This window comes from Schistocerca gregaria, chromosome 4 (assembly GCF_023897955.1).
Source record: "Schistocerca gregaria isolate iqSchGreg1 chromosome 4, iqSchGreg1.2, whole genome shotgun sequence".
Lineage (NCBI taxonomy): Eukaryota > Metazoa > Arthropoda > Insecta > Orthoptera > Acrididae > Schistocerca > Schistocerca gregaria.
In genome coordinates, this window is record NC_064923.1 from 617,566,958 (window position 1) to 617,810,750 (window position 243,793).

Consider the following 243,793-nt stretch of genomic DNA (forward strand, 5'->3'; position numbering starts at 1 on the left):
TGCACCGGTGTATAGGTGAACACGTATTTGGATAGGAATTTGTCAGAAACGAATTATGAAAGGGATGTGGCCGGCTTTCTGGACCTGAGCGGGGACCTGTGCGTGGTTAGACACCTGACGGCCGAGTCAATTCGCTGTCCTGTGGACAGGGTGTGGCGAAGGTTGCTTGCGTGCGTTGATTGCATTATTTTGCGAGCAGGTCTGTAGGTTGTGATATGCGCTATCTGAATATTTTACAAGTACTTAGTGTGTCTACACATGAATGTGCTGTATTATTTAGGGGTAGTTTGCAGGTCTGTAACGAAATTATTTCGAAATATTAGGAGTTGTTCGCGTGTCTGCAGACTCTGTATTGTGACGGCAAGCACATTAGGGCGAGTCTTTTGCGTGAATATGATATATATATATACTCAATGGCTAAATAAAACGATCGAAAATAACTAGAGTGCCCTCCTTCCTTACTCTATCCAGCAGCCCAGTGCAGCCTGAGTCATTTTCATTCAATTTTCCCTTCCTGAGAACGATCTTGGATTACGTCACATGAGGAATGACAGCACGATCTGGTGACGGTAGTGTGTACTGGGTCAGTTGGAGTCTAGACATCGTGCTGGAGATACTGGCTAAAAAATAAAGACCTATGTTTAGCATAGGAAGAGTGGTTTTCCCGCCATTTAGCACCACCATCTTGGATGACGTCATGTTCTGTGCACATTAGTACACGTTGGTGCACATTGGTGCATGTTAGCCCGCCTTAGCCCGCCAACATGGGTCGGTAGGGGGACGTGTCCATCGGTTGAGGATCGTGGTGTAGTCTTTAACTATTTCCTTCCAAGTCCAGGTGGGCTTGATATTCACGAAAATTCATTCCAAGTCCACAGTAGCGCACTCTGCTGGTGTGAATATGTACTAGGCCTCGTGGTGAACACATTGTATGCCGCCATCTTGAATAACGGTATTTGTGTCATCACCTGACGTCAAGGTAGCACCCTCTGCTGCCGGTACTGTGCACTAAGTCAGTTGGAGTCTGGAGCTCTTGATAAATACACTGAGTGTCGCCATCTTCGATTACCTCACAGATGAGAGCGCCCTCCGGTGGTGGCGACGTGTACTAAGTCAGTTGGAGTCCTGACCTTGTAGTGAGCACATCTGCATGGAATTGTTTAAATAAAGTCTTATGTCCAAGTCCATTTCTCACGAATACTTAGGAGGTGGTGGCAGTCTGGCGCCTGAGGTTAGTACAAGTGTCTTTTCTTTCACGCCATTTTGCTAGCTTAGTAGACATATGGGAACTGAATTTTGTTTAACAACAAAATTAAAGGTTGGCGCCAGTTCATAGGAGGAAGAGGCGATAAGGTGACTTAGGTTAGTGGAGGTAGGCCAAGTGAGCTACTTTCCTGCCATTTTCTTTGCTTAGTAGAGATAAGAGCGGTATGATGCATTATCATGTTAGAATTCAAACTGGGCGCCAGTTCGTAGGAAGAGGTGACAGTCAGATGACTTAGGTTACTACAAGTGACCTATCTTCCCGTAATTTTCTTAGGTTGGTAGCGAAACCCCAAGTGAGATTTGTTTACTGCCTACATTCAAACTTTACGCCAGTTCGTAGGAGGAAGTGGCGGTCAGGTGACTTAGGTTAGGTGGTGCCCAATTGACCATCTTCCTGTCAATTTCTTAGATGAGCAGCGAAACCTCAAGTGACTTGTCTTCAAGCGATTTTCTTCGGAGTGATACATTATCCTGTTGGAATTTGTACTTCTAGCTATTTTTTCTGGAGGGTTAGGTTAGTGGAGGTAGCCCAACTGACCTACCTTCTGCCAAAATCCACCATATTGAATGACATCATGTGCTGTCGCGATGTCTACATGACGCCATCTGGAATGACTTCATCGCCGCCATCTTGGATACATCTGGTGACAATGGAATGTAGGATTATATGTAGGTAGCTCACTACTGGTGGCGTACTTCCATCTCATTGATCTACCTTAAAATTGACTTTCAGAATGTCTGACATGCTAGATATTCCCCTGTACGGTCAGAAAGGTTCCTCAACGTGCTTTTTTCCACCCTATGATTCAGAAACTAGGCACGCTCGACGCTCAACGTTGGGATTTATGGTCTGTGTAGCGACGGCTTTAGTATTAACTTATAATGAACAGGCAACAGGCAGCGATTTCAGACTGCTGCAGTAATACGACACACAATGCTCAATCTGTCTCCAGTGTAGTTGTAAGAACTGAGAACTTCGAGTGTATACAGAAAATAACATACAGCGATTGTTATTCCACAGAAATCAGCGCATAATCTTTAATGTTTATCACAACTTTGGTACCCCAGGTGTTCAGGCTGATGTCGGACTTGTTATATAGGAATTAATGCGGCCGAGAACGGGAAGGGATTGCCGCTCTTTGGCGCAAGGACGCATAAGCTCCCAACAATGCAAAATTGGTCGACATGTGTCAGTGCCTTTGGGAACCTTCGATACACCAGCGGCTTGCTTCATGCATATTCATGTAGATCTAGTTGGGCCATTGCTATGTGCCACGTCAAAAGACTTCACACCGATGGTGGTGGTGGACAGATTCATACGTCAGCCGGGAGCCTTTTCAATAGCAGAGATGGCAGTGGAAACAGTAGCACAGGCTGTAGTAACAGGATAGATTGCAATATTTGGCATGCCAAAAACTATTACTACAAATTGCAGAAGGTGGGGTCTGCATGCTTTCTCCAGCTTTTATGTCTATGTGGCTGTACACATTTAAGAATTATCATCTACCATCCTGCCAGTAATTTTATAGAAAGGTTTCGTAGAACTCCTTATACAGCCTTACTGTGCAGCTGGGAAAAATGGACAGACGCACTACTGCTGGTTCTCTTGGGCGATTAATGAGGAGCTAAATTCTTCAGAACTCCGACAGGTTTGCGGCGAACAACTAAGACTGCCAGAGGAGCTTCTTTCTTCTAAACCGATGTAGCTCCTGGCATATGAGAAGATGATGATGGCCTTCAACTTACAGGTACAACATAGAATGGCCCAGCTTCTGCCAAAGTCACTGCAGCCACTTAGCTTGAAGGCGCGTTGTCACGGTTCGCGCTGCTCCCCCCGTCGGAGGTTCGAGTCCTCCCTCGGGCATGGGTGTGTGTGTTGTCCTTAGCGTAAATTGGTTTAAGTTAGATTAAGCAGTGCGTAAGCCTAGGGACCGATGACCTCAGTAGTTTGGTCCTATAGTCCTTACCACAAATTCAGAGAAACATGTTTTCGTCCATAAGGATCTGTGCACTTCGCCACCATTCTGATTCCTTGATGACAGTGTAAGGCCTTAACCATGACTACCTTACACCATGTAAGATACTTCAACGGTGCAACAACGTTCATCATTGACTGGCATGGCAAACAGGAAACTCTCAGAGTCAAAAGACTGAGACTGGCCAACTTGGACAAGGCTGCACTCAGAGGTGTCATTAGTTCACACACTAAGGCCACATCGAACGTATTGATGGGACGAGAGGATGCCATGGTTGCTACACAAGCTTTTCATCGCGCAGCATCGCAATCGCCTGGACGTCCAGCTGTAATGACTATGGTCGGCAGAACGGTGTTGTAGTAGTTACTAGATATTAATGGCGCCCCTGGCTTAAAAAAGTGGGGCCTGGTGTAGCGACTGCAGCTATCGATCTGCGAGACAAGGACAAGATAACTTAATCCAAGTGTTTGATCTTATGTTTCTGTCTCTTTCTTTACTGCTTTTCACGACCTTTGCCTTTTGTAACCAGTTCGTTATAAAAGGTATTACTGGTATGGAAAATTAACGTTTGTTTTCTAGAGCAGTGTGGATTTCAGTAAGGATTACCTCTCGGATCTCTAGCTACCATAAAATCTTGTAAACTGAACTAAGGGCGAGTATAGACACTCAGGATGTTCAAGTTGAGCAAGACATTGCTAAGACAAACGTGATGAAGATGTAACTGATACCAAGGTAGATAAACACATTCTCTATTTTCATCAAGAATTATTAGAAATAAATATTAAAACAACTAACTTACAATACGCAGTTTCAGATTTAACAATGGAGTCCAAGTCCGAACTTATTCTGGAGTGTGATTTTGTGAGAACCAAGGTTATGAATAATTTGGAGACATGAATGATGATTTGAAATCGATTAAAGATCTCCTTGAACAAGTATTTACTGAGATATAGTAACAAATTTCATATATTAAAATCAGATAAGTAGACCACCCGAAAAAAATAAGTGCAGCCTTTTAGATGTTTCCAATTCACTTATAATTTATTGCTGCAACAGTGCATATGGAGTCCATAAAATGATTACATTTACTGATTGATAGGACAAGCGATTTTGAGTACCTGGTATCGACCCATGCGGAAACATCCACATTAGTATGTGGTTTAACCTCCGTGGGCAGCAATGCAGTCGATTATAGAGATGGCAGTACTGTCCTGGGAGCTTTATGCCACACCTACTCGACCTGTTCATGTAGTTTTATAAAAGTAATTGAGTTGCACGAGTCACTTTTTGTCCCATAATATACTACATGCGCTCTATTGGAGAAAAGTCCAGGGATTACTCTGGCCAGGGAAGTCGCAGCACGTCTTGTAAAGCACATTTCACTTCACCGATAGTGTGTGGGCGAGCGTCATCCCATTGCAACAACACATCACCTTCCTGTTGCAAGAACGGCAAAGGAACGGGTCCTTCAGCATTCTGCATGTACCGAGCACTGGTTAGCATCCCCTCCAGAAAACCACAGGCGCCCGAGAAATGTAGCTTAGTGTACGTCAGGCCTGGGGTGGTGCCAGTGTGTCTTCGATGAATGCAGTCTGTGAGAAAACACTCACCAGGTCTACATCGTATGCACAGATGATCAGCACTTCTGTGCAGGCACGATATGCTTTGATTGCCGAAGGTCACTGCATGACATTCCGTCTTGCAAGTGATCCTCGGATGGCTGCAGTCGAGCTTTACATGTTAATTCTGTGGCATAAGTGCAAGACGGGCTAGAAGTTCGGGTGCCTAGTCTCATAGCTAATAATCTGTTCACAACAGTTAAAGTGCTGGACGCCTGGGTTCAGAAACCCTCTTTATGATGTGGTAGGTGCCATTACAATACGACAATCCTAGTGGACGTCTGTGGTGCTTAGACATCCAGAACCTCGACCAAGGGTGTGATAATGTTCACGTCACCACTGATACCAGCCGCCGAGCCGAGAGGACATGCAGCAGAACAGCAGCAGCACTTGTTTGATAAACTGTAAATCAATTGTTCTTTGTTTTTTGTTCACATGCTTCTGCAAAGAAGTGAACTGTACGTGTGTATTTCACTGTGTGAACTAGTGGTTAGAAAATTAATCGTAGTTTCTTTTTTGCGTATGTCTTGTGAATGTCCTTGTGTAAGGCGGTTTCCTAGACTAAATTTTCCCGTTGCCAGAAACTCCGTCGCGCCACTAAGTCTTAATTTTGTGCTAGTAGACAGCACACATTTTAGATCAGTGCATTCTAGTTTGAAATTTATCTCGTGCAGTAACTTTTCGGCAAACAGGATTTATAATAACAGGTATCTGTAAATACAGCAACATCAGTAGAGAAATTTATTTCTGTTTAATACCTAGCGGTCTCAGAGTACAGAGAGAAATCTGCGCAGCAACTTTTAGTGTTGCTTTATTCTCCTTTGGTATATTTTCAAACTCAGTAGCACCATTTGATACCTTATATCTACTTTATACAGCTTTGGTGCCATTGAAGTCCCCTGGTGACGCGGACATCACTGCGGCTTCTGACCCGCAACATGAGACCTGCCCGTCCTCACTCCAGAATGGTGGCAGACTGTGGTAGGTTCGCCTGTAACTGTGTGGAAGGCGAAAGAAGGAGAAGGCAATGCGGCTGGTCCCTACGTCTTACCATAGGAACGAGGTGCTACCCAGTGCTGATGATAACTCTATGCCAGCGCAGGATGCCTCTCCTGTTGGGCCTGCGGTCGATTTTCCTGCCCAGCCCGGAAAAGTATGCTAGTCATTGGGAGCTCCAATGTTAGCCGGGTGAAGGAGCACCTAAGGGAGACAGCAGACAAGGCGGGAAAGAATTCCAGTGTGCATTCAGTATGTTTGCCGCGAGTTCTCATCCGTGATGTGGAGGAGGCACTGCCGGCAGCTATCGAGCGCACTGGGTGCAACCGGCTGCATGCAGTGGCACACGTCGGCACGAATGACGCTTGCTGCTTGCGTTCTGAGACCATGCTCGGCTCCTTTCGGCGGCTGGCTGATTTGATGAAGGCAACTAGCAACGCAAGCAGAGTGCAGGCTAAGCTGTCTATTTGTAGCATCGTACCCAGGGTTTATCGCAGTCTTCTGGTTTGTAGCAGAGTGAAAGATCTAAACCAGAGGCTCATACGACTCTGTGACGGTATCGGATTCCAGTATCTCGACCTTCACTATTGGGTGCAGAATTGTAGGGTTCCCCTTAATAGGTCAGGGGTACACTACACGCAGAAAGCGGCTACTAGGATAGCGTAGTATGTGTGGCGTGCACATGGGGCTTTTTTAGGTTAGAGAACTCCTCCCATGGGATCAAAAACGATTTGCATATTAAATCAGCCACAGCAGTCTCAGAGTATCTTGGTCCTCGCAGATGAGAGATAGGAAAGACTAATATTATTTTAGTAAACTGAAGGAACATCCGGGGAAAGGTCCCAGAATTAGTATCGCTTACTGAAGATTATAATGCACAGATAGTATTCGGAACAGAAAGCTGGTTGAAACCAGACGTTAATGACAACGTAATGGAATGGAATGTTTATCGTAAAGATAGGTTAGTCGCCAGTGGTGGCAGCGTGTTTATTGCAGCAAAATTTTTTATAAAATCTAGAGAGGATATCACGGATTCCGAATGTGAATTAATCTTGATGAAATTAAGTATCAAAGAACGGCCAAATATGGTGATCGGATGCTGTTATAGACCAGCTGGGTCACGATCTGTAGTTGTAGAGCGCTTCAGGCAGATCTCGCAAAATACAATTAGTAATTTTCCTGTTCATGCCCTTGTAATAGAGAGTGACTTCAACTTGCCAGGTATAGATTGGGAGTGGTATGCCATCAAAACTGGTGTCAAAGACAGAGAATCGTGTGACATTGTCCTGGATGTTTCGTCGGAAGATTACCTTGAGCAGTTAGTTAGGAAATCAACTCGTGAGAATAACGTCTTAGACCTCATGGCAACAAACAGACCTGAACTTATCGAATCAACTAACGCAGAGGAAGGTATCAGTGTTCATAATGCTGTGACAGCATCTATGACGACAGGTCCTACAAGCAATGTTAAGGAAGGTAGGAAGATATATTTGCTCATCAAGGGTGACAGGATACAAACTTGAGACTATCTCAGCAGTCAGCATCAAATATTCGGTGATGAGGACGAAGATGTGGAGAACAAATGGAAATAATTCAAATTCGTCGTTCAATATGACCTATACAAGTATGTTCCGAGAAAGATTTTAAGGGATGGGGAAGATCCACCATGGTTTAATAGCTGTGTTGGAAAAGCCGTAAATATACAAAGAGCACTTCATCTCAGATTCAAGAGAAGTAAAAACCTAGCTGACAAACAAAAGCTAAACGAAGCGAAAATGAGCGTTAAGGAGAGCGATGAGAGAAGCGTTCAGTGATTCTGAAAGTAAGACGTTGTCAGCCGACCTGAGGAAAAACCCTAAGAGCTTTTGGTCGTATGTAAAATCTGTAAGCGGGTCAAAATCATCTATTCACTCTCTCAGCGACCACGCCGGAACCGAAACGGAAGATAACGGAGAGAAGGCCGAAATACTGATTTCGGTCTTCTGAAGTTGCTTCACCGCGGAAGATCGTAAGACTGCCCCTCGTTTCAATCGTCGTTTGAACATCGAAATGGCAGATACTGAGGTAACCGACCAAGGAATTGAAAAGCAACTCCAATCGCTCAGTAGCGGAAAGAAAAGCTTCAGGACCAGATCAGATACTCTGCATGATTCTATAAAGATTATGCAAAAGAACTTGCTCTCTTTCTAGCAGCAATTTATCGTAGATCGCTTGAGCAACGAAATATACCTAACGACTGGAAAAATGCGAAGGTCATTCCCGTTTTTAAGAAAGGCCCTAAGACAGATTTACACAGTTATAGACCAATGTCATAGACGTCAGTCTGTTGTAGAATTGTGGAACATGTTTTATGCTCAAGAATTATACGCTTTTGGAAAATGATCATCTCTTCTACAAAAAATGAACATGGATTCAGCAAATAGAGATTCTGCGAACCTCGGCTCGCTCTGTTCCTCCATGAGATCCACCGCACAGTGGACAACAGCGCTCAGGTTAGAGCCGTGTTCCTTGATTTCAGTAAGGCATTTGACACCGTCCCGGATTGCCGTTTAATGGAAAAAATATGAGCTTACAGAGAATCGGAGCAGATCTGCCATTGGATTCAAGACTTTCTTGCAGACAGAACTCAACACGTCGCCCTTAACGGAACTAAACCAAAAGATGTAAAGGTGATATCCGGAGTACCGCAGGGAAGCGTGATAGGACCGTTGCTCTCTACATTATATATAAATGATCTAGTAGAAAGCGTTGGATGCTCTTTAAGGCTATTCGCAGATGATGCAGTTGTCTATACCGAAGTAGCAACGCCAGAAGATAGTAAGAGTTTGCAGAACGAACTGCAGTGAATTGATGAATGGTGCAGGCTCTGGCAGTTGACCCTGAACTTAAATAAATCTAACATACTGCGCATTCATTGGAAAAGAAATCCACTACTGTACAGCTACACTATTGATGGCAAACAGCTGGAAACAGCGTCTGCCGGAAATATCTAGGCGTAACTGTCCAGAGCGACCTTAAATGGAATGACCATATGAAACAGACAGTGGGAAAAGTAGGCGCCAGACTCAGATTCGCTGGAAGAATCTTAAGGAAATGTAACTCATCCACGAAAGAAATCGCTTATAAGGCACTTGTTCGCCCCATTCTTGAGTATTGTTCATCTATCTGGGATCCCTACCCGATAGAACTGACAGAGGAGATAGAAAAGATCCAATCCAATGAAGAGCGGCGCGTTTTGTCACGGGATCGTTTGTCTGTCGAGACAGCGTTACAGAGATTCTAAACAATCTCCACTGGCAGACGTTACAAGAGAGGCGTTTCGCTTCATGGAGGGATTTGCTATTGCACTTCTCAGGAAAAGTCGGACAACATATTACCTCCGCCACATACATCTCGTGTACAGACCACGAGGAAAAAAGTTTGAGAAATTAGAGCCAATACAGAGGCTTAACGCCAGTAATTCTTCCCATGGACTATTCTCGAGTGGCACAGGATTGGAGGGATCAGATAGTGCTTCCGAAAGTACCCTCTGCCTTACACCATTAGGTGGCTTGCGGAGTATGACACAGATGTAGATGTAGATCATTGTACAGCTGATACTGCACGTCCATCTCGTGTGGTAGTTCTCCAAAAGGACCATCCTGCGACTCGGAAGGCCACAATTTGACCATTTTCAAACCTGCCCAGTTGACTATAGGAAGCACGAATGCATGTCTGTGGAATGATTGCGTGGTTGCTTTACACTTTTATACCATGCTGAGCCTTCTCGTTATTAGCACTCCCTCTTTATAGGGTAGACACAGATGGCGCTCCAGCAACTATGTCACTGCGTTATCTGTTAGCAGACAATGTTGAAACCATTATCAGTACATCTACTATCCCCCAGGTGGCATATGCTGTTAGGGGATCAAAATCGACGACGTCTTTCCAGATGTACTAATTTTTTTCCAGCATTGTATATTGAAGCAGAATAAAGATTCAGACGTCACTGCGATTTCAGGTTCTACTCCAGCAACCTTGTAGCAGAGAATTAGTGTTTTAATATTGAACAAATGGTTCACGAAAAGACTCAGGCATCTTTCAGTACTCCTCATTCATAAGATGAAAGAGGCAGGACACAGGCAGAGTTACTAAAAGACTTAAGAGGGCTGGTCCATGAACAGGTGAAACCTTGAAAAAAGTGTCGGTTTTCGAAACAGTGTAACTCAATAAGATTTGTAAGCTCATGTAATGCTTACCATCTTTTAAGACATCTTTTGGGAACATTTTTATGTATGAGCCACAGCTTCAGGATTCACACTTTTTTAATTCTTTTTTTTTTTTCTTTTTGTTGCTGGTGAAATGAACCATGCTAATTATTTATGCACATCATAGCTAGACATTACTCAAAATACAAACGAAGTAGAAGGTTTATTTTTTTTCCTGTAAGTCTTACACTATTATCCTGAAATCAGACTATTGAAACGATGGTGCTGTCATAAACTGCGGCACAAAAATTTTAAAGTGTGACTATAAAAAATTTTGGAAATGAATTCAGGGTTTTTCTTCGAAAAACCATTTTATCTTCAAAGTTAAGCCACAAAAGTAGTCCACTTTTTAGTTAAGCACGTTTTAAGACAGTAAACAAAATTTCAGCTCTCTATCTTTAATAGTTATTAACCAAAGTGTATAAGAACATGAAATAAATAATTTAACTTTCGGGAAGTTCAAGCTAAAGTTAAAATTTGCTTTTTGTATTAAACTCCCATGGAGCTAATGCGTCCCAGGTCCATACTCATCTTGTTTCCTGTGTTGTTTTTCCATCCTTCTCTTTTCCACACTTCTTCTTCTTATTCTTCTTTCTTTGGTGGCTTTCAATACTGATTTTTCTGCTTTGTAGAGTCTCCTTCAGTCAATGGTTGTTAGAGCTGTATGCATATTTAGTCCACCAGGCACTCCCATCAATTCCATAACATTAAGCCTAGACACTTCACTGTCATTGAAACACAGATCAGCATCCAGCACACCTATTTCCAAAGTATTTAGTCCTGTTAGAATAATTTTTGGTATCCATTCTCATATACAATTGTTGAAATTTTCATTCATATTTTGAGCCCTAACATGTAAATATTTCTCCAATAATCTTGTGTCACTAAGATCCCTATATATAATTTTTATAACTTCAATTATAGCAAATGGCAAAGAATATTTATGGTTATAGCTCTCACCTTGAGTAACATCTCTCTGCTAATCACATGATGACTCAATGCCAGGTGGGCTGAGTGCATGGCATAGGTTGTCATCTGTGGAAGATTTATGAAGGAAGGTAGTCCATACTGTGTTTCCCGTTCTCTCAAGGTCATTTTTATTTTGTCCATAATAATACTGCAACCTGTCTACTTCTTCATCTGTAAGCCAATGACATCCACTAATGCACTAACCATCAGCTAATTAATTACCCCTTCAAATTGCTCGTCAAGTATCTCAACCTTGTACCTAACCTTTCTGAAAATGGGCAACACATTCCTTTTTTTCAATTTTTGTGTCAGCATTAGGTCTGGAGTCACAAACATTTTGGTACCCTTTTGAGTCTCCATCTCCCATGTGAAATGTATACATCACACCAAATTTCTCCACTGAACTGTGAAATATCTTCACATCAACTTCAGATTCCATCCCTCCAGTATAACCACTAAAACTAATCAAATATTTTGATTTTGAATTCCACTAGTACAGCCACGGCGATACTTGGTAATACATTCCACATCAATGAATTTACCATTGTCCAAGGAGACAGCTGTCACTACACTGTTTAGGGAACTTTGGCCTCTTCATCACTAGGATGCATCCAGGGCTGCAGACATACATGTATTGCTGTCATTCATGTCCACACTTTTCCTAACAGCATTTTTAATACTGTCATTTGCCACTTCTTCTAAACCCTGTAGAATAATTTTATTGTACCTGCCACACCTTGTAGGGGGAGGTCAGTTCATAAGAGCACAGGAAATTTTGTGCTCTTCTATACCCTTTGCCTACACATCTCACAGCATAATTACGTTTTATATCTGTATTGTACACTCTCTGTTTAGTTATACCACAAGTATAACCACATTCGCTTAAATAAAAAAAATTACAAACACTTCTTAAGTTTGATTCACAATCTCTTCTAGTATGTATCTCCTCAACTACTTTCACACCACTATTGCCACTTTCTTCACACTGCAAAGCTTTATTTATTAGTTCAGATAGAGGAAAAACTGCATCAATAACACAACCTGAATTAATAGTTGGCATCTTCATATTATCAGCATTAATACTGTCTAGCCCATTGTCCAAATATTTCAGTTTTAGCTTCGAAGCACTTGGAGTAGTTGAGCTGACTCAAGCGTTGTATCAAGTTGCATTTCAGTATTGTCAGAGTTAATCCGTTTGATGAATTGATTTCCATAAAATTTACGTTGTTTAACATCGAATTTCTTAATTCTTCCCATTGCTTTCAAGTGGAATAAGAAAATAAAGCACACAATAAGAACTTCACGCACACAATTACTTCGCTGCAAGCAAAATATTCGCGCCAAAAGAACAGCAAGCAATGGCTAAACGCGCTGTATGAACGAAAGATAAGCAACTGTGAAGCTTGCGCAGATTAGTAGACTTAAGGAACTAAGAAGTCATAAAAACGTAACAAATGAGAGCAAAGCTTTATTTTTGACAGAGTTCACTGTGTGCCATGGAGACATCGTGGTATGTGCAACCACTTTTTAATTCCCCTAATTTTGATACTTTCAGTGCTCCATCTCTTTGAAAAAGTAACCTTTTTGTCGTTCAGAAAACTACAGAGGAATTTTTAAGACAATAATTAAAAAGCCTATTTTTTGACACTTGTTTACGTACAAGTCCTACTAACAATAACTGCAGATTCGCGATAGCATTACATCATACATGATACTCCGCAATTCACACATAAGTGCCTGACAAAGGGTTCACATAACCATCTTCATACTATTTTCCTACTGTTCCATTCTTAAAGACTCTGCAGGGAAAAAAAACTTAAATCTCTCTGATTTCTTTTCTTTTATTACGATGGTCATTTCTCACTACTATGTACGTCGGCATCAACGAAATATATGCGTCATCAGAGGAGAAAGTTGTTCACTGAAATTTCGCAAAAAATATCGCCCCAAACAAAACATACTTCGTTTTAAGGATTGCCACCATAACTCACTAATCAAATCAGTGACAGTCTCCCTGTTCTTCATGATAATACAAAACAAACAGACCTTGTTTGAACTTTTTGTATGTCATCCATCAATCCTATTTGGGAAAGATCCCATACACCATAGAAATACTCCGGCAGATGGCAGACAAGTATAGTGTAGTCGATCTTCTCAGTGGATCTGTTACATCCTATAAATGTTCAGCTAAAAAAAATTCTTCAGTTCACTTTCTATACTATATGTCCCATACGGTCGTTCAGTTTAAGTTGTTTCTAAATGTAGTCCCAAGTAGTGGCACAACTATGTACCAACCCACTTTGCATTGATGTCAGATGTATCCAAGATGGCGGCAATGACGTCATCCAATATGGCAGCCTGTAGACTAGGCAACAGCACATGATAAGATGGTGGGGATGACATCATCCAATATGGTGGATTTTGGGGGGAAGATAGTTCAATTGGGCTACCTCAACTAACCTAACCATCCTCCCCTGCCCTCCCCCCCCCCCCCCCCCAGAAATGGCAGAAAGTTCAAATTCTATCAGGACAATGCAACACATCTTACCAACCTACGAAAATGGCAAGAAGATAGGTCACTTGAGCTACCCCTACTAACCTAAGTCATCCGACCACCACCTCTTCCTAGGAAGGAAAATGACAGCCTGCACTGGGCTGCTGGCGAGAGGAAGGAGTGTACTTTATTTATTTTGGAACAATTTATTTAGGTGTGGATTTGAGATAGTATATTTATGACGCTGATACAAAACATACGCTCTTACATGTTTGGGGTCACACCACACAGCCTACAGACCCGTAAACTACTCCTATATTACCGAAATAACGCCCTGCAGACACACAAAGAACTCCTGAACTACCGACATAATTCCAGTACACATCAGACAGTTATGCAAACTCCTCCTAAAACATGCAGTACACTGATGTACAGACACGAAATGAACTCGTAAACTGTCCAAATAACGCATAGAACAGCCTACAGATCTGCTCGTAAAATAATGCAACCGACACACAAACAAAGTGCACAGGCACTGTCCGCCGCCCCCTGTCCGCTCGAGTGCACAGGAGACTACCGCACACACTCCCAGAAGTTGGGATTCACAGACAGAGCCCATGGCCATCACCTGACGAGCTATACACAGGCGACCACTCGGCTCCCTCAGGCACGAGGTAGCAGCATCCCTAACACGTTTGCTAATCATCAATTTGCGAAATCATGTACTGCAACCTGTTCGCAGTTTAATGCTGCAGACACCAAAACAACTTCTAAATCGTCAAAAGATAATCCATATGTAAAACTCGCAACGCTTAAACCGCCGAAGGTAATCCAGTACACAAACACACAGTGTATGTAAAAAAAACGCTTCCGAACTATCATCAACCGCAACTATCAGAGGCCCCAACACGCTCTGCATAACCAGCCGGATGCAAGCCACTGCAGGAACGCTGCCGACGGCATGTCAAAGTCACCTCTACAGTTAAGATTCTATGAGTGTTATACTGACATCACATGTCGATCTAAATAAGCACCAAGTCATCCTCTGGGTTGAAAGTGCATGTGTTTGCGGTTGCTGGTGTGATCCCCCTCTCTGTACCTGTATCTGCAGTCCTGCGAAGAGATAATTACCGAGTGACTCATCCTCACAGACGCTGCAGAAATCTGTTCCAGAATAGCACAGGGTGCATTATTCCACGCGATCCTAACGGAACATGCGACACACGTCTAGCCATGCTTAACTGCCCAGTGTAACTGACATAATGCCGTGAAATGCACTCTCATGGCTACAAACCATCACAAGCGCATCTGTGTGTGTGTGGTTTGAGGTTTTTGGGCGCTAAACAGCAACAAGCGCATCTAACAAAGTTCTTAATCTTATACTGATATCACGTGGTTATGTAAAATAAGAACCAAGTCAACATCTCGGACATTGGATAGTGTCCGAAAAAGAGTTGACGCTCGCTTTTGTAGGAGCTTTTGTGATGTTTCAGCTTGTATGCTAGGAAATTTTTGCCCTAACAGAACCTGTTTAGGGAAATAGTGCACAATAATGTCGAATGCATTCTTCCTCGTGGTCTTAATGTGGCACCCTGTCCATCATGTGTTACCCTTCCTACTTGCAACATATGCAAACATTCTCACTGCTACGTAGAGACTCCTATATCCGAGCACCAAGGATGTCTTATGAAATAAATGGAGCATTATGATTAGCTCTTATCGAATTTACCCTCTGAATTACTGTTGCCACCAGTGTGGAAGCACTGTCCACCTTTTTTTTCTTTCTGCAGACCAGACTTTCAGTGGCAAGAAACTATTTTACACAGATCGCCATTTTGCACCGGCAAGTAAACCTTACACACTGCCCTAAAAATCGTCCAATATAGAAGGACTCTTACTCAATTACTCTGCTCTTCCATTGAGGATACAAGCTTGAATATTAGAACGTGAACTGATCTGCGACCCATCAAAATATCACCATGTACTGTGTCGACCTAGTAAACATACAATTCGTATCCTTAGCCATACAAAGTCAGCCCTTTTACATCATTCGTACATATACCACAGCACCGTAGGTATACTCGAGGTCGGTTGGGCATTCACCCCAACGCATGACGAGACCACCGTCAGTGGATTGCAGTGACTCTCAGAACTGTTCTACAAATTCGGCCTCATTTCAGCCCTTGACACAAACACATTTCTGTTCCTGGTCCAGACCTGCTTGCTTGCTTGCTCGGTTTTCTACACCAATCTACAGACTCTGGGATTACAAGAATTTTCATAGCCAAACGAAGACTATGAAATCGATAAATTGACATATCAAACTGACCTGTGTAAAGTGTAGTTTTGCATTAAAAAATTTACTTCCATGAAAGAAATAAGAGAAATTTAATTAGTAACTTGAGGGAAAATTGAACTGATTCATAAACAGCTGGTGCTATCTATGTAAACGAAGTGTCATAAGTTCATCTCCTGAAGGACTAGCAATTTTGTACATAAAATGTTGTAATGGTGTGACATTTAACTGTCAAGATGTCTTCCTTCAGATCAAGTACTAAATATAGGAGATTCCAAGGGCAGAAGCCGTTAGGAAAGCAAATGAAACGTTGAAACCTTATATCTTCAAGCCCTAGTTGTTCCATGTTACAAAATGTTGCCTAGTGTCATATTTAACTCTCAGAATAGGTTCTTTCCAACGGAGTACCAAATTCAGGAAATTTCAAGGACATAAAACGGTAGGAAGCGATTTTGTAAACATCTCTACAAGAATGCCTCAGTATTGTCACAGATACATTAGTGCTGTTTTTCCTGCAGGCATTAGCACTTCACAGTTGAAAGCCGACAACAAAGGTGTTACCTGTTAGTGACTTTCTTAATTCGATTGATTACATAATGTTTCGAGCATCACCTGAGTAATGCAAGCGCGACCAACCACTAATGAAGGTAGTTGGTGAACATGGTAGGCAGAGAAGTCTGATTCTGACGAACTGCAAATGAAAAACATGTTCTGCTGGTGAAATTAGAATTTCATCTATCAGTTATTTAAAAAGTGTTTGAAGAACAAAACTTGAGAATAATACAAAAAGTTTTGGAAAAATTCTGCCAAATGTTTGGTGAAAGAATTTCTCTAAGTGTAAGAAATTCGACACACTGTCAAAATTATGTACATTAAATGAGGTGCCAATTGAGAAATTAAAATTCGATATTTAACCTACAACTTAGAATTTTAAATAGTGAGTGCACCATTCTAGTCACAGATGAGACAGTCCAGGCTGAGTGATTCTCTTGTCATCCTCAGCTAATGTCTTCCTTTGGATGGAGTATGGAGGATTTGGGGGTCATCTCACCATTCCCCCAGCCATTGTTGATTTAGCTTACCTGGTGCTGCTACTCCTCATTCAAGTAGCTTCTCAGCTGCAATTGTGAGGCTAAATGGACCCTTTTTCAGTTCTCTCACCAAGTTGAAATCTACGGCAGTAAAGAAGAGTAAAACTTAAGTTCTCCATGTGGCAGCCAGCTACATAGAGGCACACAATTTTAAAGATTACTAGAGGGTATTTTCCTGGTGGATTAGGCAGACCATGCAGTCTACTGTCACATGGTCTTACTCAGCAAGATGGCGCAGTGGTTAACACAATGGACTTGCATGTTGGAGGACAATGGTTCAAATCTGCATCTGACATCCTGACTTAGGTTTTTTGTGATTTCCCCAAATCGCTTTACGCAAATGGCAGGATGGTTCCTTTGGAAGGGCATGGCAGAATTCCGTCGCCATCCTTACCTAATCCCAGTAGAACCTATGACCTCGCTGTTTGGTCCCTTCCACGAAATCATCCAACCAATTGTTGTGTAGCCTTGGCATATTTCTATTATTTGTGTCCAAAGGTGTAAAATAGTTCATACAATTTTTCAGTCTCAAAACTTTAAATTAAGGAATCCTTCATGTATCAGGAAAGAGAAGATGGATTTTCAATCTGCACCTCATTTTCTACAACTGATTTCAAGCACCATCCAGAGATGTATCAAAAGCTTCTCTAACTTATTCTATTTCTTGTTTTTAAACAGATAATTTCAGCAAACATTTTGAAACCTTTCCTTTTCAAAACATTTTTTGGCACAGCTGCTACCCAGTTGAAGATGGGTCATACAAGTGCTTTCTATGCAATTTCATTTGTAAGCAACTCACCTTTATGATAATTTCTATTCATACTGCTTTCAGTTATTACAGGCAGGTATTTATATGAGTTGTCTGATACCAGTCGTGATTCAGTGATAATTTATTCATAAATACTACATTTTCTCATTTTGTGAATTGGAAAGTTTTCAGTTCTGAATGTTAAAAGTAAGTTGTCAATTGTTGCACTACTTTTTAATTTGATAACGATCTGACCGAATATATGTACAGCTCTTTTTCTAAGCAGTATTTCCTTTGAGATGGCTCCATCATCTACAAAAGGCTAAGATTGCTATTAACATTAGCTGCAAGGTTATTCATACGCAGTATGAATGGCAAGGATTCCAATATACTTCCCTGGGGGACACCTGTAATTTCTTGTACATATTGCAATGACTCTCTGTCCAAGATAACAGGCCATCACCTCCCTGCTAATATTGCTTCAATACAGTCACAGTTTTGTTTGGTACGTCACCCAATGATGCTTTGTGTAATAAGTGAAGGTGCGATATTGAGTCAAATGCTTTTCAGAAGTCAAGAAATACAGCATCAACCTGACTCCCCTGACACTTGTTTTTCCAGGAATCCATGTGATTAAAGATCAAGTTTATGTACTCACTATGTTTGAGATCAGAATGTGTTATAAAAAATCTACAACAGATCGTTGTCAACGAATTTTAATTTTAATTTTATAGTTCATTTCCGCTGCACTTCTTAACAAGTATGACTGCCAACTTTTTTCTTCAATGGATCTACAGTACATTTCAGTTAAAAAAGGTCGATGATTCTTACAAATGAAAGGATTATCTTTGTGAATCCCATTATTGTCCTCACTTTTTGTAAGAGGTTCCAACTCATTAAGTATAGTTGTGTATATTACTGTAAGCCAGGGTTACTGTGGCCCAGTTTTTGCCTGTGCTTATGTATTGAAAGAAAACAAGAGATATATGTAGAGAGAAAATTTTACATACATTTTTCTAATATTCTCAAACGCTTGTGCCATTAGTTAAGAAAGATACCAAACAAAATACATCGTATCTGCTGTCGCACTCTGTTATTTCTTCATAAAAAGGGGAACATAATGTTGGGACAAACCCAAACCCAATGAATATCTCTTCAGCAGAAATACAGGACCATGGGGAACAAATAAAACACTAAATTTTGAAGTCAGAAGCCTGAAACATTGAATTTTATTCAGAAAGTTCTGCGGTAAATATGCAAGTGAATAACGTTTCAGCAATCAACCAATTCATTTTCTAAATGACATGTTACACTATGGCAACTATCTGCAAAGAGAATACATCACATTTTAAGAACACTATCCAGTGTCGATATGAACCTTAGTACGCAAATAACTGAAGCACTGGCACGTTAAAATATATAAAAATAATGTTAGTCATGGTGAACTGATAATTCTTATCAAATCCTCCCAAAGATAAAATAATTTACCTTTTTGTTCTGTTATTTGTAATAGGACTTTCGTCTTTTACTTTACAATTCACATTAACACCCTCATCACTAACTACAGTCACAATTTTGTGATATTCTTCTTTGCTGTGTAAAACAGTAGCACCTTGATCAGCTGTAAATTATCTGTCAACATTTCGTGTTGTTGGACATTATATTGCCCATCAGAATAACCTCCATAACCAACATCAATTTCCATCACAATTTCATCCCCATTTTGGAGCTACTTTCGTCCTGGTTAAAGTAACCCCATAATTATTTTAAAAAAGTGCATTATTTTACACATACATTAAAAATATTATCTAAATGCATTTCACACAAATAACTGTTCTTCAAGTTATTACCTAACACTGACGGAATACAAAATTACACTTACCTGATTTTCTCTTTAAATGGTGTGAAACCTCTTGGCAGTAATTACTGTTAAAATATTTATGATCAACATGCTACTGCAGTATTACTTCTATATCGTTCTTTACACATTGTGAATGCTTATTGATTTGTTTACTTCACATAATTTCCATGACAAAAAAAGAAAATTAAACTTGTTCCAACCACTGTGCCAAAGTTACATGCAAAGGGCCAAAGTAGCCTCAGCTTGCGTTACTAGAACTGTAACAGCTATAAAAACACAATAATGTGTCTGCCAATTCTTATTTATAACATAACTTTCTTAATTACAGAGTGAAATATTTGCTGAATGTCATCCAGATTTTTTGCGCCAGCTGTTGCTACATATCAGAAGAAATGTATACTATGAAGGCAATTACATAGCACTAGATGGTGATGTTGACTCCACTATGTATTTTGTACACTATGGGAAAGTAAATGCTATCAGAACGGAAAACTCGAAGCCAACTGTGAGTCAAGTTTTACAAGAGGGAGACATCTTTGGCATGGTTTGTATAAATACGTCTGTTTAGAATTTCTCAACCATGTAATTATTGTTTACTTTAATGCACAATTGACCATAGAATGCAGCAAATATAGTTAAATTTGGTTTCATCTTGAGAACCAGTAAATTTAAAATATATTTTCAAGCAAATATTTTAAAAGTCTTAGCAGACAAACTTCAAAATATAACTGCATGTATGTTCTTTATGGCGAAAATATAAGGTGTTTGAACAGATTTTATTTATCTTCACTTTTAAGTCTGTATATGATTAATATTCAAAATAATATGGCTTTAGTGATTGTCTTTGTATATAGATTCACACTTGCTACAAATTTGTCAACGTTTGGCATATCTGCAGCACAGGATACCAGATGTCGCTGCTGTCCATCCAATTTGCATGAAAATTACATTAGCAGTTTATGAAGTAAACAAGTTCTCACCCCAGGATTCCTCAAATCCAAATCATCCTTTACTGAGCCCAGCAGAACTCTGTTTCTTTAAAATTCTTCCTGTTTTTGAAGATATGCGCCCCTAGAAAGGCACGAATGCCCACAGTTGGTGTATAAAGGGACCGCTGCATCATGGTTGATTTCGGTTCTGAAGAGATAGTACGACAGCCTAGTCACCTGAAGACAGCTGCCAGATGGACCACCGAAATAGTGTGTCCAGATGACAATTTGTTCCAGCTGGAGACCTGACATGAATACAACCAATTAGACGCCAGGAAAGATATGGAGTCACAAGAATTTCTGCTGCTATAATGTGTAAAAGTTGGAGACTAGGAATTACTAACTCATATCTGCACGTTTAATAACAACAAAAAACATATAAATTTTCACTACATAGCCATATTTACAAATCTATTTGTTATGTGAATGTAAAATGATTCATTCCACACCATTACAACATGTGGCGCAAAAGACGTGTTTGTAGCACGTCGACTACAGTCGGCCAGAAGCACTCAAGTAAGAAGTAGATTGCACTGTCACCATCTGCAGGTGTGTGCAGACATTATGTCTTACTAAATATAATGCAGCCTTTGCCACGTTGCAATGTTAGCCAACCTGGTAAAGTGTAGAATCAGTTGACACAACAGTGCCTAAGTGGAAGGAGGTGGATCCCTTTCCACATTGGGAGCCACAGAAGTGTTGAGTATATATACTGCAAGGAATAGCAAAGCCCAAGCTAGCACAGCCTGAGAACATATAAATACTAGCGATTTTGTACTAAACTCATGTCAGTATTCCAGCTCTGCCACCATGGTGGCTGTGCCAATTAGGGTGCCATCCAGAATGCCAAAGTAACAGAGCAGCTCTCCCTGAGTTCATGAAGTGCAGAGCTCTGACAACACTGGACCCACCCAATACCATGAATCACCACGTCTACCATCAACAGGAGTTAAGTGTGTTACAGCCATCATGTCACCTGTTGCTGCCTGCTGATCAACTAAGAGCTGCAAGACATGCTGCCACACATGCAGGTGCAGCCAACCTTAGCCACCATAACCTGAGTTGTGCTCGCAGAAGAAGTTGTGTAACATGCTCTGTCAGCATTGCTGGGCGACCCCCCCCCCCCCACACACACACACACATTGTAATGAATCAGAGTGGGAAGCCATAATAAAGTGATTTGGGTTTCTTGGCTGTTTGACTGGCATTGCACAGTGTCCCCCTGCACCTCCACAGCAACAGATATATTCACTAGTGTTACAGTAATGACATCATCTTTTCAGCACAGTGTTTGAAACTACAGCTGCAGTATGATAAATCAAGACATTTAATTACTTTGTTCAGCATATCTTGGTCACTGAAAGGAGGCTTCACTGCCATGCACTTTGTAAGGTAAATTTTGTTAAAAGTAAGGTGTCCGTGGATTTGTCACACTTTAGAGGAAAAGAAGCTATGAGTACCTCTCAAATGTATGCTGTGCAATTTAGATCATTCAGTACCATGTAGGAAATCAGAAGTGTGTTTCACATGTAAGTATTATGGCATATGGCTAGGTACTGCCATGAATCGAAATGGTTAATGATTAGAACTAAAAATTAAGTTAATATATTTTATTTTGTGTGTCCTGTAATTACTGGTGTTTCAAAATGAGTGCCGTGAATTACATATCTTCGCTGGAGTCAAAGACACAAGGTGTATTTGAACTGGAGGCACTTAGCACTTTTTTGAAAAAGGTAGCACAATAGATGACGGACAATATGGAGTTAGGTGGTCTATTGGAGTGACAGTCGTCACAGTGAGGTATAGATTTGTCAGCAACAAGTGTAGTTGCTCTTTCTCTGCTGAATCAACTGAGGATGTGCAAGCACTGGTGGAAGAGCTTATGAATTTGGTAGAGATGGAGGGTAGTCTGATGCAGAACGTTTCTGGGCAGCAATACTAAGATTAAAGGGAGAAGCAGAAGCTTATTTGGTTATAAAGAATCTGTCAAATTAGTTGGAACATTTGGAGAATTTAGAATGGAGTTAGTTCAAAGGTTTACAAAGCAGAGCGGCATCAGACATTTCAGGAACAGTTGGCCATGGTAACAAAGAAGCCTGTGGAATCGTTAGAAGAATTTGTGGGTAGGATAAGAAAGATCAATGGTTGTACATACAAGTTAGGGTAGAATTTTATGGTGAATGAAGTATTTTTTGGGGTGGCTGAGAAGAGGGTGCTTGATGTATTTTTAAGAGTATTCATTGAGATTGTCAGTAGAGCATAAAAAGAGGTTCCAGTTGACTTGCCCACAGCTGCCATATTATGGGAGAGTGCGAGCAAATTGGTATGTCAACCATGTTACAGGTTAAACAGGTGTTATAGGTATTGACTGAGGGGCTAAATTTGTGATCCCTTGAAGTCTCAGAATGTGTCCTGGGAACCAATCCTTCTTTAAGTAAAATATTGTCTCAGATGTCTTGTCTCCTCATCTCTATTCAGTATTTCCTCATTGCTTACATGATCTACCTACCAGAGCTTCAGCATTCTTTTGTAGCACAACATTTCAAAAGCTTATTGTCTCTTCTTGTCTAAACTGTTGATCGTCGATGTTTCTCCATAAATGTCTACATTCCAGACAGATGCCTTCCGAAAAGACTTCTCTACTAGATATTAACAAATTTCACTTCTTCAGAAATGCTTTTTCTTTAATTGTCTGACTACATTTTATATCCTCTCTACTTCGTCCATAATCAGTTCTTTTCCTGCCCATATAACCAAATTCATCTACTATTTTAAGTGTCTCTTTTCCTAATATAATTCCCTCAGCATCACCTGATTTAATTTGACCACATTCCATTGTATTTGTTTTGTTTCTGTTGATTTTCATTTTATATCCTTCCAAGAGGAAACAAAAGAAAAGTTCGGAGTAGGTATTAAAATCCATGGAGAAGAAATATAAACTTTGAGTTCGCCGATGACATTGTAATTCTGTCAGAGACAGAAAAGGACTTGGAAGAGCAGTTGAACGGAATGAACAGTGTCTTGAAAGGAGGGTATAAGATGAACATCAACAAAAGCAAAACGAGGATAATGAAATGTAGTCGAATTAAGTCAGGTGATGCTGAGGGAATTAGATTAGGAAATAAGACACTTAAAGTAGTAAAGGAGTTTTGCTATTTGGGGAGCAAAATAATTGATGATGGACGAAGTAGAGAGGATATAAAATGTAGACTGACAATGGCAAGGAAAGCGTTTCTGAAGAAGAGAAATTTCTTAACATCGAGTATAGATTTAAGTGTCAGGAAGTTGTTTCTGAAAGTATTTGTATGGAGTGTAGCCATGTATGGAAGTGAAACGAGGACAATAAATAGTTTAGACAAGAAGAGAATAGAAGCTTTCGAAATGTGGTGCTACAGAAGAATGCTCAAGATTAGATGGGTAGATCACATAACTAATGAGGAGGTGTTGAATAGAATTGGGGAGCTTGTGACACAACTTGACTAGAAGAGGGGATTGGTTGTTAGGACATGTTCTGAGACATCGAGGGATCACCAATTTAGCATTGGAGGGCAGTGGGGAGGGTAAAAATCGTAGAGGGAGACCAAGACATGAATACATTAAGCAGATTCAGAAGGATGTAGGATGCACTAGGTACTGGGAGATGAAGAAGCTTGCAAGGGATAGAGTGGAATGGAGGGTTGCATCAAACCAGTCTCAGGATTGAAGACCACGACAACAACAACAACCTTCCAAGACATAGTCAATTTCATTCAATTGATCTTCCAAGTCCTTTGCTGATTCTGACAGACTGTGTCGTTGACTTCAAAGTTTTCATGTCTTCTCCCTAAACTATAATTCCTACTCAAAATTTTCATTTCACTTCATTTCACGCAAGCTCAGCAAACACATTGAACAACATTGGGAACAGGCTAAAACCCTTCCAAACCACTGCTTCTCTTTTATGCACATCGACTTATATGATTGTCTTCTGGTTTCTACACAACCTGGTAATACCCTATCACTCCTTATATTTTACACCTCACACCTTCAAAGTTTGAAAGAAATTATTCCAGTCAACATTGTCAAAGTTTTCTATAATGATATTCCTTATTTGCATCTTTATAAATGTCATAATGAAAGCAAAATTTAAATACTTTTAAAAAAGAGCAATTAAATGGGAAGGAACATAATGCACTACGTTTGGGTTATCTCTATTAGAACAAGTGTGCAGCTCACGTATTCATAGTTTTATTATTTATTAGACAACTGAGTAATAACACAACCATAAAATCATAAATGTTTTCTAAATATACAATTGTTAACTATATGTGATACAGTAAATTACATAATATCATGCAAATTCTAAATTTGCAACTCTTCACAGTGGAAATAAAAACTTGGAATTATTTTCTACTCATGGTCCACATCCTGTGGTTCTAATCCAGTGCTCATCACATATTGGTTTTTTACATTTTTAGCCACTTTTTTTTGTTTTCTATTCCTTTTGTGTGACTTAGCTACGCATACAAAACAGTCACCAACAAGTTTGAGCAGCCAGAATCATCTTGTTTTGGTTTACCCTCCACTTGTTCATGAACAAGAATTAGATGTTCTCCCATCATGCAGTCATTATCCTATTTCAGAGAAAATTTTCTCAAGCAATTAGGATTTTATGATCTAGAGATAATGGAAGAAATTGCCAATTTTTTTCCCAGATCCAGTAGGAACAGTCTGTGTCTGTGTGACATATTTTTTGCTTGAGGATTAATTTCTGTGTAAATAATGTATGCCACTAAGCAAACTGTATCCAGAATGTTGTAAACAAAATGCTAGCGCCCACCTCTGTGTCTTCCTTCTTACAATGTAATGAGAACACAACTTGACCATATTATCAGTGCCCCCTTTTGTACTGTTATAATAATGTGAAACATCTGGCTTAGAAACAATGCCAGAAGTTGATGCACCATAATGCATTGTGGATAACATTAGAACTGATTTCGATTTCTAGCCATACACTGCCCCCTCCTTCCCCCAAATGCCACACCAGCAGCTACAGTGAAAAACAATAAATTATAGTTTAATCTAGTTTAAGACTGTTTATATGTAAGTAACGTTTCTCTATATGTATGTATGTATAAACGCCTGAAGGTGATCAGAACAAGTTTGAAACACTTTGCATTATGTTAGATTTAGCATAAAATGAAAAGTAACTGGTAGCAGAAACTTGAAATAAATAATTATACCACACAGTCATGGTTAACAAACATAGCCATTATGGCTGAAAATAATTATGATTCAACCAGCCAAGTGGTGAAGGTATTTTGTACATACAGAAACATTAGATTAAAGTTACTTAAAACATATCTTGATATAAAATTCAACAGAAACAGTCTACACGAAAACATACTACATAAATATGTGAACATTAAGACTAACTGTAAATCTAGCTTAGCACAACTTGCTAAAGCTAGAGGTGAGAAGTTCTGGCTAAGATGTGAAGTAAAACAGTTATATAAAAAGAAAGAAGACCTCAACTGATTAGCTTACAGCATCTAACTGGAATTAATGTTATTAGCACATCCAGCACAGCTCCCTTTACTCCATGATATCCTTGGAAACATAATAAAAACACATATAATAAAATTAACAGCACTCATCAAAAGAAGCTTGACAATTTGAGAAAGAGAAACAAGCTGCCTATCGATAAATAGGTAAATAAGAATAGTAACATCCACAAAGGAATTTCCCAACAGTTGTAAATTCAACTAACATTCAATTCAGTCACACAGAAATGACGCTACTAAATAACGGTTTGAAGCATAATATAAATCCAAGCATGAATCACAAAAACATAAAAGACACCATATGCTCACTAAAGATAGCCAGTGACTTTGCAAAACTTAATGACACTGAACAAACGGTACTAGACCACAAGGCTACTAGAATTATACAGAAACACATAACCACAAAAGCAACAAAAACAAACAACTTTGAAATAAATGCACTTCAATCAATGAATAAGAAACCACAGAAGCATAATGCCCTGGCACTAAAATCCGATAAAGGTTCCACAACAGTTATTATGTTTAATGATGATTATTTACACATAACACTTGAATTCTTTGCAAAACCAACCACATGCTGGAAGTCCAAGTTGACCCCACACCAAAGTTTCAATCTAAAATAAGAAAATGCCTCAACAGCAGTAACTTCCTTTTCACTAAGAATGAAGTACAAGACCTTATTGTGATGAACCCCATAGCCCTCAAACTCAGAGCACAACCAAAAGTCCATAAAACCAACACACCTATCAGGACTATTGTGAACTCAATTAATAGCCCAGCCTACAAATTAATGAGAGAACTAAATGACATACTTGTAGAAAAATACATATTTGAAAAACCATATTCCATAAATAACAGCTATGAACTTAGTAACAGTTTGAAAAATTTGACAGTACCACCTCAAGCCAAGCCTATATCCCTAGATATTGTTAACCTTTATAGCAGTATACCTGTAGATGAAACAGTTGAGATAATAAGAATGAACCTACAGAGAAACAAGACAGTGAACAAACCAGAAATCACAGAACTTGTAGATGTGCTTAATCTAGTGCTCTTACATAATTACTTCTCTTTTAACAATAAAATTTACAAGCAGGACCAATAACTAGCAATGGACAGCCCTCTCAGTGGCCTATTAGCTGAAATATTTATCAACCATATAGAAAATAAAATTCTAACACTAAGTGATAACATCACAAGCAAAGTTAAATTCTATAAGAGATATGTAGGTGACACCCTCATTCTATTTGATGGCACAGAGGATGAAGTGACAAACCTTTCTAACAAATTCAGTAGCCTGCATAAAAATATTCACTTCAGCCTCGAACAGGAAGAAGACAACACCATACCTTTCCTTGACATGAAAATATTAAAACAGAACCAAAAGGCAGCTGTCAATGTTTATAGAAAACCTACTGGCACTGACACCATTGTACCACACTCCTCAACAAATCCCTCCTCCCACAAGAAAGCTGCTTATAGATCAGTGCTGTATAGAGCACACAAATTTCCACTTCAACATACAAACTCCAACAAGAAATAGAAACCATAACATATACTGCAATGAACTATGGATATGACCCTCCTCTAATTAATACCATGTCACAACAGATAAAAAATAAACTGAACAAACAACATCAAACTACACTCACAATTGACAGTGTCCCAGCAGTCGAATATATAAAAATTCTATATCTTGGAATAGTATCTGACAAATTATCATGACTATTCAAACACACAGAAGTAAAAATCAGCTTCAGCACCAACAACAACCTAAGTAGGAAGCTTATTCACAATATAAAACCACCAGATACAACTCTTGATGCATCTGGTATTTACAAAATACGCAGCCAGTGTAATAAACAAACAGGCAGAAACTTCAGAACCCGATTCAAATAACATTTAGACTGCTACAGGCTTGATAAATGTAACATATCAGCAGTAGCAACTCACATTAAATACACAGACCACCCTTTAAAAATCGAAGACAACCTCGAAATTTTACACAAAATAGAAAAGGTAAAAGAATGGATATCATGGAAGAAATGTAAATTTTCATAGATAACACAAAGAATGGAGATGACATTCTTAATGAAATAACAGAATTCAAAAACTCAAAATTCTTCAACAGTCTTAAACTAGTTCTAACTCAATAGATTCAAGATATGTCAATGTAAATAATTGACTACAAATCTGCCAGTACCAAGAATACTGATACAAAATCTCGATAATCGATGCAGACTCACATGCTACAGTCCTCCATCTTGTGTTGTGTGTATAACGTCGAGACAATTTGTGCAGAGAATTACGTTGGCAGTCAGTGACAAAATATAATGTGCAATAGTGTAATATCAATCAACAGCTCCGCCATTACACCAGTGATGCAAGTAAAGCAGCAAGATGATGAAATTGTAAGTGATCAACTGTCATATGAAGGCCTTTCACGCTATTTTCTTAACACATAACTGATACAAATCTATCTGCATCCTCTACAGGCTGTGATATACATAGTCAACCACAAGGAAGAAAACCAACAGAAGACATCACTGATTTCGGTTTCTAGCCACACACTGCCCCCCTCCTTCCCCCCCAAATGCCACACCAGCAGCTACAGTAAAAAAACAATGGACAACGAGTTCTAGATTAATCTAGTTTAAGACTGTTTATTTTTAAGTAACATTTCTCTATATGTATGTATGTATGTATGTATGTACAAACACCTGAAGATGAACAGAACATGTTCGAAAAGTGTTGCATTATGTTAGATTAAGCATAAAATAAAAAGTGACCGCTACCAGAATCTTGAAATAAATAAATTCTTCTTCTCTGTAACATATGAACAGGGAGAAACGTTGTCTTCATTGAATCCAAATACGGACAACAGTTTTTGAGTTAAGAGGAAGGCTGCATTTCTGGCAGTATATAGGGTTTGTTTCTTTTCGCAGTACCAACTGTGGACAAATCGCAGTCATCAACAGTCTTGCTAATGGTAGAGTTGTGAAAAAATTGTCAGTGGCTATATTTCTGCCAGTACCTTCGAAATGGCAAAATTATACTTTTATTCCTTTCTGACCTTGATTAGTTTCTCTTTTAGAAGCAGTTTTGCCTGTATAAATTTGGTCAGTTATTGGGCAAGAATTTCGCGAATCGCAAATCCACCAAACGATCAAGCCATATTTGGCTAGTTTTGAGGGCACCTATTGAGTAAATTTCGTCTTTCCTTTGTAAGAAAAAAGCTGATCATCATCAGTGAGGCAATCAGAAGGCACATAGTTTTCAAGAAAATTTTAATGCAGTATTTCAAATATGTCTCATATTGCAGAAGCTCTGTCAATTTTCAAACGCTCAGTCCTGTTGTTCAAATTGTCAAATCTCATAAATCTGCTTATCTGCCAAAAATCTTGAGGAATAAGCTTGCACAATACAATGGGAATGCAGTTTTTCATGTTTCCTTTGTATGTTCAGTGTTAGAGAATCTTACGCCAACTGTATCAGTATAACACTGTATGCATGAAATACTTCAGCTGTAAAAAAAATGGCTTACATACTTTCGCTGCTCCTTCTGAACTGATGTTATAGTTTTTGAATACCTGATTTGCGTTCCTGTTGGTTTCACACATTTCTCCTGTAAGTATACTCTTGAAGACGTCTTTTAAAGAAAGAAGTTTTGTTGTAAGTATTGAACCAACCGTTTCCCACAAAATATTTTGCTTGAGCAACTTTCTTGCCCAAAAAGTTCCCCATGCAATTTCGTTCCAGACTTCCCACATAGAATACTTATGGAACACACAGTCGATTTATTGTTTTCGTCAGCTCTTGTCATCTTTATCGCTACTGTTATAAAATGTTTATTTTTCAACTGCAGCGTCATTACAAGCACGTACCAATAACATCTTCATTATCTGAAGCAGAGCATCTTCTTTACTAGGAATGATTTTTCTGTAGAATCTTGATAGCTGAAATCTGTAGACTCAACAATAGACAAAAACGTTCTACCATGCTGCACTTCAGCTTCATAGCTTAATCTGCTGTATTCAGATTTAGGGAGTTCCAGTTCATCATCAATGAGAATCCAGAGTTGAGGTTCACGATAGCAAAGTTTACACAATAATGAACAGAACATAACGTTGTCCAAAAGTAGCCTGCAACAATTAGAATGCCTCCTTGCAACTATTTCGTATATACGCAAAGCTGATTGTTACCAACAGTGACTGTACAACACAGTACATTGTGTTACCCTGGTAACGTGGTTATGAAACTAAAATCAAATCTGGTGTCTCATCCATACATAAACAATCTGAAACCTTCCATGTTTCTTCCAAATGTACGATCTTCTTTCGTGATTCTTAAACCAGGCTTCTACCATAGGTTGGAAACTAAACAAACTACTACCGGTAGTTGTTCCCCATTTTTCACTAAACTCGTTTTTTATTGTATCCTATGTCTCCAAACCACTATATTTTTCTACTCTTTTCCAGAATTCTTCCCTATCAACATTATTTCCATTGTGCTTCAACAATACGCTTCAAAAACTTTCCTTGTCGTCTTCCAAGCTCAAGCACATTCCAGACTGATTTAATTCATCCTGATTATCATTTTCTAATCTCTTCATGACTTGTGACTCACAAAGAGGCAGTAGCTTCTTTTCAGATACAGTTACCCTATTAACTATGTCTTTCCTGTTCTCATTGTAAGAAACATCATCTTCTACATCATTTAAATTCAAAACCTCACCTTCCTTTGTGTCAACATAAGCACCAATACTGACTTCAAAATCATCAGCATCACTTCCCATTATAATTAAGTTGTATAACATTATTTTAATAGTTTGCCTCCTTTGTGCCAGGTAATCAACATCCTGCACATTAGCATTATTGACCACTACATCATACTCTTCTTCGTTAAACAGTCACCTATCTTTCTCTCCCTCTTCACTCTTTCCTGTATCACTCTCAGTGCAACTATGGAAATCTCAACAATCCCAATATACATATGTGGATTTTCATCTTTTTCCTGTTTTTGTTATTCTCTTCTAAATAATTCTCCCTTGTGGTGTTCCAGAATTTTCTACTGAATTCAAACCAATTCATTTTGTGTACTGTCCCAAAGTTTTGTTGTTGACAACTCTGATTATAATTTCTGCTATCATTATGGCAAAATTTGCTTGTCTGGTTACATGTTTGTCTCACACCAGTCATGGATCCTCGTTGTGGCTATATTTTGTTTTCTGACTGATTCACTCTATCATATGGTCTTACATGCAGAAGCATTCTATTGCCCCATCCCATCTTCTATTTCTACCATCTAAACCTCTAACCCAGTTTCTACTTCCGTCATTCCTACTGTAATCTCGTATCGTTTTGCCATTTTGTGTTTCGTTTCTAGAATTCTTGTACTCTCTCTCTCCTCTATTATTCTGTAGCCCATTCCTGAAATTTCCATAGTACCTTCTACTATAGTTGCAGCCACTGAAACACTCATTCCAGTCCTCCCCATGTTGATTGTTTCCATAGTCAAAATGCTGTCTGTTATCCCCTTCATAGACTATAAAATTTATCAACAAGATGTAACGAATACGTTTCCATCCCTATCAGTCGCCTGGGGTTTTGCTGAATGTGTAACTTGTGCTTGGTGACTAGTGCCAATATAGCACCATGTGCTCATGCAGGCTACCAACTTACATTGTTGATTGGTGTCATCACATATAACGACTGCATAGAAAGGACACAAGACATAAGAGCTCATATAGAATCATATAGGCAATCGTTTTTAACTTGCTTTGTTTTGTGACTGGAACAGGAAAAGGAATGACTGGTAGTTGTATGAGGTGCCTCTGCCATGATGGCTTGTGGAGTATGTACACAGATGTAGATATAGACAGGTACATGACAGCTACCTGCCCCCAAGCACCAATGAAAGCAAATTTGAGCTGTGGTTGGCTTGGATCGATCCCATTGTATCAAAGTAATCTGCCTTGTCATACTAAAGATCTTTGGGTAATGTGCCTCATGATCTTTGTTGCTGACTCCAGGAAGGCAATGCCTCCAAGCCTATGGAGAACTATGTGAGTCTCCCACCAGGAGGAGGCTCTGACAGTCAGTACTGCTAGACTCATGAGCACGTGCTACCAGTGAATTTTGGTTCTGGGGCACTGCATGGATGTACAGCCAAGAAATATTTTTGTTTTCTACAATATACGCCCCTAATCATTTTGGAGTTGATTCGTTGCTGGCAGAAGGACAATGTTATACGTCAGGATTACAGCTGTGTCAGACCATCTGCATCCAGTTGTTCTCACTGGTGAGGACATGGGTTTCAAACATTGAGCACTATTACTTGGCTCCTGGTCATGCTCCAATTATAGACACACACTGGGTGCAGTTACAATTGATTGACCTGCCCCTTCTCTGTGAGCTATTGGTTTTATTGTTTAATCTAAAACAATATCAAGGTAAGCTTTGTACGCTCAGTTACGTTCTCTGGCCATGATCTGTTGTCTTTTCAGGTGCTTTCCTTAAAATTTCACTCTATATTTCACATAATGGTAGTAATTACAGTGACTCATTTACAGTTATTACTAAGTGTTCTCGGTTTCTGTGTCAGGAGAATCTGACTGCATATTTATTATGGTGATTGGTGTGTTTTCATGTCAAGAACCTTTCTGAACATTGTTTACAAGTGTCACTCTGCTATTTCCTGTACTGTGTTTCGCCGTTTCAAGTGGTGGAAGAAGAATCTATTCAAATATGTTCCGTCGAAAGTGATTTGTCTACAAGTATTTTTACCTGAAAAGATACATCATTCGCAGAATTTCCATGTTGTAAAATATGTATCTTATATTTGTCAGATGTAAGTTTATTATCTGTAATCCTTCTCAAAAGAAAGGAAAATAACATTTTTGGTTTCATGTTATATGACTCTTTTGATGTCGTAAAATAATTTTTAGCATCTTAAATCAGTAAGTATAAATTTTGATTGATGTAAGATTCAAGTTATGTTACAAGAAGTTGAGGAGTTTTTTCTTTAAGGTTTATTGTGCTATCAAATCAGATTTGGTGTAAATAAATGTACACTTATTATCATCATTTTTTAATTTTGCAAAAGACGTAATTTTATCTGTTGCGCTATTTGGTCATTGTAACATGTCAAATTTCCTTGCAACATATGTTTCCATTAAAATGAATATCTTATGAGAATTTTAAATTTGTTTTGTGGGGTACCAGACTGTACCACTCCCGAGATCTTACTTACCTTGCCCAACAGTTAATTAACTGCATACAAAATTTACAAATAATTAGTATAATCAGATTTATTAGTTTGATAATTTGTGCAATGACTTAGTATATGGAGCAAGTTGTTTAATGAATAGGATATTATTTCCTTCATTATACTCATAGTGTCTATTTTTCTGCCACTGTACACCTTTCCCCAGCTCCAAAGGTGCTTATATGGTATTTTTAGAGTGGCAGGGTGGGGCGATAGACCTGAGGTTATGGAGTATTTTTAATACTTTGGAAGACCTTCTTAAAAACCTGTATAATACTGAGTTTTAAATCATTTTCTTGAAATTACAACACCCTGCCCCTCTCTAGAATCCTGAATCTCCTGCATTGAATTTATCTTGAGATTCATCCAGAGCTTGCATGGAACAGAGCAACAAGGTATAAATGTTCACTTGCATAAGATATTTGTTACAAAATTTTCTTTAGAAAAATCGTTTGTGTAATGCACGAAAAAGTATGATTCCTAACAACTCTCTTCTTAGCATCACATAAATTCCATTGCATAATGGATAAAACTATTAAATATTATAATTGTAAAACAGAAGTAAATTATTAATAAGGGATGGAAAAATCCATGAACAGTATAATTAGCAAAATTAATTGGAAAAATGATCAAATTCTTCACCATGTTTGGTGGCAAAAGCAACTGCACAAGATATTCATAGCATAAAATCAGTCCTGCTACAAAGCATATGAATACATTTTTAATTACAGCATAGTGTGGTAATTCACAACACAATAATCAGCTGTAAAATCATTAGTGTCTACAGTTAATAACATATGAAGAATCTACAGTACGTCCCTCTGAGGGCTCACACAAAATAAATTTTGAGTAAATGCCAAATACAACTGAAATCGATCTTTCACCCACCCTGTTACAGCCCTTATGTGCTCGATCCATTCCATATTTCTTTGCAAAGTTATGCACAGATATTTGATTAAAGTGGCTGTGTCAGGCAGCTCTCCGTCTTCAGGCCACAAGTGGCCCATCAGGGCCAGGACCGCCATGTCATCCACAGCTTAGATGCAGACAGAGGGGCATGTGGGCAGCACACCACGTTTTCGGTCGTTATGAGTGTTTTCTTTGACTGGAACCTCTATCATTCGGTCGAGTAACTCCTCAGTGCGCATCACCAGGCTGAATGCACCCCGAAAAATAGCAACAGCGCATGGTGGCCTCTATGGTCACCCATCCAAATGCCGGCCATGGCGCTTAACTTTGGTGATCTGATGGGAACTGTTGTATCCACTGCTGCAAGGCTGTTGCCTAGCACACTACTAACGCTATACTCTAACAACATGGGTTTGTTTTTCCACTTCTCTGCGTTAACTTACATTTTTCTGCATTTAGAGCATCAACTATAAATTTTGCTTAAGTCACCCTGTATCGTCATATAGCCGCTCAATGACGATATCAACGTTTACACCACAACATCATCAGGAAACAGCTGCTCACCATGTCTGTCAGATCATTCATGAATAGAGAGAATAAGAACATACCGATCACACTCCTCTGAGGCACTCCTGATGATACTCTTGTCTTTGAAGAGGAAACGTTGTAGAGGACACCATACTGAATTTATAAGGTAAGAGATGTTAGAGCTACTCACATATCTCAGAACCTATTCCTTACACTCATACCTTCATTAAAAATCTGCAGTAGGGCTCTGTGGCAAACCCTTTCCAGAAATCTAACAACACGGAATCTGCCCTTCATCCATGACTCACATGATGTCATGTGAGGAAAGCGAAACTGAGTTTATCTTGAATGTTACTTTCCAAATCCATCTGACTTGTAGTCAAAAGCTGTTCTGTCTCAAGGAAATTTGATGTATTCGAACTCAGAATACGTCCAAGAACCCTGCAATTTACATAGGAAGAGAAATAAACTACTGTATAACTATGCTACTGATGACAAAAATATCTAGGAGTAACTATGAAGAGCGCTCTTGACTGGAATAATCACATACAACAAATGTTAGGAAAAGTAGATGCCAGGACGAGAGTAATGCAATTCATTAGCTAAGTATGTGGCATCAAGTGCACTTGTTCAACAGATTCTTGAGTCCTGATCGTCAGTGTGCGACCCTTACCAGGTATGTCTCATGAAATAGATAAAGAAGATTCAAAACGAGCGGCATTTTTCGTTAACGGATGTTTGGTCAGCGCGAGAGCAGACCCTACAAGAGAGGCATTATGCATCATGGAGAGATTTACTATTGAAATTTCGAGTAAGTTATTTCCGGGATGAACTGGGTAACATACTACTTTAGACTACGTACAACTCTCTAAATAACTATTACAGCTGATACAGCGGCTTACTGACAGTTATGCTTCCCACGCACCATTGCGAGTGGAACATGGAAGGTGGCATGGGGATCTGTAAGTAGTAGTCCAGACACGTCGTCATGTGACTTGAGGAGTACTGATGTAGATGTAAAACCCCATATTAAGGATACTGATCTGTAATTAAGTGGGTCCATTCTTTTATACTTCTTATATATGGGAGTCATCTGTGCTTTTTTCGAGTCACCTGGGATTTTGCTCTGGACGAGAGATTTGTGGTGAACTCGAGATAAGTAAGGGAGGCACTGCCACAGCGTACCCTCTGCACAACCAAACTGGTATTCCGCCCATACTTATTTCTTCTTTCAGTTGTTTTCCTATGCCAGACATGCCTGTTACTATACCTTCCATAAGGAGTCTGTGTGATGGTCACACTACAGTATGTTTGTCCAACTCTCCTGTGTGAATGGTTTCTTAAACGCGACATTCAAAATTTCAACTTTCATTTTCGAATATGCTACTGACACACCATTCCAGAATGGTTGATAGTTGTCTGAATCGATCCCCCAAGAAATTGTACCTATGACTAGAATTGTCTCGGGTTCTTGGTAAGATCTTTCACTGAGGTGTGATGATGGAAGTTGTTGCATGCTTCAAGCATAGATCTTCAAGCATAGAGCTATGGATGCAGGAATTTCTGCTTACTTTTGCCTGTCGACGTTAGTGCATACTTTTTTGAATCGTTAATGCAAGCGTCTCTGCTTACTCACCATTCTCTGAATTTTATTACTAAACCACAGTGGATCTTTTCCATCCTTCATCGATGTGCTACTTATCAGGAGCACAATTTATCTTACAGCTGCTTCCTGGTGTATCTTCTACAAATGAGAATTAAAGTATTGTAAACAGAGCTAGAGTAAGAGAAAGACTTTGATTTTCACTGAAGACTAGTTTGTGTACATTGTTTCTTATTCTTGCAAAATAATTTAGAATGTTGAATTCCCTATAATTCTTTCATAAACTGAATACTGTTTGTGTAACAAGTAATTAGTAGTATTACACATCTTCAAGTATCTTCCAAATTAGATTATTTTTTCTGGGCTTCCCTTTTCTTTCTTTTTACATCCATACTCGTCACCACTCAGGTCATTTTCTACTTTCTGGTTTTATCATCCAGTTAATTGTTGGACTGTAGCACATAGTAAGTATTTCTCTGATACATTACATAACTAGTTGGAAATATAATATAATCAAGGCAAGCAAGCATAAAAAACAAGGCAAACAGCTATGTTTGAATACTGATGGGACTGTAAGTAGAAAAGTTGTTTAATCAAAAGTGAATTAAAAATTTAATTTTCACCATTTTGCTAATCATTAAAGGATTTGTATAGCAGAATGATGTAACGTAAATTCATGATAGAAAGAAGCAGAAGCCTAACAAATATTAGGAAAAATTACACATAGCAACACTAAATTAATAACTAAAAATCAATAATTTCTGTAAATATTTATATCAAAGTAAATTCACATGGATTTCTGCAACACTCGCATGGTTACAGAACTGAAAGAAATTAGTTAGATAATACATAATGTTAAAATCAAACAACTTAGTGCTACTATGTAAAACTGTAGACAGACAGCTGCAAGGCAGATTTCACTGAGCAGCGGTTAGTGTAATACTATCACTGACTGCCCTTAGACATGATTCTCTGTAGTTCTTACAGTTATAATTTTCAACTTGTCTTCCCCAAAGTTATATGTAATTTCTCGTCCACTTTCATTGGTTATAACCATAATTTCCATCATTTCCATGTGTGCATCTGGAATATTTTAATCATTTGCGTCTTGGATATTATTAATTCTTGCGCTATATTTTGGCTAACAACCTTTCATCCATTCACAAGGTAGGTCGTTTGAAGGATTTTTAAAACACTTTAAACTGTGTAGCAAATGCACAAGCATCAAAGATAACAATGTTGGCAACAAGAAAGTCAGCCCTATACAAAACTTTATGTCTCTGAGACTAAAACAAAGCAAGTGCAGAGTCCGCGAATCCACAGAGCTTCAGAAGTATTGGCTTAGTTATTTTGGATGCCATATGATGAAATGGCAGGCAGTGAAGACCTAGAACAATATTTCCTTCGGAAGCACAGACATGAAATAGGGGGTTTACATGACTTGTGAGCCGGAAACCCTCGTCTCGGTTGAGCAGGCTGACTGTTAATTGTATTTCCACAGCTGCTTGACCACTGAATCCCAGTAGGATGAGGCCAAGCCTGTATTTTAACTTTCTCATCATCCATGGAATGACCAGTCGCTATACAGTGTTCACCTGCTCCATATTATATGGGATGTAGTGGGTGAGTGTATCGCTGGTGTTCTATGCAACACCCTGTTGCTATGTGTACTGTTTGTCCTATGTACCTTTCACTACAATGTCAAGGAATTTCATGCATACTAAAACTGCAAACGTGAGTGCTTTTCCTTCAAAATCCTGCAGAAATAAATTAACTATCACGGAAGAGAGAGGACTGACAGTGGCACAACCTCAGTCTATTCAATTATTGGTTCTCAAGCAAAAAGTAGGTGGGTATCAGTGCATGCTTTAAAAATACTGTTATATCTTCTTCAAACATACTCCTAATTAATGACAGAGAATCAACAATAAGTAGTATGGTGAACAAGAAAAGTTGAACAATAAATCACACCTGTAAGTTCCCAAGTTTTTAACCTAGTAATAAAATCTCCAAGTAAAAACGCCAGAGCAACCAAATGAAGAGCAAGAAGAAGATGTGTAAAATCTACAGCCTTTCTGCCAAATGTGAGAAATAGTACTTCAAAATTTGGAAGAATAGTGAAGAAACATAAAGTAAATGTGATCTTCCTACCACCAGCCAAGACAGCAGCTCTTCCGTTATCTACGAAGAATGAACTACTTTTACAAAGGGCAGGTATCTATCAAATTCCTTGTGAGTGTCGTGAATGGTAAGTAGGACAAAGAACACACATTTCAACAGGGCATTGCATTGAACACAAGCAATACACTCACTTGCCACAGCCCAACAAATCTACAGTGGCTGATAACTGTATATCTACTGGTCATTCCATGGATAATGGGAAAGCTAAAATACTGGTCACAGTATTGATATTCAGTATTTGATATTCAGCAGTGAAGAAAGCTGTGGATATAAAATTAACAGACTATCTGCTCAATCGAGATGAGGATTTCCAGCTGAAACAAGTCATGTCAATCCCTTATTTCATGTTTGTTGTTCAATAGGAAGTATTATTCTAGGTCCTTAGTGCTTGTCATACCAACATATGCCATATGTAATAACTAACGAAATACTTCTTAAGCACTGTGGATTCACTGACTCTGTACTTGCTTTGGTTTACTCTTAGGGACAAAAAGTTTTTTCTGGGCCTGACGTTCATATTAACAACACTGTTACCTCTAATGATTCCGCATTTACTCCAAGCTTGCGAATGGCTGAATGGTTGTCAACTAAATTAGTGGTACAAAAGTTAATAATATCCCAGATGCCCTTCCAAAAACTGATGGAATACTGTTAACAGTTGTTTGTATATTCCAGTACATAAAGTCTGCTTTTATCAGTATTTCTTTCTTTTCTTATGTCTGGTCTATAATTTTGCCATTTCTCTGTTTCAGATTCAAGGTCTGTTTCCTGATAGGCCACATACCTACACATACAGAGCTTCATCACATGCCATTATACTGTCTCTTAATTTTCATAACTGGAAGCATCTTCTTCGATATTTTCTAGCTTCAAAACAGAAAATTTATACAACTGCAAAAATGATGCAAGAGAGCTAAAACTTAAAAATTAAACAAAATAAAGGTGGTTAACGAAACTTTTTCATCAGCTCTGAGATGACTGTTTCAAACTAGTTACAATTGTAAAAATAAAAGCAAATAAATATTAATTGTCATTACCTTCTTTTGTTACCATTTCTTGTGAATTATTTTGATGTCACTTCCATACAATAAAGTTTTAATTGTTCAGACTGTGCACTTTTATCCATTGTTTCGAGATATAGCTGTCTGTATTTATATTTTACAAAAGGATTGTATTCTGATACGACATAATATGTGTGTTTGGACATGTTTCTTACAATTATCCCCATATTTCACATTCTGATAATGTACTGGGTGGCTATAATTAAACTTTCCCTATTTAACATGTTATAATATGGAAACTAATTACTGCACAATACCAGACTTGGTAGCATTAATGTCTAGGGTATGGGGTGAATGATTTCCAAGTGTCACAGCGCCACCAAACATGTTCCAACTATGACCACCAGGTGCTGTGATTAGTCACCATGACTCATAGTCTCACACAACTGATCAACCGTAGTGTACTTGTTGACATCTCAACGAAAGGAGCAGGGCATTATTGGTGAGGCTATATTTCCAAAACAACATAAATGCTGCAGCTGCTGGTTGAAACGATTATGGAAAGGTCCTCTTTCTCCATCTGCTGTGCGGAGCGTGATGAAGAAGTCTGAATCAACTACAGAACTAGGCGTGACTCTGGGTAGAGGCCAAAGACTGGTTGCACCAGAGATGGTTCATGAACTCACTGTTGCCATGGCAGCCAACACAGCGCGCAATTCCCGATCGTCAGGCAATATGCCTGTGGCGTCACAACAGTTGAACATCCTGTGGTCCACTGTACAGAAAGTGCTTCGAACCATTCTAAAATGGTATCTATACAAGATCCATATCATACAGCAGCTTGCACAACAGAACGCACAACTAAGTGTTGATTTCACCCTCCACTTTCTCACAAGGATTGAAGTTGATGAGGCTCGCCCTGGACCATCCTACAGAAAGAAAAAAAGCTCATGTGTCTCTGATGGGTGAGGTTAACAAATAGAACTGCCGAGGGTGGGGATCTTCACCCCCAGTCACTAAGAATGAAGTCCCTTTGTATGCTGAATGTGTCACCATAGAGTGTGGCTTCACAGCTACGTTCATCATTGGCCCATTCTTCTTTGAAGAGGTTAGCTCTGGAGGAGCCAAGATGGCCGCTTCACTGCGATATGCTTCACCAGCATATCATATTCGCCCTACAGGAGAGCTCCACCGCACATTTTTCATGAAATTCACCTGCTTCTCCAAAACAAATTTGGAAACGATCAAACTATCAGCTGATCGTTTCCCAACGCTTGGCTGGCACGATTAACTGATCTCAATCCCTGTAATTTCTGGTTGTGGGTCTACCTGATGGACAGGGTTTACCAGGGGAATGTGTTGATCTGAAGCACAGCATATCAGGAGAGGTAACAACATACTTAGAGACATGCTTCATTCTGCTGTGCAGAATGCATTCTTGCGCTTTCAGACCCTTCTGTTCACTGATAAGCACCATGTTGAATCCTTTCTGTAGCAGTAATGGTACTGGTAGGTAATGGTATGCTATGCCATAGCAGCTCATTAAAAGTGCTTCAATCGAATTTCTTTTGAATTATTTCTCTTCCCCATGTCCTTCACATTACCACTACCAAGTTTGGTCCTTGTACAGTAATTAGATTCCATGTTATGGCGTTTTACATAGGGAAAGTTTAATTACAATTATAATAATTATATATGTATGGAGTGTAACTATATATAATTTGTGATTAAGCTGAATGATGAAATCTGTTGCTAGTGTCCCAACAAACACACACACAACACACATGCACACACAAACACACACACATGCACACACTCACTCACACAAACACACACACACACACACACACATATGAGAGATACAGAGTGAGAGACAGAGAGAGCAGGAGAGAATAGAGGGAGAAAGAGATGTCACATATTTATAAACTAATAGACATTATTGACACAAACAGTAAGCGCTTTAGTTTTCATACTGTAAAGGAGTCTGCCACTGGAAGAAGTAAGAATTAATAGTATCACAGCATGCATAGCATACTGAAGGTAAGGCAGTTCTATTTAAGGTAGATGTCATCTGCAGAAAAGAGCTGTAGCCCGGTTTAGATATAAATACAGTTTGCTGTAGGCAATGATCTATTCAGTCATCATGTTCTGTAGATCCCATCTAGAACAGGAACATTTGGGGATGTGGACTGAGTAAAAAACAGCATTGAAAATTGATCATGGAAGCAGAATCTGAATCAAGATTAATAATAAACTGTTAATGTATTGCTTAATTCCACTTGCGTTCATTCCAGCTAAATTTAAAAACACAAAATCTGCTACTTTGATGAAAGCTACTTTCCACTCAGCTATGTCAAATATTCGTTATTTACATCCTACCAATACATTCATGTCTACTTGATTAAATAGGTAGTATGCAAAGAAAATAGTTACCTACATATTAATTACAGCGTCCTGTCTTCAGTATACAACTACTTCTTATATAGTTCTATATTGTGTACTGCTACATGGTCTGCAACTAACAGACTGTTTTAGTCCTTGAACTAAGATAAGCAGATGATTTGCAGGAAGCTTGGCTACTGTTATAAATTACCAATTTATTTCTGAACTGGTGAGAACTCAAACTGTTTTGGTTTACTTTAGTTGAAAGCTTCCTGAATACCTTTGTACTATAAATCATAATTCCATTCTGATCTCCTAGTAATGTCACATTCTGTCTTTTGTTTTGCTCGTAAAATTTACACAGTTTGGCACAACAACATTAATTACAAATACACTAACAATAATTTCACTTTGTTGTTGTGGTTTTCAGTCCTTTCACTTATCAGATGCTAATTGTACATTATCTGTTATTTTTAGAAAATTGGAGAAATGTGAAATCGAAATAAGAAATTTTCTCATGCAACTTTTTATAGCTGAAGAAGTTAATGTTGGCCATCAAAAAATTTTCGGTTTTTGATTTCTGAAAATCGCATTAATCATGCATTGACAAGATTTTACTTTACTAAATAAACCATAAATTCCTATGAGTCACGCTCAATATTTTGTTTCAGTGTATGCAGTGTTCCCAAACAACATGCCTAGCACTTGAGTTTACTTCAAATCAGTATCTACAATATGACATAATCTGGCTAATCAGAACATAAAAAATTTCTCAAATTTGTAGATTCAGAGCCCTATTTCACATTTTACAGCTTTTTAGTATTTATGAAATAATCTATCAGTATTTGAAGGAACATAGATATACCAAAATTGAAATACAGAGTGCTGAGGTTTTGCAACCATATTTATTTCATACATTGTTGTGAACAGACTTCAGGTTTCTTTATCATTCTAAGAGAAGTAAAGGATAACCAAACAGTCCACAAGATATCAGTAATAGTTTGTAGCTGTACAAACATCATTTTTTGAAAAATTTCTTAGCTTTTATGACTATATATCTACACAAAAACACAAATACAATCAAATACACAAAGGAACTATGAACAAATAAATATTATATTAATTTACTCTTCAAGATGTGATGTAGACAAAATAACTGACAAATGTATTGAACAGACAGCAAAGGTTGGGGATCAAAGGGGGGAAGGAGTTAATGAAATATAAATAGGGAAAAGTTAAACTGTTATACTTAGCCTAGTTTCTGATAGCAGCAGATAGTTAAAATAATTTTTTCGCCATGTTAGCAAGGATCCATCTGGTCTGTGTTGTGTCAACGTTTAGACATTAAACAATATAAAATTAAGCTCCTGCAAGCTCTTCATGAAGGTGACAAACAACAACGTATGCCGTTCTATAATTTCTTTCTTATCAAGATGGAGGATTACAATTTTTTCCATTCTTAGTGTTTAGTGACAAGGCAACATTCCATTAAAATGGAAATATAAACCATCATAATATGAGAATATTAAATACAAAACATTCACATAAAGTTGTACAATGTTAGAGAAACTCTCCAAAATGTAATGTCTTTTGTGCAGTTTTATGGGAAAAGGTGTATGGTCCATTTGTCTTTGGCGAGAGCACTATTACAAAAAGTGTCTCGATAAGCCTGAGAACTTTCTTTGCCCACAGTTGGAGACTGATTTGAACAGTGTGGGACACCGCCACTTTAATGTATTTTTAAATCAATGGATTACTGAATGATGGATTGGTCACACTGGACCAAAGGATTCAGCTTTACATTACTGGCCTCTAAGGTTACTGGATCTAACCATGTGTGATTATTTCTTGTGTTTCTTTATAAAAGACTCTGTTTATGTGCCTCTGTTACCAACAACAATGAATGAACTCAGTCATCATATAACAGCAGCTGTGGAAGCTGTAACACAAGACTTGCTCCCTACAGTGTGGGAACAATCTGAATACTGCACTGACATATAATGTGCATCTCAAGGGAAGCATAATGAACACTTATGAATTGGTATGAAAAAACTTTTTGAGTTTCCCATTCATCAAAAAACAAAGTTCATTGTACATGTTTATGGTTTCATAAATATAGACGTGAAAAATGAATGATTCTTCTTGGTACACCCTGTATGATCAATAATTTTAAAATATGTCAGATCACAAGGATTTTTTGTCTAGCTTTTAAAAAATATTGAATTGTTTATGAATAAGCTAAGTGTATCTTTGAAATATAAAAAAATGTTTTATTCAACATACAATAAATTTCCAAGTAACGTCACATAAAACGCACTTGAGAACCTATTAGATCATTGTGGGATCTGTTATTGCTCCTATAATGTAAAATGTATAGGTTAAATAACGCTTATAACCAAAAACTTTAATGTTGAAAGACATAAATAATGATTCAATATGTTGCAAATTTATTTGGAAAAGCATAGAATTTTCGTATATACTTCAATCTGTGTTAGTCCAGCAGACATGAATCCTGCACTTATCAACCACAGTTAGAATGAACATCGTTAACAAAACAGATAAGATCACAGTATTCGTTAAATTGGAGACAATATCACAAGCTAGAGTTCACATAGGAATTCTAAAATCTTGGTTTGTTACAATATCCCCTCACACAAAATTATGAACATGCTTAAAATTGTATGATTCTATGAAACAAAGGGCCTTATTTTGGAAAATATGTTATTGTTAAATATTCTCAAGACAAATAGTCCTTTATTTTATACAGACAGTTTCAATAAACATGTAACGGTGATAAAATCAAATATCTGTGTAAAGTGACATAACGTCATATGTTTAAATAAAAACATTTTGTGTAAACTTTCTGTTGATCATAATTTTAAGTACTTAAAGAACAGAAACCAGCTTACAAATATAACTTGACTGACTATAACATCTGGAATATTTATAAAACATAGAAAACCTAAGTACAATAAATAATTAACATTCCAGAATGAAATTTTCACTCTGCAGCGGAGTGTGAGCTGATATGAAACTTCCTGGCAGATTAAAATTGTGTGGTGGACTGAGACTCGAACTCGGGACCATTGCCTTTTGCAGGCAAGTTCTCTACCAATTGAGCTACACAAGCACGACCCACACCCCGTCGTCACACCTTTACTTCTGCCAGTACCTCGTCTCCTACCTTCCAGAGCACTTGCCCACAAAAGGCAAAGATCTCCAGTTTGAATCTCGAACAGGCACACAGTTTTAATCAGCCAGGAAGTTTCAAAATTTACATTATATGGTAGAAAGAAAATATATATATAAATCCTAACATAGTTTTCTTTAGTGTAACCTAACACTATAAATTTTACGAAATATTTCAAATCATTTTTTTGTTTTTCTCGTTATCTTTCAAAATTGCATTTGTGTAATTGTTTTCTTTTGTTTTACAAATGAATATACAAAGAAAAATTTAAAATTACAAAAATTGGATGTGTTTGAGCGATTTTACAAGGAGGAGATTAGGTTATTTGTCCATATAAAGTAATACAAACCAGAACAATAGTTCATATATGCTGTTATCACAAAATGAGTTAAATAAAACAAATGATACTTGTCATTAATACCCAGTCTCTTTTCATACTGTGTGTCACTCTCACATTTGTAAGTCACATTTTGGTTGATATTGCCACCCTCTTTGTCTTCAAACAACTTTTCTTGGTCATATTAGATACATATCAAAACAATTTTACAATTGTATTAGCATAGAGGGCTGGCATACATACATACATGTTTTATGCCAATCTTAAGTTGTAATTCATGAGTATAGAGAGTATGGAAGTATTAATTACTACAACTACATTTACACATCACATAAATAATTGAGAGATGCAAAATATAGGTACTTAAATTAAGACACATATATTCTTGAAATCACACTGGTTATCAATTTGCTACTGAAACAAAAGGAATGCTAAATTATAAGTAGATAATAATTCTGAAGAGATGTCTTAACTATTATGGAAATTATTTCTCAAAAATCCAATTAATTTAATAGTTTTATTACGTTGAGATTAAATCAGTTCAATACAATTTTATTTTAAACAGTATTATTCCCTTTTTCATACAGTGTCTTTTTATGACAGCTGAAAATTTAAATTCAATAGACTGTCACACCTTTCAAAATGAATTACAAGAATTCTCACTAGGGTCATATTATGATCAAAAACCTCTACATCCAAGATGAAACTGAACATTTCATAAAACTAACTTTTACTATTATGCTTCCTCCTGCACACACACAGTTTATATTTTAATTTTATGCTTAATTCATTTTAAAATAAAGTTGCTAGTAACCAAATTTTTACTAGAAAAGTTAATTGTTTAAAACTTTAAAAGGAAAAGTAATAATGAAAAATATTTTCAAGAAGTTCTTTAAATATGGTAACACAAAAGAATTTTGTCAAGAACCAATAATAGGAGAAATCAAAAATATTCATGTCTCAAATTGAAACCATAATTTGATTTTCATGATATCCAGACAAATAAAGATACACTTTGTTTTTTACATCATTGGAAAAATTTTGAAACCACATAACTTCCTCCTAATTGTACAAAAGATTAATGTATATTATACAGTTTATAGGGACATGACAAAATATTCCTACTTTCTTAATTTGTTCAAATAATAACACATTATTTTTTCAAGTATATATCCTAAAATATCTTATGTAGTCGTCAGGTTTCACAAAATTTTGAGTATTTCCAATAAATATAAGCACTAAAATTTCTTGACATTCTTCCTACTGCAAACTGCACATTTTTTCTGACTTCTTAAGTTTTAAGTAATCCCTTATTTCTATTTCTGGTCAGTTTCATATTGGTCTTAGCTTTTAATATGTCTCAAGATTGACAGCTCAATTGAAGAAAACATGCTGCTGAGAAGATTGGAAATTTCAGAAAGAATACTCCATTGGCTTCAAAGCCATGGGTTCACCATATCCCAGCCACAAACTGAACTTGTAACTCTTCCAGGTACACGAATACTGTTTTTCATGCTACACAGTACCTTCATAACACACTGTCAAGAAAAACAACTAAACTTTCTTTCAGCTGAATCTGTGACTATATATATATATATATATATATATATATATATATATATATATATATATATATATTATTCAGTGCTAACATTGGTGCCTCTCCTGGTGTTAAACCTATTACTTCAAAATCATTCTTAACTGAATCCAGGTACATTCTCCTTGGTCTGCCCTGACTCCTCCTACCCTCTACTGTTGAATCCATGAGTCTCTTGGGTAAACTTGCTTCTCCCATGCATGTAACATGAGCCCACCATCTAAGCCTGTTCACCTTGACTGTTACATCTATAGAGTTCATTATTTGATTTCCTCATTGTGGACACCCTCCTGCCATTGTTCCCATGTACTAGTACCTGCAATCGTCCTAGCTACTTTCATATCCATAACCTCAACCTTGTTGATAAGGTAACCTGAATCCACCCAGCTTTCGCTCCCATACAAGAAAGTTGGTCGAAAGACTGAACGGATCACAGATAACTTAGTCTTGGTACTGACTTCCTTCTTGCAGAAGAGAGTAGGTCGTAGCTGAGCGCTCACTGCATTAGCTTTGCTACATCTCGCTTCCAGTTCTTTCACTATGTTGTCATCTTGTGAGAACATGCATCCTAAGTACTTGAACTGTCCATCTTTTCTAACTTTGTTCCTCCTAATTGGCACTCAATCCGTTTATATTTCTTTCCCACTGACATTACTTTCGTTTTGGAGATGCTAATTTTCATATCATAGTCCTTACATTTCTGATCTAGCTCTGAAATATTACTTTGCAAACTTTCAATCGAATCTGCCATCACAACTAAGTCATCCGCATATGCAAGATTGCTTATTTTGTGTTCACATAACCTAATCTCACCCAGCCAGTCTATTGTTTTCAACATATGATCCATAAATAATATCAACAACAGTGGAGACAGGTTGCAGCCTTGTCTTACCCCTGAAACTACTCTTAACCATGAACTCAATTTTCCGTCAACTCTAACTGCTGCCTGACTATCCATGTAAAGACCTTTAATTGCTTGCAAAAGTTTGCCTCCTATTCCATAATCTCGTAGAACAGACAATAACTTCCTCCTACGAACCCGGTCATATGCCTTTTCTAGATCTATAAAGCATAGATACAATTCCCTGTTCCACTCATAACACTTCTCCATTATTTGCCATAAGCTAAAGATCTGGTCCTGACAACCTCTAAGAGGCCTAAACCCACACTGATTTTCATCCAGTTGGTCTTCAACTAACACTCGCACTTTCCTTTCAGCAATAACTGAGAAGATTTTACCCACAACGCTGATTAAAGAGATACCTCTGTAGTTGTTACAATATTTTCTGTTTCCATGTTTGAAGATTGTTGTGATTATTGCTTTTGTCCAGTCTGATGGAACCTGTCCCGACTCCCAGGCTATTTCAGTTATCCTGAGTAGCCATTTAAGACCTGACATTCCGCTGTATTTGATGAGTTCTGGCTTAATTTCATCCACCCCAGCTGCTTTATTGCACAGCAATCTATGGACTATTTTGTCCACTTCCTTAAGTGTGATGCTATTTCCATGATCATTCCTATCCCATTCTACCTCGAAATCTGAAACATTACTGATCGTATTTTCACCTACATTGAGCAACTCTTCAAAATATTCCCTCCTTCTGCCTAAGGCATCCATAGGACTCACCAACAGTTTTCCTGACCTGTCCAAAATACTTGTCATTTCCTTCTTACCTCCCTTTCTAAGACTGCTAATTACACTCCAGAATGGTTTTCTGGCAGGTAGACCCATAGTCTTCATCCTGTTTCCAAAGTCTTCCCAAGATTTCTTCTTGGATGCTGCAATTATCTGTTTGGCTTTGTTTCTTTCTTCAACATAACTTTCTCTGTCTACCTGAGTACTGGTATGTAGCCATTTTTGATACGCCTTCTTTTTCCTTTTACAGGAAGCCTTGACTGTGTCATTCCACCAAGCTGTTTGCTTCATCCTACTTTTACACACTACTGTTCCAAGACATTCTTTAGCCACTTCTAGTACTGTGGTCCTGTACCTTGTCCATTCCTTTCCCAATGACTGTAATTGACTACATTCAACTAACTGGTACCTTTCTAAGATAGCTATTGTGTACTTGTGAATGATTTCCTTATCCTGAAGTTTCTCCACTCTTGTCCTCCTACATGCAGTTTCGGCCACACAATTCCAATTTCACTGCAGATGAAATAATGATCAGTGTCATCAAAAAATCCCCTGAGTACACGTGTGTCCCTCACAGCCTTCCTGAATTCCTGATCTGTTAATATATAGTCAATGACAGATCTGGTTCCCCTGCCTTCCCAAGTATACCGGTGAATGTTCTTGTGTTTAAAAAAGGAGTTTGTGACTACTAAGCCCATACTGGCACAGAAATCCAAGAGTTGCTTCCCGTTCCTGTTGGCTTCCATATCCTCTCCAAATTTACCCCCTTCTGTTCGATTTCCAATCCTGGCATTAAAATCACCCACGAGCAGAACACTGTCCTTGTCCTTTACTCTAACAACTACATCACTGACTGCTTCACAAAAACTATCCATCTTATCTTGATCTGTCCCTTCACAACGTGAATATACTGACACAATCCTAATTTTCTTGCTAGACACTGTCAAATCTATCCACATCAGTCGTTAGTTTACATACCTTACTGCAACTACGCTGTTCCATTTCTTTCCTGATGTAAAGCCCTACACCACATTGTGCTATTCCTGCTTTGACTCCTGACAGGTAGACCTTGTATTCTCCCACTTCCTCTTCTTTCTCACCCCTTACCCGAATGTCACTAGCAGCTAAAACGACCAGCCCCATCTTACTTGCAGCCTCTGCCAGCTCTACCTTCTTCCCAGAGTAGCCCCCATTGATATTCATAGCTCCCCATCTCATCACCACTTGTTTGCCAAGTCGTATCTTAGGCGTACCTGGTTTGCCAATTAGAGGTGGGACTCCGTCACCTCCAAAGGTCCGAGGCATTTTGCTCTGATTGTTGCCAGCATCACATTTAAAGTACGAGGGAAGCAGGTTGCTAGCCTTGCTTGCCCCGAGTCCCATTGGGTTTTAACCCTAACGGTTGGGGGAGTAACTGGTGGATTTGGTAATCTTTGCCGTATGAGCACAAAGGTGACCACGACTCAGAATATGTCCGAGATGCCCAGCCTTCTTCCAAAGTAACTTGGCCACTCATACGTTGCATGTGGTTCATGAAGTAGGACATGACTACAGGAACCCACACCATGAACCACACACACAGATATATATATATATATATATATATATATATATATATATATATATATATATATATATATATATATATATATATACAGGGTGAGTCACCTAACATTATCGCTGGATGTATTTTGTATTTCGTAAACCACATCAAATACTGACGAATCGATTCCACAAACCGATCGTGAAGAGAGGGGCTAGTGTAATTGGTTAATACAAACCATAAAAAAATGCACAGAAGTATGTTTATTAACACAAACCTACGTTTTTTAAATGGAACCACGTTAGTTTTGTTAGCTCATCTGAAAATATAAACAAATACGTCATCAGTGCCATTTGTTGTATTGTAAAATGTTAATTACATCCAGAGATATTGTAACCTAAATTTGACGCATGAGTACCACTCCTCCGCTGTTCGATCGTGTGTATCGAACAGCACCGAATTATGTAGGGATCCAAAGGGAACGGTGATGGACCTTAGGTACAGAAGAGACTGGAACAGCACATTACGACCACATGCTAACACCTTTTTATTGGACTTCTTCACTGACGCACATGTACATTACCATGAGGGGTGAGGTACACGTACACACGTGGTTTCCGTTTTCAATTACGGAGTGGAACAGAGTGTGTCCCGACATGTCAGGCCAATAGTTGTTCAATGTGGTGGCCATCATTTGCTGCACACAACTGCAATCTCTGGCGTAATGAATGTCGTACACGCCGCATTACATCTCGTGTAATGTCGCCGCAGGCTGCCACAATAAGTTGTTTCATATCCACTGGGGTTGTAGGCACATCACGGTACACATTCTCCTTTAACGTACCCCACAGAAAGAAGTCCAGAGGTGTAAGACCAGGAGAACGTGGAAGGTTTCAAGCGCCACTTTAGGTTACAATATCTCCGGATGTAATTGACATTTTACAATGCTACAAACGGCACTGATTACGTATTTGTTTATATGTTCAGATGTGCTAACAAAACTAATGTGGTTCCATTTAAGAAATGTAGGTTTGTGTTAAAAGACATACTTCCGTGCATTTTTTTTATGGTTTGTATCAACCAATTACACTAGCCCCTCTCCTCACGTTTGGTCTGTGGAATCTATTGGTCAGTATTTGATGTGGTTTACGAAATATATCCAGCGGTATCGTTAGGTGTCTCACCCTGTATAAAAGTACTTTCACTATTTGTCCAACACAATGTCTATTTGTACTTCTGCAAGGTTGTAAGTAGGATGTTTAGGTTTTTTTATTGGTAACGCCAACGCCACGTAGCGCTCTGTAAGAAAATCACTGGCTGTGCTGTGTGCAGTCTGTGGCTGGTTTGCATTGTTGTCTGCCACTGTAGTGTTGGGCAGCAGCAGCTGCATGCTAACAGCGCGTAGCGTTGCGCAGTTGGAGGTGAGCCGCCAGCAGTGGTGGACGTGGGGAGAGAGATGGCGGAGTTTTGAAATTTGTAAGAATTGGTGTCATGAACTGATATATATATTATGACTATAAAGGTAAATACATTGTTTGTTCTCTATTAAAATCTTTCATTTGCTAACTGTGCCCATCAGTAGTTAGTGACTTACGTAGTTTGAATCTTTTAGTTAGCTGGCAGTAGGGGCGCTCGCTGTATTGCAGTAGTTCGAGTAACGAAGATTTCTGTGAGGTAAGTGATTTGTGAAACATATAGGTTAATGTTAGTCAGGGCCATTCTCTTGTAGGGATTATTGAAAGTCAGATTGCGTTGCGCTAAAAACTATTGTGTGTCAGTTTAAGCACAGTCTTGTGTAAATTTTGCGAAGGGGACGTTGCATATGTCGACCCTTAGCCAAGGATACCTCACTGGAGTCTTCTGATTTTTTCCTTGTAGTTTGTGTAATTAGTGTAGCTTTTGTTTAATGCTAGCGCGTAATCATAGAGAGAATTTCCTTTGTAGTTGCAGTCTTTCATTGTTGTACAGTAAAATAGTTGTGTCATGCATGTAGTTTTGCACGAAGTATTTCGCAGCTGCGCTTGCAATTAACTAGTTATTATTTTCAGTGCTATGTTAATGTGTTTTCTTATTTTGCTCTTCAAATTGTGCTTTTCTGTGTTGTCGTGTGAAATATTGTGGCTATAATGGCTTGTGAAAAACGTACTACTAGGCTCCAAAGTAAACTGAGAAATGACAGTGAAGACGAAAGCAGTGTGTTAGCGCCACCATATAATGAATTAACTAATGTTCAAAGTAGTAATTTGGTAATTGTACATAGGGAAATGGAGCGGGCTTCAAACAATGGTTTACACAGTGAAACAATTAGTGAACAGGGAAGCATTATCGATCGATCGGTTGGCAACAGCTCGCCTCAGGATTCCGAAATGGCAGGACACATTCTTGCAAATACTGTAGATTCAGGTTATGGGTCCACACCGTTTTCTCAAATGAGTCAAGACACATTTTCTGCTTGTCAAAATGTAAATGTTGCCGGTGAAAATGCACTGCCAAAAAGCATAGAAAAACAGATTCCAGACACTAATACATTATTATTGCAATTAATGCAACAAATGGAACAAAATCAGAGACAAACACAGCAAAAGCTTCAAAAGTTAGACACAGTGGAACAAAATCAGAGACAAACACAGCAACAGTTGGACACAATGGAACATAATCTTCGGAAGTTAGACACCACACTTGAACAAACACGTGAAAATTTAACTACTGAGTTACATAACATTGAATCGAAATGTCAAAAAATCTGTAATGACGTAAAAACACAAATTTGTGAGCATTTTCAACCTATTTTTTCGCGGCATGAAAACGCATTACAGAATCACGAAGCAGCCATAAAAGAATTGCAAACTGTTGTTCGTGAAAAACACGACACCTTGCAAGCTAAAATGGACTCAGTTGCATGCACCGATTCGGTTACGCAACTTGCTAGAACTCAGGAAAACTTAAAGGACACAGTAGATTCGATTTCAACACAAATAGACACTCTGAAACTTGGTTCAGAAAAACACACTGGGGAAATGTGTTCACTATCGGAGAAAGTAGCCCAACTTTCAGATCAGTTCTTTAACTTATCTACAAAGGTAGATGATGATCTGAATGATACAGAAGAGTGCGAACAAATTAGGAAATTCAAACAAAATCAAAATCAAATTAATACACAACACCAAAGAGAAATCCGGGAAGTGCAAGATCAGCTGACGCAGGTAATACAACAAATACGTATTTCAGAGGACACTCGCGCTCCAATACGGGAAGAGGGCCATAGAAATACGGAACAGCCACAAAATAATAACACAGGACACTTCGGAAATTATGAAAGAAATTGGCAAGGTACACCGAATTTTGAGATGGAACCGCCGAAACGACGTAACAATGACCGATATGCGACTCGCCGACATGATGATTTCGACTATAAGCTGTTCATTACTACACGTAAATTCAAAACATTTAAGAATTCTGGCAACGACATTCATCCACAAGCGTGGCTTCATCAATTCTCTCATTGTTTTCCTCCCAACTGGTCATTAGAACACAGATTAGAATTTATGTGTGGCTACTTGGAGAATGAACCAGCTGTAAGAATGCGATCGGTCATTCACGATTGTCACTGTGAAGGAGAAAATTATCATGCTTTCCTCTCAGCATATTGGTCTCAAGCTACACAAGACCGAGTAAAACATAGCATCATAATGATGAAACATTTCGAACAATCTGAATTTTCCAGTCTTGTCAAATATTTTGAAGACACGTTACATAAGAATCAGTATCTTTCAAACCCATACAGCCCCTCAGAACTCATCCGCATTTGCTTAATCAAATTACCTGAACATTTACGACAGATTATTTTAGCAGGACGATGCAAAGACGACATTGAAGCTTTTTAGGGACTGTTACAAGAACTGTAAATTGACGCTGACAATCGCGGAACGCGAAAACAGGAGCACAACAATTACAGGTCACACCTGTCACAATTCCGCGATGACAGAAATAATACACGACAAGGCTATTCGTACAACGTAAATCGTGACAAAAAACAGACACCACCCGTATGACAACCGTTGGCAGAGTAGTAATTATTACAGGGAAAGATCACCTCTCCGCGGTAATGACTATCACAGAGACAACCAGAGAAACAGACAATATGGAAACCAAAATAATTATTATCAAGGGAGACGGAATAACTTAAGACGCAACGGTCCTGCGCGCAGTTACGATTCAGGGAGAAATTCTCCACCACGTGAACGACAAGAAAGAAACTATGGAATCTACCGACATGACGACACATGATATGATCGTAACGACAGACCTGAATTGCAGCAGAACTGGCGGGATTCAAACAGAGCAGGGCCTTCTCGTCAAGGTCACTTTGTAGAAGTTAGGTCTCCTAATCCCAATAACGGCGCGCGCCAACAAAGAGAAAGACAATTACCCGCACCGCAGACAGCCGCGCGCCGGCTGGCTCAGAGAAAAATAACATAGGTGCTAACCTTGAGAAAAATTCCAGTATTCTTTACCGACGTATACCGCATGATAATTGCATTCAAGTTCAAACTATGAGTACTATAAAGGGTAAAAGGTTCACACCATATTTCACATGTAAAACCGCTTTTTGCGAGATAATCTGCTTTTTAACTTAGTCTTTGCTATAAAAATTTTCACTTCACGCTACTAGTACAATTTGTCACACTGAGAGACTGTTAATATGCAATAATGTTTAAAGTTAACTATCCAGTCAAGAAACTGGGCAACTTATTTAGACAAGTATTACAAATGGATTGTTATAGTGAACTGACGACGCAGTGTTATTGTGTGTGTACCTTCTTGCTTGTTAGTGGCACGATTACGTAACGACCATAAGGCTCACATAGTTAGAACATTTACCAGTACTGCTAATGAAATTTTAATGCAACATTTTGGTTTAGTTGAAAAGACATTCTTTATTTGAAGTACTTTCTGTGAGATTAAAGATGACTTAGCATTTGGTTTCTTTGATAGCTACACGATTATATCACGACGCTACTAATGTGTGACACAATTTACATTGTGCTTTTGCACTGTATCTGTTTTATATCTGCACAGTTTTTCTCTATTATTCTTGAAAGTAAAACATGTTTTAGTAGTAACTTTGTGGTATAGCTACAATGAGACAGCCTTTTCTGTAGCACAACAATATGTTACAGTACAGTACTTGCTTCATCACGGCAATAAGCATAGTAACTACGATATCTATACGCAAAGCATTTCACTTTTGTTTGTCATGAGGTAAGTACATTGACTTCTGTAGAACTTAGCTTTCGGAGGACGATAACTACGACACTTCCACAGAGATTATCTTACAACACGACGCACAGTTTAGCGCTTATTTGAGTGACTAATTTTGTACTTAAAACATTTATTTTTAAAGATATTTGAAGTACAATGATACAAAGGTTTTCCATGATACATTTCATTCCATTGCTGTAATCTGTAACACCTGAGGATATAAGTACATTAATCCTCAGGGGGGGGGGGGGGGGGGTACACGCCTACTTTGTGTACCATGTGTATGGCAAGCACAAGGAGCCCTAGCTAATATGGTATTTGCTTATACAACTTTACACATTGGTACCATATTTATCTAACACATAAATTACACAGCTATCTGATCATTTAACTGGGAGAGACAAACATTTATTTTACTACATCAGTGACAGATGTTTACGTAATTACACAGTTGGATAACTTCACACTTACGAAATTGTATTTTGTCAGTATTTTGTGAACTGTTCATACTTTTTCGGAACCATTGTGATACTATGAGAGCTTTGAATGACGTATTTCGTAAGGGATCATGATTTTTAAAGTACGTTTGAGGTAGTTGAGACTTTTGACATGAGCAGAGAATTTTTTTTTAAGTTTTGAAATTATTGGAGAAAGCTATGACGTTTTTGAGATTTGACTGAGGTGTTATGATATTATTACGACGACGATGTGAATTATGCTGCTGAGGTATGTTTAAGCTGATGCTATATGAGTTATGTGGTTATGCTACGTATCTGTTATGATGAAATATTGAACAAGTGTCTACGAATATGTATATGTATAATAAGGTAAGGAATAATGAGTAGTGGTTAGGGACGCTGATTTGTGGAAAAGGATGTTGGAAAACAAGAATCGTACTTTAAGAATTATGAAATATGTGTACATGCGTGAATGTATTACAATGCCGACGAAAATTTTTTAGACACTGTTATATTTATAGGATTTTATTTTCTACACATTTGTAACGCAAATTCTCAACCTGTAAAAATATTTTTGTATGAGACTATCACTGTAGCGGAAACTGCTGTCGTAAATATTTTGGTATGAAAGGTAAGTGACCGTGACATAATGCGTTGTGAGCGGCCAGGTGTGCCAGCCGCCTTGAGAAAAAGTCATTAGTGTGTGCCTTTCAGAGGCACAAGTGGAGAAAAAAAGGAGGCCATTAACCTCGCTATTGACATTTCTTTGTAGAAAGCCTAGCAAATATGACACGCTCAAACTTGAAAACATATGATTACACTTTGGAGTTCGTAATTTATGATATTTACTGAAATGAAATGATGAGAAACATTTCATGCCTATTGTCTTGCTAGTTGGAAGATGGTTTACTGCATTATGAAATGACTTATGGCTAGCGAATGATGTTTCACGCCTTGCTGTGCCTACATTGTTTAATATCTAGTTTCTAGCTGCACTGCAGCATTGGTTACAATAAAATTTAATGGATGTACTAATATAGATATTTTATGCCTACAGATCCAGTAAATAATTATGATGTACTTAAAAAAACGAAGGAGCACAAAAAGACTTCCCTTCACAGGAACTGCATACATAATTTTATTTTCAAGTACTTGGTAATTTGTTGTAGCATTAGTTTTTGTGGTGCACCACTTTAATTGCATAGACATTAAGATGTGAATAGACATTGTCCTTATCTGCATTGTTGTCTTTAGGGTAAGATTTTTTCTGCTTGAGCTTTGTCATGTTTAGGTATAAGTTATAGCATTTGCTGCGGCTGTTTGCCATTCATAGTGCTACTGAATGCCACTTTGTATTATTAGATTAAGCCAATTTTATTACTGATTTATTTTTCTTGTTTGCTGTGCATTGCCTTATATTAGTTGTAATATTGCTGCCTTTTTTTGCCAATTTCCATTTTTTATCATTGCTGTTTGTGTAAATTGTTTTGTGCTGCTGCATTGCCTCGTCCCTTAGTTAAGCATCTGAGCTCAGTAGATTTAAGTTAGCTTAAGAGGGGGTAACCTATATAAGAGAATGAGTTGCAATGAATTTGAAGAAATGCACTGAGAGGATTTATGAAAAAAGTACAGAAAGCAGGTATAGATAGGACTTTTTGGAAATAATGAAGAACGAAGGGAGATCTCCGAGAAGTAAAGAAAGTTTGTTTGCAAAATACTGCAGTAAAACAAACCCTGCCCTTTCCTTGTGTTATCCCACTATGTGTTTGTGTACCCTTGTGTATTTATGTTCTTCCTGTCTTTATATGTTTATCTGATAAGACTTATGTTGCAGAATTTTTCTAATACTAAGCTACATTCACGATGATGAGGAATACTGTTATCCTCAAATATAATTTGCATTAATAACATGTTATTTACTTTGTAAAGATGTTTACACATTATTTATTCTGTTTTGTTTTAATGCTCATGTGTGAAGTTGATGTTTCAATAATTATTCTGCTCTTTTATGTATTTACTTCTATCATAATTCCTGTAATACTGATGTATATCTTATTTCTATTCTTTTGTAAAGCCTGTATTACTACAAATGTTGTCTGTATTATTATGTTTTTAATGATATATTTTGTACCTTTGTTATTGCATTCTTATGTTATAAAATTGTAATTGACACCAGTTCATCAAATTAAGTAACTTGTAAATTACATTTCATTGCACACGTTTCTGTTGGTCATAGTATATGGACAATATGTGAGAAGTAGTGTTTGCACATGTGTTAATAACTCAGTAAGGGACTAGATAACAGCATTGCTGGTTCTAAGGACATTTCAAAAACAATTTTTCTGAGTGCACAAGTGGTGGTTATGGACTTGTTATATTATCCGCAAGACTCTTCAATGGTGATTGTGCGCCTGCACAGTCAAACAGATGGCTGCTGGCCATCTCTACAAGGACTACAGTGGGTCTACACCTTTGACGACCCACCGATACCATTATTTCTACAAGGACTGCAATGGGTCTGCACCTCTGGTGGCCCACCAATACCGTAATCTCTACCAGGACTACAGTGGGTCTGCTCTGTGATGACCTATCTACCGATAGTCTTCAACGTCGACTGACTCTGTTGTGGCCCATTACCTGTCTGCATGTCAAGAGTCAGCACAGTCTTTCCGTTGGAAGGACAACACTACTTCTTCAAGACTGCATGGAAATCGACTACTTCCGTGTGCATTTTCTTTTACTACTCGGACTTTGAGAAAAACACTGCAATTTTACTTTGATGAATGATCAGGACTGTCTTTATGGACTGTGAGAAAATTTTAGCTTTTGACCAACATTGTATCAATAAGTGTGTGCATTTGATATCTTTGTTATTGTAATGATGAAAAATTTTAGCAAATCATTATTGGCCAGTGCCCAAAACAATTTGTAAAATTTTTTGTGGGGAGCATGGGGGCTATGTAAGTAGGATGTTTAGGTTTTTTTTATTGTTAACGCAAACGCCACGTAGCGCTCTGTAAGAAAATCACTGGCTGTGCTGTGTGCAGTCTGCGGCTGGTTTGCATTGTTGTCTGCCACTGTAGTGTTGGGCAGCAGCAGCTGCATGCTAACAGCGCGTAGCGTTGCGCAGTTGGAGGTGAGCCGCCAGCAGTGGTGGACGTGGGGAGAGAGATGGCGGAGTTTTGAAATTTGTAAGAATTGGTGTCATGAACTGATATATATATTATGACTATAAAGGTAAATACATTGTTTGTTCTCTATTAAAATCTTTCATTTGCTAACTGTGCCCATCAGTAGTTAGTGACTTACGTAGTTTGAATCTTTTAGTTAGCTGGCAGTAGTGGCGCTCGCTGTATTGCAGTAGTTCGAGTAACGAAGATTTTTGTGAGGTAAGTGATTTGTGAAACATATAGGTTAATGTTAGTCAGGGCCATTCTCTTGTAGGGATTATTGAAAGTCAGACTGCGTTGCGCTAAAAACTATTGTGTGTCAGTTTAAGCACAGTCTTGTATAAATTTTGCGAAGGGGATGTTGCAAGGTTTTCTTTCAATTGTTCTGAAAAAAAATTTCTGGGAATATGTGACCTAAAGTATTGGTATTTGTTTGCCATTCCCTTCTAATTGTCTGATTATTTCGTCTCTGAAAGTCTAATACGATTGCTGTTCTCATGTTGGAACACTTTCAATTCTGACTTCAATTCTGGAATTAATTGGTCATTCTTAACTTTCAGTTATTCAGCTATTTGAAAAGAAATTTTATTCAGTAAATTTGTGTAATGTGGATACTTATTTCTTCTGATCTATCTTTAATCTACTTTTGAATACATTTGGCACTTCCTTTCTTGTTCACTAAACAAATCCTTCCCTTGCTACATCTTTAATAAATTGATTAACCAGTGGCATTAAAATAAAGCGTTTCTATAGTTCTTGCACTTCTCTCTGTTTTTGTTGCAGAATTCAGCTTGAATTGTACGCCATATTTTAAGCCATCTCTTCTCTTTAGGCCAGATAAAACGGTTCTGTGCAATATATTCAACGTAATCCGGAATAATAATACCAATACAACGCACTATTAAATAAGAAAGAAAACTTCATATAACCTAAGGCTTCACACCGCTCAGATAAATACGATCACATTTCCTAAATGAAGGATATTCTAGAAAGGAAGGCAGCTTTTCACATCTTAATGTTTCATACAACGAGATGGTTTACCTCAGAGTGTCCACCTGCTTAGGAACATTGCAACTTGCTCACCTCCCTTGCAAGTGGGCCTGGGTTTGATTCCCTGCTGGGTTCGAGATATTCTCCGCTTGGCGACTGAGTTGTTCTCGTCATCATTTCATCCTCATCACTGGCGAGCAAATCGCCCAATGTGGAGTCGACTGAAATAAGACTTGTACTTCGTGGCCGAACTTCCCCAGATGTGGCCTCCCAGCCAAGGATGCTGTACACTCATTTCCATTTACCTCAGAGTGCGTTGCTATTTGCAGATGTGCCATTTTACAGGCTATGAAGCTAAAGACTGTTGCACCCATAAGTAAGTGTGTAAATCCTGAGTAGAGGATGTTGTTACTATCATATATAGTTAGAGAACTGAGGACCCTATTGTTGTCACAGAGTTAGAGGGAGTCATCCTCCTTCAGAATGTGTTCACTGAGTGGCGCCCAGGAGACGTCAGAGGGGCAAACAAAACCTGATTCAAAGAGGATCTCGATCACTGCTTGCAGGAGAGCAAAAGATTAGCGGTATACTTCAAGCCATGTCAGGAGGCAGCGGGTAGTAATTAGGGAGATTAGTGTTTTTAACGTCCTGTCGACAACGAGGTCATTAGAGACGGAGCGCAAGCTCGGGTTAGGGAAGGACAGGGAAGGAAATCGGCCGTGCCCTTTCAAAGGAAACATCCCGGCATTTGCCTGAAAGGATTTAGCGAAATCACGGAAAATCTAAATCAGGATGGCCGGTGACGGGATTGAACCGTCGTCCTCCCGAATGCGAGTCCAGTCAGCGGGTAGTAAAAATGTGATGCAGCGTCCTGCTGTGAATAGCGCATTGGCGAGTGTTTGTGTACAACACAAAGAGAGTGGGACATAGGATCAAATTACTGGGAGACAAGGCAAAGGCCCCAGAATAACCTGTGTTCACAGTATTGTGTTCATATTCGCCAGCAGTGCTTCTGCCTGACAACAGTTTGGTGGGTGGGGCTGTCGTCTGTGTGGTTGCCCAAAAGAATCTTGCACTGCTTGAGTGTGTGTGTGTGTGTGTGTGTGTGTGAGAGAGAGAGAGAGAGAGAGAGATAGAGAGAGAGAGAGAGAGAGAGAGAGAGAGTGAGAGAGTGATCACATGAAATGTTGTGAAGATTAGGGGCAGATTTTGATTATATTGAAATACTTTTGATGTGTCATGGTGATCGCATCAATGACCATTGCAGTTTCTTGAATGATAGTGTTCATCATTAATGTTGTTAGTTGTACCAGCAGACCTGAAGTGGGTGTGCACTGGTGGAGATGACACTAGAGAAAAGAGGCTAGGGATGAGACACCAGGTCATTTGGTGTGTGAGTGCTCCTTGTTTGAGGCTAGGTGAAGTCGAAATGTTAAAGAAACACATGATCATCTGTTCCATGTCTGAGATCATGGAGTCATTGGTGACTCTAAGTCAACAGGGTGTCGTTAAAATTTGTGAACTTCGGAATAGTATGTTCCTGAGTTGTGATCAAGGGACTTAGTCGAACATGTGATAGCTGATCTGTCATTCTGGGTGCACATCTCACATGGTACACATTAAGGAAACGTGCCATCTACGTGTGGGGCAATGTGCCTACTTTCGTCTGTGCTTGGTGTTTGAGAATGATTAAAGAATCCTGCAGATGTGCATGGTGTTGGCAAACTGTGCTTGGTACCAGCACAGCTGTGCAGTAGTGGCAGTAGCAAATTTGTCATGCACCGGACGCTCAAGGATGAATTTGCTAATAATGCCAGAACTATCATGGCAGACCAAAGCAACAACTTTGGAATTGTTGTCCCATTATCCCAGTGAACCAAACACACATTCTGTCAATGCAAGCCATAGTAATGATTTCTCAATGCAGAATGAAGGCCGTTTAGATTCGGTAAAAAGTAAGAGGAGGGCAGATATAGTGTCCAGTTCTGAATGTCTGTGAAACATATAAAACAGAACGATTGTAGAGGTGTCCTGGAGCACTTACATCATGTATGTGGAATATTAATGGTGTCTTGTAGATGCGAATTTTGGTATCATACACTGTCTGATACAACAATGTATGCAGTTTAAATTCATGACATGGTTGGTGAGGTGATCGGCTCCAAATCAGTCAGAATGTTTGAACACCAAGAATCAAGTCCCAGAAGCAAGTCTGGATTTTGTGTAAAGTCCAGTAATAATGTATACCACAATAAGTCTTATTCAAGACCTATGTTCTGATATTTATAAAAAAATTGGAGTATGTCATTGTTACATGTTATGGTGTATGTACCCCATAGTAAGTTTTTATTCATGACATACGCTATTTGTAAAAAACTGATACAGCATTGAAAATAATTTTTATGATTATATTTCACCTATGGTAAACTTTATTTTGTTGATATGTCATGTTTTAGATGTTTCATATCAACTCTATCTACCACATTCATAAGGTTACTGGCAATAACAGTTTGGCATGCGATTTTTCATGGTTAACAGCTTCAGAAATTGCACTCAATTCGTGCATCTCACATGAAAGTCGATATTTTACTTGTACTACTTGCTAGTGTGAGCACATTTGGCCAATTTGTAAGACTTACTTTTGAGCATGAGTTCCGCTATTGATGCTATTCGATTTTTCTTTATCATATATCCTAGATTGCTCTACTTATGAATTTTGCTGCAGTTTTCTGAAGTTGAAGTACTGAAATGCATCACAATTAAAAAGTTAGTCTCTGATGAAGATATCTCCAAGACTTCATTATATGTAAACTCCAAATAATCAGTTACCTTAAACACAGAGAAATTTGTCTGTTAAATGAAAAAATAATAATTATAAGTTGGACGATGGTGGACATTGTTGTGGCACGACAGCTGCAAGAGTTCAGGGCTTCACCATTTGCTTACGTGAACGCAGCTTTGATTTTATCACTGTTTGTTGACTAAAACACTCACTGCACTAGCGATGCACATATTGAAGCAGAATTCATATGATGTCCTCATGTGGAGCATCTGATATGTACAGTGTAAGAGAAAATAGCGGCATCATTAGTGGGCAGTAGAGCAAAGCAAGTGTATTTCTGTCTGGCACAATTTTTTTGTTAGTCTTGGGTCTCCACTATGGATTTGGGGAGTGAGATATACCGGTAACCTGGTCGACATGGTTACTAGTTAGCAGTACTTTGCTATAAGACAAAAATATGCAGCATGTTTACCTGATACAAGGCTCTGAACCAATTTGTCTTTGACTCTCAATCCCACAGATACCACACACCAGAGCTGTTACGCTTTAGTCTGTAATATCAATCACACTGATGGCCCCACATGTACTACATCTACAATATCCTCTTTAGTGCTGATTCAGCTCACAACATGCAAGGCAAATATGACGTTCAGAACAATGATGCTCATCTCATTTAGTGAGAGCTAGAGCTACCCTTTTTCTTTACTTTGAAATTAAATCATTTAAAAAGGTGTAGAGTTCCGCTATCAAATATGCTAGGTTGTGGGTAAGAGAGAGATTGAAGTACTGGCAAGAAATGTCTCTCAAACTTACTACAAAAAAGTTGTAATGGTGAATTTTCCTAATATTGCCTCACCAACCATGAATGTGAGTAGGCTGACTGATTTACAAGCAAAAAATAAATATATAAGTAATGGACTGAAACTAGCTAGCATAGAATCCAATAATGTATATAGTCAATAGCGATCATCAAGGTGTTTCAACAAAATACCATAAGCTTAGTTTTGGAGACTCTGAAAACTAGCTTCAGGAGTTGGTCTATAAGTAGAAAGGGTGATTAGCTATTCTAGCAGACAAATTAAGGCAGCAGCTCATTTATCTTATGTTCATTGACTGAAATACTAGCATCGATACTAGTAAAATTTGCTGTAATAAAATGACAAGAAATGTAATATAGGGGATTAAGGCCATATTTTGTTTAAAGATGCATGTTTGAAAAAGGAGTGTCCTAAAAGAACTGGGTCATACATTATGTTTTATACGTTGTACATAGATGAGACTAAGTTACCATTTACTTCTTTTGCAAATTTATCAGTCTTTTCCATGCTTTTCACTCTGAGTCGTAGTTTGTTTTACCAGATGATCAACATGTTTTGAATATTTGTTCAAGTGTTTCACTAACTCACACCTGAAAGAGAGAGAGATAGAGAGAGAGAGAAAGAAACAGAGCTCTTATATGTGCATAACATCGGATATTACAGAACACACTTCTACTAACTTAATAAGAAAGTTTCAGAACCATTTAGAAATGTGAAGGCAAAAAAAGTAACTTTAGATATGGTAGGATGCTCCAACCGTAGATACTAGTAGCTTGGGCATGCCATACAGAGGCTGTGCACTTGGTGTGGCTCAAACATAAAACCACATGACTGTTGGCAAAACGTCGGCGTGATTTCAAATCAGCACATTGTCTTCCAATGTTTGTAAGCTGTTTTTGCCACATTTCTGAATGCTGTGTAATTCATACAACAAATCCTTTTTCTTTTGTGAAAAATTAAGCCAGAGCTACATCTGACCTGGATCAGTTGCCATTGTATTTACAAAACCTTAACCAATACCCCACTAGTGCAGGCAATGAGATGAAATTACCAGATAAACTATCGATTAAGGTAAATGAGATTAAAATTGTTTTAAAAAATATGAATTAGTTAGTGTTCCAAACTAAAAACGTTGGATGGGGGGAGTTTTGAGCTCTGGACACTTGTATGATAAGACCAACATTTGATATAATTATACATAAAAGCAAGACAACGAAAATAGAAAGGGGCATCAAACACTGTCAAAAACAGTAAACCTAGGAAATTCTATGTGAATTACATTAAGTAATGCAAAATGACATTTAAACTGAAAACTTTAAAGCTGAGAACTCCAACAGCAAACTGCACAACCTTGGTCGTGAACTTGTAAATAAACTAAAATACATTTCTCTGGCATAGTGAAGCCGTTAAGATGCCCAAAATTTTCTGTCTTCTGGCTAGAATGACTTCATCATACTTTTAAGGTGCTTCAGCTATATTTACATAGTTAAACTGCCAATACTATACAGAGTATTAAAAATATTAGGAAGAGCTAAGCTGGCAACACTCTACCTGGTATAAAATCTTTTATACAGTTTTGCACTAATATCCCTCTACAACGCTGCTTCTGCCACATTTATATGCACATGGAGGCCAGTTAGTATAAGCCATTCCGTTATTCTTATGGTCTTGAAGTTTTTCTACTAACAGCACTTAATGTAAATATAGCATCAAATATGTTCAGTGTAAATGTTTGTACCTTTATCACCATTCTCTATGTCAAGGTATATTCATTTACCATGATTGCAAAATCACTATGTCCCATATTATAAAATTCATAGGACCAGAGTAACTGAAATAAATGTAAGCTTTCTGGTAAATCTGCTTAGAACCAACTGAGCATTAGTAGGGCCATTTTGCACAAAGAATACGATCATTATAAATAAAGAAAACTAACGTATAATCTATTCTTATTATATATGTATGAAATTTAGCAGTGTTTCCAACTCCACCAGTATCTAGCTTCTCATATTAGAATCTCACGTGTATATACAAATTTTCGCACCAGGGAGCCTCAAACTGAATGAAGTTTTACAAAAGTTAATACTTTCCAGTTCAGTAAGAGCTGTGAAATATATATCAAGAAATTCTTATAAACTTTCAGTTGAAACAGTTGTAACACCTCCAAATTTAATCAGAACATGCCAGAAAATAAAAGTTCCAAGAACCATTTAAGTCATTTTAAATTTGTTGCTAGTGTCTTTACAGAGTTGATGAAAACAACCTGAAAGAAAGCTGTTTTCAATAACTCATGCTATAGGGTGTATAAGGATAGTGCACTATTGTCAACATCTGTCTGAAGATAGCCATTCTGTGGAGAAACTGGAAGAGCGCAGCTGTTAACAATATGAACTGTGACAGTATAATTTTGACTATACGTTACCAAAGCTATCTGAAGGGTACCTTCCTCTCCTAATATCATAAAACTACACTGAATCTCGTCCAGCCTAAAAGATGTATCACAGGGCACAAACAGGCCAGAGCTCAGCCCATAAAATAAAATGAGATGGTCTAGACACTGCTCAAAATCAAGTAAATCCTTTTATATTTGGCATTCTCTTGTTAGAATAAGAATATAGGCCCTTAGTTTGACTAAATAACATGTGTACAACAATCTGCTTTTCTTCTGACATTGGCTGGGAGCACTAGGAAAGTTTTCTTCACTGCTATATGATAATTATCTGGGCTTAAATTAAACTACCATTTAATAACTATATTAATGTTTTCATTGCAGTTCATGCACAAATCGGAAAGCTTACTACTAATGCAGTAGCATGCGAGATTCCAACCTAGAGTTTAAGAACAGACTACTGTAACAGATATTTTTGGCGTACCTTAATCCTAAACATAAAAAATAAGAAAAATGTCCTTTTAGTGAAAACTGAGTTCTGTTTTCTCCATAAGGCCTATTTTGAAACGTATGCATTATAACTATGCATTGATGTTAGCAGATGGTTCGAAGATAATACACTATTGTCCACTTCTTCCTAAATATAGCCAATCTGTGGAGAAACTGGAAGAGCACAACAGTTCACCAGAGGGCCACCGTTAACTCCCAATATCACAAGATATTTACCTCATCTATTTTAAGATCTGTGTAACAGAGCACAAACCATTACAGGTAATATTCCATAAAGAAAAGAAACAGTCTGAACATTGCTCAAAATGAAGTACATTCAAGAATATATGGCACTCCTTTATTACTGATAGAATATGAGCTCTTATTTGGGGTAAAAGTGCTTGTACAGTAATTTGCTTTTGTTATGGCAGTGCAGGATTCATAAGGAAATTACTGTGTTTTAATAACTTTCTGGTCATAAATGAAGCTCCCTTTTAGTTCAGTATGAACATTTTGTAGTTAATAAAAAAATGAATAAATACACTCTACCAATTTGGTGTACTGTAAGATGTAAGCCTATAGCTTAAAAATTGGCTGTTTAACAAGAAATTGTGTCTTACTTCATGCCTACCCTTCAAGGATTAGAACCATCATTGTTTCAGTTAAATAAGCTTCTCTGTTTCCTGCAATAGTCATACTGAAGTGTGCATTTCTGCCTGTAATTTGAAGTGTGATAGCTTTCAGGAAACTAATATATACACTACGTTTTCAACTTAATTTAAACTTTTAGCTGGAATTACAGCTTAGGAATTATTCATAACAAATCATGAAACAAATACAACTTCGAATTTTTCAAATGGTGTCCTCATTTAATATTTTTCACATGTGCTGAGAGTAAACTAAAAGAAGATTTTCTTAGATATCTTTGGACAGAAGGGGCTGCACTCAGTCTCGTGATGCCAATTGAGGAGCTACTCGACCGAATAGTAGCCGCTCCAGTCAAAGAAAACCATCATAACGACCGGGAGAGCAGTGTGCTGACAACATGCCCCTCCTATCCGCATCCTCAACTGAGGATGACACGGTGGTCGGATGGTCCCGATTGGCCACTTGTGGCCTGAAGATTGATTGAGTGCTTTGGACAGAAGGGTGGATTTTAATTCACACTCACATAACTGTAACACAAACTTTATTTTACAACATAACAATTACAAATAATCTCAATGAAGCATAGGTATTATCTAGGTACCACCACAAACGCAATGTACAATAAACCTAATGACGCTTAAATAAAACTGTCTTTGTAAACAAACTCCTCACATAAACCTTCAAAGAGTTTGTCTCACAGTCTTTCCCAAATGGTGGTTTCTGATTTTGAAATACTCAAACAAAATGGATTTAAGAAGAGCATTTCTATGATTCTCTGTGGGCTCAATGTCCATAATACGGCCCTCGATTGATTCAAACACATTTTTAGCAACATCAGTTAAAACACATAACAAAAGGACAAGCATAACGTTTTTCTTCTGTAACATACCTTTTGCCTGCTGCAGGCAATAAGCTTGCTCTGCTACTTTGCTGCGCCAGCGTAAAGATCAGCGCAGAGGGCTGTGAGACGATGTCAAGCTAATAGCATGCTGACCAGGACGCCACCAAGACAGGAGTGGTATCTACACGAAGAGAATAAAAGCGACGTTCCGCGTAGCCTCGGCCACACTAGAAGACAAGCGTGACTCATGGTGTGTTATTAATTGCTTACATGGAAATTGTATGCATTGAAGGACACTGATTAATCGCATGTCGCCAATTGCTTCCATTGAGACATGTCACTGTAAATCGAAGTTAAGCATTGTCATTTCAATTACTGTAACAAACTCCGTTAACATGATTTGCTTGTATGTTGTCTAGCAATCTGAGAAAGCAGCTTCCTACGCATTGTTTATTACACGAGTGGGCAGGATACCACATTGACAAAGAGGAATCAGAAACCCCGCGGCGCCTCACGGCCACGGAATTGTCTTTTCTTTTGCTGGTACCTTAATTCTGTCTTGCTTTTTTCTTTGCAGGGGCGTTTACTTGATTTGACAGTCTCTTATCGTTTTTGCTAATCAGTGTTTTCAGGTGAGCATTGTAGAAATTTTCTTTTCTCTTATTTTTCTTGCTTGCCCTGTCTGTTTCTTGCATTTGTCTCTTCAAAATGCCAACCTGGCTGTCCCACCGCTGCTCAGACGCCACAGCTGCAAGCGTTAGATGTAGCACAGCTGATGTAGATGTTTCAGTTCCAGATGCAGCAAATATCAACCTTGCTCAACATGGTACAACATCTACCGGCCAACGCTGCGCTCCTGATGGATGAAGCACCACCTACAGCAACACCTGCTGCTATACCACCTTTTCGCCAATTTCGTGAACAAGAAGAGCAATGGCCCGAGTGGTTGCAACAATTTGAAGCCCATATAATCGCTCACAACGTACCAGGTACTGTGACAAGCCATTACTTCTTGTCCACAGTAGGAGTACACTGTTCCGCCTCATCGACCATTTCCTGACATCAACCGGAGTGAACTTTCGTATGACCACCCAGTGAATGTGATAGCAGTGGTGGACAAAACATTCCAACTCTCAGAAAACGTACATTGCCTGTCATGTATCGCTTGCATTTGCGAATAGTGACTTTTATGGTGCTACAATCACACGCTTTTGCGAACATAGCTAGCTTGCTACAAGAATTCCCAGAACTCTTCTCTGAAGATTTAGGCAAGGTTAACAGCTTTGTTCCCCATATTACTCTGAATGTTCTGGAGTAACCACAAGCTCCGGAACCTAGATCAAGCACGCATGACCAGAGAAGGCGGTGACACGAAGTCAGCCCATAGACCGCTGACAACGACCGTGCCACGACAGGAGCGCCCTCTGCGAGAAGTGATAATAAACACCGCTTCCGCCAGCCTCGGCCGCTCAGGGCACAGGTATTAGTGGATGGCTTTAGACTGGCACTCGCAGACACAGATTGTAGTGATCCATATCAAGTCCTTGGACTTTTATCTATAGCGAAGACTACGAGGTGCATTCAAGTTCTAAGGCCTCCGATTTTTCTTCTCTGGACTGGAGAGAGATAGACACATGCGCATTGTTTTAAAATGAGGCCGCGTTCATTGTCATTACGTCCCAGAGATGGCAGCACTGTACGGCAGATGGAAATTTACCACCAGCGGCGAGAATGAGAACTGTTTTAAATACTTAAAATGGCGACGTTTTCCTTACTTGAACAGCGTGCAATCATTCGTTTTCTGAATTTGCGTGGTGTGAAACCAATTGAAATTCATCGAGAGTTGAAGGAGACATGTGGTGATGGAGTTATGGATGTGTCGAAAGTGCGTTCGTGGGTGCGACAGTTTAATGAAGGCAGAACGTCATGTGACAACAAACCGAAACAACCTTGGGCTCCCACAAGCTGGTCTGACGACATGATAGAGAAAGTGGAGAGAATTGTTTTGGGGGATCGCCGAATGACTGTTGAACAGATCGCCTCCAGAGTTGGCATTTCTGTGGGTTCTGTACACACAATCCTGCATGACGACCTGAAAATGCGAAAAGTGTCATCCAGGTGGGTGCCACGAATGCTGACGGACGACCACATGGCTGCCCGTGTGGCATGATCCCAAGCAATGTTGACGCGCAACGACAGCGTGAATGAGACTTTTCGTCGGTTGTGACAATGGATGAGACGTGGATGCCATTTTCAATCCAGAAACAAAGCGCTAGTCAGCTCAACAGAAGCACACAGATTTACCACCACCAAAAAATTTTCGGGTAACCGCGAATGCTGAAAAAATGATGGTGTCCATGTTCTGGGACAGCGAGGGCGTTATCCTTACCCATTGCATTCCAAAGGGCACTACTGTAACAGGTGCATGCTACGAAAATGTTTTGAAGAACAAATTCCTTCCTGCACTGCAACAAAAACGTCCGGGAAGGGCTGCGTGTGTGCTGTTTCACCAAGACAACACACCCACACATCGAACTAACGTTACCCAACAGTTTCTTCGTGATAACAACTTTGAAGTGATTCCTCATGCTCCCTACTCACCTGACCTGGCTCCTAGTGACTTTTGGCTTTTTTCAACAATGAAAGACACTCTCCGTGGCGGCACATTCACCAGCCGTGCTGCTATTGCCTCAGCGATTTTCCAGTGGTCAAAACTGACTCCTATAGAAGCCTTCGCCGCTGCCATGTAATCATGGCGTCAGCGTTGTGAAAAATGAGTACGTGTGCAGGGCGATTACGTCGAGAAATAACGCCAGTTACATCGATTTCGGGTGAGTAGTTAATTAGAAAAAAAATCGGAGGCCTTAGAACTTGAATGCACCTCGTATTACCGTTTGCATGTGACTTACGACACCGATGTAACTCCTAAATTAAGTATTGTTAATTAGCTTTATGAAAAACACCTATTAATGTTATTTGCTTTAATTGTTGTATAGTATTCCGAGAACGAAGAATCCCTTAGGCACCCTACACGAGATGAGTGGGCAAGACCTAACAACTGGTGACGAGGTGTTACAAACGAACTCCATGCCGACGGTCATGGACATATTTTTGCTGACTTCTTCATTCTCTCTTGTCTTTACTTTTCAGGGGAGCTTATTTTTCTGACAGTTTCTTGTCGTTTTTGCTAATCAGTGTTTTCAGGTGGGCGTTGCAGAAAACTTCTTTTATTTGGTCATTATTTAGATTTATTGCCTTGTATATTTTTTACATTTGTGTCTTCCAGCAAGCTCGCCGGTCGTGTCCCGCCCTCTGCTCCAGCGGAACAGCTGCAAGCGTTAGGTGTCACACAGTTAGTGCAGATGTTTCAGTGTCAGATGCAGCAGATTTCTGCACTATTCAACATGGTGCAGCAGCTACTGGCCAGCGCTGTGCACCAGACGGAACAAGCACATCCTACTATAGCTGCTATACCACCTTTCCGACAATTTAGTCAACAAGAAGAGGAATGGCTCGAGTGGTTATCACACTTTGAGGCACATTTGCTAGCTCACAGCGTCCAAGGTACTGTGAAACTTCCATACCTGTTGTTTTCAAGGTCGGAAGTGCAGTGTTCAGATTAATTCAAAAACTCTTTCCTAACGCCACTCTGACTGAAAGGTCGTACGACCAACTAGTAAAGTCCCTTACTAACTATTATGACCAAAAAGTGAATTTGGTAGCAGCTAGATATCAGTTCTTTAATTGCAAGAAACGGTCATAAGAAACTTATCGCGAGTGGGTAACAGATTTGCAAGGTATGAAAGGAAATGTAAATTCAAATGTGCTTGCGGCGCTTTATATTCAGACATTGTGTTGCGTAGTGGGATCATGTACAATGTGCCTGATGTCAGACTCAGAGAACTAATTTTGAGACAGTCTGATCAATCACTGCAGTAGGAAGTGCTAATACTAGATCAGTACGATTCTGGTACTTTGTCGGCTAATACATTTGAGCAGTCAGCTATTTGTCAGGTTGAGTCCCTTAGTTGCGACCACCCCATTCCGCACCGGCTGCGTGTGCTAGCCACGCCGAGTAAACAACCTTCCACGCCCGACAAGCAGTTAGCTAAACAGGCAGCTACACAGGAGAACAAAATTAAGTGTTGCCCTAGGTGTTATTCATGGCAACAAACACCAAGACTGCTCCTCCCGACATGCTCAGTGTTACGCCTGTGGTAGGAAAGGACATGAGCAATCCATATGGTTGCAATGGAACGAATATCAGCATTCGGCCCACTCACAGAAGTCTAGTCACAAGGTCCGTGTCATAAACACAGTATGTACCATGTCTGCAAATAGCAGGTGGGCAGTTTCGTCAGTGATACACCAGTCAAACAAACTTTTTGTTCATTTACTTATTTGTGGGAAACGTGGGAAACTTCAGTTTTTACATGAGTACCTCTGTCACATTAGTCAAGCATCTCACATATGAACTCTCCACGCCTGTCTAAAAGTAGCACAAAACTGACAGTTTATAATGGACAAGACATTCCTGTTCTCGAAAAATGTACATCGCCTGCCATTTATCGCTCACATACACGAACAGCGACATTTACAATGCTACAATCATGCGAGTATGAGAACATATTTGCTCTTGACTCTTTTCATTTGTTTGGCTTTATCATTCACGACAATGTGTTGTCAGGTCTCAATTCAATGCAAACGATAGTGTGGCTAGCTTGCTTAAGGAATTTCCAGTACGCCTTTCTGAAGGTTTAGGCAAGACTAAGAATTTTGTTGCACATATTACGCTGAAAGACAATGCTCAGCCGAAATTTTGCCGGGACAGAACTGTTCCCATTGCACTTGGGGACAAAGTCACTGATGAACTTCAAGAATTGCAAGATAAGGGAGTTATTGTGCCCATATCTGCTAGTCAATGGGCAAGTCCACTGGTTTTACTCCCCAAACTTTCCAGTCACATTCGCCTCTATGTTGATTTTAAATCTATCGACAACCCAGGAACAGTCATTGATACTTACCTATTGCCACGGCCAGAGGATCTCATGAACAAATTAGGCCCTGGACGCTACTTTTCAAAAATTGGTTTCCGTGACGAATATCTTCAAATACATCTCGATGAAAAATCTCAAAGTGTGTGTACAGTAAATATTCATTTAGGCTTGTTCAAATATTTAAGTTTGCCTTTTGGCACTGCTTCTCCAGCGACCATTTTCCATCGGTATAAGGAACATCTGACTGCAGAAGTGCCAAACTAGATTAGATTAGATTAGTTTTTCGTTCTATAGATCCGTGTTGAGGAGATCCTCGTGGATGTGAACATGTCAATATATTTTTTTAAGCTGATTCAAATGGCTCTGAGCATTATGGGACTCCACATCTTAGGTCATAAGTCCCCTAGAACTTAGAACTACTTAAACCTAACTACTAAGGACATCACACACACCCATGCCCGAGGCAGGATTCGAACCTGCGACCGTAGCAGTTCCGCAGTTCCAGACTACAGCGCCAGAACCGCATGGCCACCGCGGCCGGCTTTTAAGCTGAAATAACAATACTAATAATAAAAATATATACAATACACCATTTGTTTCTATTAAAAAAATTCGTCAATGGAGTAAAAGGAATTGGCCACTAGTAAGTCTTTCAGGCTCCTTTTAAACTGATCTTTATTTGTAACTAATTTTTTTATGTTTGTTGGCAAATTATTGAAGATGAGTGTTCTTGAGTAGTGGACCCTTTTTGAACTAAAGTAAGTGCTTTTAAGTCCTTGTGCAGACCATTTTTGTTCCTGGTATTGTAGATATGAAGTGAGCTGTTTGTTGGAAAAGAGATGTATTATTTAAGACAAATTTCATCAAGGAGTAAATATACTGAGAGGCAGTAGTTAGTACACCCAGTTCTTTGAAGAGGTTTCTACAGGACCCCCATGAATTTACTCCACAAATAATACGTATTACACGCTTTTGGACTCTGAAAACTTTTGTTTGACTTGAAGAGTTACCCCAAAATATTACACCATACACCATTACGGAATGAAAGTAGGCAAAGTATGCAAGCTTATTCATTTTTATGTCAGCTATCTCAGCTAACACTCGAATCACAAATACAGATTTGTTAAGGCGTTTCTGCAGTACTGTGGTGTGCTCCTCCCAACTGAATTTATTATCAAGTTGTAATACTAGGAATTTAAGACTGTCAACCTCTTCTATTTGGTCTTCTTCATACTTTATGTATATGTAGGGTGGAAACCTCTCACAGGATCTGAATTGCATATAGTGAGTCTTTTCAAAGTTTAATGTCAATGAGTTGGCTTTAAACCATTTATTAATATCCATGAAAATAGCATTAGCAGATTTTTCTAGAACTACACTAGACATACTATTTATTGCAATATTGGTGTCATCTGCAAACAAAACGAATTATGCTTCTGGCAGTGTAACTGATGAGAGATCATAAATGCACACAAGAAAAAGCACTGGCCCTAAGACGGATCCTTGTGGGACACCACATGTAATTTCTTCCCATTCTGATGACGACTTAATTCACTAGTCGCTTGCACTGACACCCTTTGTTTCCTGTTAGTGAGGTATGACTTGAACCATTTTGCAGCACTGCTCGTGACACCATAGAATTCTAATTTATTTAAAAGGATGTTGTGGTTTACACAATCGAGTGCCTTTGACAAATCACAGAAAGTACCTACTGCTTGTAATTTGTTGTTTAATGAATTAAGTACATTTTCACTGTAGGTGTAAATAGCCTTCTCGATATCAGTACCCTCAGAAATCCAAACTGTGTTCTTGATAATATGCTATTTGTGGCCAGATGGTTGAAAAGGTGCCTCTACATTACTTTTCCTAAAATTTTTGAGAATTCTGGCAAAAGTGAAATTGGTCTCTAGTTTGATGGTATCTCTTTATCCCCTTTCTTGAATAGAGGCTTAACATCTGCATATTTTAGCCAGTCAGGAAATGTCCCAGTTATAATTGACTGGTTACACAAGTAACTTAGAATTGTACTAAACACACAAGAACATGCCTTAATTAACTTTGTTGTCATTTCATCATAACCACTAGAATGCTTTGTTTTTAAAGATTTTATTATGGAAGTTATTTCTTTTGGTGAAGTGAGTGACATATTCATGTACCTGAAGCTATTTGCAAAGGCTAGTTTCAGATATTCAAGGGCATTATTTACTGATCCTGACAGTAATGGATATAATGTACTTGTTAAATAGATTTGCCACACTATGCCTATCGGTTACTAATGCTATTTGCTCCTATTACTTTCTGGTTCTACCAGTCTCCTCTTTCACTATGTCCCATATTGTTTTTGTTTTGTTCCCTGACACAGCTATCTTCTTCTCGTAGTGCATTTGTTTAGATGTCTGAATTACTTTTTTAAATATTTTACAGTTTTCCTTGTATTTAGCTAAATCATCAGCATTGGAGCTATTCTTGGTCGACAGATACATTTTCCTTTTTTTCTTACAGGAAATCTTTATTCCTTGTGTAGTCCATGGTTTTATTATAGACTTCTGCTTAATTTGAGTAACCTTTAGAGGAAAACAGTTTTCAAACATGGTACTGACATTGTGTATGAGTGTGCTATATTTTTCATTCATGTCATGGGCACTATAAACATCTTTCCAGTTCATATCTTTGATCAGTTTTCTCAAACCTCAATTTTTGTTTGACTGATTACTCGCCTGTACTCAGATTTAGCAGTCTTGATAATCTGCTTAGAATTTCATTTAAAACAAGGAGCTACATCTCATGATCTGATAGTCCATTTATTGCAGGTTGTATGATATGATTTTGTTCCTTTGATGTGTCTATAAAAATGTTATCAGTGGAGTCCTTGAGGATTTAGTGATCCTAGTTGGGAAGTTTACATTGTGAGTTAGATTAAAAGATAACATTACTAACTGCAGTAAATGTTTACTGGAAGATTGCATTATAAAATCTGTATTAAAGTCACCAGAAATCAAAATTTCTTTGTTTCTTCCTGTTAAATAATCCAAAAGAGCTTCTAGATGATTTATGAATAGATTATAATTTCCTGCAGGTGCTCGGTAAATAGTTACTATTAAATAGGATCTGTTATGGAACTCTACTTCTGTTGCACATCCTTCTAGATGTTGCTCTACACAGAATTTATTAATGTCAATGTTCTTGAATTTATAACAGTTTTTAATAAAAGTGGCAATTCCTTCTCCAATGATATCTACTCTGCAGAGGTAGGAAGCTAGCTTAAATCTTGAAATGTCTAACATATCTATATCAGTGGTCACTTGATGTATAGAGAGGCAGATTATGTCAATTTGGTTAGATGAATTCATTTCATCAATACAAATGAGTACTTCATCAACTTTATTTCTGAGTCCCGGAATGTTCACGTGTAATAAACATAACTGCATACTAATGGGATTATAACTGCTTTGGCGAAGATGAACTAGCAGTTTCTGATAGCTTTCTGTTAAACATTGTTTAAATGGAGGCTGTATGCTAAAATCTGACTCCTGTTCATCTGTTTTCTCAAACTGAGTGTGTCTACCGATCTCTCTTCTTTCCCCCTTCCCTAACCCTAAAAAAGGCATCCTTCTGACACCTGTGACAGCTGGTACTTTACCACTTGTGACAGTGTCCCCACTTAAGTTTTCTGCAATCAACCCAGACAGTTTTCCCTTCCCTTTTCTATTGAGGTGAAGGCTATGCGTCGTGTAGTCCCACCTATCGATAGCATCCACAGGAATCAAACCAATATGGGACCCTATATGCGTCCTAAGCATCCACTCCAACTCGAAGTTCACCCTCCCGACAGGAGAATTCAAATGAGGCCGATCATGGCGTCTCAACACAGACACAAATCCCACACTCGTATGCTCGTTGCTGATGCTATCTTCTCCAGGCCACTCTCTATGGAATATTCAGAATCTCTGTCAATGCCATTTTTCCAGGCAACCCACTATAACTACAGCATCCTCCTTTGCAAAATCCTTGCATAAACCACCTACATCCCCTGTTACCTGGCCCAGATCTGCACTAGGCTTCAAAAAGTTTGTGACCTGGTACTCTGAACCTAGATTTTCCTGCAGTAGTTGGCCAACACCTCTACCATGGGAGCTACCTAACAACATAACTTTCTTTCTCTTTACAGATTTCCCTGCCTTTTTCAAGTGCTTGAAAGCTTGTTGTGCCCTTTCTACAGCTTCAGCTACATGAGGCTCATACGATTCTGACTGAGGCAACAAGTCAAATCTATTTTCAAACTATATGGACGACATTGTCGTAGAAGATCGTACATCTGAAGAACATATTGCAAATTTACTTGTTTTTTTTCATGTATTATCTGATGCAGGAATAAAGTGTAGTCTCGACAAGTGTGATTTTTTAAAACCTGAGTTGCAATATCTTGGTCATGTCATAAAGAGAGAGGTGTACAACCTCTTCAATCGCATTTGTTAGCCATACGCCATTTGTCAGTTCCACACAATATTACAGAAATGCAGTCAGTCTTAGGGAAAATGAACTATTACATTCGCTTCATACCGAATGCTGCTCAAATCGCAGCTTCATTTCATGGCTTGCATCGCAAGAATGTCCCCTTTAGACAGATGAGTGCCAAGTTGCTTTTGAAAATCTTAAAGATGCATTACTCAGCGATCGATGATTAGTGCACTTTGATCCCGACAAACGAGTTGTATTGCCAGTTGACGCTTCCTCTTATGGAATCGGTGCAGTGCTTTCGCACAGAATTGGTGGTGAAGAGACCTATCGCTTTCGCATCAAAAATGTTGTCCAAAGCTCAGTGTAACTATTCTCAAATTGAGGGTTTGGCTTTTTGTATGGTAGAAAATTCTACTTAGTAACGGATCACGAGCCTTTGCAGTCCTTATTTCATCCGACGAAACCAGTTCCTGTACGAACTGCTCAAAAATTGCAAAGATGGGATTTATCGTTGTCTCAATAGCAGTACGAGATTGTGTATCGTCCGACAGCTCAACATGGTAATGCGGAGGCGCTTTCACTTCTTTCTATTGTCCCTGATACACGCTTCTACTGCAACTTGTTGTCACATCGATGCTCAAGACTCTGAATTGCTTCAGTCTTTTCCGCTGAATTATAAGAAAATTGCACAGGCGACGGAAGCTGATGCAGATTTTAACATTTTACTCAGTCGTATTCGCTCATCTGGGCCTCGTTCTTTGAATAGCATGAAGAAGTCTGTAGGGCGCCGATACATTGCACGTTGGCTTAGACTCACTGTTCAAAAAGGTGTGATTCTTGTTTAGGGTGACAGTGGACAGTCACGTGTGTTGATGCCTAAAGATTTGCCAAAGTAAATGTTACAGTTACTTCGCTAAGGACACTGCGTGATTGTTCGTACGAAACAATTAACGCATCGACGCTGTACTTGACAGGGTATGGACGCCCAAATAGAACAGATGATGTCACAGTGTCACGGATGGGCGGAAAATCAGTCCACTCCGCCACAAAAATTCTCTGCTTGCCTAAGTCACAACTGCCAAGGCAACGTGTGCACATAGACTTTGCTGGACCTTTTTGGAACACTCGTTGGTTGATTGTGGATGACTCGTATAACAGCTTTTCTTTTGCTGTTGCAATAAACTCGACAACGTCACGTAGCACAATTCAGATGTTGTCATCTTTTTTTGCCTCGAAGGTTTACCTGCAGTACTAGTATCAGATAACTGACCTCAGTTCACGCCAAATGAATCTGAAACATTCTTTGAACGCCATTCCATACAGACTAGTGCACAACTAGTGCACAGTTCCATCCACAGTCAAATGGCGAAGGGTAACGTTTTATCAGAACATTCAAGCAGCAGATGGCAAAACTTAGCTCCGCACACGCCAGGGATCAAGTATTGCAGCAGGTAATCACTTCATATCGTTCGCACCCACGAGATGGACCATCGCCGGCGGAATTGCTTCACGACCGCCACCATCGCACACTGCTCCACACTCCCCAGCATCCGGCGCCCGCAAGTACTGCTTCTCGCCGCATGAAATTGTCTTTTACAGATTTTTAGCGGAAGCAGTCGGTGGACGCGACGCGAGATCGTCCGTCGATTTGTGTGATTTGTTATTAATTACTTACATCGAAATAGTATATATTGGAGGACATTGGTTATTTGCATGTCACCAATTGTTTGTGACACATCCCTGTAAATGAACATTAAGTATTCAATTACTGTAATAATCTCCATTAACATGATTTGCTTGTATGTTGTCTAGCTATCCAAGAAAGTAGCTTCCTAGGCCCTCTATATTACATGAGTGGGCGGGATACAACATTGCAAATTTTAATAACATCGGTCATAGGTATAATTAAAGCCCCCACAGTCTTTCTGGTGATAAGCTTTTTCTCACTATCTAATTCACCATATAAAGAATTGACACATTCTGCTCAATTTATTGCTTTATGCAATTTGCATACTATTCTGCTATGTACACAGTGACATTTCCTACATAAGCTGACAGCTACTGAAAGGAGATTGGAGGAATACTGTAAGAGTGGTCAAGAGACACTGAGTCAGCATGTGACTTTCCAGCATTAAAATGAATGTATGACACAAGCTGAGTGGTCTTCATTGAATCTAGACAAGCAGATACGCTGAAAATTGGACACTCTCCTGCGTTCAGCTAGTTCCAAATTCTGACCCTTTTACATGCTGTTCTATACATCTACATCTACATCCCATTCCCATGAACCATGGACCTTGCCGTTGGTGGGGATACTTGCGTGCCTCAGCGATACAGATGGCCGTACCATAGATGCAACCACAACGGAGGGGTATCTGTTGATAGGCCAGACAAACGTGTGGTTCCTGAAGAGGGGCAGCAGCCTTTTCAGTAGTTGCAGGGACAACAGTCTGGATGATTGACTGCTCTGGCATTGCAACACTAACCAAAACGGCCTTGCTGTGATGGTACTGCGAATGGCTGAAAGCAACGGGAAACTACAGGCTTAATGTTTCCCGAGGGCATGCAGCTTTACTGTATGGTTAAATGATGGTGGTGTCCTATTGGGTAAAATATTCAATATTCCGGAGGTAAATTGGTCCCCCATTCGGATCTCTGGGCGGGGACTACTCAGGAGGACGTCATTATCAGGAGAAAGAAAACTGGCATTCTCCGGATCGGAGCCTGGAACGTCAGATCCCTTAATTGGGCATGTAGGTTAGAAAATTTAAAAAGGGAAATGGATAGGTAGAAGTTAGATATAGTGGGAATTAGTGAAGTTCGGTGGCAGGAGGAACAAGACTTTTGGTCAGCTGAATACAGTGTTATAAATACAAAATCCAATAGGGATAATGCAGGAGTAGGTTTAATGATGAATAAAAAATAGGAGTGCGGGTAAGCTACTACCAACAGCATAGTGAACGCATTATTGTGGCCAAGATAGACAGGAAAAACATGCCTACTACAGTAGTACAAGTTTACACTCCAACTGCCTCTGCAGATGATGAAGAAATTGATGAAATGTATGATGAGATAAAAGAAATTATTCAGGTAGTGAAGGGAGACGAAAATTTAATAGTCATGGGTAACTGGAATTCGAGAGTAGGAAAAGGGAGAGAAGGAAACGTAGTGGGTGAATATGGACTGGGGCTAAGAAATGAAAGAGGAAGCCGTCTAGTAGAATTTTGCACAGATCATAACTTAATCATAGCTAACACTTGGTTCAAGAATCATAAAAGAAGGTTGTATACATGGAAGAATCCTGGAGATACTAGAAGGTATCAGATAGATTATATAATGGTAAGACAGAGATTTAGGAACCAGATTTTAAATTGTAAGACATTTACAGGGGCAGATGTGGACTCTGACCACAACCTATTGGTTATGAACTGTAGATTAAAACTGAAGAAACTGCAAAAAGGTGGGAATTTAAGGAGATGGGACCTGGATAAACTGACTAAGCCAGAGGTTGTACAGAGTTTCAGGGAGAGCATAAGGAAACAATTGACAGGAATGGGGGAAAGAAATACAGTACAAGACGAATGGGTAGCTCTGATGGATGAAGTAGTGAAGGCAGCAGAGGATGAAGTAGGTAAAAAGACGAGGGCTAGTAGAAATCCTTGGGTAACAGAAGAAATATTGAATTTTATTGATCAAAGGATAAAATATAAAAACGCAGTAAATGAAGCAGGCAAAAAGGAATACAAACGTCTCAAAAAATGAGATCGACAGGAAGTGCTAAGTGGCTAAGCAGGGATGGCTAGAGGACAAATGTAAGGATGTAGAGGCTTATCTCACTAGTGGCAAGATAGATACTGCGTACAGGAAAGTTAAAGAGACCTTTGGAGAAAAGAGAGCCACTTGTATGAATATCAAGAGCTCAGATGGAAACCCAGTTATAAGCAAAGAATGGAAAGCAGAAAGATGGAAGGAGTATATAGAGGGTCTATACAAGGGCGATGTACTTGAGGATAATATAATGGAAACTGGAAGAGGATGTAGATGAAGATGAAATGGGATATACGATAGTGCGTGAAGAGTTTGACAGAGTACTGAAAAACCTGAGTCGTAACAAGGCCCCGGGAGTAGACAACATTCCATTGGAACAACTGGCGCCCTTTGGAGAGCCAGTCCTGAGAAACCTCTACCATCTAGTGAGCAAGATGCATGAGACAGGCGAAATACACTCAGACTTCAAGAAGAATATGGTAGTTATAATCCCAAAGAAAGCAGATGTTGACAGATGTGAAAATTACCGAACTTTCAGTTTGATAAGTCAAGAATTTTAATAAGTGAGGAAGTATTGAATAGGATTGGGGAGAAGAGAAGTTCGTGGCACAACTCGACCAGAAGAAGGGATCGGTTGGTAGGACATGTTCTGAGGCAGCAAGGGATCACCAATTTAGTATTGGAGGGCAGCGTGGAGTGTAAAAATCGTAGAGGGAGACCAAGAGATGACTACACTACGCAGATTCAGAAGGATGTAGGTTGCAGTGGGTACTGGGAGATGAAGAGGCTTGCACAGGATAGAGTAGCATGGAGAGCTGCATCAAACCAGTCTCAGGACTGAAGACCACAACAATAACAAGTCACGGCTGCAAAATACTAACACGAATTCTTTACAGACGAATGGAAAAACTGGTAGAAGCCGACCTCGGCGAAGATCAGTTTGGATTCTGCAGAAATATTGGAACATGTGAGGCAATACTGACCCTACGACTTATCTTAGAAAATAGATTGAGAAAAGGCAAACCTACATTTCTAGCATTTGTAGACTTAGAGAAAGCTTTTGACAATGTTGCTTGGAATACTCTCTTTCAAATTGTAAAGGTGGCAGGGGTAAAATACAGGGAGCGAAAGGTTATTTACAATTTGTACAGAAACCAGATGGCAGTTATAAGAGTCGAGGGGCATGAAAGGGAAGGAGCGGTTGGGAAGGGGGTGAGACAGGGTTGTAGCCTGTCCCTGAAGTTATTTAATCTGTATATTGAGCAAGCAGTAAAGGAAACAAAAGAAAAATTTGGAGTAGGTATTAAAATCCAGGGAGAAGAAATAAAAACTTTGAGGTTCGCCAATGACATTGTAATTCTGTTAGAGACAGCAAAGGACTTGGAAGAGCAGTTGAACGGAATAAACAGTGTCTTGAAAGGAGGATATAAGATGATCATCAACAAAAGCAAAACGAGGAAAATGGAATGTAGTCGAATTAAGTCGGGTGATGCTGAAGGAATTAGATTAGGAAATGAGACACTTAAAGTAGTAAAGGAGTTTTGCTATTTCGGGAGCAAAATAACTGATAATGGTCGAAGTAGAGAGGATATAAAATGTAGACTGGCAATGGCAAGGAAAGCGTTTCTGAAGAAGAGAAATTTCTTAACATCGAGTGTAGATTTAAGTGTCAGGAAGTCGTTTCTAAAAGTATTTGTATGGAGTGTAGCCATATATGGAAGTGAAACATGGACAATAACTAGTTTGGACGAGAAGAGAATAGAAGCTTTCGAAATGTGGTGCTACAAAAGAATGCTGAAGATTAGATGGCTAGATCACATAACTAATGGGGAAGTATTGAATAGAATTGGGGAGAAGAGGAGCTTGTAGGACAACTTGACTGGAAGAAGGGATCGGTTGGTAGGACATGTTTTGAGGCATCAAGGGATCACCAATTTTGTATTGGAGGGCAGTGTGGAGGGTAAAAATCGTAGAGGGAGACCAAGAGATGAATACACTAAGCAGATTCAGAAGGATGTAGGTTGCAGTAGGTACTGGGAGATGATGAAGCTTGTACAGGATAGATTAGGATGGAGAGCTGCATCAAACCAGTGTAAGGACTGAAGACAAAAACAACAACAAGGCATCTGCATCTACATACATACTCCGCAATCCACCATAAGGTGCGTGGCGGAGGGTACCTCGTACCGCAACTAGCATTTTCTCTCCCTGTTCCAGTCTCAAACTGAACGAGCGAACAATGACTGCTTATACGCCTATGTACGACCCCTAATCTCTCTTATCTTATCTTTGTGGTCTTTCCACAAAATATAAGTTGGCGGCAGTAAAATTGTACTGCAGTCAGCCTCAAATGCTGGTTCACTTAATTTCCCCAGTAGTGATTCACCAAAGAACGCCTCCTTTCCTCCAGAGACTCCCACCCGTGTTCCTGAAGCGTTTCCGTAACACTCGCGTGGTGATCAAACCTACCAGTAACAAATCTCTGAATTGCTTCTATGTCCTTCCTCACTCAGATCTGATAGGGATCCCAAATGCGCGAGCAGTACTCAAGAATAAGTCGTATTAGTGTTTTATAAGCGGTCTCCTTTACAGATGAACCACATCTTCCCAAAATTCTACCAATGAACCGAAGACGACTATCCGCCTTCCCCACAACTGCCATTAAATGCTTGTCCCACTTCATATCGCTCTGCAGTGTTACGCCAAAATATTTAATCGACGTGACTGTGTCAAGCGCTACACTACTAATGGAGTATTCAAACATTACGGGATTCTTTTTCCTATTCATTTGCAATTAATTTGCATTTATCTATATTTAGAGTTAGCTGCCATTCTTTATACAAATCAAAAATCCTGCCCAAGTCATCTTGTAACTTCCTAAAACCTTTGGAAAGCAGATTTAAACTGAATTGCAGTGGAGTTGTCGTTGTAACCACCAAACCTTGTAATAGAACTAAACAATGTTTCGATGTGGTCTTGTAATATCATGTGCATAAGCAAGAATTTAAATTTTGGCGAAGAGCTGCTAATCAGTGAAAGTTAAAATTTCCTTAAACCTTGTACTGAAGCAACAAAACCTAAGAAACCGGTCTTTCAGTCTGTGAACAAAATAGAGCGTTCACTTGCATCAAGTCTTAGCTTCAATATACAGGGCGAGTCACTTAACGTTACCGCTGGATATATTTCGTAAAACAAATCAAATACTAACGAACAGATTCCACAGACCGAACGTGAGGAGAGGGGCTAGTGCAATTGTTTAATACAAACCATACAAAAATGCACGGAAGTATGATTTTAAAAGAAGCCTACGTTTTTTAAATGGAACCATGTTAGTTTAGTTAGCACATCTTAACATATAACCAAATACGTAATCATTGCCGTTTGTTGCACTGTAATCTAAAGTTGACGCTTGAAACCTCCGACGTTCAGTTGCGTGTTGTAACTAACACGGGCCACGGTCGGCGAGCAGCAGCATCTACAGGGACATGTTTACAATGACGACCGTGTTTACGAGTGCGGCTGTAGTGCGTTGTTGTGGTTTGGTCTAGCTGTCGCAGTATATGCATGTAGCGCTTGCTGCTATTGTTATTCTGCATTCGTCTCCGTACGCAGACCAACTGTAGTGCACCGTGTTGCCAGACGTCTGTGATAGTGTAGTGTTGTGGGAACTGTGACCATGGTGTATTCGAACTCTGAAAAGGCGGAGATGATACTCATCTATGGCGAGTGTCGACGAAATGCAGCTGAAGCCTGCAGGGTGTATGCAGAACGGTACCCGGACAGAGAGCATCCAACGTGCCTCACATTGCAAAACATCTACCGCCAACTGTATGCAACAGGTATGGTCGTAGCACGCAAACGGGTCCGTAACAGGCCCGTCACAGGAGAAGCGGGTGCAGTTGGTGTGTTTGCTGTTGCCATGAACCCACACCGCTTTCACCCGTTTCATGTGTCGCTACATCAGCAATTACATGGTGATGACTTTAATCATCGAGTGCAATTCTATCAATGGGCATTAACAGAGAATGTGTTGCAGTTCTGCCTGTTTACCGATGAAGCGGGTTTCACAAACCACAGGGCAGTGAATCTACGGAACATGCATTACTGGTCCGTGGACAATCCTCGCTGGCTCAGACAGGTAGAGCGACAGCGACCGTGGACTGTAAATGCATGGTGCGGAATCATTGGCGACCACCTCATTGGCCCTCACTTCATTGAAGGGCCCAAACAGCTGCAACATACATCGCGTTTCTACAGAATGATCTGCCATCGAAAATGTCCCACTGGAAACGCGTTGACGTATGTGGTATCAGCATGATGGTGCACCTGCACATTCCGCAATTAACGCTAGGCTGACCCTTGACAGGATGTTCGACGGGCGTTTCATAGGACGTGGAGGTCGCATAAATTGGCCAGCCCGTTCTCCTGATCTTACACCTCTGGACTTCTTTCTGTGGGGTACGTTAAAGGAGAATGTGTGCCGTGATGTGCCTACAACCCCAGATGATATGAAACAACGTATTGTGGCAGCCTACGGTGACATTACACCAGATGTACTGCGGCGTGTACGACATTCATTATGCCAGAGACTGCAATTGTGTGCAGCAAATGATGGCCACCACATTGAACATCTATTGGCCTGACATGTCGGGACACACTCTATTCCACTCCGTAACTGAAAACAGAAACCATGTGTGTACGTGTACCTCACCCCTCGTGGTAATGTGCAAGTGCGTCAGTGAAAAATACCAATAAAAAGGTGTTAGCATGTGGACGTAATGTGCTGTTCCAGTCTCTTCTGTACCTAAGGTCCATCACAGTTCCCTTTGGATCCCTACGTAATTCGGTGCTCTCCGATACACACGATCGAACAGCGGAGGAGTGGTACTCAAGCGTCAACTTTAGGTTACAATATTTCCGGATGTAATTAACATTTTACATTGCAACAAACGGCACTGATTACGTATTTGTTTATATGTTCAGATTTAGTAATAAAACTAACGGGGTTTCATTTAAGAAACGTAGGTTTGTGTTAAAAAACATACTTCCGTGCATTTTTTTTTTTTTTATGGTTTGTATTAACCAATTACACTAGCCCCTCTCCTCACGTTAGGTATGTGGAATCGAATGGTCAGTATTGATGTGGATTACGGAATATATCCAGCGGTAATGTTAGGTGACTCACCCTGTATATTTCTCCACCTCGCTGAGGAAAGGCAAAATACAGACGGCATTCCACACTGAAAGAGACATTTTATAGCCTTTAGCCAACATATTTCTCATGTTTAAAACAACCACAAAGAATGTTCATCACCTTTCTAAACCTTACTGTTGGTTCACACAGTTTAAAGTCTTCTGTGTGTAAATCTTTACCTATTGCCTAGATATTATAGGGCACTACCAACACTATCTCTCAAGGTCTGTACAGTAGTCCCTAACATTCATTTAGTGGCGATACCAGTCAACATGATTTGTTCTTACCTTTGGGGGAGCCACAAGTGTCTCCATTTGTTGCAGCTCATGTAATTTTGCTATAGAATCCCATTTCATTGGCTTTCCATTGCCATTGCTTACCAGGTGCGGTATTAGTACCAACTTGAACATGTGGCGCATATTCAGAAAAAAACAAATTTCATCGTTACGCAATAGGTGTTTAAAAAGGATTTCATTGTGGATGCTGAAAGAGATGCACTCACTTTATCTACCACAGAAGTGTTTACACAAGAGTAATCTAAACTCACAGATGTTACTTCTACACAACATCATATGTAAAAGTCAAAGCCTCATTGAATAAATTGTATTCTCAACATCACCTAGGCCATTGACTAAAAAGTACCCAACTGAAATTTTCCATAATCTATTGCGAGCAGTCAGCATGAATGTCAGTGCTTCTTTTGCAACAGGCAGATTGCCATTATCACCTTCTGCACAACGATCTATATGTCCCAAAAATTTATTTCCACAAACAGTTTCATCAATGGAGATATCACAAACAATTTTCATGCCCTTGCCTAGGAGTTCTTGAATTTTTATTCTAAGTGCCATTGCTGCTTCTTTACTGAACCCTGGATCACCATCAACAACACTATGATATCTTCTTAGTGTCCATGGGTGTGGAAGAGATGTACTGAATTTTTTTAACGTAGTTATACGCTTTGCTACTGTAAAAGTTTAGTGTTAAAGCAAAGTTCCAGAGTGTTTGTGGATACTTTTCTTTTTCATGTCCTCTTCTTACATGCTGTAACAATTCATGTGTACCAGGTGGCAGCATCTGAAAGCAATAAGCCACAATTACTTGATCACAAGCCTGGAATCTGCTTCGTATCAGGATATTAGAGACACTGTAAACATACAGGAGTTTACATTGAGGAAATTTACCATGGGTTTACTTATAAAGTGATTTCTTCCAAAGATCACTTATCAAAGACTTGAGAGAGAAAACTTTTTTCTTTATCCTACGAGATGAGCGCATCAAATTGCTTATCTTTCTTGCTTTGTCAGCTGCTTTTTTGCTATAATTACTACATTTTCAACTTCACCAAGAGTTGGAAAAGCACTTTCTGAAAAGTCCCCAATGCACCGAAAACTTTTATTTCTCTGGGAATTAGCTTCTATCGCCGAAAAGATTTTCCGCTGTACTTATTTAGGAAAGGAAATGGTATATTATAACAAAGATATCGATCTACCCAAAAGCGTTTGCTAAGGTTCTCAAAAGAAATCATAACATCCTCCCCAGCTTTTACCGAGAAAGGGGTGACCAAAGACACAGCGTTAGTGTCAAGAATTACTGCGTCAACAGGAAACTGTTCCTTACTCGCTTCTTTAGACCGAGCAAACTCCATCTCTAATTCCGACACTAGCTCAAGTAGCTGCTGAATAGCCACCTCGGCTGACACAGACTGCTCCATCACTAACAGCTATCGAATCAAGACTACAGTAAGCCCAGAAAGAAGAACAGGAAGGGAAGACAGACTATGTTACAGGTTCAGACAAATCACCAAAAGAAAAACTGGCACTTAGTTGTCCTGTTGCAGGAGTTTCTGATCCACTGTTGCCCTTCTCAGGTGCCACATATCCTCGTCGATTACCAGCCACAATTTCCTCCAAATCCAGGGAGAACACCACTACTGTCACCAATTGTAACAGGAGTGTGTGATGCGCAGGTTGTCCAACTGACGCCACTTGTAATAGGATGACCGGAGTGGGTGACGTGGTAACCGTTGTAGGGCGTGGCTGGATAGAAGCTGGCTGTTTTTAGCAATCTTCCTCTTTATTGTTGTTTCTTCCAATACATTTTCCGGTAGCTCAGCCCACCACTCGTGTCGTGGTGGAGACGTGCCGATGCGCGCAGCCTGTGGAACGCAACGCCGTGCTCGATCAGCGGATGCGCATGTGGTAGGAGGTTAGGAGCACAAGGCCCAGCCCAGCGCGCCTTCTGCAGACGCTGCAGCTCGTGACGCCGCCGTGAGTCGCCGGTGCAGCAGCAGGCAATGCCCTCTGCCGGCTGGTCCTAGAGGAAAGCGTCACGTAAGAGCGACCGAACGCCCAGTCGGTCGAACCGCTGCTGACGCCCACCTCTGATGCCCTTGAATAGTGCAGACCACTGCTGAATCCGCCGGTTACACTGCGCCAAGTTTAGAAGAATGTTCTTGACGAGCTGGCTAACACAACCGAGCCACACGCGGACCGCGCCTGCGTAATTGTGCTAATGCTGCATTCTGGCTGTTGATGGCTGCCGCGCACGAACACATATATTGACGCTCGTTGCAAAACTGTGTCACCTGCATAACGCATTGGCCAGCCTTCGTCCGCGGTTTGCCGTGGGGCTGGCACATCGTGCACTGAAACACACTAAATCACAATTTTGCACCATATTTCCTAAGAATAACCCCTTGTCCTCTGCAATATGGAATATCTGCATGGCAGTGTATCTGAGGAAATAAGCGTGGGTGTCATGTGGTTTCAACAGATGGATGAAGTCAACTGTGAAAACTTTGTTCCCAAGAAACCTTGATGGAGCCATGACGTGATGTGATAGGATGGGATGGCCAATGTGAATGCCGTCATTTGAAATGCATTTGCAGAATATCTTGACAGGCTAGGACGTGATGGCCAGTGTGAAATGGCTTTAATTCAGGCAGAGAAACAGCCAAGTTTGAAATGTCATAACTGCAGTGAATTTGGACACCAAAGAACTGACTGTAATAAAAGAAACACAAACAAGAAAGGCTATGCAAACTCAGTAAGATGTGACTCTCTGGAAGTGTCTGTGAGTTTGAATAGATACTGATTTTGTACTGGTGTTTTAAATGAATCCGTTTTGTAGTATTTGGACTCTGGTGTGAGTTAATGAGTAACTTGAAATACATTAATAATATGGAAACGCTTGACAGATCGATAGTGAAAAATGTTGAAAAATATGGATCTGTTCTGGATGTAACACAGTTCAGTGAAATGAATCTTGTGGGCTATATCAATGGAAACATAGTTCCAATTTCGAATAAAAATATTTTGTGTGTTCCTGGATGAGCTGCCAACTTGTTGTCAGTGCACAGACTAGAGACAAATAGTTTGACAGTCACGTTTGAGAATGGAAGAGCAGCAATTCGTGAAGGAAAGCATGTTGTTGGCATGACTATGGAAAATGAGGCAAAAATGTACGCTCTGGAATTCGGCAGACACCCCTATAAGTCCTTTCTTATAGAAACACGGAAAATCTGGCAACAAAGGTTAGGACTCTTGAATTATTCCGATCTAAAAGTGCATCCAAAAATGGTGCATCGGAAATGCCTGGTAGATTTAACTGAAGACACGAGAATTACACACCATCCGCATGGAAGGGAAGTAAACATGACTTTCATAAAGTCAGAAAAGAGATACAACATTTTTAATAGAGATGAAGTGTTTCACGAAGATTGTTTTGATTTAGCTAAGGAAGTCTGGTTTTCTTGCAGAAAACACACGAACTTTGAAGTTAACTTATCAATAAAGAAAATGTAAATGATTCTAAAGATGAAGTTGAATATGTTAAATCTTCTGAAATCTACAGTAGAGCCACAAAAAGGAAGTGTGACAGCCTCAGACAGCAGCACAGCAACCACAGATGACACAGCCAATGGGCCGGCATTCATCCTGCATGCCCCTGCACAAAATTACTGTTAGGTCAAACAACAGCAACGATGTGGAGCTGACAGGCACACAGGACGCCAGGAGAGACACCTCTGCGAGCTAGCTACTGCTACTCAACAGACATCTGCATCGTTCTACAATCTCGCCATCCACAGTCTATGTCTTCCACAGCCACGAGCCTGTAGTGCACACTCGATCACTGAGGAGTGTATAACCTCCAGGATCAGTGGTCAAATCATTCGCCATCGTCACACAATCACCCATACATACATTTCCAGTGTAATCATTATAACTTTTGGTGTATATATAAGGCTGTGAGTAAATGTTTTGTGGCTAACCATGTGTATTTAATTAACATCATCCGCGACTACAGCTTGGATTTAGTGTGTGTGCACGAGTCACCTGGCCCACAGTATGACAGGTTTGAAACTGGCAAAACTCCATGCGTTGCTTGCTTCAGTGGTGACCCCGATGTGCTTGTTTGTATGCACACACAGTGGTGACGGACTTGATCGGCGTGAGTGACCAGGAATCGCGAGCAGACTCACTTATGAAACTTTCTGTGAGTAGTGGGACAAGGGCAGCATTTTGTTAGTGCAGGTTGCCTACATCAGGGGCAGATTTGCACTCAGGGCCGAACCTATTGTTCTCCTTTGATTTACAGGTTCTTAACCTATTGTTCTACTAAAAGGACCCTTCCTTTTCATTGACATGTCCTTAACCTATTGTTCCTCCACCGTCTCCCACTCCCCCCTGTCAGGAGACCTTCAGCCCACCCCTTCCACATCGCTGCTACAGGTATACTTTCAGGTCTGAGTTATTCGGATAGCCCCCTTTCACTCTTATAAATTTGAATGAGTACTTAATCAAATTGATCAATAAATTAACCCCCCCTCCCTTTCCTCTCTACACCACCCCTCTCCCCCTCCCCTCTCCTACCTGGAAATTGGCGGCTCTGTGGTGGAAAGGAAGCGAAATTCAGGGATATGTGGTTTATTCACAAACAAAATAAAAACAGTTTCCAGTGGCTGGATTTCACTTACTCATCTTTCTCTGCTGTTTGGAAGGATGCAGGTCTTGTAAGAAGTAATTAAATCGATCGTCCTTATTTTTAATCCGATCGCAAAAGGAATACTGTCATGTGACACAAACACCTAATTATATAGCTAATAATCTTCCGATCACGAAGCACATACTGCACACTGTCCCCTGTCCACTGGACCACACAGAATGCCACCGCAGATGCTATAAGGAATCGAGATGCACCGATGTACTCCATGAAGTGACAACACAGCAGCCAGGTTCTGAACCACACGCAGGTGTCAGTTCTATTCCCACAAGGATGAGGCGGCAGCACCTCTTTCATACATGACACCTGAGAAATACCAGTTGAAACATTTGTTTACCTAGGCACCGTTGCTGGCATGATGACGCTTAGCTGCGGGTCCCCCACTGAGAGGCATGTTTGCATAGTGGCTCACCCCCACAAGTACAACTAAAATGTTCAAAATGTTATACTCATGTCAGATGTCTATGTAAATAACAGCCAAGTCTCCCTCTGGACGCGCTATAGAAATTGTTGCAATGCTTCCCAGAATAATAAAGGGTGCGTTCTCTCTAGCAATCCTAATGGGTCAGCCCTTCCATTGTAATTCTTCATGCTTTCCCGGCGATATATCGTGCGAGAACGACGCGAACATCCGGCTGGCTTCCCGAATATCCAAGATGTCAGCCCTTCCATTACTTATCAGTCCCTTCTTGGAATTAATAAAGTGTCACAGAAATAGTCAATGGTCTCTTTTGTTGTTATTGTAGAAGTTTTTGTGATGTCTCGGCTTGTCTGCATGGAAATAGTTCTCCTAACCGGACCTCTTTAAGAAAATAGCCACGAATAACACTGACTGCATTCTTCCTGATGATCCTAATGGAACAGTCCATATGTCACAGTATTAACCCATCAACCTGCTGGTGGTGGTGGGGTGGGAGCACCGTCCACCATTATTTTCTGCAGACAAGACTTTCATTGGCAAAACTATTTTGTACAGATCACCATATTCTACTGACAGCTAAACCCCACAAAAGTGGTCTACAGATCATCAAATACATCCCACGTACTCACTGTGCTGCAGTGCAGCGCCGTCAGAGGAAACTGCCGATTTAAACGCTGCCAATGACCACAGCCGCAGAAGTGTGTGTCAGCCAGAGAAAGGCCAGCCGGCCGTGGTTGACCCCATATTCCAGGAGGACCTGAGTGGTAGGAGTTCGAACGCTGTCAATACACAAACACTTGTTGTGTTGAATCTTCTCAAATTTTGCCAGAGTATACACATGACACACTTAGACTCACAGGCAACTCAACGCAATAAGTTCACTATTCACCCTCCCACGGGGAGCCACAAGCCAAATCGTCATAAGCCATAAGCCATAAGCTTTCTTGGACTCTCTGAAATGGTATACAAAGGATGGGAAGGCGTCATCTCAGAACAAAGGCGTCAAAATGCTGCTCCCAGCCCCGACCTGCTTGCTTCCTGCCACGTTTTCTATGGCCATCTCCAGGCTCACAAGAATATTGGCAACCAGGAATATATTTGTCAGTGTACCTACAATTAAATAGTATTGCTGCTGCAGTCTGACACCGAGTGATGTACTGGAAATGTCTCCTCTTGACGACCGTGCTTCTGCATCGAATCTCAATATCTATAGAAAATATAATGTTCTATGTAAAAGACATATTTCATTCCCCTTACGGCTATCGATGTGCTGAATCTATACCTCCCTTAAAACAGGAAACAAAGTCATTTTCTCTGGACATGCCGGAACATAAGCCAAGGTAGCTTTACGTTGTGACATATACGCATTTCAGACAAACAGTGCAGTTATCATTTATATGTGTCAGTGGCCGAAAAAATTATTGTATGCCAACACTCACACGAACTACATTTCTTGATTCTCTTCAGTCCTAGGAAAGTATCTCACACTTAAGTTGTCCAGTGAGCGCTTCCGGAAGGCGCAGCATCCTCCGAAGACTCTCCCAAACAAGAGTTATAAAGCACAGGCGTCCTACACTATGTGATAATCAACAACGGCCCCGCAGACGAAACAGCTCGATAGATACCACCGATACGGGTTGCTTGCTATATTGTGCGGCTGTTTACGAAATGAATCTATCATCACTTATGTTCTGATTTATTCTTCAGTGCGTTGAAATCACAATTCGCCACATCAAATCTATTCTTTTCTTACAACTAGACATACGCATTTTTTTTACGTGAATAGTTGTTTGATTACTTCCCACAAACGTCTGGTGATATTTCGGAACATAAGCTATGGTGCCTTTACGTTCAAGCAGCATCATAAACTAACTTCTGACTATCATTTATAGATATATAAAAATTATGATACGTCCACACTCGCACCATCTGGGTGGCGTCCTCATATTGCAGAAAAGCCTCCTACTAATATATATTTGTCGATGAATAAAAGATGTAATTACAATGTAAAAGAGTCCTAGCGTCTTTTCGTTTTATCTACTTCTCCATTTTCACAAAAACTTGTCGTATTTTCGACACTTATAAATCCAGCCAACACACAATGGTGTCTATTATATATGCAGATCGCCAAGTCGGGGTTTGTGTCACTATGTTGCATGCATAGTGACCCACCACCCAGATCCAAGCAGATGGGTGAAGAAACCGCAAAACTGGTATAGTCTAAGCACATTTTTAAGTCCCTGTTGCTAAACACCGTTACCGTTTAACACTTGGGTGCAGGAGGAGGATCACCGAGAGAAGGATCTGTTGTTGCAGGTGGCGAAATTGAGATTGTTACGAAAAAACAAAAGAACCTGTTAGAGCGTCATGCAAAGATTTTGTTTCTTACATGTGTAAGAAACGGTAACTTAATGATACAGTCCTGTTTAGGTCTTCTAACATGTGTGTGCGGGAGCTGAATTTTTAAAAAGGGAATATCGTGTCATGTAGAAACCTCCTATAGGACTGAACGCAAAGAATGTATTATTATAAGAGTGCAGTAGACTTCTGTTTGTCTCCTTCAGCGCACTAGCTTTATGTCACTAAATGATCACTGTGAATCCATCGTCATTCAGTTATTCAACTTCAAGTGTGTGCAGGATGTCTGTGAATAAGGTAATGCCCTAATTCTAAGGAGTGGTAGTGAGTGTATTGTGCAAAGTATGGCCATGCTTTAGTTATCGCTATTAAAGGGAGATAGTGACTGCGCATCTCTGCTTGTTCCACACAAAGCTGTAGCCACACACTAGAAAAAATATTCTATTGCTCTTCCTTCCTTAATATGTTACGACAGTTAACCTTGAGGACTACGGATCCGCGGGAAAACAGAGTGTCGCTCCTTACAGCGTGTGTGATTGGGTAAAATCAAGAAATGTATGTAACGCGCTCTCGGAAATTTATATGAAACTCATATAGAGTCCTCATCACGTGAAAGCTTTTGGTTATTACATGTCCCCTATACAACTTGTACCATTACTGTGTGATATATATTTTATTTGCCACCTGACGTATTCCAAAGTATGAGCCCCCCTTTAAGCATTATGACTCGACTGCGCGATGCCGCACTGATGGGCCGCCATTATCGTCCCCTATGTCGCTTTCATTTAAGCTGTACAACAACGTGGTTCTTTGTTTGTCTGAGCCGTATTCCGGTTAATTTGTTAATAAGGTGTTTTGTTGCTCCAAGTGAACTCAAAGTGTGTAAGAGGAAGTGTTCATTACAAGAAAAATATTCAGATGTATGGTTCTTCATCAATCGAGGAAGGCGTGACTATGAAGCAGAATGCGGGTGGGGGAATAACAGATATTAAGGATCTTTTAGTTGAGATAAAGCACAATCTGGAAGCACTTAAAGAAATGGACAGTTACTTTGTTTCAAATTCTTCAAACAAGACCAATTATTGAAAGTAGCGAAATTAGCAATGTGCTCTCAGACCGTTAAACATCATAATGTCTTTGAAATCAGTGAACTGTATTTTCACGCTAAGCTCCATACTGTTTAATGTTCCCAAAGCCGCAACAAGCGTGCCGTTGGGCATAACAAAATCAACAGCAATTGTATAATAATTGTTAGCACTCTACACTGTCAAACAAAAAGCCATTTCTTCTAATCTTTCACGTTTTTAAGCTTAAGAGAAGTAGCCCATTTCGCCCCGATTTTCAGTTTGAGAGAAATGTTCCGGTTCGTCAGATAGACATTGTGGCAACCCTAGATACGTAAGAAGCTGAACGTAAAGTTATCGCGATATGGGGGGCGAACATTACCTACATTTAATCTTGCATTCGGTTTCGTCGAACGGCAAAACAACTCACAACCAGCAGGACATAGGCTATGCTCACAGACCGGCACGGACTTGTCCAGCACGGTCAAACCGGGACCGACCCGTCCGGCGTGCTCAGACCACCATGCACATGCTGGTGGGGTAGAATTATTCGTTCCTATTGGCTCCCTGTGGCAAGTGATGGGTGGAGGGTGCAGAAGTTATATAAAAACCACTCCAACTCCAGTCGCCCTCGTTCTGTCACCGGCACAGTAGTGTGAGGTCGATCGTCTTGCTCTCGTTTATTTGCTCTTTTTAGTTCGTGCTACCCCTTTATGTGAAAAAAATGAAACGTTCAGCAGCGGAGTCAAGCAACGTCGGTAGTGCCAGTGGCGGCAAATGGAAGAGACCGTTAGAGCAGGATTCAAATCGGTAGCTAACTTTTGTCTTCCATCAAGAATTTTGTGGTACTCAGTACATTTCGTCTTCTTATTGTTTCATCGCATATCCACCAACACCAAAGCGTGGATTTAATGAACCCTACACTGCAACAGCAGGGACAGTGGCAACAGCTGCTGCATCAGCAGTCGCAGCAGCACCATTCTAAGTATATATTCCATCTTTCTAGTACTGGTGTGACCAGCAAGTCTGTAGATGATTTCGAGAGATCAAAATCGCTAATTATAATTTTTTTCTCTAAGAATTTCGTACTGAATACAAGTCCTTTCTTTCTTTCTTTCTTTCACTTGTGCCTTGTTCCCTCAATGCCGCAGGGTCTTCATGGTTAATCTGATGTGGCAAGGTTAATGGAAGGGATGCCCAGATGCCCCCCCTGTCTGTGTCTAATGTAATCCATGGAATAGTGTAAATGTGGTCAGATGTTTGCTAGCCGTGTAACTGAGACAGGATGTGGGAACCAGCCCGGTATTCACCTAGTGGGATGTGGAAAACCACCTAGAAACCACATCCAGGCTGGCCGGCACACCGGCCTCCGTCGGTAAATCAGGGCCGGCGCGCCTACCCGAGTCCAGGCAGTGGTACATTAACTGAATACACGTCCTTATGTCTCCATATATCCAGTGGGTAACTGAAGAAGCTGAGGCAACAGGGACCACAGTGGCAGCAACAACAGTGGTTTCAGGTGCACCAACAGCAGAAACTGCATAATAGTGGCTGCAACTGCAGCAGCATTCAACAGCAACAGCAATAACAGGGGCTGCAACAGCAGCAGCAGTGGTATCAGCTGCAGCAGCAGCAGCAACAACAGCAACAGCAACAGCAGTGGCATCAGCTGCACCATCAGCAGTAGTAGCATGAACTCCAGCAGCAGCATATATATATATGACCAACGAGTCTGAGGTAGTTGTAGATGATTTAGAGGGACCAAAATCTATAAGTGTTACATTTTCTCTAAGAATTTCGTGTTGTTGCAGTATATGTTGTGTGTACGAAGTTTATTTCTAAAAAAAAAAAAAAAAAAAAAAAAAAAAAAAACATCGTTTACGTTATATGTTGTCGCTGGTGTTGTTGTAGATGACTCCGAGGATCGAAAACGATAAAGCGTTGATTCCTTTTTCATTTGACTAAGAATTTCGTATTGTTTGAGTATTTCATCTCCATAGTACTGTGTACAGGTAATTAAATTTCATCGTATATGTAAGCTGATGTATAATTATTTGTTGTTGTAGGTGATTTCCTGGCATACGAAGAAGGGGGACAGGGTGGGGTATGTGCTGGAGATGTCTGGTAGGCGTCTCAGATCTCATGTAAGTATATACACTCCTGGAAATGGAAAAAAGAACACATTGACACCGGTGTGTCAGACCCACCATACTTGCTCCGGACACTGCGAGAGGGCTGTACAAGCAATGATCACACGCACGGCACAGTGGACACACCAGGAACCGCGGTGTTGGCTGTCGAATGGCGCTAGCTGCGCAGCATTTGTGCACCGCCGCCGTCAGTGTCAGCCAGTTTGCCGTGGCATACGGAGCTCCATCGCAGTCTTTAACACTGGTAGCATGCCGCGACAGCGTGGACGTGAACCGTATGTGCAGTTGACGGACTTTGAGCATTTGAGCAAGGGCGTATAGTGGGCATGCGGGAGGCCGGGTGGACGTACCGCCGAATTGCTCAACACGTGGGGCGTGAGGTCTCCACAGTACGTCGATGTTGTCGCCAGTGGTCGGCGGAAGGTGCACGTGCCCGTCGACTTGGGACCGGACTGCAGCGACGCACAGATTCACGCCAAGACCGTAGGATCCTACGCAGTGCCGTAGGGGACTGCACCGCCACTTCCCAGCAAATTAGGGACACTGTTGCTCCTGGGGTATCGGCGAGGACCATTCGCAACCATCTCCATGAAGCTGGGCTACGGTCCCGCACACCGTTAGGCCGTCTTCTGCTCACGCCCCAACATCGTGCAGCTCGCCTCCAATGGTGTCGCGACAGGCGTGAATGGAGGGACGAATGGAGACGTGTCGTCTTCAGCGATGAAAGTCGCTTCTGCCTTGGTGCCAATGATGGTCGTATGCGTGTTTGGCGCCGTGCAGGTGAGCGCCACAATCAGGACTGCATACGACAAGGCACACAGGGCCAACACCCGGAATCATGGTGTGGGGAGCGATCTCCTACACTGGCCGTACACCTCTGGTGATCGTTGAGGGGACACTGAATAGTGCACGGTACATCCAAACCGTCATTGAACCCATCGTTCTACCATTCCTAGACCGGCAAGGGAACTTGCTGTTCCAACAGGAAAATGCACGTCCGCATGTATCCCGTGCCACCCAACGTGCTCTAGAAGGTGTAAGTCAACTACCCTGGCCAGCAAGATCTCCGGATCTGTCCCCCATTGAGCATGTTTGGGACTGGATGAAGCGTTGTCTCACGCGGTCTGCACGTCCAGCACGAACGCTGGTCCAACTGAGGCGCCAGGTGGAAATGGCATGGCAAGCCGTTCCACAGGACTACATCCAGCATCTGTACGATCGTCTCCATGGGAGAATAGCAGCCTGCATTGCTGCGAAAGGTGGATATACACTGTACTAGTACCGACATTGTGCATGCTCTGTTGCCTGTGTCTATGTGCCTGTGGTTCTGTCAGTGTGATCATGTGATGTATCTGACCCCAGGGATGTGTCAATAAAATTTCCCCTTCCTGGAACAATGAATTCACGGTGTTCTTATTTCAATTTCCAGGAGTGTATTCTAAAAAAAATATATATTTGTTTCCTGTAGTTCCTGTGTGTGTATGTTTCGTTATTATTAGATCATTATGTTTCAGGCGATACAGGGGAAATGAATCGATGGATCTTCCCAAATTCAAGTGAGGGTAAAATGCCACAGTGGGTGGAGGAGATGGCAAGAGACCGTCGTCGTGAAGAGATAAAGGAGATGTCAAGGATCCAGAGTGAAACAGGTAATATATATACTGACTCTGCTTACAAATAATAAATACTCTTTTTTTCCTGCAGCAGTAGCGATGGCAGGCGATGTCTAGAACGCTGTACGTATTTTTTTTTTCATTTTTCTACAGTGGTAGCATCAGGGGAACAATTCACGCAATAAGCTTGGGTACCGGGGGCGGCGAAGACTATAACATCTAAACGAGGTCCTGTGTGGCGTGCTTCACTGGCAAGAGCGTCACCACCGCCGTCCCCGCCGCTGCCCCTGCCGCGGCCGCCGCAGCATCCCTCTAGCGTCCATGGGCCGTCCTCCCTCGGGCTAGCACTAGCCGGTCAGAGCTGCAGCAACCAGGCTGCTTGCAGCGGCCCGGTTCCACTGTCTCTCCTCCTCCTCCGCCGTCACGTCCTTACCGATCACATGAGGTACAGCACGTACCCATTCCACTCGCCAACTCCATCGACTAGCTGTACTTATAGTATTAGAGAAGATCTTGTGACTAGTGGCAGTTCGCACTCCTGTCCTTGCCGTGAAGGACATCTGGTTAGTGATATCATGCCGTAGTTAGAATACTCGGTGATTGCAGATGCCTTTGAGGAGCGAATCTTGTTCATGAGGATCGAGAACCCAGGAGGAGGGTACCGCAATACTGTTGGTTTTCTAAGTGCATGCCTCACTGTCTTGGTGAAGGAACTTCTCAAAATAGTCAATGATTCTTGATATCACGCCATTAAATGTAGCGCAGTGGTCTGCATCGAGCAGTCGCACCTGTCCACAGTTGGTGTTGAAGAGACAATCTTCATTATCTCTCGGAGGGAAATGGCGTGATAACGCGGCCCACAACAATTGCATGGTGGTATCGTAAATCCACCTTGAGTGCTATATTGGTCCAGTTTCCCGAGATGGAGGTCAGAGGGTCAGCTAAGGCCCTTAGCCAAATATTATACCATGAAATCCACAAACATGTCTATGATCCGGTAAATGGAGGGTCAAGCTATATCAAGTTCCCTGAAGATATAGTTAATAAGCAGGCATGTATTAATGTCGAAAATAGAAAGTATCAGGCTTGTATTGCATGGCCAGTCCTGTCTTCTAAGAGAAATTACTCAAAAGATCAACAGAGCACATCTCAGTTTTGTAAATACCTTGACACTGACAAGTATTATAACTTTGGTAGTATAGAGTTCCCCATCAAGATCCAGGACATACCTAAATTTGAGGCGCAGAATACCAGAATATTGGTTCATGTTTATGGTCTGAAGAAGAAAAGCAAGTCAGATGAGCAAAACAAGCATATTGTCGTCAGGCTCTCCATTTTCAAAAATTTACCAGTGAGCATGTAGACATGCTACTCTTCTCTGAAGATGATAATCATCACTATGTTTGGATCAAAGACATGTCCCGAATCCTTTACAGCTAACTGTCTAAAAAAGAACAGATATTTGATTATGGTGCCTGAATTGTTTCTCCTTGGACAAGTTATTAGCAGCGCATCTAGTAGACTGCGCTGTCTAGCATCCGGTATATGTTATTATGCTTACTGAGGAAAACATATTCATAACGTTCAAGAATGCTCACCACCAGGAGCACTGCTCGTTTCGGTTGTACGCCAACTTTGAATGCCTCCTCACTCCTGGACCTGCTGTGAAGTTCACCCTACAGCCTAACACACCAACTTTACAGAAAAGCACACACTATAAGTAGTGGGAGAACAAGAACATCGAACCACGTTGCTGGTGTAAGTAGGCTGTTTAGGTTTTCTTATTGGTAACGCCACATAGCGCTCTGTATGAAAAATCACTGGCTGTGCTGTGCGCAGTCTGTGGCTAGTTTTCATTGTTGTCTGCCATTGTAGTGTCGGGCAGCGGCAGCTGGATGCTAACAGCGCGTAGCGTTGCGCAGTTGGAGGTGAGCCGCCAGCAGTGGTGGACATGGGGAGAGAGGTGGCGGAGTTTTGAAATTTGGAAGAATTGATGTCATGAACTGATATATATATATATATATATATATATATATATATATATATATATATATTATGACTATTAAAGTAAATACATTGTTTGTTCTCTATTAAAATCTTTCATTTGCTGACTCTGCTTATCAGTAGTTAGTGCCTTCAGTAGTTTGAATCTTTTATTTAGCTGGCAGTAGTGGTGCTCGCTGTATTGCAGTAGTTTGAGTAACGAAGATTTTTGTGAGGTAAGTGATTTGTGAAACGTATAGGTTAATGTTAGTCAGGGCCATTCTTTCGTAGGGATTTTTGGAAGTCAGATTGCATTGCGCTATAAATATTGTGTGTCAGTTTAAGCACAGTCACGTATAATTCTTCAAAGGGGGCGTTTCATATGTCGACCCTTAGCCTAGGATACCTCATTGGAATCTTCTGATTTTTTCCTTGTAGTTTGTGTGTTTAGTGTAGCTTTTGTTTATTGCTAGCGCGTAATCATAGAGAGAATTTCCTTTGTAGTTGCAGTCTTCATTGTTGTACAGTAAAATAGTTGTGGCATGCATCTAGTTTTGCACGAAGTATTTCGCAGCTGCGCTTGCAATTAACTAGATATTATTTTCAGTGATATGTTAATGTGTTCTCTTATTTTTGCTTTTCAATTTGTGCTTTTTTGTGTTGTCGTGTGAAATATTGTGACAATAATGGCGTGTGAAAAACGTAATACTAGGCTCCAAAGTAAACTGAGAAATGACAGTGAAGACGAAAGCAGTGTGTTAGCGCCACCATGTAATGAATTAACTAATGTTCAAAGTAGTAATTTGGTAATTGTGCATAGGGAAATGGAGCGGGTTGCAAATAATGGTGTATGCAGTGAAACAATTAGTGAACAGGGAAGCGTTATCGATCGATCGGTCGGCAACAGCTCTCCTCAGGATTCCGAAATGACAGGACACAATCTTGCAAATACTGTAGATTCAGGTTTTGCGTCCTCACCGTTTTCTCAAATAAGTCAAGACACATTTTCTGTTTTTCAAACTGTGAATATTGCCGGTTCAAATGCATTGCCGAATAGCACTAAGGAACATGTTTCAGACACCAGTGCATTGTTATTACAATTAATGCAACAAATGGGACAAAAGCTTCAAAAGTTAGACACAATGGAACAAAATCTTTAAAAGTTAGACACAATGGAACAAAATCTTCAAAAGTTGGACACAATGGAACAACACCAGAGGCAAACACAGCAACAGTTAGACACAATGGAACAACACCAGAGACAAACACAGCAACAGTTAGACACAATGCAACAAAATCAGAGACAAACACAGCAAAAGCTTCAAAAGTTAGACACCACACTTGAACAAACACGTGAAGATTTAACTACTGAGTTACATAACATTGAATCGAAATGCCAAAAAATCTGTTATGAGGTAAAAACACAAATTTGTGAGCATTGTCAACCTATTTTTTCCCTGCATGAAAATGCATTACAGAATCATGAAGCAGCCATAAAAGAACTGCAAACTATTGTTCGTGAAAATCACGACACCTTGCAAGCTAAAATGGACTCAGTTGCATCCACCGATTCGGTTACGCAACTTGCAAGAACTCAGGAAAACTTCAAGGACACAGTAGATTCGATTTCAACACAAATGGACACTCTAAAACTTTGTTCAGAAAAACACACTGAGGAAATGTGTTCACTATCGGAGAAAGTAGCCGAACTTTCAGATCAGTTCATTAACTTATCTACAAAGGTAGATGATGATCTGAATGATACAGAAGAGTGCGAACAAATTAGGAAATTCAAACAAAATCAGAATCAAATTAATACACAACACCAAAGAGAAATCCGGGAAGTGCAAGATCAGCTGACGCAGGTAATACAAGAATTACGTATTTCAGAGGACACTCGCGCTCCAATACGGGAAGAGGGACTTAGAAATACGAAAAAGCCACAAAATAATAACACAGGGCATTTCGGAAATTATGAAAGAAATTGGCAAGGTGCACCGAATTTTGTATGGGATCATGATTTTTAAACTACATTTGAGGTAGATGACACTTTTGACATGAGCAGAGAATTTTTTTTTAGGTTTTGAAATTATTGGTGGAAGCTAGGACGATTTTGAGAATTTAATTGAGGTGTTATGATGTTATTATTACGATGACTATGTATATTATGCTGTTGTGGTATGTTTATGATCAATAAGCTGTTGCTGTATGAGTTATTTGATTATGCTACGTATCTGTTATGATGAAATATTGAAGAAGTGTCGACGAATAAGGTAAGGAATAATGGGTAGTGGTTAGGGACTCTGGTTTGTGGAAAAGGATGTTGGAAACCGAGAATCGTACTTTAAGAGTTATGAAATGTGTGTATATGCGTGAATGTATCACTATGCTGGCGAAAAGTTTTTGGACACTATTCGTTTAAAGGATTTTGTTTCTACATATTTGTAACGCAAATTCTTGACCTGTGAATTTTTTTATATGAGACTGTCATTGTACCGGAAACTACTGTCGTAAATTTTTCAGTAAGAAAGGTAAGTGGCCACCTGCACGTAATGCGTCGTGGGCTCCCAGCTGTGCGACAGTTGCCTGGGAAAAAAGCCATTAGTGTGTGCCTTTCAGAGGCACAGGTAAAAAAAAAGTGCCATTATCCTCGCTATTGACATTTCTTTGTAGAAAGCGTCGCAAATACGACACGCTCAAACTTCAAAACATATGACTACACTTTGGAGTTCTTAATTTATGATATTTACTGAAATGAAATGATGAGAAACATTTCATGTCTATTGTCTTGCTAGTTGGAAGATTGTTTACTGCATTATGAAATGACTTATGGCTAGCGAATGATGTTTCACGCCTTGCTTTGCCTATTTTGTTTAATATCTAGTTTCTAGCTGCACTGCAGCATTGGTTACAATAAAATTTAATGGATGTACTAATATAGATATTTTATGCCTACAGATCCAGTAAATAATTATGATGTACTTAAAAAAAACGAAGAAGCACAAAAAGACTTCCCTTCACAGGAACTGCATACATAATTTTCTTTTCAAGTACTTGGTAATTTTTATGGTAGAATAAGTTTTGGTGCACCACTTTAATTATATAGACATTAAGATGTGAATCGACATCTCCCTTTTCTGCATTGTTGTCTTTACTGTAATATTTTTTCTGCTTGAGCTTTGTCATGTTTAGCTATAAGCTGTTGCATTTGCTTCTACTGTGTGCCAGGCATAGTGCTACTGAATTTCACTTTGTATTACTCTGTTAAACCAGTTTTACTATGGATTTATTTTTCTTGTTTGCTGTGCATTGCCTTATATTAGTTTTAATATTGCTGCTTCTTTGACAACTTCCATTTTATTTCATTGTTGTTTGTATAAGTTGTTTTGCGCTGCTGCATTGCCTCGTCCCTTAGTTAAGCTCTAAGTTAGCTGAAGAGGGGGTAGACTATATAAGAAACTAACTATGATGAACAGGAAGAAAAGCATTGAGAAGCTATAAGAAAATGGTTTGGCCAAAAAGGTAGTGTACAGTGGAGAAAAACTATTTTTGAAAGAGGATGTGAACAGAATACAGAAAGCAGGTTTAGATAGGACTTTTTGGGAATAATGATGAACTAAGGGAGATCTCTATGCAAAATACTGCAGTAAAACAAACCCTGTCCTTTCCTTTTGTATTATTCCTCTATGTGTTTATGTACCCTTGTGTATTTTCCTTTTTACTGTCTTTATGTGTTTAGCTAATAAGATTTATGTTGTAGAATTTTTCAAATACTATGTTATTTTCTTTGTAAATATGTTAAGACATTATTTATTGTGTTTTGTTTTAATGTGTGAAGTTGATGTTTCAAAAGTTATTCTGATCTTTTATGTATGTACTTATGTCATAATTTTTGTAACACTGACGTATTTGCTATTTCGATTCTTTTGTAAAGCCTGTACTACTGCAAATGTTATCTGTATTGTTATGTTCTTTAAATATGTATTTTGTACCTTTGTTATTGCATTCTTATGTTATAAAATTGTAATTGACACCAGTTCATCACATTAAGTAACTTGTAAATTACATTTCACTGCACACGTTTCTGTTGGTCATAGTATATGGACAATATGTGAGAAGTAGGGACTGATAGTGTTTGCACGTGTGTTAATAACTCAGTAAGGGACTGGATAAGAGCATTTCTGGTTCTAAGGACATTTCAAAAACAATTTTTCTGTGTGCACAAGCGTTGGTTATGGACTTGTTATATTATCCGCAAGACTCTTCAATGGTGATTGTGCGCCTGCACAGTCAAACAGATGGCTGCTGGCCATCTCTACAAGGACTACAGTGGGTCTACACCTTTGATGACCCACCAATACCATTATTTCTACAAGGACTGCAATGGGTCTGCAACTCTGGTGGCCCACCAATAGTAATCTCTACCAGGACTACAGTGGGTCTGCTCTGTGATGACCTACCTACCGATAGTCTTCAACGTCGACTGACTCTGTTGTGGCTCATTACCTGTCTGCATGTCAAGAGTCAGCACTGTCTTTCCGTTGGAAGGACAACACTACTTCTTCAAGACTGCGTGGAAATCCACTACTTCTGTGTGCATTTTCTTTTATTGCTCAGTCTTTGAGAAAAACACTACTATTTTACTGTGATGAATGATCAGGACTGTCTATATGGACTGTGAGAAAATTTTAGCTTTTGACCAACATTGTATCAATAAGTGTGTGCATTTGATATCTTTGTTATAGTAATTATGAAAAATTTTATCAAATCATTATTGGCCACTGCCCAAAACAATTTGTAAAAATTTTTTGTGGGGAGCATGGGGGCTATGTAAGTAGGCTGTTTAGGTTTTCTTATTGGTAACGTCACATAGCCCTCTGTATGAAAAATCACTGGCTGTGCTGTGCGCAGTCTGTGGCTAGTTTGCATTGTTGTCTGCCATTGTAGTGTCGGGCAGCGGCAGCTGGATGCTAACAGCGCGTAGCGTTGCGCAGTTGGAGGTGAGCCGCCAGCAGTGGTGGACATGGGGAGAGAGGTGGCGGAGTTTTGAAATTTGGAAGAATTGATGTCATGAACTGATATATATATATATATATATATATATATATATATATATATATATATATATATATATATATAATGACTATTAAAGTAAATACATTGTTTGTTATCTATTAAAATCTTTCATTTGCTGACTCTGCTTATCAGTAGTTAGTGCCTTCAGTAGTTTGAATCTTTTATTTAGCTGGCAGTAGTGGCGCTCGCTGTATTGCAGTAGTTTGAGTAACGAAGATTTTTGTGAGGTAAGTGATTTGTGAAACATATAGGTTAATGTTAGTCAGAGCCATTCTTTCGTAGGGATTTTTGGAAGTCAGATTGCGTCTCGCTATAAATATTGTGTATCAGTTTAAACATAGTCGTGTATAATTTTTCTAAGGGGTCGTTTCACTGGTTGCCTACATAAGGAACAGGTATGCACTCAGGGGCACCTATTGTTCTCCTTCGATTGACATTTCATTAGCCTATTGTTCCCTTTGATTGACAGGACGTCAACCTGTTGTTCCCCCCTCCTCCCACCACTCAGGAAACCTCCAACCCATCTCCCCTCCCCTATGCCTTTACAGGCACACTTTCAGGTCTGAGTGGCTGGAGTAGCCTCCCTCTCTCTTACCAATTTTTATTGACCACTTAATTAAACTGATCAATTAATTAACCTCTCCCCCTCTGGTAAACCCCCTCCCCTCTCATCCTCCCTCTGGAAATTGGTCGGAGAAAGACTCAGTTGATCGGAAATTTGGAGGGAATTCCATTGCAGTGTATAGAATATTGTTTAAACATTTTAGACAATGTTTAGAATATTGTTTAATGCTTTATGACAGTATTTAGAATACAGTTTATGTATTTAGTTACAGAATTTCTCTGAAAATCGATTGAAGTGTGTGGAATACTGTTTAAACAATTTATACGATGAGTGGAGTTTTGTTTATATAAACAACTTTTAGAATTCAAGGCAGTATATGGAATATAGTTTATTTCTTTACAGAATTTTTCAGGAAATCGAACCCCCCTCCTCGCCACCCTTTCCCACCCCTCTCTACCCCTCCCATCACCCCTCCCCTCCTCTACCAGGAAACTGGCGGCTCTGTGGTAGAGAGGAAGGACCTGACAAAGGGAACTTCAAGGGTATATTGTTTATTTAAAAGAAAAGAAATCAGTCTGTGGGGGTTGGATTTCTCTCTTTCATAATTCTCTGCTGTTTATTCTTGTATTATAAGAAGTAATTAAATCGATCGCCTTTCTTTTTATTCCAGTCACACTGGGAATACTGTTATGAAATACACATCACACGTAACTACACAGTTAAAAACCTTTCGGTCGCGAAGCTCCCATCGCCTACCATATCCTGTTCACTAGACCCTACAGAATGCCACCGCAGACACTTCCAGGAGTCGGGATGCTCCAGCGGCCCCTGCAATGCAATGACGAGGCCGGCAGATGCTGAACCAAGCACACGTGTCCATTCGGGTACCACGAACATGAGGCGGTGGCATTCCTTTCATATTTAACACCTGAGAAATAGCTGTCGAAACATGCACCGTTGCTGGTGCGATGATGCATAGACTTGTTAAGTGCTGTCCATCAAGATGTTAACATAGCGGATCACCCTCAGCGAGATGTTTGCATAGTGGCTCGCCCTCGCAGATGCAGCTAATATGCTGTCAGTGCTATAATGATGACTATGCAAATAAGAACGAAATCTACCTCTCAGAAATCGTAAGGTGTCACAGAAATAGTTGTAGGAGCTTTCATGATGTCTCCGCTTGTCTACATGGAAATTCTTGCCTAAAGACCTGTTTAAGAAAATAACCCAGAATAACGCCGAATGCATTCTTCCTGATGGTCCTAAAGAGGCATCACGTGTTCCCGTCCTGGAAATCGTGACGTCCTGCTTTAAACATAAATCTGAGAAACGTTAAACGGTCTCACCGCTAAGAGCCTTCACCATGTCTGTGCATGCTCTGGAAAACACCGTTAGTCATAAAGGCATTCTTGTTGTATGGAAAGAGAGCACTGTATAAGCACATTGCTGTCTCAGAAATTTCTGTAGATAGCTTGCCTACATCTTGTTCAAACCAGTTTGTAGGTTCCTATGTCCCAGCATTAAGGATGTATTGTGATGAATGGAGCATTCTCATCGACTTTTACTGAATTAACCACCCAAATTACCGATGCTGCCTGTGTAAGCACTGTCCGCCTTATTTTTCTGGAGACGAGTCTTTCAGTGAGAAAATTATTTTGTAGAGATCGCCATATTACACTGACAGTTAAACATCGCAAATATGGTCTACAGATCGTTAAATACACCCCACGTATCCACCGTGCTGCTGTGCAGCGCGGACGTAGAGGCCAGCCTGCCGTGGACGACCGTAAATCCCAGGAGGACCTGAGTGGTAGGAGTTTGAACGCTATCAATACTCGCAGCACAAGCATTCATACTAGGTATTCGTTCGCTATTCGGTCGCCTAGGGGACGACACAGTTAAGTCAGCTACATTCCTGCATCCCAACAAGCCTTTCCATTTGGACAGCTCCTTCCATTATCTGGCGATGTGAATCATTCCCGCCAAGCATTTCCAGTCAGAATAGTCCTTGGGAAGCGGCTAATATATATATTACTACCTTACTTAGAATTAAATATTACGATCGCGGTCTCACTTGGACGACAATCGACAGTGAGCGAAGTATCGGAAATACATCCTGCTGACGGCTGTGGGCCTGCAAATAGAAATATCTGTACCATTCTTATGGCCTGTCATACTTTTCCCTTTGCTATCATAGTATTCCACGACAAATCCATACCTTCCTTACAACAGAACATAGTCATTACCTTTGCACATGTCGCAACACACATACATTCTTTATAAGCATGATGCTCAAGGTGAACCTATCATGCATCCCCTAATATTAAGTTATTAATAACTGATTTCTGGCGATACGAAATAATACTGACTGAAAATCAGTGATGGGTGGACATGTCTCATAAGTTTTTCTTGAGAGTGGTATCACTGTGTCTTACAAAGAGAGGCGTAATCGTCTTACAAACTGCCAGATGTTAAATAACGCAATTGTAACAGCTACTTTATGTTACTGTCAGAAGAGGTCATGGTTCTTCAGGTGCACACAAGTATCCCCGTTAAGAGGTATACTGGCCTTATAAATCGAGGTGTGGTTTTTCCAGACAAATACCATGACACTAAATATAGACGGTGATCGCCGGAGTGTATATTATCAGACCAACAGTGCGGTAACACGTCATCGACGGTGTAACTTCATAAAAAAATTACCAAATTTAGAAAGTGATTCGGCTAAGGAATGAGATATTAAACCAGTATTTGCAGCTCCTCATGTCGCCGCCAGATATTTCTCCAGTATTTGTAACGCATTCTGCCTCGATGCTACATCAGAGGTTTGGTGATATATCTGCTGAGTGAACAGTGTACGATGTGTAAGGTCAGCACCAAATATAGCACTGGACTCGCATGCGGAAGAACGACGGTTCAATCCCGCGTCCGGCCATCCTGATTTAGGTTTTCCTTGATTTCCCTAAATCTCCTCAGGCAAATGCCGGGATGGTTCCTTTGAAAAGGACACGGCCGACTTCCTTCTCCAATCCGATGAGACCGATGACCTCGCAATTTGGTCTCTTCCACCCAACACAACCAACCAACAACCAAATGTAGCCTGATCCTGGAACACGAGGTAGTATAAAAGACAGTACTGTACAGAAACTGGGAGAAGGGCGAGGATTTTGCTCCTGTATTATGGTGCGTCCCCAAACTACATACTGCAGTCCAAAGCAGATCCGCATCTCTCAGGACCCACTCATGTCTATCACCCCAACATGCTATCATCGTTATTCTGTATTGTTCAACAGAGAAAAATTACGAACTATAAAAGCTCCACTAACTTCATTCGATATAGAACTTGATAAGATTTTTACTGCATCTCTCTCCTCCCATATATTGAAAACAAATACCGTCTGCCTGCTGGCATCGAGCACAAGTGACGATCGTATTAAATACACAGGTATAGACCATTGCACAGACCAGTGTAAAGTTGCGATGCGACAAGGAAACAGAGTACATTGTATAAATCTTCGTAGATTTAGAGGTAGGTGTCTAAACAGTATGGTCACGTTTCATCACATATGAAATGGAAGTTCTCTGATGACCGAGAGGTTTTCTGTTATCCATCACAAGTAGACAGTGCTCTAAGTCACAACATACAGACCTCGTGGTTGTATACGAGTCGAATGCAGGCTATATCACGCGACTGATGCATCCTGACAGAACAGTGGAAGGAATAGTCAAATGAGCTGCAGCAACATGTCCCTCTCTAGAACGCATCATCAGTCTGCCATTAAATCGTACCTCGTTACAGCTCCACCTCAATCGATCACCCCATCCACTGTCTGTTATCCTGTAACGCAGATGCATGTAAGATTAGGGGCAGACGGTTCTCTGTTTTCCTGAAAAGCGTCAAATACAGTAATCAACTCGCGTGTATCACTGTTACCTCAATAGATGTACGAATGCTGCCTTGACGGAAAAATGTGACTGCTTCCTTGGTTCCGTTTGCTTCCATGTCACCATTTTCTCGGATTCTTCTTGCTGTTGCATATTTGTTTCCATGTACAAGATTTGTTTTGCGCAAATCAGAAGACACACAAGTACTTCCTCAATTTTCTCGCATTTCAGTGTACTTTCCTTTAATTTATACATATTTTTCGTCATTTTTCGCGATTCTATCGATTTTTTTATGTCACTTCTACCCATGCGATCATGACAAAACCTCTCGTTCTGTGTTCTAAAACTGCTTGTAAATGTAGTAAAGCTGCCAACACCTAGCGCAGATGCACTATTAACCGCGACTGGATCTGAGCAGTGGACGCTATAAATCTCTGGAAAGCTATATTGTCTTCGTATCACACAGAACCAATGTTTTAAGGAAGTAGTTTTTTCATTTTACAGTTTGTTACCATAATTTATCGTCGAGAAACCTGCTAGAAGGATGTATGTCATGCGTTGGGAATATATTTCTTACATTGGGATATTAACAGCGTTGCTTTCCACACGGTTGATAGGTCGGAGACTGAAGTGATATAACATTACAGTCGGTTTTAAGTGCAGAACCGTATAGCCTTAGGAGTAAGTGTTTATGTTCTCTCTTACCAACAGCCTCCTGGTGCTGACCCCAGACACTGGAACAATGCTTTAAAATTTATAGCGTAGTTGATTTATGTAAAATGCTTCGAACTCCATCCACCTGGAGCTCAATCATGCACAAAAGCCAACCGTTTGTTCTTTTTAACCTTCTGCTATTACAACATTTTCAAATATGTTACTATACACCGATAAGGGCTGCTAACCTCCTTGACATAGGTGCATCTGGAGAAATCTTGAGCACTTGGCTGGGCGAGGACTCGGCAAGCTCCATTCATTCACGAGACGCAGAATGTAGCGGTCTACTTCTGGTCAGCTGCAGATTAAATCGGTAACGGTGCTGCAGGGCGGGTTGGCCAAAGACAGTGAGGGCATCATCCAGTCTCTAATTTTATCCTAAGACTGCGAGAATGCTCTGAGACTCCTATCTGCATAGAGATGGATCATAAATTATGTACTATGCTCGAAGTGCTAGAAGTACGTAGAGCGCTGTCTGGTACACTTTGATGATGTATATGTTTGAGAATTAACAATGAATGGTAGTACTGCACCTACATTAGCAATGATACTCGAAAAGAGAGAAGGGGCGGCTTAGCGATGATACCGAAATTTGGAAATGTTGCATCATTGGTAGTGTTGAAATTACTGTAAAATTGTTTGCACTATGAGCTGTGATTCTTGTTATTACAGCATATCGACGGTGTCTTTTCTAATCCATCTGTCCACTGGTACGCTGTTGGTTGCTACATAATGATTGACTGATATCGGTTGTTTGTGATGGAGAAAGAGTTGTGGTGGAGGGGCAACACATTCTGGTGATGGATAGCACTGAAACAGTGATCACATACCTGATTGCAATATGAGGAATCAGTCAAAATGGAATGCTGTTCCATCAGCTATTTCTTCACTGTGACAGATGAGTTTAGATGTAGAGGTCGTCAAACGCCGTCGGACAGCAGTCTGAAAACGCTCGACAATGCCGCCAAACTCATCCAGTTTCCGTATGTTGTTACTATCTTTTTATTTATAATCATCTAGTGTGCATGGTGTGTTAATTGTAGCAGCAGTAGCAAGATGATTTACACCGTGTGACATCTAGTTTTCTGTGAGAAGGAATGGATCAGAACATGTCACTTTAGAACCTGACATGGACTCCGAAGTCGTGGCGGAAAAATCAGAATGTATGACAGTGTACAAAGCGTGTTACAGCAGAAAAAAAAACCAATGTTTCAAACAACACAGGGTCATAAGGAGCGTCTCTTGCGACTTTAGTACAATTTGTAGGGTATGGTCATCTTCCTAAGGTATAGGCGATGCACCTTTCACTGGTCTGTGCAATGGATCAGTACCTGCATATTTAATAGGATCATCACATGTACTCAATGTCAGCATGCTGATGGTATTTCTTTTCGATATATGGGAGGAGAGGGATGAGGTAAAAATCTTATCGAGTTCTCTATCGAATGAAGTTAGTGGAGCTTTTATAGTTCGTAATTTTTCTCTGTTGAATGGTACAGAATAACGATGACAGCATGTTGGGGTGACAGACGTGAATGGGCCCTGAAGGAAGCGGATCTGCTTTGGACTGCAGTATGTAGTTTGGTGAAGCACCACAATGCAGTAGCAAAATCCTCGTCCTGCTCCCAGTTCCCGTACAGCCTTTTATACTACCTTGTGCTGCAGGGGCAGGCTACGTTTGGTGCTGACCTTACACACTGTACACTGTTGGAGGAGCTACGACAACATGTTCCCACTTCCACTGAATGATCAAAAGACGGTAAAGTCGCACTAACTGAGCTTAGCCTGTTTCTACACGGGTTGCAGAAGGTGGTAGATACAGCTCTCTCTGACTTCTGCTCAGTTCCGACTTAAATTGAGTGATCACTTGTGCAAAGTTGCAGAAATGGCAGCAGTTGCAAGAGGCACAGGGACTATCTAAAATTTTACTATAGCAGACCGGTTCAAGAAAGTTGACTCGTTTCGAGATTTGAGAGTGCCAGAAATATGGCTCACCAGTGGCTGCAATCATTAAAGGACTTCTCCATCGGATACAACGCAGGTATGTGGTTGAATGGAAATACTCGATTCCAAATCATAGACATCATTTCTACCAGAAAGAGTAGCACTAGAGATCTGGAAAGCTACTGTACATTTCTTACGACCTCAAACAGCACAACGTCTACTGTTTGTGATCCTTCTCAATCAAACATCGCCTTTAACTCAGTGGATACATCACAAAACCACTGATGTGACATCAAGACAGAATGCTTTACAAATATTGGAGAAATACCTAGTAGTGGCATGAGTAAGTAGTAAATAGTAGGTTCATACCACGTTCCTTAATCGAATCACTTTCTAAATTCAATGATTTTATTATGAGGTTGCACCTTCGGCGACGTGAAACCGCACTCTTGGACTGATTATATACTCTCCGGCGATCACTGTCTACATTCAGTATCGCGCCACTTCATTCAGAGGTAATGCCATTATATCTTTTGACACGGATACTTGCATGCACCTGTAGAACTACGACTTCTTGTACCAGTGACATACAGTAGTTGTTGCAATGGTGTTTTTTAACATCTGGCAGTCTGTAAGACGATTATGCCTGCCTTTCTAAGATACAGTGGTACCAGTCCCAAGAACAACTTATGAGACATGTCCGCCCATCGCTGATTTTCGGTCAGTATTATATCGTATCGCCGGAAATCAGTTATTGGCGGAGTATTACAGTTTGTAATAGGGATGCATGATAGGTTCGCCTTCAGCATCAGGCTTATAAGGTATGTGTGTGTGTGTGTGTGTGTGGGAGGGTGGGTGGTGTTCGACATGTGCAAAGGAAATGACTATGTCCAGTCGTAAGGAAGGTATGGATATGACGTGGAATACTGTGATAGCAAAGGAAAAAGGAAGTCAAGGCATAAGAATGGTACAGATATTACTATTTCAAGGCCCACAGCTGTCAGCATCGTGTATTTCCGATGCTTCACTCATTGTCGAATGGCAGCCAATTGGGAGAACGATCGTAATATTTAATTGTAAGTATGGAGATCAAATATGTGCGTGGCCATTTTCCTAAGACGATTCTCTCAAGGTGTTTGTGGCGCGCGGCGACCGTGACCTGGGGCGGGAGTAATTCACGTTTTCTCCTAATGGCAGGAGCCATCCGAATAGAAAGGCCTGTTTGGATTCAGGAATGTAGCTGACTTAACCGTGTCGTCCTCTAGGCGACCGAATAGCGAACTAACAGTTTGTGTTGGACAACTTTCATTGATCACTTGGAAATTTGAGAAGATTGAATATGGACGTGTGTTTGCGCTTGACCATTATTCCCACCCATGTAAATTGTCCGGTTGACTGTTCTGCGGATTTCGCACCCTTATTTAGTTGAGAGAACATCGACTGTGGTGTGTGCACCTATCAGGTGAAAGATGACTGGAAGACACGTTTGCACGTTTGTTAGATATGAGATAGTTGACTTTGTAAATTATAGGGATGATTGGGAATCTGTTACATAATAACATCGGTATTCGCTAGTGGAAATATCAATCTCTCAATTATTTTTTTTTTCGAGCTTTCAAGTAAACGTCTTCGCAGACGGGGCAAGTTTCATGTTACACAGTGGTATACAGCACCCTGCACCTCGCTATAGTTTCGGCTTTCTAGATAAATGATTTACAGTCTATATCTTCGAAATTATACTGTGCAAGTGATACTACTATGCAAGTGATATTGCTGTGCGGTTGATATCGAGAAGTATCACGTAAACGGTATAATATTCTGGCAAACTATGTGAAAGTACATGTGTTCTCATTATCCCAGAGTCTGGTAGTGGGTGCAGAAAACAAGCAAGCAAGCAAATACATCGGTCTAGAAACAGTGACGCCTTTATGCCGAGGGGAACCGACCAAGTCTTTGTACAGCAGTCTTCGCGGTGTATGTACAAGTGTCTGGTGGTCGCTACTGCGTATCCTATCGTGAGGGAGGTATACATTCAGCACATCGATAGCCGTAAGGAGATTGAAAGATTTTATTTTCATGTGGAAAATTAAGTGTACTATAGATACTAAGATTAGTTCCAGAAACACGGCCATAAAGAGGACATATGTCCAATACATTGCTCAGTGTCAGGCTGCAGCTGCAGTCATAATATTTAATTGTTGTTACAATGATAAATATGTGGCTAGTTCCTAATATTCTTGTGAGTCTGGAGATGGCCGTAGAAAACACAGCACCAAGCAAGCAGGTCGGGGCTGGAAACAGCATCTCAGCGGACGCCTTTGTTCTGAGCTCGGGCTTGCCCATCCTTTGTACACTGGTTCAGAGAGTCCGAGAAAGCTTCCGGTATACGACGATTTGGCTCACGGCTCCCCCTGGACGAGTGAATAATGACTAATACCAAGTTTTCATTGAGTCGCCAGCGGGCGCGCTTGAGTCGCGTGTATACTCTGGAAATTTGAAAAGATTCAGTACCACGAGTGTTTGTGCTGGGAGTCCTGTTGGCGCTCCGACTCCAACCACTCAGATTCTCCAGGTGGTCAATGGTCGGGCTGGCGTCTCTCTACCTGACACACTCTTCCGCAGCTGCGGTCATGGGCCGCAGCACAGTGAGTACGTTGGATGTATTTGTAGATCTGTAGACCACTTTTGCAGGGTGTAATTGTCAGTACAATATGGCGATCTCTACAAAATAGTTTTGTCGCTGAAAGACTCGTCTGCAGAAAGAAAAGGAGGACAGTGCTCCCACACCTGTAGCAACAGTACTTTAGCTGGAAATTCAGTAATAGCCGATCAGAATGCTCCATACATTCGCAAGAATGCTGGGGCATAGGGGCCTCCGAACAAGATGGAGGCAAGGTACCTACAGAAAGTTCTGAGAAAGGAAGTGTTCAAATACAAGTTGAAGCAGACCGTCCATCGCTGGTGGGGATGCTGTCACTCATCCGCCACTGTTGCATTAGTGCGTCTCCAGACCAGTAGCTGTAGGATACCGAAAATTCCCGCCATTTTTCTCTTATGTAGGACAGTGCTTCGAATTCTGCTTGCGTAATTGTTCTAATTTCCTCCCATCTGTGCCTATACAGTGCTCTCTTTCCAAACAACAAGAATGTTTTTGTGATTAACGGCGTTTTTGCGAGTGGACACAGACATGATGCAGGCTTTTAGTAGTGAGAAAATTTAATGTTCTTGAGACGTTTGTTGACAACAGGACGTCACGTTTTCCAGGAAGGAACCATGATGTCTTGTTAGGACCATCAGGAAGAATGCATTCGGTGTTATTCTGGGCCATTTTCATAAACAGGTCCTGTTAGGGAAACAATTTCCGTGCAGACAAACTGAGACATCACAACAGCTCCTACAACAACAACAGAGACCGTTAACTATTTTTGTGACACTTTACGTTTTCCGAGAGATATACTTGGCTCTTATTTACATAGACATGTGACGTCGGTATAGCACTGACAACCTTTTAGCTGCGTCTGCGAGGGTGAGCCAATATGCAGACATCTCACTGAGGGCAACCCAATATGCAAACATTTCGCTGAGGATGATCTGCTATGCGAACATCTCACTGGTCAGCACTTACAAAGTCTATGCATCATTGCGGCCTCAGCGGTGGCTAGGTAGACACATATTTTGACTGTTATTTCTCAAGTGTTAAGTATGAAAGGGATGCCGCCGCCTGATGCTCGTGGGGCCTGAACAGACATCTGTGTGTGGTTCGGCATCTGAGGGCCGTGTCGTCGCTTTGTGGGGGCCGCCAGTGCATCCCGACTCCTGGGAGCTTGTGCAGTGGCATTCTGTGCGGTCTGGTGGACAGGGGATGGTGGGCAACGTGTGCTTCGCAATCAAATAACTTTTAACTGTGTAATTACGTGTGATGTGTGTTTCATGATGGTATTCTCTGTGTGATTGGAATAAAAAGAAAGGGGATCAATTTATTTACTTCTTATAAGACCTGCATCTTTCCAAACAGCAGAGAATGATGAACGAAAGAAATCTAAGCCCCACAAACAGATTTTTTTTCTTGCAAATAAACAATATACCCTTGAATTTCCCTTCGTCAGGTTCTTCCTCTCTATCACAGAGCCGCCAGTTTCCAGGTAGAGGAGAGAGGAGGGGGTTATGGGAAGGGTAGATGGGGGATGGGAATAAGTGGGGGGAGGGGCGATCGATTTCCTGAAATATTCTGTAGATAAATAAATAAACTATAGTCTGTACACCACCTTCAGTCCCATACGTTGTTTATATAAACAATATTCCACACATTGTCTAAATTGTTTGAACAATATTCCACTTACTTCATTCAATTTCCAGATAAATACTTTAAGTAAATAAACGAACTATATACCATACACTGCCATAAATCATTAAACAATATTCTGTACATTGTCTAAAATTTTTACACAGTATTCTGTACATTGCAATCGAATTCCCTCCAAATGACTGAGCAATTGAGACTTTTTCTCACCAATTTCCAGAGGGAGGGTGGGAGGGGAGGGGGTTTACCATAGGGGGAGAGGTTAATTAATTGATCAATTTAATTAAGCAGTCAATAAAATTGATTAGATTGAGGGAGACTATTTCAGTCACTCACACCTGAAAGTGTGCCTGTAGCAGCATGGTGGAGGGGGGAAGGTTGGAGGTTTCTTAGGTGGGGGTGGGGAGGAAGGGGTGAACAGTAAGTTCAGTACCTGTCAATCAAAAGGAAGAATCCTTTTAGCAGAACAATAGGTTAATGATCTGTCATCTAAAGTAAACATCCTCTTAGTAGGACAAGAGGTAATGTCCTGTCAATCAAATCAAATCAATAGGTTTGTCTTGAGTGGATACCTGTCCCTGATGTTGGCAACCCACAATGTGGGGTGATGTCCTTGTTGTCCCACTACTACCATATGCGGCTGTGTATGAAATTGTATCATCATATGATTCCAGCCTTAATCGGTACAAATCTTATGTCAGGGACAATCCTACGGTTTGACTGCTCACTGAGCTCGAAAACTTTCATGAGAGGTCGATAAGCATTACAGCGACAACGTTCCGATGGCCATATCAGAGGAGAATGAAGATTTGTATAATAATACAGGTGATTGCCTTATTTGTGGGCTGCCGTTAGGCAGACACGCGGAAATTCCTCATAAGGACCACTGTCATCTTACAGGAAAGTTCGGTGGGGCAGCTCACAATGCATGCAATTTGAAGTACCAGCTACCAAGGCACATACCCGTTTTCTTTCATAATTTGAGTGGGTATGACACTCTTTTCTTTTTGAGCACCTGGCTGATTTCGTTTTGGAGAAAAATCAGGTCAGTGTCCTACCTGAGAGCCTTGAGAAATACATGCCATTGGGCACCACTCCAGAAACACGTTCAAACTCTGCCTCAGGAGGATATGCAAATCACTCAAGCTGCATTTCCTGACGAGTAAAAGTTTCAACTTGTGACTAGGAAGGGGGGTTTTCACATATTAGTATGTAGACAGTACGGTGAAACTAAAAGAAACCAGGCTACCTGACATAACTGCATTCTCCAGCAACCTTACAGGCAAAGCCATAACGGCTGCAGAAGATGAGCATGCAGTGAATGTCTGGTGGGAATTCAACACCTCCACTTTAGGAGAGTATGCTAGGCTTTACATGGACACAGACGTGTGCCTGCTTGCAGACGTTTTCGAGAAATTCCGGACTCCATGCATGGCGCCATATTCTTTGGATTCTGCCTTTCATTACACGGCACCTGGGTCATCTTGAGATGCAATGCTCAAGAGAATGAAGTGCAGCATTGAATTATTTACCAATGCTGACATGCTTCTTTTCTCTGAGTGAGGCATCCGTGGGGGACTTTACCAATGTGTCCAATGTGTCCATGTGGCTCGTGAAGGCAAATAACCCATAAATAGGTGACAGGTTCAAGGCATCTCCTGATTCGTGTTACATAATGTACCTGGACATAAATAAGTTATATGGACACACCATGTAGCAGTCACTGCCAATTGGTGAGTTTCGATGAGTGCCTGAAGATGAATGCATGGGATATTCTGTAAAATAAAATGGAGAAACGTTGGTCTACTCTCATTAAGGAAAAGCAAAAACACAGAAAGGACCCAAATACGGAAGCTCCAGTATGGTAGCTGTAGACATTAACTGCTGAGCCACACACACACTTGGTTGGAACATGGCTAACGTTACGCATATTACAGCGCACAGTGAACTTCAAACTCAATTTTCTCGAAAACGAAGACCTGCCAGTAAGAAAGTGGATACACTCAAACTCAGGGCAAGTCCCTCTACAACATATCCGAGACCCATCAAAATCGGTTATTTACGCTTGTGATGGCCCCCTTCTCAGATCACTGGAAACTATGTTGGATGGAACAGTGAATTGATACTTTAATTACTTATATGCATGAGATTTGTCATTGTGGATCGACCAAATGTACACAAAAGATTCAGGAAAACATCTATTTTTATAACATAGGAATGGGAGTCAGACAAAGAAAGCCAGCTGTGACAGATGTCAAAGAGTGAAGAGAAGTACCAAACAAGTAGAAGTAAAACACGAAAAGTACTGCCTAATAGTAACCTAGATGTCATGTCTGAGGATGTCTATGGACCCTTGCCTACTTCTAAGAACGCATTTTGTTATGTTTTTGTGGCAGTTGATGTATTTCCAAAGTTCATAAGGATGTTTTCTCTTAAGAAAACTACCAGTAAACAAATCATTTCTAAGTTTGTATACATGTATTTTCATCAGGTGGGTATTTCTAAAGCAATTTTATCTGACAGTGGTTCTCAGTTTACATCACATGTGACACCAAGTGAGCCTATTTCCTGTATTTCAGACAAAAGTGCCACAGAGAGTCACAATAAACACTGGGGGTCTACCTCCATAGCAAATGTTAATCTAAGTGCCTTCAATGTTCACACAGGACTAGGTGTCGCAAGTTCCAGTGTTAGTGATTATTATTGCTATGATGCTTGCATTAATGACCAGAACCATAAGGACACATCCCACAGTGCCAATATCATTGAACAACAATGGCCCATGTCATACCACTCTGTCATTCTCTTTCATCATCCACCTGCCAACTGACCATGGGATCAAGGCTTATCTCATCTTTCCGTATCTGTGCATTCCAATTTTCCAAATCCTATTCCAACCATTGCGACTAAACATGAGTTCTGTGAGACAGACTATGATGCCACTCGTATCCTATTCACACCGGGCATCACAACCGACTCATTTCCACTCAAGCACAGTGCTTTGCATTTGCATCACCCACATCCAGCACCAAAACCAACCATGAAGTTCAAGAATAAGTTGTATGACCTCACCTCGGCAAGATCAGATACCACTGCCTCCTGGTTTGAGTGACATCACTCCTGTGTCAGGCATGCTGCAAATGACTACACGTCTACACACAAGTCACCTAATTTCCATAAATTCCAGGGAGGGAGGTGATGAACTCTGACACCATGTTCAATCACATCTCAGATGTGTTCAACTGGGTTCAGATATGGCAAGTTTGGGGTCAGTACAGCAACTGGAAATCCCTACTGTGTCCCTGAAAACACTCCATCACACTGCTGCTCTTGTGACAAGGTAGATTATCTCGTTAAAAATTGCCACTGCCTTTGGTAAACATGATCATCACAATGGGATGTATGTGGTCTGCAACCAGTGTATGATACTCCTTGGTCATCATGGTGCCTTGCTTGAGCTCCATTGAACCCATGTATGTCCAAGTGAATGTTACCCAGAGCATACTGCAGGTATCATTAACTTGCCTGCAGTACTAGTGTCAAGAAAATGTTTAGACATGCAGAGGTCCATTATTAGAAGTGTTCAGGAACACTTGTACTTTGCCTAGCACTAAAGTCTTATGTTAGTCTGGCACCTGCCCTGTTTTACCAGTTTTACCAGCCAGTGACATCTGAAATCTGTAATGAGGGGCGGCCACCCAACCCCAAGACGTCTGGACATGGTTACACCTCGATTTTGCCACATGTTTAAAACACTGACCACAGGACTCCTCAAACACACAACTAGTTGTACAGTTTCCAAAATGTTGCTGCCAAGCCTCCGTGCCATGACAATCTTAATATTTTTCAATTATCTTATGTATGTCAAAGCAACATGATCTAAAATAGAAAACTGATTGGGTGATAGCTGACCAAGATCTGTTAAAATAACACACCATTAGAAAGGTGTACATACTCAGCAACAATGGGAAGCAAACCTCACACTGCATTGCAAGAAATCACATCTATACACAGCTGTTTATGGTACTAGAACATGTGTATAAGTGTGTTGGGAAAAACTCAATCATCCAGTCTAAAGAGTGTGCTGTTGAAGGTGATAGATGGGTATTAGACCCTCAATCCTCCTGAATACAAGATCAGTTTGATTTCAACATCACAGTCGCATTCAGTTTCGACATAGAGTGCAACACTGTCTTGTTTTTCTATCTTCCCAAAGAAGTTTGTCATTGATGTAGAAAACTAGTTCTACTCTGTGCATTAATTTCACAACAACATTCACTGGACAAAGTACATATATTTCATCATATTGTAAAAAGCTATTGAAGTATTTATTCATTCACTGCACATACTACAGACACTATACCCACTAAATACCTGTTAAGGTTACAAGTAACAGACCAATCCATAAGTTAGGGTTGTTTGGCTCTTAAAAATGCTGGTCTTGAGGAAATGAAATATTGTTACCAAAAGTGAAATTTTGAGCAGTCAAAAGCAAATACTGTGTAGTAAATTTCAGCATGCTACATCTTATTATAGTTTTAAGCTTAAGTTTATAGAAAGACTGCTGGTGTGTGTTTCGGAAAGAACTGTATTTATCACTTCATAAAATAAGAAATGTTTAAGAGTTTAAATACAAATCTGTATTTACATTCCAACCACATTCACAAAATGCTATACATGTTGGGAAAAGTAATCCATTGTCAATTCACTTCACATCTTCTGCCGTAGGTCTGGGTATACTTTTCCATGTCTTTCAGACAATACATCAATCTGTAAGAGGAAATAATAAAAAGATAAATAAAAAGAAATAAAAGTTATGACTGATTAATCAATAATAATACATAATATTAAAGTAGATCACTCCCTAATGTTCTGAAAAATTTTGTTTGTTTGGTCATGAACCAGCTTTATGTTTCATCAACCTGGTGATGGCAGAATATTAGCATTTATTACCTATTTAACACTGTTACACTCTTCTGTTAAGAACTGACAGAAAATTTAGTTAATGTTAATAGTAGATGACTTTCTTTGCCATAGACATTAGTAGATAATAAAATGTTGTTTCAGTTGAAAATTAGGTTCACTGACCATGTTAGAATTGTAAATTATTTTTATTCCACCAATAAATCAAAACATACTATTTCCTTTACCTGCAACTATGGTGTGGTTTTGTTCTGCTTCATATGTTCAAATAATCTAGTCCTAAATGTATTTGGTGAGATAACTGACTCCAGTTTTGTTCTATAACTCTGTTGTGCAATAAATTGTGGTACATAAAATTTTACTTTCCTTATGACTAGAGGTGGAAGTCACTCTTTCCACGAGGTATATGGTTTTGCCAAATGTGACTCAACACAACTAAAATATTTATTACGTAACATTTCGTTGAAGATACTGATGATGTGTGCAATGGGGCCATATAAAACCGTATTGTGCATGAACTGTAAAACTGTACATCAAGCCAAGTATGTAAATGACAAAGGAAGCACAAAACACTATGGTGGTGCAAAAGATGTAATTAGAAGCATCCTGCGATAAAACTTTAGAAGGAGATTAGAGATTTAAAATACCAAGATTTTAAAACTTTCATGACAAAATCCTTGAATTCTACAATAACAAAAGCTCAAATATAGACGTAATTTCAAATGGAATTATGAAAACTTGTCCTTATTGCTGTATGAACTGCCTCACTGACAAAGGTAATTTTTCTGTACAGATTAAAATATATAACTGTTAAATCTTTTCATAAGAAATGGGACAGGGAAGACTTGAATAATTATTATTTAGTTTCCTTACTGATATCTTTATTGAAAATATCCTACTCAAACATAGTCTCACATTTCTGTAGAAACTATGTATGTACTGAGAATTTCTAGGTTGGAATCCTGAAGGAATGTTCAAGTGAGGATGTTGTTTATACACTCACTCACTCAAAAAATATTACAAGCCTTAAATAATAAAATATCCCCAGTTGGTAATTTTTTATCTTCCCAAGGTGTTCGATCTTACACTCTCAGAAAAAGATTCGTTTAGGGGAATTGATGTTTTATGGAACTGTTGGCTTGACACACAAATATCTTGAATCATACTTAACAGACAGAATGCAAGAAGTTGTGCTCAATAATACAACCAATGTTGGAAGGGTAGCAAATTTTAGTGACCGAGGAGAAATAACAAAAGGAAACCCCAGAGGTTTCCTGTTTGTGTCCACTCCCATTCCTTATGTAATATATGAATGACCTCCCACTTAACATTCAACAGCTGGATCTGGTAATTTTTCCAGATGACACTAGTGTTATGATAAACCTTATACAGAGAAGGCTACAGAAGAGATTGTTAATGACATCATTCAAAAAATTATTAAGTGGTTTTCTGAAAATGGACTCCTCCACAATTTTGAGAAAACATCCTATATTCAGTTCTATAGAAGAAATAGTTTCATACCGACAACTGATGTAGCATATGAATTTCAGTCATTAAATATGATATATTGCTCCAAATTTTTGCTCTCCTTGTAACCGGAAAGAGATGAATCAATCTCCTGACACATTTTACATACTTCACTCAGTAATGTCTTAGAGAATAATTTTGTGGGGTAATTCATCACTTAGAAAGTACTCATTGTACAAAATGAGCAATAAGAATAGGTGGTGTTCACCAGCAGTCATCATGTAACCTTGTCAAATTGCACCTTCAAACCTGTTACAGCACCATCAAAACACATATTTTTGGTGATGAAATTAGTCCATCACAACTGAGAATACCAATGCAACCAGTACCTACAACACTAGAGGAAAAAACGTTCTTTATTACCTATTATCTATTATTAAAGCTGTAAGTAGCTCAGCAAGGACTCAGCATGCAGAAAAGGAGAGAGAGAAAATAAGTTTTTAGATATTGTTGCAGAGTAGGACCAAAAATGGTGTTACTTAAGGTTAACACAAGTCATGTATACAAATCCTGTAAACTGAGTCATTTCACATCATTTTGATAAAATAATTAGTCAAATGGTCTATTGTACAGGTATCTAAGAGATCCGTTGAGCTCATAATATACTCAGAATCAAGAGCTGAATAAAACCCAGATGAATGTCCTGAAGTATTTAAAAAGATGACTAAAATAAAATACTCAAAAACCTTCTGCATTACCTTTGTGGTGTTCACAGGTTGTGTTAATTAAATGATACCTTCTTTTTCAACATGCTTTCATACACAGAGAATGAGTATGTAAAGCCACCTGTGTAATCAAAATACTCCACGATTCTCAGTACACTTTGGTAGGGAACACTGTCTGACCATCATGAATATCACAGCTTCTGTATATTTTTGTATCTGACAACCTGCTTCAAAAAGGCATTTTAAGTTTGAAACACACTCACATTTTCACTTTATGAGAAGAAAATTTGTCTGCATGGGCAGTTTTGTACCACATTGCTATAGACAATAGTGACATTATTCAAATATTCCATTGTCATTAAACACAAAACATTTAAAATATTTCTCATAATGGTCATCTGCAGTTAAAAACATCAGCTGATGATTGCAGCCCAAAGTTTATTGTTCATGTGTACACTGGGTAGAACGAAATATAACTGCACACTGCCTTTCCCGAGGCAAGCAGGAAGGCAGCATTGACAGAGACTCCACAGAACCACTTCTGTAAGATCAATATAGCCACTAGGCATCCATTAAAAATAACAGTGCCAACAGCCCAGCATGGTGGTATGCAAAGAAATTGGCCAAGGTAACAGCTGGAATAGAACATGGCTCAATGGCATCTGACTCTTCTCTTCATTGAGTGCAGGATACACCTGAAGGTTCTTAATTGTCATGCCAGAGTGGGAAGGTGGTTAGATACTAACCAATGTCTCATGCATGTAGTTCCACATGTTCAGCAGGAAGGTTGGTCTGTCATTTTGTATGCCAGTATCATATACAGAAGTCAAAATCCAACTGAGCATGCTAATATCACTTGAAAATTTCTAAGCATCATCATAGGAAACCTACCCATGTTGTAACAGAGCAGTTTGGGAGAATTCTACATATTCTTACGGTGCACCTAATATAAATATTGCTTTTTTCTTTGTCTGATCTGATTTTGTTAAAAGTACACATACATTAGTTACTCAAAGCATCCAGTTTGTTATTCACTACATTATTTTATGTGCTGTTTACCACTGGCTGATGGAACCAGTATAGATAGTTCAGCTGAAATTTTAGGGGTATTCATGATTTAAAGGGGTATTCATGATTTCGTATACCTGCAAATAAACTGAAGGTGAAAGTTTCAATGAAGAAAGAGCTGTTTGTTTTAGGATAGGTATAGCTTACTTGGAGGCTCTGTTCTTGTCTTTTAACAAACATTTTCATTTGCATAATAGACATACGTAAGGATGATCCATGTTAAGTAATAGAGAGTGCAAATACCATGAACCTACACTTTACTGCTGGGCAAAGATACATCAGAGAAGATGTGTACACAATAGAAGCTCAGAATTGACTAATTCAAAGTTTACAATAGCACTGGTCAAAGAGTTTCCTCATGTTGCATCACACAATCACTGCTAGCTCACCACAGAGTCCCCATTCTGGAAGTGTGGAACGCGTGGGCATTGGATGGTGCTGCTGTGGCCTCATCTTCATCTTCACACAGGTACACATGAGCAGTCAAACCATGGCTGGCTGCTTACATAGAGGTGCATCTGGATCATTTCTTGCTGTGTTGAGTAGATGGAGTGTGCAAGTTCAGTAGCAGTCAAAAATACAATATTGCATGAAGTTAAGTAGCCGATGAGGTTGTCTGAAATGGGAAGGGAGGTTGGTGTTGGTGACTGGCAGAAGCTGAAGTAAGAGAGGCAACAGTGCTTTAGCAGTGCACATGCCTTATGTCACTGGTGAAAGTAGGAACTGGATGCATTTTTTAGCAGACATAGCCATGAGAACTCCGTCTTCTGAAAAGGTGAAGTGATGCAACCTGCATCAACATCTGACAAGAGTCTGTATCATGGGGAAAGTTTTCCTGGAAGTGTGCCATCATTGACAGTTCATGAACGTCTTGTCCTTCCATGATGAGAAGGTTGTTGATTAGTTTGAGTGAGATCTCCTCAGGTTATAACTGGCACAAGTCTTCTGATGCTATAATTTTGATATAGTCCTGGTCAATGTGTGGAATGTTATGTATGTGGATAGTGCTACTTCCAGAAGTGTCAGTGGCATCAAGTAGAGTGCACACCTTTTTAAGTCTGTGACCATAACAGTACTTGGTTTGTCATGCAGTAAAATGTCAGATGTGTTGTTGCCCCATATAATCGTTATACGTGGGCTGAGTTGGGTGGCTCTAATGCAACTCAGAGTGTATTATCTCACAGCAGAATGTGGTCATAGTCCTGCAGTGCTTTATGTATGATTATTTTCTGGCAGTTAGGTGTCTGTGGGGGTGGTATCTTCAGGTATGCAATATGTTGCTTGACTTTTTAGACAGCTGTACAGTTCTTTGTCTGTAGGCAGTTTCAATAGCTTTGCAAAGTCTGCCAAAAAGTTCATAGTTCTCTGCAAAGGCGTTCTCTCAGAGATGTGTAGAGATCTTTTTTATAAGCTGAGCATATGCCTAAAAGAATCCATGGCAGGGTATCTTTCCATTCCACTCCATGACACATGAAAGCTCTTTGAAGTGTGTAGTGTCAATACTGTACTTGTCCATCACTTTTCCACTGGTAAGATCTTGTTTGGAAGCACTGTATGCCACAAAAGTGAAATGTTTTGGTAAGAAGTGCTGACTCAAATTGTCTACCTTGATTTGTCATTACTGTGGTGAGGCAACCAAAACAGGAGAACCATAGACTGAGAAATACTTTTGCAGTGGCCTCAGCCATTATGTCCAAAATTGGTAGCCTTGACCTAGCATGTTACTCTATCAATAACTGAAAGAACGTGTCATTAACCATTTGAAGCAGGTGATGGTCCCAAGAGATCTAAGTGGACATACTGAAAATGGCCTTTAAGAGTAGAATAACAGTCATGTTGTGGTTGTGCATGCCATCCTACTTTACAGCATTGGCATGTAACACACGCTTGTGCCCAAGTCTTTTTGACATTTCACCATCCAGAGCAGTCTGTGACAATCTGTATTGTAGGTTGGATCCCAAGGTTTGATAGCCCATGTAATTTATCACAATGTGTCAGTAGTAGATGATGGCAGGTTTGTGAGACAACACATAGTAATTGTGTTGAACAGCGTTCAATATGCAACCCCTTCGTGTTATGTGTCAATATCTACTAAAAGAGCATTCATATCTGAAGGGAAATCAGCCTGAGCACTATCCACTCTGTGAAAGTGTCAGGCATCTGTCTTAAATTGCACAATGTATACCACATGGTAGAATCACCATGGGCAGAAATCTTTTACTGGGTTTCAAATAGAATCCACATGAGACATTTTGACTATCAAAGTTCTGCCCCCAATATCATATTCAAAGTACTACATGTCTTTGTATGCTGCCAAAGTTCCCTGCCATATGGCAGCCACTTACAGCGCGGATCTGTCAATTTTTGGAAAAGAAACACAGTGGCTTTTATATGCCTGCTACTGACTGTTGGAAAGAAACATAAATTGCAAAATAATCTGCATCAGATGTGGCTGTCAGGTGTACAGTTAGAAGTGGATGTGCAAGAAATGTGGCTTAAGAGAGGCATTTTTTATTTTCTTCAAATTCATCTGTGGGTTCCAGTTAATATTCGTTTTGCATGAGATGTGCTTGCCTGGTAATGCATTTGTTACATGTGCGTTGATGTTAGCTACATTAGACAAGAGCCAACAATAAAAATTTATCATGCTGAAAACTGGCTTAATTCGTGAAATGTCTATGGTTGCAGTAGGTGATGAATGAATTATCACATTGTGATATAGGCTGCATGCCATTACAGAAAATTAAATGGCAAAGGATGATAACCTGAGAATGCCTCAGCTGATACTTGTCATGGCTGACAATGATGACAAGTTTGTGAAAAGCACCAAAACTATTTTGAGATGATCATCATGTTCCTTTTTGTGAGCATAGAAGACAACAGTACGATCCAGGCTAGTGTATCAGAAGGGAAATTTAAATTTTTGTCAAGTCTGCACTGCATTTTTATGTCAATAAAACACATAGAGTTATTTCTCAAGTCCAAAATGGGTGATGACATATTTTTTTGTAATGTCATGTGGGTTAAAAGGGTTCTGCAGATATGCTCTGTTACTACCCAACAACCTCAGCACTAGCGTAGTTCTCTTCAGAGAGGTAAAGCATTACCTTCTGTATGTCGAAGTATTGCTGGGCAATTCACCGAAATTCTATTACTGATAATGGGAAGTCTCACAGTACCTGTTGGTAGTATATATATGCAATGACAGAATTGACAGTCTGTGAGCTGGATTCCATAGTAATTGGATGCATGAGGGATGGTGGGGCACTGGTGATTCCTTTCACAGAACGTGTGCTGCTTTTGTGTGGAAGAATTTCACATCTCACTTTGGGAGAGAGATGAAAAAGTCTTAAAAATTCAGTCCTAAATTGTGCTTCATTTATGTCGGTGATGAAAAACTGCCAGAAGTACATGTCTCTGAGCTGAAGCTCTAGGTTTGAGATGTGGTTCCGGACACTGTAATGTGTGACTTGTTCACTGCTCAAAGTTTGAAATGCAGATGAAGTTTTTCCTGTCAGTGGTAGTTCATGTGGAATGATGCTCATCTCAGACCTAACATCAATGAGAACATGATGATTGTAAGTGTGTTGCAGGACACTAAATCTACTGCCATGTGCAGTGAGATTGGCTCACTTGTCGAGGCAATAACACACTTGAATTGGTGCAACTATCCAGAGCACCTAATGTGGATTGTTCTTCCCATTTGGGTAGTTGCAGGGAACTGTGAAGTTGCAAGCTTTATTGCCCAAACATGCATGAGACGAGCAGAGGCATGGTTGCATCTTACTGCCAGCAAGTGAAGGTTTTTGTCTGCTGGTCATCTGTTTGTTTTGAGTGGTTAAACTTTGCTGACTGGTGGGTGGGGTGACATCATCATCAGTGACATCCACATGCACTCGGTATTGTTTGGTAGCCTGCAACTACATGTCACAACATGCTTCCTGACTGGGAAAGATTGGTCATTGTTATCAGTTGAATTAATGCACTGTTGATGATCTAATGCTGCAAGAATTTTGTCTACTAAAACTAATGTTACTTCCAATGGTTTATGCTCATGTAAGATCATGCTAGTTATAACACAGAAGGTGACTTTATAATTCAGAGTGTCTACAAGTGGTGGTCTGGCTTGAGTGCTATGTCAATTAAGTGTCACAGAAGTCTCCACAGCTGAGGAGGCATTTTGATGCCTAAACAGTTGTGATAAATAACTTGATGCAGTTGCTGTTCTGGTATTCAGGCAAGATGATGAAACAGTGCTGTCATCACTACATCATCTTTGTTAGTAGCTGGGGATGACAATATAAAATCACTTATGAGGTTGGCGTGATCATCAACATGGCACAGTAGGTAATATACTTGCAGCTATCATCAAAAACACCATGACTGTTGTAAAGGGACGCTGTCCACTAACATTACCTTTCTTCACCAGAAGGCATCGATACCGAAAATACTTGCTACCTTTAAAACAGGTTAATATTTTCTCAGCTGTTTTTCTAAAAGTATTTCATATGTTTTTGTGCACAATGTGGAATATTTCAGGCAAAAATGAATAAAAAGAAATTTATTTTCTTTGTTACAATTTATATGTACTAACTCTGTTTGTACAGTTAAAATTACTGTTATTTTAGAAATATTTGAAAAATTACTCTTCTTTTAGAAACATTTGAAATTATGAAATATTTGGCACACTTAAAATTTCTATTATTAATTTCACAATCTGGCACTAATTATTAAATTTATTTCTAGATTAATTTATAAAATAACAATGGAAATTAATAGAAAGGCATTTGCCAACAAAATTTGTGAACTCTTCAGAATATTGTTGGTGCTGTGGAGTGAAGTAGCAGTGGGTATGCCTCTGAAGTGCTTGTACATGTTTTTAATTAAGGCAGTAACTACGTAATTTTTGTTTTGAAAGTGGACATTGTAAAGACAGTATTATACTGAAAAATGTGATGTAATAAAAATTACAGAAACAGAAATTACGGAGCAGGCATACTTCAACATTATCATGTCATTTGGAACCTACAATGTCAAGAATGTCAACCTCAAGAATAAACCCCTAGCTGTGGAGAACTGGAGCTAACTAAGGGAAAAGAAGATGAGTAAAAAGTTTGTTGTAAATCTTACTGTCTTGAAGCTTATTAAATAGAGTTTATTTTGAAGAGTGACAATCAACAAATGATGAGAGGGAGGGGTAAGATTCTACTGTGGAGAAAGTCCTCAGTAAGAATGAACTACCTGTCTGGTTGTTATGGGTGAGAGGGTGACAGATTGGGTTGTGAATTAAGGCACACAACACTGCTGTTAAAGTTCTGGAGTTCATGTAGCACTGCAGCTGGACAAAAGGTGTCAACAGATGAGCTCTTTTGTGAAAGCTGCAGTGTAGAAAAGAAGGTGGGAAGGTGTGACATAAATGAATGTCACCAGTCAATGTCTGTCCGTGGCGGTATGTTCAAAGGTGTTATTGGAAGAGCTGCATTCGTTGCTAAAATTTTGCATATCAGTAACTAGTGAACATTGTTAAATTCCATGGTGGCCATTGTTCATATCATTCGAAATGCACAAGAAAATGCCACTTTCACATTTAACAACAAGTAAGAGTTGGCCCTGCTGATGTAAAGTGCTGAAATCAACAGCTTGTAAGTCAGTGCCTCGTATTTGCTAGTCTACAGCACTAAAGGTTGTAAGATGGCTCCATAGCTGTAGCAAACATGATGAGTCAAAAACATAGAAATTTTTTTTGCTGATAATGTCATTTGATGAGGTGTCACCAATGTAGGAAAGATGCTATTGAGGATGCTCCAGGTGAAATAATAGAGAGCATGACTACCGTGAATCAACATTTTATTTCTGGGCAGAAATACGTCAGAGAACAAGCATATACTACAGAACCTTGATTAGATTAGATTAGATTTACTTTAATTTCAATTGATCCTTAGTGAGGATGTCCTCCAGGATGTAGAACATGTCAGAAAAACAACAATACATGACAAATATTTACAGCTAAAACAAATAAGCTAATGTAGTTTCCACAGGTCCCAAGTGGAGTGATGGTCACTCATTTACTAAGATTGCATTAATGCACTGAATTTAAAATTTAAAAAAATGTTTTATTTATTTATAAGGTAATAAAGATATAATAAAACTACTACAACACTTATTTACAATGAACACATTACTGCACTGAAATGATGCAGAAGTTAGATTGTACTTTAGACACATATCAAAAAAAGTTTTACATCACCTCAGATCCAAGAGTTTCAGAACCTGTACAGAAAATTGGAATAGAGATCAACATAAACATCATTTGTGCCATTTTTATTGCTCATGAAAATCACACATTGCTCGTTGTGCCACCATACAGAAAGACCTTCAGAGGTGCTGATCCAGATTGCTGTACACACCGGTACCTCTAATATCCAGTAGCATAGTCTCTTGCATTGAGGCATGCCTGTATTCACCATGGTGTCCTATCCACAAGTTCATCAAGGCACTGTTGCTCCAGATCGTCCCACTCATCAATGGTGATTCAGTGAAGATCCCTCAGAGTGTTTGATGGGTCACGTTGTCCATAAACGGCCCTTTTCGATAGATCCCTTGCATGTTTGTTAGGGTTCATGTCTGTAGAACATTTTGTCTGCTCTAGTTGAGCGATGAGATTATCCTGAAAGAATTCATTCACAAGATGTGCACGGTGGGAGCACGAACTGTTGTCCATGAAGATAAATGCCTCGCCAATATGCTGCCGATTTGGTTGCACTATTGGTCAGAGGATGGCATTCACATATCGTACAGCCATTATGGCGCCTTCCATGACCACCAGCACCATACTTCGGCTCCACATCATGCCATCCCAAAACAGTAGGGAAGCTCCACCTTGTTGCACTCGCTGGACAGTGTGTTTAAAACGTTCAGCCTGACCGGGTTGCCTCCAAACATGACTCCAATGATTGTCTGATTGAAGGCATATGCAACACTCATCAGTGAAGAGAACATGATGACAATCCTGAGTAGTCTATTGGGCATGTTGTTGGGCCCATCTGTACTATGCTGCACGGTGTTGTGGTTGCAAAGATGAACCTTGTCATGGATGATGGGAGTGAAGTTGTGCATCATGCAGCGTATTGTGCCCAGTTTGAGTCGTAACACAACATCCTGTGGTTGCACAAAACACATTATTCACCATGGTGGCATTTCTGTCATGGTTCCTCTGAGTCATAATCCTTAGGTATCAGTAATCCACTGCAGTAGCAGCACTTGGCAGCCTGAGCGAGGCAAGTCATCGACAGTTCCTGTCTCTCTGTATCTCCCCATGTCATAACAACATCAATTTGGTTCACTCCAAGACACCTGTACACTTTCCTTGTTGAGGGCCCTTCCTGGCACACAGTAGCAATGCAAATGCGATTGCACTATGGCATTGGCCTTCTAGGCATGATTGAACTATAGACGTCATGAGCTGTGTACCTCCTACCTGGTGGAATGCCTCGAACTGATTGGCTGCGGACCCCCTCTGTTTAATAGGTGCTGCTCATGTATGGTTGTTTACATCTTTAGGCAGGTTTAGTGACATCTCTGAACAGTGAAAGGGACTGTGTCTGTGATACAATATTGACAGTCAATGTCTATCTTCAGGAGTTCTGGTAACCGGGCTGATGCTAAAGTTTTATTGATGTGTGTGTCTATATATATGAAGACACACACACAAAATCAGTTGGTCCTACACAGAAATTCATCAATGATGTAGAAGGAGTTGGCCACCAATAAATCCTTTAGATTTCTCTCGAACTGAATTTGTTTTGTTGTTAAGCTTTTTGTGGTTGTTGGCAAGTTATTGAAAATGTGTTTTCCTGAATAATACACAACTTTGTACAAGAGTAGGCGACTTTAAATCCTTATGAAGAGTATTCTTATTTCTAAGTCCCCAGCTCGTGGTCTCGCGGTAGTGTTCTCTCTTCCCGAGCATGGGGTCTTGGGTTTGATTCCCAGTGGGGTCGTGGATTTTCTTTGCCTCGTGATGTCTGGGTGTTGTGTGCTGTCCTTAGGTTAGTTAGGTTTAAGTAGTTCTAAGTTCCAGGGGATTGATGACCATAGATGTTAAGTCCCATAGTGCTCAGAGCCATTTGAGCCATTTTTTCTTATTTATGGTGTAGATTACATGAACTCAGCTGTTGGTTTGAAAAAGTGATATATTTTTAATAACAAATTTCATTAAGGAATAAACACAGGGTGTACATATTGTCTGGGAACACTCAATTATTTATTGCACAAGAACCAAACATTTTGCAGATATGATATATATGTCTTTATGAAGAGAAATCCTGAAAGGTTTTTTTTTTTTTTCACCACCACAGTGTAGTTTGGTAATGTCCCGATAGTCAGTGCTAGTCACAAACATGGCGAGTTCAGGTGCAGCGCAAGATGTTTCATAAATGGCCTCCCTGATCACCATATCTCACTTTGCATGACTTTTCTCTGTGGGGACACAAATATCTAGTGTATGTACCTCCTCTACCACATAATGTAGCAGAGCTCTGTGAGAGAACATGGGAAGTGACTACCACAGTCGATGATGCCATGCTGGAATGGGTAAGGCAAGAATTAATTACTGTATTAATGTCTGCTTCATCAGTCATGGTTCGCATATCGAATGTTTGTAAAAAAACTCTCAGAGTTTCTCTTCAAAATGCAATACGTATGACATCAGTACAATGTTTAATTCTTGCGCAATAAGTAGTTGAAAGTGTTCCCAGACCTTATGTACACCCTGTATATTGGGAAGCAGTAGTTAGTATGCCTAGTTCCCTAGACAGGAATCTGCTGGATTTTCTTGAGTTCACGCCACATATAACTCTTATTGCATGTTTCTGTGCCCAAAAAACATTAGCTTGGCTTGATGAATTACCACAAAAAATAATACCATATGACACTATGGAGTGAAACCCTAAGCATAGTATGCCAGATTTTTCATTTTTATATCCCTTGTGTCTGACAGATTTTGCATTGCAAATAGAGATTTGTTTAGACGCTTCAGCAGCTCTGTGGTGTGCTCTTCCCAGTTGAATTTATTATCAAAACTTGACACTGTCAACTTCTTCTGTCTGCTTGTCACCATGTATTAGGCATATATTTGTGGGACACCCCTAACAAGTTCTGAACTACTTGTAGTGTCCTTTTTCATAGTTTAGTGACAAAGAATTCACTAGGAACCAGTGATTAATGTCCACAAATATTTTATCACCTGATCTTTCTAAGACTACACTTGATTTGCTATTTATTGCAATGTTTGTATTATTGGCAAACAAAACAAATTTGGCATCTGGTAATGTTACTGAGGAAAGGTCATTGATTTACACTAGAAAACGTAAGGGCCCTAAGATGGAACCTTGTGGGACCCCACATGTAATAAACTCCCAGTTGGATGATGCCCGATAGCTTAATACATGTCTCTTTCCTCATAACACCCGTTGTTTCCTGCCAGAGATATAAGATTTGAATCATTTTGCAGCATTTTCTAATTTACTTAAAAGGATACTGTGATTTATACAGTCAAATGCCTTTGACAGAGCAAGAAATATACCAGGTGCCTGCAGTTTTTTGTCTAATGAATTAAGTACATTTTTCACTGTTAAGTGTGGATAGCCTTCTCAATATCAGAACCCTTTAGAAATCTGAACTGCGACTTTGACAGTATGTTATTTGTGATAAAGTGGTTATAAAGCTGATTGTACGTTACCTTTTCTTAAATTTTGAGAATGCTGGAAAAAGTTAAATTGGACAGAAATTTAAGGCTATTTCTTTATCTCCCATCTTAAACAGTGGCTTAACTTCAGCATATTTGAACCATTCAGGAAATATTCCACTGATAAGAGAATGGTTACACAAATAGCTTAATATGTTACTTAACTCAGAATCACATGCTTTAATCGATTTTGTTGATATTTCATCATACCCACTAGATGTTTTTGATTTTGAAGATTTTATGATGGACATTACTTCTGAAGGGAGTGAGGGTCAAATTCATATTATGGAAGTTATTATGTCTGGTCTGAGGTATCCCATAGTAGCATCTGCAGAAACTGAAAACCCCATGCTTTCAGTAACAGCTACAAAATGTTTGTTAAAAAGTTCTGCAACACTATACACATCTGTCACCAATGTATCATTTACTCTTAATGCTATTTGCCCCTCTTCATGTCTGGTTCTACTGATCTCCTACTTCGGTATATCCCATATTGTATTTTGTTATTTGAGATGACTATCTATTCCTTGTAAAATATTTGCTTTAATGTCCATGTTATAATCTTCAATATTTTATAGTATTTCTTGTAATGTGCTATAACATCAACTTCAGAAATGTTTTGCATTGACAGATACAATTTTCTTTTTGTTTTACAAGATACCTCTATTCCTTGAGTAATCCATGACTTCTTTGTAGACTCTACTCTAACCTTCATTAGTTTTGGGGGAAACAGTCTTCAAATGAGGTAAGCACTTTATTAGCAAAAGTTTTATATTTTTCATTCATGCCATGAGCACTGTAAACATCACCCCAGTGAATGTCTCTGAGGGGTGTCCCAAAATAATCAACTTTTGGCTTACTGATTACTGTCTTGGGTTCAGATTTAACAGATTTTATATCCTGGTCAATATTAACATTTTTACAGAAGGAACTGCATGTCATGATCTGAGAGACCATTGACTATTTGTTTTGTAATATAATTTTGTTCATTGCACTTTTCTATAAATATATTATCAATGGCTGTTTGTGAGCAATTGTCTACGGTAGTTGGGAACTTTAGAGTGAGAATTAAGTTGAATGATAGTGTTTTCACTCAAAGAAGTTCCTATTGGAAGAGTCTTTAAGGAAATCAACATTGAAGTCACCAGCAACTGTTATTTCTTTGTATTTGGTTGATAAATAGATCAGTACAGCTTCAAGGTGGTTTAAAAACAGATGTAAGTTACCTGTAAATGCTCGATATACACTTGATATTATGAAGGATTTTTTGTGAAAATCTACTTCTGTTGCACATGCTTCCATATGCTGTTCTATGCAAAATTTATTAAAGTCTATGTTCTTAAATTTATCACAGTTTCTGATTAATGTGGCAACTCCTCCTTGCTCTATTTCTGTTCTACAAAAGTGAGATGCCAACCTAAATCCTGTAACACTTAGAAGTTCTATACCAGTGGTCACATGATGTTCAGAGAGGCAGATTATGTCAGCTGGGTTTGAAGATAGTTAATTCATTAATTTTATTTCTCACTCCTCGAATATTTTGTTGCAACAAAGACAACTGACACTTTACATTGCTGAGTTAAAATTGGGTAGAGTCGAGACTTCTGCTGATTGTTGAAAATTCTTAACCTACACCTGTTTATGCTGATGTAATAAGCTAGAATTACGTTTTTTTCCAAACTGAAGGTTTGCCTCAGTCCTAACCTCTCTTAAAACTTAGTTTATTTCTGTCTTCCCTAGCCTGAAAAGGGACTTTCCTGAACCCATTAACCACTTGTATTTTATAACGCATGACTGTGCCTTACCCCTTTAACTTCCCTGCTATTTTCCCAGCCAGCTTCCCCTTCCTTTTTCCATTAAGGTGAAAGCCATGTGTAGTATAATAATAATAATTATAATAATAACAATAATAATTTTATTGACATTCGGCCATTACAGCAATATAAAACGTCATATACAAATTACAATACAATTAATAGTTTGAAAGAAACAACAGGTTTGTTGTTAACATTATAGTATTATATTGCAGTTGATAAATTCTCTTATATCATAGAATGGGTGGAGCACTAGTCAGTCATGAATTGTTTGTCTGAATAATTGTTCAGGTAATTCTTGAACAGATTGAAGATTGTTAAATAATTTGTACCCCATGATTTCGTAGCTGTTGAGTGACTTTGACAATCTGTGGTAAGGAATAAAGAGGCACCTATTCCTTCTTGTATTGTGGCTTTGTACATTTACTCTGGTTTTTGTTTCTGGTAATTTCTTCTTCGTATAAATTAGAACATAGTATATGTACGAGTTTATAACAGCCATGATTTTCTGTTCACAGAACAATGTTTCACAGTGTGCCTTATATGCAAAACCAGAAATTATCCTAATAGCTTTTTTTGCAGTATTAATATGCCATGCACACAGCTACAGTTCCCCCACAAAATGATTCCATATGTTATTATACTTTGAAAGAATGAAAAATAGGATGTTCTAACATATTTTTCAGGAACGCAATCTATAAGTCGCCTTAACAGGTAAATAACTCTTGACAGTTTACCACCAATATATTGTACATGTTGACCCCAAGATAATTTACCATCAATGTATACACCCAAAAATTTGACATAACTTGGATCATCTGACAGAAGCTTGTCTCTAAGACTACAGACCATCTGCTGTGTTTTGTTTTCATTCAGCAGGAATCCATTTGCCTTGAACCAGTAGGATGCTTGGTCTATTGTCTCTGCTGCACATGTTTTAAGGCTATTGAAATCATCACTAGAATGAAGAAATGTTGTATCATCTGCATAAATCACAGTGATGGACTTGATAAATGACGGCAGATCATTTATCATTATCACGAACAAAAAGGGGCCTAGCACAGATCCCTGCAGAACACCTACCTTAACTTGTTCTATACTCGACATTTCTCTCCCTACACAAACAACTTGCTTACGATTCTGAACATATGATTTTATTAATTTAAGGCTGTTATGTTTAATGCCATAGAATTCCAGTTTTTCTAGGAGTGGCTTATGCTTTACACAGTCAAAAGCTTTGCTTCGATCACAAAATGTGAGTTGAGCATAGCCCTTATCCTCAAACACTTGATCTAAGTATTTGACTACAAAGTCGTAGCATCCACAGTAGACAACTTTTTCCTAAAACCATACTGAGATTCACTAATTATTCCTAATTTTTCAAAATAGACAGATAGCTGTTGGTAAATTACACATTCCAATATTTTAGAAAAAGCTGGGGCTATGGAGATTGGTCTGTAACTGGAAGGTGAGTCCATATCTCCCTTTTTATATATGGGAACTACCCTAGCCACTTTGAGTTCTTTGGGAAAATATCCATCAGATATGCATTTATTTATACAGAATGTTAAGGGGTACACAATATGGTCTATTACTTTCTTTATTAAGTTACAGGATATGTCATATATATCTACACTGTCTGAAGATTTCATCCGTTTTACAAATCTTAGGATATGACTAGGTGAGACCTCAGAGAACATAAACATACCTGTGTCTGTTGGTGTTCTGCAAACATTTTTAGAAACTAACTCTGATGAGCTGATGTCAGGTTTGATTATAGTATTTCCTACATCTTCAACAGATTTAACAAAGAAATCATTGAATTTTTTGGACTTATAATAATTTTTTTGCTTCTTACAACTTTTGCAACTCCGTTTATTAATTTCCATGCAGCTTTGAACTTATTCGTGGAATTATGAATGGTATTGAAATTATGTGCTTTTTTGGCTTCCACGATGGCTTTTTTAAACTCATTCCTGCATTTTATGTAGGCTAATCTGGCATGTTCTGTTTTCTGATTGCTACATATATTGTGCAACACCATACCTTTGTTTTTCATATTTGATAATTGTTTAGTGAACCATGAGTTTTGTCTGTTTGTAGCCCTGTTTGTAAAGCCTTTGTCAGTTAATTTGCATTTCATTATGGGGATGTTGTCATTAAATTGTGGCAGAAATGTTTTAAAAAACTCTCAAATAAGAGTTTCCCTGACAAATCACCACTATGACTATAACTTGTGTCACCATGACATTGGTTGAACCAGTCTCTCTCAGCAAGGGACTTACAGATCTGAACGATTTTGTCATCTGTGACAGGCCTGGTGATTATAACTTTTGGGACAGGCTTAGGAATATTACTATTATCAATACAGAACCTACTTGTATAGTTTAACGATACAGATTCATGATCTGAAAATGGAAAGGGTGTAACATCACATGATTCTTCTGCAGTTTTATAAAGTTGACAAAAATATTGTCAAGACATGCTTTATCTGTTGTGGGCCTGTTATTGATTGAGTGCAAATTGCACTGTCTTAGAAGGTTTTTCATCTCAGTCACAGTACGTTTACTGTTGTTATATCAAAATCTGCATTCAGATGTCCACCAATTACTATGTCATAAAGCAACCATCTGGTCCCTCTTAGTACATATAACAGCATGTCCAGTTTTTCTAGAAATACATTAATGATACCCTTAGGTGAACTGTAAAGGGATATTGTTACTAACTTAAGACTGTCCATAACTATACAAGTGGCTTCAAAGTTATGTTCCTCACATAAATAATCTAGGTCTATAATCCCACCTATTGAGAGAATCGACACTAACCACACAAATGTGTGACCCTGCACCTGACATAAGCAGCTGTTCAAACTACAAATTAACTCTCCTGACAGAAGAGTTCAAATTAGGCCAGTCATACGGCCCAGTAACAGACACAAATTCAGCAACAGTTTGCTTCGATGCTGATTCATGTTTCCTGCTATATTACGTAAAGAAAAATGAAACATTTAATGGTCAGCTTAAAGAACACGGTAATAAACCTATTTACTATGTAATCAGTACTAAACTAAAACGACTTATCTTTACGAAAACACCAAAACTCGTGCTAGTCGCCTAGCTGCATGGCTGGAATAGGCTAACTCTAGGGTGTAATTATTTCCAAAATAGTAATAATTTATTTTTACTTACTTACAAAACAGTACTGAGAGAGTTGCACAAGTACTAAACTGTTCCATAATACAACATAATGAAAACGAGAAACTGGGAGATTACGAAGTGCAGAACATAAAAATTAAAAACACATACAACCAGATAATCAGATATGAATAGGACAACCTTGAAAGTATTACATACATGATATGAAAATACAGCTTAATGCTCAATTCATGTGATAATACATCTTACAGATTTTTTGAGGTTTTAAGGTAGCCTTTCACTATGTTTTATTTACTCTTACAAACTATAAAAGACACAGAGAGAAGAAATAACCTCAGAAGTTCTTTAAGTTTAGTTTTGCTGTCTATTTCACATTGAGAATCTGGAGGAATAGCATTAAATATCTTTATACCTGAGTATTGTACACCCTTCTGAATTACTTTCAAAATTTTTACATTCAGTTGTTGAACGCATACTTCCTCCATGTGTTGTAATAGTGGTATTCACAATTACATTTCTGTTAATCAGGGTTTTTACCAATGAAACATGTAAGTTGTAATGCCACAACGACGCATAGCTAAGGCGCAGCAGTTGAATAAGTGAACGCTCTTGCCATCTGTTGGGTAGTTGCACAAAACAAAAGCACAGGTGCTTCCGCCGGTGGCAGTCAAATGAAATAGCGCTACGAGTAAGACAGTATCTGAATACTACTACGCTCGGATGACGAAATAAAGAAGCATTAAACTAGGATAATATTATTACGTCTAGTAAAAATAATAATTTAATATTCGTTTAATAAATATATACAACGACTGTAATTGAATATGGTAATGTTATGGTATGGCCATTTGTAAATAGAGAGCTTGGTATAGTGTAAATTAATGTTTAAATGTGAGGGAAAGCTCCAAGAACGCGGACAATGCAGGTTGGCGCGTGAATTTGGCAGTAGAGAGAGATGTGTTCTGGAACTGTTCAGATGCAGAACAGAGATTATGCAGCGCAAAAATGACGGTTCTAGTTTGGTACGGTAACGTTGCTTATAGACAGTTAAAGTGAGCTTACAACAAACACGAACTGGATTGATGGTGTTTCAGCAAGTCAAATGGACAATAAGGCTTGCAGGATGCAACATTTCGACGGAGACGACTCATGAGCGATATATATTTCTGCTCAAAAAGCACATGGCATCGCCTTGTGGAAGTCTGCATAATTTACGACGGACTGCAGTGACCAGCAGCAAGGTATGAAGTGACCAGTGTCTGCAGCTAATGTTGTAATGTGGTCTTACTACCATATGAGATCCATTGATGAGCTCACGCCAGCACAAGCAACGAACTAGTAGTAATCGTACGACAGTGTTTTTATGGACAGTGCATTTTATACCACCGCCATAAAAAGTACATTTATCCGTACCTGTAGCGAAACAGATTATGTATTTATCAAGTCAAGTTCTCTACAGTGTAATGCCTGAGTGAAATAAGACGTTTGTGATTCTAAGTGCATTCCATGCGTGTCATGAATTAATTACAGAAAATAGTTCATTATTATCCCAAATACATCACTGTGTGTGCAGCAATACTAGTAAAAATGCTATATTACGTGAGTATCGGCGTATTAATGCACAACAAGAGGATATAATCGGAGTTAACGCCGACAATTTCCAACAAACGCCGGATTATACAACTGACAGAAGACGCCAGCCACTGTGCCACACAGTTCAACTCGATGTGGTGGCTTTTCAGTACATTATCAACGTAAAAACTCATTCAGTTTCATTAGAACAAAATGATTCTAAAGTAATGTTTTTAACATCTCTAGTAACCATCAGTTCTATAGTGTTCACTGACTATTCAGTTAAAGAATTTATTGCCACCACAGTACTCACTGTACCTTCAGTACAACGCAAATTCAGTAACATTAAAATCACTACTGACAGTTGGTGTAGATCAATCTAACTTACAGCAAGTTTAAGTGTTTCTCATATGTGTGTATATATTGTCTTACATAAATGTTGTTCGCCTGCTAGGCGTGATTAACGTACACCAGTTAGTGCATTTTGTTCAGTCACTTCAAATAGGTTTTTTTTGTTAATGAAAATCAGAATTCATTTAACATTCGATTTCTTGTACGTCATCGCCAATATTTATTCAGTAATTCTGTGTAATAGTCTGAACTACATAGCAAAGCTATTCAGGCTTATTACACGCGATAGCCGCTTTCCAGACGTCCAATGCCGCGTGGTCTAAAAATATTACAGTACATTCGGATAGTGGCATCGCATATGGCTTTGCTGTGACAGGATTCGACACAGTAGCCAAATTTTCATGGTATTTGTCCGGCACGTGGCGACCGTAGGCGAAAGGGGCATTAATCTTAAATTAGTGTCGTGAACTTTGTAGTTAAAATTGGGTGTATGTTAAGTAACACGATCTGTAAATTTTTACGAAATTCCAAGATGGCGAACAAGCGAAAATTATTAAGTGACATGGACAAAGTAGGGCAAGATGGCGGAAGTCCAAATAGTAACAGTGGGGATAATAACACATGTGAACCAGAGATGGCAAAATATTTGAGAGTAAACCAGAACATGTTCGATAGTTGTGCAAAGAGTAGTGGGGCTGAAGAGGACTTACAAAAGACAGTGAATGTAAAGATCGAAACTATAAAGCAGGAAGTCAGAGATAGTGACCAAAGTAATTTAGAAGGGGCAACTGCATACCCAGTACATGTAGGAAAAATAAAAATGGAACATGTAGTGGAACCCACTTGGGATTTAAGCATGTTGGTAGGCATGTTTCAAACAATGAATGGAAACATAGGCACAATAAACGGAAATATAGATTTGCTGAAAGAGGATATGAATGGAATAAAAGGGGAAGTGAATTAAAGAATAGGCTCACTAGGCGAAAAAATGAACAGTATAAATAGAAATATGGAGGCATCATTGAAAGTAATGGGAGAGAGGCTAGAAACCTATGAAGGGCGTGTTAGTGCAGTTGAAAAGATTGTAGAATTAGTAAACCTTGAAGTCAAATATATTAAAGAAACTCACAAGATAGTAGCTCAGGAAATCAAAACCGAAATACAGGAATCTGTTTCTGAATTGGAAACCAAGATTGTTCATGTTCAGTCAAGTATTGAAACCAAAATGCAAGCAGTTGAAGAGACTGTAGCTAGCAAAACTGTTAATGCAGTAGCAGTAATAAAGCAAGATGTATATGGTAAAAATAAAGTCTTAGCAAAACATGTGCATCAACAAATTTCTGAATTGAAAGTTAATGTGGTAGGAGGGCTAATTACAATAACTTCAGAAATTGCTGAAAGAATTGAGAGTTTGGAAAATGGGAAGAAGTAAGCTATCATGTATTCATTTGGAGGGGCACGTCATAACCATGTAGGTGCCAAATTGGGAAAAATTGATCCAAAAGGCAAAATACATCCTGGAACTTTTATGAAAGCTTGTAGGACTTTGATTCTCAGGCAATTCCCTGAGAAAAATAAAATAATGATAGCAGAAACTAACATGATTGCTGATGCTAGGAATTGGGTAAGTAGGGCCACAGAGGATTGTGAAACTTTAGAAGAGTGTTTGAGTAAATTTGAAGAGGAATTGTAATCCAAAAGTAAACAGAGTGAAGTGTACCAGGAATTCTTTAATGCTGCACCATATAAACTAGGTGGCAACAAGACCATGAGAGAATATTGTGAGAACTTGTGTCAAAAAGTAGATAATGCAAGGGGTTTGGTAACAGAGGAGCACTTGCTCCATGTGTTGCATAGGAAGTTACCTTGGAATGTACAAGGATACATTAGCTTGGCAAGTAGTAACAGGAAAGATTTCTTGCTAAGGATACGTGAACTAGATGTCAGAAAATGAAGAACTGCCACAGTAAAGGGCCGAACTGGACGGCTCCAACAACAGTATAATAGGAAACAACATTATCACCAAAATAAGAATTACTATAATAATAGGCAATATAATAGGCAGAAAGTAAATTATTGCAACAAGAGTGAAGAGAATGAATACCATGCTTGGTGTGAGAAACATATGAAGCAATGGGGGAAGAGAAAATGGGACTCTAAATTAAAATGGGTACAAGGTTTACCTGGATTTTGTAGAAAGAAGGAACTAGATACGTATTACAAGCTGAGAAAGCCTACCAAGTAGACACAGATGATACCTTGCCAGCAAATGAACATAATAGCATAACTAATGTTAAAGAAGGGATATCCAAAAGGGAAAAGGCTGGTACCTGCAGAAATACAGGAAAGATTATCAATGGTAGTGCCATAAAAGAAGTAGGAAGTGTAGTTATTGATAGTAAGTCTCCCAATAATACTGCTGGTGAGGAAGGATATGATCACTGGGTAAATGACTGATGTCATTTAGGTACAGGATTAATAGAGTATGAGAGGGGGCTAGGAGAGGATACTTGTAGTAGATACGAGAAAGTTGAAGGAAGGGGTAGAATTGAATAGAGGAGATTATTGACGATATTCCAGAAATATGTAGTGAAATGGAGGAGGAATCAATAAGTAGTACCAGTGATCACAGTGAGGAGGGAAACTAGTAGTGACAAGAGTGATGAGGAGGTAATGGAGAGGGGTGTTACTACTGATAATAATGAACTGTGTAGTATGAGTACACACATGGAGCATAATTTCCAAGTAGAGTGTTTCAAAGGAAATAATTCAAGGAGTGGCCAGGAAGCTAACAGCTTGGTAGACATGGGTAATGAAATCATTTGTGTAGAGGGGCAAGTATTTAATGGTAAATGTGATATGGTGATAGCAGGTGAACCTAGTCAAGAACATGAGAGGTTATATGATACCCAAAGAGCAGTACTAAGTGACAACTGTATGTCAGACAGAGACTCAAACTTGAAACCTTTTCCTTTTCACGAGCAAGTGCTCTACCATCTGAGCTACCCAAGTACGACTCACGACCTGTCCTCACAGCTTTAATTCCGCAAGTACCTCGTCTTCTAACTTTTAAACTTGACAGAAGCTCTCCTGCAAACCTTGCTTAAGCTTTGAGGACGGGTTGTAAGTCATGATTGTGTAGCTCAGGTGGTAGAGCACTTGCCCACGAAAGGCAAAGGTCCCAAGTTTGAGTCTCGGTCCAGCACACAGTTTTAATCTGTCAGGAAGTTTCACTATGATTATGTTAGTGTCAAATATTGATGCACGTTTGGTAGAGTTAAAGATGGTATTTCATTTTAGAACCAGATAAAAATGACCTATAGAATATGGAAACAAAATAGAGAGAGGGGAAAGAGTGAAAGAAAAATGTAGTCAGAGAGAAGACACAAAGGGGGAAAGAGGTGAACTTAATTAAGATAAACAATAAAAAATGAAATAGTTTCAAATGCTGATCAACTCCATGGAAGAGGGAAAACGGAAATAGAAGAAGTACTTGAGGTTGGTAAGATGAAAGGACACCTTTCAGAGTAAGTTTCCACACATGAATTTTAGGTAACCTTTTACTGTAGCCAGTGAGAGTATCAATATGGCTTATGAAGTGTAGCGAGCATTTTTTTTTTTAATGCTGCAGAGTATGCTCAGTAAATGAGAACCAGATACCCCAAGTAAGACCACTCACGTGTGTCCATTTACGTCTTCTGCTACTTTAGAGATTCCCTTTCGACAAGTTTCTCCTAAGTTCGTGAAAACTTGTACATAAAAGAATTGTGCAGAACCTGGACATCCGCAAGGCTCTTCGCCTTTCTCAGTTCGGATTCCAAGTGGGCCTATTAAGTGATGATGCTATATTTTCATTTACCTATAATATTTTAGATTAGATTAGCTTCAGTTGGTGTATTTTGTGATTTAACCATGGCATTCGACGGTGTGAACCATAAAATCCTCCTGTCAAAAGCTGTCTGTTATGGTTTAAGTGCCACAATGGTAATGTGGGCTCGATTGTACATAACTAATAAAGGCAGAGGGTATCACTTAATCATGGAATTGCACAATAGCCTCAAATACTTGGGGAATAGTAAGTATTGGAGTGCCACAGGGTTCTGCAGTGGGCCCCTTGCTCTTTGTTGTTTTTATTAATGATCTTCCACACTGTAAAAAAGCCCCTACCAAATTTACTCCCTTTGCAGATGATACAGCTCTTTTAGCTGAAAAATGCCTGACCGTGACATTGCAACATCTGCCAACTTTGTGTTCTACGATCTCAATAATTAGTTCACCTTCAATAGACTGCCTTTAATTTTTTAAAAAAAAGACAGTACATTCATTGCCATGGGTCACAGAAAGTGCAGGAAGACGTAAGTCTAAGTTGTAACAATCACAATATACATACATATATATATATATATATATATATATATATATATATATATATATATATATATATATATATATATATATATATATATATATATATATATATTCTAAATTGTTAGGCCTCCACATCAACAATAAATAATATTGTGCCACATTTTGGACTTGAGAAAAATACTTAGTTCAGTAACTTAAACTCTACATATTATAGCAGTGACTGCAATTAGTGATGCTTTTAATGCTGACTATTTTGGCTGTTTTCATTCATTGTTGTCATATGGCATGATGTTTTGGGGAAATCAACCAATGGCCAATAAAGAATTTGTCACTCAGAAAAGAGCATTCCAAATTCTAAGTGGAGTGAGTAGAAATCGTTCATCCAGAGATCTTTTGAAACACACCAAATATTAACACTGACCTCGTGAAGTATCCTATCCCTTAAGTCCTTTTTCGTGAAGAATCTACCCATGCACAGAACCAACAGTGACTATCATGACTCTGACACAAGATCATGTTGTGTCTGTTTTTAAGAAAGGAAAAAGAAATGTAGTAGAAAACTTTCGCCCCATATCTGTTCTTCCAGTAATACCCAACATGTTTGAGAAAGTAATATACATAAGAATATGGAACTTTCTATTAAACAAAAAAGTGATTTCTAAGGGGTAGTAGGGGTTTGTCAAAGGGGCCATCAACCATTACAGCAGCATCCAGTTTAATCGAAGATATCACTCAAAAAGCATTGGACTGTGGTGATTCACCATATCGTTGGAAAAAACTGTGGAACTACAGCATTCGAGGCACACCCCATAATCTGAATAGATACTACTAGACAAATAGGTAGCAGTTTGTATCTATTAGCACTATGCAAATCAAATACCCCTGACATTAATTTTGGTATTCCACAGGGGCAATATTAGGACCATTTCTTTTTATTATTTATGTAAATGATATTCAGTCTACAATCAACCCTGCTACAGCAATCTTGTATGCAGATGATACCATGTTAATATGCCACAATCCAAGCTATTCACAGCTGGAGGTGGAATCCAATACTGCAGCAGGCATAATTTTCCAAAATTTTAATAAAAATAGACTGAAATTAAATACAAATACATCTCTTTATATTGAATTTTATCTTGGGAGGCAAAAAACTCATGAAACCCAAATTTTAGTGGGTGATGAATACATTAAAAAAGAATACTGGGCGAAATTTCTTGGCCTGACACTTAAAGCAGAGTTAAACTGGTCTGACCACGTAAACGATATTTGCAAAAAGTTGCCTACTACTGTATATGCCCTAAGAAAACTGAGATGTTTTTGTAACACTACCACTCTGAGGCAAATATATTTAGCATATCTGAATCCCATCTAAGTAATAGGATACAGGTATGGGTATCCAGCAGTGAAGGTAATATGATAAGTGCACTTATCCTACAAAAGAAGACATTTAGAATTATGAGAAAGAAATGAGCCAGGGAGCCCTGCAGACATTTGTTTAAACAATTTAAAATACTAAGTGTTCATAACCTGTACATACTCAAGATAATCATTATGGCAGTAAGCAGTAACCAAACACTCAATAAAGGAATACTGGATCACAACACTAGATGTAGAGAGAGAACCCACAATATCTCTGATAAACAACACAGTATGAGAAAAGCTCTCACTATGCATGCATGAGACTACTGATTGTTTCCATCCTAATATCTCCAAATTTGCCATTACAGAGCTAAAAAGAAATTAAGCTTATGGCTCCTAAACTATCCTGTGTATTCAATAGATGAGTTTCTATATTTAGTATGCTCGTATGATGGAAGACCATCTATCTAAAAATATATGAATCTCAGATCTTAGACTGCATCAGAAGCTGTAAATATTTGAATCTCAGATCTGAAAACAGTGTCACAAAGTGTAAATTACTTAATCTGTGTATTGCCATAGCAAATTGTATTTCTGTATAGTCCATATATATAACACTGTTCTCTCAAATAAATTTAAAAAAAATGCATAGATAGTAGTGCCAGGCAATAATATGTAACTCTAGTAAGGCTCTGACTTATCCAGAAGACTGTAAAAAAACCTTTTTGTAATAGTTGATGATGGATCAAAATAAATAAATTAAAAATCAAAATAAATAAATTAAAAATAAATAAACACAACTTGTGTATTGATGGAAAAAAATTGAGCATGTTCTAAAAGGGTTTACACTACTCAAGCAAAGAGGTGGTTAATGAACTTCATATGGACATAGAAATGTTACTAGTGGCATACCAGTATTTAAAAGTAAACTAAAAGAATATCCTATGGAACACTCAATTTACTCTCCGATGAGTTCTTTGACATAAACACTTGTATATTGTAAGTCAGATATTGCACATTGACTTGTAGTATTTGCTGTTACCACCTTGTAACCGAACATGATGACCTACGTCAGAATAACAACGTATTTGACTTGTAGAAAAGTTATAACTTAATATGGAATGTTGTGGTTGGCAGGAGAGCCAACACCATTTTGCTAAAGGAGGCCGAAATGTATGCATTTTAGCTCACACAGGCTGGCCTGAGGTCTGGAACATGACAAGGGAATTAGAACTGAGAAAAACGGACGTAGCTGGTGGAATACTTAACTTTAATACATTAATGACGAACGTCGTTCTTGACGGTACATGATTTACAATATCAATAGAAACTGATCATGGCGCCTTGCTAGGTCGTAGCAAATAACGTAGCTGAAGGCTATGCTAACTATCGTCTCGGAAAATGAGAGCGTAATTTGTCAGTGAACCATCGCTAGCAAAGTCAGCTGTACAACTGGAGCGAGTGCTAGGAAGTCTCTCTAGACCTTCCGTGTGGCGGCGCTCGGTCTGCAATCATTGATAGTGGCGACATGCGGGTCCAACGTATACTACCGGACCGCGGCCGATTTAAAGGCTACCACCTAGCAAGTGTGGTGTCTGCTGGTGACACCAAATGTAAAAACTGTAATTTGCTATTGTATTGTCTTATACCTCTGCATTCGTTCAGGAAATGCCTAAACTTTTAATTGTTAACATATTTTGTTCCTTTACACATACTCCAATTTGTATCTATTAGCATCTTTAAATGGGCTACTGTTCTCATGTATGATTGTGACTTGTTCTACATCCATACAGTTATCTTATATACTCGATCTATGGTACACAAATATATTAGTAAATAAATAGATTATGCCTGGAATCTAGATTTAGCCTCTGTCAGGAGTAACCCAATATTCCCTCCCCTCCTTCCTCTCCACACACCTTTTTCTCTTTCCGTACAACATGGTGAGATGATTTCACTATTATTAAAAATTATTTACTTACGTGTTCAACAGTCCCAGACCATTCCTTTGCTTCTCCCTTCCCCCCAATTCGTGTTTGCTCTTTCATCTTGTTCTTTCTCCCCCATCACTATATCCCTAGCTCATCATCTACCTCAGTCTAATACTCTACATTTCGTCTCTCTCGCTTTACTCTCACCTTTCCATTTATTATTGTTTAATTAAATCCTTGTAACACTATATTCTCTTCTTTGCTCATACTTCTCATTCTGTTTGACTAACTTATCTCACAAGAAATAAAACTAACAGAAGTATTTGAAAGTATAATCTTGTCCCATCTAAATGCCTTTTCACTAAACACAAACTGCTTATAAATTATCAGTAGGGCCTCAGAAAAGAGCTAAGTACAACCACAACAGTTATACACTTATTCCATGAAGTTTACTGTCTATTTGACCAGAGAATGTAGATCGCAGCTATGTTTCAGACCTGAAAAAAGCATTCACTGCGGTAAACTGTAGGTTACTTCCAAAAAGACTAAGGTATTATTGTATTGGGAATCCATCTCTGAATCTTCAGGCACATATAAGCTAAACTGTAATTAATACATGAACTTCCATAAGAACTCGATGAAAAAATTATGAACTTTCAATTCAGCTGTGAAGGTGTACCTCGTGGCTCAGTCTATGGTCCCTTTTGCATAATCCATTAACTTCCATGTAATAAACTATATAGTAATCACCTCAGTCTTAATCTATGGTAGAAAATCTGAGAAAATAGAAACTTTTACTAATAATGGTGTAATAGAAGTAATGAAATATTTCAGTGGTCAGGTTCTCAAGGTATATTTAAAATGGGCAGCTCTCACCACACTTTGAGAATCGTGATCATTTTAAGAGTTTAGTAACAGTAACTCTTTTCAAATGTAGGCTAGATATGGCTGGTACTAGAAAATTCATTTCATCTGAGCTTAGTTGATGAAATCTATTTATTTATTTATTGTCCACATAAATCTCTTTTTCAGTACATGTATTGCACAAGGATATTGGACAGAAAACCTTCATACCTATTGATTTTTCAAATACCAAACACACATTATTTATATTTTTATGGAAAATTGGATCTATACAGTTAATAATTACAATTAAAAAATACTGTATATTTACAACTTATTTCAAGAATTAATGACACAAATTACATTTTTTTCTTACATAAGATACTGTAAGATTGAATAGTAGCAGTTTTTCAGAAGGTAGACTTTCACAGGCTTTTTAAATCTATGTAGTTCAGGAAGAGATTTTATATGTTTTGTAATTTGTTGTACAGTTTTGTTTCTGCATGATATACAATGTTTTGATATAATGTGGTGATACAATGACTAACTTGTAAGTCAATGTCTGACTTGGTACTGTAATCATGGACACTTTTGTTTTAAGGAAAAAGTTTTTCTTATCTCAGTACACTTTTTTTGACATTCATCACTATTTCCAGTATTTAAATTATGGGAAGAGGTAATAACTTTAGGTCTTTAAAGAAAGGTTTGTATGGTTTTCTGCTGCTCACTTATTTCATTATTCATACAATTGCCTTTTTTTCCTGAAAACTGTTATTGCAAGGTGTACATTTCCCCAGAAAATGAGACCACACTTCAGCATTGAATGTACATGAGCGAAGTATACAGCCCTAGATGTTTGTGCACTAGTACTTTTGCAAAGATTCCTTACTACATGGCTCATTTGTGCTAGTTCTGAATTTAGGGATGTGATATGAGTGCTCCTTTTAAGATTTTCCTGGATATGAATACCAAGAAATTTAGTTTCAGTGTCAGGACTAATGTTTTGTTTATCTATACATATTAAAGGTTGTAGTGCATTTTTATTTTGATCTGTGTGAAATTTCATGACAACTGTTTTTTGGGCATTAGCTATTAGCCTGTTTCTGTTAAACTATTCGGACACTTCTTTTGTAATAACTTTTACAGATGCAGCAATATTTTCTTCTTCATTTCCTTCAATCAATAGGCTGGTATCATCTGCAGACAGTACTGGTTCAGAATCCCTAATGTGTGATGGGAAATCATTGATGTATATCAAAAATTGAAAGGGACCTGAAACAGAGCCCTGTTGAACCCCCTACCCTAGTCTATATGTTTCTGAAAGGTGTACTTGGAGTTCATTTCCTTTCATGTACTTAATTTCAAGTTACTTGAGAGTGACATTCCAAATATGATTTAATCCAATGATTTGGCACACCTCTTACACCGTACCATTCAAGCATCCTCAGGAGCACAGAATAATCAATAACATCAAAAGCTTTGTTTAGGTACAAGAATGAACATGAAATTTTTCTGTGGTTGTCCACTACATTTAATACATAGTTTTTTAGGTTGAAAGTGGCTGTTTCAGTTGATTGCTGAGGTCTGAAGCCATGTTGACATCATTAAATAATATTATTCTTCTTGAAAAATGTAGTAAGTTGTGAAAGGAACACTTTTTCACTAATTATCGAAAACCCTGACAGTAGTGACACAAGCCTATTGTTACCATACATTGCTGGTCACTTTTTTCTATATAGAGGTATTACTTTTGCCATTTTCAGGTACTGTGGGAAGACACCACATGATAAGGATGAATTGCATATGTCTAATAAAGGAGAGAGTATGTGTCTTGCTGTGATTTTTACAATATACTTTCGAATATCATCAATACCCTTTGAATAATTACTCTTCAGTGAATTAATGTATCTAGGACCTCTGTAGGGGCTACTGAACGGAGGAACAAGGATATATTACTTATTTCGATCGATAAAAGCTCTTTCAATGTTGCAGTAGGTGCATTACCAAATTTTTCCTTCACTAATATTCCAGCAACAGTTGCATAATAAGAACTGAAACTGTTTGCAACTGCCCTATGGTCAGTGACATTCTTGTCATTGTGCAATATCACAAGATTTTTGTAAGTTATCTTCTTCCCCATAAAATCCTGCCCAACTTTCCACATGGACTTAGATTTAGTGGATGACTTATTATTATACACTCCTGGAAATGGAAAAAAGAACACATTGACACCGGTGTGTCAGACCCACCATACTTGCTCCGGACACTGTGAGAGGGCTGTACAAGCAATGATCACACGCACGGCACAGCTTACACACCAGGAACCGCGGTATTGGCCGTCGAATGGCGCTAGCTGCGCAGCATTTGTGCACCGCCGCCGTCAGTGTCAGCCAGTTTGCCATGGCATACGGAGCTCCATCGCAGTCTTTAACACTGGTAGCATGCCGCGACAGCGTGGACGTGAACCGTATGTGCAGTTGACGGACTTTGAGCGAGGGCGTACAGTGGGCATGCGGCAGGCCGGGTGGACGTACCGCCGAATTGCTCAACACGTGGGGCGTGAGGTCTCCACAGTACATCGATGTTGTCGCCAGTGGTAGGCGGAAGGTGCACGTGCCCGTCGCCCTGGAACCGGACCGCAGCGATGCACGGATGCACGCCAAGACTGTAGGATCCTACACAGTGCCGTAGGGGACCGCACCGCCACTTCCCAGCAAATTAGGGACACTGTTGCTCCTGGGGTATCGGCGAGGACCATTCGCAACCGTCTCCATGAAGCTGGGCTACGGTCCCGTACACCGTTAGGCCTTCTTCCTCTCACGCCCCAACATCGTGCAGCCCGCCTCCAGTGGTGTCGCGACAGGCGTGAATGGAGGGACGAATGGAGACGTGTCGTCTTCAGCGATGAGAGTCGCTTCTGCCTTGGTGCCAATGATGGTCGTATGCGTGTTTGGCGCCGTTCAGGTGAGTTTCACAATCAGGACTGCATACGACCGAGGCACACAGGGCCAACACCCGGCATCATGGTGTGGGGAGCGATCTCCTACACTGGCCGTACACCTCTGGTGATCGTCGAGGGGACACTGAATAGTGCAAGGTACATCCAAACCGTCATCGAACCCATCGTTCTACCATTCCTAGACCGGCAAGGGAACTTGCTGTTCCAACAGGACAATGCACGTCCGCATGTATCCCGTGCCACCCAACGTGCTCTAGAAGGTGTAAGTCAACTACCCTGGCCAGCAAGATCTCCGGATCTGTCCCCCATTGAGCATGTTTGGGACTGGATGAAGCGTCGTCTCACGCGGTCTGCACGTCCAGCACGAACGCTGGTCCAACTGAGGCGCCAGGTGGAAATGGCATGGCAAGCCGTTCCACAGGACTACATCCAGCATCTCTACGATCGTCTCCATGGGAGAATAGCAGCCTGCATTGCTGCGAAAGGTGGATATACACTGTACTAGTGCCGACATTGTGCATACTCTGTTGCCTGTGTCTATGTGCCTGTGGTTCTGTCAGTGTGATCATGTGATGTATCTGACCCCAGGAATGTGTCAATAAAGTTTCCCCTTCCTGGGACAATGAATTCACGGTGTTCTTATTTCAATTTCCAGGAGTGTATTTGCCATTTTCCTTCATTTGTGTCTCTTTTATGACACATTTCAAAACTAACTATATTTTTGAAATGATTAAGAAATTCTGGACTGCAGTCAGTTTTTGACTGCAGAAAAAGTTCCCACTGACTTTTACATGATACTCTGATGCCTAATGTAGTCCAGTTTTTGAATCTATCTGTGCTTCTGAAAATCAATTTCCTTTGTGGTAAAGTTATGTCGAAGTTATGCTTGAAAATGTTAAAAAAATTTCCATCTTTCCATTGGTAGTAGAGGTATCAAATACTTCTCTCCTACATTGTTCTCTGCTTAGATACTGGAAGTATTCAATATTCATCTGACTATATATTCTTTTATGGATAATATTTTGTACACTAGTCGAAATGTGATTTACAGGTATGGTTAGTAATTGCGAAAGGTGGTCACTATAGCCAGTATCAAAGTTTTCTGATGTGCACTTGTCCATGTTTACACATACCTGATAAAGGGAGAGTAACACTAGTTTTTCTTACATGTGTTGGAGAGCTAACAGTCAGACCAATATTGTAGGCTTTTATAATATTTTAGAATTTTTCCCTGTGAGGGCTATGGCTCAGAAAAGTCGATATTAAAATCTCCACACAATACCACTGTTTTCCAAGTTACCTTGAATTTGTTTAAATCAAGGTCTAGTTTTTTGAAAAAAACACTTACGTTGCTAACATGAGATCTATTCATACATAAAACAATGTTTTTTTTGTACATTAACTCATCAGCTGAAATTTCAAAGTGTCTTGGGCAACCTAGTTTGCAAACAGACTCTTATAGTCTACATTTTCTTTTATATGTATACAAGTTCCCCCATGTTTTGATCCTATTCTACAAATGTAGTTCTAAGATAAAAATGCGATATTTTAAAGTACTGAAAATACTGATTTTGTAACTAATGCTCACAAAAACTGAAAAGTGAATCGTCTTTCCATTCACTACTAATGAGTAGGTATTTATTTCATCAGCTTTGTTTGTAAATGACTGTACATTCCGGTGTACAATCTTCAGTTTGTATTTGCAACTTAATTTTGCATAACATTTTTGTGATACAGTCTACTTCCTGAAAGATGTCTTTTGCCTTTTTATAAGACATCGCCATCTTTCTTTATGACCCATTTGTCGGAGGTACTTTGGACTGCTTCTATAATACGCTTGTTGTGACTCAAATTTGCTAAATGACAGATTTCTTCAACCAGAAATTGTTTTCCAATATGATTTAAATAAAGGCCATGGCTGGTATGTATGGATCTGTCTAATGTGCTTATATTTATTAAGTTCACATACAGAAATTTTTTGCATACTTCATCTATCTCTTTGTTTACTCTTCCTATTTATTTATTTACACATGACCAAGGAGGTAGGTCATATCTCACAAATGAATACGAATGTTTCATTCCACCATTGCGCATATTTACATGCAATTGGTGTTGTCATGTTAACATAATAAAAATAACAATAATAAAATATAAATTTCGACATAACAAACATTGTTAATTGCAATATAATAATCCAGGAGGATACAATACATATTTGTGCAAATATCAATAATGACAAAAAGCTTCCTCATAGATGAATAAAAGATAAATGAGCTACATTGTTCAGTGAATGAAATATAAATAATCAAACAGATAATTAACAATAGGTACACGACAGTAATAAAAAAGTTGAACCGTGTGGCATGTGTATAGTTTGCAGTTAATTTATAGTTCATTCTCATAAGGAAAGTGGGTCATTTGTCACATACTCAAGGAACTCTTGAGCAGAGTAAATTACTTTAGTTTTGATCCATCTCAAAATGCTAGATTTAAATTTATTTACTGGAACTGTGTAGGTATTTTGAGATAATATGTTGAAGTAGACAGGACCAAGATGTTTGTAGCTGTTATGTGTCTTTGCGAGCCTAGCATATGGCATATTAATTGTATGTCCACTTCATATGTTATGGTCATGAACTGTTCTCCTTACACCAAATTTACTCAGATTCTCTGTGTGGTTGATTAAATTAGATTAGATTAGATTTACTTTCATTCCAATTGATCCATAGTGAGGAGGTCCTCCAGGATGTGGAACATGTCAGAAATAAACAATACATGACAAATATTTACAACTAAAACAAATAAGCTATTAACCATTCCTCAGGTCCCAAGTGGAATGATCATCATTTTTTAATGAATGCTATATGAAAGTCATTTTACAAATACTAATGCACTGAATTTAAAATAAAAAAGTTTTTTATTTATTTATAAGGTAACAATCATGTATTTTATTTATTTATAAGGTAACAAACACGTAACACAACTACTATAATACTTATTTACAATGAACACATTACTGCACTGAAATGGTGCAGAAGTTGGATTGTACTTTATATATATTCATCAGTGGAGTGGAAGGAGTTGGCCACCAATAAATCCTTTAGGCTAATCTTAAACTGAATTTACGACAGCTACACTAGTGCTGCCTAATTTGGATAGCACACTTTCAAGAACAGTGATGACTTCACTATGTTTATATCTGGCAACATCATATACATCTGTACAAATTACGACACAGTCTTTTCAGCCAAGTTTTTCACATGATTTCACGTGTGTTTTTGTCACTTATACAAAACCTGCTCCTGGCTTGACAAATGCCTGGACACTTAGTTTGTGTATCTGCCAACTTTTCTGTTATCTGCCGTCCATGATTATCGGCTAAAATTAAGACTTTTCATTCTTTTCGAACACTTGAGTTCAATGGACTGATATTTTAATCACATTTTTTTGTGTACAATGCGACACGTGTGAAAAATTTGCAGTGCAATGTTGCCGTTGTTTACAATTAATATTAGGACTCATATGTTTGAGTGACATTTTTTGTACAATAACGTTTGTCATTATAGCTATTTCATTCACTTGCTTTTATATTTACAAGCTTTGTGCTGGTTCCCACAGTAATTCTTCCTCTGTTTATGTTATTGGTAACCAATATGTCCTTGAGATTGAGTTAATGTTCTGTTTGTTGAGTTTTGCAACCAAGACTTTGCAGCTGTTTTTCCAATAAGGCTACAGTTCTTTACTTTTACTGTTTTTAGTAGCTGAAATGAGACAAAAGTCATAGCAATATTTATATATGGATGACACTGAATTGACATCTGCCACAGTTTTATCTCTGCATTTTGATGCAATGATTTCATTTGCAATTTTTGCTTTAACTTCGCAGCAGTAACATTTTCCAATTCGAACCATGATACTTTTTTTGCACCGATCACCTAAAGACTCATTCTTTTTTACGTTTTTCTTGGAACCCGATTTTCGTGTACCTTTTTCAACTGTCATCTTAACCAATTTAAATTAATCCCTTGTATACTCCATTTGAGGGTTCACTGTTTTAAAACTTGAATTATAGTTTCTTTATGGCTGTAAGAATATGATCATAATTTTACCTATACCTTTTTCTTTTGTATATTGAGACAATAAACTGCAATATTTAATGCCAAAAAAGACTAAACGTTAGTTAAGAAAGATTTGTGGTTCTGTTGTGTGAATGGTCTGATTCAGCCTCTTGCTGTGCAGTAAACATTGTCTTCTCCACAATACATGATTTAGATCCACTATCAACAGAAATTTGTGCAAAGAATATTCATATTATTTTCACTTTGATGACGCAGCACAAAATTAGTAAAAGCTGATGCTATTCATTTTATGAAAACAGTATTTACCAATATTGCATGTAACACTGCAATAAAAAGCTAAGTTTGAGACTTCAAACTCATTTATCAGTTTCACAGTTAGAAGTCAGAACAACTGTGAACTGCAGATACTAATAGTAATTTCTTTTTAATCAGCAAATAGATTCAGGTATTACTTTGTGTCCAATACTTCCATTTACAAGTTCCCAACAGCTTCATTGCTATGAAGCCTATGGAGAAAAACGTGCTGACAATTTATCATAGTTGTAAACAATGTGACAAATTGTCAATGTAAAAATAATAATGAAAGCATCATGATAGGGAAACGTGAGGAATAGTCAAGAAATCACTGGTTTCTGGTCATCAACTAAGTAGTATTTTTAAGAAAACTGTTAGAGTATTTTGTATCATTCTTCTTACTGTCTCCTATTCTCCTTCCTGAATAATGCATTCAACATTCTTAACCTAATACTTGTGTTATACCTCCAGCCTGTGTAATTATAGTTCCTCCCTCAACTTAAAATTCGTATTCTGTTCTACATTCTATCTGCAGTGTTCCCAAATCTATCCAATTCACATTTCATCTTCTACTAGACAAAACGTAATTTCTTTACAACTGATTTTCACATCCACTGCATAAAGACATTATTCCTATTAATTAAAATTTCACTCTGTTGTTCAAAAACTTACTGCCTCAATACGCAAATAACAATTCCAATAACTACTTACCTCTGTTTTTGTTCTTTCAGGCCCTCGAATCCAAATATTAGTTTGAAAAGAATTCCACTCCTTATCTGTTAGTGGAGTATCTGCACTGTATGTAAATCTGAAATGGAAATTTCATTTTGTAACTACCCACGTTCATCATTTAATCAATCAATTGAAGGGCTTGGGGAGATATAGTCATAAGCCACAACTTTTACAAAATTGAGTTTTTCATATTGCGGCATTCTTAACAATGTCTTCTTCACAATGTGTTGAAAAAGTTCTGTATTACTGCAACAGATGACAGTCTACGACGGAGTGCGGTTCTATGCTGTGCCATCTGGTGGTAGTTTCAGAAGATACATAGTCACAAGCCACACCAAAATGGCAGGTGGATCAGGAACGTCTGTATCGTCTTCGGGTCTTCAATGCATATTTGACACACACAGTAGTGGAAGTGAAGAGCTTTAGCCTTTGGATCCTGACAGTTATGAATCTTGGCATCCATCGACCAGCAGTTGCAGCTCAGATGATGTTTCGGTAAGTACATAAAACGGTTTATTTCTGATGATTAATTTCCTGTGTTTCTCTCAACATTGCCAACGCATTTGACAGCCATCCTGTGCGTTAAAGATGAAACTTGATGGGCACATTTATATTACTGCTTAATGGTGCAATAATGTAGTTTCAAAGGCAAAAGATGTGTAAAAATATTTTCTCATTAATGTGATTTTAGTGAAATTTAATGTTTTGTGTGGCTTATGACTATATCTTACGCAAATTCTTAGACTATTTTGCTCTCGATATTATAGCTTGAAATAAGTAGTATAAATGAAGAATAACCCAAAAAACCAAAGCCTTTACAGAAAAGAAAGCGAAATATTGATCAGTGGAAAAAAAATGAAGCGAAACGTCGACGAAATGCTGGTCAGCAGTATAAGTCTTTAAAAACCTACAAGACTGTTCAGGTTGATACTTTAAGAACTCCCTGTACTTGTTTAAATAAATGCTTCACAAAACTGCTTGGAGAGGAGGGAAACATTTTTCATTCATTTTGGGACATAGGAAACTTTAATGCCCAGAATACTTACCTGATGAGCTGTATGAAAATGGAACCGAATAAGCAGAGGTTTGTTCACTATTTAAATACAAATGGTTTAATATTTTGTATACTTATTTCATTTTGTTATATTTGTCATAATTTCTTTCAAAGCTATCCAAAAAAGACTTCCAAGAAAATATCATCCAGGGATGTTACATTTTCTTATAATGTGAGGGTATGCAGAACAGAAGTCACGATCTGTAAGGAAGCTTTCCTAGGGGTTAGTGGCTTACAGATACATGTACGAAGAGTGAGGAATTTGCAACATCAAATGAAGCAGGGATTTGCAGTGCCAAAACAAATGGAAGAGGTTTGTATGTTACTGTGTACTATAAGTTAGGGATGTACTCAAACTGAGTACTATACAAATATCTCTATTAGAAAGAGGATATAAGCTCATCTTTATTTTTCTTTCAGGAAAACGATGAAACTACCCACATAAATTTCAAAATGAAGCTGTGCAAAGTGCTAGAGAATTTCTCAACGCCATACCGAAATATAACAGTCATTACAGTAGGCAACAGAACCCCAATAAAGGGTATTTGGATTGTGATCTCAGAACTGCTTCCGTATTTCGAGATAAACACTTAGAATACTGCAAGGAAAAGCAGGTTCCTGCAGTATCTGAACATAAATTCAGAGAAATTTAATCTGAATTTAACATAGGCTTCAAACTACCAAAAAGTGACACCTGTTAAAAATGTGATGGATTTCTAATTGCAATAAATAACCCAGAATTATATGTAGAAGATGTCTTAGAAAAGAAACAACAATATGAACTGCATCTGAAAAAGGCTGACAGAGGACTCTGGCTAAAGAAAATTCGAAAGAGCATCATTTGATGGCAAAGGACATGCCTGAAATGTTCCCCACACCTAAACTAACAGTTGGTCCAGTATTTTGCAAGAGGAAAATATGGACATACATCTGTGGTATCCACGACTGTGGACCAAATAAGGGTTATATGGTTCTGTGGAGAGAGAAAGATGGAGGACGGGGTTCAGATGAGGTTGGGAGCTGCTTATTGAAGTACTTGGAGATAACAAATCCTCAGACAAAACATCTTCACACAATCACAGACAACTGCAAGGGTCAGGCAAAGAATTCGACTATTATTGCTTTGGAGAGGTCTCTTGTTGCTACCAAAAGATTTGATTCTCTCCAGCATTACTTCCCTGTGGTAGGTCTCACTATGCTACCTTGCAGTCGTGATTTTGGTCGCATTGTACGGTATGCAAGAAACAGACGTCCAATAGTGTACACTCCAGATGAGTGGGCAGTAGTAATAAAATCTGCAAGTCCAAAACATTTCATTGTAACTAAAATGGAAAGAGACGAATTCAGAAGTCTGGAAAGCCTGAAGACATTGATCTCAAAATGTACAGAATCCACGTCTGGGGATCCCCACCATTTCTGTGAAGTTACTCAATTTAAGTTTGAGTGTGAAGATCCCTTCAAGTTAAGTGTAAAGCACTCTTATTCAAACATATGAGCTTTCATGTCAGTGGATATTTGTGTCAAAAAGAGAGGAAGGCTAGTTCAACCATATCCATATCAGTTGTCAATAAAGTACTGAAAGCCACTACAAATTAACCAGAAAAAATTGATGATGTACTCTCTTATGCCATACATACCTGCAGCAAATCAAGATTTCTTTTGGTCATTTGCTGGAAATAACATGTACAATAACAAGGTAGAGAAACATCCTTGGTGTAATTGTATCAATGAAAAAGTTATTTATACTTCTCAGAAACCTGACATGCATATATTAACGTGTAAAAATTGTATATTCTGCTTGCTGTGTACGAGTAGTTAAAAGAAATCCTTACAAATTCATATTTTATGCCTTAAACAATTTTTTTTGGAGTTATAGTCATAAGCCACCGTTGGCTACATCTTAATTAGAATCATTCTAAAATTAATACTTTATAGCATGCAGAGAGTTGACTATTTAACAACATGCTTCACAAGTATGAAGCAAGTGTTTGCAGTAGAAATAAGGTTTCTATTTTGTATTACACATTTTCAGACCTCCTTGGAACTTTAAACTCGCTGGACCTCAAAACTAGTTTGATGTGGCTTATGACTATATTTCCCCGACCCCTTCAATTTATTTATTTCCCATGCACTACTATACCTCTTGCAATGTGATTTCACAAGTGATTACAGTTTTAAGAGGAGAAGTGCTTTTACCAATTTTACATGCAAAGGAGTTGGTCTTTCCTTTTGCTTCCTAGTAACTTCAGGGTAGTATAAATTTTCCTTTATTCCTCCTATCTTGGTCACCAAATGAAGTGCACCAAAAGGTGATGATGTTTGTTGGTAACTTGTAATTAGATGGTACTGGTAGCACATTTTTCAAATCTCACATTTCTTAACCTACAGGCCAACTGTAAGTTAAACGCCAATTATTAATAAATGGTCCCACTATCTCTTCTAATTATGAATAATTCACTCATATTATCCTACATTTTGTCCTCGCTTCTATTTAGTTTTGTCATCTGATTAGTTTGCTCACTTTTTCTCTTTCTCAAACTGTAAGAACCGGTTTCCCATTATTTCTTCCAGCTTAGCTGCATCTCATTCCTCCCATTTTTGTTGTTTTCTTCACAACAGTACCACATTCTCTAGCTCCTGTAACTACCTATTCAGTCACCTCCTTCCATTAATCCTTCCTGCTTTTCCTCAATATCTATGCATTTCTCTTTCACTACCTATTTAGCACCAAAATACACTCCTGGAAATTGAAATAAGAACACCGTGAATTCATTGTCCCAGGAAGGGGAAACTTTATTGACACATTCCTGGAGTCAGATACATCACATGATCACACTGACAGAACCACAGGCACATAGACACAGGCAACAGAGCATGCACAATGTCGGCACTAGTACAGTGTATATCCACCTTTCGCAGCAATGCAGGCTGCTATTCTCCCATGGAGACGATCGTAGAGATGCTGGATGTAGTCCTGTGGAACGGCTTGCCATGCCATTTCCACCTGGCGCCGCAGTTGGACCAGCGTTCGTGCTGGACGTGCAGACCGCGTGAGACGACGCTTCATCCAGTCCCAAACATGCTCAATGGGGGACAGATCCGGAGATCTTGCTGGCCAGGGTAGTTGACTTACACCCTCTAGAGCACATTGGGTGGCACGGGATACATGCGGACGTGCATTGTCCTGTTGGAACAGCAAGTTCCCTTGCCGGTCTAGGATTGGTAGAACGATGGGTTCGATGACGGTTTGGATGTACCGTGCACTATTCAGTGTCCCCTCGACGATCACCAGAGGTGTACGGCCAGTGTAGGAGATCGCTCCCCACACCATGATGCCGGGTGTTGGCCCTGTGTGCCTCGGTCGTATGCAGTCCTGATTGTGGCGCTCACCTGCACGGCGCCAAACACGCATACGACCATCATTGTCACCAAGGCAGAAGCGACTCTCATCGCTGAAGACGACACGTCTCCATTCGTCCCTCCATTCACGCCTGTCGCGACACCACTGGAGGCGGGCTGCATGATGTTGGGGCGTGAGCGGAAGACGGCCTAACGGTGTGCGGGACCGTAGCCCAGCTTCATGGAGACGGTTGCGAATGGTCCTCGCCGATACCCCAGGAGCAACAGTGTCCCTAATTTGCTGGGAAGTGGCGGTGCGGTCCCCTACGGCACTGTGTAGGATCCTACGGTCTTGGCGTGCATCCGTGCGTAGCTGCGGTCCGGTCCCAGGTCGACGGGCACGTGCACCTTCCGCCGACCACTGGCGACAACATCGATGTACTGTGGAGACCTCAAGCCCCACGTGTTGAGCAATTCGGCGGTACGTCCACCCGGCCTCCCGCATGCCCACTATACGCCCTCGCTCAAAGTCCGTCAACTGCACATACAGTTCACGTCCACGCTGTCGCGGCATGCTACCAGTGTTAAAGACTGCGATGGAGCTCCGTATGCCACGGCAAACTGGCTGACACTAACGGCGGCGGTGCACAAATGCTGCGCAGCTAGCGCCATTCGACGGCCAACACCGCGGTTCCTGGTGTGTCCGCTGTGCCATGCGTGTGATCATTGCTTGTACAGCCCTCTCGCAGTGTCCGGAGCAAGTATGGTGGGTCTGACACACCGGTGTCAATGTGTTCTTTTTTCCGTTTCCAGGAGTGTACTTCTTTCCTTAACTCTTTTGTACTCCTTCGTTTTATTCTATTTATTCAAATTAAATATTTGCACCCCTACAACTTCAAGGATATACTGTTCTGTTGGTCATACCAGTTTCTCTCACATTCCTCATGTCCTGAGTTCTAGTGATGTATCTCTCTTCTTCTTGTATCTCCACCAGTACCATTCCATTTATCCTGTATTCCAGCCACAGTGTAGTACAGCTCTTTTTTTGCGAATCCTCGTTTATCTTTCATAACTATCGAGTGGGATAAGTCCGTTTTTGCTGCCGTGTTTTCTTGTGTTTTTTGTGTCATATTTGCTGAAAGTTCTTCATATTGAATATATGTAGAGCTGGTATTTGCCAGTTGGCACCTACTGCTAGCTGTAAATGTCTACATAATTTATCTTTGCCTTCCATTTGCAAGTAAAGTCAATGCTTTGTATGATAGTTTCCACTGAGGAATGTATTAACGTCCATTAACATTAAATGCTCATAATTTTTTGCATTCCTCATTGAGAATTCGTTTCCAGCATAGATTCTGTTGTTCAGTTTTGGTACATCGTATCTGTACGGAACTGTGCATGTGATAACTTTTTTGTGGATTGTCTTATGAAGAGAATCTGTTAAGGCGATTTTGAAATCCTGAAATTTCTTTAGGTTGTCATTTGTCTACCTGAAATGATGACACTGTCATTTTTCGTATATTCTTTTGTCTATGTTACCAACTACGTCCTTCAACTGTGTTAGATTTTATTACAGAAGAGATGTAGTATTTTTGATTTTGTGAACTGATCAGTGACGACCATGACTGTCAGAAAGAATTAACACGTTCTGTCTCTTGTTTTCACTGTGTATCATTTTTTGCAGCACTGATCGACCGCTTTCTTTACAGTTTTTGTTTGTATTAACGCTGTTGGTGTTATAAGGGCACTTCATAACACAAGCACTTGGGTCCTTCGCTGTAGTATTTTTGCTTCTGATCCAATCTGCTTCTCTTTCTCACTTTTTACAGTTTTTGTGGGTTTTGTTTTGATTGGTGCACTCGATTTCTGATTACCTAACAGTTCAGTATTTTCATTTCGAAGTTTCGTTAGATCATTTCGAAGTTTCGTTAGATCCTTCCTTAAAGTGTTAATCGCTGCTTGCATACTTATGATAGACTCTTTTAAATATTCAATATCTGTTACATATTTTTACATGGTATATTTTTACTTTCAATGTCTGTATTTCCGTGTGGTAGAAGATTGCTCACATCACACTCGTGAGCCATTTCATTTGGCTTCATATACATACCAGTAGTTCACTATTTCTATACCGAATTTCCGGACACGAGTTATAATATCACGCCCAATGCATTTAAGATTGCACTATTCACTGATTTTTACGTATGTCGTACATTTTTCGTTCAATTTACGTTTATATTTGTAGAGCTAACACACTCGCAGTTTACACTTTCCGCCATGGCTCTGGAAGTTTGGAGCAGACAGAATCCCAAATTAAAAATGTCTTTTTAACTATTTAAGTTTTGGTTAATGTAAATAATTCACTGAAAAGGCTACAATGGATCTTTAATTTGGAAGTGACCTTCCCATCCGAATGTACCTGTTAACTCATAAGATTTTCCTAAGGCTCAATAAACAAAATTTTATAATTGCAAAAGGTTTTGATGGACACCATTTTTGGTAAAATTAATTAGCTCATTGCAACCAGGACAACAGACTGACTGATAGGAATAATAAAGTATTGTGGGTGGAATTTGTTTCTTCAATTCTGATGATTTGCACACTATGCGCTTAAGGTGGAAAATTTAAGAACACAATTTTGAAAAGAAAGTTAGTGAAAATTTTATGTAGGTCTTAGTACATGAAATGACGTCTCCATGTATAGTAAAATAGTATGTGTCAACCTGCTTTATCATACACTGTTGACATTCTGCATCTATTATCACAGTGATCAATACTGAAGTTTCATACAGTCCACAATAATAATAACAATTACATATTCCCTGTTCAGTTAGTCATTGAAAACAGTCAGAAAATTACAGAATAATCTACCAAATGTGAACTATAGATAAAAGTTGAAACACTGTGCAAGATATAATTAGTGCTGTTCCATCTATTCCACATTTCTCTGTATCAGCAGACATAGATCTTACATACCATAACCTTCTGCAGGCTGGCTAAAATGGCTTCCAGCAGCCTCCCTTTTACAAGGTTAAAATAATTAGAGCTACAATTATCTGCTGTTGTCACAATTAGAAATTTATATTTCTGATTAACTTAATAATGGAGAAATATTTGTTTCAACTAGGACCTTTAGATACAACAATAACTTCTATTGAATTATGCTATCTGGCAAAAATCAAACAATGCAAAATCTAGAATGTAATGTAACAATACTGTGAAAAAGAAAGTTGCTACATACCATACAGCAGAGATGCTGAGTCACAGATAGGCACAACAAAAAGACAGCCACAAATATAGCTCATGACCAGTAAGACACACACAGAGGCAGAGACACACACACACACACACAAACACACACACACACACACACACACACACACACACACACACACACACATACACATACACACACACACACACACACACATACATGCACACACAAATGCTTATGTGTGTGAATTGTGTTTGCATTTCGGCCTGTAAGGCCTTCATCAAAATTAAGATGACAAAACATACATACACACACACAAACTCATATGCATGTGAGTTGTGTTTGCATGTGTGTTTTTGTGTGTGTTTACTATCTAATTTTGACTGAGGCTTCACTGGTTGAAAGTGATACTTGTGTCAGTCTTTTTGTTATGGCTGTCTCTGACTTAGCATTTCCACTACATGATGAGTAGGAACTTACCCTTTCACCATATTGTTGAATTATGCTGTCTAGTTTGATAAAATATGGCACTCTACTTTAGTTACAATGTTCTGATGAGAACGATAATTACTCCAGAATTAAATGTCTAAAATATTTCCAACCTAAGCCGTATACATGCTTCGCTCATTTATATGCATTGTTTGTCTGCTTAATGTGAATGTTACTAATTGGGTTTCTGTTTACAAATGACCAATGACACTGAAATCTAAAATTACTAGTAGTCATAATTACCACAGTTCTTAGGTAAGCAATTACACTTATGAGTTACAATTAACCAAAAGAATGTAATGTATAATAAAGTTAAGTCAGGTAAGTACTGAGTTACTTCAAGATTTTGGTGCTGTTTGTATGTTGTAAAGAGAAAACTACTGAAACTATTTGGAAAAAACACGAAAAAGGAGGAAGAGCATAATAGCTGGATGCAGTCAGCATGTTTTGTCACAAACAGCCTTCATCTAATTAATGTCATAACCTTTATTGCAAATAAGCCCCACATTTGAGCATCAGTGTCGCTATGATGTGTTGCCTTGAAACCCATCTGCTGGTATCAGACAATAGTGTTGTCTGCAGTGAATAAAGCTGCTTCTCAGTTTTTGCATAGTTAAAAATGAAAAGAAGCGACCAGTGATGCATTAATATGGTTTGCTTTGTATTTTGTGCATTCTGAGGTTTAGAAGTATACTTACCAGAGTTAAAAAAACTGATATTTGTAAGGGGTTTGTAGTTCACAGACAAACAAAACCCAAAAATGTGAGAGAATCAGAAAGTATACTATCAGTACATGTGATGAAATATCACAAGACCAAAACTCAGGTATCTCTCCTAAATATTCCAGTAATTGAACTGATGAAGAAAACAGAAATCTAGTCAGTATCTCTCCTCAGTTCAAGTGCTTTGATAAGGGTAATGTTCTCCTTGTCAGTATTTTAATGTCAGACATTATGTTAAAAAAAGAGGTTGATGATTCCCTAAAGTAAAACCTTTTATTGTTTGCACAGAAACCTGCAAAAATTAAATTTCCAAGGATGATGCTAACGGCTTAAAAAGAACATGGTGATTAGGTTGGCTGTAATTATAACCATGGTTAGTTTATCCATAATCAAGTAAAGGATTGCTTTATAAATTACGTGTATTTTTTCAGCCATCATGAATTTTAACACATTGCAAACACTATGGGACCTTCATAAACCAACCATTAAACAATTCCAAAAAGTGTCATGAATCTGCAAAAATGCATAAGAATTCCAAATGGCATAAACAAGCAGTTCAAAACTCAAATAAGATTGTTAATGTTATGAAGATATAACTGTGTGTATAGAAGAAATCATCAATGAAAATATTGTGTGATTAGTACAAAATAATTGTATTAAGTTGAAAATAGTATTTTTGTGTATTATATGAACTGTGTTTAAGAGGAGGAACAAATTCAAATGCTGTTACTGATGATTTATCATAGTACAGCACACAGTCAGATGACAAAGAACATTATGGAAACATTTTAAAAAAGTTCTGCTAAAATTTCACTTTATTTCTCACAAAATCCAAAAATGAGTTAGAATCTAAAAGGAAAAATGGTTTAATGTTATGCATTACCCTACACTTTCTCCATCAGCACAAACAAAATGTAATTTCCACATAAGTAGTGTTACTCATGGTGAAAAAATTCTCTTTGCTGATGACACCAATGTTATAGTCACTGAGAGAACAAGAGAACTCGTTGCTGAGAAAGCAAATGTAACTCTTAAGGAAGTTTATGATTGGTCAGTAAGCAACAATGTGACACTGAACATAAGGAAAACTAATGCCATGAATTTCAGTTTGTGTAGGAAAAATGACAATATAAAATTAAATGTAGATGGCACCTCTATAGACTGTGTAAAAGTGCAATATTTCTAGTAATGAAGATTGATTCTCAGATTAAGTGGTGGGAACACACAAAGGTACTTGAAAACAGAATGTTATCAGCATGTTATGCTCTTAGAATCCCATCATCAGTGTGTAACATGCAGTCTCTTTTAGTTAAATATTATTCATATATACACTGAATTCGTAGCTATGGCATTCTGTTTTGGGGAACAAATGCATAAAATTTGAACACAATTTTCAAACTCCAGAAAAGAGTCATAAGAGTAATAACCAAACATGCTAGCTGAGCTCATTGTAAAGATCTCTTCAAAACACTGGGGATTTTAACTGCTCCATGTGAACACATTTACAAGTCAGTTGTACACATGAAAAATAACATTGGTAATTACTGCACAAATAGCTCTGTCTATGACCATGCAACAAAAGATAGACTAAACTTACATTTACCAAGAAAAAACAAACATAAAACTCAAAACAGCATTTTCTACCAAGGAATAAAACTGTACAATAAATTATCAAAAGAGATTAAAGAAATTGCAAAAATACACTTATTTAAAAAGGCAGCTAAAAAGTATCTGTTATGCAATAGATTTTATAGATTGAAAGATTACTTAGCTAAAACAGAGTAGCGGTTTGATAGAAAGATGTTATACAAATAAATAATAATAATAATGATTATAAAACATCCAATATTCCACAAACACCTACACTTTATGTCTTTTTCCCTCTTTTCTTTCCATTGTAGAAATACGTACCCCAAGCTATGCTTAACACAATACTAACAACTCTTCCTCTTTTTGAGCGCAACATTTCACTCATTATGGAGCGATGCTGACTCAGTTTTTTGGAATTGCAAATGGGAAGTTACAGTACAGAAAATGGCCCAGAGGTTACCACTGTATGTGTGTGTGTGTGTGTGTGTATGTGTGTGTGCGTGTGTGTGTGTGTGTGTGTGTGTGTGTGTGTGTGTGTGTGTGTGTGTGTGTGTGTGTGTGTGTGTGTGTTTTCGTATGTGTAGTGAGTGAAGTGTTATGAAACAATGTGTGAATAGTGTGTGGAGTGACTGATAGTGAGATGTGAGTGAACACTGTGGCATTATATTATTTAATAAGTTTGTTTGTAAAAAAAAGTATTGTGTACCAGGAGTAAATCTAATGATTGTCTCTAACTAGAAGTCCGTAAATATATGAGAATATGAATTAGCTTATTTAAAATTGATCTAAACTTGTGAATACTTTGACATGTCCTATATCCTTGTAAAAAGAGATCTACAGATGAATAAAGGTACTACTGCTACAACTACTACACCATAAATCAATCAGAAAATTGATGTTGGAACTTTTGATGGTACTTGAAATGTATAAAATGTGAGAAATGTTATCCGTACAAATATCTTCATGTCATGGAAACAATTGCGAGAATAGGGATTACAATTCAGTCAACAAAAGTAGCATAAATGTCAAAAAACATAAAATCTGGTAATGTAATAACAGGTTTTACTACAAAGAAACTGTTAACAATTTCATGTTTAAAACATTGATCATGTGTAGAACTGAAAGTGGGCTACAGAAAATAATAGGAGAAAATAATGAACAGCTAACACTATCCTCAAAATTTCTGAATCACATGTGTGGAAAAAAACGTTTTGTCCCTATTGTTATAAAATCCTGCAGGTTACCACTAACAGTGATACCACTGTTTGATTACATGACAATGTAGAACTGTTTGTAATAAAAAAAAAACTGTGCATCATCTCTGTCTTTACGAATTCAATATAATTTGAATATGATATCCACTGTAATGAAAGCTTTTAATTCCATGACATACAATCAAAGACTGTTGGATACCTTTCTGAGAAATTGCCAACCTCACAGTTTGTATTCACATGCACAAACAATTGAAATTGGCTGCTAGTCATTTACAATGAATAAGCTGCTGGTAACATTGTACTTACCAGGCTGTATGATGTTACTCTCATATTATCCTATTTATAATGCGAATATTGAGCATGTTGTCTAGATGTTAATCAGAGTAGGAATTAATATGTGATTCTTATATTTCCGAAAGACTACAAATCTTCTGTGTGTGGCGTAGTTTAAACTACTTTCTATTTGTTCCTTCAATTAAAAAAGGTCTTTATGTCAACAGTTTGATTCAATAAGTATTTTCATTTTTGTGCTTTAATGAGACATATATAAGGATGTTTGTATGCACACCCCTTCTCCTACAGTGTCCCTCTCTGTTCTGGCTCCTCCTCCCAATCCACTACTCCACATCATCGTAATCTTCATACACAGCACGAACTCACAGTACTGGTTCTCATGTTACACTCTTATCCTGTGCACCTGTGGCATCTTTCCCAGCTGTCACAGCTGTCAGCCACACTTCTCCAGCTATCTGCCCCAGTAGCCACCTCCTTTCTCCCCACTCCCCTCTCCCACTCAATCTGACACACCACCACACTCCAATAAAACTCCAATGAAATCCCAGGTATTCAACCAGCACTACAGGCTTTAGCATTATGCTTGTGTGCATTTGAAGGAATGCTGATAAATCCTTGGTTTTTCTATTTAAAGCTGATATTTTTTTATACATTCTATGTGACAGCAGCTATATAGCAATAACATTGGCTTTATTTTTCTGTGCAGTGAACATGGTGCAAGGAAATAGAGAGTTCAGATCAAACACAGTGGTGCTTGTGATTAAGCGTTTTTTTTATAAGATAGAGAGAAGACGGCCAAACAAATTTATTGTGATATATCTAGTTCACTAGATAGTACCTGCACTTCCCACTCCACTATCTAGAACTGAGCTGCATTTAATAGAGTGCGTTTCAGAATTGAAAATGAAGAGTGTCCTGGAAGGCCAACTGAAGTCACAGCTCAATAAACAGGGGATACTGTTCATTCCATGAGCCTCTATCATCAGAGGATAACTACTAAATAGACAGCAGAGACCCTGGGAATCTCTTAAAAACATGTAGGTCACATTGTTCATGAGATTTTGGACATGAGAAACTTCGCTATGAAATGTATTCCCACATGTCTCAAAGCAGATCAAAAACATGCATGAGTCATTATTTGGCCAGGATCCTATGCAATTTTTGGATTGCCTCATCAGCATAAATGAAACATGGGTATACTCTTGTGATCCAGAGGGCAAAGAACAGTTTAAAGAATAGAGAAACAGGGTTTCGTCTTGTCTAAAGAACTTCAAAAGTATCCCACATCTATATTTTGAGATAAAGACGTAATCCAACTTATTGACTACTTGCACCACTGTAAAACACCACAGCAACCGACTATGTTGAACTTCTTGATGAACTGGTGCAACACTGGTCTCCAGATATAGAGGAAAGCTGAGAAAGGAATCTTGATTCTGTAGCTCAGTGCCCCTCCTGTTAAGGTAGCCACCACTCAATATAAATTGTCTGGTCTTCACTTCTGAATCCCCAAACATCTCAATATTCACCTGACATAGCCCCCACAAACAATTATCGGTTCCCGAATCTCAAGAAACATCTTAAGGGAAGACCACTTGCAAACATTTTTTAGATGAGATAAAGAAGGTCGAATAAAGATGCTATAAACGTGTTGATCTCAAGAGGGAATATATTGCACAAATAAACTTTTTCAGAACAATAGCAGCATTTTTCCTTATAAAACCAAAGATTTATCAGCATCCACTCATACGTATTTGTACTCCAACTTGACAAACGATTCACTTGAACATTAGCAAAGTTCTCTGTCTTATTTCCATGGCTGTTGCTGCCTCACTGCCTCTATCACTTATGTATTTGCTTTTTTTGATTGACCACAGGATTTTCGTACGTGTGTTTTGATTCTAATTCTATTTTTGTAATCATTTTCTGTGCTCCCAATGAAACAAATGTATGTTTGTTTATTTTCTGTTTAAAACCCAATGAATGAGCTACATTTTTTAAATATGGTCTTATGAAATATTACTTCTGTTGTTAAGATTACTGTCTAGCAAACATTTTTAACAACCAAAACATTTCCTAAAAGACATCAAAGAAAAACACATGACATTAGGATAAGATGTTTAAATATATGAGAGGTTTTTGGCAGCAATTTATGCATCCCCTTCAACACTGTGCATTTTATTTTCAGCTAGCATTATAAGAAATAAAATAAACATAATGAGATAATTAGAGATACCTTCCGCAAGCCCTTTATATGCATGTAACCACCAATCAGGTCTTTACCCAGTCAAAAAGTAGACCAATCAGTGGTGGAACATACTGCTGAGCACAATCAATGTGCTCTGCATTACAGGCTACTTCACAACTCACACCATCCGGATTCACTGGTGTCTCTAAAATACACAGATCGCCATAGTATCTTCAAGCCTCTGTCCCACATCCATTACATCCATTTCTATTTCTGTCTCCATGTAGCCCTCCCTGCCCCCCCCCCCCACCTCCCCCCGCTCTTTCTCCCACACTTCTTCAGTCATTTTGCACTGTTGGTGTTCTCTCCAAAATCTTCTCTTTGTCTGTTCTATCTTCCCCTCCCAATTCACCATTTCACTGCCCCAAACTGTTGGGCACCACAGGAAGCTTCTTTTCCCTGTGCCAGAGTGATTTCACTTGTGTCACATACCTGTCCTGTGGGATTGTTTCCTCTCCCTGACAGCTGACAGCTTTTTTCCCCTCAATACCCCTCCTGCTTTCCACTTCCTTTATTCCATCATCACAATCAACATCAGCTGAGACACTGTAGCTTTGCTGATTTTGATTTATCGGCTTTTCTGGCCTGGTTTGAGAATATCGGAGAACACACTAATAATAATAGGTAATGATAGTAATATGTTATTAGAGTATATATTTTTAATGGTGTGGAATACAAACTTGGCGCTTGACAGTGGCTTTTTGCGTAAGGTCCGCTCATTGTTTGACTGTGAGTGACTCTTCTGAAAATATTTCTTTATCAGACTTCGTAAATTAAATAATTCTAGAGTTTTGGCTCATGCTGGACTATTCATATGGTTTGTAACATGGAAGCTTTTGCCATGCTGAGACGCCATTGAATTGGAACAACAGCTTGCAAAATAAATGAAACACCAGCTTAAATAATATCACTGTATTCACAAAATATTATACTAAATTAAATTACATAGGCACCGTACATTAATTCTGTTGCTGTTTGTAACTATGAGTACACCTAGTGAGATTGTTTCTCAACAAAATATAGAAATGGTGGCGTGCCGAATAATTATCTGGAGCGATGGCAGATATGCGTCCGATCTGAACCGCTTCAAGAACAAAAAAGTTGCCGTGATCTCCGCAAGACAACTGAACTGCGTAATTATTGTAATGTTTCAGCTGCTGCACGCCGCAATCGGTACAACCGTTTATACTAATTAATATCTTAAACAATTCTGTATTTATATTCTGAATTTACACCTGTAACATATCCACACCCACCCTAAAAATGCGCCTTAAAATTGCCCCCTGAATTGTGAGGTCCGCATCTGCAGGCAAGCAGTTCACCCTAAAGCACATTCAGTACAATATTTACACACATATTCAAGTACAATTCATGTCATACACTATTTGAATGAGACCAGTGAATATTTGTATTGCGGCTGCAAAGAAAATGGCTCTGAGCACTATGGGACTTAACATCTCAGGTCATGAGTCCCCTATAACTTAGAACTACTTACACCAAATTAACCTAAGGACATCACACACATCCATGCCCGAGGCAGGATTCGAACCTGCGACCATAGCGGTCGCGCAGTTCCAGACTGAAGCGCCTAGAACCGCTCGGCCACCAACGGCCGGCCCACACATGTACAGTTGCGCGTATTTCAGTGTGGCAGTAGCAGTTAGTGTGTTAGTTGAATTCGCAACATGGTAATCACAGTTCGTATGTGCGTGTTCGCAAGGCATCACTGTGACATTCAATGAAGTTTTTACAAACTAACATGTAAAACTACTATATATGTTAAAATAAAATACATTTAATTATTGATTATTGTGTGTCATGGAAAGTATTGCATTTAAAATGTCTTTCTGTTTCAGATTAGCCGTCCGTGTACGACGTGTCGTCCTTTGCAGTTCATGTTCATAATGCTTACAATAATAGCGCAAAGGTAAGCCTTGTTTTGAGAGTTTGCACAACGTAAATGTTGTTGCATGTCGACGTTACTATTCACAGATTTGACAATCGATACATGGGCATTGTCACTCCTTGCACTGTTTATTTTCACTGATAACACACTTCTTCCTAGAGCCATGATATGTCCAGGTGAGAGAGGCCGTTTTACTCCTAAAACGTTACATTCCCTGAAGTCCCATTCACAATTCCTGCACCCGTGGAGTTGTCTTCAGTGCTTTTGAGCGTCGAGAGCATAGGTCGAGTAGTTTACCAGCTTCTTATTTTGCACCGTTGCATCGCAGTAAATTCCATTAGACGATGCACTACAAATGTTATTGCATTTCACATGCACAGTTCTATCGCACTCCTAGTTTACCTGGCGATGTACAAATAGTGTACACAAAAATTTCATCGCGATCATTCTCGTAGTGATATATGAAGAATAGTTTTTAATAATTATGCACACATATTTCATCGCAGTTGCAGGCATTGCGATGTATGTAGAATGGCATTATAGCAGTCTCTTTCACATAAATCTCGTGGTTTCACACATTTTGATACATATGACAAACTCTGATCACATTTACATACCACCATATTACATTTTGCTTTACATAAATATAGATAATTACACAAAGATACATTATATTTTGACTTTATATGGAATACAAAAATTTACTTAATCATAGAGACATTACAGATTTTTGAACCAAATTTTGAATTCGCGAATGATGTCACCTGTAGTTGGAAATATTAGACACAACATCTGGATACATCAGCAAGCAAGCTCAAGCGGACATATACTTATGGACTAACGTCTAAAGCAACACGTTAAAATCAAACCTACAAAATTCTCACATCACGAGTGTGCGTAGAGTATGAATATGGCTGTGACTTCACATAGACAGGTGTTACGCAGTATGAAGTGCATCTAATCCATTCCTAGATGATAGTGCTTGGTTGTCGTGCGGTTTTGTGTGCACGTCAGTCAGTTATGAATAGTCCTTGACCAAATAACAGTTAGTCAATTACGTTATCTCAAAAATATTTTCATCGCACTTGCGTAAATATCATCATAACATTTGCTTTAAAGTGTAGGCTGATGTTGTTTACATACATTCGGTGAAGTCGAAATCTTTTCTTTCTTCGTCTGCTGCTGGCTGGATGAGCTGAAACAAAATTTCTTATGCTACCTAATTTCCTTGCAGTAGTGCTGAGAGGTACGTTGTTGTTGTGGTCTTCAGTCCTGAGACTGGTTTGATGCAGATCTCCATGCTCCTCTATCCTGTGCAAGCTTCTTCATCTCCCAGCACGTACTGCAGCCTACATCCTTCTGAATCTGCTTAGTGTATTCATCTCTTGGCCTCCCTCTACGATTTTTACCCTCCACGCTGCCCTCATATACTAAATTGGTGATCCCTTGGTGCCTCAGAACATGTCCTACCAACCGATCCCTTCTTCTGGTCAAGTTATGCCACAAACTCCTCTTCTCCCCAATTCTATTCAATACCTCGACGTTAGTTATATGATCTCCCCATCTAATCTTCAGAAAGCCTCTGTAGCACCACATTTCAAAAGCTTCTATTCTCTTCTTGTCCAAACTATTTATCGTCCATGTTTTACTTCCATACATGGCTACACTCGATACAAATACTTTCAGAAACGACTTTCTGACACTTAAATGTATACTTGATGTTAACAAAATTCTGTCCTTCAGAAATGCTTTCCTTACATTTTATATCCTCTCTACTTCGACCATCATCCGTTATTTTGCTCCCCAAATAGCAAAACTCCTTTTCTACTTTAAGTGTCTCATTTCCTAATCTAATTCCATCAGCACCACCCGACTTAATTCGACTTCATTCCATTATCCCCATTTTGCTTCTGTCAGTTCCGTTTAACTGTTCTGCCAAGTCCTTTGCTGTCTCTGACAGGATTACAATCTCTTCGGTGAACCTTAAAGTTTTTATTTCTTCTCCATGGATTTTAATACCTACTCCGAGTTTTTCTTTTGTTTCCTTTACTGCTTGCTCAATATACAGATTGAATAACATCGGGGAGAGGCTACAACCCTGTCTCACTCCCTTCCCAAACACTACTTCCCTTTCATGTCCCTTGACTCTTATAACTGCTATCGGATTTCTGTACAAATTGCAAATAGCTTTTCGCTCCCTATGTTTTACCGCTGCCACCTTTAGAATTTGGAAGAGAGTGTTCCAGTCAACATTGTCAAAAGCTTTCTCTAAGTCTACAAATGCTAGCAACGTAGGTTTGCCTTTTCCTAATCGAAGTTTTTAAAATAAGTCGTAGGGTCAGTATAGCCTCACGTGTTCCCATATTTTTATGGAATCCAAACTGATCTTCCTTGAGGTCGGCTTCTACCAGTTTTTCCATTTGTCTGTAAAGAATTCGCGTCAGTATTTTGCAGCTGTGCCTTATTAAACTAATAGTTCGGTAATTTTCACATCTGTCAACGCCTGCTTTCTTTGGGATTGGAATTATTATATTCTTCTTGAAGTCTGAGGGTATTTCGCCTATCGCATACATTTTGCTCACCAGATGGTAGATTTTTGTCAGGACTGGCTCTCCCAAGGCTGTCAGCAGTTCTAATGAAATGTTATCTACTCTGAGGCCCTTGTTTCGACTTAGGTCTTTCAGTGCTCTATCAAACTCTTCACGCAGTATCATATCTCCCATTTCATCATCGTCTGCACCCTCTTCCATTTCTACAACGTTGCCCTCAAGTATATCGCCCTTGCATAGACCTTCTATATGCTCCTTCCACGTTTCTGCTTTCCCTTCTTTGCTTAGAACTGGGTCTCCATTTGAGCTCTTGATACTCATACAAATGGTTCTCTTTTCTCCAAAGGTCTCTTTAATTTTCCTGTAGGTGGTATCTATCTTACCCCTAGTGAGATAGGCCTCTACATCGTTACATTTGTCCTCTAACCATGTCTGTTTAGGCATTTTGCAATTCCTGCCGATATCATTTTTGAGACGTTTGTATTCCTTTTTGCCTGCTTCATTTACTGCAATTTTATATTTTTCCTTTCGTCAATCAAATTCAATATTTCTTCTGTCACTCAAGGATTTCTTCTAGCCCTCGACTTTTTACCTACTTGATCCTCTGCTGCCTTCACTACTTCATCCCTCAAAGCTACCCATTCTTCTTCTATTGTATTTCTTTCCCTCATTCTTGTCAATTGTTCCCTTATGGTTTCCCTGAAACTCTGTACAACCTCTGGTTTAGTCAGTTTCCAGGTCCCATCTCCTTAAATTCCCACCTTTTTTTTCAGTTTCTTCAGTTTTAATCTACAGTTCATAACCAATAGATTGTGGTCAGAGTCCACATATGCTCCTGGAAATGTCTTACAATTTAAAACCTGGTTTCTAAATCTCTGTCTTACCATTATATAATCTATTTGCAACCTGTCAGTATCTCTAGGCTTCTTCCATGTATACAACCTTCTTTTATGATTCTTGAACCAAGTGTTAGCTATGATTAAGTTGTGCTCTGTGTAAAATTCTACCAGGCGGCTTCCTCTTTCATTTCTTATTCCCAATCCATATTCACCTAATATGTTTCCTTCTCTTCCATTTCCTACTATCGAATTCCAGTCACCAATGACTATTAAATTTTCGTCTCCCTTCACTACCTGAATAATTTATTTTATCTAATCACACATTTCTTCAATTTCTTCGTCATCTGCAGAGCTAGTTGGCACATAGACTTGTACTACTGTCGTAGGCCTGTGCTTCGTGTCTATCTTGGCCCCAAAAATGCGTTCCCTGTGCTGTTTGTAGTAGATTACCCGCATTCTTATCGTTTTATTCATTATTAAACCTACTCCTGCATTACCCCTATTTGATTTGGTATTTATAACCCTGTATTCATCTGACCAAAAGTCTTCTTCATCCTGCCACTGAACTTCACTAATTCCCACTGTATCCAACTTTAACCCATGCATTTCCCTTTTTAAATTTTCTAACCTACGTGCCCGATTAAGGGACTGAATTTCCACACTCTGATCCGTAGAACGCCAGTTTTCTTTTTCCTGATAACGATGTCCTCCTGAGTAGTCCCCGCTCAGAGATACGAGTGGGGGACTATTTTACCTCCGGAATGTTTTATGCAAGAGGACGCCATCGTCATTTATCCATACAGCAGAGCTGCATGCCCTCAGGAAAAATTATGGCCGTAGTTTCCCCTTGCTTTCAGCCGTTGGCAGTACCAGCAGAGCAGGGCTGTTTTGGTTAGTGTAACAAGGCCAGATCAGTCAATCAACCAGACTGTTGCATGCGCAACTACCGAAAAGGCTGCTGCCCTTCTTCAGGAACCATACGTTTGTGTGGCCTCTCAACAGATAGCCCTCCGTTGTGGTTGCACCTATGGTACAGCTATCTGTATCGCTGAGGCACACAAACTTCCCCACCAAAGGCATGATCTACAGTTCAAGCGAAGGGGGGGGGGGGGGAGAGGTGTGTGTGTTTCATAAATATACAAATATACAATTTACTTACTCATTAGTTACAGATACGCGTTTACTGCTTAAATGAAATACACTCCTGGAAGTGGAAAAAAGAACACATTGACACCGGTGTGTCACACCCACCATACTTGCTCCGGACAGTGCGAGAGCAGCAATGATCACACGCACGGCACAGCTTACACACCAGGAACCGCGGTGTTCGCCGTCGAATGGCGCTAGCTGCGCAGCATTTGTGCACCGCCGCCGTCAGTGTCAGCCAGTTTTCCGTGGCATACGGAGCTCCATCACAGTCTTTAACACTGGTAGTATGCCGCGACAGCGTGGACGTGAACCGTAAGTGCAGTTGACGGACTTTCAGCGAGGGCGTATAGTGGGCATGCGGGAGGCCGGGTGGACGTACCGCCGAATTGCTCAACACGTGGGGCGTGAGGTCTCCACAGTACATCGATGTTGTCGCCAGTGGTCGGCGGAAGGTGCACGTGCCCTTCGACCTGGGACCGGACCGCAGCGGATGCACGCCAAGACCGTAGGATCCTACGCAGTGCCGTAGGGGACCGCACCGCCACTTCCCAGCAAATTAGGGACACTGTTGCTCCTGGGGTATCGGCGAGGACCATTCGCAACCGTCTCCATGAAGCTGGGCTACGGTCCCGCACACCGTTAGGCCGTCTTGCGCTCACGCCCCAACATCGTGCAGCCCACCTCCAGTGGTGTCGCGACAGGCGTGAATGGAGGGACGAATGGAGACGTGTCGTCTTCAGCGATTAGAGTCGCTTCTGCCTTGGTGCCAATGATGGTCGTATGCGTGTTGGCGCCGTGCAGGTGAGCGCCACAATCAGGACTGCATACGACCGAGGCACACAGGGCCAACACCCGACATCATGGTGTGGGGAGCGATCTCCTACACTGGCCGTACACCTCTGGTCATCGTCGAGGGGACACTGAATAGTGCACAGTACATCCAAACCGTCATCGAACCCATCGTTCTACCATTCCTAGACCGGCAAGGGAACTTGCTGTTCCAACAGGACAATGCACGTCCGCATGTATCCCGTGCCACCCAACGTGCTTTAGAAGTTGTAAGTCAACTACCCTGGCCAGCAAAATCTCCGGATCTGTCCCCCATTGAGCATGTTTGGGACTGGATGAAGGATCGTCTCACGCGGTCTGCACGTCCAGCACGAACGCTGGTCCAACTGAGGCGCCAGGTGGAAATGGCATGGCAAGCCGTTCCACAGGACTACGTCCAGCAACTCTACGATCGTCTCCATGGGAGAATAGCAGCCTGCATTGCTGCGAAAGGTGGATATACACTGTACTAGTGCCGACATTGTGCATGCTGTGTTGCCTGTGTCTATGTGGTTCTGTCAGTGTGATCATGTGATGTATCTGACCCCAGGAATGTTTCAATAAAGTTTCCCCTTCCTGGGACAATGAATTCACGGTGTTCTTATTTCATATTCCAGGAGTGTACGTAAGTCTCGATTAGCATGAAACCCAATGATTCTATTTGGTTTTGGCTTCTGCAACAGGTATTCACCAGGATGTTGGCAATTACATTCTCTGAAGTCCCATTCAAAATACCTCCACCCATGGAGTTGTCTTCAAAGCTTTTGTGCGTCAAGAGAGTAGGTCCGGTGGTTTACCATTTTCTTATTTTGGCAGTTACATACTCAGCTAGCCACCAACCGGTGTGCGGCGGAGGTCACCTTCGCGATAAAGTCATATTTCGCCCCCTCTGTTCCACTAGCGGTTCGCGCGAGGGACAAACGACTGTCTGAACGTCTTAGTAAGAGCTCTAATTTCCTTTATCTTATGAATGGTGATCATCGCGTGATTTGAAAGTTGGTCTTAATAACGTATGCTCTACATCCTCGTCGAAGATTGTATATTAGACTTTAGTGAGCAGCCCCTTCCGTTTAGCGCGTCGTCTACTGCAAGTGTGTCCCACTTCAAACTTTCTGTGAGATTTGTAACGCTCTTGCGATGGCTAAATGTACCATTCACGAATGTTGCCATTCTTTGGACCTTCTCATTCTCTTGAATCAGACCCAACTGGTAGGGGTCCCTACGTGAAGAGTGGACAAACTAAAATATTGTAAGCAATTTCCTTTGTTGAAGGACTGATCGCTCCAGGGTTCTACCATAAACCGCCATCTAGAGTTCGCCTTATCCGTTACTTGTGTAATCTGATCGTTCCAAAAACTGGGCATTTATTTCGTACTCGTACATTAATGGGGATTTTCGCTTTGTTATACGTGGTAGTTTACACTTACTAATACTGAGAGATACCTGCCAGTTCCTCATTGATCTGTTGACAAGTTTCGTGTGATACTACTTTCCTGTAGACTACAGCATCATCGGCAAACAGTCTAATGCCGCTGTCAGTACCATCAACCAGATCGAAAGTAAATCGTAAGAAGTAGAGGACCTATTACGCTGCCCTGGGGCACACCTTATGTTACCCTTGTTTCTATTGAAGTCTCCCCATTCAGGACGACATACTGCTCTCTCTCCGTTAGAACACTTTTTATCCAGCCATGAGATAGACTGTAAGTGCGCACTTTCTGGAGCAAGCGACAGTGCAGAACTGAGTCGAACGCCTTTCGAAAGTCGATAAATATGGCATCAACACGGGAGTCAGTATCTGCCTGTTTTATATCATGCACGAAGAGAGCCAGCTGTGTCTCACAATACTGCTGTTTCCTAAAACCGTGCTGGTTTCTGCAGATGAGCTTCTCAGAGTCTAGAAATGTCATTATGTCTGGACACAAAACACATAAAATAATCTCCATGATTCTACAACAAATCTATGTCAGTGAAATCGATCGGTAATTATGTGCATCATATTTTTTACCCTTTTTATTGATTGCTATGACGTGGACCTTCTTCCAGTCCCATTGACTTCTCGCTGTTCCAATGGTTTCTGACAGTCGATGGATAAGAATGGTGCTATGTTTGTAGCACAGTCAACATAAAATGTTATGGGGAAACCGTCTGGGCCAGATGCCTTCCTGGCGTCTAAGGATCTTAACTGCTTTGCGGTCCCAGATACACTAAATACTACGTCAGCCACCCTTGCGTTTTTTCGATAATTGAAAGGGGGAATGGTGCTGCAGTCCTCTACCGTAAACAAGTTTTTGAAAGCCAGGTTTAGTATTTCGGCCTATTGTTTATCATCATCCGTTACATTACCTGTAATGTCGGCAAGAGTAGGTATTGAATTATTTGTGACATTCATAGATTTCACGCACTAGCTAAATTTTTTCGGGCTATTTTTAGAATCTGCAGATAAAATATTGCTTTCAAATTCGTTAAATGAATCTTCCATTGACCTTTTGACCCTAGTATGTTTGTTGAACCATGGTGAATCCTTTTCATCCCCTAATTCATCTACGCTGTCGTTCATAAGTCTGTAATTTTTCCTCTATACATTGGTCAAAATATTTGTTTTCATGATCAATCCAGTCATGAAATTCTGTATTTATGTTGGCAAAACGGTTGTCAGTGTGTAATTGCAGTTTGTCTGTAAGTTGTTTATCCATAGTGTTAACACTGCCTTCAATTACTGTAATATGTGTTTTTATTGAGTCATGAACTGATGGATAACATTTGACTTGAGTAGCAACAGCTTCGCATGTAGTGTTTAAATGTTTGACTTCAGTTTCAATATCTTTTACGTCTTTTGTGGCTTTTTGCTGCTGCTAGTTTAATTCGGAAAATATTGAGAAAATTTGGGACTCTTGTCCGCTCAGTCTCGTGTCAGTCTCGTCTACTCTATCACACAGAGTGTCTTTACAACTTTTTAGTGCTCTTAATTCAGGCTTAATCTCATCATGTCCCGTTTCTAAAACTGTCGTCTTCGTCAATGTCTTTTTTGTTTTCAGTAATTTTCTTGATAATAGCGTCAAACATAGTAGCAATATTTGTCAACTGAAACTGCTCTGCCCCCACCAAGTCGTTTGACGTGACGTCACGGAAAAGAATGAGCTCTGAGCTGGATTTAGCTATTTGACTAGTGATCGGCATATTTACGAAATTTTCCGTCACTAGACATGTTAACTGCTGATTGTTCGTTACTAGTGGAGTCAACTCTGGATTCATTGTCAATGTTTTGTTCAATGTCCAAGTCGTTTTCAGTTTGCATCAGAAAATTTTGAGAAAGCTAGGAAGCAAGATCTAATTATTGAAAGCCCTTGGACTGGTGTGCTTATGTAAAAATGCGATGTTTTACTTTGGATCCAAGTATGCAATGTCGATTCAAGGCTTCAGCAACAATTTCAATTTATTTTGGACTTTACAAATATTCATTGGCTATCCTGATATGATCCCATTATCCATGCAACAAAGAAAAACAATGTAGCAAACACAATAAAAGGTCCAGACGTGAAGTCGCCAGTCTGATTTATCGGCTTTACCTGTCTGGTTCTAGAATAGTAGAGAACAGACAAATACTAGTGCATAATGATAGTAATATGTCATCAGAGTATAAATTTTTAACTGTAGGCTTTTTGAGTAAGGTCCATTCATTGTCAGTTTGACTGTGATTGAGTCTTCTGAAAATATTTCTTTATCGACTTTGTAGACTGAATAATTCCCAAGTTTTGGCTCATGCTGAACTATTCATAAGGTTTGTAGTACGGAATCTTTAGCCATGTCAAGGTGCTGTTTAACTGGAACAATATCTTGCAACATAAATGAAACACAAGCTTAAGTAATATCACTGTAGCCAGAAAATATTACACTAAATTAAATTACATAGACACGTTTATCCTGTTGCTGTGTGTAACTATTTTATTCTGTTGCCGTGTGTAACTATGAGTACGCCTAGCGAGACTGCATCTTAGTAAAATAGAATAATGGTGGTGCACCAAATAATTATCTGCAGTGATGGGACACATATGTCTGATCTGGACTGCTTCAAGAACATAAAAGGTGCTGTCTTCTTGGCAAGACAACTGAATTGCGTAATTATTTTAATGTTTCAGCGGTTACACGCCACAATAGATACACCTGCTTGTACGGACTAATATCTTGAGTAATTCTTTATTTATCTCCTGAACTTATATCTATGTTATTGTAATATATCCACACCCACCTTGCAAATGTTCCTTTAAATGGTCTATGACTATTCTCCTATCCCTGAATATTTCATCCAAGAACTCAGTAATGTTCTCAGGCTTGTTTGATAATGTGTCTGTTGATGACTCAAATACCTGCAACCCTACCTATAGACAACTACAACAAGGGGGAGAACTTGTGCCAACCTGGGAACGCTGGTACCCCTCCCCTCCCAATTCGTTTTAGCATTCTGATGCCCTTCTAGAATTGAAGAGATAACCATTATAATATTAAGTGGTTCAAAATTGATAATTCCATTGATATCAGAAATCAATCTCACTACCAGTGCATGGATAAATTTCAATTTCATCCAAGGTCCTATCGTTATTTATATTCCAACCAAAGATTTTCCATTGCCATAAGAAATGAATTAACAGACATAATAAAGAAAACGTGTTATTGTGAACAACAAACTGCTAACTTCTGGTACTTCAGATATCCTCTGACTGCCTTATCATCGCCCTCCACCAGTGAAACACAGACGACAGATTTCAACACCGTTAATCTATCGAACATATTGCTCAATCTGTGGTTCAACACATATTTTAAGGTACAGGGCAGCACATTCTGTATTATCACAAAATAGGGGAGACAGTGTCACCAAAATGATACAGGATTCCAAAATGATACAGGATTTGGAGTGGACATCACTAGAACAAAGGCACTGTTCTTTCCTTCAGAATCTTCTCACAAAATTCCAATCACCACCTTTCCCCTCTGAAAGTAAAAATATTTTGTTAACGCCAACCTTCAGAGGGAGCACGATAGTAAAATAAGGGAAATTAGATATTCCATGGAAAGATATAGGTGTTTGCTTTTTTCACGTGTTGTATGAGAGGGGAATAATACAGAATTATTGTAAAGGTGTTTCGATGAACTCTTTGCGTTGCACTTAAATGCGATTTTCAGATTATCCATGTAGATGTAATGTAGACATAAACATTTAAAATATGGACTCCAATTCTCGGGAAATTCAACATCAGCTCTAGAGATCTTCAAAATCCAAAAAAGAGCCGTTAGAAGTATTACAGGAAGCAGAGCTAGTCAGTCACATAAATAATATTTAAAACTCTGAAAGTGCTACCACTACCAAGCAAATTTATTCTTGCCACACTAACGTATATTTAAAATAAATACAGCTGGATATGATATCAGTATTACAAAAATTGTTACTTATACATCACAATACTACATTAAAAGATAACTTGTATTTATTCCCAGTCATTACAAGTCTGTATCAGAAAAGTACATGCAACATGGAAATAAAATTATGCAGTAACTTGTCAAATGTCACAAGAAGTATGCTAAAGATTAATGCTTTTGAAACATGTTCAAAAATTTCTGCAGCACCACTGCTTCTATTAAGTATGTGAATACCTGAAATACTACAGATGTATAGATCCATAACTGTTGTAATGTATAACAAGTAGAACCACATACGATCTAGAAAACTGTTCTTTCTAATGACTACATCTGGCACATTGTAAACACAGATAAACAAATGTCTAAAACTAAATAAATGAATAAATAAACTACTTGGGAACTTTAAAGTTCCTGCTATCTCAGTCAGTTATCATTAAAAATTAATTGCTTGTTTCAATAAATTGGTATGCTGTAAGGATTTTAGTCGTTTTTAGGTGATATTACTGAAAGCAATGTTCTAAATTTTATTCTAATTATTCATTTATTTCTACTTTACTCACATACACTTAAAAAGAAATATGGAGAACCTTGTTTACTCACAGTGTATGAGGTATAACACAACTTGTGGGAAGTGTCCTGATGATCTGTGCCCATACAAGAACACCAATTCCAAAGAACAAAGACCACAACCATTGATCAAAATCTAATGCTTCTGTATGGCATACTGCCTTGCCAAAGTGAACTATTAGAACCTGAAAAATTTGATTTATATTCATTTCCACCAATGTATACATATTACCATGTATATGGATGAATGAATCACTTAAAACATTTTCAGCAGACGTACAAAGTTGCTCTACCAAACATGACCGTCTGAAATATTGCATTTATTTATCTTTCATTAATTTAATATAACAGTTATAGTTGCTGCTTGCTAAATGCAGCACCCATAAAACTATAAATTAAGTGCATTATTTTTGATTAAGAGAATTATGTTTTATCTTTCATTATTACCAATTTTTTAACATCATTTTACTGTTGTTTGCTAATCTCAATGGGATTTGCTTGTATTTTAAAATATTGTTACATACTCAGTTTTCACTTTTTCATTTGCAGAAAAACTGATTCATTACTTGCTCTAAGTTGCATAGCATGCAGTGACCATTAATATACGGTCAACCGGTTCAAACTCAACTGTCCAAACAATTTGGTGGCTTCATAAGTACAGATGGAGAGGGCTGAAAGTTAGAGGTCAGTGTCCAATTCATGGCAGGGCCATTGGAGATGGAGAGGATTATCGAATTGGACATGAATTGAGGTATAACTTTGTCATGCAAGTTAAAGGAAAAATCCCAGATTCACTTCATATTTTAAGATGGCTGACTAATAGGCCTCACATGACATTTTCTTTTCTTGTGGAGTTGAAGGACATATAACGTGCTTATAATAGTTTCAAATAACAAAGATATTTAATGTATTAAATACAAAACAACATTCATTCTTTCACAATTGGAAGTAGCCTACACCACAGAGCTTACAACAGACAGATTCAATGAACATATTGCATAACCCAGTCAATCTCTAGAGGGATAATCAGTTGAAGTGAATGTCAGAATTAGAACTGTTCTGAAATTTGTAGCATTAAAGAGAGTACCTTCTCATCTCTTTGTTCATATAAAGCTTCTGTCTGTGCCTTCCTCCACGTACTATGTGGGCAAACGTTATCGTGCATAAAAATAGTATGACTGAGCGACAGTCTTCCAGAACCTGTCCTTGACGGATAAAAGTCATGGATGTTTAGAGCACTAATAATAAGGCCAATTCTTTTTTTTTCTAGTTATCTTTTACTGCATTCTGCTGTTATTGAAATGTCTTGGACAATTCCCTTCTAATGGCTAATTCTGGAATTATTGACAATGTTGTGACCTTATAAACTACAAGGAAATGTGCAGGCATCAGAGATTAAGGTTCCTCTATCCCTTTTAGTTGATACTGAATTTTGTCAGCTATTATGCTGGCGGAGTTTGTGTAGAGGCATTTCTCATCCAACTATAGCCACCTAAAAAGACCCTCAGGTAGGATTTGACAGATCCTAACATCCTATCTCACCATCCTACACACCAAGAGGTATGTGGATTGATCAGTTTCCCTGTAAAGGCTTTCTGGATGAAGTAATAATGTGTCCGGCTTGTCGGATTTTGCTAGAGATCCATCAACTCTCTGTGCATGGAACGCAGTTGCGTCATCTGTGTAGCTTGTACTGGACACTGATTGTCTTCTGCGGACCACTGTTCAACTTGAACAAGTGTGTCATATGATATAGTTATGGGGGCAAGTCACATGATGTTGTAGGTGTAAATAGAGCAATGTACAAATTATTTCTAAAGTGTTATCTGACATACAGGGCCAAAGGCACAGTGAAGTTGATGTCTGCAATGTCAAATGGTTTCAATGGTGTGAGTCACTCTACTGGTAACACAGCCTCTGTTACTTGAGTGAAATGACCATTCACCATCTTGCAAAAGAAGACAGTAGTTTATCTGTTCGAGAATTCTGCTCTCATTTTATAATAGAGTAAGGTGGAAGCATCACACTTGTTTTTGAATCACTGCTGACATCAACATAATGTCATCTTCATTTGATCTCATTTTATGAATGACACTTATAGGACTGCTACACAAATCAGTTACTTTCATATTCTAGCGGGCTGTCATAAAATTTTAATATTCATAATTTAATTTTCTGATTACTGAAGCCAACGGCCTGATTATTTTATGGTGAAATACATTTTATGACAAAATACCCACAATTTAAGACTTATAAAGAAATTGTGGAGAAAAAAATTTCAGTAGGCTAATGATGTTTCTGGCTGAACTGGTTTAGCAGTTGCTTTTTTTTTTTTTTTTTTTTGAGTTGTTCCTTCTTATCTTCTCTACAAACATCTTACTTTTTCCAGAATTCAAAGTCTTCATGTTGCAGAAAGTTTGAATCTTAAGTAATGGTTATTTCCAAAACTTGGTACAGTACTATAGTTTCGCAGCCACAAATTTTCTCATTAACAAAAGCCTACTTCTACTAGAACTTGTTGCTTTGAAAATTATCAGATCCAGAAAATTTCACTTTTTGGCCGTTTTTATTAGGCTCTGTGATTCCATGTGGAAATAAAAATTATTTTTGCAATGTAGTCGTAGTTTCTATAATTTTTAATTTCCTTGTTAGTAGTAAGTGGCTATGTTAAGTGCACTTCCCATGCACAAACATTTTCACGATTTTTTATCATATGGAAGTTTATGCAGTATAATATAATTAAGTTGTAAAAAACGTTTGTGCATTAAAAGCATGCCAAGAGTGCTCAACACACTCAATGTACCCACTTACTACTACATATAAAATCAAAGCCAATTTTGAGCTCCCTAAAATTAACTAAAAAAATAATTTGAGGCACAAAACTATACAGAATCCCAGCAAAAATCCTCTTGGCTTCTTTTGAAAGGAAAGCTGATGGGCTTTTTTCTGATTGTACCCTCATCATTTCGTTTAACGCCACCATTTCCCTCTTTTCTGAATGTCATTCTTGGACTGCGGCTTGGGTGCTAACTGTTGTCCACCCATCTTCTCTTTCTTCTTCTGGCAGCAGCTTGGTCACAGCTTGTGTACAGGGTAAAGCTGGTGATTGCAGATGTTATCATCTTCCTCCAGATTGGCTCCAGCTTTGGACAACAGTAACAAATAACAGTAGTGAAATACAAAAAATAACAGTCAAACTAATCATGTAGCCAATCAGCTGTGCCGTGTAGTGCAAGGAAATAACACTCACAAATTGTATGTATAGTTGGTATTTGAGGAACAAAGTCACTTCAAGAGAGAAAAAAAATGAGCCATCTGTCAGTGGTTTTCTGAACTAGTTGTGGCTGCTACAGCCATCCAGGAAACTGGCCACGGTGCATAGCAATAAATACTTCAATCAGTTGCCAGCCTCTCTAGAGACAGGAGATACATAATATCTCCTGTCGGTCGATCTGCTGAATGGATAGATTTTAGTTAAGTTCTCAGCCAAATATTAACCAATTTTAAAAATTCAAAATGTTTACACAATCTACATGAAAAATTTTATTCAGAAAAATAATAATGAATAAAACTGGATATCACTAGAGACAAAATTTTGCAGTTTAAAAATTTTCAGTAAGTATTCTGCTTTGCATGTAAAATGTGAGCTTCTTCTTTCAGTGCTTAATTATCTAGGTGACTGAGTCATTTGGCAATTTATCATTGAAGGTTGCATATAATTTCATAGTAGTTCTCTGAGTGGTAACAATATTCTTCGTGAAAGTTATGTTTATCTCATAGATAAGATAGTTTACCATTTAACACAGTAACTCATTTAAAATAAAGAAATGCATCATATGCCTCCAGATAATTATCTGATTGATCCAAATCCAAATCGGTTTGGGAAGTATTTAATTTCTTCCATTTCTAATATAAATATTATGCAGTTTAACCTGATCATAGCTAACAAGCTGTTATTTTTATGATTAGTTTGTAACACAATAGAAACAAATTAATGCACATCAGACTCTTCTGAATTATAATAATTCGTGATACTTAGCTTCAAATTTTCTTCTACTTAATCCTGCTGCCTCAAGTGTTCGTATTTCATAGAAATATGGTGGAATTTTACGATTTTCCAGTACATTTTCTTATTGTTCAAGCACATAATTCAGCTCACATTTAACAATAGGTACACAAATTTCCACTTCTTTTGGAAGTGCCTTTTTTATTTCAACTTCAACATCATTGTAGTCCATAATCTAACAAGAGCATCTCTAGCACATCAATTCCAAGTAAAAATTACAGCAAGGTACCCTCTCCATAAAATTCCTTTATAGTCCCCAAGGAAACCACCTAGCATATTCAGTGGATAAAGCTGTTCACTTTTCTTACCCTTGACTCTTGCTCTTTATGAAGTGCATGTCCTTCCATACTTTTTTATCATCAAGACATGAAGTCAAATACACTCCTTGAAATGGAAAAAAGAACACATTGACACCGGTGTGTCAGACCCACCATACTTGCTCCAGACACTGCGAGAGGGCTGTACAAGCAATGATCACACGCACGGCACAGCGGACACACCAGGAACCGCAGTGTTGGCCGTCGAATGGCGCTAGCTGCGCAGCATTTGTGCACCACCGCCGTCAGTGTCAGCCAGTTTTCCGTGGCATACGGAGCTCCATCGCAGTCTTTAACACTGGTAGTATGCCGCGACAGCGTGGACGTTAACCGTATGTGCAGTTGACGGACTTTCAGCGAGGGCGTATAGTGGGCATGCGGGAGGCCGGGTGGACGTACGGCGGAATTGCTCAACACGTGGGGCGTGAGGTCTCCACAGTACATCGATGTTGTCGCCAGTGGTCGGCGGAAGGAGCACGTGCCCGTCGACCTGGGACCGGACCGCAGCGGATGCACGCCAAGACCGTAGGATCCTACGCAGTGCCGTAGGGGACCGAACCGCCACTTCCCAGCAAATTAGGGACACTGTTGCTCCTGGGGTATCGGCGAGGACCATTCGCAACCGTCTCCATGAAGCTGGGCTACGGTCCCGCACACCGTTAGGCCGTCTTGCGCTCACGCCCCAACATCGTGCAGCCCGCCTCCAGTGGTGTCGCGACAGGCGTGAATGGAGGGACGAATGGAGACGTGTCATCTTCAGCGATGAGAGTTGCTTCTGCCTTGGTGCCAATGACGGCCGTATGCGTGTTTGGCGCCGTGCACGTGAGCGCCACAATCAGGACTGCATACGACCGAGGCACACAGGGCCAACACCCGGCATCATGGTGTGGGGAGCGATCTCCTACACTGGCCGTACACCTCTGGTGATCGTCGAGGGGACACTGAATAGTGCACGGTACATCCAAACCGTCATCGAACCCATCGTTCTACCATTCCTAGACCGGCAAGGGAACTTGCTGTTCCAACAGGACAATGCACGTCCGCATGTATCCCGTGCCACCCAACGTGCTTTAGAAGTTGTAAGTCAACTACCCTGGCCAGCAAAATCTCCGGATCTGTCCCCCATTGAGCATGTTTGGGACTGGATGAAGGATCGTCTCACGCGGTCTGCACGTCCAGCACGAACGCTGGTCCAACTGAGGCCCCAGGTGGAAATGGCAAAGCCGTTCCACAGGACTACATCCAGCATCTCTACGATCGTCTCCATGGGAGAATAGCAGCCTGCATTGCTGCGAAAGGTGGATATACACTGTACTAGTGCCGACATTGTGCATGCTCTGTTGCCTGTGTCTATGTGCCTGTGGTTCTGTCAGTGTGATCATGTGATGTATCTGACCCCAGGAATGTGTCAATAAAGTTTCCCCTTCCTGGGACAATGAATTCACCGTGTTCTTACTTCAATTTCCATGAGTGTACTACAAAAGTGATGATGAAAAAAGAGAAGGCTCTATTCTAGACATATCATTATTTCCTTTTTATAGTTACACAATTAAATAATAATCATCAAACAATATTTTATTAGATCTTCTGTCATAAGTTTGATAATCTGCATTATCAGCTCAAATAATACTGAAGCTCATGTACAACTTACCATGTTTGGGATGGAGCTATCCATCTCCTACATTTAAGTTAGTTCTTGTATCCTTGTTAGAAATATTTTGATTTTTGTTTTGTTTTCACATTCTGATGAAACTAGTAGAACTGATAGTTCTTTACTTTGTTCATTACTTATTAAAGACAAAAATTTATTAAGCCTTTTCTAAAATAAATGTTAGAATAGCACCGTTGAAGTCAGTCAAATTATCATTTTCATCAGTTACAGTAATCTCTATTTCCTGTATTATATCAAATATTGGAATATATACTGGGTAATATGGGTCATGAATTATTGGTCTGCCAAATTCAGCATTAGGTTTGAATGAAGCAATAATATTAGTTTCTCGATGAAAATGGTCAGCATGTTTCACAAGCATTCCTTCAGCTAGATTAAAAGTTATTAAAATTAGTACTGCCATCATTATCAATAATAATTCCATTTAAAATTTCATCTGCTGAAATGTGAATATTTGGCTTTTTTTGAATGAATAATGTTTTCCAGTCTTTTCAAACTACATTTGCCAATAGGAATTTATATCATTTGTGCCATCACAGTATAATGTACTATTTTTTGTGTAATGTTTGCTGTTAGAAATGTATAAAAACCAACTAGAGCAAAATTGATGCAAGTTTCTTGTATAGGTGCAGTCAGTCTTTCTTACAGGAGATTTACACTGGATTGAAATAGGTAGCTCATTTGATTTTAATAAAATTTTATTTACTTAACAGGTTGTGAAACAAAAATAAGAGTTCCTGAGAAGATGTCAAAAAATAGACAGATTAAGCTTTTACCTACTTCTGTTTGATGTGGTATAACAGGTTAAACTGGATGTGGAGAAGCCACATTAATGACTAACAGCTGTATTCTGTCTCCAGGAAGGCTGACTTAGAATAAGATAAATTGCTTGTATGTTTATTCACAAGGTTTAACTCAACCACAATATCAAGAATTTATAAAAATGTGTAAAACATTTGAAGACAAAAATAATGAGAAGATTACCATATTTATTGAAATCAATAATGCCAAGAGAATTCACTTCTAATATTCTTGCAATTATTGACATATTGAAAAAAATATCAATATGACAATATATCATTGGAAAAAAATTTCAACGTACCAGCCTATAAAAATATCAGCTGCTCATTGTAAATGTACTGCTGGTTTTAGAGCTGTATATTTAAGTATTGATTTATTATTATATATTCTGTGCCCAACAAGCTAGGAGCCTGCTTGTCACCTTTAGAGCAAGAATTGTTAGGAAAACAATTCATGTTCACAATTGGTAAGAGTGGTAAATGCAGGTAAATGACACAACAAAAGTTGTCTGACGGGTCTTTCATTTAGTTTCGGCACATATCAGATTTTCTGGAACACTTCACGTCAGCTTACCATTTTTTTTATTTTTATGTATTTTTTTTTTTCTGCAGACCCCAGCGACCTACTTAAACGTTGCAGATTTTGTTGTTAGTTGGAGTGCTGATTACACCTGCCTTTCCTCTCACATTTCTCCAATGACTGCAAAGACCAATCTTGTCATTTAGACTTTTGTTCATGATTTGCAGCAGCTTGTGTTTGAAGAATGCCTTTGAGATGAAATAGCACACTAACTGTATCATAAATTGTTTTTTAACAAGACTGGTGTATCAAAAAGTTATAAGACTCCTTCACACAGTGAAAGTAAAATTATCTTCTACTACAATTTCAGAATAACACTTTCAAATATTTACTGAAAACTATGAAAAAGATATAATGTCAAATTAAAATATCGGCACTCGATATTGTCATTTCGATATCAATATATCAATGGGAGTATAATTCCCATGTACATAATAATTTTTGGTAAAGGTATCTATATATTGATATTTTATCAACAGTTCTAAATACAACACAAAACTTTAGAAAGCATGTTGCGAAGAATCGTCTGAGAAGAGAGACAAGTCAAAGAAGTCAGAAGAGAGGGAAATAGGAAATCAGTGATGCTTTGCAATGGTTCACTCCCACCACACATTCATAAAAGTGTAAGTGAGACATGGTTTTGTGTACATAACACTATTAATAACAAACATCTCAGGTACCACTCATGAGGGGCCTAAAGTGGTTCTATGAATAATAATGAAACAAAGAAACAAACAGTGCTATACTGCATTTACTGTGTAGTGAGTGCTATTATTCTACACAAAATATTGTCATTTTTAAATCCTAAATGCTGTAATGGCCAGATACAAAACTGATTCATTTGGAAAACTTTTGATTTTCACTATTTCACTGTTTCAGAAGTTCTGATTTTGACTATTTCAGAACAAGAAATGTCCAACAAATATGAAGTACATGTAAATATTCTTAGCTTTCATTGGACAGATTTCACTATGATGTTCAATGTATATCCATATTTATAGTTTTACTAACATGTGCTTCATTGATATTTTGTCTCCCATTTCATGTATTGCTAGAATTTAAACAACAGCTTCCAGAAAGTTATCAATTTACTTACAAAACAGATAATAGTAAGAAGGAAAATATTATACAAGCTCTCAGATGCTATTTTTACATTTGTGATGAAGAAAAGAACATATATAGTAACTTATACTGCACATTAGGTGCTGGAAAAATAATGTAAACTTCACCTGCGATACAAAGCACATATGCCAAACAGTAAAAAGAACTGTATTATTCAAGATGTTGCTAAATACATTTCTCTCTCCATAAATTTTCCGAGCGTTTATTATACTGAACAGTATCATCATTATTAAAGTATTAAAAACCATTGTAGAATGCTGTGAGGGGTCTTTTACATGAATTCCTGGTTCAATGTTTAGAAGCAAATCACCTGCAGAATCAATAAATAATTACAAGTTATAGAAGAATAAAATACAAATGAAACACAACATAGTATTAAACATAATGCCAACATCAAAGAGCCATTATCTATATCTAATTTTTAACCATTTTATTTGAAAAATACATTTGTTTTGCAATTTTTCTGATCATGATTTCCCAGGAGCAGTGTCAAACAATCCATATTTCACTACTTCTGTTATGCACTAATTTTAATGACAGATTTAATGCACAGGAGACTCAGTAAAATTAGATGATTTTACTGTGCAATGGGTGGATTTTAATTTATGGTATAATACATTTGGTCTTTAGTCCTGATATTCAATTTATTATTATATGAATGACGTCAAATAATATGAAATAAGAGGTATACGTTGGTAAAAATCTGCAATGGACAAAGCTGATTAATTTTTGTGTATGGATAATTCGGTAGTGATATTTAATTCCTTAGTAGTTTGGCAAGACAGTTCCTAGTCAAACATTAAGAATTTCTTACAATGAAACAATTTACCACTTCTCAACTAGGGGATTGAATTATGGAACTGTGCAGCTGATGTCCAGAATATCTGTGTTATAGAAACAAATGATAAGACTTATACATAGTATAGACCCAAGAGGACATTGTGAAGTCTTCATGGAGCACAGATACTTAACAATATATTATTTCTACATGATTAAATTACATAAATTTTTATATTTAACCAACTGAAGTTATCAGGTGCAGTGACAAATACAAGCACAACAGCAGAACAAGATATAACAACTTTTAGAAGAGAGAAAATTAAAAAATGACAGATAGGAGCCCATACATCATCGAAAGTAAAGTTCTATGTACTGACTTGGCAGAAAATCCTACAAAATTTTCGTCTTATGTCAAAGCGGTTGGTGGATTAAAACAAAATGTCCAGACACTCTGTGACCAAAATGGTACTGAAACAGAGGATAACAGACTAAAGGCCGAAATACTAAATGTCTTTTTCCAAAGCTGTTTCGCAGAGGAAGACTGCACTGTAGTTCCTTCTCTAGATTGTTGCACAGATGACAAAATGGTAGATATCAAAGTAGACGACAGAGGGATAGAAAAACAATTAAAATCGCTCAAAAGAGGAAAGGCCGCTGGACCTGATGGGATACCAGTTCGATTTTACACAGAGTACGCAAAGAAACTTGCCCCTCTTCTTGCAGCAGTGTACAGTAGGTGTCTAGAGGAGTGTAGCGTTCCAAAGGATTGGAAAAGGGCACAGGTCATCCCCGTTTTCAAGAAGGGATGTCGAACAAATGTGCACGACTATAGACCTATATCTCTAACGTCGATCAGTTGTAGAATTTTGGAACACGTATTATGTTCGAGTATAATGACTCTTCTGGAAACTAGAAATCTACTCTGTAGCAATCAGCATGGGTTTCGAAAAAGACAGTCATGTGAAACCCATCTCGTGCTATTCGTCCACGAAACTCAGAGGGCCATAGACACTGGTTCTCAGGTAGATGTCGTGTTTCTTGACTTCCGCAAGGCGTTTGATACAGTTCCCCACAGTCGTTTAATGAACAAAGTAAGAGCATATGGACTACCAGACCAATTGTGTGATTGGATTGAGGAGTTCCTAGATAACAGAACACAGCATGTATTTCTCAATAGAGAGAAGTCATCCGAAGTAAAAGTGATTTCAGGTGTGCCGCAGGGGAGTGTCATAGGACTGTTGCTATTCACAATATACATAAATGACCTGGTGGATGACATCGGAAGTTCACTGAGGCTTTTTGCAGATGATGCTGTGGTGTATCAAGAGGTTGTAACTATGGAAAATTGTACGGAAATGTAGGAGGATCTGCAGCGAATTGACGCATGGTGCAGGGAATGGCAATTGAATCTCAATGTAGACAAGTGTAATGTGCTGCGAATACTTAGGAAGATAGATCCCTTACCATTTAGCTACAAAATAGCAGGCCAGCAACTGGAAGCAGTTAATTCCATAAATTATCTGGGAGTATGCATTACGAGTGATTTAAAATGGAATGATCATATAAAGTTGATTGTCGGTAAAGCAGATACCAGACTGAGATTCATTGGAAGAATCCTAAGGAAATGCAATCCGAAAACAAAGGAAGTAGGTTACAGTATGCTTGTTCGCCCACTGCTTGAATACTGCTTAGCAGTGTGGGATCCATACCAGATAGGGTTGATAGAAGAGATAGAGAAGATCCAATGGAGAGCAGTGCGCTTTGTTACAGGATCATTTAGTAATCGCGAAAGCATTACGGAGATGATAGATAAACTCCAGTGGAAGACTCTGCAGGAGAGATGCTCAGTAGCTCAGTACGGGCTTTTGTTAAAGTTTCGGGAACATACCTTCACCAAAGATCAAGCAGTATATTGCTCCCTTCCACGTATATCTCGCGAAGAGACCATGAGGATAAAATCAGAGAGATTACAGCCCACATAGAAGCATACCGACAATCCTTCTTTCCACAAACAATATGCGACTGGAATAGAAGGGAGAACCGATAGAGATACTCAGGGTACCCTCCGCCACACACCGTCAGGTGGCTTGCGGAGTATGGATGTTGATGTAGATGTAGAGGTTTGATTTGGTTGAACAATCTGGCAAGCTATTTAAGTACATGTAAGCAGACTGAGTTTATCAATGAATTACATTCTTTTCTAATAGAAAATTTCTTATTCTCATTTGATGAATCCTCAGATACTGCTTTTGATATAAGCCAGTAACAATCAGACATAAGTTAATAAATGTATAAAACAGTTGTATGATGCAACTATTGCAGTATGTAACCTATTTGCTAAATGTAATTTTTCTCATATTATTATGCCTGACATTTGCAAAAGCCATCCTTGCGTTAGCTCCATACAAAGAAAATGTTAAACAAATGTAAGTATTTTTAAAAAAGCAAATGCTTTAAACTTCATAAATGTGGATTTTTGTCTAAAAGTTTTACTTCAAGTAATTGATAAAATTTAAGACAAATATTATATTAAATGTTGTGGGTTTATCTCTAAAAAAGAAGGATTGATTAACTATTCTAACTAATTAAGTTATAAGAATCAAAGGACATCAGAGAGAAGGGAAAGAGATCAGATTATAGGTAACCCTGAAGTCGTTTGGAATATATTATCCAAGAGGATGCAGTCTTTATTTAACCATACAGCAGAGCTGCATGCTGCAAGCAGTAAAGGAAAGAAAAGAGAAAATTAGAAAAGTAAGCTAAGTTCATGGAGAAGAAATCAAAACATTTATTTTCCAGTACATAAAATAAGGAAAAGGTACCTGTTAATCTATAGCATATCAATGCACAGAGCACAGACACACATAACAGAAAACAGTGTCCGTGCTAGTATTCGGCCACTAGCTGTTTTCGAGCAGATGTACACACATTCAAACACACACAACCACACACACATCTAAATGCACAGTTTGATCAGCAATAGGTAAGTGGGTTACTTTCTCTTCTTTTATGCTCCATACAGGAATTTCAATGATTGTTAAACACTAATGCTGGCTGTTGATATAGTTGTGTCAGAAATGGGGAAGTATTCCAAAAATCAGTTGAATGGAATTGGTAATGTCTTGAAAAGAGATAATAAGATGGAGATCAAGAAAAGCAAACAAAAGTAATGGCATGTATTATGAATTAGATGCTGCAATTCCAAGGGAATTAGATTAGGAGTTGTAGTAGTAGTAGATGAGTTATGTTATTTGGGCTGCAAAATTACTAACGATGGCCAAAACAGGGAGGACATGAAAGCAGCTCAGCTTAGCAATTGCTATAAAAGAATTTTGGAAAAAAAATATTTGTTAACATCTAATATCAGTTTAATTGTCAAGAAGTATTCTCTAAACATATTTTTTCGGAGTGTAGCCTTGTACAGAAGTGAAGTGTGACCAATAAACAATTCAGATAACAAGAGAATAGAAGCTTTGGAAGTGTGGTGCCCCAGAAGAATGCTTTGGATTAGATGAATGGATACAGTACCAGTAACTAATGACATGGTACTGAACTGACATGGGAAAAAGAGAAATTTGTGGCACACATTTACTAAAAGAAGGATCAGTTGATAGGAGACATTCTTAGAGATCAAGGAAAACTCAGTTTGGTAATGGAGGATAGAGTGTATTTTTGGTGGTAGAGAAGGAGTGGGAGAATTTGGGGAGTGGTAAAAATTATAGAATGAGGTCTTGTATGAATATAGTAAACAAACTCAAACAATTGTAAGCTGCAGTAGCTTCTCAGAGATGAAGTGGCTTGCATACGACATAGTAGTTTGTAGAGCTGCATCAACCCAATTTTTGGACTCGAGACCTAATAAGTGGTACACTGTTCTTCATAAAATTGTAACTATAGCTGATTGTTGTGAACAGCTTACAAAGATCACTTTCAAGTTATTTCTATGATGGAATGTGATTGTGTTGTTAACAGTTCAAGTGTACCACTGGGAAAACAAAACGACTTTGTGATGAGGTAGAATATGGAATATTTCAACCAAAGTTATGTTAAAAATCATATTCTAAAGTGCTCTCAAAAAATTTGCCAGCAATAAGCTGTTTGCCTGAGACATTACTGACTTTGAGACATTATTGACTTATGTTAGCAAAAGGACAAAATAAATAGTGCCAAACAAGACATCACACACAGCAAAGGTAGGCAAAAATCAGTATGCTCTGAACAGAAAGTACATGCAAAATTGAACTGTATGCAGGCAGCCAGGTGTGAAATATGGGCACCCAATTTCAGTGGACAGATACTCAGAATTTTAATTGCTTAATAAAGCCAGGAGCGAAATTTAGTGCTGCTACGTCAATGAATGGGAAAAAAATTTCCTCATTGAGGAAAAATGACTTTTCTATCTTCCTGGAAGGATAACAATGTTGCAAGGAATGAAAGAAAGGATCACTTAATCTTGTTAAAAAGAGAATGGTATGAGCTGAGAGGAACAAATGTTACTGCTTCTTTGGTGCCACATCATTACAACTTGAAAGAATGGTCCTGCATTAAAAACAAAATTGAAAGTGCAAATACAGAGATGAAAAGTAATTGCAGACAGTTTGAAACTGTAACATTTGGTAAAATAAGCAATTTCAAGAAAAGATACGACAGTGCAGACCATTTTCATCTAAATAAACTCAGAAAGACATAATAGTAATAAAAATTTTAAATATTGTAAATAAAATCTCAAAAGTGCAGTGTGGTGATGCAAGAGCCATACCTCTCATGGACAAAAAGTGTGTGTTACCTGGAGACTCAAATGGTTAATCTGCTGTCAGCAAAGCTACAACCTTCCAAGACAAATGTGAGATTTTGTTAACGCAATTGAACACCCCAAAAGCAACCAGCTCACAGAACAACACCGTAGTTCTGGAAGAGCAAACACCAGCAATAAGTGAAACACCAGCAACAGCATCATCAGAAGCAGTAGCAGCAACAGCAGCAGCAACAACAACAGCAGCAGCGGTAGAACCAACAACAACTGAAGCAACAGTACATCACTGCTTAAAGAGGAGCCAAAGGCAAAATACATCTGTGTCATTTTTTATGGCTTCAAGCCAGGAAAAAAACTAAAAACGTAGAAAACCAGCCTGCCAACTCACAGATAAGTCACAGTAATATCTTATTTCTAAACCCATAGGTAAAACAGAAAAATATGAACTTGCTTCTTTTTCATCAAAATGTGCAGTCACTAACGAGTAATATTAGTGATATCCAAATCCTCTTAGGAAAAAAAATTAAAAACTACCTCATTATTGTGCCTCACAGAACATTGGCTTGATGAGAACAAGTTACATATTGTGTCACTATCTACTTTGTACTAGATGGTAATTTCTGTAGAAAACTTCTTGAACATTGTGGTAGTTGTATATTCATAAGAAATAATATAAACTTTATAAATATAAAATTTTCTGTTGAAATAATGAAGGGAAAAGATGTAGAGGTATTGGCAGTTGAGACAGTAGACACTAAACTAAGCAGTATTGGTTTATACAGTGCTCCAACTGGTGACAAATACTTACCTAAAAATTTTGGAATATACACTTAACAGGCTAATACAAAGAAACAGAAGAGTTATTGTGTGTGATGATTTTAATGTTGACTTTGCAGTTTCATAGTAAAAAAAAATTAATTACTTCTCAAATACACAGCACGGATTCTGAAAATCTAAATCTACTGACACTTCTATTTTTGAATTCCTAAATGAAGCCTCAATGCAATAGACAACAAAGAGCATATCCTGGTCATATTTCTACACCTCTCTAAAGTGTCTGATGTCATCAGTCACAACATCTTGCTTAAGAAACTTGAATCTGTAGTTATTAGGCGACCAGTCTATGAATGGATCAAACCTTATTTCCAAAATAGAGAGCAAGTAGTTGAGCTTGCTATCGAAGAAGGGAGCAAGATAAAGTCTTACTCCTCAGAAAAGTAGCACATTAAGTATGGTGTATCTCAAGGCTCATTTAGGACAAGTTCTGTTTCTACTCTTTGTAAATGATTTGGAACCAATCAGTCCACACCGTAATTACATATAACTTGCAGATGACACAAATGTGATAAGAAAAGGAAGGACCAGAGAAGAATTACTGTATGATATCAAGAACTGCACCACTCATATTGCAGACTGGTTTTCTGGTAACAGCTTAGTAATAAACACAGAAAAACAGGTACAACGCACTTACACACAGTGCAAAATAAGTGCCCTCTACCACCAGTCATAGAGTTGTTTACCAGAATGCTTGAAAATGTAAGCTCTACAAAATTTCTTGGAATATGGATTCATGAAGATCTAAGATGGCTCCAACATGCAAAATACATTACAAATAAATTGAATACCATTTGTTATACTATCAAAATTCTTTCTGGTTGCACATTGAGACACTAAAAAAATGTAAACGCCTCCTAGGCACAATCTTTACTGCAGTATGAGACAATCTATTGGGGAAATGCATCTGTCAGCAAAAGTTTTTTTATATGCCAAAAGGGAATTATAAGAGCCACAGAAAATGCTGCTACAAGAAGCTCATCCAAGCCCTTATTTAAGAAACTCGTATCATTCCACTGCCATGTCTATATATCTTACAAATAATAATATTTGTTAGGAAAATCTTAGAAAATAGCAAACAGTTTGTATTGACTAAAGCAATAAAAGACAATTCAAAATTTAAAATTGCTGTCCATAAATATTGATTGCAGAGGTGTTGTTTTAGCACAGGTGAATATCCTGAAACGTAAAAATTTGTTCTGTCCATGTTCTGTACTTTGTATGTAAAACCAAACACCTTATTACAGAAGTGTGTCAGCTTTACTGCTTTACATTAGTAATGGATTTTTAAATGTATATGGTACTTTTTCATTTCAGTGTTATTTGCTTATATGTTTCTTTCCATTAATAATGTGAATTTATTTACAAATAGTGTTTAATTTTGAATTTTTCACAAGATATCCACTTATACTCTTTTCTGTTTCTTGGCTTTACCCATGTATTGCATGAAAATTTCTTTCATTATAGGATAACTGTCAATTTAACCATGTATATCTCATCACATCATCAATTGGCTTCTCTGCACACAATGTGTGATCTACAGGATAAATAAAGTTACAATTACAATTACATAGCTAGCTTTCATGACCTGGAGCTGCTACTACTCAGTCGAGTAATCCCTCTATTGGCATCACAGGTCTGAGTGCAACCCATTCCAGTCCTCCTACCTCTTGTTAATTCTGTTTTGGTCACCTAAGGACCACATTAAATCAGTTCAGCCTCAGTTTTGCAGGTCTTCATCCTTGTCCAATATTCTTTCACTCACATATTTTGTAGCCTTCATACCATGACAACATTCCTTGGGTCTAATTTTGTAATGGAAACCCATGGTAGGTTTTTTTTTTTTTTAGTCACCCCTATTGTAAATCCATGTTTCCTATTCCTCTATTGTCGCCAGATCCCTATGTATCTCATGGATCCAGGGTACAATGGGTCTCTTGTCCTGAAGATACTTTATTATCTGCTGTGTCAACCTTCTCTCATTCATTACAAGGATGTGACTGAAGAACATGGTCCTTTTTCCTAGGTTGATATTCTTCTTCCAAACTGAACAAATCAATTTAGATCTCTCTATTTATGAATCATTTGATGCCACTTTTGGTCATTTCTGCGTGGTTCATGGTTTCCCCCGGCAGGTTTAATTTTCCATTGGCTTTAAACATTATTGTTAATTTTAGAAACTTTTTGATAAGTGTGAGAACAACAGTAATTCTTTTTGTGGAAGAATATGTGCATTCCACTTTGGTACCTATTTTAGACCCAGTTTAAATCAAAATTAATGAGCCACTTATTTTGTAAAGTACAATAAACCAGTGTAACAGATAAATATATAAATAACAACTTAACTGTTGGCAGTTAGGGTTAAAGAAACCACTTATATTGACATGAATACTGAAATATTCATTTTTGTAATAACCATGTCTTTGGACTGGTAATTGTGCTATTACAGCATGTTACTATAAGTTGTTTGTGTGTTCTTGAACACAGTAGTTATGATGTATTAAGAGCTACATTTATGTACAAGATTTCCCTAATGTATTTACAATATTGTGTGAACTTTTCAGTATGCAACTACAAAATCCAGTTTAATGATGTGGTTATGCTGTCATGACATCAAAGTTAAATCTAAATTAGAATAATGAAAATGGTGTTTCAGCTACAAAAAATACAACGTGGATCTTATTATTACAGAGTCTTTCAGATAGCCCTTCATCACTGTTCCTACAAATCAAGATAAGTAGCATTTGTTTGTTCTATGTACAATTGCTGTGATAAGACTGCCAACACAATTGCACAATAGTGATTTTACACTTAGTTAGCAATTTATGAAACTTTTTATATTTCAGTTTCTTACAGCTAAACATTGTACTACATGGTTGTATTTGGTTGCCTCTGCTGGGATCTGAAAGTAATTCACTGAAATACTAATTGCCATTGCTGAAAAACATAAGCAACTAATGTCATGAGTGTACATAAAATAATCAATGACAAATGCAGAAGAATGGAGTACTTGGAATGTAAAAATTACTGGAAGAACTGACTGAGTGCAAGACCATATTGCCAGAACAATTACCTGTCAAGAGCGGTGTCCCTGAAGACAGATTCACAAACAACATTTTTAAGTAATGCAGTGTTCTTCATGTACTTTTTGCATCTTTTGGATTTATCATCGTGATAAAAATAGAAAAAACAAAGGAGCTTGATAACAATTGTACAAATGGCTCTGAGCACTATGAGACTTATCTTCTGAGGTCACCAGTCCCCTAGAACTTAGAACTACTTAAACCTAACCACACACATTCATGCCCAAGGCAGGATTCAAACCTACAACCATGGCAGTTGCATGGTTCCAGACTGTAGCCCCTACAACCGCTCGGCCACCCTGGCTGGCAATGATAATGGTGTTGCTGGGGATGTGTTAGATCGATCTGTGAGCAGTTCACAACAAGTGAGAAATGCCGGTTATGCAAAAGTGTTGAAAGCTATTTCTGTTCAAATTAGAGAAAAACTAAGGTTAAAATATAAAGGAAACAGTACTCAGATGAGTGAAAAATTAGATTTAAAATTTAATGAAAACAATGAACAGTTTCATGTGTTTAGGGAAAAAAACAATGAAATTTCCGTATGCTTAGAGAAAAAAAATTTAAATGAGTCTGAGTCTTTAGCAAAGAAAACAATGCAATATCCTTGTACTCAAACCTTTGAATAGTGATGAACTTGATATGATCAAAAAAATTAGTAACCAGTTCATAAAAAACAATGCAAAATTTAATGTTTCAGGGAAGGGAACAGAGAGGGTTAAGAGAACTGGAAATAAAACTGAAATGAATACCACTCAGGTGTATCAGCTTAAAACATTTTTTGACACTGGTATACAGCGTATGGGTTCCAGAGTAGATACTATAGAAAATTGGCTTATGAACTTAGAAACTGGTTTCATTAAGGAAAATCATAATGTGGAAAAAACATGTAAGAAAATTAAAGGTGCTTTTAAAGAAAATGATGAAAAAAAAACAGAGCTGCATAATGTAAAAGGCACCTACTAAAATGGAATGAGAGGGTTTCATTATTGAGACAGAAAGAAAAATTACAAGATTAGATGTAAAATTACATGATGATGTTGAAGAGAATGGAACAAATGATGCAACAGTGTCAGGATATGAGCTGTCTAAAGTTAGTAAAAATTCAGCAAAGATTCATGAGGGAATAATTCCTAGAAATTTGTGTGCTGACAGTGCTGCTATGTGGGCTAACGACAGTGAAAAGTTTGCTTGGTTATAACTTACAACCTACAGATTTTCCTCAATGCTGTAAATATGACTTTATGGATGGTATGACAAATAATTTAAGAATTCCATTTGTTAAAATATTTCTTACTGGTGGAGCATTATCTTGGGCAATTGAAAAGTCTGATAAGTTGGTAATATTTGCTGTATTTGGAAAAGTCTTTTCTTTGTTTTTTTGTTTAGTAGGTTTTGATCAGAGTATGAACCAGCCAGAATCCAGGGTTAATTTTTAAATTGACTGAAATATAATGAAGGGAATGGGGGTATGAAAGAATTAGCAAATGCAAGTAAAAGGACCAGCACACTTAGACATGCCTTTTGATAAGATGCCACACACTGACTTACTTAGGAGGTGATTTCCTGAGAGGTTACTATTACATCTAGTTCATGGACCTGATGATTCAATGGAAAAAATTAAAGTACATTCATGGTGGATGCAGCCTTGGAGAGGGACAACAGACAAAATTTCAGTCAGGAAATAATCAGTATGGGGATGGAACCCTAAATTCAGTGGAGAAAATGAAGTAGGAGAGAATATGGAGATTTTAGGAATAAAAATCAAAATGATGGTATGGAAACCAATTACAATAGGAATCGTAGAAATAGAAATTGGGAAAGTGAACTTAGGAACAGGAACAGAAAATGAGAAGGAAAAAAACAGAGTAAAAATCCGTGAAAGGTCAATGAATGGGGTACTAAATGAGAAGGTGAATAGTACTCCAATAAGGGTTCAAAGTATGGTTGTGCAGAAATTAAATAGGAGCTGCATACGTTTTTCAGTACCTGGAGAAAGAAGGGTTTTTTTTAGAAAGTAATACCGTGAAAGGTCAATGAATGGGGTACTAAATGGGAAGCTTAATAGTACTTCAATAAGGGTTCAAAGTATGGTTGTGCAGAAATTAAATAGGAGCTGCATAAGTTTTCGAGTACCTGGAGAAAGAATGGTTTTTAGAAAGTGATAATAGCGAAAAAGATGTTGAGACCTTACATTTGCATGCTAATGTAGTCGTATTTGTTTATAGTTGGGCAGAAAAATAACTGTGTATAGCAAGTACAGAAGAAGAATTTTTGATATTACTTTGGTATTTCTGTGAGAACAATAATTTGGTAAAAAAAACTATATACTTGGGAAAATCTGTGTAGCCCTGTATCCAATTTGATGTAAGGAAATTAAAAGTACTGTCAGAAAAACGACGTAACAAGAGATGAATTCATTTGTAACCAAACTACAACAGGAGGAAGCACATATAGTCAAGGTCCTGGTGTATCTGCATATTTGGTGAAAACTGAAGGAAAATATTAAGGGAGAAAGAAAAGATAGAAGAAATGGGTTTTAAAAATATTGAAAATGATGTGCTATGCAAAGATTCTGAGAGTAAAAGGAAACGTAACGAATCAGGTTGTCCATACATTAAGGTTAAAATTGAAGAATGGGAAGGACACTATTTAACTGACGCAGGTAGCCTTATTTCTGGTATTACAGACAGCCCTAGATACAAAATAAACAAAGAAAAGTACTTTGTTGAAATGCCACAGGTGGATGTAAAAATGAAGGGAACCACATGAAGATATTCTAAGACAGTAAAGAATGAAGTAATGTCCACTTTTAAAACTGAAGATGTAACCTTGAGCAAGGATGTCTTGTAACCCTTGAACTAATGAAAATTTCATTCTGGGAATTGATTGGATATTGGAAGTAAATGCCAGTTTTCACTGGAAAAAAAGATAAGATTTTAAAATTACAATATGTTTCAGAAGTTATTGGCTCATTTTGAACTGTGGTATTCATTGCAACCATCTTTAAAGAATGACATGTAGTGGCAAAGAACAATATCCTTTAGATGAAGTGTTTGTAGACAATTCATGTGACCCAAATTTGAAGGACTAATAAACAGGCAGATAGAAGAAGCTGTTAAGTTTAAATTTAACTCAGGATAACGACCTACAGAGCTTATTACTGGAATTTCAAGATGTTTCAGTGAACAACCAGCAATGTAAAAGATTATCAGCATACTCTACTGGCCCTTAAAATTGCTACACCATGAACATGATGTGCTATAGACACGAAATTTAACTGAAAGGAAGAAGATGCTGTGATATGCAAATTATTAGCTTTTCAGAACATTCACACAAGGTTGGCACTGGTGGCGATACATATAACATGCTGAGATGAGGAAAGTTTCCAACCGATTTCTCATAAACAAACAGCAGTTGACCGGCATTGCCTGGTGAAACGTTGTCATTATGCCTCGTGTAAGGAGGAGAAATGCATACCATCATTTTCAGACTTTCATAAAGGTTACATTGTAGCCTATCGTGATTGTGGTTTACCGTATCGTGACATTGCTGCTTGGGATGGTCGAGATCCAATGACTGTTAGCAGAATATGGAATCAGTGGGTTCAGGAGGGTAATAAAGAACACCGTGCTGGATCCCAACGGCCTTGTATCACTAGCAGTCCAGATAACAGGCATCTTATCAACATGGCTGTAACAGGTCATGCAGCCACATCTCAATCCCTGAGTCAACAGATGGGGACGTTTGCAAGATAACAACCATCTGCACGAACAGTTCGATGATGTTTGCAGTAGCATGGACTATCAGCTTGGAGACCATGGCTGCAGTTACCCTTGATGCTGCATCACACACAAGAGCAATGATGTACTCAATGACAAACCTGGGTGCACAAATGGCAAAACATCATATTTTTGGATGAATCCAGGTTCTGTTTACAGGATTATGATGGTGGCATCCATGTTTGGCGACATCACAGTGAACGCACATTGGAAGCATGTATCCGTCATCGCCACACATGTATATCAGCCAGCGTGATGGTATGGGGTGCCATTGGTTACATGTCTAGGTCACCTCTTGTTCGCATTGACGGCACTTTGAACAATGGAAGTTACATTTCAGGTGTTACGACCCGTAGTTCTACCCCTCATTCAGTCACTGTGAAACCCTACATTTCAGCAGGATAATGCATGACTGCATGTTGCAGGTCCTGTACGGGCCTTTCTGGATACAGAAAATTTTCAACTGCTGCCCTGGCCAGCACGTTCTCCAGATCTCTCACCAATTGAAAACATCTGGTCAATGGTGGCCGAGCAGCTGGCTCATCACAATACGCCAACCACTACTCTTGATGAACTGTAGTATTGTGTTGAAACTGCATGGGCAGCTGTACCTGTACAAGCCATCCAAGCTCTGTTTGCCTCAATGCCCAGGCATATCAAGGCCGTTATTATGGCCAGAGGTGGCTGTTCTGATTTCTCAGGATCTATGCACCCAATTTGCATGAAAATGTAATCACATGTCAGTTCTTGTTTGATATATTTGTCCAATTAATACCAATTTATCATCTGCATTTCTTCTTGGTGCAGCAATTTTAATGGCCAGTAGTGTAAATTACAACTTAAGCCACATCAACCACTTTCTATCAAACTGCATGGAATTCCATTTGCAAAAAGAGATGTAGCAGAGAATTTAGAAAATGGTAGCATGGGGAATCATATAGGGGAACAATTGTCAGTACAACAATCTTATGGCAGTAGTTTCAAAAAAGGATGGAGATGTTGGGCTGTGTTAGACATTTAAATACTTTTTACACAAAGAGAATGGTCATCCAAAGAACATTGCTAAAATTTAACAAGTCCCATGATTAATGGTCAATATTCAGGGAAAGGACAGGAATGATAATTTGAGTCATGAAACTCTGCATCTATATTACTACTCTGCAAGCTGCCTAATAGTGTGTGCTGGACGGTACTTCTCTTACTTCTTATTGATCCTACATTCCCTGTTGCACTCATGAATGGCACATGAGAAGAATGGTTGTTGACAAGCCTCTGTATTAACCATAATTTTTCAAACTTTCATAAGATGTATATGGGAAAAAGTAATATGTTGTCTAGCTCTTCCCAGAAAGCTCACTCTCAATATTTCATAGTAAACTTCTCTGTGATGCACAATACGTCTCTTATAGTGTCTACAACTGGAGTTTGTTGAGCACCTATGAATTGCTTTCATGGCAAGTAAATGATCTTGTGATGAAACATGCTGCTCTTCATTGGACTTTCTCTGTCTCTCCTATGAATCCTACCTACCTGGTAAGGGTCCCAGTTTGATGAACAATACTCAAGAACTCATTGGACAAGTACCTCGTAAGTACTTCTTTCATGGATGAGCTACTTTTCCTTAAGATTCTTCCTATGAATCTCAATGAGGCATCTGCTTATCTGCTTTTCCTACTATTCGATTTATGTGGGCATTCCACTTAATGTCAGTCTGGATAGTTACTCCCTGATATTTTATGGTAGTTGTTGTATCCAACAGTTTGTTGTTGAAAGTATAATTGTACAGCAGTGGATTTCTTTTCTAACATATGCACAATACATTATATTTATTTACATACAGTGTCAAATGCCAGAGCCTGCAACATTCATCATTTCTGTGTCAGTCATTCTACAAATCAATACTGTCCTCTGGTCTTGCTATTTTCTTGTAGATAATCAAATCACCTATGAACAGTCTAAAAGAACTTTTGATGTTTTGTACCAGATGATTTATTTACTTAATAAACAGTAATGGACCCATCACACTTAATTGGGATTCTCCAGAAATCACCTTTACTTGTGATGATTTTGTTTTTGCTTATAGTTGCATGTATATATGTGCCTGCAAGGATATCTTGAAGCTAATCACAAATCTGCTCCAATTCTCAGTAAGCTCTGTGTTTACTTCCCCCTAACTAAATAGCTGAGTGGGAAGTGGCAAATGACTTCCTGAAAGGATGGAACACTGTGGGTCTCATGGAGGAACAGAGCAAGCTGAGTTTTTCACAATCTGTGTCTGCAAAATCTAGGTTGAGTTTTATGGAAGATATTTTGGTGTAATAACTTCAAGTTGAACAAATATATTTCAAGGAAGACGCAATACATGAAAGTCACAGATCAAGTAAACAGAGTAAGACGTGTGTACACTGTAACAGTCAAATCATAACTGAGTCCAAGTCTAGGGGCCGCTGGCTGGCTGGCCACTTAGGTGATGCTGCTGCTGCATGTCTCGCAGACAGCGCCGCATGTAGAGGACAGGCGAAACTCAGCACCGGCACTTTGAAAAATCGGCGAGTCACAACACATTTCTCCCTTTGAATTTTTACACAGGGCTTGATGGAGGTGGTTGTTTGTGTGTTGGTTTGACTGTTGTTTGACTGGCCATAAAGTCTCGAGGAGGAGGCTTCCCGTACGGACGGAAGGGGCCCCGATGATAACAGTTCGAGATGACAGGAGACGTGGGGGTCAAATCTGCTGGGGCCCCGTGCACCAACCTGCCGGTTGCGGCAAGTCCAGTTGTTATAATAGGTGACATGGGCAATGTGTCCACGTCTGTAGGGGAAGAAGGCAAGTTGAGTTGCTCCGACAGATGATGGTCATCTGGTTCCAGCATAGGCACATCTCCTGGTGGTATCAGTTCTTGTGCTGGTACTGATATGATGATGAGAGTACTGCGTTGTGAGTAATGAGAGATTCCAGTATCCTGAGCATCAGGTAGAGCTGAAGGTGGTATAGCTGCATCCGGAACAGACGGTGTCGGCACATGAGGCCAAAGCTGGTCCGAATGACGCACTGCAACACCCGTGTCCGTCTGGATTTCATACAGGCATTGGTCACGGTGTCGTAAGATGCGGCCAGGACTCCATTTTTGCCATATCCCCGTACCCATACAAGGTGAACCGGCCAAGCGAAGGCACCCACAGCCATGAGGTGGAAGGCCACAGAAGATGAAGTAGTGTGTGGGGCTGTGGTCGCCCATGGGAGTGAAATAGTAAAAGCCAGAAATTGGAGAAGCGCATCATCAGCAGCAGAGGTCAGGAGTTTCCTCATCTGAGCCTTAAATGTGCAGACCACTCATTCAGCCTCACTGTTTCTCTGTAGATGTAATGGAGGGGCAGTGACATGCATGATGCTGTGACGGGCACAAAATCCACAAAATTGGAAGAGGCAAATTGCAGACCATTATCAGTAACAAGAGTAGAGGGAAGGCCTTCCAAAGAGAAAATCCGAGCTAGAGCATTGGTGGTTGGCACGGTGGTAGGTGACGTGCAATGGACAATGTAAGGAGAGTTAGAATAGGCATCAATAATGAGAAGCCAATAAGTACCTAAAAAGGTCCCGCGAAGTCAGCATGAACACGCTCCCAGGGCTTCTCAGGCGAAGGCCACAGTGACAAAGATGACTTCAGGGCAGTGGCCTGTGACGCACAAGGGCCGCAGGCAACGACCATGTGAGTGATTTCAGAGTCGATGCCAGGCCGGTACACAGGATGGCGCGCCAGAGATTTTGTGCGAGACACACCCCAGTGCCCTTGGTGAAGGAGGTGCAAGACTGAAGCATGCAAAGACGCAGGTACCACAAAACGCGGTGAAGCATTTTCGGTGGAAAGGAGGATAACACCATCCCTAGCCGTGAAGTGGTAACGCAAAGAGTAGTAGTTCCGCAATGGATCAGAAGTCTTAGCGGATGGACAATCTGGCCAACCCCTCTGAATACAGCATAAATCCCAGGAGAAGATAGGGTCAGAACCCGTAGCAGCTGCCAGCCAGTCCCCGGTGATGGAGAACCTGTCCACAACCCGCAGCTTGGCAACATCCAGGTGGAAACACAAAAGTTCGTCCCTATCGAATGCCAGATCAGGACCCATTGGAAAGGGAGACAGTGCATCAGCAGTAGCATGTTGAGCCGTCGGCCGGAAATGAATCTCATAATTGAAAAAGACAAGCAAATAGCCCAACGCTGGAGACAGTGTGTAGTCTTATCGGGATGTGACATTGATGGATGAAACAAGGAAACAAGTGGTTTGTGATCTGTAACAAGATGTAATTTGGATCCATAGAGAAAAATACCAAACTTACGAAGAGCATAAATAATGGCCAAAGCTTCTTTTTCAATTTGAGAATACTTTTGTTGGGCATCCGTGAGCGTTTTGGAGGCATAAGCAAAGGGTTGTTTAGAAGCGTCAGAAAAACGGTGCACAAGGACTGCACCGACCCCATATTCAGAGGTGTCCATGGCAAGAACGGGATGTTGGCCAGGTCGATAAGTAGCCAGGCACAGGACCTATTACAGCATAGTCTGCGATTTCTGATGCGGTCCAGTGAAAAGGCACATTTTTATGCAACAGGCGCTGCAATGGCTGAGCCACCAAAGCAGCAGATGGTAAAAACTTGTGATAGTATGCTATTTCCCCAAGAAAACTTACAGTTCCTTAACAGATGTAGGGCGAGAAAAGGCATTGATAGGTGTAGCCCCACAGTAAAACCCTTCAAAGCACGAAACAGAGCATTTGCATCAGGTCACAGCCAACAATTTATTTGATTACTAATTATTTCAAAGGCAACTGTATCATTGTGTGATTGTGCTGCTAGATCACTATTATGTTCATTTTCTTCCATGGAACTTAAAAAAATTTCCCGCCTAGGTAGCTGTCTATTTTATATTACTACTGCTTACTTGACAGTATGATGGAACAGTATATCATTTTGTTATCTGAAGCAATAATGAAGGATTAGGTAAGGGCTCACAATTGTGAAACAATAATGGAATTGTGAAAAACAAGCTTATTTGCATTTGGCACACTTTGCACCCAGTTCAGGTGTAATCAAACAGTGATTTAGCTCATATAATATAAGTCAAATTTATCATTGTTTAGCTCCTATATCTTGGTAAAATGAAGACCGTTATTCTTTACACATGTACAAAGTATGTTGCATCTGCTCATGGTATGAGAAACATGCCTGACTGAGGTTTAAGATCCCATGTACCAATTATTATAGTTGCTATCACAGTGTCCTGATCACTGATACCTTCTTCTACATTAACTTATTCAGTAAATTCAGGTATGTATGTTGCTAGGAGTCAAGATGCTACCTTCACAAGTTGGTTCTCTAATTAACTGCTTGAAGTAATTTTTGCACAAGACATTCAGAAAAACGTCACATGAATCCCTGTCTGTAGCAGCAGCTTTCTAGCATGATTCTGCCAATCTACATTTGTCTAGTTGAAGTCACTCACTATTACAGCAATATATCAGGAATGTTATTAACAATTTTCTGCAAGTTCTCCCAGAAGTGTACTACCACTACAGCTCCTGAGTAAGGCAGGCTGTAAAAGAAGCTGATTAGCATTTCTGATCAAGCTTTAATTCTTAATTTCATTCAGATTAATTCACATTGGGGACCACGATAACCTCACTAGATATTACTGACTTCTTTACTGCAATAAATACACTGACACTACAAGTGTAAATTGTAGTAAACATAAGCTATAAAATACATACTGTGAGTGCTACGAACACTTTGTCTTTCATACTTTGAAAGAAACCTCTTATGTTGCAAACACTTTGCATACAATATTTTGAGAGATGGTAGTATGATCTGAAACAAGAAAAAAGTGTCCAGTACACAAGGGCTCTAACATGTAGGCTGTAAGATCAATGAGCACTTGTTCATCTCCACTTCTGTGAAACATGTCTCTTTAACTCAACAATTACTCATAGCTCTTAGGATACAGCTTTCAGAGCACACATTCAGTAAACATTTTTTTTCTTGTTTTGGTCCATACTACCATCTCCAAAAATATGAAAATATGAAAATTTCACAATATCAAAGATGAAAAACTGTTCATAGCTCTTATGGCAGATATTTTGGAGCCCATATTTACTAGTCATATTTACTTTCAGAAATCATTTCTGGCATTTCTTTGAATACTGATCATTCATGCTGGGACACTCTATAAATCTGAATGTAGAGAGTGTACCACAAGTTTAGATTTGACTTCAGGTTTTCATCAGATAACTATTAATCCTGACTCCAGTAAGTACAATGCTCTTTATGTGATAGTACAGTTTCATAACATTGTGTTGTTATATTTGGATGAAATGTTCTTGTGGCAGAGTTTATTAGGGCAGTGGATTCTGTTTAGAGATGTTAAATTTCTTTTGAAATAACTATTTATGTCGGTGATATTCTTATAACTGGGAAGAATTGGGAATGTCATTTTGGATTAAGGGAAATTTGTATGAAATTAATGGAGGGAGGAATGATATTGAAATTTGAAAAATGTTGGTTAGACGTAAAGGAATTAAAATTATTAGGACACAGTATTTGAGAAAAGGGATTTTCGCCAGACAAGGAAAAAATTGAAGCTATAGATGGGTTCATTGACCTAAGAAATGGAAAGCGATTGAAATCCATTTTTACATTAGCAAGGTTATATACAAAATTTATTTTTAATCTGGTACTAAATCCATCTTGTGCAAGCAGCCTCTTAAGGAAAAAAACTGTTTGGGATCAGGATCAAGAATGTCTGTATGCATTTGACAAAGTCAAAAATCAGTTCTGTCAGAGTCAAATCATGCTCAAATCAGATATAACTCTTTCTTTTTGTGTTATAACAAAAGGCAGAAATACTGATTTGGGTGCATATTTGTTTCAGGAAAATGAAATGAAGGGAAAAATTGAAGATAGTTCTGTTATATTCCAAAGTAGGGTCTACCACATTTACAGGTAGGGAAAATATGTGCACAGTTACTGAAAAGAAACTCCTGGCAATACATTGGGCAATCAATAAATTTAAATGTTGCCTCTTGGGAAACAAAAGTAATACTCTACTCTGACAAAAGACACTAAGTTGCTTATAGATGTGTAAATTATGTCATAAGTCACCAACCAGATTCGATAGTAGAGAGGGGAAATGACTGATGTGTGCTGGCAGAGAGAGGGGAAGAATGAAGGCAAGTGGGAGTAAATTGGGAGCAGGCTATAGGACAGACAGGGTAGAATATGTTTGTTGCATGGTCTAGGGACAGTAGGTTATCATAGATTGTCATGGCTCATGCCAGGATAATGGCATGAGTAGCGACGGTTTTGTAAGGGTAACCACCATCTGTGCAGTTCAGAAAAATTGGTGATGGAGGGGAGGATCAAAATGGCCTGGTCTGTGAAGCAGACATTAAAATCAAGCATATAATGTTTATTTGCATGTTGTGGCACAGGGTAGTCCACTTTGCTCTTGGCACAGTTTGGCAGTGGCCATTCATACTGGTGGGCAGCTTAATGGTAGTCATACCAATACAAAAAGTTGTGCAATGATTGAAACGGAGCTGGTATAGGACATGGCTGCTTTCACAGGAATGATAGAGGAAACATTTGACAGGACTGAAATAGCAAGTGCTGGGTGGGTATATTGTTCAGGTCCTGTACCTGCATGCAAGAATTGGGAGTGGCATGGAGATGGACTATGATGTTTTGGAGGTTGGGCAGACGGCAGAAAACAATTTTAGAAGGGACAGGAAGGATTTTGGGTGGAATGTATATAATTTTAGAGCATAATGATAGGTAATTAAAGCCTTGGGGAAGGATATGTTCAGTTGTTCTGGTGTGGGGTGGTATTTGATGATGAGAAGGGCAGTCCTTTGTAGCTGGTTTTTGTAGCCACGGGTAGGATTGGGGACGTTTTGGGATATGGGACAGAAAATCTGTTTGCTGTCTAGTTCTGGGGGGGGGGGGGGGGGGTAGTACCCATCTGTGAATGCCTTTGTGGAAGTTCAGCATAATGTACAAAGGAGTTCTTGTCACTGTAGGTGACCAGGCTATATGGGAGGCATTCCTTGGTGTGTAAGGGAGGGAAATTGTTGAGATGCAGGTCATATCAGCATTTCAACAGTTGCCATCCCTTCCAAACCAAAGAATCACTCCCATACAGCCTGGCCATCTGTGGAATTCTGTGGGTTTAATGTGGATAGAGGTGTGGATGGAGCCACCACACAGGAGGTTAACATCCAGAAAGTTATGAGACTGGGTGGAGGAAGGCCAGGAAAATCCTTCCACCATCCATAAGATCCAGTTATAAAAGATCACCCCCTTCACCACCCAATATTACCCTGGACTGTAACAACTGAACCACATCCTTAATTAGGTCTTTGATTATCTATTGTCAAGCCACGAAATTAGGAACATCCCATCCAAGATCCTTCCCAGCCCTAAAGTGGTATTCCATAACCGTACAACATCCACAACTTCCTATTCCATCCCTATGCCACTCCCAGTCTCTGCCTTTTACCACAGGAATCATATCCCTGTGGAAAACCCAGGTGCAAGACTTGCACAAGCCTACCCACCAGCACTTCCTATTCCAGTCCTGCCACAGGCTTATTCTACCCCACCAGAGGCCAGGCCACTTTTGAAAGCAGCCATGCCATATACCAGCTCTGCTACAATCATTTCATAGCTATTTATATTGTCATAACCACCAACCAGCTGTCCATTGTTATAAATGGATACTGCTGAACTGTGAAGTTCAAAGTGGACCACCCTGTGGCACAACATGTGGTGAACATATCAAGCTTGATTTCAATGGCTACTTCAAAGCCCAGACCATGTGGAGCCTTCCCACCACCACCTGGTTTCCTGAAATATGCAGATGGGAAGTACCCTTACACCATGTTCTCCAATCCTGAAATTATCCTGGCCTCAACCTATGATAACCTACTGTCCCCATACTGCCCACCCAACAGCTTCCACCACCTCTGTCCTGTAACCTCCTCCCTAAAACTGAATTTTGGTTGTTCACTTGTTTATTATTAATAAGTTAATCTGTGCATTCTCATTTGTAGAAAAAGGGGAACAAAAACTTTCATTCCAGTATAATGGATTCCAGTGCATCAAGCTCAAATTTTTATGCTTGCTTTGCAGATAACTCTTTCCCTGTCTATTATGAATGATATTTGCCCATATGTCTAAGTAAGAGGCCATTTGTTGAGATGCTGAGTTGAAGATAGGCACAACAGAAGACTGTCACAAAATAAGCTTCTGGCCAGCAAAGCCTTTGTCAAAAAGAGACAACACACACACACACACACACACACACACACACACACACATGCAAACACAACTCACACACATATGACCAGTCTCTGGCAGCTGAATCAAGACTACGAGCAGCAGCAGCACATGATGGGAGGGGCAACTGGGTGGGAGTAAGCAGGAGGCTGGACAGGAATGGGGAGGGATGGCAGGATAGTTCTGGGGCAAGGTAAAGTGATTCTGGGGAGTCTGCAGGGGCAATGTGGAGAGACGGTAGGGCAGCTACATATACAGTCGAGATGTTAGATGGAGAACAGGGGAGAGAGCAGGGACAGTGGAAAAAAGAGAGAAGTAAAAAGACTGGGTGTGTTGGCAGAATAGAGGGCTTTTTAGTGCTGGAATGGGAACAGAGAAGGGACTAGACGGGTGAGAATGATGACTAATGAAGGTTCAGGCCAGGAGGGTTACGGGAAGATGGAATATACTGCAGGGAGAGTTCCCACCTGAGCAATCCAGGAAAACTGGTGTTTGTGGGAAGGATCCATATGGCACAGCTGTGAAGCAGTCATTGAAATGCAGCATGTCATGTTGGGCAATATACTCAGCAATAGGGTGGTCCAGTTGTTCCTTGGCCACAGTTTGTCAGTCGCCATTCATTTGGACAGACATGTTGTTGTTATCATGCCCATGTAGATTTCAGCACAGCAGTTGCACCTTACCCTTGTGATAACGTGGCTTGTTTCATAGGTAGCCATGACATTGATGGGATAGGTGGTGTTTGTGTCAGGCCTTGCGTGTAGGTCTATTTCGGTTACAGGAGCCATGAGGCAACAGATTGGAAGCAGAGGTTATATAGGGAAGGACAAGGGTATTGTTTAGATTCAGTGGATGGCAGAATACCATTGTTGGGGGAGGAGTGGAGGGAGAGGAGAATAGTGGGAAGAGAATAGGAGGCAGGATATTTCTCAATTCAAGGTATGACAAAAGGTAGTCAAAACGCTGGTGGAGAATGTAATTCAGTTGCTCAAGTCCTGGGTGGTTCTAATTTATGAGGGGAATGCTCCTATGTGGCTGGAGGGTGGTAGTTTGGGGGATGGTGGGTGACTGGAAAGGTAAGGCATGAGAGATTTACTTTTATACAAGGGTGGAGAGGTAATGACAGTCAGTAAGGGCCTCAATGAGACACTCAGTATATTTCAAGAGGGACTGCTCATCACTGCAGAAGAAGGCAGCCACAGGACTGGAGCAACTGAATTACATTCTCCATTAGGGTTTCAACTAACTGTTGTCATGCCCTGAAATGAGAAATATCCTGCCCACAATCCTTTGCACTCCTACCACAGAAGTTTTCCACTGTTCATCAAACCTACACAATATATTCATTCATCGCTACACAACCCCTTCTTCCAATCTTGTACCTCATGACTCATATCCCTTTAATAGACCTAGATGCAAGAGCTGTCCCATACATCTTACCACAACCTTCTCCAGTCTGGTCACAAACGTCACCTATCTCATCAGTGGCATGATTACCTGTGAAACTTGTTATGTGAGCTACAAGCTAAGCTGCAATCACTGTGCTGCATTCTACATGGACATGGCAACCAACAAAATGCCTATCCACGTGATTGACTTCTGACAAACTGTGGGCAAGAAACAGCTGGACCATCCTGTTGCTGAAAGATCTGCCCAATAAGATGTTTCTCATTCCAATGTCTGCTTCACAGCCCCTGACACAAGTTTTTCTGAACTGAGCAAGTCGGAACTCTCTCTGTAATATATCCTAAGCTCCCATAATCCTCGTGGCGTCTACCTTCTTTAGTCATTGTCCTCAGTCATCTAGTGCCTTCCCTGTTGCTATTCCAGCACTATGTAACCCTCTACTCCACCAAAGCACCTAGTCTTCTTTACTTCTTTACTTCTCTCCACCTCCGCTTTACCTCCTCTTTCCTCTGCTCTCTGTCTAGCCTCGTGACTGTGCCTAACTGCCCTACCATCTCTCCACCTCACTCCCCAGCAGCAGTTTACCAGCCCCCACAACTACCCTCCCCCTCCCCCCCCCCCCCCCAGCCTCCTCCTTACCATCACCCAGTTGCCTCTCCCATAATGCATTGCTGCTGCTGATCGTAATCTGGGCTCAGCTGCCAGAGACTGGTCATGTGTGTGAGTCGCATTTGCATGTGCATGTGTGTGTGTGTGTGTGTTTGTGTGTGTGTGTGTGTGTGTGTTTTGTTTATTTTTGACAAAGGCCTTGCTGTCTCTCAGCATAGATATAAATTACTGGTGTCTGGGATATTCTTGGTTGACTTCTTCAGTACGTATTCCAACAGTCTACCTGCATGGTAATTAGCGAATTAGTGAAAAACTTACTCACCTTGGAAAAGCAAATAGAACAATATAGATAACTGAAAAATTACTTGACCAAAAATATTTTTAACTAGTGTTTGTGATACAAGTGGATGGCAAGTGTTCAGTGGATGACGCTGGATCAATGGGTCAGTTGGATCAGGGCATTCGGCCAAAAGAGATGGCACAGCAAGTACATCTATAATAATATTGATCCATACAAGATGAACGACCTGCAAGAATAAAAAAAATCTTAATATTAGAGACAATAATAGATTTGGGAGTTTTATCTGTGAAAACAACTGTCTTAGAAAAACAGTGTTACCTTATTATGATATATTTTTAGTTGTACAATACATTATTCATTGCTCTATGTCTCAATAATTCTTCCTTTTACACACCAGCACCTCCTTATCACCTACATCTTAAATATGTGTCAAGACCCAAATATAACATCACAAAATGTGTAAAATGATATGTGTAAATGAGATAATATGTTTCAACTCTGTAGCAGAGAATTTGCTATGACAGCATTCCAGACAAACTAAAAGATTTTATCACATCAGTCCTGCAACCCAGATCCCTGCCATTTGGAGACAGTTTATTAAAAAATTATTTGTCTGTGGATAATCATGGACTGACACACATGGTAAGGCTACTCCTCAATATTTCTTCCTAATTGCAGAATTCAATCTCATCAAAGGTGCACTGCTCTCACAGAAACTGAGGCAAAGTAATACCTGCCACAAATGTACAGGATTCATATCAACAAACCTAAAAAATGACACACAAGGTGTTAATATAGATTATCAAAATATGGTGAGAAAATCAACATTCAGTCTATGTCTGGAAGATTAGTGGACATCACGCATCAGCAGTCAATACTGGGATCATCTTGTTTTGTCTTGTATGTATGTGATATTGTAAAACCATCTAATTCCCATATAATTACTTATGATGATAAAATCTTTCTTCTACTATATGCTTACAGTGAGGTGATAGCCTGTTATTCAAACTTTGGAATCAGAAGTGACTAAATATGTTAGTATCTTGGGCCTAAAAGCCAATACCAAAAATTTGCAAATACTTGAGTTCAAAGCAAGCAAATCACGTCAAATATTTATAGGATGTAATTGTGAAAGTTCGTATATATGCAATGAAGATTGTAAATTCTGTTGTCTACACTTTTCATATACAGACAACAAAGATTGGAAATTCTTGGTCTGCACTTAGTTGGAAACTTTTAAGGGGAAACCATGTTAACTCTATATGATGGAAAATAAGTAGCGTAGTTTACTTACTTTACCAACTGTCCAAAATAATACATCTTAAAATGCTGAAAAGAATCTACTGTGGATGACATCTCCCATTTATAAAATTTGGGTACAGTTGTGATATGTGCTGCTGATGTGCACTTGAACATAATTACAGTGCTACAAAAAGAGAGCTTTTAAGGTGCAATGTGGTGAGGGGTACACAGAGACCTGTTGCGATGCTCTTATTTGAAATAAATATCTCATTGTATATATCTTCTATATACAGAGAGATTTTTCACCTTTTTTGTAAATGATCAGAACAACACACCCAAATGTAAAGATTTACATAAAAACACAAGAAATGAATACAGTTACTACAGATAAAGTTTAAGTTGAAACATAATAGGCCATAGTGGCCCATGGTGGTACCAAAAGTATGCAAAATCCATAAGAGCACAAACTGGGGATGCATTTAAAACAAAATTAAAATATTTTCTTGTAAACAGATTCCTATAGTCAATGAAATAATTCTCAGCTATGTTTATTAAACTTTGTATTTAAACATGATATGCATTAAACCTTTGTGAATAAATATGATTTGTAGTAATCTTGTACACAATATGACGTTTGCAAAAGTAGTCATTTAATGAATATACAGAAACAGAAATGTAAATAATTAAAGACGGAACTCTTTGACTATGCTGTTAGCTAACAGTCTTCACCTCTGGAGCGTACTCAGCTGAGAGTGTAACTTAACCACACAAGTTACATTATGTCATAAATGCTTGCTGCTGCATATACTCTACAGCTCAGCAAGCCATATGATCTCATAAACATCCATAGTGATTAGTTAAAATTAACTACCAGTTGCATCATTTGTCCAGCAGAGGAAAGTCCCACAGCAACACAAGACCTTTCATAGAAGAAGCTGAAAAGTATTGATAAGTCTTCAAGTCAGTCAGCTTAGGACATTCAAACAGTACAACTAGTAATACACTGCCCTCATAGGTCATGGAATAGAATTCTAATTTAAGTTTTTGCAAACAGATTTAATTTCTCACAAATACTCATTGCAAATGTAGAGTTTACAATAAGCTTAATGTCAGATGAATGTAAATAAATTTTTCAGTGTGTTTCATCATTTTCTGAAACGCTATATGCTTCAGAGTGCTTTCTTAATGACTGAGAGTTGGTGTCACACATGTTTATTACACATAGTATTTTAATAAACTAGTAAAACAATCTGAAATTTACTGATAACTGCTCTTATATGAAAGTTAACATGTTGCTTATAATTTGTATATTTTACTTTCCATATATGTTGCTACATGTTTATTTGTTTCTTGTTAATTTCAATTTAGAGGTTTCTGAACCACGAATTGCAACATACAGCTGGAAGCAGATGACCATCATATCACATTGCAGTTGTAGTCATCACTGAACCATGTTTATGCCGATAATTTGTCCTATGTCCTTCATCTTGTAGTATACCTAAACTGGAATACATGAAGGACTGTAATAATTTATTGTATTGTCTCTCTTTCTCATGATTTATGGGGAGATAAACCTAACAAGATTATCCTACGTGCAATATAGAAACAGTGTTATCTCAGTAACTTCAATTTTTTATATTCATATGTTAACAGTTTCTTTTTATTAATCACTTTTCTTGCTTCAGCGGCCTCCATGTTAGGATGTATTATGGAAGCACTCCTCCTTTGGGTGAAGAAAAAATGTGTAAACTTGTCTCAAAAAGTATTCAGTAGAGTGCTGATTACAAGTTTGGCATGGGGTTTTATTTAGTAGGAGGAAATACTTACATCTATTAAGGTTCTTGGTACAAAAATTTTATATCATGAAGACGGCACCTTATGGACATAGCAGGATCAGAAGAAATTTATTTATCTAGAAGAAGAAGACTACAGAAGAAAATTTGGAAGCTGCTGTTATTAAGAAGAAACAAGATAAAGCAGTAACTTCCATGAACATTACTTTACAAGACATTAATGAGAACCGATAGTGTTTCATGTGAATGTAACAACCACAGCTGTTCGCTTTGCTGCCCTCTCCATATATCGTCAAAGAATTACCACTATTTATAAAAACTGTGAAATAATAATAATAATAATAGTAACTAAATCACATTGCACTCCATTTCAACTGGCTACCAGTGACCAGTCAGTGCTGAATGAACTTATAAGTGAGTAGATAAAAGTGCTATACTCCATATGTTGTAAATCTACTAACTGTACTTTATTTCTGTGTTTCATGTTTGCAGCTACTGTGGATGAATGACATGAGTAGCAAAAGCAAGAATGTAAAAAAGAAGCTACAGAAGAAAATTCTCCTAATAATATACTAGAGGTAAATATGCAGACCACCATTTTTCAACTATCGTAGGAACCACACAATTGTTTAGCTGGCATGATTATTCATGATGGCATCTCTGTGGAGTACTAAACCCAGATTTTATGCTATCCTAAAAATTGTGGAATTGTGATTATTATTATCAGTAGCAGTATTTTTACAAAATTGCTTCAGTATTGAATAGACTATAATGCAGACCATTAGTCGCCATCTGCACAGAGGGTAAATGGCACGTAAAGTTTTTAAAAGTCTATTAATATATTTTAACCAAGATTACTATTTCATTTTTCCACAGAGTGATTTTTAATTTATTAGTTTGGAACCAGACAGTAAAGTTGTGCAGAATAGTGAAGGAAATTTATATGTAGAAAATGTCACTGAGCATAGCAAGTCAATAGATAATAATGAAACACAAGATGGTGCATATCAGGAAATAGTTATGCATTTTATTTAAACTCAGCTCATATAGGGAAGTAGATGAAATCATTGCACAAGCAACGCCAGGGAGCATATTTTCTAAAGATAATAGTGGAAGGCACACAAGCATGGTATCCAAAAATGCTACATGTTTGATGTCATTTGACCAGAACCCTATCACAAGTGAGCAAAATCTGAATGATACACAAGGCACTAGTGTGTCATCAATATCCAAACTGATGACAAACATGCATACCTTGTGCATAGACTTGTATAATGACATAACAGAGAAATTTGATGATTTGAGTGCAAAGTTACGCATGAACCTGCATAGAGATATGGTGAGGGACTTACACACAGACTTGTCGATTGATTTACTTAAGCAAGATCAGAAGTTCTCATCCATAATTCACGATCAAAAGAAAACCAAGGACAAGCTTAACAATATACCTGAAATTCACAATAATTTACAAACTGTGCAGACTGAAATTGCACATACCATGAAGGTTGTGTATGGGAATGTCATGGAACTCAACTGCATTCTGTTAACAAGGACTATCTGGGTGAAGTTAAAAAACTATCAGGAGATGTGGAACACTTGAAATTAGGTCATGAATTCGTGAAAAAAATGTCAAGAATATGTGGACAAGGACATGAAGAAACTAATTGAAAGAGTCAAGGTTGGTCTATTTCACACCAACACTATGCTTGCACAAAGTGCATATGAGGGCATAAAATGTACTTAGGTGTCATAGAAATAGTAATCACACAAAATGAAAGCAAAATAATTGAAACTTCCTTGGCAGATTAAAACTGGGTGCCCGACCGAGTCTCGGTCGGGTACCCAGTTTTAATCTGCCAGGAAGTTTCACATCAGTGCACACTCCACTGCAGAGTGAAAATCTCATTCTGAAAGCAAAATAATTGCTAAAATTGACTCCGATATTAAAGCAGCAGAAGAGCAAATACATAAACAGCTCATGTATGGTAGTGTTAGCTCAAGAATTAAAAAAAAGTATGTCAGGAAAAATGATGACTTACACTCATTCATGTGCGAATAGCTGGTGGTGAAGAAAGAGAATACAATGTGCAAGACCCAATACCATTGATAGCGTCATCTTATAGATAAAAATAAATAAATAAATAAATTGGGATCTTTGTCTGCTTTATATCTTCGCTGATAGTCCTCAGTGTCAATGTACTGCATAGTTATACTGGCCAGAAAAAGGGGGGGAGGGAGTGGAAGTTCAACGCTGACTACTGTAAATGATGTAGCCAATAGTTGCACAATTGCGTTTCACAGTTCTTTACTTTCACTGTTTACAATCCCCCAACATTACACAATTGTATGGCCAGTTCACTATTGGTAAATGTGGATGAGCCTTGTTAATAGATTACAGGCAACATCAGCATATTGCTACATTAGTTTGCTGTTGAACATCTATGAATAGTAGAAACCTAACCACACAGTTTACATTTCTTGCAGAATAATTTGGTATGTGTAACATTATTTTCCAAATAAATTGAACAGACATTGTCATTAATTGTTCTAACACATGGCCTGTTTGTGTTACACTTATTCCACCATTAAGTTGATGCATTGTTGTTTATCTAACCAATACATTTCCTGTCTGAAAATTGGCTGTGGAGTGACTGTCTTGGGACCAAAGATTGGTCCTTGATATATATTCACAACAATAGGCACTGGAACTATACATTGTTTGATTTTTAAGTTACATAAATGACCTGGTGGATGACATCGGAAGTTCACTGAGGCTTTTTGCAGATGATGCTGTGGTGTATCGAGAGGTTGCAACAATGGAAAATTGTACTGAAATGCAGGAGGATCTGCAGCGAATTGACGCATGGTGTACGGAATGGAAATTGAATCTCAATGTAGACAAGTGTAATGTGATGCGAATACATAGAAAGATAGGTCCCTTATCATTTAGCTACAAAATAGCAGGTCAGCAACTGGAAGCAGTTAATTCAATAAATTATCTGGAAGTACGCATTAGGAGTGATTTAAAATGGAATGATCATATGAAATTGATCGTCGGTAAAGCAGGTGCCAGACTGAGATTCATGGGAAGAATCCTAAGGAAATGCAATCCGACAACAAAGGAAGTAGGTTACAGTACGCTTGTTCGCCCACTGCTTGAATACTGCTCAGCAGTGTGGGATCCGCACCAGATAGTGTTGATAGAAGAGATAGAGAAGATCCAATGGAGAGCAGCATGCTTTGTTACAGGATCATTTAGTAATCACGAATGCATTACGGAGATGATAGATAAACTCCAGTGGAAGACACTGCAGGAGAGATGCTCAGTAGCTCGGTATGGGCTTTTGATAAAGTTTCGAGAACATACCTTCACCGAAGAGTCAAGCAATATATTGCTCCCTCCTACATATATCTTGTGAAGAGACCATGAGGATAAAATCAGAGAGATTAGAGTCCACACAAAAGCATACCGACAATCCTTCTTTCCACGTACAATACGAGACTGGAACAGAAGGGAGAACTGATAGAGGTACTCAGGGTACCCTCCGCCACACACCGTCAGGTGGCTTGCGGAGTATGGATGTAGAGGTAGATGTAGATGTAGATGTAGATGTAGATGCAGATGTACAGAAATTACTATTAAAACACAAGTCATTCAACAACTGAATGTATCTTAAAATTCCCTAATTTTAACAGTTCCTTCTGCCACCAATACTAGTCCAAATTATTCATTTAAATAATGAAATTAAAAGGTATAGTTATACAAGCAATACTTTTGACAATCATTGTATTTATTTTGGAATTAATGAAGGGCTGGCTTTGCTAATGGACTAACTGAGAGTAAACTAGGTAATGTTGCAATAAAGGACTACGAACTAGATAGTTACTTCTGCGGATCTAAATATATTCAATGTACATATTAAATGTACATATTAAATGTATATATATATTAAAACAGGTACTCTCCTAAAGAATGTAAACAGTGAAGCTGCTACATTGCCCATAACTAGAGAAAAAGACTTTGAAGTTACGGGTATAGTGACAGAGGATTTTAGAGTGTTTTGTGTGTACAGATCACCATGTGGCAATGTTAGTATCTTTATGAAAGAAAAAATGGTTAGCTTAATGAGAACGAATATGAAGAGAAACCTTATTATATGTGGAGATTTCAACATTTACATGGGAAAATACTCAAAAATATTGCAGGATTTTGAAGAATTGTTAATACAACATAACATGAAAATAAGAATAAGTGCACCAACAAGAGTGACTTCACAAAGTGAGACAGATATTGACAACATAATTTCTAATATGTGTAACTATGAGTCACTTATAGTTCAGACAGAAATATCTTATCATCATGGACAACTAATCAGCCTTTACAGAAGTAATGACACAGTATCAGAACCAAAAGAAACAACCAAAGAAATTAGGGTCATTAGTGAACAAAATATCACCAACATTCGAACAATGTTAGGTAATTGCAGATCCAGCTCTAACACCAGCAGCAATATTATCAACAGTAGGATCAGCAGCTGAACAACTACCAGGGGAGCCAGAAACAGAAGAAAGTTCTGCTGCAGATAATAATAGATGAATAGGTGCAGTTGTGAAAAGAAAAGCAGTAATTCCAACACACCTGAATGTTTTTTTATTGACAAGGAAAAGGTAAGTGATCAATTAAATATGCCAAAGTCTAACAATATGCAAAAGCCTAATAATTCCTTTAATTTCATGCTGATTCATCAAAATGTCCAATCATTGCTAAACAAATTAAGTGAAGTTGAAATAATACGTACTGAACAGCTAAAACACGCTTCTGTAATGTGTGTAACTTAACACTGGCTGCCTAAAGATGCACTGTCAGTCACAAAACTTGCAGACTGCAATCTTTCATCATCATTATTCTCTAGAACTACATCCAGTCATGTATATTTGTTAAAAGTGGCATTGATTATTGTAACATAAAACCTTGAACTGTTAGCTAAAGAGGAAGTTTTTGAAGTAACCACAGTTGAACTCTCTGCATTAAAATTAATAATCATCTGTGTATATAGGACCACTGATGGGAACTTAAATGATTTCTGTCATCAACTAGAAGCAGCTTTAAATACTATAAAAAACTTCAACAAAGAAGTGATCATATGTGGAGATTTTAATATTGACTAAAAACATGTAACATAAAAGCCACCATAGGTTCTCCTACAAGAGTTACACCAACAAATAGCTCAACAGTTGATCAGATATTAATAAACACAATTGTAAATCACAATTTCTGTGCAGGAAATCTTAATACTGGCTTCAGTGATCACTTTGCACAGTTTATTGCCTTGCACACCCCAAGTGACACAATTGAGAAAGAGGAACTTGTAAAAGAAGCAAGAAAATTCACTAACAAACAAATAAACTTCTTCATACACAGACTAAGTGAAGACACCTGGTATGAAGTGTATACTTCTGAAAATACTAACAAAAAGTTTGAAAACTTCATGGAAATCTTCATGTCATACTTTGAAGCTGCATTTCCATTAAAAAAACAAAAATGTCAACCTAACTTCAAAAAGAACAAATGGATTACAACAGGTATTAGAATCTCTTGTGAAGAGAAAAGACGGTTACACAATATAGCAAAGCTACAGAACATGCCTCATGAATTTCATTTGTACCTGAAGAATTACAAGAGGCTCCTCAAAAATGTTGTAAGGAAAGCTAAAACAATGGCAAATGACAAATACAATGAAAATTCAAAAACAAATGTAAAGCTATATGGGAAGTCATAAAAGTCAAACAAGTGAAACTAAACAATATACAAATATAAACTTATGTTATGAAGGACAAATGATTTATTGCCCCACAAAAATTGCAGGGACCTTCAACAAATATTTTGCAAACTTTGGTGAACAGTTGGTGAGTGGACTTGAAGAACACAACAAAATATCACCTCCATCATCCAATAGTGTGAGAAATGTGTCTACACCATCGTTCCTTTTACCAACAAATAGTGAAGAAATTTTATCAGTCACAAAAAAAACTTGCAAACAAGGTACTCATGTGGAATTGATGGAATTCCAGATGCAATTATTAAAAAATGCTGTCTTACCTTAGCTGAACCCTTGACACACTTGTGCAACAGCTCACTGGCACCAGGAACCTTCCTTTCGAGCTTAAAAACAGCAAAGCTGAAACTATTGCTCAAAAACGGAAATCCTGAATGTGTTTCAAATTATAGACCAGTAGCCCTACTGCCTGTATTTTCAAAAATTTTATAATTTTTTTTTTAATAAGAGATTGCCTGAGTTTCTAAATAAAAATATAATTCTCTCTCCCTCACAACATGGCTTCATGGAAGACTATTCAACTGAAAGTGCAATATTTGAATTTCTTAATAAAATCTATACTAAATTGGATGCAAGTGAGTTTGTGACAGACATATTTCTTGATTTATCTAAAGCTTTTGATGTCACTGACCATTATTCTCTACTGCAGAAGCTTGACCAGTTAGGAATTAGAGGTATATCCAATGAGTGGTTGAGGACATACCTATGTGGTCGAAAACAAGTGGTTGAAGTGCAATATACTGACCATAACAAAATCAGCTACTACTATTCAGGATATGAAAATGTGAAATATGGTGTCCCTCAACGATCAGTATTAGTACCCATTCTGTTTCTCCTCTATGTCAATGATTTTGTGTAGAACAAGTACTGCCAAACTACCCACCAATTTTTCAGACAATACAAGCTTTCTTATTAGTGGTAAAACAGAAAAAAAACTAAAAGACTTCGCTATCCAAACATTGAACAGTGTAGAACAGTGGTTGAGCTATAACAAGCTAATTATAAACAAAGAAAAGACAGGAGCACTGAACTTCTATAACGTAAAAGGAAGACACCACCCCAACATAGAAATAGAAGTTAGGGACAGAGTGCTTGAAAGTGTCAACAGCACAAAGTTTCCAGGACTCTGGCTCCAGAACAATGGAGAATGGGAAGTACACATTGAATATTTGCAAAGAAAATTAAGCAAAACCTGTTACATGACAATGATCTTTAAGACTTGTTGCAGCAAATCCAGCCTGTTAAATGTATGCTACTCCTATGTGCATTCTGTAATTAAATATGGCATAATCTTCTGGAAGAATGCAACAACAAATATTAAACTTTTCAGGGCGCAAAAGAGAATATTAAGAATTATTGAAGGGGTAAAAAATACGAAATCATGCAGATCCATATTCAAAAAACTGTCAGTTCTTCCTCTTCCTTGCATTTTTATTGACGAAACATCTGTTTTCATCAAACAATATATTGATAGACACCCAGCTATGTTATTATAAATGAAGCAGCTATCTGATTTGGTGAAGGCTGCCGGTCTTGCTTACGAGATGAAGGCAGAGCTCACCATCTGCAGCATCGTTGACATAACCGACTGCGGACCTTTGGTGCAGAGCCGTGTGAAGGGTCTGAATCAGAGGCTCAGACAGTTTTGTGACCGTGTTGGCTGCAGATTCCTTGACTTGCGCCATAGGGTGGTGGGGTTTCGGGTTCCGCTGAATAGATCAGGAGTTCAGTATACTCAGCTGATGGCTACATGGGTAGCGGAGGCTGTGTGGCGTGGACTGGGCAGTTTTTTAGGTTAGAAGGCCTTGGGAAAGTACAAGGTGGGCTGCAATCTCAAAGGGTGCATGGCAAATACAGGACGTGCTTGGATCAAGGAACAGTCGGAACTGTAGTTGTAAATTGTTGTAGCTGAGCTGGGAAAGTCCCTGAGTTTCAAGCGCTAATAGAAAGCACAGGAGCTGAAATCGTTATAGGTACAGAAAGCTGGCTAAAGCCTGAAATAAGTTCTGCAGAAATTTTTACGATGTCTCAGACGGTGTTCAGGAAAGATAGATTAGGCAGAATTGGTGGTGGAGTGTTTGTGTCTGTCAGTAGTGGTTTATCTAGTAGTGAAGTAGAAGTAGATACTCCGTGCAAATTGGTATGGGTGGAGGTTATACTTAACAGCCGAACTAAGTTAATAATTGGCTCCTTCTACCGACCCCCAGACTCCTATGATATAGTTGCTGAACAGTTCAGAGAAAATTTGAGTCTTGTAACAAATAAATACCCCACTCATATGGTTATAGTTGGTGGGGACTTCAACCTTCCCTCCATATGTTGGCAAAAATACTTGTTCAAAACCGGAGGTAGGCAGAAAACATCTTCTGAGATTGTCCTAAATGCTTTCTCCGAAAATTATTTCGAACAGTTAGTCCACTAACTCCCACAAATTGTAAATGGTTGCGAAAACACACTTGACGTCTTAGCCACAAACAATCCAGAGCTAATAGAGAGCATCATGACTGTTACAGGGATTAGTGATCACAAGGTCGTTGCAGCTAGGCTCAATACCGTTTCTTCCAAATCCACTAGAAACAAACGCAGAATAATTTTATTTAAAAAAGCGGACAAAGTGTCACTAGAAGCCTTCTTAAGAGACAATCTCCATTCCTTCCGAACTGACTATGCAAATGTAGACGAGATGTGGCTCAAATTCAAAGATATAGTAGCAACAGCAATTGAGAGATTCATACCTCATAAATTGGTAAGAGATGGAACTGATCCCCCATGGTACACAAAACAGGTCCAAACGCTGTTGCAGAGGCAACAGAAAAAGCATGCGAAGTGTAGAAGAACGCGAAATCCCGAAGATTTACTAAAATTTACAGACGCGCGAAATTTGGCACGGACTTCAATGCGAGATGCCTTTAATAGTTTCTACAACGAAACATTGTCTCAAAATTTGGTAGAAAATCCGAAGAAATTCTGGTCGTATGTAAAGTACACAAGTGGCAAGGCGCAGTCAATACCATCGCAGCACAGTGCTGATGGTACTGTTACCGATTACTGTGCTGCTAAATCGGAGTTATTGAACGCCGTTTCCCGAAATTCTTCACCAGGGAAGACGAATGGAATATTCCAGAAGTTGAAACAGGAACAGCTGCTAGCATGAGTTTCTTAGAAGTAGATACCTTAGGGGTTGTGAAGCAACTCAAATCGCTTGATACAGACAAGCCTTCAGGTCCAGATTGTATACCGATTAGGTTCCTTTCAGATTACGATGATACAGTAGCTCGTTATTTAGCAATCATATACAACCCCTCGCTCACTGATAGATCTGTACCTATAGATTGGAAAATTGCGCAAGTAGCACCAGTGTTTAAGAAGGGTAGTAGGAGTAATCCATCGAACTACAGGCCTATATCATTGACGTCGGTTTGCAGTAGGGTTTTGGAGCATATACTGTATTCAGTCATTATGAATCACCTTATAGGGAACGATCTATTGATACATAATCAGCATGGATTCAGAAAACATCATTCTTGTGCAATGCATTTAGCTCCTTATTCACACGAAGTTATGGCCGCTATCGACAGGGGATCTCAAGTTGATTCCGTATATCTAGATTTCTGTAAAGCTTTTGACACTGTTCCTCACAAGCGACTTCTAATCAACCTGCTGGCCTATGGGGTATCATCTCAGTTGTGCAACTGAATTCGTGTGGAAGGCCACAGTTTGTAGTAATAGACGGCAAATTATCGAGTAAAACTGAGGTGATATCAAGTGTTCCCCAGGGAAGCATCCTGGAATCTTTGCTGTTCCTGATCTATATAAATGACCTGGGTGACAATCTGAGCAGTTCTCTTAGGTTGTTTGCAGATGATGCTGTAATTTACCGTCTAGTAAGGTCATCTGAAGACCAGTATCAGTTGCAAATCGATTTAGAAAAGATTGCTGTATGGTGTGGCAGGTGGCAGTTGACGTTAAATTACGAAAAGTGTGAGGTGATCCACATGAGTTCCAAAAGAAATCTGTTGGAATTCGATTACTCAATAAATAGTACAATTCTCAAGGCTGTCAATTCAACTAAGTACCTGGGTATTAAAATTACGAACAACTTCATTTGGAAAGACCACATACATAATATTGTGGGGAAGGTGAGCCGAAGGTTGCATTTCATTGGCAGGACACTTAGAAGATGCAACAAGTCCACTAAAGAGACAGCTTACACTACACCCATTCGTCCTCTGTTAGAACACTGCTGCGCGGGGTGGGATCCTTAACAGGTGGGATTGACGGAGGACATCAAAAGGGTGCAAGAAAGGGCAGCTCATTTTGTATTATCATGTAATAGGGGAGAGAGTGTTGCAGATATGATAAGCGATTTGGGATGGAAGTCATTAAAGCAAAGACGTTTTCCGTTGCAGCGAGATCTATTTACGAAATTGCAGTCACCAACTTTCTCTTCCGAATGCGAAAATATTTTGTTGAGCCCAACCTACATAGGTAGGAATGATCACCAAAATAAAATAAGAGAAATCAGAGCTCGAACAGAAAGGTTTAGGTGTTCGTTTTTCCCGCGTGCTGTTCGGGAGTGGAATGATAGAAAGATAGTATGATTGTTTTTCGGTGACCCTCTGACAAGCACTCAAATGTAAACTGCAGAGTAATCATGTAGATGTAGATGCAGAAGATATACATGCATACAATACAAGGCAAAAATATGGCCTTCATATGAAACAGGTGAGAACATCAACGTGCCAAAAAGGCACACAACATATTGGGATAAAGATTTACAATAATCTGCCTAACCATATTAAATCAGCAGATAAACTCTGTTGTTTTAAGGCTGAAGTAAAGGCATATTTAATTGATCATTGCTTTTACAGTCTGACATAGTACATAAACGTCAAACTGCAAAATAAAGATGCAATATGGATATTCTACTTTGTATGATGCCTCTAATGTTTGTTGTATCTATGATTCTTTACTAAATTACTTGAATATCTAGTCCTTAGGATTGCAATACAAATGGTATTTTATCTTGTAAATACCTAACCGTGTCCAATATCCTTGTATATGTTCTATACATGTAGGATTTGAAGGACTAAATAAATAAATAAATAAATAAACAAGGAAACCTGGAATAAAACCCTACAGGCCCAGAGTGTAAATGAAAAATATTAAGCATTTATTTCAACAATTAAATACCGTTTTAATGTAGCATTTCCCAAAGTAAAGAGACAGGAAATGCCGCAAGATCAAACACAATGGTATAGCAGTGAAATACTAGAACAGCGAAAGAAGCTGCAGGATCTGAGATGGATGGGCGAAGCTGAAAACTATAAAATGTTAAAAAAGAAGTATAGAAAAACAATAAGAGAAGCAAAAGCAAAAGCAATTGACACCAACATAATGAACTCAAAAAACAAGGCAAAGGCTGCTTGGAGTGGAATTAATGTTGAAACAAAGGAAAAAGGTGGGTCAAACAAAGAAGAAGGTATTAGGTCAATTAAAATAGACAACACAGTGGTCACAGATGGTATGGACATAGCAAACATACTGAATAATAACTATATCAGCAGAAGCTGCTTCAAGAAGTTAGGTGTCTTAACTTTTTCATCATTGTATATATGCAAAACAATAACATACATCACAAAAGGTAGTGAGGACTGAATTACAAATGCTAGTGTACACACCCATAATACAAGAACGAAGAATGAAGCACGGAGCATACCCCACTGACTGGCAATGCTAAAAAAAGGACTCCAGTACTCTGGCATTAGACTACTAAGAAATATGCCTGAAAACCTGCAAGATAGTGTACTTGACAATGACTTTTCAAAGAAACTTAAAGAGTATCTCATTGAAAAAGAGTTTTACAGTGTTGCAGAACACTTACGCCATTAAATATGTATATACTGTTATTCATTATCAATGATGTAAAAATGTAACCTAAAGGGGTAGAAAAATATGTGATAATGAATGTTATTACTTTGATCTGTCCTATATTACATGTACATTTACTGTACACAATATTATCTTACAGGATCAAATAAAATACAATTCAATTAAAAAAAACATTGTGTTTCACTGTTTCTTTGCTTTCTACACTTTCACTTGGTTTAAACTTATCTTGGTTATGTCTTACAGCTTTCACATCCACATCAGTACCCTTGGATCTATTCATTTTGCTAGCAATCACACAAGTCCTGTCTAGGGGTAGATGCTTGCAGCTGAAATTTCAATTTCTTAGGTTCTTTATGACTAAATAATTGTTTAAGACATGTCTGCATTATTCTTGAATTTTATTTGACCCCATTCTTCTAAATAACTCCAACTTTACAATTTTCACTTCTATCACACCAAAACTCTGTCACAGCTGTGGTGATGCTTACGACCCCTCGTCAACGAATGGGCCCTGCAGAATAACACCCTCATGTCAATATGGATTGGGAAACTGCCTCTCTCCGTCCAAACTGCCATCATCAGCCACGAAGATCAATCAACTGAAGAACGCATCCACGCCACTGACCGAGCACACTCCACTCTCCAGCGCAAACTCCAGGGAACTCCACGCCCAGCAACCCCCCCCCCCCCCCCCCCCACACACACCGAACTTCCAACCTCCCCTCCTTCCCAGTGGCAGGCCACAGACGATGGCACAACTTAGAAGCCGTGCACAACTCACAGGCCCAGCTAAACCAGTTACAATCTGCACAAACAGCAGTGACTACACCACCTCCACCCCTTCCCCGTAGTCTCAGCACTTCTGATGATCCAGAGCCCCAAGAGCACCCAGAACACTACCCATTCTGCTACTACGATACCAAGTTCGGATCGAGTGCTAAGAGATGCAGCCTTCCTTGCTACCACCCAAATGCACCGTGCAGGTCGGACTAGGCACCGCCACCTGCATTGAAAAAGCCAGGTGCCAGCCGTCCCTCCACTCAGTAGAGGAGCCACTCCCTAAGTACACTCGCATGTACATCAAACATTGTGTAACAGGCATTCATTTCCTCATCAACATGGGGACACACGTGTCTTTGCTACCACTGTCAATGAAACTAGCAAACATCTGGCCACACCATACACAGTTACGAGTGGTCAACATTACACATCTAAAGCGTGTAGGCTCAATCTCATTTTCTGTACACCTTTCCCCCAAGTGCGTGCTTAAGTGGACTTTTCTGGTGGCAGACATTCCAGAACCGATTCTGGCCACTGACTTTCTTAAACATCATGTACTTTCGCCTAACACAGGGCACAATACTGTTTTTCACGAACCCTCACGAGAACATTTCCAGTGTGCCACTGCGAGTGTGTGTGATACTGACTTCAGTTCGTACTCTCACCTAATAAGTTTGTGTGACTCGCTCTCAACCACTTTACAACAAACTAGTGACAAACTGTTTGCTGAGACAGACAAGAGGACACATTTGCAAACAGGAACAGCACGAGATCAAACGTCGCACGGACAAGGCTACGCTCGACCTTACGGCCGCCAGACACATCAAGATGCTACAACAATGCATCACAGAGCACAATACTAAAATCAGTACCAGTGCCTCGATTCAGTGCACAAACAGTGATTCTCCACCCACACACAGTGCTAAACTTCCCTTGGCACACTCCCCACAACTGCAACCCACAGACACAGATATTTGTAAACATTCTCCTGTTACCATGACAACCGTGTGCTCAAACAGTGACGTCTGTCATGTTGCCACTAGTGCCAGTTTCCAACACCGTGATTGAGGCTCATACTCCCTCACCACCAGTGATGCCTTCTGTGCTGGACCTGCTAACTAAAGACAAGGTCGCTGCTACACGCAAGCGTAATGCACTTTTTTTGCCAACTCTGGAAGCATTTGTCACTTGTGTAGCAGACGCCTTCCCTAGAAAAGCCCGTCACACCATTAACTCAAATTATGGCCACACAGCAGACTACGTCAGCAATGACACAACCAGCTGACCCAAAGACAATTGAACAGCACCCTCGGAATGCTTCAGACCTGCTGAATCACACTGGGTCTGTTGACCTCGTGCCACTCCAACTGGCTGCTGCACAACACACTAATGTAATTGGTACCAGGCGAGACTCGTGAGTTTTGTGCTGACATACATTGTTGTCACTTCTTCTTCTGTGTGTTTTTGCCTTTAGGAAGCTCTAATTTTCGAGTGCTAGTTATAGTTTTCTATAGATTTCGTGTTTGTTTCGAATACAGTCAGAAAGAGTCCCTTTAGTCAGCCATAGTGCCAGTAGTGCTAGCGTTTGTTTTGAATGCAGTCGAGAGACAGATAGTGCTTATTTTCATAGTTTTCAACAATAAGTGTCTAGTAACCACAGTTCAGTCAGCTATCATCCGCCTTTAGTGAATTAGCAGTCTAGTTAAAAGTTGATTAACTCTCTACAGTAAATTCATTTATTAGGATGGATAGGATGTGTGACTTCTGTGTACAGACGCAGAAGGAGCTGGCCACTGTTCATGAACAGCTGAACGTGTTGATGGCCACAGTCAGCCGTGTTCAGGCTGCTGCCTCGGAGTGTAGCGGCTGTGGGGAGTCTGGTGGATCGCATGATACACCCCAGGTGTTACATGCTTCACTCACGGTCCTGCTGTCGAGACATCTTCGCCCGTACCGGGCATGGTTGGGCCACACTCTCCCCAAGGGGAGTGGCGGGTTCAGCGGCATTCGCGGAGCATGAGGTGGAGGGTCAATGTGGAGGCTGGCCGTGTGGCATCGCCTGCTCTACCTGTGAGTGGACATGTGGCACCTCCTTCAGCAAGGTCCGAGCAGGCACACGGGGGCAGGGGTTTATTAGTGATTGGCAGCTCCAACGTAAGGCGGGTGATGGAGCCCCTTAGGGAGATAGCGGTAAGGTCAGGGAACAAGACCAGTGTTCACTCTGTCTGCTTGGCGGGGGGTCCCATCCGAGATGTGGAGGCGGCCCTGCCAGTGGCGATAGAGAGCAATGGGTGCACCCGAGTGCAAATTGTAGTTCATGTCAGCACCAATGACTCCTGACGTCTGGGTTCAGAGGTCATCCTCAGTTCATACAGGCGGTTGGGGGGGGTTGGTGAAGGCGAAAAGCCTCACTCGCAGGCTGGAATCTGAGCTAACTATTTGCAATCTCGTTTCAAGAACTGATCGCGGTCCTCTGGTTTGGAGTCGAGTGGAAGGTGTAAACCAGAGGCTCAGAAGATTCTGCGGAGATCTGGTGTGCAAATTTCTCGACCTCCGCTATCACGTGGAGAAATGTAGGGTCCTCCTGAATAGGTCAGGCGTGCACTACACACGGGAAGTGGCTACAAGTGTAGCGGAGTACATGTGGACTGCACATGTGGGTTTTTTAGGTTAGAGAATTCCCTCCCTAGGCCCGACAAGACGCCTCCTGAGATGCAACAAGGTAGTACTAGGCAAAGGGCAACAGGGAATAACAATATTAATGTACTGCAGGAGCGTCTATAGAAAGGTCCCTGAACTGCTCTCATTAATAAATGGTCACAACGCCCAGACAGAAAGTTGGCTGAAACCAGACGTAAACAGAAATGAAATTCTAAACTCAGATTGGAATGTATAGTGCAGAGACAGGCTGGACAGTGAAGAGGGAGGCGTGTTTATAGGCAATAGTATCGAAGGAAATTGACAGAAATCCGAAATGTGAAATAATTTGGTTGAAGGTCACGGTTAAAGAAGGCTCAAACATGGTAATTGGATGCCTCTATAGGCCCCCTGGCTCAGAAGCTATTGTGGCAGTGCACCTGAAGAAAGATTTGGAATATATTTCGAGTAGATTTCCCGACCATGTTATAGTTCTGAGTGGACACTTTAATTTGCCGGATATAGACTGGGAGACTCAAATGTTTATAACGGGTGGCAGGGACAAAGAATCCACTGAAATCTTTTTAAGTGCATTGTCTGAAAACTACCTTGAGCAGTTAAACAGAGAACTGACTCGTGGCGGTAACATATTAGTCAGTCTGGTGACAATCAGACCCGAACTGTTTGAATCAGTTAATGCAGAACAGGGAATTAGCAATCATAAAGTGGTTACTGCATCGATGATTTCAGCCATAAATAGAAATACTGAAAAAAAGGAAGATTTTTCTGTTTAGCAAAAGCGACAAAAAGCAGATTTCAGAGTACGTGACGCCTCTACACAAAAGTTTTGTCTCAAGTACAGATAGTGTTGCGGATCAGTGGACAAAGTTCAAAACCATCATACAATATGCGTTAGATGAGTATGTGCCAAGCAAGATCGTAAGGGATGGAAAAGAGCCCCTCTGGTACAACAACCGAGGTAGAAAACTGCTGCAGAAGCAAAGGGAACTTCACAGCAAACATAAACATAGCCAAAGCCCTGCAGACAAACAAGAAGCGAAATGTAATGTGAGGAGGACTATGCGAGAGGCATGCAATGAATTTGAAAGTAAAGTTCTATGTACTGACTTGGCAGAAAATCCTAAGAAATTATGGTCTTATGCCAAAAGAGTAGATGGATCAAAATAAAATGTCCAGACACTCTGTGACCAAAATGGTACTGAAACAGAGGATAACAGACTAAAGGCCGAAATACTAAATGTCTTTTTCCAAAGCTGTTTCACAGAGGAAGACTGCACTGTAGTTCCCTATCTAGATTGTTGGACAGATGACAAAATGGTAGATATCAAAATAGACAACAGAGGGATAGAAAAACAATTAAAATCGCTCAAAAGAGGAAAGGCTACTGGACCTGATGGGATACCAGTTCGATTTTACACAGAGCACGTGAAGGAACTTGCCCCTCTTCTTGCAGTGGTGTACCATAGGTCTCTAGAAGAGCGTAGCATTCCAAAGGATTGGAAAAGGGCACCGGTCATCCCAGTTTTAAAGAAGGGACGTTGAACAGATGTGTAGAACTATAGACCTATATCTCTAACGTCGATCAGTTGTAGGATTTTGGAGCACGTATTATGTTCGAGTACAGTGAGTTTTCTGGATTTCAAAAAACATGATCGTGTGAAACCCAGCTCACGCTATTCGTCCACGAGACTCAGAGGGCCATAGACATGGGTTCCCAAGTAGATGCCATGTTTCTTGACTTCCGCAAGGCGTTCAATGCAGTTCCTCACAGTCGTCTAATGAACAAAGTAACAGCATATGGTCTATCAGACCAATTGTGTGATTGGATTGAAGGGTTTCTAGGTAACAGAATACAGCAAGTCATTCTCAATGGAGAGAAGTCTTCTGAAGAAGGAGTAATTTCAGGTATGCCACAGGGGAGTGTCCTAGGACCAATGCTATTTGCATTATGTATAAGTGACCTTGTGGATAACATCAGAACTTCACTGAGGCTTTTTGCGGATGATACTGTGGTATATCGAGAGGTTGTAACAATGGAAAATTGTACTGAAATGCAGGAGGATCTGCAGGGAATGGCAATTGAATCTCAACGTAGACAAGTGTAATGTGCTGCGAATACATAGAAAGGTAGATCCTTTATCATTTAGCTACAACATAGAAGGTCAGTAATTGGAAGCAGTTAATTTCATAAATTATCTGGGAATAGGCATTAGGAGTGATGAAATTAAAATGGAATGATCATATAAAGTTGATCGTCGGTAAAGCAGATGCCAGTAGGGAGATTCATTGGAAGAATCCTAATGAAATGCAATCCGAAAACAAAGGAAGTAGGTTACAGTACACTTGTTCGCCCACTGCTTGAATGTTGCTCACCAGTGTGGGATCCGTACCAGGTAGGGTTGTTAGAGGAGATAGAGGAGATCCAACGGAGAGCAGTGCGCTTCATTACAGGATCATTTGGTAATTGCGAAAGTGTTATAGAGATGATAGATAAACTCAGTGGAAGACTTTACAGGAGAGACGCTCAGTAGCTCGGTATGGGCTTTTGTTAAAGTTTCGAGAACATACCTTCACCGAGGTGTCAAGCAGTATATTGCTCCCTCCTACGTATATCTTGCGAAGAGAAATGAGGATAAAGTCAGAGAGATTAGAGCCCATACAGAGGCATACCGACAGTCTTTCTTTCTTCTTTCCACGAATAATATGAGGCTGGAATAGAAGGGAGAACTGATAGAGGTACTCAAAGTACCCTCCGCCACACACCACCAGGTAGCTTGCGGAGTATGGATGTAGATGTAGATGTAGATGTAAATAAGTGATTTAGAATGTAATAAAAGTGTTTAGTTCAGGAAACTAGTTTAATACATGAATAAGTGTGTTTTGCAAGCTTACTAGTAAAGGTTTCACTTCTCTTTTTGTATTATTCTAGAAAACACAAAAAGAGCATAAATTAGGGTTACGATCATATTCTTGCATACATTTTAGTTCAGTAAAATTTACAGAATGTCTTTTAATTGTTCTGTTCTGTTCCAGCAAGTTAAGAAAAGTGTATCCCTTTGTTGTTTAACTCCTATTTTGCGAAACACAGCTTAAATTTTAAATTTCGGTATCTGAAAAATTTGTCTATATGGTAGTAGCTTTGTTTACATACAGTTGCGACTAGGATTAATTTTTTTAAACATGTTTTTCTTCTTCTTTTTGGTAATCTAACTTATTGTCACTAAAGTAAATTTGTTTACATATGATTAAAGCTAGACCTAATCTTTCGTAAATGGGTATTCCTGTTTTTTGGTAATTTAATTTGACTTATTCTCCCTAAAGTAGGATTTTTATCATGAGTGTAAAGTGCCTGACATGTTGTAGAATTGTTAACTCCGGGGGTTGGTGACATGAGTGGAGTAGATTTTTCCATTGAGGTGACTGTAGCAGCATGGGAAATGGAGAAGTGAATCAGACTCCTCAGTGGTTCTGTAGGATATGGAGTAGAGATAGGAATATAGTGGAAAATGATGGGAAAATTGCTTCCCTCAGGCACAGTTAGAGCAGGCTAGGGAATATCTGAACAGGTTAAGTAGGGAGAAGGGTAAAGAGAAGTGGGAAGCGGCAACAGATAACAGGAGTAACAGACCTAGAACTTTGTCAGACAGCTTTGTGGTCAATGTGAAGAATAAGTTTGACCTGTTGCTTCAGTTAGAAGCTGATGAGCCTCCTCAGACAGAGGTAGGTGTAGAGAGGGTAGAGCAAACTTTCAGTAGAAAATTGAATACGAATGTAGGGAAGTCAGCAAAGAGAAAGAAAGTTTTGTTGTTAGGTAGTTCATATGCCAGAGGTATAGTCCAACTTTTGCAGGACCAGTTAGGATCAGAATACCAGGTCATAAATTTTTTTAAACCAAGTGCTGGTCTGGGTCAGGTGAGAGTTGATTTAAGTTCACTCTGTAAAGATTTTAGTAAGGAAGGCACAGTGGTTATTTTTGGTGGGCCAGGCAATAGTATTGACAGAGATCCTGTGTACAATAGAGAGTGTGACCTGGCAAAGATTTCTTCAGCAATGAGACACACCAGTGTTGAGTTTGTGTCTGTTCTGAGATGCCATGACCCACCTCATTTAAACTCTTCTGTTGGGAGAGTTAATTTGGAGTTGGAATGGCTGCTTGGGTCAGCTGTGGGGTCACATATTTGTTTGGTTCCTGTTGATTCTCTCAGTAGGTGGGATTATACTAGACATGGCCTACACCTCAACAGGAAAGGGAAGGTTAAACTGGCTGGGTTAACAGCAGGAAATGTAAGGGGGGTGAGGGGGGAGGAGGTACTGCCATGAGTGGTAATGAACCAGTGGTCATAGGTGTTGGAGCAGCACCTTTTTTTAGGATAGGTAGGGCAGATTGAAGTCAGTTCTGAGAGAAGTAAAGACTGAAACAAACCTTCAGTTTGATAAAGGAATCAAACAGCATAATCCTGGCACATTGGATCAGCGAACACAGCTGTTGGTTAAAAATTTACTGGAATAAGCAGAAATTTTATTTCCACCCAATTTCATCCCAGTAAATGTGAAATGCCAACTATCTTTAGTGGATCAAAACATTCAAGGGCTTAGAAGTAAAATTAATGAACTTCTTATTTTCATTGATGAATTAGAGTCATCAAACCCAGTTGATATAATCTGCCTCTCTGAATATCGTGTGACCACTGGTAGAGATATGTTAAACCTTATAGAATTCTAGTTAGCCTATTACTTCTGTAGACGAAAGATGGAGAAAGGAAGAGTTGCCACATTTGTTAAAAACAGTTTTAAATTTTAGAATATTGACATTAATAAATTTTGGTTAGAGCAGCACTTAGAAGCATGTGCAAAAGAGACAGAATTTCATAATAAGTGCTTTATAATAGTTGCCATATACAGAGCACCTTCAGGAAATTTCAACCTGTTTATAAATGGTCTTGAAGATTTATTATCTCATCTAAAATTAAAAAAACAAAGAACTAGTGTTTGCTGGTGATTTTAATATAGATGTCCTGAAAAACACTATCAGTGAACAGTTACTGAAGTCAGTTATATTGTCATTGAATTTAAATTCTACTGAAAATTTCCCAACTAGGGTATACAAATGTTCTAAGACTACCATTGATAATATATTTATGGACAATTATAGGCAAGAAACTTCCTGGCAGATTAAAACTGTGTGCCCGACCGAGACTCGAACGCGGGACCTTTGCCTTTCACTGGCAAGTGCTCTACCATCAGTTTTAATCTGCCAGGAAGTTTCATATCAGCGCACACTCTGCTGCAGAGTGAAAGTCTCATTCTGGAAACATCCCCCAGGCTGTGGCTAAGCCATGTCTCCGCAGTATCTTTTCTTTCAGGAGTGCCAGTTCTGCAAGGTTCTCAGGAGAGCTTCTGTAAAGTTTGTAAGGTAGGAGACGAGATACTGGCAGAAGTAAAGCTGTGAGTACCGGGCGTGAGTCGTGCTTCGGTAGCTCAGATGGTAGAGCACTTGCCTGGGAAGGGCAAAGGTCCCAAGTTCAAGTCTCAGTCGGGCACACAGTTTTAATCTGCAAGGAAGTTTCATATCAGCGCACACTTCGCTGCAGAGTGAAAATCTCATTCTGGAATTATAAGCAACTAAGCCACATTACAAAACCAGTAGTAAATGGGCTATCTGACCATGACATGCAACACCTAACATTAAATTTTGAAAATTGTCAGGGTAAAACATCTATCACAACTGAGTACAGAAGTCCAATAAAACAG

At 39.1% G+C, this 243,793-nt stretch overlaps 1 protein-coding gene across 1 annotated transcript; it reads right to left on the reverse strand.

The window, feature by feature from the left end:
• Window positions 1-122,292: 122,292 nt before the first annotated feature.
• On the reverse strand, window positions 122,293-220,199 carry LOC126267837 (plasma membrane calcium-transporting ATPase 1-like). The gene is made up of 6 exons (XM_049973142.1): window positions 220,191-220,199; window positions 219,862-220,066; window positions 195,079-195,281; window positions 186,448-186,599; window positions 158,977-159,073; window positions 122,293-122,379 (listed from the first exon to the last, which is right to left on the reverse strand). Exons 1-6 carry the CDS (start codon window positions 220,197-220,199, stop codon window positions 122,320-122,322), a joined length of 726 nt encoding a protein of 241 aa, XP_049829099.1. The 3' UTR covers window positions 122,293-122,319.
• Between the last annotated feature and the right edge of the window lie 23,594 nt (window positions 220,200-243,793).

Coding starts and splice junctions, on each gene's coding strand:
- LOC126267837 (XM_049973142.1), bottom strand. Junction 195,282..219,861: donor GTTCTATTTGCTTTTCCAAG/GTGAGTAAGTTT, acceptor TTGATTCTGCAG/GTGATTTGCTTCTAAACATT. Junction 186,600..195,078: donor ATATGTGCTTTGTATCGCAG/GTGAAGTTTACA, acceptor CAAATTTTTCAG/GTTCTAATAGTTCACTTTGG.